Raw genomic sequence first — 288,358 nt, 5'->3', positions numbered from 1 at the left:
CCATAAGATCAAATTATGATATCATCAAGCTTTAAATTTCCTGAATATGGTGATTTATTCTTACACTTTCATGTTTTTGGTAAAATTATTGAATTAGCATTATAGTGAAGTTCAACCTCACTATTAATCAAAGAAATCCTATTTACAATTTTAAAATTCTCTTTTTCCCCTTTAACATTTTTAACTAACAATGTTCAGCTTCAGAGTACGGTAAGTCAAGCACTCTGTCTTAGGAGAATGCTGCTCTAAGAAGCCAAAATCAGTACAACTGTCCTGGAAACAAAAGTGTATGAAGGATCTTTTAATATTTCATACCCTCTCTTCTAGAAACTCCCCTTCCAGAAATATATACTAAGAAAAATAATCAGAAAATCAGGCAATTATTATGAAAAACATATGTTTACTTAGTAGTATCTAAACTAGTGAAAAACTGAAAATAGCCTAAATATTTTTTAAAATAAGATTAGTTGAATAATTGAGACCTATCAAAGCAATGCTATATTATACAACAATTAAAAGTGGCATTTTTCAGGAACTTATATCCTAAAGAGAATCCCCATAATAAAATGTGAAAGTAAAATGATAGAAATAGCAGCTATGGTTCATAGCTCACTTTTTTGTGTGGAGATATGTATATAAGAAGTTCTGAACCTCTGCTTCTGGGAGGACAGAGTAGATGTACTTTTTTCATTCCTCTTGCTCAGTACAACTAAAAGCTCTGAATGTTTTATGTAAAACAAACATAAGAATAATCGGAAAGGTGGAAGAAAGACAACAGAATGTCTAGGGATCTCAAGACCCAAGGAGTCATATGGTCATTAGTACCCTGGATTTTTGGTTTGCCTCATATATCTCAGATTTGCAGCTAAGGAAGCCAGGTGCCCATTAAACACCAACAAGTGCAGATTTTTTGCTGTCTTTCCAAAAAGACTAGGAAAGGAAGAGCCAAGCAAGATAGAAAACTTTTAGACAGTAACTACTCTATTCCATCCAAACACCACAGAAAAACACTGTTGTCCCCACCCTACCCATTCCAACAAAGGCTAAGTAGGAAACCTAGACTTCCACCCTCACAAGACACCCCAATACCGCTGCCAGAGTTGTGTCCAAGAAGGTCAAGTAAAGAGCCTTGAATTTCATCCCTATAAGCCTGCCCTCCAGCAGTGTCAGGAGAGACTCCATGGACGCCCACTGGTGTGGTGTCAGAGGAGGCCTACAGATGAGGCAGGATCTTCACCACTGCCCTGAAGAATGAAAGTGACAGAGGAAAGAATCAATAAAATAGAAAATAGAACAATAGAAATGACCAAATCTGAACAACCATAAATAAATATATTTTTTAAGAAATGAACATAGACTCAAGGACATGTGGGACTATAAAAACAGCTCAAACATTTATATCATCAGAATTGTAAAAAGAGAGGAGAAAGAAGATGGGGCTGAAAAAGGACTTAAGGTGTTAATGGCTGAAAATTTCCCAAAGTTAGCAAAAGACATAAATCTAGTGATCCAAGAAGCTGATAAAATCCTAAAGAGGAAAATCCAAAGAAATCCACACCAGGACACATCATAGTCAAATTTCTGAAAAAAAAACAAACTTTTGAAAGAAGTAAGAGAGAAAATGCACATTATGTATAGAAGCTAACAATTTGAACGACAGTGTATTTCTCATCAGAAACCTTGGAGACCAGAGGAAATGACATAACATTTTACAAATGCTGAAAGAAAGAACTGTCAACCCAAAATCCTATACCCAGCAAAAATAACCTGTAGGAAGGAAGAGAAAATCAGGTCATTCCCAGGTGAAAGAAAACTAAGAGAATGTGTCACCAATAGACCTACCCTAAATGAATAGGTAAGGGAAGTTCTTGAAACAAAGAAGAAATGATAAAATTCAGAATGTTGGAACATCAGTAGAAAAGAAAAACACAAGAACCAAAAATATGGATAAATACTATACACTCCTTCTGCTCTTCCATTTTCTAAATTAGGTTTGAGGGTTGAAGCAAAAATCCTAACAGTATATGATGTGGTTCTAAATGTATATGGAGGAAATCACTAAGATAATTATAAATGGTGGAGGGTAAAAGAACATAACAGTGGGTAGGGTTTCTATACTTCACTTGAGCTAGTAAAAAGACAACCCCAGTAAACTGTGGTAACTTAAGTGTGTATAATGTAATAACTAAAGCAACCACCAAAAAGGTTATATAAAAGAGATAAAACCAAAACACTATACATAAATCAAAATGAAATCTAAACAACGTTCAAAAACCCACAGGCAGATGGGAAAAGGAAAACAGAGGGGAAAAAGGAAGAAAAAATAAACAGAAAATAAAATAGAAGATTTAAGCCCTACCGTATAAGTAATTACATTTAATGGGGCTGGTCTAAACACAACAATTAAAAGGCAAAGATTGACAAAGTGGATAAAAAAGTCATGACCTAACTCAATGTTGTCAACAAGAAACTCACTTTAAATATAGCAATATAAGCATGTTGAAAGTAAAAGAATGGAAGAAAGTATACCATGAAAACATTCATCAAAAAAAAAGCAGTAGTGGTTATATGCATATCAGATAAAGAAAACTTTGGAGCAAAGAAAATCAATAGAGACAAAGAGAGGCATTATATAAAGATAAAGAGAGGCATTATATATAAAAACAATCCATCAAGAAGATATAGCTGTCCTTAAATAGATATACCAAACAATAAAGCTGTAAAATGTGTGATTTTACACACATTTTTACACACAAAAACTTATCGGACTGAAAGAAGAAATAGCCAAATCCGCAATTACAGATGGTGACCTCAACACTCTTCTCTCAACAAATTACTAGGACAAGAAGAGAGAAAATCAGCAAGGACTTGGAACTCAAAAACACATCAATCAACATGATCTAAATCAACATTTATAAAATATTCCACTCAACAACAGTATACACATTCTTTTCACATTACCACAGAACATATACCAAGATAGACCATATTCTAGGCCATAAAATAAAACTCAATAAATTTTTAAAAATTGAAGTCAGACAGAGTATGATCAAACTAGAAATCAACAACAGAAAAATAACAGGAAAATTTCCAAACCCTTGGGAAGTTTACACACTCTTCACTAGAATAATCCATGAGTCAAAGAGGAAGTTTCAAGTGAAATAAAAATATATATATTAAACTGAACAAAAGTGAAAATACAACATATCACAATGTGTGAGACACCAGTAAGTCTGTACTGAGAGTGAGGTTTATGGTACTAACTGCAGATATTGGAAACAAGGGAAAATTTCAGATTGATAATCTAAGCTCCCACATTAACAATCTAGAAAAAGAAAAGCAAAATAAACCCAAAGAAAGGGATGCCTGGGTGGCTCAGTCAGTTAAGTGTCTGAGTCTTGGTTTTGGCTCAGGTCATGATCTCAGTTTGTGAGTTCAAGCCCCACATTGGGTTCTGTGCTGACAGTGCAGAGCTTGCTTGGGATTCTCTCTCTGCCTCCCTCTCTCTGTGCCCTTCCCCTGCTTGCTCTCTCTAAGTAAATAAACAAGAAAGAAAGAAAGAAAGAAAGAAAGAAAGAAAGAAAGAAAGAAAGAAAGCCTAAGGAAGGAAATAATCCTCTCATCTTCATGAGAGGAAATCAGTAAAACTGAAAACAGAAAAACAATAAAGAAAAATCAGTAAAAGACAGAACTAGTTCTCTGAAAAGATCAATAAAATTGACAAACCTCTGTTGGCAAGGATGTGGAGAAAAAGGAGTCCTCTTGCACTGTTGATGGGAACACAAACTGGTACAACCACTGTGGAAAACAGTACGCACGTTCTTCGGAAGGTTAAAAATAGAACTACCCTTCGACCCACAAATTGCACTACTTGGTATTTACCCAAAGAATACAAAAACACTAACTTGAAAAGATATATGCACCCCTATGTTTATAGCAGCATTATTTACAATAGCCAAATTATGGAAGCAGTACAAATGTCCATGGATAGATGAATGGATAAAGATGTGGTATATATTTACAATGGAATATTATTCAGCCATGAAATCTTGCTATTTGCAACAACATGGGTGGAACTAGAGAGTATACAGAGTATAATGCTAAGCAAAATAAGTCAGTCAGAGAAAGACAAATACCAGATGATTTCACTCCTATGTGGAATTAAGAAACAAAATAGATGAGCAAAAGGAAAGAGGGAGAGAGAAACCAAGAAACAGTCTCTTAACTATAGAGAACAAACTGATGGTTACCAAGGGGAGGGGAGAGAGGTTGGGTGAACTAGGTGAAGGAGATTAAGGAGCACCTTGATGAGCACCAGGTGATGTATGGAATTGCTACATCGTACACCTGAAACTAATATAACACTGTGTTAACTGTAGTGGAACTGAAATTAAAAACTTAATTTAAAAAAAGGCAACACAAGAGACTCTTTAATACAGAACACAAACTGAGGGTTGATGGGGGTGAGGAAAATGGGTGATGGGCATGAAGGAGGGCATTTGTTGGGATGAGCACTGGGTATCATATGTAGGTGATGAATCATGGGTTCTACTCCTAAAGCCAAGACTACACTATGTGTTAACTAACTCGAGAATAAATGTTTTTAAAAAGAAAAAAAAGGAGGTTAAAAAAAAAAATTAGAAAGGCAACATTCTAAAAACAACCAGACAGCTCTTTGGCCTTAGAGGCTTCTTGGGATGGAGGCTGTAGTCATCAAACTTTGAGGCACAGTAGAACCCAGGGTGCTGGTTCTTTAGCCCCACCCTCAGTGATACGGATTAAGTAAACCAGGACTTGAGTCCAGGATTCTGATTTTGAACAACTTAAGATGAACCTGATGGAGGGAGGCCAGAGGGGGTTTAGAGGGAATGTTTACATTTTGTTTGAAAAGAAAATGAAAAGAAGGTATTGCATAGGGGCGCCTGGGTGGCTCAGTCGGTTGAGCGTCAGACTTCGGCTCAGGTCATGATTCTGCAGTCTGTGAGTTTGAGCCCCGCGGAGGCTCTGTGCTGACAACTCAGAGCCTGGAGCCTGCTTCAGATTCTGTGTCTCCCTCTCTCCCTGCCCCTCCCCCGCTCATGCTCTGTTTCTCTCTCTGTCAAAAATAAATGAACAGTAAAAAAAAAGTTTTTTTTAAAGAAAAGAAGGAATTGCACTAATGCTTCAATTAACCCATTACTGGGATTATTAAAATGAGTAGACTGACACTATATCCATACTTTGGGTGAGCTGTACAGGTTTGTGTTTTTTGAAGATACGGTTCTGTTTGTCTAAGTTGTCAATGTTTGTTATGTGTGTAGGGTCATGCATTGTATTCCCTTACTATCCTTTTGTTGGCTGTAGAGTCTGTCGCGATATACCCATCGTATTCTTGACATTGGTAATTTGTGTCTTCTCTTTTTTGTCAATTTTGCTAGAGGTTTGTCCATTTTTTTAAGTTTTTTTAATGTTTTTTAATGTTTATTTATTTTTGAGAGAGGGAGACACAAAGTGCAAGTGGGGGAGGGGCAGAGAGAGGGGAGACACAGAATTCCAAGCAGGCTCCAGGCTCTGAGCTGTCAGCACAGAGCCCGACATGGGGCTGAAAGTCCTGTGCCATGAGAACATGACCTGAGCCAAAATGGGACGCTTAACTGACTGAGCCACCCAGGTGCCCCAATTTTTTAAAGTTTTTATTTTAATTCCAGTTCATTAACATACAACGTAATATTAGTTTCAGGCATACAATATAGTGATTCAACAATTCCATACATCACCTGGTGCTCATCATGACAAGTACACTCCTTAACATAAAAACCATATGATCATTTCAATAGATGCAGGAAAAGCATTTGACACACTACCACATCCATTCATGATGCAAACTCTCAACAAAGTAGGTTTAGAGGGAACATGCCTCAACATAATAAACACCTTACATGAAAAAACCCACAGTGAACATCATACTCAATGGGGAAAAACTGAGAGCTTTTCCCCGAAGATCAGGAATAAGGGAAGGATGTCCACTCTCATAACTTTTATACTACATAGTACTCAAACTCCTAGCCATGGCAAAGAGACAACAAAAAGAAATCAAAGGCATCAAAATTGGTAATGAAGAAGTAAAACTTTCCCTATTTGCAGATGACATGATACTTTATACAGAAAACCTGAAAACTCCCCCCAAAAACTACTAGAACTGATAAACAAATTCATTAAGTTCACAGAATACAAAATCAAAGCGCGGAAATTGGTTGCATTTCTACACACTAATGATGAAGCAGCAGAAAGAGAAATTAAGAAAACTATCCCATTTTATAATTGCACCAAAAATAATAAAATACCTAGGAATAAACTTAACCAAAGAGGTGGAACACTTGTACTCTGAAAGCTATAGAACATTGATGAAAGAAATCGAAGATGACACAGAATGTTGCCTTTTATTCTTCACTTTTGTCCTATCTTTTGTCACCATCACATGAGTGAAAGGTAATTGCCGCAGCTGAAGGGCTTTTAGCTTTCTCAATAAGGCAAGGATAATAGAATACTATGACAGACAAGTTTTTTTACAAAACTAAATATGGAAAAGCTAGCCACAGTGGGGAAATGGGAAATGCAATTTCCCTTTCCCACATTTTCTTTTCCATTACTTTACCCACATATGCATCCACATATTGGTTTGTTTACTTTGGCTTAGGCTCCAGATTAAATTGATTAAATGTAGCAAGTTTAAGTATTACATCCCTGAATCAGGCACACTATTCTACCATGGCCGCACACAGCTATATTCCTGCCTGTGTTGTGGTAAATCAGTGTGCGTCCCCAAAGGGTGGTTATGAGATGATGGAAAGATTCCCACAGACACCAAGGATATTAGGTTTCTTTAATGGCAGAGGACATGCAAACTTCGAAGATGGTCATATAAAGCAGGCAATAACACAAACAGAAGCAAAACTTCCCAGGCCTCCACCACATCTCACAGGGAGACGCCCTGCTGTGGACCAACCACCCTCTTGGGGATAAGAATTTGCTAAGGATGAGACTCCTTTTCCATTCTCATGGAGATCTGATGCCTATCTGTTCTGGAAACCACCCAGCCTATGCCTGCCTGCACAACACTCCCAAATCCTTCCTAGGTATTTTACAGCAATGTTGGGAAAAGCAAAGGTCCTTTTTCCAGACATATGCTCCTCCCGGACTGAGGCTTCTGGACAGTCTGAGGTGCATTCCTATAACTATCATTTCCAAAACATACCAGAGCCTTGAGTACTGTGGTTTCCGGAAGTGTCACAGGGGAAACCAACAAAAGAGGAATGATGCCATTTGGGAAAACCAGTTTGGTTGCCAAATACTTGGCAATGTGCTAAGAGGCAAGAGGCAGGCACAGTAGTACTGACAGTTCAGGAGCTTTTGCAAAATACGACCAAGACCAATTTACTCTTCCTGCTTTTTTTTTTCTCCCTAGTGAAATTCAAATAGGATCCCTGCCTTCTACAGTCATATTAGCTGCCCTTGTCTCCTGTTTCACTGAGAAATTTTAGGCCAACAGACATAAACTGTCTCAGCTTTCTTTTCCCTATGTGTCTATTTTCTACATTAGCTTCCCTTAAGAAGTAATAAGATATAGTGGCCAAGCATGAATTCTGAAACCAAACTACCTGACTATCCACCAGTTGTGTGATTTGGGGCAGTTACTCAACTGTGCCTCCATTTTCTAATCTGAAAAAAGGGAGCAATAATAACTCATATCTCCGAAAGTTCTTGTGAGGAAGAAAGGCTACCATTTACCAAATATTTTGAAAGCATTCAGAACAGAGGCTGGCACAGAGTAAGTATATATCAGTGTTTGCTATCATTATTCCAATCTCAGAGAATGAAGAATCCTTCTTCTTTGGAGGTAAGCCACTGCCCCTGTACCCCTGATGCCATTCTCCTCATCTCCAACAAGAGCTGTCCCCGTGTCTTCTTCCCCTGTGTGCAAATCTCTAGCTCCCTCTCCTTAGCCTTTAAAGCTGTTTGTGTGCAGAGGAGTTACGGAAGGGTCCACAGAGAAGCTAAACTGAAGCTGGCCTTGAAGACCAAGTAAGAATTTGCTTCATGAAAAGGAGGGTACCAAGAGATTAGTGGGGGGTGGGAGGGCAGCTAGGGTGGGGTCTCAAGCAAAGGAAACAGCTCTAGCTAAGAGCCTTGACATGCATGGGGTGCTTAAGGAGTTGTTCAGGGTGCTCTTGGTGTCGAACAAGTGGATGAGTTCCTCAAGGTGTCGCTAAGGCAGAGTCACAACCTCAAAAGCCTACAGAACCAGGAAGGGGAAATGAATGAGTCAAGTAAGCTGGTTAGGAAAATCAGGAATGGAGGAGGTCTTGGCCTCAGCTTTCACCTCAGCTCTCACTTGGTCTCACCTCTCACAGAGGCTGTGACAGGGGCCTAAGTACAAGGAGTATTTCAGGAGGTGTTCCCAAGGACTGAGTGTGAGGAATCACAAAGAGTGGAACAAGGCGAGAAAGCCAATATTGCTGAGGAAAACAGAGACTCTCGTCCACCGGGGACTCTGGAGGAACTATATAGAATTACTATGTAGAACACACTTCGGGATTACTCACCTGAGCCATAAAAGTGGGATGCACTTATCAACTGGCTCTTGATCCTTACTCAAAAGCTGCCCATAGGGCACTTCCTGATCCTTACTCAAAAGCTGCCCACAGGGCATTAACCCTTTCACACCTGTATCACAGAGATGAGTGACTTCTGCCTGGCTCTCAGCCCGCAGAAGAGATGTTGTGTGTCTTATTTAACCCATGTGTTATACGAGCTGTGCATTTATTCCCCCAGGAAACAGCTTAAAATCATACTCTAGAGAATTAAAACAAATAACCAAAGTTGGAGTTCATTGCTGGGTCAGAATTATATTTTAAAGGATACATCCTGTTTTAGATGGACAAAACTGTAAAGCCAAAGTCTTTCCTGGGGGGGAGAGATGTGCCTCTACGCTTGCTTCCCAACTCCCTTTCCTCCGGTGCCAGAGGCTCACCCCATCAGCAGCCTGGGGGATTTTCATGGTGAGGCGGTTCTTCCTCTGTTCCCTTCTTCCGCCTCTGCAGGAGCATTGATGAATTTTGTTCCGAAGGAATTCTCTGATTGCTGACAGGATAACATCCCGCCAACGGGTCTGTGTTTCCAGCAGGGGCCTTAGAAACATTACATTCATCGTGTTCTGCAGATGAGTGCTGCCAGAATGGCTGTTGCCTAATGCCACTGTGCATTTCATCAACATACCCTCCTGCCAAGTCTCTCTTAGTGGACGGAAGAAAGGGAATGAGCAGCTTCATATTTCTTTGCATGTGATCACCGTTTTATCACTTGCTAGCTGGCAAGCAAAACAGGATTTCATCTCTGGGCTCAAGGACTTTACAAAGTCACTACCAGTTAGGAAAACTATGGCCCGTGCTGGATTTCAGGAGAGACCTGTATTTTCCCTCCTAACTGCCCTATTGCAGGCGGTTGCTGCTTTGGAACTCATGGACTAATGGGCCAAAGAACAAAAGGCAAGCATGTGAGGAAGGGGCATATATCCAAATAAAATCTTGCCATCACACAATTTTGCCTAAAAACTTTCACTGGTTCCTCAGTGCCAAAAATTTCAATTCTATTATAGAATTAAATCAAAGCCTTCTTAAAGCAGAGGCCACAAACCAGCAGCCTAGCACTGAATTTGTATTGCAGATATGTTTTGTTTGGCCCCAACGTGTTTTAGAAAAATTAGAATTTCCAAGAGACCAAGGTCAAGGGACTTAACATAAAAATTTAGATTTCTGTCCATATTGGCTGGCATTTCTGTATGAGGTTAAATAAATATTCAAGTAGAGGGCATAGAAATTCTTCTCCATAAATTATAAGACAACATATTTAGAAATACATAGAAAAAGGTTTGGAAGGATAAGCATTGCGCTAATAATACCAGTTACCTCTAGGAAGGAAAAAGTAGGATTGGGGAAATGAGGAGTTGAAGGAGTATTTCCCCTTTTCAAAAGTATTGAATAGTAGATAGTGAAAATGTGTGTAGGTCTACTTATGTGATTGAACATGAATTTAAGTAATGGAAATAAAGAATTTCCTATCTCTGAGAAGGTTCTTTCAGGTCACGTAAATACACTTTGAAGTAGCCAATCCAGTTGCGATTAAAGTGCTCTGTCCTGCAACTTATTCACAAAAATGCAGAGGGACTGGATAGATGAATAATTAGCCCCAAGACTCCCCAGAAATTTTCCCAGTTTTGACCACAACGATGTACTGTTGGACAGAAAAGCTCGCATCACTCAATGGACAAAGTCCTGAGTTCTCTTCCTTGAGGAATCTGTTGCCGTGTGCACACCCTGACCACGGTCGGTGGAGGGCTGCTTCCTTCTGGAAGCACCCCAGGCTGGATATTGAGCAAGGAGTGCTGCAGGGTCTGTCTGGGCACAAAGCAGGGGGGTTCACCGCCCTGTGGTGCATTCTTCCTCCTTACTCACATGTTCTGGCTTTTTGATAAACTGCACTATCCCAGTCAAAATCTCAAGGTTTTCTTAAGTGGAAAGTAAATTTTCCAACAATATTAAGAGAAATAATATTAATGGAGTGCTTTTTAGGAGATTATCTGATATACAGTTAGTGCCTTACAAATATTTGTTAAGTAAATTAAACTCTGTGGACGAAAAGCTAATTGCACTTAAAATAGGACAAAGCATTTGCTCAAGTGTTTTGATATTTGCTGGATTAGAAATTCCATTATTAGGCACACCTGGGTGGCTCAGTGGCTTAATGGTCTGACTTCGGCTCAGGTCAGGATCTCCAGTTCGTGGGTTTGAGCCCCATGGTAGGCTCTGTGCTGACAGCTCAGAGCCTGGAACCTGCTACAGATTCTGTGTCTCCCTCTCTTTCTGCCCTCCCCTGCTTGCACCCTGTCTCTCTCTGTCGGCTCTTTCAAAAATAAATAAACATTAAGAAAATGCACAGTACGAGATCCTGACCTGAGCTAAAGTGAGACATTTAGCCCACTCAGCCACCCAGGTGCCCCTGGGATGGTGCATTTCTAATGAGCTCTTAGGTGATGTAGCAAGGATGTGGTTCCTGAGTCTTTCACACATAGGCCTGTAAAGATATGTAAAAAGCATTCACTGTAGGGGTGCCTGAGTGGCTCAGTCAGTTAAGCATCCTACTCTTGATTTCGGTTCAGGCAGGTCATGATCTTGCGGTTCATGGTTCGTGGGTTCGAGCCCTGCATTGGACTCCTTGCTGACAGCGCAGGGCCTGCTTGGGATTCTCTGTCTCCCTCACACTCTGCCCCTCCTCTGCTTGTGTTCTCTCTCTCTCTCTCAAAATAAATAAGCTTAGAAAAAAAAAAAAAAAGCATTCAATGCAGTATTGTTTGTAATAAAGTAATACTGAAAGCCACCTAAAGGTCCATCAACAGGATGAATTAATTACAGTATATATGGACAATGGAACACTATAGAGCACTTAAAATGGATAAACTATGGCTACATGTTATCATCATAGATAAATCTCAGAATGTTGAGAAAAAACGGAAAATACAAAGGTATTTGCACATTATGATGCCATTTACATTAATTTTGAAAGCATAAACAACAACACTGTATTCTTTATGGATAGATACGGTATTAACATAATATACATGAAAATAATAAATACCAGATTCAAGATTGTGGTTTATCTGGGAGGGACAAAGATCAGAACTGGGGAGAGGTGCACAGTAGGCTTCAACTGAAGCTATGTTTTATTCTCCTAAAAATAACAGAATATAGCAAAATGTTAGGACTTGATGGTGCTGGGGAGCTTGATGATGAGTGCCTGTATGTCTATTTCATTGTCTTCTCTACTTTGCATCTGTGAAATAATTTCTAATTTTTAAAAGTTTTTAATTAATGTATACCTTGGTTCAGAGCAACATTATTCACCATAGCCTAAAGGTGAAGCAGCCCAAAAAGCCATCAACAGGTGAATAAACAAAATGTGGCAAGTACATATACTGGAATATCACTCAGCCTAAAAAGGAAGAAAATGTTAACAAACACCACCATATGAACCTTGAAAATATGCTAAATAAAATAAACCAGTCACAAAAGGACAAAGAGTGTATGATTCAACTTGTATGAGCTACCTAGAGTAGTCAAAGTCATAGAGAAAGAGAGTAAAATGGTGGTTGCCATGGGGCTGGAGAGAGGGAGAAATGGGTGTTATTGTTTAACGGGTTATGGAGCTTTGGTGTGAGAAGATGAAAAAAGTTCTGGAAACAGTTGGTGGTGACAATGTAAGACAGTGTGAATGTACTCAATGTCACTGAAAGGCAGACTTGAAAATGGTTAAAAATGATAAATTTTATATTATGTACATTTTACCACAACTTTTTTTTAAAGTTTTTAATTTAAAAAATCGAGGGTCAAAGAAGAACCAGTAAAAGACATTTTGGAAATCATATGAGGGAATACCATGTAGTCAAAAAGAGTAAGATCCACATGTGCTGATAAAGAATGATTGCCAAGGCACACTGGTCACCAGAAAAATGAAAATATGTATGGAAGGCCACCATTCACATTGCATAGGAGATCTCTGGAAAATACCTAAGAAACTGGTAACTGCCGTTGCCTCGTGAGAGGAAAACATGGCAGCATGAGTTCATGGGTGAATACTGGCCTTATCTATTCAAAAACCTCAACCGATTTTTAAAGAAGATCAATTCTCTAAGTTCTCCATGCTACTAAGAGGACTGAAAATAAATAACTGGAAATCACACTTAATACCCCAATTCTGAGTAACTGAAGAGTCAAGTGACATGCCCGGGGGGACACAGGTGACAGAATTGGCACCGATTATCCTAGAATGCACTTTTTCTAAATGTTTGAAGTATTTAACGAGACTTTAAAAATGTCTACTTCTGTACTGCCAGCTTATTGAAGCAGAAAACATCATATTTTCCCCAAAATAAATTATGCTTGGGAAAAGTTTTTGTATTTTGCATTTTGTAGTTTAGTTTTTATATTGTCAGCATCATTTCCACATATATTGTAACATTTGCCCCATATATAATTTTTTATAATTTTAACAATCTCCTTTGATAAGACATTTTTCTAGTCCTTTCCTTCCAATTTGAGGCTCTCATTGATCATTATTTCTATTTAGCTTCCGTATTTGTTGTTTACCTATCCAAATATGCATGGATAATGGATTCTTTTAAAGCAAAATAGACATTTTTTAAAATCACAAAAATCATACATACACACATATGTGCATTCTGATTCCCAATCCACCATTTTTCCCATTCTGCATAATTTAGCACCTAAAGTTATAAAAAGAATACAGCCCTTGTTATTTCCTAACATGATGTATGCCCTTACATTATTTATGGATTGACAACTCTTCTCCTCCACTAGATGGTTTTTAGCCAAAGATCCTGCTCCCAGAGTAGTGTACCAACCACATTCAAACTGCTAAGATTTAGAGAGTCCACAGGGTGGCACTAGATACCTTTGGTCAAAGTCCATAACCCAGTAAGCTATTTCTAAAAAAACAGGGATAGAGAAGAGCCTCTGGCATTAGCAAAGATTAAAAATTAAAGCTACTATGAAAGACATCTTGTTCCTGTCTGGAGGGATGGCTGCCAGCCAAAGTATATTTGAAGCTCTAATTACATACTTAAAGACAACCAAAGTACCAAGCAGACGTTATAGACTCCTATGATGAAGCATATTTCTTCCAGTGGCAAATATCCATCTGTTCCTTTGAACGTACTTCATTATACATACATACAACATACTTCCGTACGCTTCCTCCTAATACGCTTTTCTCTCTCTATCCATGTATCTCCACATCTTTCTCTCTTACACACACATACCCACATGTATCTACACACCATGGTATGTACTTTTAAGTGATTTTTTTTGGCAAAGATTCATAGTCGCATCCCTATTAAATATTTACAGTTCAAAATTGTTGCCTGTCTTCATCTTTTTGTAGGTTTCTACTTTTCAACAGTTTGTGAATATCCCACAAGTAGGAATAAAAGTTGGTGGATTAAGTTTCAACTCAGATGATAAAAATCTTAAAATTCATCACAAAAATACCTATTTCTGATCTCTTTACAATCTTGTATTAATTTATAACAGACTGTGAAATTTCATTACTAGTCTTTTACATACAGGCAATTGTAAAGGATAACACCCAGCAATTGATCTTGAATAGATTTTCAGCAAATAAGCTTCAGAAATGCCTGAAGAAAGAAAAGCTGAAAAGCTCTAGTGGTTAAAGACTCTCTTTTTTGATGCCCATTATCATAGCCTTCTTTTAAGTTAAAAATCTCTTAGAAATGATTTAATAAAATGTGCTGCCTTGAGTATTTTTACAACACACAGACAGATTCAATGTGATCTATTCACTTCATTCAGAAACATTTTTTTGTGCAGACACAAGAATTTTTCCCACGACAGTAAGTGTATGTGTCTTGCATCCTGATTAAACAAACCATAACAGCACCTTCCAGCCCTATAATCTACTTTTTAAAATGAGTATTTAAATTCAAAAGCACATTGCATATAGTAACCCAGAGTACTTAAATGACCATAGCTCAATATTTGCATATATAAGCTAATTATAAGAGTATTTTATATGTGAAACACTCAAAAGATTAATGGGTAGATCCCTTTTTACATTGTTTATTTTCAGAAGCAGTGATTATGGTCCTGCTAAGCCCAAAGTTCCTTAGAATTTGAAGGAAAGATAAATTTTAAAATACATCAATAAAATTAAGAACTTGCTCCAGGCTCAGGCTAACTCCAGTGATGTACAGAAGAAGTTGTGTGAGCAGCTAGGTCAATTCTACCGCAAGCCCAAGAGCTGACATACTCTGTATCAGTTCAAGAAGTCTGGCAGATCATATGCAGACTGATGAATGGGAAACCTAGTCATTGACCATCAGCATTGAAAATAACGCCTCAGTGCTGACAATGTACCTTTTCCCTGTGATCTCCAACTCATAACCAAACAATTTGCAGACAAGACTCAGAAACTGTTTTATTAAATTGAACACAAAATGCCTGTTATAATAATGTCAAGCTTTTATCATAAATCAGTACAGAAGTGAGGATACACAGCCAAAATGAGCCATCAACATAAGCAGTGTAAATTTTAAATAACTTTTGGATTTCTATATTCGATATGCTAAAAAAAAAAAAAAAAAAAAAAAAAAACCAAAAGAGCAATTTCAATTTCACAATTCACAGTTGTGTAAAACCACAGTTGATTGGTTTTAATCCCATACTTTTGCCATTTTATGGCCCCAGAATGCAAAGATTTCCAAATCAGTGACTGGCACTTAGCCCCAACAGCATACACAGATGTTAAACCCCTGAATGACATTTAGAAAAAATTTTAGGAAACAACCCCAATTTCATACGGTTCTGGCTGGCGCTTTTTAGCCATATCCTTTACTAGATATTGTTCTAGTGAAACAGCAAAAGCCAATTTTAAAAGTTTGCCATGCCATTAAATGAAGTGTTCTAAAGTCTCCCTTGGTTTTTTATGATTTTATTCTCTAATTTAAAACAATAACTACACTAAAATGCAACCTTAACAGTGAAAGCAAAATCAGTTTTGCTTCTGGATCTAGAGCATACATCCAAGACAGGCAACGTATTGCCCTAGCAGATGCATGGAATGCTTGAGAGCAGAATCGGACATGCTCTAGTAAGGCATTTCAAAGCAGACACACCATACCCAAACTAAATTATTATGGTCAGCCGAGGATACCACAAGGTGAACGCCAATGTACACAGAATTAACAAGAAATTCTTACAAAATGACACACTGATTTACAAAACCACAGAAAGGTGCTCAAGTACCAAAAGAAGGCAAAACAACGACCAGCCGCTCTAAAAGAGTTTTGTTCCAGTAAATGCCAGATTTGCAGAGTAGAAATAAACTTCATGTGTGCTTTGCCCTAGGATATCACTCATCCTGACACATGGGGTTACTTTTCCTTAAAAAAATATATCATGTCGACAATATACACTGAATCAGTGATATAGAACATTTATTTTCACTAGTGAGGGGGTCACTTAAGCACTTACATAGAAAAAGGAGTGAGTCATGAAGGTTATTCAAATGCAAAAAGAAATCTCATAAAACCTGCACTATTAGTCAGTATTCAACAGTGAAGTGAGATTTTTAGTAATTACATTGGCTTAATGAGGAACATGACCATGAAAAAAATCTTTAAGTTCAAAGAACCGTAAAATGCCTAAAAACAAAAGTCTAACTACTAAAAGTACATACTTTCATGTTAAGGTCCCCAAAGGAATGTTCAGTTATTTTGGAAGTCATGATTTGTATCATACAAGCACAAGAATATGAATCAGGAATAGTCAAGTTTCAATTCTGACTTATTTGTTCAATCTTCATGACCTGGAGCAAGTCACTTAAATTCTTCAGATTTTATCCACAAAAAAATTTGGCATAAAAATAAAGGCATATGTCAAAAAACTTTTTTTCTAGACAGTACTAGAGTAAAGCTAAAGATGCTTACTAAGGCTTACAATTTCAACAACTCATTGTACAGTACAATCGTTTTTGATCCTGCTAATTATGGCTAGAGGAAGCATGGACAATTACAATTCTCAGGGAATTCAAAGTCCTTAAATAAGTTAATGGTTTCAACTTTCTAAACTACAAAATCTGTTCTTCTCAAGTTGTTTAAAACCACTAATCATGTATAGGTTTGACTTTCCTCCTCTCTACATTCTGGTGGAGCAGGTAAAAGTAATGACAGAGATGTAGTATCGTGGAGAAAAGCAGCAATAGATTAAAATGAGGTATACACTGATTTAATAAACCCCAATTGGTAATTTACAGTTTTTTTAAGAAGCTGCATAGTTCAGCAAAAATACATCATCGAAGAAGGGTAAAGAAAAAAGTTCTTATCATCGAATTTTAAAATGTGTGACAACTAAGCATTTAAAATGACCAACCCCCAAAAATGTCAGGTTGGAAAGGAACTGTCTTCCTTTATGCTACGCACATATAAAACAGAAACCTAGAAAGCTAAAGTTCACGAGAGAAAAAAAAAAATGCATGTTATTTGGTTCAGGTTATCAACTTAATACACTGCTTTTTAAAAGATATTAATTTAAACAAATAATAAACTCTAGTTAATGACACCTATGCTGAAGTGTGTAAGGGAAATGTACTGTCTGAAATTTACACTGAAATATGGATTTTAAAAAACTCCATGGATGGATGGATACAGGGATGGATGGACATGTGGTAATACAAACCTAGTAAAATGATGATGGTAGAATTTACTGGTGCATATATGGTAAAATTTTTTCAACTGCAATGTACATTTAAAATTTTTCATAATAAAATGTTGAGGAAAATGTTAATATTTCTACAATAAAATTAATTTAGCAGTGTGTTTTAAAGACTCAAAGTACCCAGGCAATTTAGAATTTTAAATTAATTGAAGTAGGGAATTTTTGTTTTAAAAGTCCTCACCCCTGATTTGTGAAGATCCTTTCTTTAACATAGAGATGAATTAACATAAGTATTGTGGCAAGGGTAAGATCGTCTCTTCACACATCTCATTTGCAAGTAAATAATTCTCTCCTGGATAGACATGTTGGGAAAAGACCACTGGAAAAAAGTTCTTCCAAACATCAATGTCAAGCACTTTTCAACCCACCACACTACTATTCACTAAATATAAACGTAACACAGATTAAGGTGAAAAATAATCTGACTATTGCCAGCCTGGGATAACTGGATTTATTTTCAGGGGTATGGTTCCTGATCAATAATGTTAACAATTTTACTCAATATCAAATTGAAATTGCACTAAGCAAAAAAAAAAAAAAAAAAGACATAGAACACAATTCACACAGACCTTTGCTATTCCAAGCTTCTGTTTTATGAATTGTGATTAATGGCAATAATTCTATCATCTCTTCTCTCTGTAAAATGCTAAAACTTGCTAAAGGCACTCATATTCTGGGCTTAACGGAGACAGGGTCACATGGGACCACAAACCAGTATTGTTTTTTTGGTAGCTACCCAGAAAGGGAGTTTACAAATGATCTTCCCATTCATAATGGGAAGAAAAGGTCAAAGAGCTATCAGTAGGAACGTCATATGAGAAGCTATTTACACAGCTATTTGTCCATTCAGCTAGACCGATAGTAATAACTTACGATGGTAGAGGTCCACAACCCAAAAAAAAAAAAAAAACCAAAAAAACAAAAGCAACAACAAAACACTATTATGTATGAAACTCCTGAACAATGATTTGGCTGTTAAAAAAAAAAAGTTGGCAAAGTGGAATATTTTTCAAGCATTTCTTCAAAAGCCTGCATTAAACTTTTGCCTATATTGACAAAATATTTCTATTTCTAAGGAAGCTTTATTGTTCTTAGTATATGCCTCACCAAGTTCTTCAAAGAGCACTTCCAGCCTACATCCTGATATTAAGGAAACAAAACAGGTTCCAAATATACCATCCCTAGACCTCTCTGTAGAGGATACTCCACCTAACGGTTACATGTCTCCCCTGACACAAGTAAGGCTCTTTTTTACACAGGTCACTGGACAGTCCTCAAGCTGTCATTGCTCATGGTCCCAGCCAATTCAGGAGTGAAGAAATCCTAAATCCCACCACTAATCTTTAGAATCTATCTACAGAGAAAGATTTAACCAAATATATATACATATGTTTATATATAAACATGAAATATATATTTCTCCATTTATCTTCATTGAAAGTGTAGATAGGTAGCTATAAGCAAGCATTATCAGTTCTATAGAACAGCTTTATAAAACAAGGTGGAAGATTTCATGCTTCCCTTTAGCATGTTTAAGTCAGAGGAACATAAGGATGATCTCAGACAGCCATGATTCTTCATTCAATCTCAGGGTTCCAAAAATCCTAAATGGTTTTCTGAGTTTACCAACTAATTACAAGGGGAAATAATGAGGGAGTTGGAGAAGTTACTTTTTCTAAATGAATGGTATAAAATATTATTCATCTTGCAGAATCCAGTGCAATAAGAGACAAGCAGACAAATGTAATTAAAAAACATGCACATATTTACAAGTTGCAGTACATAATATACAAAGACAAGACCAACAAAGTATTTTTCTGTTCAATGTGAGTCAAAAGGATTACATGGCACACTCAATTTTGTAGCTTAACTTTTTGAAAAAAACACTTCAAAGGCATATGCAATCCAACCTTTTAATTGGAACATGGAATTTTTCCTTTACAACTTCTTGCCCTCAATATCTTAAGAGTTTCTAATTGTTATCTTCTAACATTGACTTTGAATGACAACTTACACAAAGATATTCACAGAGAAAAGAGACTTTGATGCTATGAGTTCTTGCAGATGATTACTGAAATCTATTTGTTTGACTCAAGGTTTTCCACTGTTTAGGCCTCTGTCCATCGTTGTATACAGAATATAAAAAGATACTAACATGACTCCTGGGGAGCACAGGGTGCAAATTCTAAAGCACATTACAGAGCGGGAGTGGACTTCACAACATGAAACCAATGGAGATCACTTATCACTGCAGCAGGAACAACAGCCTTCTTCGACAGGGGAAAAAACACTGTCTACAGGGAATGTATGAATATGAGAAATTGTACCATGCAGAGATGTGTTTATTTAGGTATTTCCTTTCTGACAACCTCTGTCACCCTTTGTTTCACCTATAGAATATAGGAGAATATTGCAAGGTAACAAGCCCAAAACAACCCACTGTCCCAGAGATTTGTGGGTTTTTTTGTTTTTTGTTTTTTGGATGTGTATGTAACCTCCATAAATGATCATGGAAGTTATCAACTTCCTACAGTTTGGAAATTAAGGAGCAAACTGAGTTATTGTAGGCAATATGGTATCTAAAGTGTCATATAAAACAAACACATAGCTCTTTTTTAGTGCAAAGAAATAGAGCAAGTAAGAAATAACACTATAAATCTAACTTTTCTTTAAAGAAAATGCGTTTATGCATTCATAACATCCATTAAGGGCACTGGGAGACTGGAAACCTGAATGTGCAAGGCCAGGAAAAACATCAAGGCCTTTAAGTCCACTGCTTTTTGTACATATGTAATGAGATTGTTAAGTGGGGAGAGTGGGCGAAATCCTTCCTTTAATTTTATTTGTAAAGGAAAAATGGAAAATAGATAAATGCCACTTTTACAAACTGTAAATTCTTATTCACAATCCTTTACTGTTATCTGAAATAAGGATCCAATGAAATTTTCTCTATGGTATCACATAAACATATGTGTGTATATGTATATAAATATATACACATATATATGTGTGTGTGTGTACATATACATACACACACACACACACAGAGACATAAAGAGAAAGAGGGGAAAATGAGATTTTTAAATAATTATAGAACCAAGTGGCCAGCACTGTTATATTAAAATCTACCAAAAAATTATACTTAGCAGCAAAATGAGTAACCTACTGACCAATGAAATAAGCTCTAAATTGCCCTAAACAAATCAATTATATAAAAGGATTATACTATGAGTCACAAGTCTAGATAGAATCTCAATAACGTTATTTCATTCTTCTATTTTGGGGAGAAAAAAAATTACTAAACAATTCTACTATTTTTCAAAAAACCACTTCAACCAAAGGGCAACTTGATACTGAACTAGAGGTTAATCCCAAAACTGAATTTTAAATACATATCTAGATTGCTCAAAAACTGTTCATAAGTATTAAAGGAAAAGAATGACAATGATAATTTCCTTCTCCTCATCTCTTTGCTTATAGAATTCCCAAGGGAAAAAGGAGTTTCATTTTTAATTAGTAATGTAAGCAATCAAATGTGAATTGACCATAGTGCAAAGATACTACTCAATATAAACTTCCTGGTGAATGTGGCCTTTCAAAGAACTATGGATGAGCACCAGTCTTATCCATGTAACTATAGTAAGTAGATAAAATACAAGTAATGAAAGTTCATAGGGTACTCCATTAGTTAATCTAGCCATACACTAGAGCTTCTTATTTTGAAAACAAGAAAATAATAATACTGTTGTAATTAGCAGATACCAAAGTACTCCATAATGTATTTCTATTATCTTTTAGAAAGCTAAATTATAAAGAAACCAAAGTTCACGTATTTTACTATTGGAAATGATGCTACTAAAATTTGATTAACTTTTTTTAAAGTCCTCTCTATTTATGAAACAGTAAGGTAGTAGTATTTTCTCAGGACGGCCAACAAACTGGCAAGACAGGAAAGAATGTACAATGTAAGGATCAGTTTATCAAAAAAGTCTGCCAAAACAAATGTCAAGAGAACTGAATTTAGGATCAAGACCATCATACAAGTACATATTATCAGTGAATAACTCTAAAACCATCCAAAAAATATCTTTGTAAAAAATAGCATATCTATCTTACACTCACTGGATATTGGAATGGGGGGCTTGGAAAGCCCATAATATGGCTGGGGCATGAGAATGAGCTTATTTTACGAGCTAATTCAACCAGGACGGGGAGGGGCAGGGGAGGGGAAAGGAAGAAGGTGGCATTTAAATGAATGAAATCCATGACTGGAAATGAAATTTCACCATTTGGAAGTCTACAAGCACATTGGAAGTGTATGAATCCATGAAAATCTGCATTTCAAAAATGGGAAGACATGATAATGGGAAAACGTGTCCTGGGAAAGACCCTAATGCAGTTTACAATAATAGTATATCCTACTGACAAGGCATTGCGTTGAGGTGGTTCCAAAGAAGCCTTGGGAAACCAAAATCTCTGCTTACCTGTTGTCACCGTTATCTGAAGTAAGAACTCAAGAATATTCTTAACAGTACATAAAACTAAAATTGCAAAAGAAGGTGAAATTTTCAAATAGTTAAAGCTCTAAGTGATCAGGCTACTAGTTGACCAGAACTCGGTCAAGATAAAAAGTTATTTCTCATGGGGTAGGTAGGTCACATGCTCTAAGTAGCTCAACACAACTGACCTGAAAACGCATCGTGACCTAAGAAGCACATTCTTTACCTTCCCCAGTTTTGACATCTCACGGTACCACTGCAGGTTACATATATTAACATTAAGCAGAGGAATGTACTTATATCAAAAGGACCACAAAAGCAGGGCATGTCGACAGAAGGCAAAACACCAGGCAGGCAAAGCTGCTCTCTCTGAATGTAACAAGCACTATACATATCCCAGGTTCTCCATCTCGTTCCTGTACCGCTGCTCAGACACCTTGCTTTTATGTTGCTTGCTCTCTAAATGCTGCCGGAACTCCATCTCTTCGCCGGCCCCGACATTACACATGGAGCAGTAAAACCGGCCACTTGGAGTCACACACATGGCCAGATCACGGGGGATTCTCTGCCGAGAGCGGGGATTGAAGTAAGGACCTGCTAAAGCAAGAGATGAAAGTAGTGTAGTCACTTCAAAATATTTACTCAATAAACGATGGCAGTCTGGCTGATTATCACTGTAATTTGTCACTCTAAGTTCAAATTATAAAATTCACTGAACTCCCAGCTTTAAAAGAATGCAAAATTCCCAGATTTTCTTAAATTACATTTTTATACAGGTGCAATCTAAAAAGCTAAAATGATTCCTCCGACTATCATCAGAAAGGTTACCATAGGGCCAAACCCAAGCTCAAAATGGCAATGTCTCTAAAAAGTAAATAAAATTTTAAAAACTGTTTAACTTCCAAACATTGCATGGAAACTTTTGTGATTATGCTAACTCTTTAATCCAAAACTTCGACTTCTAAGAATTATCCCAAAAAAATACTGAGAATTTTTGCACGGAGATTTGTCAACAAGGACATTATTTATGACCAGTGTTCATATAAGTTTTTATCAGAGGATGTGGGGAAAGGAGAGATCAAACACATGATTTGAACAATTACGGTAATGGATGCAATGGAAATCCATGCAGTCACCATAAGTAACAAAAACTCTTTTGATTACATGCAAACGTAATTATAATAAGCTACTAAGTGAAACAAGAATATCACAAAATATAATCGCATTTCTATTTTAAAGAAGTATACAGAGAGATGGGAACGACATATACAAAAATGTTGGTGGGATTACTAATAATTTTATTTTCTTCTTTTTACATAACTGACTTCTTTTTTTTTTTAACTATGTTAAATTGAATTTACTAGCCTGTGCATTCAAAAAAAAGGTAATCTAGGGGCTCCTGGGTGGCTCAGTCAGCTGAGCATCTGACTCTTGGTATCAACTCAGGTCATGACCCCAGGGTCGTGGGATTGAGCCCTGCATCAGGCTCTCCACTGAGCATGAAGCCTGCTTGGGATTCTCTCTCTCTGCCCCTCAACTCAGCTTACACCCATACTCTCTCCCTCTCTCTCTCAAAAAGAAAAAAGTTAATCTATAATTATGTAAATAAATTCTTTAGAATTCAAAATATGCAATGTGACGTATTTATAGGTAAACCAAATTATAACTAATGTATTTTAAGTTGGGGAGGTTGTTTTTTTGTTTGTTTTTTGTTTGTTTGTTTTTTGAGAGAGAGAGACAGAGTGCAAATGGGGGGAGGGGCAGAGAGAGAGGGAGACACAGAATCTGAAGCAGGTTTCAGGCTCCGGAGCTGTCAGCACAGAGCCCACGGTGGGGCTCAAACTCACAAACCGTGAGATCATGACCTGAGCCAAAGTTGGATGCTTAACCAACTGTGCCACCCACGCGCTCCTTGGGAGGGTTGTTTGTTTTTATTGAAGTATACCTGACACATCATGTTACCTTAGTTTCAAGTGTACAACATAGCGATTCGACGATTCTATACATTATGCGATGCTCACCACCAGTGTAGCTGCCATCTGTTACCATACAACACTATTATAATACCATTGACTATATTTCCTATGTTATACCTATTATCCTCTGACTTATTCATTCCATAACTGGAAGGCTGTATCTCCCACTCCCCTTCACCATTTTGCCCAAGCCGCCCTCCCCTCCCCTACTAACTATTTGTTCTCTATATTTACTTAGCATAATACCCTCTAGGTCCATCCATGTTTTTTCAAAGAGCAAGATCTCATCCTTTTTTATGATTAATATTCCATAGTGTGTGTGTGTGTGTGTGTGTGTGTGTGTGTGTGTGCGCGCGCGCACATGCATGTACACACCACATCTTTATCCATTCATATACTAATGGATACTTGGGTTGCCTCCATATTTTGGCTATTGCAAATAATGCTGCAATAAACAGGGGTACATATATCTTTTCAAAATAGTGTTTTTGGGGGTGCCTGGGTGGCTCAGTTGGTTAAGTATCCAACTTCAGCTCAGGTGATGATCTCACAGCTGGTGAGTTCAAGCCCCACATCATGCTCTGTGCTAACAGCTCAGAGCCAGGAGCCTGCCTGCAATTCTGTCTCCCTCTCTCTCTGCCCTTCCCCCATTCGCGCTCTGTCTCTCTCTCTCCTTCTCTCTCTCAAAAATAAATAAACATTTTTAAAAAATAGTGTTTTTGTTTTCTTTGGGTCAATACTCAGTTATGTAACTGACTTAAGTTGGACAACTGCTTATTAATTTTCTGCTTTTCTTTTCTACTGTAAGAAATACTTAAGACTTTCCTCAAGATATTATTTTCACTGAATCCTACAGTTTGATCTATTTTTATTACTGTTTGGTTTTAAGAATTTTTAATTTCCAGTACGATTACTTCTTTGATCCATGAGTCATTTAGAAGTATTTTAAAATTTCCAAATGGAAATTTCATAACATTTTTTTAAATGTATTTTTTGATATTGATTTCTCATTTAATTGTATTCTGGCCAGAGAATGTAGTCTAAACTGCCATCTGTCCTAAAGTTTATTTCATCTAATTTTTAATTTTTTAAATGTTTACTTATGAGAGAGAGAGAGAGAAAAAAACACAGAGTGCAAGCAAGCAGGGGCAGAGACAGAAGAAGATACAAAATCCGAAGCAGGCTCCAGGCTCCGAGCTGTCAGCATAGAGCCTGACGCAGGGCTGAAACTCACAAGCTGTAAGATCATGACCTGAGCCGAAGTCGGATGCTTAACTGATGGAGCCACCGAGGCACCCTACTTTATCTAAAATCAATACAGCTATCTCAGCTTCCTTTCAGCTGAATTTTTTATCTAATCTTATAACACTTGTCTTTAAACTGGGACTTCAGTAAATTTACACTTACTATAATTACTGACATATATCTGAACTTCTATTAATCCTATTACATTGTGCTTTCTATATGTCCCTTTTTTCTATGCTTCTCTTGCCTTTCCAACTAACTTTTTTTTGTTTTTTTGTTTGATTTACTGTTCACGTGAATTACCTCTGCTGATATGTGTGTGCACTGGAGGCTGTGATGGGGAGAGAATGAAGGACTATTCAGTTCAACTCTCCCCTACTGGAGATAATCAGAAAATGCAGACAACATTCCTCTAAAGTGGCAGTTCTAACCTGAAGGTGTATATGAGAATCACTGAAGAAGCATTTTCATACCACACATATGTCTGGGTCCCACTCCCAATTTATTGACTGAAAATCTCTAAGTCATGGTTCAGGCATGTGTATTTTGTAAAAATTCCCCCAATAAATCTGATTCACCACCCTACTTAAAAGCCACTGCTATAATCTTTTTTTATTTTCCCCCCAAAATGAAGATTTAACATTGTACAACTTTAAACCAAACAGCCCATTTTTATAATGCATTTTACATTTCTCAGCAGGCAAACACCAGGAGCAGTATAAAGGACTATGATCAGAGACCTTAAAATAAAAATAAATAATATACCTCAGCATAAATAAATGAATGAATGAATGAATGAATAAATAAATAAATAAATAAATGCTTGGAAATAAATGCCAACTTGAAAAGCCACTAGACAAATTGAACAAAACCATTAGCTAGCCCCAAATTCCCAGGACTACTTATTCCCATTAAAGGAAATAAAAATAAAGAAGACCATCTGTAGAATGTAGCCAAGGTATGTGGAAATCCACAGGATACCTGAATTATTCTGTACCGTATACATATTCCTCCTATTAGGCATCATCTTATACTCATTCCCTTCTTTCCGGGTCCGCCGCTGACCCGCCTCTGAGGATTCCCTGGAGAAAAGAAATTTTAAAAGAGTGAGACTTCTAAACAAGGATCCCTTTCAACTCTTTTTCTCTAGACAGTCAGTCTTACACAACACTTTGGCCTCAGAGAAAGTGGCAATACCTACGAGAATGAGTTACTCTGAGCTTCCGCCAGCCGCAGCCTCTTGGCATGATTCTTCCCTTGATAGTGAGCCTGAGCCACAGCCGGAGAACTAAAGGAGGCATCACAGAGCTTACAGTAATCGTTCTCTGTGGCCAGGATCACTCTGCCTCCTGGCTTAAAGGAGCCCATCTGACATCAAAGACACAAGAGACAAAGTTAAAAAAAAAAAAATGTGAAGTTTATTCCCTTCTTTCCTTCAAAGTTCCCTCTAAGTGTTGAAAGATAACCAAAGGTTACGGTATGACCACAGCATTCGGCTTTATAAGGAAAGGACATAATTCATTCCAGAAAAAAAAGCAACAACAACAGAGAGAAAAAAAAATGTTGAGAGACAATGTGGTTTTGTATTACAATCACCTATGTACCGAACTGGTTAATGGCTTGTTGCTGTCTCCATGGAGAAATTTTTTAAAAGAAGCATAAAAGATTCAGGGCAGTACAGGTAAGGCCTAATATCACATTATCAGAAAGGTAAAATCCATCCAGAATCCATCAGCAAGCCTTTAATGAATGCCTACTGCTTTTAGGGATTGCTACCTAATGCAGAAGGGATATACAGACATATATTTACAAATGAGCCCCTCTCCCAAAGAGTCTAAAAATTAGCTACAGATGTAGCTGGGGAAAAATAACCAACAGATTCAGACAACTGTATTCAGCTGAGAAACGAGTTATGAGAAACCTAACACAGTGCCTGGAAGATAGTATCTACTCAATAAATACTGTTAACAAAAAAAGACAAACTAGATTTTGGCTAGAGGAGAATAAAATACATAATAAGGAGCCTGGAAAGCATATCGTATTAGGACCAACTGAGGGAAACAGTATTGTTTCATCCGGTCAGAAAGATTTTCTGGGGACAGGATAGCTGTCTCCAAAAATCACAAAGGGCTAGGCTGTGAAAGAAGGTGATGGCTATTTGCTCAGGAGGCAGACACCAGCTGAAAACAGTCCCCAGCCAGGAGTGACCATCTTGTTCCAGAGCAGCCTTGAGGAATAAGGGCCCTGTAAACTGCTCAGCCTGAAAATCTGTCTGGGTATTTTCCTGTCCTTTGACTCTGTTTTTACCTTCTCTCATTTACCCCACAAACTCGTGAGGATGGAAAGATACCTGGAATGGCTGTCCACACTTTAAATACTGGAAAACTGATGTTCAGACAAGTAAAATTATGCTGTCATGGTTAGTAGAGGTCCAAGGTCAAAAGAAATTCTTGTTCCGCCAATTCACAAAACATGTAATGCCATGGACAAGTTACTTAGCTTACCTGAGCTTCCAATAAATGCCCAGCTGAGACAAATGTTGCTGGCCCACGGATTACACGCCCACTAATAAGGCCAATACCTCTACGTTCTTGGAAGCACTAAATGCAATCAGGGTCCAGGACTAGAATGAGGCAAGACAAGCATTTGCCAGGGGCATGAAATTTAAGGGTGTATCAAAAAACTCAGCCATCAAGATAAATAATATTTTAACGGAACATTCTTACAAATCAAACCTGATGCCAAAAGAAATCAATGTAAACAAAGTATCAAAATTTTAAATACAGACAGGATCAGGAATAGCGCCATGCCAAGCCATATGGCAGCCAAGGCAGAAGGAAAATCAGTAATACCTACCCCGTCTTTAAGTTGTTGACATTTTGTTTACTACTGATTTTTTCAAATTAATTTTGGATTTTTACAATACGACATTAAAATATTTATCTTGATAACTTAATGTTTTGGCTCCCTCTTAATTTTTGTGCCTAAGTCAAGTACATCCCTGACATCATCTTAGTCCCAGCGCTGAATGAAGTGACGCATGGAAAGTGCTTAGCAGAGTGCCTGGCATAGTAAGAGCTCAATTAGAGTTATTATTATCTATGACCATGTATTGTTCTACAGACAAAGACAGATGAAGGAATACAATCCATATTTCAGAGACTGTTACCGAGTACAGGATTTCTTGCCTCAAACACCTGCTTTACCTACCAAAGAGTGAAAGAACTTGGCTCACCAGTATGTGTCATTACACCAAAGTCCAGATAAAGTTTATACAGGCTCTTGCCATAGAGGTAAGAAAGCGGTAATCTGAGAAAACTGACCTTGCTGGAAGGCAAATAGGAAGTCAGGGGGATTAACTGTAATAAAGATGTAAGTGTTTAAGAACCTCTCTTTTCATTCAGAGCTTAGCCTAGACATTCAGAGTTATTTAACCCAGAATTTTGAGAAATGCTTAGAGAAAAGTACATGTACCAATATTTGTTTCATCATTTCATGCATCGCAACCAAAGCCAACGAGAAATCTCGAGGGCCATGGATGTTGGCAAGCTTTACATCCAGCACTACAGTTCAAGGAGTTAAAAGTACCAAGGAGAACCTTTTGGGAGTATTTGCCCAACTGTACCTTGATGGGCTCATGGATGACAAATTTCATCCATGACCACTTGTGCACAGGACAGCTTCCACCCTGACACACCCATCTCACCTGTGGAGGGACTGGAACCGCTGGGGTGGCCACAGGTTCCACCACGCTGCTCATTCTGGCAGCAGGAGGACAACTGTTTGCTGCATAGTAATTTCGGAGTTTCTTACCGTGATTTTTACCCTAGAAGTAAAATGAAATGAGTAATCACCATGAAGAAAATCTGTCAAATTGAGTTAATGTACTCACTAAAAACATAGAAATAAGCGGAGAAAAACCCAAGCGATGTTACCTACATTTTATTTTTTCAGATATATGCAACAGTGGGGTAAAGAGACTACTAGATCTTAAAGTAAAAGAGTCTACTCTTTGGTTCCAATAGAATGATTTATCTGGGAAAGATGAGGGAACAAAGCCAAAAAAATATGAATTTCCTATTATTTCTGGAAAAGTATCGCATTTCCCAGTGATCTATGTCCTCCCCCAACTTGTTGCCATTCATATGCCACTGCCTAAATATGAGTTTTATTACACTCTGATCTAATCTACTTTATAAGTCAGTAATGAAATGGATAATCCAGTTATTTTTACAAAAATAGCACTTGCAGAGTATCTTTTTACTTGCAAAGGGCTCTCCTGTGCATCAGCTCATTTGCTGCTCACAAAATTTCCTGTAAGAGGAATTTGTTAGTATTTCCCACACATGATAGCTGAGGAACTCAGTCTGGAGACGGTGGAGGACTTGTCCCTGGCACCTTCAGCTGGGGTGAGAAGTGGAGCCAGAGCTTGGGACAGGCCCTCTGAATTGAGAGCAAGGCCCTTTTGACTATATCAGGATGGCTTCAGGAGGCACTGTGTACCTCTACTAAAATGCATTTGCCTCTCTCGGTGTGTTTTAAGTTGTTATTCACACGATTATATTCCCTGAACTGATAGAAACTTCAAGCCTGTAGGCAAACATTCATTCACCATCTACTACAGGCTAAGCCCTAGAAATGAAAAGACCTAGCACACACTCAAGAGGAGGAGACAGATATATAAGCAGGTAATTAAAGTAAGGCGATAAATTCTACCTTCTGACCACTGGAATGCCCTAAAGGTGCTTTTGCCAAAGTCACGTGACCTCGTAGTCAAACTCACATCTGTGGCTTCACCACATTCTAACTCTAAGCAGCATGACACCATTGCTACTCCCTTCTATTGTCTTCTGTGACTCCCACTTACCTCCTGACTTCTCATACTCTAAACTCTGCAACATCCAAAGCTCCACCGTTGGCCCTCTTCTCCATCTACATTATTTTACCCTCATAGCTTTAAAATAATCAACAAGTTAGTAGCTCCCAAATTATCTATCTCCATCCTGATTTTGGACTGAAGGATTGTGTCCCACCAAAATTTGTATGTGGACATCTAATCTGGAGGTGGAGCCTTTGGGAGGTGATTAATCACTGTCCTTATAAAAAGAAGGCCAAGAGCTCCCTCACCCTCCTCATTCTGCCATGTGAGGATCCAGGGAGACGTTGGCTGTCTGTAACGTGGAAGAGGACCTTGCCAGAATCCAACCATGCTAATACCCTGATCTCAGACTTTCGGCCTCCAGAACTATGAGAAATGAAACTCATTCTAGCTCCAGGGCTTTTGTACTTGCTGTTCCTTTTGCCTGGAATGTTCTTCTTTCAGTTCTCTGCATGGCTAGCTCCTTCTTATCTTTCAGGTCTTAACTCAAATGGCATCTCACTGAATGCCATCCTCCCCTACTCTGCACACACATACTCTCTAACACGTTACCACACTGTCTGGTCTATCCTAGTTCCACTTAGCATGATCTGAAATGACATCGTTTGGTTTGTTTTTTATCTCTTTTGTACTTTCTGGAATGTAGACTCCTTAAAAATAAGGACTTGTCTTGTTTACTCTTCTATCTCCAATGTCTAGAACAGCTTCTAGGCACCTGTCTGGTTCAGCCAGTAGAGTGTGCAGCTCGGGTTCGTGAGTTTGAGCCTCACGTCAGATGTAGAGATTACTTGAAAATAAAATAGTAAGTAAATAAATAGATCTAGAACAGTTTGTAGCATATAGCAGGCAATCAGTAAAGATTTGTTGGCTAAATGAACCAAGTATTATAATGGAGATAACAAATACACTGCCAAGAGAATGCAGAAAAGGAATTTGTTAACTCTGGCTGAATGTGTCAGAGAAGGCTTCCCTGAAAAGGGGACAATCAAGTCATCTTTTAAAATGAGCAAAAGTTTACCAGGCAGGTAAGGAGTGAGGGGAAAGAAAATCGTGAACAGAAGAAATACTGTAAGCAAATACTGTAAGCAAAAGCCCATCCTGCCCTATTGAGGAATCACAAGAGAGACAGTCTTCTGGAGAAGAGAAGGACTTGAGATACATAGTGGGCTTAATGGCGAAACAGATCTTGGACTTCAGAGGCAGCAGGGAGCCCCTGAAGGACTCTAAGCAAAGTAGTTACATGACTGGATTGCATTTGATAAAAATCAACCTGGAATTAGCACGGGGGATAAGTCAGAGTAGATCAAAGCTGCAGCTGGATAGATGAAACAGAGCTAAGGACAAAGCCCTGGGACAATATAATGTAACAGTGTAGTAAGAAGGAGGATCAAGAAAATGAGATTGAAAATGTCTGGTCCATCAAATAAAATGAAAACCAGACAAGTATGGTATTATGGAAGCTAGAATAAAGTGTTTCAAAAGAAGAGTCTAATTAGATACATTATGACCAAACAGAAACATACGTATAAGGAGATATCTATAAGTGTTCCTAGGGGGCACCTGGGTGGCTCAGTCAGTTGGGCGTCCAACTTCAGCTCAGGTCATGATCTCACCATTTGTGAGTTTGAGCCCCACTTCAGGCTCTGTGCTGATAGCTCAGAGCCTGGAGCCTGCTTCAGATTCTGTGTCTCCCTCTCTCTCTGCACCTCCCCTGCTCACACTCTGTCTCTCTCTCTCAAAAATAAACATTAAAAAAATTTTTCTTAAAGCGTGTTCCTAGAAGGACTGTTAGTAACACTGAAAAGTAAAAATAACTGAAGTGTCCATCTACAGGATAATGCATAAATCATAGTCTGTTCCTACAATGAAACACTATACAGTAGTGAAAAATAAACATTCCAGGGCCATGCATGGCAACGTGAATGATTCTAACAAAACACTGAATGAAAAGATCAAGTTGCAAAAGGAGATATATAACAATAATTTTTTAATATGGGAGTTAAAAATATGAAGAGCCACTACAGTTTACATAAGGAAACAGTATGTAGCAAAAGTACAAAAAAGTAATGGAACAATAAATATCAATTCAGTACCGTAGCTACACTTAGGACACAGGAGAGGATACAATTTGGGAAGGGATGCATGGAGGCTTCAACTGAATGGATAATTGTCACTCAGCTTGATGGCAAATATGTAGGTTCATTATGTTATTTTTGTGCTTTTTTATGTCTGAAGTATCTCATAAAAATTTAAAACAATACTAACAACGACAAGAAAAAAAAGAGTTGTTCACCAGGTCAAATGCTATTGTGGGGTTGAGTAACGTCAGGACAGAGAAGTAATGCTTGGATTTAAAATCAGAGGTTGAGTAACTTTGCTAGAACCATTTCAATAGAGGGGTTAAGAGGTGACATGGAGGGGCTTGGCGAGACAACGGGAGATGTGAAAACAGAAATAACTAGTATAGGCAAATGTTTAGAAGGGTTCTATGACAGGGCAGGGAGCAGACATATAGGGTGGAGAGTGAGAAAGGGAAGTGGGTCAAGGGAAGGCTGGTTTTAAATTTGGGTTTTACTTAGGCTCATTTGCATGACAACAGAAGGAAGTCAGTAAAACCTGAAGAACAGATGGTACAGGAGCCAAAGCATGTCCGTGAAAAGGCAGAAGAAGATGAGACACATGGTACTACAGGAAGAGCCAACATTAGACACTATTCACAAGTTTCAAGCTGACGTTACGTCCATCACAAAATGACAATCATGGCAACTAATGTTTTTTAGCATTCATGTGATAAGCGGTGCTCTAAATACTTCATATATATTATCTCATGTAATCTTCATGAAATCTCCATCAAGTAGGTATAATTACCATCCCCATTCTACACATGAGGAAACGGAACTCAGGAGAGTTAAAAACTTGCCCAAGAGTTTCCAGATAGCTAGGCAGCAGGTACCTGGGCTTGTGTGTCCCCATCTACCCTCTACAAACAATACAGAACAGTAAGGAAAACAAATAAAACTACACAAAAGCCATGCCCTCCACATAACGAGAAGGCACAGAATGCCCAGACTTCAACATAACTATAAGTAAAAATGGAGAAAACATCAAATCCCAGGGAGCACTCACTCACACTTCTGCCACATGCATTCACAGTAAGCAAGAGAGTCTTTCTGCAGGAAAGAGAGAAGAGGAAGCTAGCAGCAGACCTAAAATTGCTTTCAAACCACCACCAGGAAAAATAAACCCACCCTAAGTTTGTAAACACTAAAACATGATCTGGTGGAGCAGAGCACTCACTACTGAACGGGGCTTAAATGTACACATGATCTGAGGCAGCAAAGTGGCTTCTGGAGGAGAAAAAGACAAAAAGGAAGGGAGAGGCACCTTTTGGCACATGGGAGGCAAAGGGCGGGAAACAACAAAACAGGAAAAGCTAGCATCCTACAAAACAACAACAACAAAAATTACAGGACATACAAATCACAAAAAAAAAAAAAAAAAAAAAAAAAAAAACAACAACAACAACAAAACCTGAAGAACTGAACTTTGCTACGGTCACAGAAGAGACTGTCACTGAATTAAGACTCTCATAAAGCACCCCAAATCCTCATAATGAACAGATGAAAACACTAGTCAGTTCTTTATTTTATTTTATTTTTGAAAACTAATCAATTCTATACAAAGTTATTACCAAAAAAATTAACACATCTCAGCCAATGAACTCCACCCCCCAAAAAAACATATGAAACAGAAGAAAACCATTAAGACAATACTCCAATTTGAACTAATATAGTCATTTATTTGGAAATCTGAAACATCACGTTATCACCTTCAATCAGAATCCAAGAGGTACAAGGAAAAATGGACAAAAGAGTAAGAAATGAAAAGAAGGGTAATTAAACTTAGGAAAGAAAAAAGAGAATTTTATCAAAAATGAGAAGTAAATGCGTGCCAAAGGAAAACAGACACAAATGAAAATGTACTAAGAGACACTGAAGAAAGACAGAAAAGCAGTCAAGAAAATAAAACAATATAAAGACAAAAATCTTAAAGGCTCAGAGAGGAAGCAATGGAAATGGAGGACAAGAAGGAATACTTTATGCAAAACTGGAGCCCCTGAAAGACAAAAAAAACTAAACAGCCAAATAGAATATTTGAAACCATATTCAAATAGAACTAATATTTGAAATTACAACCCAAGAAAATTGTCCAAAAGTAAATCAAGACCTGAATCTACATATTGAAAAGGCACGCCAGGTTTCTGGGAAAATCAACTTAGAACAATCAGATCTGAAGTATATTTTTCAAAAGGTATGAGATTTCAAAGAAAAAGAAAAGAAAAAGCCTCAAGCTTTCCAGGCAAAAAGAGCAAATAACTTACAAATGCATAAGAATTAGAATGGCATCCACAATATGTAAAACAAGGCAGTAGCTGAGAAGCATTTTTTTTTTAATGACACTTAATGAAAGTGTCAACCAAGGATTTTATGTATAGCCCACTGTCCCTGTGTCAAGGGTCAGGACTACAGAAAAACATTTTCAACATACACAACCTTAGGAACTCAGTACGTGTAAGTCCTGCTTGAGGAATCTTTTGGAGCTTCGTCCAACCAAAAAATGACTGGGAAAACTTCAGCAAAAGGGCTGATGGTAAGTATTTTCATAGATATAATTCTAGATCAAAAACTAAATAAAAGGTGGAGATCAGGATGAAAGATTGATGTTCAAATATTACACGACACAATGGAAATCATGCAACAAAAAACAGAAAAAGGAAGAGGAAAGTAGAACAAGCCCATTGATTCTGCAAATAGGTAATTTAGCTGGAACACCACTGAAAACTGACAAACCAGAGGGGGGCCTGTGTGGCTCAGTTGGTTAAGTGTCTGACTTTGGCTCAGGTCATGATCTCGCGGTTTGTGGGTTTGAGCCCCGTGTCGGGCTCTGTGCTGACAGCTCAGAGCCTGGAGCCTGCTTCAGGTTCTGTATCTCCCTCTCTCTCTCTGCCCCTCTCCCTTTCTCTCTCTCAAAAATAAATAAACGTTAAAATAAAAACCCTTAACTGACAAACCAGACAATACATTAAATAACTGAACGGGATAGTAAGATCACTTAAAGTGTATAAATAATAGGGATATGAGAATGGACTACAAGGTATAGTAGGATGTGATATACATTCCTAAGTATACGTTTTTGTATAGTTCTTACTTTTAGAACTGTATTAACATTTCACAAACTTAGAAAAAGAATCAAAGTCAACAAGAATTGGGGAGGACTCAAAATACAAACAGAAACAAACAAACCTTTTGTATAAAAAAATGAGTAACACAACAATACTGAATGGGGGGGGGGAACTATTCACATGGTCTTAAAGTATCACCCCCACGATATTTATTAAACACAAAAAGAAAAATAGTAACTTTACAAAACAAGAACCTTATACCAGGCAGCATCTCTGTAACCTAAGTAACTTTTTAAAGCAATATTTTTACTATATATCATGCTAAAGACAAAAAGAACAATACACAAATATTATCCTCTGGTTAGTAGGTTTTTCATGGGGATGTAGCTTATCAATCTGCAAACTATGTATACTGAGAGAGAGAGAGAGAGAGAGAGAGAGAGAGAGAGAGAGAGTGTGTTGTGGTTAATGAGTGCCTAAGTTTTTCACTATCCTAGAAAGAAATTAAACATTAAGAAAAGATGAAAGGCTGGAATGAACACTGTCCTATTGTACTGAAATTGGAAGTTTCAATCTGAACTCAGTTTTCAACATACATGCACATAAGTATATATAAATGTGTGTACACATAAATATATATAACTAGCTCTGCCACTGAGATGATCTAGAAACACTAACATCCCAGTAGCAAAGAGTATGCCTTGCACTCAGATTTTGGTTTCTAAACACCATTTTCCAATAAAAGTATACCTGGCTCCTTGAAGAAGTGGCTAGCATAGGGAAAATACAAGAAAATCCTAGAATCTTTTGTATTCAGGAATTAAGGAAGCATGACAAAAATTACAGGGATGTGTTAAAAGGACACAGGCACCAGCTTGAAGATTCTCACACTTTTCAAATCTGGGACAACATAAACATCGGAATAAATACTGATAGTAATACATTATATCCGTAGAATAAAATAAGAATCCATAATCTATGGTGATTGAATGAAAGCAGAAAGTTCTTCCTTAAGGTAAAATTCCAACTAATAAAGGTAGAAAGAATCATTAAAACAGAAAAATCACCATTTGGCAAACACCACAGTAATAATCACTGCAGGGAAGAATCATCAATGGATGTTAAAATTACTCAGTGAAAATACCATAAGAAATAAAATACAGAGTCTCAAAGTACCTCCCCACATGATACTTATTAAACACAAGAAGAAAAATAGTAACTTTATAAAGAAGAACCCTGGCAGGCACCACCTTAACCAGTGACCGAAGTCAACAGCACCAATGATGCAAAATTTTCATGTCATCTCCTTCCCAGTATGATGCACGGGGAATGATGCAACATCACTTCTGTGGTATTTGTGTCAAACACACACACACACACACACACACACACACACAGAATCTGAGCTTAATAATGAGAAAACATCAATCAAACCCAAATTGGGATATTCTACAAAACTACTCTTCAAAAATTGCAAGATTGTAAAAAACAAAGAAAAAACTCAACCTGTCTAGATTAAAGGAGACATAACAACCCCATGCAAAATTTCATCCTGGATTGGATCCTGGAACCAGGAAAAGGACCCCATTAGACAACTGGTGAAATGTAGTCTGTAGATAATATTATTGTTATCAGTGTTAATTTTCTGATTTTGATCATTGTACTATAATTATAAAAACATTCACATTTGGGGAATCCGGATGAGGTACATGCAGAAATTTTTGGTAGTGTTTCTGGAACCAGCTTGTAAGTTAAAGGTTATTCAAACTGAAAAGTTAATCAAATAGGATAAAACTTGCCCAAAGCCACAAGTAAGTGGCAGAGCTGGGATCAATCCTGAGCCACCACGCCTCACTGCACCCTAGGAAAAGTCAACAGTGTTAAGGACCATCTCAGGTACCAGAAACTGTTCTAAATGTCTTACACATACTATTACTAGTGACATCATCATCTTCTTCATCATGAGGCAGAGAGGAGTTAGGATATATTTCCAATGTCATACATCTAGTAACTAGTGAGACTACAATTTGAAGACTAGTCTGACCCCAAAGTCCATGATTTCATGTTCTTAACTAATAGCCTACAGAACAGATACTAGCAAAGGAAACGGTAAGAAAACAAGAAACCCTTAAAAATTAAAGACATAAATGCCAAAGTAAAAAAATTCAATATAGAGTTAGAATTCAATACCTCTTAGAAATAAAGGAATGATGAAAGAGAGAAGAGATAAGCAATATAGAGAATTGATCCAGCTAGTCTAGGCAAGGGCTACCAGAATTACCAGGAAAAGAGAGAAAGTATAGAGAAGAATTTTATCAAGGAAACAGCATCAAAGAAAATCCCCCAGAGCTCAAGAGAAACAGGAATATGCAAATTGAAAGGAACTACTAGCACTGACCAAGGCCAATGGGAAAAGAGGCACAACTAAACACATCCATCACTGTGAAATTTCAGATATTGGGGATCAAAAGGAGAGCCTAAAAGCTTCCAAGGAGAAAAGTTCCAAAATTAAAGTAGGTCACCCACAGAAGAGTAAGAATCAGAGTAAGATTTCTCTTCAGCGATTCTAGATTACAAAACACACACACACACACACACACACACACACACACACACACACACATGCAGACACAATGAGGTATATAGCCTTTAACATTCTTAGGAAAAAAAATTTCAAAATGAAAATAAACTGTCACATAAGAAAACATAATACACACATTTTTAGACATACAAGGGCTCAGAAAAATTTATTTCTTATTACTCCCTCACTTTATTTTAAAGAGAGAGATGTATTGTAACGTACATTTATATTTATTCTTTCTTCCTTCAAGTAATGTGAAGAGGTACTTCAATAAAACAAGATTGGAAAATAGAAAGAAAGGAAGAAAACATGTATATTTAGAAAAGCGTTGTCCAAGCCAGAGAGCGAAGAAGAGAAATCCAAAATTGACATCGATGCAGCAAACCCAGAGGGCATGGGAGGATGGAGGGATCTGGGATAAAGGGGGGATTCCACACAGTGGAAAGTGCGACGCACTGGAGGGGAAAATGGGGATATGATAAAGATATATTATGTAAGAAAAAGAAGGCACAAGAAGAAAAGCAATGAAAAACTCTAGGATATACAATAAGCTGCACAATGAAGTCAGGATCCAAATGTGAAACAACTAGTCCAAACTAGAACAGGAAATCAGTGGGTCTAATAAGGATAAATAAAACGGATTGTAAGCAATAAAAACAAAGATTAAGAAGCTAGCAATTGTTATAAATTCATAAGATTCTTCTCCCTATGTTTTTAAAGTATCAGAAACTCGAGGAAAAACAAAAGGTTATTTCGCAGTTAAAATCCACATATAAAACGAACTAAAAAGGGCATGATTTTGAGCAACTGGTGGCATTCAAGAAAGGGTCATCCATTTGAACTTCGCTTTTGAGTAGCATGGGATCGTGACATTGGAAACAGAGAAGAAAACAGTTCTACTGTGGACAATAGTTCCCTACTCATAGTAATGCAAAAGCTGAATGTCAACTTTCAACAATTGGAATCAACCTTATAAATAGAGCAACAGAAATTTTAATTTGATTATCAAATAAACAAAAATGTGATCAACCTTAACAGTGTCAAAGTAAAACTATTGCCAACACAAGATGAGAGTTGGAAGGCAGAATGGAGAAGAAAAGGAAGGGATAGAAGAGGAAGAGAGAACAGGTGATTACCACTTTTCATTATATGCCCTTTGTTCTATATGCATTATTTTGAGTTAAAATTTCTTTAAATGTTTTGAGGAAGCTGTTCCTAGTGGCAAATGCTACAAAAGGTCGAGAAAGAACTAAATTTGACCTGTAAGACCACAGGTGACCTTGGAAAGGACCATTTCAGTAGAATATTGGAACGGAAATCAGAATGCAGTGAATGAATAGAAAATTAAGACCAGGAGAGGACAATTATACCTGTCAGAACTCTTAGGAGAGAAGAGAAAAGTTGCCAAAGAAAGGGATTAAAAGCACAGGAAAGGTTGCTGTTGCTATTTTTATTTATATAGAAAAACCTGAGCAGGTTTTTAATTTGATCGAAGTAAAGAAGTGATGACAGGTGATGAAATCCACAGTTAGGGCAAGGAATCAGCCTCGTACAGAAGAAGGGATATGTACTCTTCTGAAATAAGAAGGAATGAGGTCAAGGGGACTAGGATGGAGAGGCAGAAAGCTGGTGAGACACAGCCACCGGCAGGATCATGGAGACCTCCTGTCTTCTAGTAAGTGCATTTTGACTAAACTCAGTCCACTGCAAGTTCGTTTGGAAAACAACCAGATGGGAGAATTTTGAAAAACATAAAAATTAGCTGCGATTAGAGTTGCTGATCATGAAACCGGGTAGCCAATGTTAAAATATAAATACCAAAATCAGTACTCCAAACTTTGGGATAACATCAATTGCATTCTCTGCATTATCAATTAACATCACTACAATCAGCATCACAACTGTAGAACTACTTTTTTTAACCTGCATTCTGTCTCCCTTTCAAATTAATCTAATTAATACAGTACATTGTTATTTGGCTGCTAAATATTACAAATAGAAATAGATCTATGTTTATGACAAACTTTGGAAATGCACCTTGAGTGAGCAGTTATTTTTCAAATCGACACACAAATTAGCAAATAAATTGGCTGACTTTATTTTCAATCGTGGATGCACTGGCAAAATTTATCCATTTTTGGTTGCTTGTTTTATTTCTGCTAACGACCTTCTATCCAAAGTAGTTCTTCCTCTGGGCATGTCTGCTGCTAAAACAGTGTTGTGTTACTCCATGCCAGGCTTGCCCTAAGTGACCTGAAGCCTGCAGACAGATTTTAATAAAATGAAGATATGTTTTTCCTCCAAAGGTTTTATTTTAAATTAAGATATAACTGAAGCCATAATTGTGAGACTGTAAAAATAGGTAATCTCATTAAAAGTAAAACAACTCAGGGTATTTTGAAGCAGATGGACTGGGTTAAAAAGACCTGGGAATAAAACTAAATCTGTGGTGACCACAGATACCCAGGGGTCATTGCGAAGGCAGCCCCAACACAGGAACATCAGGATGTCAGGGAAAGAAGGTGGTGAGTTTAAAGGGAAATAATGAGCAGCTTCCATTGTGTGTCCTGGATTTCTGGAACATGATACAGTTAGACTCTAGCATAACACTGCCCACACCACACTGAAGGTTGTTTATAATACCCTGGGCAATTTGAAACTTTGCGATTTCAACAATGGCACCAACTGACTAAAACGTTTTGAGTAATGTAATCACCGTGATTTATCATTTCACACAAACCTGTTTCTAGCTTATAAACAGGCTACCACTGACCCCTTTTATCTCACGCATAAGAGAAATAGTGAATTTGTGGTCTTGGTATCACTCGGTATTAAAAATTATAAAGCAGGTTTTCAGAAGTAAAACTTTCCATCACCTCATCAACCACTTCGTTTTATTAGCCTACTTACAATCATTACTGTTCTGCCTATTCCTGGTTCTTGGTAAGCCTTACTCACTGGTCTTACCCTGGTCTTCAGTAGCCCTTTTCTTTTTAATTTTTTTTAATGTTTATGTTTGAGAGAGAGAGCGAGCGAGCAGGGCAGGGGCAGAGGGAGAAGGGGTCAGAGGATCTGAAGCAGACTCTGTGCTGACAGCTGAGATGGCGATGCAGGGCTCAAACTCAGCAACTGAACTGAACCGTGAGATCATGACCTGAACCGAAGTCGGAAGTTCAACCGACTGAGCCACTCAGGCGCCCCTTCAGTAGCCGTTTTTAATCATTGTCTATTGGTGTACTGTCTATTAGCCTTTGATGAATCTTACAGGCTGACATTTCTGTTTCCCTTCTGTAGTGGTTTCACCCACCTCTAAGTTATGTCCATGCTCTGACTGTTTATTATTCTGACCTGCTCTTTGATCCACACTCACTCATCTCAACCACATCTATCTTGTTGACATTCAGATTTTACTTCTAAAATTAACTTTCTTCCAGGTGCCTGGGTGGCTCAGTCCATTCAGCATCTGGCTCTTGATTTCAGCTCAGGTCACACTCTCACAGTTCATGAGATTGAGCCCTGCATCAGGCTCTACGCTGACAGCACAGAGCCTGTTTGGGATTCTCTCTCTCTCCCTCTCTCTCTCTCAAAATAAATAAATAAACTTTAAATAAATAAATAAATAAAATTAACTTTCCTTCTATACTATGCTAATAAAATTGTTCCATACTTTCACACGCTCATACATTAACTGCTTTCCCTTGTTTCTCTGTAAAGGGAAAACAAAAACAAAAAACCTCCCTCTTTAACAATAACACTGACTTCTTTCAAATCTTTGCTTCTAAGCTCTTAGAAACAAACTTAGAAAAAACCCAAACTTTTAATTTTCCATTAGGTTCTACTTTCTTTATACCCACTTGCTTCTCTTTACTCTATTTTTACCCTAGTTCTTGGCTGCTTAAATTATCCACTATGACAGGCTATCCTTCTCCAACTTTTCCCCTTAAAAATTCTGATTATAGAGACATTTATCTAAATTTCACTTCCCTGTTCTCATGTTTTCTAATTTACATATTTACCATATCATGAACAGAGCTGAAATTAAGTACAATTACTAATCTTATCAACTAAAAAGTTCAGAGCACACACGTGCACGCGCACACACACACACACACACACAAATGTAGAATCAAAGAAAAAACAACAACAAATAAATGCAGATTGTTTCTTATCTAGGTTAAGCCTTATAATCCAATGACCCTCTTCAAATTGAATTCTCTCTATTCATAACCAGAAGCATCCATTACTGTCTATAGAGCCATAAAGTGATATTAGGAGGGGAAAAAAGGCAGGAGATACAGATATAATCCATACACACAGATTAAAATTACACATTGCCCAAGAGTTTTACCTCATAAAAGTAAACAACTCTTCTTTAAAGGGCACACACAGGTAGGTTTTCTCTCAAGTTAATGACTTAAAAATCAAACCTTGAGAACTTAAGCTTGATTTTTCAAAGTGAGTCTTAGCCTATAAAACTGGCCATTCTGCAGGAATAAATGAAGAGGAAAACTAGCACTGAGTCTTGGGTTTGACAAGCATCATCCTGACTCCCCTCAAACAGTAAAAGAGGCAAAGGAAGACCCTGTATCAAACACTGTGGTGGAGAGTGGTACACAGAGAGAATGAGAGTGGGGCTGGGGAAGGGGAGAAAATGTAAAAATAAAACCAGAAGATGACTCCATGCACCAATGAGGACATGTGCCAAGATCTGAGATATAATTAACTCAATCCTCTGCACCTGAGGGCCAAACAAACCCAAACAAAGGGAACTCCAGGGAAGCCACACATTGTCTCTTCCCCCAAATCCCCAGGAAAACAATATACCATCACAATATTTCTGATGTACAATCACAAAGTGACACAGTCATCAGTCTTTAGGATTAAAACAAAACAAAAAAGATTTACACTTACAGTGAATAAAACCCGTAAGTTAGAGATGGTTATAGTGGCACGATGGAAGAAATACTTGTATAAGTCATCTTTCTACCTTACGTCTTATTATCGCAGCTACTCGTGCAAAGAATAAACAGCCAAATCAATGCTGACCCAGAAGACATCCTTTCATTCAGTGGTGTTTGGCCCCAGTTGCTTCTCAGGTCGCCTTTTTCCAAAAAAGGAAATTACATAATTGTATACGGATAGCAATCTACAATAAAAAGAAATACCGTACCCTCTCTTTCGAGCCAAAAGTTAGCTTTCTATTTGTTCTTAGGTAATAACACCCTTTAAAATTTTCCTTTCTGCTAGCCATTCTACATGGAGGTGAAAGCTTTAAACCTTAGAAATGATTATCAGTTCACACTAACGGGCTAAAAGAAACCACAGTATGCTTCCTATGAAGGGTAAGGCTCAATATTCCAACGTCATTTTATTCTAACGACAGAAAAATACATGTTTTCCTTAGGAGTGACAGGTTATATAAGAAGAGTCAGAGGTCAAAGAGACAAAGTGTAAGATTCATAGAGATTACCTTGCACTGAGATAAACTGTATTAGCTACAAGATAATATTTATAAGACTAATTCTTATAAACCATTTGAACTGAGTTTGGTACATTATGTTTCAAATACCTATTCACCTGAGGATTGCGCCCTGGTCCACGAGCACAGATGATGCACATTTGCCTACAACAAGTAGTAAGCTATCAAATGCCACACAGTTACGTTGAGAGTCCATTCTGTGAAACGTGATGCTCTCTTTTAATGTAGGAACCTTATGCTTTTTAATCAGACAAATATCTAGTTCTTCACTAAGCCATCTTGATTATTCCAGGCACAATTGGTCATATCTGGAGACATGACTCTGAAATGAGCAAAGCCCTAAAACATTCTCTCACTAAATTCCTGGTTTTCTTTTCTTTCCTTACCTGATAATGAGCCTGGGCTTGCTGCGCTGAGTTCAAGGTGACATTGCAGAGTTTGCAGTACAGGGGCTTACATAGCTCCTCCAGGGCAGAGTCTTGCTCTCCTCCCTTAGGTAACTCCTCTTCCCCTGCCAGAGGCAAGGAAGCCTCCTGCCCAAAAGGCTTCTGTGGCGGAAGCTGCAAGGTTCCTGTAGACCTGGCGGCCACTGACATAGGAGGAGAGGATGAGGGCCGCTTAGGCAGAGGAAGCCCGGCGTGTTGCAAGAGGATCATTGGGTAGGAAAGCCTTGGGCATAATCCAATGGGCGATGAGAAGTCAGGTCTTCAAATCTGAATCAAGAGGGGAAAAAAAAATGCTCACTTAAAAATGTGACCTCAGCAATATGACATGTAAATGACCACACCACCTGACCCCTTCCTCTACTTCTCCAAGCCACCTTTGGGATTTCTTTTTGCCTCCTCTAGCAGACCTCCCCTGTCTGTTAATCCACACTGACACTATGCTCTTCCACTGAGAACAGCTTTATAGATTTCGCTTTATTTTGCTTGGCACAGCTCCAACTGCGGTCCCTCTGGCCCATGAACATTAATAGCATTGCATCCATGGCTAATTAAATCTAAAAGTCACATGGCTGAAATGGACATCAAAGGTCACCTAGTCCAGACCCCTTCCCTCAGGCACACTTACACTTAAATACTCTTGATGATAATTACGCATAGACAAAAACACTACAGGCTAAGAACCTTAGCAAATGTCTCCTTTCCATCCAAACTAGTCTTTCCATCCAGATGATGTCAAAAAGAGCAAAATAAAGACTGTCATGTCTTGGAACCCTGAAAACACTCTGAGAGCTAGCTAAAATATCAAGGAAGTTTAGGAATAACTCAGTTACAGTGTAACAAAAATAAATAAAAGAGTTCCTTCCCATCAACCAGTAATAGTTAAATAGGTAAGCCAATGATTCCTCCCAGCAGAGGCTGTAGACAGCGTGTGGGCCACATGCAACTTCAGATGTCCTCTGTTTGGAATATACAGTGTTTTGTTTTGCTTTCACTTTTTAAATTGAATTAGTCATCAACATTTAAAAATCAAGAAATTCCTGGCTTCTCCTGACAAAAGGATGATCTGGCAACACTTGGCACCTGGTCCTATATGGACAATTAGCTAGTCAGTGCTGAGAGGCTGAGAGGCCAGTAGCCAGGCTTGCCTTCTTGGGGCCACCTTCTTCCCCACTTGGCCTGCTGTCTGTATCTGTGCTACTTGCCTGCTCCCTGTAGGCCCTTAAGCATAGGACCCCACTTTGTATGGCCTTACATTCATGAGTTGCCTAAAAAATCAGAATATTTTCTCTTCTTCTAGCCATAAATTACCTGCATAAAATAATGTATCAACTAAATGTCCTATGAGGTAATGGATCACACTACCATTAGCCCAATTTAATTCTAGTTCCTCATCGGTCTTTCAGCAATTTCCTTTCTCCTTTTTATTAAGTAACTGATAATCTCAATTCTGGAAAAGATCCAATACGTTCCAATACCTCCTCAATTTTATACATGGTTTCTCCAGCCTCCCACCCAGCTGGCATCTTCTAACCCTGAGTATCTCAAAATGAACCACAGTACACGCTCTGAGTTCCCATGATTCTAATTAACCCAAATTAAAATCCTTACTCCAAAACACACAATTCCTTCCACTCTCTCAACACTACTAAAACCTCTTTTCTTGGTCAATAAAATATGGCTATTTTAAACTGCTGAAATTTTCCAGCTGCAATAGAAATGTGTACATTTTCTGACGATAATAGATTTACTAAAATTAACCAAAATTTTAAAAAGTTAAACATCTCTTTTAGCACAATTATAAGTATACCTGTGGAAACTGCAATCAAGTAGTAACTTTTATACTAAATTCAGGGTCTGGGGGCAGCAGAGGATATCAGGGCAATGGCAAAATAACGGAGTTAAGAGCAAAATACAAAAATTATTAGTCATGATATTCAACAATACTTCTCATTCATCATAATATTTAAAAGAATATTATTTTATTCTTAAGCAGAAGTATACTGTCCATATCTCTAAGAACATAAAGAAAAGCAATACAGATTTAGAACCTTTAAAAAGTCAGATTCTCTATAATCATATTATTCTTCTCGATTAAATGAAACAAGACAGGCATGGATATTTGAAAAAGGGAAACTAAGGAGACAAAGCCACTTTTTCAAAAAGTTAGCTATCTAATTATAATAATTCGTAATATTAAAAGACTACACATGCCACCTGTACAGAGACATACTGCTACCAAACTGCCACAAACAAGCTGCCAGTTCAGAAAATGGAGGAGAGTGTTGAAACATCTGGATAAAGGAAATCGACAATACAAACAAAATCAAACACTACTGATTGCCTAGACATGTCTGGACTTGTTTTATGAAAGCTCACTCCCACTTGAGGAAATTCCAGCACGCATCCCCCCAGTGTTGCCTACAGGTTTCCATCAAAATAAAGTCCAGTCTCAAAGCACAAAGGTCCAAGAGGGCCCTTCCAGAGGTGATAAAATCCTGTGCATTACGGAAAAAATTCTTGCCAAGTACGAACTACCCATTATCACATTTTATCTTTATAATTTTTAAAGAATGGCCAGATATTCCAAAATTATTTCTTGTGATATTTAACAAGCAAAATGATAACGTCAACTCCCAAAAAGGATATGTGCATGACAACTACATCAAGTATTACCATGCTGGGGGGGGGGGGGGGGGACCTAACATAAAAATTAAATCTGAAAGAAATAAAACCTAGTGTTTAGTGAAAGTCTTTAGTGATAGAATATAGAGAAACCCAAAGCGTATGCGACTCGGATCCGTTCAACTACTGCATTAGAGTAAAAGAAACTAACTTGATGGCTAATGTAAATAATATATTCCTCAGACCTTAAAAACCATTCAATCTGATGCTTTAAGTGGCATAAACGAAGGACTTATGGTGGTTAACGTCCTGGTTTGGAAGGGGTTGAGGGAACAATAAAGAAAGTCAAGCTTTCATGGTGTACCCTGTTTGAAGAAAAGGAATGATCATGGCATAGTTTTCATGATCAGACTGGGGCCTACTTTTCACATACTGTATTAAAGACAATCACTTTCTCAGTTGGAGAAACCTACAGAGGAAAGAATACAGTGTAAAGGAACAGGTTATTGGTACCACAGCAAACTAGGGAAGTCTACAGTAATTGGGAATTCAGGAAATGAGGGGGAAATGGTGAGCATTACTCAGAGGTCATCAGAACGCAGCGAGAAGTAATGAAAGAGAGAAAAATAGAAAAATAATCAGCTGAGGCAAGGTCTATCATATAAGGAAGATTCAGAAGAATGCAGGGATCTGGGGGAGAAGAGGCCTTGGTGAATTGGCGAATGTTTTCCAGTCTCAGCTAAGACGGTTCCGAACCCAAGGGAACCATTTACACGTTTGAATCTAAGCTACATACACTTCAGTATCGCCCACGTATACCTTACATTCCTAATATGTGCCTGCATAAACACGAGCGCGCACACACTCACGCACCTCGATCCCATAAGGATGCCATCACGAAAGATGGAATCCCCGGTCTCCCACCGGGCGGGGGCAAGCGTGAGGGCCAAGGCAGCAGCACGCCTAGACCATCCAAAAGGTGCACGTGAAATGCTCAAAAACAAACACAAATATCAGCAGCGCAAGCCTGTCACGTGGAGGGCAGGTGGAAAGCCCGCACCCGAAAGAACCGCTAGCCGCCGTCGCTCCGGGGCTCGTCCTAAATGCCCCGCGGCTCGCGATCGCCGGCACTTACCGGAACCCTCGGGACGCGCGGGGAGTCTGGGCGCCGTGTCCACGCCGGGCGCCCGCCACCGTCTGCCCCGCGCACCCGGCTCGGCCCGGCTCAACTCCGCCTCTCTCGACGCAACTTTTCCGGCTGGCCCCCGCCAAGCCCCCTCCGCAGCTGAAGGCTGACTGTCAAAAGTCAGTCCAGCCGTACCCACTGGGAAACAGCTGCAGGAAGTGACTGCGGAACCGGGAGGCGGCGGAGGAGGAGACTGAAGGCGCCGGCCCGGCGTCTCCACTGCGCATGTGCCAGGCGGGGCAGCCCGGCCGCGGCGGCGGCCGCGGCGGCTGCACGCGTGTCTCCAGCATCCCTGACAGGCCGGGTGCGCGCGGGACAATTGCGGGCACTGCGATAGCAGGGCCCCTGGGGCGGGAATGGGAAACAAGCACAGGGCGGAAGGAGGGTGCACCACCCAGCGGACAGGTCCTAAGTGCTGTTCATCACAAACACGCTGGAAAGTTGATCCAGAGCAAAAGCTTGGGCAGAGCTTTTGCCAACTTTCATCTCCTGTCGTTGAGATCCAAACCTTTTCACTCCAGCCGTGCCTTCAGTCCGATGGTTGCCTCCTAAGCTCCTGCCAAATTGCCCAGGATCCTTTAAAGTGCTGTGACAGAACCTTTAAACTACACCTCTCCCCAGGATGGAAGAAGAGCGTGGCTGACGGTTCAGAGGTCTCCAATCAGACAAGAGCGCGTGTGCGCGCCAGGGCACACAGACACACACACACACCCTCTCTCCTATGCTACAGTGGGCAAGAGAAAGAGAAGGCTTTCTCCTGACCCCTGGATCCCTATCTGCAGAGTAGGAAAGACCAGGAAGAGGTTATCTAATGCTAGAATGTCACATCTTCACGTGGGCAACTTCAACACCTGTAGAGTTGACTTAGATGAGCTGAGGAATTTCCAGCTCCAAACTTCTATTAATTTGTAAACTATTCCATAAGAAGATGGGGGGGGGGGCGAGGGTGGCAAAATATACATAAATTTATTATTTTCACCATTTAAGTGTACACTTCAGTGCCATTAGGTATATTCACACATTCATGTGCTTATTTTTTAATCATTAATTAAAATGTCAAGGAGATCTAAGTATAGCAAGATGTGCCCTCATAGCAAGCAACTACTGCAGGCAATTAAGGCTGCTTCTTTGACTGAAACATACCATCCAGTACCACTAACAACAAACCAGATTGACTGTTTTCCAGAAATGACTTCATAAATACAGTGACTGTTTAGCAATCATACACACACAGCTAGTATACCCAAGCCATTTGGGGAGAGTAATCTATCAGGGTTAAATAGATAACAGAATTTTTCTGAATTGATTCTCCAACTGTTTATGTATACATACTTTATGTGTCAAAATTTTACATGGACACATTGTTTTTAAAATAATAAATGCTGCTGAAATCCACTTTCCAGTCCTTTTTCTGCATGCTCTTTAGCCATGTCACAGTCTACACTCTTTAGCTAGGACTGCAACTGGACCTCTGCTAACCTTTCTGACCTGACCCTCGCACCAGTCTCCTAAATAATGAACAAAATAAAGTCACTCACATTTACTTGTTTACTCATGGATGGGCCCCATCCATGGCACTCACCCTCCTCTGTAATTTAGCTCTATCTGCATCTTGAGTGCAAAGTGCTTTTTCTCGCCTATCCCTGCATTTCTAAATCCCACCTATCCTTAAAGGCCTCTTCTTCAATGAGCTCCATAGCACTTTCTCTGCACACCTCGCTGACACGCTTAATATTTATTGCCTCGTGTTACAGTTGCTTAAAGAAATGACTAATCTGCCCTATAAATCCCTTAAGCATAGAAAGGATAGCTATCTTGGAGTTTTCAAGTGGTATATTTCATTCTTTTGTGCAGTTTTGTATGTCAGGACAAAAATATGAAATATTAACTGAGGCGTGTCATCCCCCAGCTCTGTACACATACACCTACATTTCCATGTCCTCTACCTCTGGTCTCAGACTCTTCCCAAACAGCCAGAGCACTTCCTTCCCTGCCTCAGGAAGAAAGAAGAAGCAACTCTCAGATGTTTGTTTAATAGATTTCAAGCTCATGGTGTGACAATAGTCTCATAAGTCAAAGGTTTGGTTTTGCAGTAGCTATACTTCATGAGTTTCAGCTTCTAAAGAGCTGAAAGAAAGACAGACATTAGACCATAATGTATTAGTTTTGCTGTAAAAGCAAATAACGCCCAAATCCCGATGGCGAATTGCCACAAGGTTTCTTGTTTGTATTAATAACATGCTGTGGATCAGCTCCCTGGGTCTTCTTGTTCCAGGTCCCAGGCTGAAGAAGCAGCCCCTATTTGGGACTTGGCAATTCTCACAGCATATGGGAAGAGCCAGAGGGCTGGTGGAAACACATGAGACCTCTTAAAGCTGCTTCTCCAATGTATCATGACATGTCCACTCAAATCCTATTGGCCAAAACCTTTCATAGATCCAAACCCCAAGTCACTGGAGAAGTTGACAGCTTCCAGAGGCAAATCACATGTCAATAGGCATGAAATACAATCTTACAGGGCAGTGATGGGTGGTGGTTTAATTATAAACAGTAATGCAGTCTGCCGCAAAGAGGAACCAATTTTCTCATCCTAGAGGTATTAGTGTGTATCTCCCAAGAAGGGACTTGTGCCTCGTCTTCACAGTCAAGATTAGCCTAAAAGAAACTATGGAGTTAAAAATAACAGAACCCCGAGATATGTTCCTAAGATCTGAAGACAGAAAATATCTGAGTTCTATTACTAGCACAGCGATCAGGAAAACAACCAAGGTCCTGGGGGTTTTCTTTAATAAGCCAACAGACAGCAGCATGTTGGCATGAAGCATTTGTGTATGAAGAGCCAGAGGAAAGCCCTCAAACCTGTTCTTTAGTATCTATGGCAATAAAGACCCTTCAAAGAGGCTGGGAGGACTACAAAGGGTTGAACGGCCTAGAGGTCAAAATTAAGGACACAGCTAAGTGCATAGATCAGTGATCCAAAAGCAATGGAAACGTGGACATCAGCTTCTGAGGTCAAAGGCAAGGATGTTCACATCTGAAATCAGATATCTCTTCTTACCCCCTCCCTATGCACTCCATCCCAAAGAGTTTAGTTGCTACCCTGAGAAGAACAAGGGGAATCAGATCATTCTAAAGTGATTACATTTTAGCCAGAAATTATGTGGGGACAGAAGAGATTTGTGAGTAACAGAAGTGCAGGTGGAATTGACCAAGTGAAGTTTTCTGGCCTTAGGAAGAGCGAGATCTCAACGTTGAGACAATTTTCTTTTAATTTTTTTTGCACTCTTGAGTTTTATTACTTGATTTAACATAACTAGTATGTTTGTATCACCATGCTCAATTGGATAAATGGATGAATGAATAAACTAATGAATGAGGTATTTCTGTTTCCTTCCTCTGTAATGGGGATTATAGTGCTTGACAATTATACTTCATAGGAATGTTGTCTCTTTGGTATAACTATTATGTGGGAAACTCTCAATTTATCAAGAGGAAACTTCCATATTAAAATAAGGATAATGATTTTTCATTCTGTTAGATCCCATATGATAAAATCTACACTTTTCATTAGTTTATTTACCAAGAAGACGGCTCTAACACACTTTTGGTGTCATGGTGTGAGCCTATGGGGAATCTAAGCCAGAAGTCTTCATGTTATACTCAAAATCAAAAAAAGGAGAAACACTCATTCCTCTCCATGGACTGATGCAATTTGTCAGTTCAGACCCCCTTTGGAATATAAATTTCCGTCATCTTTTGAGACCACATCCTTTACTCTCATGCCCAGGCCATAACACATTATGTCTTCCAGACCTACTTCCTTCTTTAAATTATCAGAGAAAGCCTCCAAAATTATTTGTCTCTGACACTAACCTCTGCTTTTCAACACAATCCATCCTTTATAATCAAAGCAGTACAACTTTTGTTGTACTCAAATCAAGCAACATAATCTCTCAGGAATTTTAATAACATTTTAACATTTTTTACTTAAAAATAAAGTGTGAAGAAATAGTGGGAAAATGGCAACATCACTGGCATGAGTTTTTAACCTCCCTAAATTCCCCCGATTAAAAAAGTAGACAAAGTAAGTAGCAAGCCCAAAAGTCTTTGGACAACTACTACCACAAAGTATCCCCACCACCTCAAAATATAAGTAACAACAGAGACAAACCACCAATAGCTACAGAGCTGTGTGGTATTAGCAAGAGAAAGCAGAGAAAAACAGCAGGGACATGAGACAGACTGAGAATACCAATCAAGCTGACAGGGATGCACCGGAAAGCTCAGTGGGCCAATTTGAGGACAGCAGCTGAAATGGAGAAGAGCCATGCATAGTCCAGAAGCAGGTGCATGCAATGGGTACGTGATGAGTTCAGAAGGGACTGGAGCACATCAGGGCCCATAAACTCTCAGAGCTAACTAACCCTAACTCCATTTCCCCAACTGAGGAGAAAGTGCTGGGAATAGAATCCAAACGCTGCAGGTGACAGAAATAGGAGAGAGGAGATCCAGACTTGAAGAGGGAAAAGAGCCAGGAGATCTCAGAAAGTAAGCCAGCAGCCTGGTGATACTACATGAGGAGAAGGGAAGAGTGAGCTCTGAAGTCGGACACTGAAAAGGTATCTTAAATCACCATCCTCCAGCTCCTGATCGAACCTGTAGATTCAACTGCCAGCTAGCAAGACATAACAGGGCAGAGAAACATGTTAAACTGCACTATGGGGATGCATTCAATAAAATCTAGACATAGAACAAATTACCTGATTTCTTCAAGCTTAAATTACGCAGCAAAACAGGGACAGGGAAAGAGACTTGGGGGGGTGTGGGGAGGGGGGTCAGTTAAAAGTCTTTAACCTGCAGATTAACATCTCCCTCTGGGAGGAAGACATCTCTATAGAACTAGGAGCATCAAAGGTCAAGAGAAGACTGATACTCCAGCTCAAGCGGTCAGGAAGAGAGAGAGTAAATTCTTCTTCCTCCATCTTTCTCTTCTATTCAGTCCTCAATACAGTGCGTAATGCCCACCCACATTGGGGAAGGCAATTCACTTTACTCAGTCTACTGATTCCAATGCTAATCTCTTCCAGAAACACCCTCAGAAACACCCTGAAATAATGTCTACCAGATACGTAGAGATCTCATGATCCAGTCAAGTTGACACATAAAATAAACAATCACAGGGGCGCCTGGGTGGCTCAATCAGTTGAGCGTCTGACTTCGGCTCAGGTCATGATCTTGTGGTTTGTGGGCCTGAGCTCCCGTGTCGGCTCTGTGCTGACAGCTCAGAGCCTGGAGCCTGCTTCAGATTCTGTGTCTCCCTCTCTCTCTGTCCCTCCCCTGCTCATATCTGTGTCTGTCTCCATCTCTCAAAAAATGAATAAGTGTTAAAAAAAATTCTTTCAAATAAATAAATAATCACATTATGTAAGATAATGAATGCTATTTTAAGCTGCTAAAATTGGTTAATGTGTTAGCAAAGATAACTAATATAAGCATCCCCATTAAAAAAATTTAAACTGTATATATATATTACTTCAATAAAAATAAAAATATATATCTCACTACTCTTTTTTGTTCTTGTTTTCTTGCCTATTCTTTGCTGTTTGTACTTCCTGGTTAATGTTATAATCACATTGTCAAATTGCCCAAGAAAAACCTCATTGGGATTTTAATCCAAATTGCATTAATTAATTAATTAATTATTAATTTGGGGAGAAGTTAAAATTTTATAGCATTATCTTCCTAACCATTCTGTAATGATTCAAGACTTGTATGTCCTTCGCTAAGATTTTGTGATTTTTTTTCATCATAGGTACAATATTCGACATATTATTATAATTATTCAAATAAGTAAAATATACATTTTGTTTTACTGAATGAAATCTACTTTCTTTTAAGTAATTATTGCTGACATATAGAAAAATTACCAAAGCCTTGTATTATGCTCAAGGATTTAAGTAACTTTATTATCTTCTTATATTATCACTAGAATCATATACTCTGCCTTGTGAACAAATCTATCAACATACAAGAGACAAAAATGAGTACTTTTAATATAATGGCAATCATATTTCTTTTCTCTATCCTGTGAGATTTCAGATTATCCAGTTTTGGTCTTAAGATCTACAGGCAGCAGAAATAATTGGCTATTTTCCTAAAAACTCCATATTTCTTCCCTGGCCGTATACCTTGCTCCCTTCACAATCATAACTTCTCTGCCAATTCTAAAAAATACTAGAGTTAATTCTTATTCAAAAAATATGTGTTTCTTATTCAGACCAGTTAGTTTCCCTCTGTTTCTCTGTCATTGATACTACTAATGTGAGCTCAATTTTGTGTATCCATTATGAAAAAGAAAGCCAAACCATACTTTTTCTTGACCCTTCACCCTTGCAGTCACTACTCTGTTTGGGAGAAACCATTATGCATCCACATATTCTTTTCTGTACCATTTTGTGTATGTGCTTATCAGTGACATCCAATAATGGCAAGAATCATACAATTATTTAATGTTGGAAAGGAAGGACACTAATGTGAAATAAGATTCTACCATATCAGACACTGTACTGGTGGCTTTATGATCCTTACAATAACTCCATTGAGGTAGGTATTAATTTATCCATTTTGTAGATGAGAGAAATGATTCTGAAATTTTGGATTATAGTTTAAAGTTGTTTCGCTTAGGTCTCTTGGCCCCCAAAGTCTTGGTTTCCATTCAGAGCTTCTCAAACTCATATGTACATAAGTCACCTGAAGATCTTGCTAAAATGCAGATAATGTCTCAGTATGTCTGAGGTAAGGACTGAGATTCGGCATTTCTAACAAGCTCACTGGTGATGCCAACACAGTCTCTCACTGTAGTCTAGTAGTCTCAATACTAGTAGTCTCAATACCACACTTTGATTAGCAAAACTGAAAGCACAGAATTTAAGATGATCTGACTCATTGGAAGGAGCACAGGCTTTGGAATTTGATCATCTGAATTCAAATTCTAATGCAGTTACTCACTAGCCTTCTAACCTAACATAGATTCTTTCTGAACCTCAGTTCCCTCATATGAAATGTGGAGAAAATCAGACCAGCTTCACAGGATAGTTAGGATAAAAAAAATAATAATAACGTATGTCTAATATCTGACACATAGCAGAGGCCTCTCCTTAATTTGCCTCTTCTTGGGAACTTAGAATATTGCTATAAAAATTATAGCTGTTTAATACATGTACTTCTTGGTGGCAATGACAGAAAACAACTAAAACTGAGAAGGAATGGAAGGATCTCAGATTTCGTAGTAGTACAACTATGGGAAAGGCAGCTGGGCTCCTAGAAACAAGGACTCAGATGCTGCCAGGAATCTCTCTCTAGGATCTGTTTCTCCCCTAAGGCTAATGGGATTCAGGCTGTTTCACTGCAGTTTTGTTTCTCACAGGTAGAAGGCCTGGATGCTAATAGCTCCAAAACATTACAGCTTAAGACTTCCACCATGAGAGAAGACTGAATCTCAGGCCTTTTTGTTTTTGTTCCAAATTTTAAAACCCTTGAAAACAGCATTAAGGAGGGCACTAGTTGGGATGACTAAATTCTACTCCTGAATCCTTATTACGCTATATGTTAATGAACTTGGATTTAAATAAAACTTGTAAATAAATAAACAAACAAACAAACTCTTGAAACAGAGTTTACTTGGACTGGAGTGGGTCAAATGTCCACCCTGAATCCAACATCTCTGGCCAGAAAGAGGGGATATTGCTGGAAGTACTAGCTACTTCAACTGTCAATTGGTGATGACTACAGTGAAAGACATTAGCGCCAAAGGAAAGAACTGGAAGAAACCTAGGTAATTGTCTCAGTTGTGACACCCTTTTTCTAAGTGACTGTGGGTAAATCACTTAATAGCTTTGAGTATCATCTTCCTTATATGCGTAATAAATGCTTTGGATTAGATGTCTGAACGCATATCCAAATATAAAATTTTATAAGCCTATACATATATGTGATAAAAATGTAGAATTCCTTTCAGTTTAACTGTTAGCTTTTTTTTTTTTAAGAGAAAGAGCAAGAGCAGAGGAGAGGGGCAGGAAGACAGAGGGAGGGAGAGAGAGAGAGAGAGAGAGAAAGAGAGAGAATCCTAAGCAGGCTCCACACTCAGAGTGGAGGTCAAAGTGGAGTTAAATCCCATGACCCCAGGATCATGACCTTGAAGCCAAAATCAAGAGTCAGAGGTTCAACGAACTGAGCCACCCAGGTGCCCCTAACCGTTAGTTTTTTTTTTTTTTAATCTATCAAATAGCACCATCTTCCATTAGTATGTTTCAAGCTATTAAAGAATGGTAGGCACACCTGACGAGGTCCCAATGAACCGTTCCAGTGCTAGTGTTCTTTAACATCAGTCAGTGTGCCTCACAAGTTGCATTTGAAAGGAAAGGGCACTCAAAGTTGATGGAACTATTTATGGTTTGCTATAACCTGTCCCTGGTCTTCACTATCAAATTAGTTCTTATTTTCAAGGAGGACATCACCCTCCCTTTGCTTAACAAGCAGGGGTCTGGAAAACAATCACCACAGGTAATGAAAACATATCCATAGTATGAATAGAAAAGACCCTGCTATAGATGAACATGGAAGGGAAGGAAAAATAAGATAAAAAGAGAGAGGGAGGCAAATCCATAAGAGACTCTTAAATACAGAGAACAAACTTGGGTTGCTGGAGGAGTGTTGGATGGGGGGCTGGGCTAAAAGGGTGATGGGCAAGAAGGAGGGCACTTGTTGTGATGGGCACTGGGTGCTACATGCAAGTGATGAATCACTAAATTCTACTTCTGAAATCATTACTCCCCTAAATGTTAACTGACTTGGATTTAAATAAAATTTAAAAATAAAAAAAAAAGACCCTGTTGACTAGCTTCCAAGAAGGTTGCTATTACTTTAGAGGATTATATCACCTCATTCATGTATTTATTTAGCAAATATCAATCAAAGTCAGCTATGTTTCAGACACTGTTCTAGGTGTTGGGGACACAGCAGAGAAGAAGGCAAACAAGATCACTCAGTTCTTGGTGTTTATATGCTAATTAAGAAGATAAATAATAAATGCCTAGTAAACTCATGGATAAAATAATACCAAAGAGCCATAGTGCTATGAAGAAAACGTAGCTTTAAAAAAAGCAACTAGAGAACACATAACAGAAGAAACCTGAGAGAGGAGTCAATGGAGAAGATGTTTCAAAGCAGGTGACAGTTGAACAGAGGCCTAGATAAGCAATAGTCTGCCACTGGAAGATTTAAAGGAAAAGCATATGTCCAAAGGCAAGAACATTGAGGCAGGAATAAGCACGATGTAGTGGAGAAATCGAAAAAGTTCAATACGAATTAAAAGGAAAATAATAGAGGGGCACCTGACTGGCTCAGTCAGTTAAGCGTTTGACTCTTGGTTTCAACTCAGGTCATGATCTCTTGGTTTCCTGAGTTCGAACCCCATGTCACCTCTGCACTGGCAGTGTGGAGCCTGCTTGGGATTCTCCCTCTCCCTCTGTCTCTGCCCCTCCCTCATGTGCTGTCTTCATCTCTCTCAAAATAAAAAAACTTTAAAAATAATTAAATAAAAAAATAAAAGGAGAGTGACAGAAAATGATGTTGGAAAAAGAGGCAAGGCCAGATATTGGAAGCCACAGAAAGAATTTGAGTTTTATTCTAAGTACAATGCGAAGGTTCAGTTTGAACAGAGAGTAACATGACCTGATTCTTATTTTATAATCACTTTATTAACTGTGTGAAAAATGATCTGGGAGTGCCTGGCTACCTCAGTTGGTAGAGCAAGTGACTCTTGATCTCAGGGTCGTGAGTTCAAGCCTCACGTTGGGTGTAGATTACTTGAAAAATAAAAAATTTAAGGGGCACCTGGGTGGCTCAGTCAGTTGAGCATCTGACTTTGGCTCAGGTCATGATCTCATGGTTTGTGGGTTTGAGCTCCGTGTTGGGCTTTGCACTGATAGTGCAGAACCTGCTTCGGATTCTCTGTCTCCCTCTCTCTCTGCTCATCCCCCCCCCTTCCAAAAATACATATAACATTAAAAAATAAATTTTTTTAATATTTATTTATTTTTGAGAGACAGAGTGTGAGCAGGGGAGGGGCAGAGAGAGAGGGAGACGCAGAATCCGAAGCAAGCTCCAGGCTCTGAGCTGTCAGCACAGAGCCAGACACGAGGCTCAAACTCATGAGCGGTAAGATCATGACCTGAGCCAAAGTCGGATGCTTACCCTACTGAGCCACCCAGGCACCCCTTTAATTTTTTTTTAATTCCAGAAATATGATATTAGTTTAACATTAGAAAACCAATTATGTAATTAAGCCAGCTAGCATATTAAAAGACAAAATCCATGATAATTTCAATAGGTGCAAGAAAAGCATTTGATTAAAAATGCAAGCGCTATTTATGATTTTAAAAGTTAGCGCTTCCACTTTCCAGTCCGGGACGTAAGAAGCTTAGAAGTCACCACTTCATACTAACAAGTCAAAAACTGAATAAACTGAAAAATCAACAACTCTCCTCAGAGAGTTGAAGATAAATGAGGTCAAGGGTAAATCACTGTCCCTAAAGTGGAGAGACCAACAAGGGAATATAGAGAATCACAATTTAGTGGACCAAAAACCCGTAATCAGAAACCTCCTTGGGAACGAGTGGCTGGAGTAGGCAAAGTGACACTGTAATTGACAATTACTGGAAGTTCAGTATAGACCATTCTGAGAGTTAAAATCTCCAGGAAGACCTCATCACAGGGTGGGGCAGAGAGGCACACTTTTGTAAGTTTTAGCTCCTAGAGTTCCACCAGTTTCTCAAAGTGAATGTCAGAGAAAAGTCCCCATGCACTTCCGGCAGTGGGAAGGAAAAAAGAAATCTTTTGGAATGTGCAAGAGCATCATGTTCTTCTTGACAAGATCTGCCCTCAGGAGAAACTATTTAAGTAGAGACTAACCTGCTAGGGTCTTAAGAAAGCCTAACTGGCCTGGGAGAAGAGAATTACCCAACTGCAGCCCACTCTAGCCAATTTGTCCCCCCTAAAGAATAGAAGGAAGTGGGGGTGACTAAGAAGTATGTGTGAAGTTCACAGCCCAGAGGCACAGGCTCAAAGACTAAGACCTACTCATAGGACTGTAAAACTCCCCCTCCCCACCCACACCTACCACCACATTACTAAAGGCCTATTTATAGAAGTTCCTTCTGCCCAGTATATCACGTCCAGATATCAAAGGAAAAAATTACAAGGCATACTAAAAAGCAAAAAAAACACAATTTGAAGAGAAAGAGCAGGCATCAGAACCAGACTCAGATATGGCAGGATGTTGGAATTGTCAGACTGGGAATTTAAAACAACTATGATGAGTATGCTAAGGGCTCTAATGGATGAAGTAGATAACGTGCAAGAATGCAATAACACACAGGCAATATAAGCAGAGAGATGGAAATTCTAAGAAAGAACCAAAAAGAAATGCTAAAGATCAAAAACTCCATAACAGAAAAGAAGAATTCCTTTTTGTGTTTATTAGTAAACTGGACATACCAAAGAAAAGAACGTCTAAGCTTGAGGATATCTCAACTGAAACCTCCAAAACTAAAATGCAAAGAGAAAAGAGACTGAGGGGAAAAAAAAAACCAGAACAGAATGTCCAAGAACTGTGGAACAACTACACAAGATACAGATCTAATAAGTCTCATCCAATCCAATGAGAAACTTGAAGGCAGAGATTGCCCAACAGAAGTAGGCAGGGAAAAAAAAACCAGACCTCAATATCTCCATGTACCTAGTCATAGGCTGAAGAGTGCAGCTTTGTCTCAAATGCTGCAAGAGATTCTGAAGGTGCTACAGTGGAGGCTGTCGGCTAACTGCACACCTCACAGGTGAATGGCAGCTTCTTTCTTAAAGGGAGATCTAAGTGGCACACCTCAAGGCTGCCACAGTCCATCCCTTGCACCAAATAGATCCATTGTTTCACACTCATTTAGGCAGCAGCCTCTCCTCTCCTGCTAAGGGAGAAAATTAGTAGAAGGAGGTTAGTGGGAAAAACTATAGCCCCATTCTTAGAAATGATCGTTAGACTGTGATGGGCACTCACCCTCTAACCTCCTCCATTCCCTCTCACCCTCAGCTGTCATCCCTGCAGGTCTCCATGGCTTACCATTGTGTGATCTACCACCTTCATTACTGAGGGGTCTGAGCCCCAGGCAACCATTCGCTTTCAGGCTATGGTTGTTGTACTTCTCCAGTCACAGATCCAACTTGGCAAGAGAGAAGCAAGAAGTACCCAAATGGATCACTTGAGTTCCACATTGTTCTTCCCACATTGTTCCCCATGATATAACAGTATCCTACTGATCAGAGATAATTACCCCTGCGAAGATGAATACTTCTCTTCCACCTGCGGATTCCTAGGTAGAAAATGTCTAAATTGCATAGGAAATATCCATATCTTGCAGTTCAGTGAGATTATAGCTGTGTCTTCTGGAGAGTGCGCCCCTTTAGGGATCAGGACCTCTATCCCACAGTTGCAGGGATAGGAAGTGCTATTTCCTCCAATGGATCATTATGAATATTGATAAGTGAGGCTTAGTCCTATCTCAATCCCTTGGTCCTCAGTTCCTGGGCCCATGTATACTTCTTATTGGGAACACAGTGTCCAATGGAGGGCCTCTAAATCATATGTACATTCAGCATCAGGCAAGACGATGCTTCAATCTTACAGAATATTGCATTTGAACATTAAGTGTCTATTCTCATGAGGACCTTCTAGAATGAAAGAAGCCCCATATAGTCAACTTGCCACCAATTGGTTGATTGGCCCATCAAGGAATAGAATGATATCAGGAGCTCAGCATGGATTGTTCTCTGTTGCTTGGCAGTTTGGATATTCGAAGGCAATAATATCTAGCAGCTTTGGTAAGCAGAGCTATCAGGCCCATAAGAGAGATTCCATCTCTCTGCCACCATGACAATTTCATTTGTGTCATCATTCAGTTTCAAATGGCTGATGAGAAAAGTTGGCCAGCACACCCAACTATATTCAGGGCTTCTTCTAAAGTGAATGCTTTCTTGTGGGTGTGGTTCAGAAATTTTCACACTTCATAACTATTCTCATTACATCCATCCACATCTCTCTACTCCTAACTTTCTTTTCTCTGATCTTCCAGTGTTTTTTTTTTCTTTCCAGACCAGTGTGCCAGCCCATTCACCATTGCTCATGAGCCTGTGCATATTCTTTCCCTGGATAGAACAGTATTTTCAAGGGGTGCCTGGGTGGCTCAGTTGGTTAAGCCTCTGACTCTTGATTTTGGCTCAGGTCATGATCTCACAGTCATGAGATCAAGCCCTGTGTCCAGCTCCACACTGGGTGCGGAGCCTGCTTAAAATTCTCTCTTCCTCTCCCTTTGCCCACCCCTGCTCGTGCTGCCTCTCATAAATAAATAAATAAATAAATAAATAAATAAATAAATAAATAAATAAATCAGTCAGTCCTGTCAGGCATTGTCTCCTTCTTCACACTGAGGGTTGTAAGATGAAGCCATATGTCTTTACTTTGGTGGAAGTTTCTTGGGATGCCCCTGACAACTAGATCCCTAAAATTTGTATTAATGTGAATCATGATAGGGATCTCAGAGTGTATATGTGTTATGAATACCTTCAGCATGCTAGCAACTTCTTATTTATCCTGGTCAATCAGCATAATGTCATTGATGCAACAGCTGAATGTGAAGTTATGTGGGATGCTAGACGATTTGGATTTCTATTGACTACCTTATGACAGGGAATAGAAGAATTAGTACAGCCCTGAGCCCTGAAGTTGTTTTGTTATACATTTCATATGAGCATATATGATCCTCTTTCCTCACTGAGATGAAAAAGAATTTATTCGCCAAATAAACAGATACACATGATGTACATGCGGTCATATTCATCTGTTCTAGCAAAAATACTACAGCCAGCATGACTTATGAAGTCAGACTACTGCTTGAGGTAGTCTGTAGTTATTTTCCAGGATAAATCTGTTTTCTGCAGAGGCCAAACTGGTGGATTAAATGGAGACCTACAGGATCATCATATGTGCATCCTTTAGATACTTAAGTGAGGTACTAATCTCTTCTGTCTTTCCTGGGATGCAACATTGTTTTCAATTTACTATTCTGGCTGGACATAAGGGTGGGAAATTTAAAAGGTTTCCACTTGCTTTTCCCAGTATGAGAGTTCTTACCTCACAAACCAAGGACACAGTATGTTACTATGACATACTTGACATAACCAAGAATATCGTTCCCAATTCAAAAAAATAAAAATGAACACAAGGTAGGTCTGCAGTTTAATGGACCCATAGGAAGCCAGGCTTTGGCCAGGATTCCATTTATTACCCAGCCCTCCTGTGCCCTTACTATAATAGCAGGTGTTATGGATTGAATGGGGCCCCACAAAATTCATATGTTGAAGCCATAACTTCTAGTATGACTATAGTTGGAGATGGGTCCTGGAGGAAAAAATTAAGATTAAACTAGGTCATAAGGGTCTTACTACCTATGGTGTGCAGTGGTCTTCAAAATGTTTGGATAGTCCCTTTTCCTCAATGAACAGTCACCTCAGTAAATGGCCATAGATCCCTTTAGGCAAGGACTCAGACTATGATCACAGGATATACTTCCTGTGGTACTTCAGGGTCCTTCCTGTTAGGATCTGACCACTTTTCAGTCAGTGGATCCTGGACCTGAAAATTGACTCATGTCTGGACAAGAGAGTCTCTTTCTTTTTTTTCACTGAGATAAAATCCAAGTAGCATAAAATTCATTGTTTAAACCATTTGCGTGTACAATTAAGTGATTTTTAACATATTCACAATGTTGTACAACTACCACCACTATCTAATTCCAAAATATTTTCAAACCTCTAAAAAGAAACCCTGTACTCATTGAGTAATAGGGACTATTCTCCACCACCCCCCACTCCACCAGCCTGGACAACCCCTAATCTACTTTCTACCTCTATTAATTTGCCTATAGTAGACATTTCATATAAATAGAGTTATATGTCACCTTTGATCATTACTTTTTAGTGGAAGATAACTCAGCCTCCTGTTCATCCATTGCCACTCTCTTTTGATCACATGTATTAAACAACACCCTCATTGTCAACTCATCTATTTTGTCCCTAGGGATACCATGCTGTATTAACCATCTCTACAATTCTTTGTAGCTCAAGCCTGTTACTATGAATTGAATGTTTGTGTCCCCTCCCACCAAAGCCATATGTTGAAAGCCTTAAAACCCAAAGTGATGGTATCTGGTGGAGACTTTGGGAGGTAATTGGGTTTAGATGAATCCCCATGATGGGATTAATGTCCTTTTAAGAAGAAAGGGGGACCAGAGCTTCTTCCTCTCCCTTCCACGTGAGGATACAACAAAAAGGCTGTATGCAAACCAGAAAAAGGGCCCTCACCAGAAACCACAACCCATTCTGGCACCCTGATTGCTGATTTCTAGCCTCCAGAACTGTGAGAAATAAATTTCTGTTGTTTAAGCCAACCACTATATGGTGTTTGTTACAGCAGCCCAAACTGAGCAAGACAGCTGTCATTCCAGCCTCTCTGGACATTATAATAATTTGAATTCCCTGGTTTGCAGCAGATGATCATTACCCCCAGGGCTCTACAGCTTTGAGGCCCTATTGTTCCCATTGCCACCATGAGCCAAGCTATGTGGCAACCACTCTTATCATTTGTCACAGCCTGCAAAGGAGAGTCACCACTGACCTTATTAGTGATGCTCCTCTCACCTGTACATTTATGATGGCCTTGTTAAATAGGGTGACCCTCTGGGTCTTGGACTGTAATTCCCAGTTGGTTTTTCTAGCAGCATACAATATAAACATTTTGGCATGCCTAATCTCTAAGCCCTTTAATCCCTTCCTCCACCATTAGCTGTAGAATTCAGGCATTTCAATTTCATTCAGCATGGGCCCTTGCCTTCTTCAAGCTTCTTGGAGTCACCCTAGCAATATCTTCCTTATCTAGTTTTAAATTTTAGCCTTTTTTTTTTTTTTTTTTTTTTTGAGTAGGCTTCGAGCCCAACGGGAAGCCCAGTGCAGAGCTTGAAGTCATGACCCTGAGATCAAGACAGGAGCTGAGATCAAGAATCAGACGCTTAACTGACTGAGCCACCCAGGTGACCCGTAAATTTTAGCCATTTTGATCAAGAAATTTTCCTGGGTCCTGAGAGTACATGTTGACTAATTCCTGCAGTTCCTTTGTGGTATGATCTCTTTCTTCCCACATCATGTCTAGTATGTCATTGGACTGGCTATACTGTGATTTAATCTTGGTTACTGGCCTGAAAGCCAGGAGAGTAAACAAGGGCAGATCTTGAGGGAAACTTTTGCCTTGCAGAGGAGAGGCTATGGGGAATAAGAGATTGGAGTGCTAACTTTTTTTTTAAGATTTTATTTTTAAGTAATCTCTACACCCAATGTGGGGCTCAACTCACAACCCTGAGATCAAGAGTCCTGTGCTCTACCAGTTGAGCCAGCCAGGTGCCCTGTGTACTAGCTTTTAATAGAGAGGGCCAAATGTGCTAGCTCTGAGGGTTGAGAGGAGTCTGGGGATTCAAAGTCGTTGAGGTTATCCACACAAATCGTCAGGGACCCAAGCTTCCCAACAACAGCCCCAACCTTAGCACAGCAGTCCTACCTTAGCTGAGTGGTCAATTCATCTTTGTAGCTTGGTGATTCAAACTTTTAAGTCCCAAGTATGGTTTTTATAATCTCTGCTCTGTTAATTTAGGAAACAATGGACTGTAGGAGTTACCAAGGAGGTCCTATGACCTTCACACTTAGTTTTCAATTCTTTGTTAAATGCCCTCAACATTCCATTATCCCTCTGTTGTTGGGGCATCAGCGCAACTTAATAACAGCCAACCAGTTTCATATCTTTGTATGCATTGTCCACCCACTACCTGGCAACTTTCCAAAAACCTGAATAATTGCACCATCGAAGATGCTCTCCTCCACCAGAACATTTTCCTAAATCACCACTGGTGGAAGTTTTAGCAATTTGGCTGCCATCTTGTACATAAACTATCTTTGCCTTGTATACCACCTGGAATGGGGCTGCTATTGCCAGCCAATTGATGAATGATCCAATCCGCAGGCTTCACAGCTGGTGCCTTACTACATTACTTCAGGTGCCTGAGTAGACAGACACCAAGGCAATATTAGGAAGGCAAGAGGTTTAGTAGAGGTTGATGTCTGCAAAATTTAAAGGGAATGAAGCAGGACTAGGCAGGAAAACCTTCAAAAAAAACACTGCAGATCTTGGGGAACCTGGGTGGCTCAGTTGGTTAAGCGTCCAACTTCAGCTCAGGTCATGACTCACAGATTGTGAGTTCAAACCCCACACTGGGCTCTGTACTGACAGCTCGGAGCCTGGAGCCTGCTTCAGATTCTGTCTCCATCTCTCTCTACCCCTCTGCCACTCATGCTATCTCTCTTTCTCTCTCTCAAAAATAAAAATTAAAGAACAATGCAGATCTGACAGTCTTAATCGCCTGATTGCAGACTACGAGGATAAAAACTAGTAGAACCTCTAGATCCTGGTAGAACTCTTGCATCCTACTTCAAAACATGTATGTTTGTGTATAGAAACAATGTTTTAAATTACTTGCTGGGGGTGGGGGAAGAAGTGAGTAAAGGCGTGTCTTGTGGTAAATGGACAAAATGCTATAGCAGTGAATGCATTGATTTTATAAAATTGGATTGAAGCAAACTCCTACCAAACACATTTTTAATTTCTTGTCAATTTTCTCTTCTCTCCTGAGGTGACAATATTTTGGAGACCCCAGAATCCCACAAATATATGAATAGAGACTGAAAAGATGTTTGTTTGTTTCTACTCCATCACAAGATAAGAAGGGAAATCATTAAGGGGAGACACTCAAAATGTAGTCACAAATATAATAAGGTGCAAGCAGAAATTCAGGCTAATGTCATTCAGGCATTCTACGGGAACACATCACTAGTGACATAGGAAAGACTGATAGGCTCCTTAATCCAGGGTCAGTATCCTTTACAATCTTGGGATTACTTGTCAAAAGACGGTTTTAATGAAGAAAGTGAGATTTATCCTTAAATCTATAATTTTTATCACGTGTAAATTTAAAAGTCTCCAATGGTTCATGATCCTCAAGATCAACTTCCTTCACATACCCTCAAAAATCGTTTTTCATTGAAGCAATGCTATTGTTTTTTATTTTGGAAAGTTCACAGCCTGTTATTTTTACCATTCTGTTAAACATGCTAAGTAAAGAGGCAAATTTTTTTCAGATGAAATGTTCTTAGCAAATGATGCAGGATTAGTTAATAAATTCAGGAGATAAGCACTCCTGCAGCTTTATATGTGATGCCCATTTATTCATTTTTTTCAGTTGCTACTCTGTTCACTTAAAATTCACATATCTTGTCGAAAATATTTTTGTTTGCCCTTGGCAAATAAAGATGACTCCACAAATATTCTCATTGTCAACAATAGTAAAGAAAAACAAATGAAAAGCTAGATCAATAATTTGTCTTCAACATATCGTTATATTTGTTTGAGTACATGTTTTGAGCATGTCAGAATGTGGTTTTTTTTTAATTTTTTTTTAACGTTTATTTATTTTTGAGACAGAGAGAGATAGAGCATGAACGGGGGAGGGTCAGAGAGAGAGGGAGACACAGAATCTGAAACAGGCTCCAGGCTCTGAGCTGTCAGCACAGAGCCCGACGCGGGGCTCGAACCCACGAACTGTGAGATCGTGACCTGAGCTGAAGTTGGACGCTTAGCCGACTGAGCCACCCAGGTGCCCCCAGAATGTGTTTTTTGATGGGATAGTTCCATTATTTCAGCTCGAATACCAATTTGGGGGGCCAAACATTTTCACCAAATCTATAATGCCAAATCTTCACCAAATTTTCTCCTACTCAATAGCTTCATTGCCCACAATAATTCTGAAATTTATTTTAAATTTTGTTTTTGTTTACCTTCTTTAATTATTTTCTTTCTTCAGTTTTTAAAAGTCACTGAAAAATGGGTGGTGGTATGTACTCAGAATTTACCCCTATAAGTCATACTAAGGTTCAAGCTATTTTGTATCTCTGTAATAGTAAGACTCATGCTTAGAGATGCATCTATGGCAGAGACATATACTACTCACCAAATAAACTTGGGCTCCTCCACATTTCCTGATACACTTGCAGGTAGATAAGCCTGTGTGACTAGCTTTGGGCTGTTGTACTGTTCAGTCCCTAAGAGTAATTTTCTATCACACAAAACCTAGCATCTGAGTGTATTCTACCTTTTTTGATTAACTGCTGCTTCTTACTGTTGCTGACTCACAACCTATCACTGGAGTAAGGCTAACTCTTTTTTTTCCTGCCAACAAGGGAGTCTTTAACGAAAATGCCACTTGCTCACAAGCTTTGATCATTTCCATTATTTTCTCTATTTGAGTATGAACAGTTCACATATTCATAGGTTTTAAGCTTAATCATCAAATTTTTCATTTGCCGCCAGCAATGTGTGGCCCTAATTGAAAATACAATTTTAAATATTACATTTTTAAGAAGATGAAGAGAGGCATTGCAGTCATTTTAAAGCAGAATTTCAGGGGTGCCTGGGTGGCTCGGTTGGTTGGGCATCCGACTTCAGCTCAGGTCATGATCTTGCAGTCTGTGAGTTCAAGCCCCATGTTGGGCTCTGCACTGACAGCTCAGAGCCTGGAGCCTGCTTCAGTTTCTGTCTCTATCTCTCTCTGCCCCTCCCCTGCTCTCACTGCCTCTCTCTCTCTCTCTCTCTCTCTCTCAAAAATAAAATAAAAACATTAAAAAAAATTGGTTTTGATAAATAAATAAATAAAGCAGAATTTCAGGTATATTTTTATTACAAGGGAACTAACTCACTGCCACAGCAAGTAATATTAAGGGTTACATTTGGTTATGGGAAATTGTGTTAGGAAGTTGGGCTGATTTGTAAGAAAATTATTTTCTATAATTAAAATCATAAATAAATAAATAAATAAATAAATACACAAATGTATGTAGGGGTTTGAAAAGAGGCCATCTTGTTCTTCAAAATACTTAATGTGTGGACTTCCACAGGCTGACTGAGAAATCACATGGTCCAGTTCTAAGCACTACAAAGCGGAAGGGGCAGAGGTAGATAACAGGGAGGAAGTGGACTCACAGCCATAATGCACCCAGCTGGGAGGAGGGAAGGGCAAAATAAACCAGATTTCTTCAGTGATACAAAGTTCAAATTTCCCAGTAATTCCTGGTATATAAAAATATTAAAATGTGCAAAAATCGAACACATGTAAAACAAAATTGGTAAAATACACAACACAAACACACACAAACCATAACAAGGTAACTGCTGATTGTTCTTGTAGATTTATGTGACAAAATGTTTAATAAAAAATATTCACAGTTTTTTCTCTATAATATTTATATAAATTTAATGCTTCAGAAAGATGGGACATGTTAATTCTTTGGTTTTATGTATCCCCAGAACACTGATATGTATACTTTTAAGAATAAAATTACCCCAATTTGAGAAGCATCACTTTAGTTTTCCTAAAAATTATCTTTGTATTACACTCTTGAATGCTTTGGGTCTTGACTGATTGTATAGATTTCTCATATCACTGCTTTCACTTAGTGTTACTTTGTTTTTATGCCATTAGTTTACACTAAAGAGTGACTTAGTTCAGGTTGCTATAACAGAATACCAGAGACTGGGTGACTTAAAAACCAGAAATGTATTTCTCACAGTTCTCGAGGCTGAGAAATCCAAGATCCAGGTGTCAGCAGATTCCGTGTGTGGTGAGAGCCCTTTTCCCAGTTGGCAGATGGCCATCTTCTTTCTGTATCCTCCCTTGGCTCGGCTCAGAGGCGGGGAGTTCTCCGGACTCTTCTTATGAGGGCACAGTTCCCATCATGAGGAACCCACTCCTATGATCTCATCTAAACTTAATTACCTCTTCAAGGACCCATTTCCTAATATCATCACATTGGGGGTTAGAATTTCAACACATGAATTTTGGGAGGACACAATCATTCAGTTCCCAGTAAGAAGTAACGTAAAAAACATTGATATGTAACTCATACTAGAGCTCTTTTAGATTGTTGAGATCATCTTTTATAATTTCATATAATGTCCCCTTTATGTAGTTCCATGAAATAAATTTCTTCTATATCTCAGTCTGGGGGTGGTCAGGAACAAACTTTTCCCACAAAACTTCTTTGTTTCTTTTTTTTTTTTTTAATGTTTATTTATTTTTGAGACAGAGAGAGACAGAGCATGAACAGGGGAGGGGCAGAGAGAGAGGGAGACACAGAATCTGAAACAGGCTTCAGGCTCTGAGCTGTCAGCACAGAGCCTGACGCGGGGCTTGAACTCACGGACCGTGAGATCATGACCTGAGCTGAAGTCGGATGCTCAACCGACCAAGCCACCCAGGCGCCCCAAAACTTCTTTGTTTCTTAAATTAATAACACTGAATCCCTAATTTGATCATTGTGGCACCATCCACCAAGGTATCTCCAATGATCCCCATCTCCTGATACTCACATTCTTGGGTAGTTTCATCCCACAATGTAATAGGGTTGGTCTATGTCACCAACAGAATACCATAAAAATAATAGTATGTCATTTCCAAGACTAAATCATTAAAAGCAATATGCTCTTGCCTTCTCTCTTAAATCACTCACTCTGGAAAATCCATCTGCCATGTTTTAAGGGCACCCAGGCAGTCCTGTGGAGACAGATGGGTACCACCAGTGCAGGGCCCAATGCGGGGCTCAAACTCATGAACTGTGAGATCATGACCTGAGCCGAAACCAAGAATCGGACGATTAACCAACCAAGCCACCCAGGTGCCTCTATGGTGTGGGTTTTTGTTTTTTTAATATTCTTAATCATACCATTTTCTCATTTCCCCTAGCATTATGTGTTTTTGTTTGGTTTTGTCTTATTAAATGTTCCCTGTGCATGAAACCACTGACTGCAGGAACCTCTCAGCTCCTAAGGAAGTATTGAAGGACGGTGAGGAAGATGGCAAAGCAGTGCACAAATCTCAAGGCAGGGGAATGTCTGAGGGACAAGAACATACATACTTTCAATACACTCTGTTTTCATAACACTAACTACAGAAGCAAAAGCTTAACCAACTTGCATCGCAGAGCTTCCCTTCCCCAACCTGGTTGAGTTCCATTATTCCAGAGAAGTAGACTGGTTCCTATCTTTGGCCCTTGGAGACAATACAAGAGATTACCCAATCTTTTTGCTCACTTAACATTATCTATAGTCTGAAGAGTATCATCAGATAATATATGCACTCTTTCAAATGCATAGAATTGGTATGCATAATGAATCAAATTCCATTAAAAGTGGTCTAAATTCATAGCAGGTTTTTACATATTGTGTCATCTAATTACTAGATACAAAAATGTCATTGCTATGAGATGAGCATCTCATTATTTTTTTTATGTTTTTAAAAGGGGACCTTTGAAATAATAGGGAACTAAGTAAATGTTTTTGGATAGATAATAGGATCCAAAAAGAAAAAAAAAAATGGAAAAGAAAGAGTGAAGTGCTTGAATCTTCTTTCCCATAATACAACTCCTGGGAAAAGTTCTTAACCGTGATAGACTCTCAATCTGACACATAACTCTTTATTTTCTTTATAAGGTCAAGTGGTTCCGTGCTGCTATCTCCAAATGAAGCAAAATTGCCTCACTTTTAAAGGTGAAATTCTTTCTATTCTCAGATAATCTGAAGAATGTGTTCATTAAGTCTAATATCCTATTTATGAGCCGATAATAAGACCAATTTTCATAAACCACTCCAGAAAATCAGTAATTATTTCATAAAAAAGAGCTCCAGTTTCCACAAGTAATGCAAGTAGATGGTTACAGCCTACAGCTTATCAGTGAGGAGTCAGGATATTCAGCATCCCCTGTGGTGTTCTGAATGTTTCAACTTGACTCCAGGACTGTCCTGTGCCTTCCAGTTCATTTTATCTTACCGGAGCACGAGGCTCTCTGTGATAAACTGCATAGTGTAGACTCACATCTTTCCTGACACTGGAGATTGTATCCTTTACTAACAGAAACACATGTTCAGACTTAATATAACCAGCTTTTTGAATCGTGGGAGGATGTCTGAAGCTCTTCTGCTGCCTCTTAGCAGATGGACCTAAGAGGAGAATGGCAACCAATTAACCTTCCTTATTTCTCCAACAGCTCTTCCACTGCTCAACCCTCCCTCTTCAGGAATTGTTTTCTAGCCAAGGTTTGCATTCCTTTCAAATCTGGAGAATATATCAAGTTCAATAAATGGTAAGAAAAATCACTGCATCTTGGAAATGGAAAGGACCCAAAAAATTTTTTTCTAAATTAATTGCTTGAACTTCTAAAAAAAAGGAAAGTGGGGCCCAGGGTGGCCTATCTGTCTTAACTAGTGTCGTACCACCACTCGTAACAGGAGCCAGGATTAGAATTCAAGGTCTCCTGGTACCAACTTAGTTTTTCCCATGTAGGAATTCATCATGTTAATGGTATAACTCAAGAGAGAAGTGGGGAAAAGAAGGAAGATGAAATATTCTAATAAAGCATTCCCATTCTAATTTGGTACCTCTCAGAGGAAACTGTGAGGGGCCCTAAGCCTGGAAGGGCAGGAAGTCCTCCTTCCGGAGTCTCTTCCATCACAGCAAGTGCTGGCTTCAAAAACAACTTAATTTTACACTTGCCTTAAAAGTCTAGTAATGATGTCATGGCAGACCTACCCAGCCAACATTTCCTTCAGGGCCACAGGTTTTCTAGAACTGAAATAAAAAACAAAACAGTATTTTCCTTTGCACAGAATACAAAAGAAAGGAGAGGGGATGGAGGGAGAAATAGAAAATGACGTAACCATACCTATATGACCACTAAAGCCAGCGAATAAATTAAATAGTATTTTCTGAACTTAATTTACTTAGGATATTTTGAATTATCAAAAAATGATATGACTTACCTCATCTTAAAACATTAAAAATTGTCATCAGGAAAATATTAACAAACTTGGGGCAGATAGAGTACAGAACCAAGGAGACAGAAACACAGGACAGAGGGTATTCCAAATTGCAACTAAATTCCATTACATTACTTTAGAGTGTTCTTAATTTTTAAAACTACGTTAATTATCTTTTTTTGTACCCACCATCCCTTGAATTTTATATCAGATTCTTTCACTGATTTAGCTTTAATACATAGACTCTAATCTGAAAAATCATCATTATACACTATTAAAGACCACCATCTGGGAATACAAGGTGGTGCAGCCACTCTGGAAAACAGTATTGAGGTTCCTCAAAAAAACTAAAAATAGAACTACCCTATGACCCAGCAATTGCACTACTAGGCACTTATCCAAGGGAAACAGGTGTGCTGTTTCAAAGGGACACATGCACCCGCATGTTTATAGCAGCACTATCAACAATAGCCAAAGTATGGAAAGAGCCCAAATGTCCATCAATGGATGAATGCCTAAAGAAGATGTGGTAGACAATGGAGTATTACTCGGCAATCAAAAAGAATGAAATCTTGCCATTTGCAACAACGTGGATGGAACTGGAGGGTATTATGCTAAGTGAAATTAGTCAGAGAAAGACAAAAGTCATATGACTTGACTCATATGAGGACTTTAAGAGATAAAACAGATGAACGTAAGGGAAGGGAAACCAAAATAATATAAAAACAGGAAAGAGGACAAAACAGAAGAGACTCATAAATATGGAGAATAAACTGAGGGTTACAGGAGGGGTTGTGGGGGGGGGGGGGTGGGCTAAATGGGTAAGGGGCACTAACAATCTACTCCTGAAATCATTGTTGCACTATATGCTAACTAATTTGGATGTAAATTTAAAAAAATAAAAAATAAAACAAGTTATAAATAAATAAATAAGAAAAAAGGAGCGCCATCATTTATGATACTTTCACACTTTTTTTTTCAAATTTTAATTATGGCTTAAATTTTAAAATGAATTATGAAGGGAAGTACTCCTCAAAAACCAACAGAGCAACAGGTTAATTAAGAACAACATTACAAAGAATATATGCAAAAGGACAACAGGTACGTGAAAAGATGTTTAACATACTAGTCATTAGAGAAATGCAAATTAAAACCACAATAAGATATCACCTGACACCTGTTAGAAGGGTCATCATCAAAAAGACAAGAGATAACAAACGCTGACGTGGATGTGGAGAAAAGGGAACCCTTGTGCACTGTTGGTGGGATTATAAATTGGTGCAGCAACTATGGAAAACAGTATGGAGGATACTCAAAAAATTAAAACTAAAACTACCTTATGATCCAGCAGTTACACTTCAGAGAATACATCCTAAGGAAACAAAAACACTAACTCAAAAAGACATCTGCATCCTCAGGTTCATAGCAGCATTATTTATAATCCAAGACCTGGAAACAACCTAAGTGTCCATTAACAGATGAATGAAGAAATGGTACACACACACACACTGGAATAATACTCAGCCATAAAAAATAATGAGGAAATCCTACTACCGGGGACAACATAGATGGAATTTGAAGGCATCATTCAAAGTGAAATAAATCAGACAGAGAAAGACAGCTGATAATCTCACTTATGCATGCAATCTAAAAAATATTCACAGAAAAAAGATCAGACTTGTGGTTCCTCAAGGCAGGCTGAGGGAGAGGTGAATGAAGGAAGGTGGTCAAGAGGTACAAAATGTAAATTACATTTAAGTACTATGGATGTAATGTACTACATGATGACTATAGCTGACACTGATGCAGGATATATAGAAAAGTTGTTAAGAAAGTAAATCCTAAGAGCTCTTACCAAAAGGAGATTTTTTTTTCTTTTTTCCTTCTTTGTTTTCTTTTTATTGCATCTATATGGGAAAATTGATGTTAGCTGAACCAACTATAATCATTTCACAATATATATAAATCAAACCATTTTGCTATATGCCTTAAACTTATACAATAATGCATATCAGTTATTTTTCAATGAAACTGGGAAAAATTACATCAATTTTATTACACTAGGTGGCAGCAAATAATTAGGAGGGCCAAATAAAGGCAAACATTTGAGTATCATAAATATTGAGGCACTGGATTGAATAGAGAAATGATATTTGAGACAGAAAAATAAAACTTCTATATGACTCCTGAACATTCTTATTTTTTAAATGTTTATTTATTTATTTTGAGAGTGAGAGATAGGGCATGAGCCGGTGGGGGGGGGGGGGGGGCAGAGAGAATGGGAGAGAGGATCCCAAGCAGGTTCCACATTCAGCATGGAACCCCACCCAGGACTCAATCACACGACTATGAGATCATGACCTGAGCAAAAATCAAGAGTTGGAGGCTTAACCAACTGAGCCACCCAGGAACCCCCTGAACTCTTTGATATTTACCATTTATGTATTCCTTCATTCAACAAACATTACCAAATTATTTAACAAACCCTTTAACTTTTACAAAGTGCAATGTGAGTACTTCATGCTGATTTTATAATCCTTAAACAGCACATGAGGACTTAATTTGTTGCTCTTGTATAGGCAAGAACTATGTTTTCTCTTTGAATACTCTGTGCTACTATATAACTGATACATAGTAGGTTCAGATTTCACATTCAGTTACTTGTTAGCTTCCAATCACAGTATGAGAGTTGTACCTCTGTAGCTTTGCATATCATGTTCTGTATCTGGAATTAGTCCAATGCCCCCCATACACACTGCACTATTATCTCTTTCAGATCAGCTTTAACAACCATCATAAGTAAAGCAGAGCTCCTTCTTCCCTGTTCCCACAGAATTCTGAGAATGCCTATAATCGTGGAGAGTTCTGTGTTATATTTGACTGTCTCTTCCACTAGACTCTGAGTAGTGTTTTTATATAGCCACTATCCAGGACAGTTTCTTTCACAAAGAGGTCTTCTGTAAAACTTTGTTGAGAGATTTAGGTGTGTTACAGGAAATCAACCTTCTGTGTCAGAGGTCTGATAATAACTTACAAATGTAGATACCAATATTTTATAATGTGATGTGGTAACATATGGATAAGACTTGTGAAAGTGGCCAATAAGCCAGAAGTGCCTCCAAGACAGTCTCAAGGTTCATGATAATACATTGTTATATAATATTAATACTAAAGAGAAATATGAGGTCAAGGAGGATAAGCAGAAAAGGACAAGAAGAATGAGAATAAGGAGAAGAAAGAGAGAGGAGGGGAAACAGAAGAAGAGGAAAATAGGCACAGAACACTTCACCAGGCACTATTCTAAGGATCTTATTTCATTAAATCTTTATCCCCCTAGGGTAGATACTATTAATATTCCCATTTTATAAAAGAGGCTCTTAAAATGTGGGAAACTTACTCAAAGTCATAGACAATAGGTGATGGGATCTCCAATGATTCCATAGACCTTTAGCTTTGTCTGGAAACCACTGTCATACTAAGTCAACACTCAATCTAATATGCAAACAATATGTGGGTTATCTTACCATAACCATATAGCTTCTTGGCTTATCCATCATATGGCTTTAGTAAAACAGTGCAAAATCACCATGAGTACTTCTAACTTATGCTACAATAAAAATCTTTGCCAGAGATAGCGTGGATTATGGAATTTCAGTGTGGTGATAGTTAACAAAATCATGAGTGAAACAAACAAAAACTTCTAGAATATATTCATAGATCTTTTTCTCTTATAGGATATTCAATTTTTTCTTCCAACTTTACTTTTCTTGAATCCTATAACAGACATTTGCCATTTGTCTCCTCTCCTCGCACTTGACTCCCAGAATCTGTATCCCCTTCCATTTTTTTTTTTTTTTTGGCTTTTTGTCAACTATCCTGACTCCAAAAAAAGAAACTCAAAGGAAGTAGATACAATGCAGTTTTCTATACACCAATAATGAATCAGCAGAAAGAGAAATCAAGGAATTAACCCCATTAACAACTGCATGAACAACCATAAGATATCTAGGAATAAACCTAGCCAAAGAGGTAAAAAATCTGTGCTCTGAAAAGTATAAAACACTGATGAAAGAAATTGAAGATGATGTAAACAAATGAAAAGACATTACATACTCATGGGTTGGAAGAACAAATATTGTTAACATATCTATATTACCCAAAGCAAACTACACATTTAATGCAATCCCTATCAAAATACCACCAGAAGGGGTGCCTGAGTGGCTCAGTCCATTAGTATCCAACCTCAGCTCAGGTCATAATTTCACGGTTCATGGGTTTGAGCCCCGCATCGGGCTCCGTGCTGATCTGTGCTAACAGCTCAGAGCCTGGAGCCTGCCTTGGATTCTGTGACTCCCTCTCTCTCCGCCCCTCCCCTGTTCATGCTCTGTTTCTCTCTCTCAAAAATAAACATTTTTTTAAAATATCACCAGCATTTTTCACAGAGCTAGAACAAATTATCCTAAAATTTACATGGAACCACACACAAAAGACCCTGAATAGCCAAAGCAATCCTGAAAAAGAGAAGCAAACTGGAGGCATCACAATTCTAGACTTCAAGTTATATTACAAAGGTGTAGTGATCAGGGCGCCTGGCTGGCTCAGTCGGTTAAGCTTCCGACTTCGACTCAGGTCATAATCTCGCGGTTCGTGAGTTTGAGCCCTGTGTTGGGCTCTGTGCTGACAGCTCAGAGCCTGGAGCCTGCTTCAGATTCTGTGTCTCCTTCTCCCTCTGCCCCTCCCCTGCTTACGCTCTGTCTCTCTCTGTCTCTCAATAATAAATATTTAAAAAAAAATTTTAAACAACAACAACAAAACAGGTGTGATCAAGACAGTATGGTACTGACACAAAAATAGACACATAGATCAATAGAACAGAACAGGAAAACCAGAAATTAATCCACAACTATATGGGCAATTAATCTTTGTCAAAGCAGGAAAGAATATCCAGTGGAAAAGAGTCTCTTCAACAAATGGTGTTGGGAAAACTGGACAGCAACATGCAAAAGAATGAAAATGGACCACTTTCTTACATCATACAAAAATCAATTCAAAATGGATTAAGGACTTAAATGTGAGACAGGAAACCATTAAAATCCTAGAGGAGAACACAGGCAGTAACCTCTTTGACAGTGGCAGTAGCAACATCTTACTGGATATGTCTCCTGAAGCAAAGGAAACAAAAGGGAAAATAAACTATTGGGACTTCATCAAAATAAAAAGTTTCTGCACAGCAAAGGGAACAATTAGAAAACTAAAGGATGCCTGTGTGGCTCGGTTAAGCGTCCAACTCTTGATTTTGGCTCAAGTCATGATCTCACAGTTTGTGAGTTCAAGTCCTGCTTCAGGCTCTGTGCTGACAGCATGGAGCCTGCTTGGGATTCTCTCTTCTCTCTCTCTGCCCCTTCCCTGGTCGTGCTCTCTCTAAATAAATAAATAACAAAATACACTTAAAAAAAAACTGAAGGCAACCTTTGTAACAGGAGAGGATATTTGCAAATGACATATCTGATGAAAGGTTGGTAACCAAAATATTTGAAGAACTCATAAAACTCAATACCCCAAAGATGGATAATCCAGTTAAGAAATGGGCAGAAGACATAAATAGACATTTTTCCAAAGAAGGCATCCAGATGGCCAACAGATACATGAAAAGATGCTCAGCATCACTCATCATCAGGGACATACAAATCAAAACCACAATGAGCTGCCACCTCACACCTGTCAGAATTGCTAAAATTAACAACATAGGAAACAACAGGTGTTGGTAAGGATGCGGAGAAAGGGGAACCCACTTACACTGCTGGTGGTAATGCAAACTGGTACAGCCACTCTGGAAAGCAGTATGGAGTTTCCTCAAACATCTAAAAATAGAACTACCCTGTGATCCAGCAATTGCACTCTTAGATATTTACCCGAAGAATACAAAAATACTAAATCAAAGAGATACATGTATCCTGATGTTTATAGCAACATTATGGAGAGAGCCCAAATGTCCATTAGTTGATGAATGGATAAAGAAGAGGTGGTAGATATAGATATAGATATAGATATAGATATAGATATAGATATAGATATAGATATATGCCAGATATATGCCAGATATATGCCAGATATATATATATACATATATATATATATATACACATACATATATATACATATATATGTGTGTATGCACAGACACACAAGGAATATTATTCAGCCATAAAAAAATGAAATCTTGCCATTTGCAACAATGTTGATGGAACTGGAGAGTATTATGCAAGCAAAATAAGTCATAAAAAGACAAATACTATGATTTCACTGATATGTGGAATTTAAGAAACAAAACAAATGAGCAAAGGGAAAAAAGAGAGAGAGAGAGACAAAACAAGAAACAGACTCTTCATTATAGAGAACAAACTGATGGTTACCAGAGACGAGGTGATGGGAGGTGGGGGGGGGGAGATGGGTGAAATAGATAATGAGGACTAAGGAGAGCACATGTCATGATGAGCACTGAGTGATGTATGTAAGTGTTGAATCACTAAATTCTATACCTGAAACTAATATTATACTCTATGTTAGCCAACTGGAATTTAAAGAAAAACTTAGAGGGAAAAGAGACAATGCAGTGAGGAAAAGAAAATTTAAGATAAACAAAAATTATTAATGTGCTATGAAATTACAAATGATAAGCATTTATGAAACAAGAACAGGATTCTATAAAAAGGAACATGTAGAGGCAAGATATGTTACTTATCTATTGCTGCATGACAATTTACCCCAAAACTTAGCAACTTGCAACAAACATTTACTATCTCACACAGTTTCTGTAGGTCAAGAATCTGGGAGCAATTTAGCTGGATATCTGGCTCAGGCTCTCTCATGAGATTGCAGTCAAGCAGTCAGCTGGGACTGCAACTTTCTGAGAACTTGACAGGGACTAGAAAATCCTCTTTCAGATGGCTCACTACATAGCTGTTGGCAGGAAACCTCAGTTTCTCACTGCATGGAATTTTCCATAATACTATGTGTGTTCTTATAACATGGCAAGTGGATTCTCCTAGAGCAAGTATTGCAGAGAAACAACAATAAGAAAGCCACACTGTCTTTATGACCTGGTATCCAAAAGTCACACACTATCGCTTGCACTTTTTTTCTATTCATTAGAAGCAAGTCACTAGGTCCAGCCCATACTTACAGGTAGTGTTATTAGGCTCTATTTTCTGATGGGAGCATCAAAGAATTTGTGGACATACTGTAAATCACCACACAAGAAGAAAAATAGCTCCAGGAAATTAAAATATGATCAAAGTGTAACCATCAAAATAAAAATTCAATAGGAACATTAAAAGGTGAATTTGAGAAGAGTTAATAAAAAGTCAGAAATGGTTATCATAAGAAAAATGGTAAGAAAAATAGTGCTATAATCCAGAAGCTCAAATTCCCAACTTGTTGGAATTTCAGGAAGAGAAAACAAAGAAAACAAGAGGGGGAAAATAATTAAAGAAAAAATTTCCCTTGACTCAAAGGATACAAATCTCCGACTTTGTAAAAGAGATCCCTTACTGCCTAGTACAAAGTATAAAAAATGACCCAAATGAAAACTTGATAACACTAGAAATAAAGATGGGATCATAAAAGTTTCTAAAGTAAAATTGGTTTTTTTAATGACAAGTTTCCAAGAACCACCCATCTGGTATTCAAATTCAGTATGTTTGCAGTGGATACTAAAAATCTTTATATCTATTAAGTTCCCCAAGCACTTTTAAAGATGAGCCAAGCCTAGAAATAATTGGTTTAAAGAGCTCTGAGGAGAATGAGATAAACATCTTCATATTTAAGGATTTCCTTTCCCTAAAATTGTTGGACATGTTTTTCTAATATTATGCTACAAATTAATCCACTTTTTTTAATGAGTGGCAGAATTTTCCTAATTTGATAGAATCATGGTGGAGAGGGGAGAAAAAAAATTTAAAGCGCATCTTAAACTAAATTTTAGTTCCATGTAACATTCTTATACACAGGGAATGGTAACCTGTTCTTTAACAGCACTATAAAGGAAGAATAAAAGGAAATGACTTAAACTACAGCAAAATAGCCTTAGGGTAAGGAAGTTTCCTGACATTGAGATTTGTTAAACACTAACATAGGTTTCTAGGGATGTTATAAAAATTTCACCTTCGAGAGTTTTTAGAAAACATTTCCATCTGTCTGAGTTTAGAGAAAAAGCCTTAAGGAAAGAAGATGGTTAGAAAGACTGAATACATTCATTCATACAAGAAGTTCTTACTGAGCTACTGCTAAGTGCCTGGCACTGTGCTGGTGTTGGGTATTTCAAGACAGCATTTTTCAAATTAATTTGATTATATAATACTTCTCGAATGAAGGTATGTGAGTATGTCTCCATCAAGAGGAATTTCTAACATATAATAGTTATATTCATAAAAAGGAAACAGAAAAAAATTTCGCAGATGAATTGCTGCAAGAAAACAAAAAAAAAATATTTATTAACAAAATTTATCAAGGGGCGCCTGGGTGGCTCAGTCAGTTAAGCATTGACCTTGATCTCAGCTCAGGTTTTGATCTCACAGTCATGATTCAAACCCCCACGTTGGGCTCCACACTGGATGTGGAGCCTACCTACAAAAACAAAATTTATCAAGCTTAGTATAATAGCTTTCATCTCATATTTTTATTATAAAACATGATACACATTTACAAATTACATTTATACACATTTAAATAAAACAGTCAACTGTATTTTTTAGAACTTGCAGTTCATCAAGGTGATCAGATAAAAATAAATATACAAATCTTTTCTATAATCAGTTAAAAAAGAAGTGAGGGGGTTTGAGTAGAGGTCTATTCTCTAACGCAATAAAAAAGATGAGATATCTATCAATAAGAATACAGGAAATATACAAGCTCTATATGAAGAACCGGTGGTAATTTACTAAAATATATCAAAGAACACTGGAATAAACAAATAATTCCAGAACAGAAGACTCAGTGTTATAAAGATACCAGTTTCTCTGAAATTAATCTATAGATTTAATGCAGTTCTAAATAGATTCCTATGTGTATGATGGTAGGTGAGTTAGAATAACATGGACAACTGCTTACAAATTCTTATCAAGAAGAATAATGCATCGAAATGGAAACAGATAGCACATTGACCATGGAAGTTTAATTCCTCTTCCTCCAAATTCCCATCTAAAAATGACATTAAATGGATTCTTGAAAAATATAAATAAACTCCTTCGCTTGAAAGACTCACCTAAGTAGGTAGACTCAACCAGGATAATCTCTGTTTGATTAACTCAAAGTCAACTGATTAGCAACTTATTCATGGGAATAATATCCCATTATATGTACTAGTATCACTCATAATCAACAGAAAGGTATTATGCAAGTCATGTACATCGGGGAGAGGAAATCTTGAGGGCCATCTTAGAATTCTGCCTAACAAATCCAACCAAAACTTCATTTCAAGTTTGAGGTAATCTGGTTCTCAACTCTGTTATCACATTAGAATCTCCTGGGAAACTATTAAATCCTAACATCAGACTCCTCACTTAGTTGGTCTGAAGCAGGGCTTGAGAAGTTTTGCTTTTGTTTTTGTTTTTAATTTCCCTTATAATTCCAATATTCAACCAGGGTTGAAAACCACTGGAATAGAATAAAACACTTTTCAGATATCCAAGATCTCAAAGAGTTTACTTCCACTGACCCTTTCTCAAGAAGCTACTAATGAGGAAGTAGCAAGACAGATGAAAACACAGGATTCAGGAAACAAGGATAGTAAGATAGGAAATAGCAAAGGGAAGTTCTAGATGACAGATAGCAAGAGCTTAGAAAGTAACTAGTCCAGACTGGAGCATTGGGGTGAAGGGCTCCAGAAGGAGGTCTCTTAAGAAAATACAAGTGGAATTAATGGATTATCTGATACATCTGAGCAATGAGGACGAGAACTAGTATTAGGCATATGACATAATTGATAAATAATTGGAAAAAAAAGTAAGAATAGGTACATAGAAAAGGTATACGCAGGATAAATGATGCAATTATGTCCCTTAAGAAAATTAAAAGCTTATCAAGACAGAATAGTATGTACTAGTTTGCTGTGACATTAACAATATGAATATAGTCATAGAGTAAATATTGATTTTTAACTGAAAATTATCCTTATACCGATAGTATAGGATAAAGGGAAGACTACATATGTATCTATTTAAAGAAGCTAAGACAAGAAATTGCAAAATAGTTCTATAATACTAATTTCTGGAATAACAGAAGAGTTTAATGTGTTTGGCTTCAAAAATAAAATAGAACGGGGGCGCCTGGGTGGCTCAGTTGGTTAAGCGTCCGACTTCAGCTCAGATCATGATCTCGCGATCTGTGGGTTCGAGCCCCGCATCAGGCTCTGTGGTGACAGCTCAGAGCCTGGAGCCTGTTTCAGATTCTATGTCTCCATCTTCCTCTGACCCTCCCCTGTTCATGCTCTCTCTCTCTCTCTCTCTCTCTCTCTCTCTCTCTGTCTCAAAAATAAATAAATGTTAAAAAAAATTTTTTTAATAGAATAAAATAGAATGTGTGGAGAACTACTGTTTTTTTATATAATCTTTTCAGTATTATATTCTTTTCCATTATGTGCATGTGTTACTGTATTAAAATTTAAAAAGAAAAGAACATAAGGAAACTCACCAGCAATAGTGTTAAAAAGAAATAAATTGGTAATGGGATATCAGTTTTTACTCAATAGATTAGCAAAAGTTTAAAACTCAAACATTACCAATAGTCAGGAAAGATAAGGGGAAATTCACAACTGATAGAATAGTAAATTTGTGACCAACTGTGGAAAGCAATTTAGCAATAAAGTAAAACTGAAAACGTGCACATACTACTGCCTAGAAACTTACATTCATACATGAGACATAGAAGGCTAGCCAACACAGCATTACTTGTAATATGGAAAAATTGAAAATAACTTGTCTATCCACTGGCATATCACTAAAATTCATTTGTTCATTCAACAAATATTTACTAAATGGATGTTGTCTGTCAAGCACTGTTCTGAAAACTTGAAATATAACCGCTAATAATACACACAAAAATCCTAGCCTTTATGTAGCTTATATGTTCATGGGAGACATATGATAAAGAAATAAATAAAATTTTAGATGGCAATATGAGCTATGGAAAAAAACAAAGGTGGGGAGGGATAACAGGAGCCCTGGGAAACAGTGTGTGTATAATTTTTTTAAAGGATGGACAGGGAAATCCATACTGACATTTGGAATAAAGACTAGAAAAAAATAAGTGAGCAAGCCAAGTGAATATAGGAGTTGGGGGTGGGAGATGAGTGTACCAAGCCTTTAAAATAGATAAACTAGATCAACATATATCTGCCTGGATAGATGTTAAAAACATAATGTTGAGTAAAAAGGGCTATAAAAGTAAACATACCACATGACACTATTTTTAAAAATAATTTTAAAATAATAATACTATTTCTTGTTCCTAGATAAAGGTAGGTAAAAATATGAAAAATTACAGGTAAAACTAAGAAGGAAGAATACCAAATTGAAAATAATGGTTAGTTCTGGGGAAGAGGGAATTGGGATTGAACTTGGGTAAGGGGTCAAGTGCTTCAGCTTTGTTGCAATATTTTATTTCTTTGATGTAAAACAAATTTCACTCAAGCATAACAGACTGTTAAATAATTGTTAATTCTGGGTGGTAAGAAAATGAGTGTTTGTTATCTTATTTTTGTACTTTTCTGAATTTAAATTTTCTCCAAAAGATTAGCCAATACATTTTTAAGAGAATAGTGAGGTATTAGATATCAAAATGAATAATAAAGTTACCATAATTCAAATACTGCCAGGCTAACATAGACAGAGATTAATAAAACAGAGTAAAGTCCAGAAACAGATTCAGATGTATGCAGGAATTTATTATATTAAAAATATGGCATTTCAAATATATGAAGAGACCAGGAAAATGGCAAAGAAGCAAGATAAATCATTTACAAAAGATGCATCTCAGTAGATTCATCCAAGCTGTTGCATGTATCAGGAGTCTGTTCCTTTTTATTGCTGGTTAGTATTTCAGGGCTGATTTTTATTGCTGATTAGTATTTCAGTTTAACTATTCACTTATTGAAAAACATCTACGTTGGCTATAATTTTTTATTATTTTGTAAAATAACTTGTGTATATACATTGGGGGGAAAAAAGACTAGGAAGATGTATACCAAAGTAAAAATAACCATCCTCTATCTTTTAGGGAGCCTTGGTTTTTTTCCCTTTAAACATTTTTTAATGGGTTGAATTTATTTTTCTTCCAAGATTTTATTTAAATTCAAGTTATTTAACATATAGTGCAGTATTGGTTTCAGGAGTAGAATTTAGTGACTCATTACTTACATATAACACCCAGTGCTCATCAAGTGCCCTTTAATGCCCATACATATTTAGCCCATCCCCCACCCACCTCCCTTCCAGCAACCCTCAGTTTGTCCTCTATAGTTAAGATCTCTATGGTTCACCTCCCTCTCTGTTTTATCTTATTTTTTCATTTTGTTTTTCCTTCCCTTCCCCTATGTTCATCTGTTTTGTTTCTTAAATTCCACATATGGGTGAAATCATACGGTATTTGCCTTTCTCTGACTTATTTCGCTTAGCATAATACACTCTAGTTCCATCCACGTCATTGCAAATGACAAGATTTCATTTTTTTTGATAGCTGAGTAATATTCTATTGTATATATTGTATATGCTTCATTTTCCACTTATCAGTCGATGGGCATTTGGACTCTTTCCATAACTTGACTATTGTTGACAGTGCTGCTAATAACAGTGGGGTGCATGTGCCCCTTCCAACAGTATTTTTGTATCCTTTGAATAATTACCTAGTAGTGCAATTGCCGGGTCATAGGGCAGCTCTATGTTTATCTTTCTAAGGAACCTCAACACTGTTTTCCACAGTAGCTGCATCAGTTTGCATTCCCACCGACAGTGTAAGGGGGTTTCCCTTTCTCTGCATCCTCACCAACATCCATTGCTTCTGAGTTGTTAATTTTAGTCATTCTGACAGGTATGAGGTGGTATCTCATTGTGGTTTTGATTTGTATTTCCCTCATGAGTGATGTTGAACATTTTTCACGTGTCTGTTAGCCATTTGTGTATCTTCTTTGGAGAAGTGTCTGTTCATGTCTTCTACCCATTTCTTAACTGGATTATTTATTTTTGTGGTGTTGAGTTTGATAAGTTGTTTCTTTGTCGTTATGTATTATTTTTAAGGGAATAAAAATAATATTTTAATGAGGAAGCTCTTATACAATTACATTTGTAAAAAGCCAACATTTTAATAAGAATAGATGTTTCTGCCTTATCCTATAATACCCACTAACTACCAGGAATGATGTTTGTTGAAATGGATACTCTTACTCATTGCAAAATCAAGTCCATTTCTACAAATTGCTTTTATTCTTACATAATGCAAAAACTCTGTTTCACATGAGAATGTTTCACCAAAGGGAAGAAAATAAACAGCTGGTTTTTTCAATATTTAGGTATTTATGAGTCAGGGAACACTAAAAATGATTTGGCTAAATTAAAAGATTTGTTTCACCTGACCCATCAGTAACTCAAGGGGTGCCTGGGTGGCTCAGTTAGTTAAGCACCTGACTATCTCATCTCAGGTCTTGACATCAGGGTCATGAGTTCAAGCCCTGTGTTGGGCTCCATGCTGGGCATACAGCCCATGTAAAAATAAATAAATAAATAAATAAATAAATAAACCTCATGGTCCTACTCTTCTCCTACAACTGGTCTGACTAACTACAGGGTTAGCACAAATACACATATTCTTATTTCCTAGGTAGAAATATTTTAACAGAGTATTGTGAAAAACCTTAGACTATATAATAGCACTGCAAATATCTTTAGTAACTGCAGATTTAATTATAACCATAGCTATTGAGTATAAGAAAATTGTTCTCTGTTGTAGTCAAGGTGTGCAATTTGTTTTCTTAGCAATGTTGATTTTTTTTTAAAGGAAGTAAAATTGGCTATTCTTCCTTTAGGAACTGTTTCTCCCACTAAGCCTCATAAAAATGCCTGCAAGGTATGCTACTAACTATAGTCTCTGAGGTAAAGACAAACAAATTTGAAATGAATGGGAAAACACTGGTTCTTAGTAGAGATATAGAAACCATTAAAAAAGAGCCATTGAGAAAATTAAGAATTGATAAATACAACATCTGAAATTTTAAAATTTGCTAGGTGGGCTCAGTAGCAGAAATGGATGTAAAACAGACAAAAATTCAGTGAACTGGAAGACAGATCAGCAGAAATTTTCCAATATGAGAAATAAATAAGATCAAAAACAATTAACAGAGCCTTAAAGACAGGTAGGAAAATATCAAAATGTCTGACATTCTTGTCATTGGATTCCTAGAAGAGGAGAAAGAAATTGAGATAGGAAAATATTTGATGAAATAATTGCTGAAAACCTCCCAAATTTAGCAAAATATGTAAGTTTTCAAGTTCAAGAATTCAGCAAACCATGGGGTGTTGGGTGGCTCAGTCAGTTAAATGCCCGACTTCAGCTCAGGTCATGATCTCATGGTCTGTGAGTTTGGCCCCAAGTAGGGCTCTGTGTTGACAGCTCAGAGCCTGGAGCCTGTTTCAGATTCTGTGTCTCCCTCCCTCTCTCTGCCCCTCCCCGACTCATGCTCTGTCTCTCTTGCTCTCAAAAATAAATAAAACATTAAAACAAACTTTTTAAAAGAACTCAGCAAACCCAAGTAGAATAAACTCAAAGAAAAAAACCACCTAAACACGTTATAAACCAATGAAAGAAAAAATGTTAAATATGGAAATAATCTAGAGAAAAGTAACAAAGTACATATGGGGGAAAACTATTTGTATGACCACAGGTGGAGCCTGAAGAGAAGAGAACAACATCTCTAAAATATTAAAGGGAAAAAACCTGTTAACGCCAGAATTCTATAACCAGCTAACATATCCCACAGGAACAAAAACTAAATAAAACTTCCTCAAATGAAGAGAAACTAAGAGAATTTGTCACCAGCAGAACTGCTCTAAAGGAAATGCTAAAGGAAGTTCTTCAGGCTAAAGGGAAATTATACTAAAAGGAAACATGGATTTTCAGCAATGAAAGAAGAGAAATGGAAATGGATGGCTAAGTATAAAAGACTTTTTTTTCCATTTAAATTCTCTATGTATAACTATTGTATACAATAGTATGTATATTGTATACATACAAAAAATATGTATAACTATTGAAAGCAAAAATGATGGGATTCCCAAATACATATACCAGCTATGAAATAAAGGTCAATGAATGGGGGAAAGGACCTATATGACTGCAAAGTATCTTTCTAAAATTTACTTGAAGTGATAGAATATTAACACTCAGTAGACTGCAAAAGTTTATGGTGATATACTGTAAGCCATAGAGCAAATACAAAACAAAGAGAGAGAGAATGTTCAAAAGGACAATATATAAATTAAAATGGAAAATTAAAAACATTCAAATAATCCAAAATAAGGCAGGAAAGTGAAAACAGAAAAAACATAAGGAACAAACAGAAAACAAATAATAAAATAATAAAATGGTAGGCCAAAATCCAACAAAATCAGACTCTTGATTTCGGCTCAAGTCATGATCTCACAGCTGTGAAACTGAGCCCCGAGGTGGGCTCCTTGCTGAGTGTGGAGCCTGTTTGGGATTCTCCCTCTCCCTGTCTCTCTGCCCCTCCCCTGCTCACACACACACACACACACACACACACACACACACACTCTCTCTCTCTCTCTCAAAAATAAATAAACATTTTTTAATTAAAAAATAAAACATTTTTCCTACAGCCACAGGACCTTGACCAATGAGTTTTGTCATATACATGTCTAACATATTCTATACACTGAATAATAGTACAAACACCTTTGAAAGCAAGATAAAACACATGATAGATCAATGGTCACCAAATAAACCAAATGCATCAACTGTGAAGTGGGCAAAAAATGCTACTCCTGCACAGTGAATAATCATGCATTCAAATACCAGGCATGGCATTTTCTGCTATGACACATTTCTTAAAGGGTTGTCATCACATAACAAAAATTATATAATGTAATTAGCATTTTCTTATTTAAAAATAAATTTTAGAAGGAAAAATATACCTAGCAAAGACTACCTATTAGTATCTCACAGAACTCTGTCTGGAAACACAGTTTTGGAAGTGCTGCCTTAAGGTTTACTTTGACTAGCGATTCAATGTTATTGCTCCCGCCTCCCTCCCTCTCCTCCCTCCCCCGCCCCGCTCTTAAATTCCCTGCTCTGGTGTAACATAATGTTCTGAAACTGTGGGGAAAAAAAAACAGATTCAAGAAAAATATTTAGAAACATAGACCCTTGGAATGTGAGATGGAAACCAGAGCTTAAGAAAAGAAAGAAAACAAGAAACGCACTCAAATGAAAACTAGGGCAACATAAAAGAATGGATCTCATTTACGATTATGAACGTGTGGTGTTCCAACAAAAATTGGTTATTGGTCAGGGTTTTTGGCTCTTGGATGACAAATGAAACTGCCTGTAACATCTCTAGGGCGGGTCATTTCCAAGTCCTCTACTTAAAAAATTGAAGGGAAAACGGATATTTGGGGACTTGTATCAAAGACTTCCAATCACTTTCCTTTGCCTTTTCGATACAATGAAAGACCACCAGGGGGGGAAATACGCAGAACGCTGGACCCTTACCAGTAGCGATCTCAAAAAGCAATAGATCTCTTTACTCTCAAAAAAAAGGGGGGGTGGAGGGGTGGGGAGAGTGGGTTTCTATGGCCCGCAGCACAAAGCTTCAATCTAATCTATAGCTGAGATGGCTTTTCTGAAGTCTCTGTGGACACTACGCGAAAAACACTCGTCTTCTCAAGCCAGAATTTATTCTTACAAGCTGATTCAAATCTGAAAAAAAGAGCATTGCAAAAGTTCTCCCCGGAGTGAGTCAAAGGATTGCAGAGCGCAATAGCACTTTCTCTTCCAATTTGGGCTACAACTTAACTTTATGTTGGCAGAAGGACACTCAGTAACGCTTTGTAAAATGCCTTCTAATATCCATAACCGCTTCTGGTTAGTCACTGACAGCCGCGGTTAGCCGAGGCCCCTTCTCTCGCTCCCAAACACGAGGAAATCTCATTTCCTCCAAGAGCGTAAATGAACTCGATCCTAACACTATTTCTCTACCCAGGCCTGCCTGGTGCCCGCAGAAATGGACACACAACACATATGCCGTCCTAAGATGACACAACATCCCCACTGCTGCAAAGGACGGAACATAAACACCCGTGCGCCAGAGGCCCCCCCACCCCGGCACACAAAACACGCGAACTTCGGGCGGAAAAGCAAGGCGCAGGCGCACTGGCACACTGTTACCCGATTTGCCCACTGCCCCCTCCAGGTCTCCGCAATTTCACTTCCCTCCTTTGCACATCTACTTCCGGGGTATTGTAAGCTCAGCCCCTCCTCAGCTCTTACCCTCCTCTGCCCGAGGAGGGGGGGAGTCGAGGGGGTGGGGAAGAGTTCGTTGTTTGTTTACACGATGTGAGCGGAAAAGAGACCAATAAAGTTTATTCTGGAAACAAAAGGAAAAAAAACAGGGTGACAGAGAAAGGAGACGGGGGCGGGGGCGTGTGGCGGGGGCTAGAGAGGAGAGGGAGCTAGAAGGAGAAAGCGGCAGTTCCGGTGCCGCCGCTGCGGCCGCTGAGGTCTAGGGCTGCTGCTGCCGCGGCCGCTGGGGCTGGGGCCGCCGGCGAGGCAGGGCTCGGGCCCGGCCGGGCAGCTCCGGAGCGGCGGGGGAGAGGGGCCGGGAGGCGGGGGCCGAGCCGCCCGCTCTCCTCTCCCTCGGCGCCGCCGCCGCCGCCGCCGCCCGCGGGGCTGGGACCCGATGCGGTTAGAGCCGCGGAGCCTGGAGGAGCCCCGAGCGTGAGTACAGCGCGGAATGGCTGGGAGCGGGCGCGGCTGGGATGGGAACGGGGTGGGTGTGGGGGCCTCTCCCGCGCGCCCGTCGTATTGGGCGGGGGCTACCCACGGGTCGTCTCTCAGCGTCGGCCCGCGGCGGAGTTCGCCAGCGATCGCCGCTCCCTCTTCCCCGCCTGCCGCTGGCCTCACCCAGATGCAGAGGCGAGGGCTCGCGGCTTACTCTCCTTTCCACCCTGGCCGCCGCCTCGCTCCTCGTTTCCTTCCTTTCTCATTTTTGGGGATGGGCGGCTGGAATCTGAGGAAGCGCACCCAAGGGCCGCCGCCCCGGTCGCGGTAGCTCGGTCCCCCGCACCCTTGCACGCCCACCCGGCCCGCGGGTGGCCGGGCTGCCGCGAGCAGCGCGGCGTGAGGGATCTTGGCGGAGCCGCGAGCTGCTCCAGAGGGGCTGCTGTCATGCCCCAGGACTCCGGCCCCGCCAGCCGGGCGACCCTGTGTTTGCCTCACGCTGAGTTTAAATCGCCCGGCTGGGGCTGGGAAGGAAAACCTCTCCCCCCACCCCGCAGTTCTCCTCCCACCCTTCCTCCCGAGGTTGTTTTTTCCCCCCCTTTTAACCAAGACAATCAAACGTATTGGATCTTTCATTCATAGACCTGAGACACTGTCTCGTGATTTGTGTCTTTACTAAGTCTATTATGCGATGTCTGCTTCATAGCTCCTAAGTGGTTCAGAAAGGTAGGGTACGCCCAGGATTGGGCTATGTAAACACCAGACGTTCCGCCAGTGTTTTGACCGCGGCTTGAGGGGTTTATTTTAGGATGCTAAAGGAATAGTGGTGATGGTGGCTTGTTCCCAGAATTGGGGATCGAAAACTGTTTTCTTAGATGTCAATAACGGGGGAACTGTTTACATAGTTATATGAACGATAAGGGGAGCGCGACAAGAGAGGGCTTTGTAGAAAACAGCCTGCATATTCTTTAATGAATTAGAGTTGTGATTTCGTTTTTGAGAAGCTTCCTCATTCCAGCGACTTTGTGCACATGCGGGACATGGGTTTGTGAGATGATGTTTTGAATCCAGTTTGTGAGGCCTGGGAGAACCCCCAGAAAACTTGGGTAGATGAACTCCTGGTAACTCAAGTCGGGTGATTTCAATGGCCAACATTTGAACCACTGCGGGCAATATTGGTTGCATGTTTTCCTGCTTAGAAAATAGATTCTTCGGGTATTACAAATTTGCTTGTGTGCTGGATTGTGTGATGTTAAGACCTGGAAATACTTAAGTTAACCATGTTGCTAATTTAACTTGGATAGATCAGAACACTTTACGTCTTTATTAAGGAGCCCTCAGAGCAACTGCAAATGTAAGAATTTGTTAATATGTCTGTGTTTTCAAGTTTTAAGATTTTTTAACTGAAGTATTGAATTCTGGTTGATAGCGTAGATCTCTAGCTAAACATCACATGGTATGGAAAATTTTAATTATCAGATTAACTGTTCTGCAGTGTCATCAACCAAAATTATCTGAAGAGGGCCCAGCAGGGGGTGTGTGTGTGGGTGTGTGTGTGTGTGTGTGTGTTGGTGTTTGTTTCGTTTTTTAAGTTTTCTCATCCTGTGTTTTGGGATAAAATTAAAATTTCATCCATAACTTTTTTCACAAGTTTCTTGTGCAGTTTTCATCATTGTAAAATGGAGTGGTTTTCTATTAAAATCACAAAATAGGTGATTATGATGTGATAGCACATCATAATAGTAATAGCTCCATGGGGGAAATAGCAAGACCGTAAATTAATATTAAGTTAATATTCTATCAACTATGAGTATAAAGTTTCAAAGGCATTTCTGTCAGTTTTACTTGAAGAATTCAAAATAAACCACACATGTAAATGCAGAATTGCTTTAATATATATAAAGTTTTTAAATTTTAAGTAAATTAGATATAACATGAAAGAGATATCACTGCATACAATACTGTACTTGAACTGAAAGATTACTTCATGAAAGTGTATATTCTCATGGGCTGGATATGTATAAAAGGGAGGCTAAAAGAACAAGTGACTGCCTGGCTCTGTGTATGGAACAGTCCTTCTGGAGGCAGAGCTTCCTTCCTGTGAGGATAAGATCCTCTCCATCCCAAAGAAGTATTCCTTTAAAAAAAAAAAAAAAAAAAAAAAACACTAAATTTATAAATAAAATACTTGTATAATAAGGTAGATCATAATAATGTTTTTCCTAAGACAGTTTACTTTATGTGTAGCTTTCATGATTAGAGCCCTTTAGTGAACAAAGGAGTTTTAAACATTTGTTGTTACCATTAAAGGGCATTTGCTCTGTTGATCTGTTTATTTGAAAAGAGCTAACTTAATCCCATTTGATCTCTTTAGCAACTAGAATAACATTAAAAGGATCAGTTCCCTATTTTATTTTTTTAATATCTTGAATTCCAAGGTAGGCATTATTCTTTAAATGAATGAAATGTATTCCTTAAGCATCATACAAGATTTCATCCTTGGTGAAAATATTTATGATCTTTAAAATTGTGCAATTTTGGCAGCATAAATCTTGGAATATTCTAGTTTCTATTTTATTAGCCCATTTATTAAGCTTTTTCTTAAGTGTTGTCTTGAATTACAGCAGTCCTGTAGGCAGGCAGTATCACTATCTTTGAGAAGTGACATTTTAATCTAAGGTCATACAGGTGTCAGGTGACAGATTCATTGACAAAACCAATGTTTTCTGACTGCTTTCACTATATCAGACTATCTCTAACTTGCTTCTTCCTGCTTTCTGATAGACAAACTAAGGCCCAGAAAAGTTAATTTCTTAAGACCACCTTTTTCATGATTTCCAGTAATAAGCATATTTTTTAATTCCTTATATAGCTTTAAAAGTGGTTTTCAATCTTGGCTATACGTTAGAATCTTCTAGTTAGCTTTTTTAAACTACCAGTGCCAGGGCCTCATTCCCAGAGATTCTGATTTAATTGGTTTGAAATGGAGCCTAGACATCTGTGGTTTGTTTGTTTGTTTTAAAGTTCCCCAGGTAATTCTAATATACAAAATTGTAAAGCCCTTGTTTCCAAGGACCTGTATGATTTGGTCCTTGCTTGTCTTTCTAGGTTAATTTCTCCTCCCACAGCTTCGTTGACCTTTCCCTGCTTTCATGTGCAAATACTCTTCCTGAAATATTCGCGCACTCCATACCTCTGCCTTAACTAGCTGATTCCTACTCATCTTTCATACCTCCTCCTCCTAAAAGTCTAGTCTGGGTTAGGTATCCCTGCCTCCTGTTCCCATAGCATCTTGTATTCCTACTGTCATAGCATTGACTCACTGCATTATAATTGACTTTATTTGTATCCTCCACCAGGATATAAATTCTATGTGAAGGATAGGGAATTTTTCTATTTTATATACAGTTGTATTCTTATTGCCAAGCACAGTAGCCAGCAGATAATAGGCACTTATTAACTGAATAAATATATTGGCAACAGATTTTTTACAACATGTAATAATTTATGAACACCAATTAAGTTTTTACTTCTGCTAAATACATTTAATATCTTTGGTCACTAAAAGTGTCTATCCCTGAACTTGCCACACATATAATTTCGTTTAGAGACAGTTGAGACGTTATAAATTATACATGAATTATATCAAGTGTGACTCAACCCCAAACACATACAAACAAAAATAAGGATCATTATTATGCACAGAACTGCCCAGGAAATCAGGAGACTTGAATTCAAATCCATTTCACTACAAGCATTATGTCCTTGGGCAAGTCTCAGTCTTTTGGGGCTTCTGTTTCCTCATCTGTAACACAGAGAGATTGTACTGGGTGCTCTACATGGTACTCAGTGATCTGGCCTTAAAGTCTTATGAGTACCAAAAAACTAAAAATAATTGGTTTTGGAATCTGAAGCTCCTTGGTTTAATACCTGGCTCTTAGAGTTACTGTCAGGATTACTTTAGACAGATTTCCTAATCTGCATAATAGGAGTAATTACTATTCAGTAGAGTTGTTGTTGAATTAAATGAGATAATATACATCTAAAAGAGTTTTTGTCCTGTGTTAGGTACTTAATAAATTTTCATTTCCTTTCCCCTTAGGAGGTGTTAGATCTCATGAGTGGACTTAGATAACAGAAAGACATAGTTTATGTATTAAATCCTGTTTTCCACTTTGCTGAGTGCTAGCATTACAGATGTGACTAGGGACCAAAACAACTGTGGCTTTTAGTTTCATTTTCTCAGAACCCCATTAGACTGTCAAATACCCACGTGTTAGCTTGGGAAATAATTGTGCTTAGAAATTTCAATCATGACAGGATATCAAATGCTAAACTATCAATACATCTATAATTTGAAGGAGGAGAGAGTCTGGTGACCTTATACCACCTACAAAGATAAGTGAAATCAGACTTGACCGCTCCAAAAGAAGGGGACAAATTAAAACTAAGGGTGATCTATAAAAAGAAGACCCAGCAATTTTGGTGAAGTCTCTGTTCACCAAAGCTTAAAACTCAGGAATCATTATTTGGTAATTTCTAGGAGATATAGGAAATACACCTCTGGTCAGGGCCAATTCCAGAAGATAAGATTGTTCTTGATGTCACAGTAGCAATTTCAAATATCAACAGACTGAAATTGTTTATTTGGGAGCCATGTTTTTTATATAGTTATCTTAGGATTTATTTGGTAATAGAGAGCAACCTTACAGTGTACTAATATCTCTTTGCTAAAGTTTTTTGATACCGATCGTATTTTTATATAAATCGAATTGGCATGCCTGAGTTTTCCCTTAAGTTTATGTTTAAAGTGAATTTTATTACCATTTTGGAGAAAAATTCTATAATAAAAACTGAAAACTGTGGGGAGAAGAAACTGAAGTGTTAGGGCATAAAGAAATTTGAAGCAACACATAGTGAATGAAGTCTGAGCATTCAACTTGAAGGCTTGAGATTTCCATCATTCAAAAAAGGTTATTAGACCTTAGATATACCAGTAATGTTGTATAGCTATATATCTTATTCACATTTAACCCTTTTTCTATGAACTGATTGACTGATCCTGGTTAAGGAATTTTTAGGTGTTTCTTCTCCCTGTCCCCAAATACATAGTTTGGGGAGTTTAAAGTTAAAATGTTCCACTAAAGAATTTGTAATAAATGTGGTACCTTAGAGCTTTTTCAAGTTTAATATTTATTAAGGTGAAGCTGTTCTTAGGGTGGATTATAGAGCTCTGATCTAGAGGACTAATGGACTGAATTCCAGCCACAAACTGCTGCTTTATATATGTGTATGGGGGAGAGGAGGCAGATTATATCAAGTTTTTGCCTCTTTTTCTGCATTGAGATGATAGGAACTCTAATATGTTGCTTGCTAAGTAACTCATGTAATTAATGAGATAATTTAAATGATCCCTAAAATTACATAAAATTATTAAGGAAGAATGTATACATACTAATCATTATTTTAAGTTTACATCTAATACAATAACACCTTTCATATTTAGCCCAACAATTAAATACTCATTTTTTCTGTAGTATTCTAGTAGTTACCTTGATAATTTATCTAAATTGCTAGATTAAGTTTTAGTAACCTTTAGCATATAATTGCAGTTGTTACAAAGGAGTCTTTGTATCAAAGCCAGCATTGCCATTTGAAATAAAGGTGGGATTTAAAAATGTAGTAAGAATTTTTACAGACCATACCTATCTGGTACACATCATATTTTAAATATTTGTGTAAAAAAAGTCAAGTGTTTTGATTTGAAAAAAGCTGTACCAGGATAGAATCATCCTACTCTGATCTTAATTCTCTTGCCAAACTGAATACTAACTCAGGAGTTAGTAAGACTCAATGGAGAGGTGCATCGTACAAACTTCCCATAGAGAGGGGCACCCCGGTGGCTCAGCCAGTTAAGCGCCCAACTTCAGCTCAGGTCATGATCTCAGTTTGTGAGTTCAGGCCCCGAGTCAGGCCTTGTACTGATTGCTTAGAGCCTGGAGCCTGTTTCAGGTTCTGTGTCTCCCTCTCTACCCCTGGCCTGCTCACACTTTGTCTCTCTCTCTCTCAAAAATAAACAAACATTAAAAAAAAAAACCAGCACTATAGAAATTTGAAACAATATGATAAAGATATTTTTAAGCATAAATTTTTTGACAGGATGTTCATTCCTATTATCTTCGGCACTTAGCATAGTGCCTGGATATAACTAGCCACTAAGCATTGATATTTTCACAGTAGAATCATAATTGAGAATCAAAATAATTTTCTTTTATCAGTTTGTAACTACATACTTCAAACTATCTAAAACTAGGTAAATTGCTCTGTGCCAGTCTTAGTTGATCATTTATTGAGTATAGGTTTGAAGTATATCAGAAACACTTTTCTGTAAGTTGCTAAGTAGTTGCAGATTTCTATTGCTATTTAGAGATAATTTTAACAAAGATTGATAGGTTAAGGAGAGGCTGTGTGTTATGGTGAAAAGAACATTGGATCAAGAATCTAAAATCTAGACTCTGTATTGAACTGTTAACTGGCTGTTTGGTTTTAGAGCTTGACCTTTCAACAATTGTTTCTTTTACCCACAAGACATCTAATGTTCTTTGCTATTCCAAAATTCTGGGATATTGCTAGTATTTTAAAGTCTATTTCTGATTTCAGGGAAGAGTAAGTAAGCCACTCCCTCGAGGGAGGATAGTCCATGTCTGTTGTATTTTCAGAAGCTAAAATCTTTTTGTCTGCTTGCTTATAAATTTGCACATATTTGAAGGCTCTTGTGTGAAATTCTGTGGCATAGACAAGCTGCCATCAGAAAAAGAATGGACTGGAAAGATTTTTTTTCTTTCTGAAACCATCAGGGATTTTGTAGAATCAGACTTACTGTAGGAGTGGCCGTTTTGGTTACTGGCATTGAGAGCAGTTAAATGACTGATAGGCATTGAGAGTAGGTCATCTATTGCACACCAGGTGACAGAGTTATGAAGGCCAGCAAACCTGTCACAGCACCCTTAATACCACTGATCACCATCCCTACTTGTTAAAGACTTCTAGGAAGGTATGTTCCACAATTTCCTTTGATGACCTGTCCCACTAAATGTTCTTCAGAAAATGTGTTCTAATCTTAGGACTATAAATCAAGAGGCATAGTAAGCCTTTTTTCTAGATATATCCTTTTTGTGCAAATATAAGGAAAGATGACAAAAATAATTGTCCTTGATTGGAAAGCATTGGTATCTATGCCACTGATTTGTTTCTATAAACGTTCAAATTACTCACCTTCAGGGTTTGAATATTTTGTAGCCAACAAACTGTTCAAATTATGAGATGTTATTTGGAGTATGTACTCATTTTTCAACAAGCTAAGCACATTTCTGTACCTTATTTTTCTTTGAGAGATTGTACTTTTTCAAGTACTTTTTTGATGGACTTATTACAGGTCTAGACCTGAAAGTACTATTGTTGCATTTTGAAACAATTGACTGCCTTTAGCTTAAAAAGTGAGTGAAGTGTGTGTGTGTGTGTTTTCCTTAGGAGTCTGAGGAGGTTAACTTCTTGGCAAGTGCAAAAACCTTGAAGTTTTTCGCCAGCTAAGCTATTCTGTGAATAATATAGGTCTGTAGGGTACGTCATCAAATATAGAGCACTATATTTGATGGGAAAAATTGTGGGGGAAAAGATTGAAACTAGAACTACTAAAGTCCAATCTGAAATCAAACCACACATGACAGGAAAGAAAGGAAAAACTGTGTGATACTGTCATTTTTTTATTTATAAATATTAATAGTAACATCATTAAAAAAAATTTTTTTAATGTTTATTTTTGAGAGAGAGAGAGAGAGACAGAGCGTGAGCAGGGGAGGGGCAAAGAGAGAGGGAGACACAGAATCCGAAGCAGGCTCCAGGCTCTGAGCTCTCAGCACAGAACCTGACACAGGGTCCAAACCTGTGAACCGTGAGATCATGACCTGAGCCAAAGTTGGACGCTTAACCAACTGAGCCACCCAGGCACCCAATAGTAACATCACTTTAAAGTTATTTTCTATATGAAGATTTCCTTAAAATCTAATGGCTATTATTAGTTGCATTTGAGACCCCGAAAGGCAGCTTCTTAAAGTATTTATGAAAGATACTTGTATTCTTTTTTTTTTTTATGTTTGTTTATGTTTGAGAGAGAGAGAGAGGGAAACACAAAATGCGAGTGGGGGAGGGGCAGAGAGAGAAGGAGGCACCAAATCCAAAGCAGGCACCAGGCTCTGAGCTGTCAGCACAGAGCCCTACACAGGGCTCGAACTCATGGACCAGGAGATCAGGACCTGAGCCGAAGTCCGATGCTCAACTAACTGGCCCACCGAGGCACCCCTGTATTCTTTTTCTCTAACTATATAGCAGTTGTAAAAGTTGAACAAGACTTTTCCAAAGCAGCTTCTGTACTTGTCTTGATAATTATAATGGTAGCAACACTCAAAGCAGTCTGGAATATTAGTAATTTTATAGTGTGGAGATTGGTTGTTCATTTTCTGTTCACTAGAAACGACCAACTTTCAAGTTTCTTAATGATATTATGGGACTCCAGATTTCCTCAAATTCAGTTTCACTAATTCTGTACAATAAAAGGTAGTAATTTTTACAGCCATGTAATAATGTTCATGGACACTATTATTGTATAGTTAAATGTATCTACTAATGTACGATGACTAAAACAGTTAAATGTATCATGCTGTGGTCTTTTTGTTGAGTATAAATATTAAGCATGTAAATTAGTACATTTCTCCTGCAAATAATTTTTTTCCCCAATCAAAATGAAGGTAAGTAATTTGACAGTAGGAATATTTGAAGGCAGGACAGTCTTCGAATATTCACAAAATACAGTTACTGTACGTAGGCTTCTTTAGTTTTCTTTTCTTTCTCCAAAATATACGTCATAATGGTTAAGAGCATGTGCTCTGGAGCCAGACTATGGAGATTAGTAGTTTTTTTTAGCTTAAAGCAAGTTATTTACCCTGTCTGGGTTAAATATTCTCTGGGTTATTAACACATATTTCCGTGTTTGTAAAAGAGGGATGATAACAATACCTACATCATAACATTGTAGTGAGGATTAAATGACTAATACAGTTAAGTTTTTTGACAGTGCCTAGTTGGTAGTAAACACTCGACAAATATTTGTAAACTCCTTGAGAGCACAAACTGTGTCCTATTCATCAGTTTATTTGGGGGCGTTAACATTATGTAGTGAATTGAATTTTGTCCATTCTGAGGATTTACTAATGGATCCAGTCTCTAGAGAGTGAACAGTAAGGCTGCCTTCTAACAAGTTTCTTGATTACTAAGCAGTAATGTTCTTTTTGTTCTATTACAACTTAAAATTTTATTCTAACTCTAGGAATCTGAATTGTGTTTCACACCTACTCCTAAGAGAAGTTAGCACATGGAGATTTAGCTTGATGGGAATGAGGTATTGATGGACAGAAGATACTAAGAAATGGATGTACATATTTCACATCTAGTCTGATGTTCCCATGGATTGATTTTTCCCTGTCAATTCCTGGAATCTCAAAATCCCTGACAGATATCTTTAATAGCATTCAATAGCCATTGAAGTAGCACTTGTTTCATGCTACCCGTCATTTCCTTTCCTTGTCCTCCCTCATGCACTGAAGTCTGTAGTTGTGTCCTATTGTCATATAGTCCCTATGTTACAAGACTTTTATAGAATTCTCATGTCATGTTGGAAGCTGCTTATATTTCACTTACCCATGATACTTGTTATGAAGTCTTTATTAAATACAGTATTTACTCTTTTTAGATATCATTTTGTTTGTTACCTGGTTTGTACTCATTGGACATTGTATAAACCTTACAAGTCATGTGTGTGAAAATAAGGAAAACAACCATGTGTTTTGATTTTAACATGAGTTCAGTCTCTAATTCTTTGCCTTTAATTACTAAGTTACCTACCTGGCATCATTGATACAAGTTTTTGCGGCATCATTGTATTGACATTTTACATAAATGAGAATATTAGTTCATATTTAAGTTTTTGGTAAAGATACGTGTTTATGTTTTCTCACTTCTTAACTTTTAGCAATTTAGACTGCTCTTGATGGTCACACACCATAACTTATTCTTCTCAAGTTGATGATCCTATTGTCTCTATTTCTCATTCACCAGGTTGATAGTAAACAATAAAGTCCATGTACTTTTTAAAACTACATGAATTGTTATAATTAATTTATATGGAGATTGCTTTACAAAGGATCTATAATTTTGGCACAGTTATTCAAAGTTTTTCATTGTTACTTTTAAAGAATTACTAAGCATACTTTCAGACATTTTTTATATGTGTAAAACTATATATAGAATTTCGTCTCTTCTAGGGGGTGGTATGCATAATGAAAAAAAACAAACCAAAAACAAAACAAAACATGACCGTGGACTGCCCTAGTACTAACCAAGCGTTCATTGCCATACTGTGTCATTGTGATTAACCTAGGAATTAAAGTTAAGAATTAACTACTTATTTTGCTGAAGGAAACTCAGCCATGTTACACAGAATTTATTTTATGAAAACTCTGAGTAGGTTTCTGTTAACACTTTCACCTAGGGAAATGGGAAAAAGTAAAAGACAGGACATATATAAATAAGGTAACATATCTCCATGTTACTCTCACCTCCTTATGAAATATTTATTCCCTTTGTACAAACACCCACTTTTTGAATGATCTGTGTGGAGAGGTGGAACTTCCCCTAGAGTCTTAGAAGAGAAGAGTGTACCCTGAGCTGCCATGTGCCCATCTTTCTAGCTGTCCAGAAGATGAGGGCTGAAAAGAGATGCTCTCTCTCACATTGGGGGAGAATAAAGGGTTGATGCACTGAAATGGGACATTTGCTTATAATTCTAGATCAGAACCAGAATATCTAACCTGCCTTTCAACCACATGACACTGAACAAGCCACTTAGGTTTTGTGAGCCTGAAAAGTTGTCACTAGATGGCTAGTGACTGAAAGAGATGTTTCCAGGGTGCTGTATTCCAGAAATGAGCCTGTGCAAACTTTATGAATGTAGAACTCAAATAGCTATGAATAAAATAGAAATAAAAATAATTAAGTATGTTAAGTCTTTTATGATTATCAAATATCTAAGAATGCAAAGATGGGTAAATATGAAATTTTATAATATGTAGGTCAATAGATCTGATAAGGAAAGTAAACATATCGGTAAACATGGAAAAGAAAATAATAATTTCCTTTTGTCCCTTTAAAAGCCAGAAATAAAGAGAAGTTTCCTTAACAAACATATCAAACTAAAAGCTAAAGTAAAAATTGATAGTGAAATACTAGAGAAGCAATGAGTGTTTAAAACTCAGAAACCTGTTATCACTACATTATTATATAATATTCCTCTGGATGTTCTGACCAATATAATAAGAAATGAATTAGAATGAAAAGTAGTAAATACTGGAAAAAAAAAAAAAAGCTCTACAATCCCATTTTTGGGTGGTATGATTGCATTCCTGGGAAAACCAAGAGTCACCTGAGAAGTTATTAGAACTTATTAATAGGAAGGTAGAGTAACTAGATTTAAGAAAATACTTTAAACTCAGTAGTTCTCCTTTATAATAGCAGTAATTGTTTAGAAAATATGGTAGAAAAAGTCGCCTATAGCAAGGACAGAAAATATAAAATTATGTTAATAAGAAATGTGTGAGCCCCTGTGGAGAAACCTGAAAATTACTGGGATACGCGCAGGGTGGGGGGTTGGGGGTTGCAGGGAGAAAAACATCATGTGCCTGAATGGGAAGTCCCAACTATTAACAAATATCCGTTTTTCTCAAGTTAACTTAGAGGTTGAGGTTTAGCATAATTCTGATTTTTTTTAATGTGTTTGAGAAATTAACAAGATAATTCTTACTTTTGTCCAAGAAACTAGAGGTAAAAATGAGATAACTTAGGTCAAAAACCAAGAACAGTGCCAGAGAGCTAATAACCCTGTAGCCCTATCAGATATCAAAGCACGCTGTAAAACTATAATAAATAAAAGAGTAGGGTACTGGCATAGCACTGATAGTAAAGTTGGTGAAAGTGAATTGAGATCCCAGAAATATGTATTCTAAATATAATAAAAGAATCATCAGAAATCAGCAGAAAAAGGAAGACATTCAGTGCATGTTTTTGAGAGTGGTAAATAGTATTCAAAATAAATTTGAATCTTTATGTCATCTTGTATACCAAAATAAATTCAAGGTAAATTGAAGAGTTAGATGAAAAAGAGTAAATATCCTTATGCTAGTTTCATTTAAGAAAGATATTTTATGTGGGGGCACCTGGGTGATTCCGTTAGTTAAGCATCTGACTTCATCTGGGGTCATGATCTCCCAGTCATGAGCCCAGTGTCAAACTCTCTGCTGTCAGCACAAGAGCCTGCTTCAGATCCTCTGTCTCCTCTCCCTCCCTCTCCGCCCCTCTTCCTACTCTCCCCCTCACCTCAAAAATACATAAAACATTTTTTAAAAATTAAAAAAAAAATTTATGTGAATGGGGAAATACCTTCCAGACTTTAAAGAACTGGAAGGACTCATGAAGGGAAAATTTATTACATTGACTCAGAACATTGCCATTTATTTTGTCCTTTTCTCCCACCTCCCTCCCCCCAATACAAATGAATAAATTAAAGATGTGCAAACTGGGATTAGAAATTTGCAAATATGTAGCAGACAGAGGTTTATCTCTATTTGTTTATGTGGATCAGATCATTTTATTGGGGCTCCAGGGAAGGGTTGAACGGCTGGGAGACCAATAAGATCCAACATCCTTGGCCTGGCCAGGATCTCTCCAACTTCACAGTTGCAGAAAGCCAAATGTTTACCTTTAATTTTAAGGTGTTCCTACAAATGCTTTCAAAAGCACCAAGTTCAATGTACATGAATGAGCAAAGAACTTGAGAAAACAGGTTCATTTACTCAAGTGAAAATAAAAGCAAATGGGAAGATGTTTCTCCTTGACAGATGATCAAAGAAGTGAAACTTTTAAGTTGCAGTGATATATTTTTACTTTTTGAGTTACCAGGAAATTTTTCTAATGGTTTTGTTGCTGGTGAATATGCCATGAAATGTGCTTGTTCGTATATTTCTTTTGGCAGTCTAAATTGATTGAACACTTTTGGAAAAAAACAAGTCAGCAATTTTTGTGCCTTTAAAATTAACATACCTTTTGATCCCATAATTTCATTTTTGCAGCATTATATATAATAATGGAAATTTTTTAATTTTATTTTTTATTTTTAAAATTTATATCCAAATTAGTATATAGTGAAGCAATGATTTCAGGAGTAGATTCCTTAATACCCTTACCCATTTAGCCCATCCCCCCTCCCACAACTCCCCCCGTAACCCTCTGTTTGTTCTCCATGAGTCTCTTCTGTTTTGTCCCCCTCCCTGTTTTTATATTATTTTTGTTTCCCTTCCCTTATGTTCATCTGTTTTGTCTCTAAAGTCCTCATATGAGTGTAGTCCTATGATTTTTGTCTTTCTCTGATTGACTGATTTCATTTAGCATAATACCCTTTAGTTCCATCCATGTTGTTGCAAATGACAAGATTTCATTCTTTTTGATTGCTGAGTAATACTCCATTGTATATATATGCAACATCTTCTTTATCCATTCATCCATCAATGGACATTTAGACTCTTTCCATACTTTGGCTATTGTTGATAGTGCTGCTATAAACATGGGGGTGCATGTGTCCCTTCGAAACAGCACACCTGTATCCTGTGGATAAATGCCTAGTAGTGCAATTGCTGGGTCGTAGGGTAGTTCTGTTTTTAGTTTTTTGAGGAAGCTCCATACTGTTTTCCAGAGTGGCTGCACCAGTCTGCATTGCCACCAACAATGCAAAAGAGATCGTTTCTCTCCGCATCCTCACCAACATCTGTTGTTGCCTGAGTTGTTAATGTTAGCCATTCTGACAGGTGTAAGGTGGTATCTCATTGTGGTTTTGATTTGTATTTCCCTGATGATGAGTGATGTTGAGCATTTTTTCATGTGTCGGTTGGCCATCTGGATGTCGTCTTTGGAGAAGTGTCTATTGATGTCTTTTGCCCATTTCTTCACTGGATTATTTGTTTTTTGGGCGTTGAGTTTGAGAAGTTCTTTAAAGATTCTGGATACTAACGCTTTATCTGATATGTCGTATACAAGTATCTTCTCTCATTCTGTCGGTTGCCTTTTAGTTTTGCTGGTTGTTTGCTGTGCAGAAGCTTTTTATTTTGATGAGGTCCCAGTAGTTCATTTTTGCTTTTGTTTCCCTTGCCTCCAGAGACGTGTTGAGTAAGAAGTTGCTGCGGCCAAGATCAAAGAGGTTTTTGCCTGCTTTCTCCTCGAGGATTTTGATGGCTTCCTGTCTTACATTGAGGTCATTCATCCATTTTGAGTTTATTTTTGTGTCTGGTGTAAGAAAGTGATCCAGGTTCATTATTCTGCATGTCGCTGTCCAGTTTTCCCAGCACCACTTGCTGAAGAGACTGTCTTTATTCCATTGGATATTCTTTCCCTCTTTGTCAAAGATTAGTTGGCCATACGTTTGTGGGTCCATTTCTGGGTTCTCTGTTCTGTTCCATTGATCTGAGTGTCTGTTCTTGTGCCAGTACCATACTGTCTTGATGATTACAGCTTTGTGGTATAGCTTGAAGTCTGGGATTGTGATGCCTCCTGCTTTGGTTTTCTTTTTCAAGATTGCTTTGGCTATTCGGGGTCTTTTCTGGTTCCATACAAATTTTAGGATGATTTGTTCTAGCTCTGTGAAGAATGCTGGTGTTACTTTGATAGGGATTGCATGGAATATGTAGATTGCTTTGGGTAGTATCGACATTTTAACAACATTTGTTCTTCCTATCCAGGAGCATGGAATCTTTTTCCATTTTTTTGTGTCTTCTTCAATTTGTTTCATAAGCTTTCTGTGGTTTTCAGTGTATAGATTTTTCACCTCTTTGGTTAGATTTATTCCTAGGTATTTTATGGTTTTTTATATAATAATGGAAATTTTAAAACAGCTTAAGTATTCAGTAAGTAAAAATATATTCAGTTATATCTTCCATAGAAATAGGTGGTCATAGATCACTATTGTGTATGAGAAATTTACAATAATTTGAGGAAATGTTTTTGAAGTGAAAAAAACAAGATAAAAATCATTATACTATATGAGCACAACTATATAAACCAAAAAAATAAACTAAAAAATATTCATAGAAAAAAAAACTCGTGAGTACATAAAAAATGGTAATAATGGTTGTCTCAGATGCATTTTTCACTGTTTTGTTTCCTCATTCATCTGTACACCATTGCATTTTAAGTAGGTACAAGGCAGAGTCCCAGATCTTAACAGACATTTCAGTCGGTTTTTAAGTGAATGAATTTCTATAATAAGCATGAGTTACTTTTACATTGAAAGAAATATGAATATAATCCACATCTAAGTTAAGAAAAGGAGAAGTGTGGGAAGTGCTCTAGAAAGGAACCTGATTAGTATATTACACTCAGATTTCCAGTTTTCAAAATGTTTTCACAATTATATTTTATATGATCCTTTTCTGTTAATGACATCATTACTTGCTAAGCTAAGAATTTCTGTTAACCTTGACTTTATCAAACTCTCTGGCCCACCAAAATTCAATTAACCATCAAATCTTGGGTATTTCTTTCTTAGAAATGGCTTTTGATTTCATTGTCATTTTTTCTCATAGTCCCTGCCTTATTTTAGTTCTTTCCTGTATCACTAAAGTACCCCAACTAGTCTCTCCACTTTCACTTTCCACACTGCTGCCAGAATTATCAGACATGTAAATAACTAGCAGAATTTCATGAATGTGCTATAATAAATAGATTCTGTGGAAGAGAACAGGGGAGAGATTGACACTGCTTCCACACAGTTGCCAAAATATCACTCATCCTAAAATACAAAATTGATCTGCTTAAAGCTTAGTAGTTCCTAGTGGCCTACATTACTGCTTCTCAAGCTTTGGGTGTATAAGAATCACCAGGGGAACTTGTTACAATGTAAATTATCCCCCCTCCCAAAATGTAAATTACCCAGACTCCAGAAAATCTGATTCAGTGCATCTCTGGTCCTGGAACATGCATTTTTAACAAGACTTCCTATTCTTGGTCCTATACATGTGATCCCAGGACAGAATTTTGAGGAACAGTGACCTTGGAATAAAGTGCAATCTCATTAATTTACTATCAGTCTCACAATTCCGCACCAGCCCACTTTTCTGTATATAGTTTCTGTACTTTCCCACTGAACACCTTGCAGTCTAGCCATTGTGAGCTGCCTCTGCTCACCTAGGCCTTTCTGGACTCCTGTGCTCATCAAGCTCATCCTGTTTCTGCTGCTCAGAGCCCCTTTCGCTATGGCTGCTCCTACCCAATAACCTGTTGACCTGGCACACTACCTTGAGCTTCTATGTAAACTATGTAAAGTATTCCTGGACTCAGCTCTCCTAGACAGAGTCCGTCTCTCCCTCCTCTGTTTCCTATAGCCTCTTTATTACAGCACGCACACACTGTACTAAGTTTTGCTTACTTATTTACATATCTGTCTTCCTCAATAGATGATAAGCCTTTTGAAGTCAGGGATGTCATTTTATTTATCTTTTACTTCTAGCATAAGCCTGACCCATAATAATTGCTAAAATACATGTATGTCGTGTAATTAACAATCTAGTAAAGATGGGGGAGGAGTGATTAGTTCCACTTTTCAGTGAGAAAAATGAGGTCTTAAGTATTTGCTTAGTTACCCATCTTGGGAGTTTATAGACTTAAGATTTACACCCCCAAGATAACCTGGCTTCTCTTCTGGTTCTGGTCCTTACAGGAAAGGTAGACTGTCATAGTAAAATTACACACAAACACATCCCTTTTTAAAAAAATTTTTTTAATGTTTTTATTTATTTTTGAGACAGAGAGAGACGGAGCATGAGCAGGGGAGGGGGAGAGAGAAAGGGAGACACAGAATCCGAAGCAGGCTCCAGGCTCTGAGCTGTCAGCACAGAGCCCGACGCGGGGCTCGAACTCACAGACCGTGAGATCATGACCTGAGCCGAAGTCGGACACTCAACCGACTGAGCCAACCAGGCGCCCCAAACACATCCCTTTTTTAAGCATCCCCCTCTACTCACCTATCAGTGATCATGTTTGGGGCAGAAGATGTTGCAGTAGGGGCTCCTGGGTGATCATTCAGTTAAGCGTCTGACTTTGGCTCAGGTCATGATCTCCTGGTTCCTGAGTTTGAGCCGTGTGTTGGGCTCTGTGTTGACAGGTCAGAACCTGGGGTCTCCTTTGGGTTCCGAGTCTGCCTCACTCTGTACCCCTTCCCCACTCATGCTCTGTCTCTCTCTCCCTTTCTCTTTCTCTCTCCCTCTCAAAAATAAACAAAAAAGGATGTTTCAATAAACGTTTTTATACTCTTTATAAAATAAAACCTATCCCTCCAGATTAAGAACTGGTTACTGGATATTAAGCTCTTTGTCCCTGTTTCACATCCAACCCTGTATGCTCTACTTCATGATGCTTATTTGTATCCCTTGCAGAAACCATATTATAGTACCTGATGGGGTTTCCACAAATGCTGGTTTAATTAAATTCAGCTGACATTTATGTAGGTAACATTTTCTGCAACAACTAAGACAAAAAGTTATCTATTAAAAAAATTAAAAAAAAAAGTTATCTATATAAGTATTCAAGTAGGTTTCTGTCATATTTTTTTAAGTTTATTTATTTATTTTGAGAGAGAGAGAGGGAGGGAAGGAGGGAGGGGTTGGGGGCGGGGAGAGAGAGAGAGAGAGAAAGAGAGAATCCTAAGCAGGCTCTGCACTGTCAGCCCAGAGCCTGATGCAGGATTCGAACCCACAAACCACGAGATCATGACCTGAGCCGAAATTGAAAGATTAACTGAGCCACCCAGACACCTCTCCATCATATTTTTTAAAGCTCCATTTTCATAGTTTAAATGTGTTTAGCCTTGCTGTAGACTTCAGCCTTAAGGTGTTGATGGAAATCAACCACCAGCTGCAAGGTTCAGATCCAGTGTGCCATAGAATACACATAGCTATGGCTTCAACCAAATGTTAGCAATGAAATATTTAGTAGCAACTGTTCTTTTAAAAGAAACATTTTAGATAATTAGAGTCATCTTGTAATATCCTTATACCCAGCTGTCAGCTTTTTACTTTTTCTGCCAATATTTCTGGAACTGAAATCAAGAAAATGGAAATTAGGGTACCATACTTTGACATACACTAAACACTTGAAAAACTGTTATACCTTATAAAGATTTCCAAATAGAGTTCCTCAGTTTCTCAAGGATGTTTATAAAAGGCAAATACCTATAGTAACCCTCCCCAATATTAAGTTGAAATATATATGCATTGGTAAATAATAGGAGCATTAGAGAATTTGAAAAACTGCCTCTATAAATAGACACTGGTCTTGAAGATTATTAAAGTAAATTTGAGCATTTTAATTTCATTTTGAAATTTTGTTCTTTCTTAATTTTGTTACCATGTTTAATCAGCATCTCACTATCCTCCGATTCTCCGTTTCTTTAGCTTTTGCTATCTTTCTACTTTTAATATACTCAAATCTCCATTTTCTTTTTAAATTTACTTACTTATTTTGAGAGAGAGAAGAGCAGGGTAGGGACAGAAAGAGAAAGAGAGGAAATCCCAAGCAGGCTCCATGCTGTCAGCGCAGAGCCCAGTGTGGGGCTCGAACCCACAAACCGTGAGATCATGACCTGAGCCAAAATCAAGAGTTGGAAGTTTAACTGACTGAGCCACCCAGATGCCCCTGTCAAATGTCTATTTTGTATCATGTCAACTTTAAGTAATAGCCCTGATTCCCCACTATGTTAGACAATGATAATATTATTCTATTTTTCCTTTGAAGTCTTTTCCTACCCTTTCACCACATGTTATACAAATTTTACATTGTCAAGTAATGGTAACATTTACATTCTATTCTACAACCATACTTAACCCTGCTTATGTATTGTCTATAGGTAGATTTTAATAGTTGAAACTAATGTTAGTTATATTAAAATGATTATGTAAAAATGTTTCATTCCACAACTAAGAATCCTAGGATTAGATTTCTTTATGTGTTCAACGTCATGAGCCACACAAAGAATATTTTTAGCATTCCAGTCACATGGTTCCTCTTTTCATACACTGTATAAGTTTCTCAAAATTGTGCTGTTTTGCCTCATATTTTGAGCATAATTTTATTATATATTTTGAGTTTTTCCCCAAAGTTTCCAATTGCCTTTTTTTCTATTGTAAAAATAGTCATGTACATTCTTTATATACATGTCTTTAATACCACTAATAACTCCTCAATTTCCTCATCTGTTGCTTAGAGCCAGTTGTATTCTTTTTCCTAAATATTTTTTACTTGGGCCATACAGATTTCATCTTCTAGCTTGGGTTTATTTCTTCCTACAATTGATAAAACTTTATCCTAGGATTGCTTTTTCTTATTACTTATGTTGTTTGGCCACTGGGCCAGTTCCACCATTTCTAGTATAGGATATCTTCTTCTTTCTTGACTTCCATCTGTGGTTGGCTAGAATAATAAATCAGGTCCCTCAGAATTGATTCATGGAAGGAAAACCCATGGAAATACCTTTATTTTTTTTCTTTACACATGATAATTTGCTGAGCATAGAATTCCTGGTCAGTTGTTTTCCAACAGATTTTAATTACTGCAGAGTTTTTCACTTGTTATTTTTTTAATTCCAGTGCAGTTAACATCCAGTGTTTCACCTATATAATATTCACCACGGTTATTAATGAAAAGAATGTTTGTTGCCAGTCAGATAATTGTCCCTTTACATACTACCTATTACCTATTTTCCCCCTGTGGAAGCTTTTAGGCTCTTATCTTTGTCTTTTATCATATAGTATGCAGGATTTTTTTTTTCCATTTATTCTGCTCAGTTGTCTCTTTTAATCTAAACATGTAGGTCTCTCCAGCTCATATGTTTTTTATTTCTTTAATTTTCTTTCTCCATTTTTCTCTTATTTCTTCTGGAATAACAAGTATTTGGTTGTTGGACCTCTTTGATTCATCTTACATCTGTTTACCCCTTATTTTCAATACATTTCTTTTGCTCTGTGTTTTAGCAGTTTTTTTTTAATTTTGAAAATCCAGTAGGTGAGATAGATCATTTAATCTGCATTTTATTATGAATAAAGATGAGTAATTATCTGATATTTTTGGCAACTTGCATTTCTTTCTCTGTGAACTCTCAGTTCATATTCTTCTATCCATTTTTTATTGGGTGGTTCCTATATATACAGTAGGGATTTCTCCCATTGTTAATTATATGAGTAGCAAATAATTTTTACTAGTTCATCTTTTATCTTTGCCTATGGTATTTTTCGACTACATACAGGAATTTTTGTTTCTGTGTAATTGGATTTATCAATCTTTTTATGGCATCTTGATTTCACTTAGGAAAGACTTATATGTAGAAGGGTCATCTCATGTGTTCTTACTGTATTTTTATGTTTTTTTTTACATTGTGATTGTTATTCTAAGTAGAATTTATCTGAATGTAAGTTGGGAACCCTCTCTTTTTTTCAAGTGTCCAACCAGTTATTACAAATGGTCTTTTCTCTATTGATTTGAAATGACATCCTTATTTATAATACATTCTGTGTCTATTTTAAATTTTCTGTTCTATTGCTATGAACATCTTAACCATGTAATTATTGTGATTTTATTATATATTTTAATATTTGGTAGGACTAGCCCCTTTTCTCTCCTTTCTTTTTTCCCTCCTCTAATTTCTCCTGAGTTTTCTGCTTTTCTTTTTTTTTTTTAACATTAGAATCAGCATAATAAGTTCTGCACACACAAATCATACTAGTATTAATTGGGATCATGTTAAATGTATAGATTATTTAAGGGAGAACTGACATCATTATGAATTTGAGTCTTCCTATCTAAGAACATGATAACGTTTCTCCATTCCTTCAAGTCTTTTGTTTTACTCAGAAACATTTTAAAGTTTTCTTTATCTTAAAGCAGTAAAAATTAAACTTTTCCCCCCTCCAAGTGGCTATCAGTATCATCTAGTAAATAATCTATCCTATTACCTCACTTAGAAATTCTGGGTTTTTTTTTTTTTTTTCCCATACAAAATTGCAGCAACTACTTGTGTTCATTGCTGTACTAAGTTCTGTTCTCTGGATCTGCATCAGCCAATACTATATATACTATTTTTATAACTGAAGCTTTAATGCCTACTAGGCTAGTGTCCCCTCATTATCCTTCTTTTAAACACTCAGTATAATAAAAGCTATTATGAAACTTCTTAGACTGTTTTAAAGGCTCTCTTTCACACACACACACACACACACACACACACACACACACTCTCACACAGAAAACTACACCCTCACTTCAGGTGTTAATTATCTTATGTAAAGTATTAGCTATTGGATTGAATAGTTTGTGAAAACATACACCTGCATACTGCACAAATGGCATTTATTCTAGAAATACAATGGGTCATATTTTTTTTTAATTTTTTTTAATGTTTATTTATTTTTGAGACAGAGAGAGACAGAGCATGAACGAGGGAGGGTCAGAGAGAGAGGGAGTCACAGAATCTGAAGCAGGCTCCAGGCTCTGAGCTGTCAGCACAGAGCCCAATGCGGGGCTCGAACTCATGGACTGTGAGATCATGACCTGAGCCGAAGTCAGCCACTTAACCGACTGAGCCACCCAGGTGCCCTACAATGGGTCATATTAACACTAGGAAATCTGTAACGCGCATGTACACATACATTTTCTTAATCACTCACACATAAACACATAACCTTAGTAAAAGATGACTTGACATACTAAATAGTAAATGTCCCAAACCAGAAGCTTTAGTCAGGCTTAATAATGAAAGATTCACACTCCATTCATGTTATGAATAACATAAGGAACAATCAATAACTTCTCTTATTTGTGTTGGTGTGCAACACTGATACAGTTAGACAAGGGAAAGAAAATGAGTATAACAAAGGAGGAGACAAATTATTATTTGAAAATTTTGCTTTTCATTTTGTATATCCATTTCTGTATCCTAACTTCCCATTCATATCCTGCCCTCCAAGTGTAGCCAATGTTAATAGCATGTGATTAATTCTAGGGCAAGGGGAAATAGAAGAGGATAAAGGAATATAATCTGTATTTTTTCATTTTATTCGTGTAGAATTATAATCAGCATTTTCTTTTTAAAAGTATATTCTGAGTCTATCATTATATTCCCTTTTTAAATTTGTATTTAATTTTCATCATTAAAATAATTGCATCTTCCAGTAATCACAGAATGATGAGGTTGGGTGATTCTCCTCCATAGGAAACAGGCACAAGAATGCTGGAGTAACCATAATAATACCAGTGAAGATATATTTTAAAATAAAGAGTAATACTAGAGACAGAGAGATACATTTCATAAATGTAAGGGAATGAATACAACAGGAAAATATAAAAATTCTAAGTGTATATCAGTGTAACAGAGGCACAAAATACATGGAAGCAAAAAACCAACAAAACTGAAAGGAGAAATGGTTCAACATTTAGTATTGGAGATTTTAGTACACTTCTGTCAACAATGGGTAGGATAAGTAGGCAGAAAAACAGGATAAATAAGACTTGAGTAAGGCAAGTTGACCTAATTGACATCTACAATAAATTATACCCAATGCATTCAAAGTGGATTTGAAACATTCATCAGAATGAGCCATCTACTGACCCACACACATAAAATGTATTAGTAAATATAAGAAAATTGAAATTATGCATTGTGTTCTGCAACCACAAGGAATTAAATTTAAAAATCAACACAAAAAAATCAGTACAGAAAGAAATAAGGAAAATCCCCAAATATGTAGAAATTAAATAATGCATTTCTAAGTAACCCATGGGTGAAAGAAGAATTCACAGGGGAAATTAGGAAATATTTTTACCAAATGAAAATAGAAATACAACAACATATGAAAATAATCAGTATATAGCTAAAGCAGTGCTAACAAAGAAATTTGTAGCTTTAAAGACCTACTAGAAAAGAAAGGTCTAAAATCAGTGATCTAAGCTGCTGCTTTAAGAAGCCAGCAAAGAAAGAGTGAATTAAACCCAAAATAAGTAAAAGAAAGGAAATAATAAAGCTCATAGCACAAATCAAGGAAATAGAAAATAGAAGATCAATGAAAAGCTGGTTCTTTAAAAAGTTCAATAAAATTAACAAACCTTTAACTAGAATGATCAAGAAAAAAGGAGATGCAAATAAACAATATTATCTATTTTATAGATACTTAAAAATATAATAAAGGAACATTATGAACAACTTTACACTAACCAATTTGACGACTTAGATGAGGTGGAAAAATTCCTTGCAAAATTCAAATGACCAAAATGGACTCAAAAAGAAATAGAAAATGTAAATAGACTTACATAAAGAAATTCAATTAGTAATTTAAAACCTTCCAACAACAAAAAAAAATCCAGACCCTGAAGGCATAGCTGGTAATTCTGACAAACATGAAAGAATTAAAAATACCAGTCCTACAGAAATTTTCAAAAAATACAGGACTAAAAAATGTCACAACTCACTTTATGAGGCCAACATTACACACTTACCACAACCAAATGAAGACATTGTGAGAAAAGAAAAATAGTAGCCAATATTCCTCATGAACATAAGACACAAAACCCCTTAACAAAATATTAGCATGTTAAATCTAGCAGTATATAAAAAAAATAATACATCATAGCCATGTGGGATTTATCCTAGTAATGTAAGGCTGGTTTAGCTTCCAAAAAATCAATTCAGTGTAATATACCATGCTACCAAGATAAAGTTGAAAAAAATATATTTGCATCCCAGTAGATACAGATGACAAAATTCAGTACAGACTTACAATAAAACCTCTCAGCAGAGTAGGAATTGAAGGCACCCTCCTTAACCTGATAAAGGATGTTTATGAAAAAACCATTAACATACTTCATGGTGAATGATTTTATGCATTTCCACTTTAAGATCAAGACAAAGTCAAGGATGTTTGCTGTCACCACTTTTATTCAGTATTACACTGGAGGTCATGCATGGCTGGTGCATTAAGGCAAGAAAAAGAAATGAAAGGACATACAGAATAGAAAGAATGAAGTAAAATTATTCACAGGTGGCATGTATATAGAAAGTTCTAAGAAATCTGCAAAAAAGGATGAGTATGTGAATTTACAAGGCTGTAGAAGATTGTTAATAAACAAGAACTAATTGTATTTCTACATACTAGCAATGAATGATCCAACAATGAAATTAAAAAACAAAAAACCACGGTAATATTGTGTAATTACTTAGAAATGAATTCAACAAAAGATATGCAAAACCTTTACACTGAAAATTACAAAGTATTGCCGACAGAAATTAAAGAAGACCTAAATTAATTGAGAGATACACCATGTTTTTGAATTGGAAGAGTAAATATTGTTAGGGTGGCAGTTCTCATAAAACTGAGCTATAGAGTGAATGCAATCCCAATCAAAATCTTGTCAGTCTTTTTCATAGGAATTGGCAAAATGATTCTAAAATTTATATGGAAATGCAAAGGCATAAAGTAGCAGCCAAAAAAAAATTTAAGCACAGTCATCTAAGGACTTAAAATACCGGATTTTTAGAATTGCTATGAAGCTACAGTAGTCAGAATGGTTCAGTATTAGCATAAGGATAGACATATAGATGAATGGAGGAAATTTGGAATCTAGAAATTGAACCATACTTAATAGGATAATTGATTTTTTACAAAAGTACTAATATAATTCAAGGGGGAAAGAATAATCTTTTCAAAAAATGGTTCTAGAATAACTAGATGTCCATTTGGAGAAAACTTTTTTTTTTTTTTTTTTTGGAGAAAACTTTTTTAAGTTCATTTACTTTGAGAGGGAGAAAGAGTGGGAGAGAGGCAGAGAGAGAGAGGGAGACAGAATCTTGGGCAGGCTCTGCACTTTCTACAGAGCCCCACGTGGGGCTCAAACTCACAAACCCTTGAGATAGTGACCTGAGCATTTGGAGAAATTTTTAAAAAGATCCTTAACACAATCTTCACACTAAACCCCAAAAATTCATTCAAAATGGATCCTAGACCTAAACATAAATGGTAAAAATGAAAACATCCTACTAAGTAAAAGAAGCTAGACACAAAACATTGCATACTGAATGATTTCAGTTATGTGAAAGTCCAGAATAAGAAAAAACATACAAAGACAGAAACCAAATTATTAGTTACCTAGGACCTGGGGTAAGAATGAAGATTGAGGATTGACAACAAAGGGAGAAAACTTATAGGGGTAGGTAGCTGTTTTTAACTTGATTGTGGTGGTAATTTTCACAACTGTTACACATTTACCAAGACACATTGAACCAAATTTTAAATTACCTCAGATAAATAAAAATACAATCATGTTATTTTAAATTACTACTGAAAGGGGTGCCTGGGTGGCTCAGTCGGTTAAGCGTCTGACTTCAGCTCAGGTCACGATCTCGCGGTCCGTGAGTTCGAGCCCCGCGTCGGGCTCTGGGCTGATGGCTCAGAGCCTGGAGCCTGCTTCCGATTCTGTGTCTCCCTCTCTCTCTGACCCTCCCCCGTTCATGCTCTGTCTCTCTCTGTCTCAAAAATAAATAAACGTTAAAAAAAAATTTTTTTAATTACTACTGAAAGATTAATTAAAAAGTTTACCACTCCTCCTTCCTCCCATCCTGTCCCCTAAACTTGTCTTGCCTTAAGTAATTCTTCAGGAAAACCACTTTCAACTATTTCAGCTGCTCATATTTACCACTTATAATAATGGGGTATATTGCTATCTCTTGGTCCACCAATATTTGACATCCATTAATTTCTTCTTATAACATGATTTTACCTCTTTTAATGCCTTACTTTGCCTTATCTCATGTCCTAGTATATTATTTCTGGCTAAATATACACTTAGTGTTTTTATTATTATGACCACATAATATTATTCAGTAATGAAACAAATAGTGCATGTGGTTATATCTTTTATGGTACAATATTTTTGTGTTTATTGTTTAAATTAATTACCTCATTTAAAAATTTTGCTTAGTTAAACCATCATATCTGAGTTTCTTTCCACATGCTTCGAGCCTCTTTGTAATACCATTCACCCATGAGATAGTTTGGTTATTTTCCAAAGATACCTTCCTAGAGACCTCAGTTTCTCTGATTTAATCTTGACTGCTCCCTAGGTCTGTTTCACAGCTGTTTCGGTAAGACTTCTCTTTGCTCTCATCCTGGAAATTCCCTACACCTGCTTCCTGTGTTGCAGCCTTCATTTCCTGTACCCTATATCTTCATGGTTTATTCCCTCATTTACAGGAGCATATCCTTTAGTGGCTTCCTGAAAAGAGATAACTGAGAGGTAAATTTTTTGAGATTTTTGCATACCTGAATATGTCATTTTCTACTCCTACAATTATGTGATATTTTAGATGAGTGTAGAATCCTAGATTGAAAATCATTTTTACTCAGAATTTTTACAGTATTCTTTTCTTCTGGTTTCCAGTTGTGCTATTTAGTGGTCCAGTGCCATTTCTGGTTCCTGATCTTTTATTTATTTATTTTTCTCTTTGGAAGTGTTTATTATCTTCTCTTCATGCCTTGTATTCTGAAACTTTAAAGCATTGTATTTTTCATTTATTGTACTGTGCACTATGTAGGTCCTTGCTTCCTGCCGACTTAACATCCTTCAGCTCTTGGAAACTTTTTGCCTTTTTTGATATATTCTCACCTCTGTTTTCATTGGTCTTTCTGGAATTCCTACAAATCAGGTATTAAACTTCCTGGATTTCTTTTTCTAATTTTTTACCTTTCCCTTCTATTAATCATCTCTTTCTCTTTTTTCTGCCTTGTGGAAAATTGCCTTGACTGTAACTTCAAGTTTTCATTGAACTTTTTTTCAGCTCTTATTGTCTAATTATTCTTTTCTTGTTGATTGCTCATCTGGTAAATGATAATAGTATTTTCTCTTAGAATATCTTAGTTTTCTTGACATTTTTTTCTGTTCCATCATTGTTTCTCAGCACTCCTATGATGTTTTGGTCTCTGTCTTTAGTATTGGAGACTTGCCTGAAACGCATAAGAATTTTTGACTGTCATTCATATTTAAAAGAATTTAAATTTTTTTTTAACTTTTTTTTATTTATTTTTGAGACAGAGAGAGACAGAGCATGAACGGGGGAGGGTCAGAGAGAGAGGGAGACACAGAATCGGAAGCAGGCTCCAGGCTCTGAGCCATCAGCCCAGAGCCTGACGCGGGGCTCGAACTCACGGACCGCGAGATGGTGACCTGAGCTGAAGTCAGACACTTAACCGACTGAGCCACCCAGGCGCCCCCATATTTAAAAGAATTTAAAGGCTGGTGGGAAATAGAGTTTGAGAGCAGAGCTCTTGTCTGTTGGTGGACCATGCTCTAGGAAATCCCTAAATGTCATGATCTTTCTCTGGGTTAGTCAGTTTTGGATCTTTTTCTGGAGAAAATTTATCATCTCCTGTGTAGAGCTGCAAGTGCTCTTGAGCCATACTGAAGAAAGGGGCTTCGAGTCTTTCTTATAATCTTCTGGTTTTAGTCACAACTTTACCCTTATCTACTTCTGTGTATATTTAAGTCCAAAGTCCCTTGGGCTTAATTTTTCCAGAAACTCTACCTTCTGAGTTCTGAAGGATTGGGAAGTCATTGACTACACTAAGTGGACTTAACCTGGAATTCTAATAGTTCCAGGTATCTCCTAGCTCCAAACCTTTCTGAGGTTAAGAATTGGCTTGCTTCTTATCTATAGGCACTTAAATTTAATATTCCTCATCTCAATGAGCATTCTCTCTCTCTTTTTTTTTTTTTTTTTTTTTTTTTTTTTTTTAGCCTGTCTATATGTTATGGTTTAGGGTTACAGTTTTCTGGCTTTATCAAAGAAGGTGTTTGTTTACCTTATTCTCCTTATTTGGGAGTGATTGGAGGCACAGAGGTTTTTACCCTGATATTTTGAAATCAGAAGTCTGATTTTTTTTTTATTGTTTTTAATGTTTTATTTATTTTTGAGAGAGAGAGACAGAGCATGAGCAGGGGAGGGACAGAGAGAGGGAGACACAGAACTGGCAGCAGGCTCCAGGCTCCACAGTCACCACAGAGCCCAACGCGGGGCTCGAACTCATGAACTGTGAAATCATGACCTGAGCCAAAGTCGGAGGCTTAACCAACTGAGCCAACCCAGGCGCCCCTGTTTCTTCCCTTTTTATAAGCACACTGTTCTACAGCTCTTCCTCAACCTCCTTGTGTATTTTGGTGTTCTTTTCGTATTAGTACACATAGATCTACATCATTCATCTTAATAGCTGTGTAGGATTTCATAAATTACACTACTATAATTTACATAATTATTACCCTATTAATATGAGGTTGTTTCCAGTTTTTGCTTTCATGAACATTGCCTCTTTGAATATTCTTTAACCTGCTTTTTGGTAAATTTGTACAAATATATCCATATAATAACTTCTGCTGGGAGATTACCTAGCCTAAGAATATGTACATTTTAAATTTTGAATCATATTGGAGTGCCTGAGTAGACCAGTTGGTTACATGTCCAAGTCTTGATTTTGGCTCACATCATGATCTCACAGTTTGTGAATTCAAGCCCCACGTCAGGTTCTGTGCTGGCAGTGCAGAGCCTGCTTCAGATTCTCTCTCCCTCTCCCTCTGCACCTACCCTGCTTTCATTCTCTCTCTCTCTCTGTCTCTCAAAATAAATAAATATTTAATCATATTGTTAGAATTGTCTTCTAGAAAGTTTACATTTCCACCAACTTTCTAAGAGTGCTATTTTTACAGTCATGGGTTTCATCAAGCTTAATTTTTTTTTCAATCTGATAAGTAAAAAATGGGAATATATCATTGTTTTTATTTTCATTTTAAAATTATTGCCTTAAGCTTATCCCATTTAAATTTCCTTTTCTGCAAACTATTTGCAATGCTTTCTTATTCATCTTTTTCTTACTGACTTGTCCAAACTATTTGTAAATTACCAAAAATAAATTAGCCTTTTGTCCTATCTGTTGTAAATACATCTTTACCAGTTTGCCAGTGGTCTTTGAATTTGGTTTGTGGTACTTTTGCCAGACCAAAATCTTTTACTTTTATTTAGTCATATTTGTCCACTTTTTTCCCGTATGTCTTCTTGGTATTATACCATTAATATGTAAATAAACCATAGTTTTCCTTTATATGAACAATAACCAATTATATAATGGACGAGAAGAACTCATTTATAAAATTAACAATAAGATCACTTATCTAGAAATAAACTTAGTAAGCCATAGCAGAACTTACATGAAGCAATCTTTTAAAACTCTACTGAGAAGGCAAAGATTTCTTGGACAAGACACAAGAAGCACTAATAAAAGAAAATAAGATGAATAAGACTTTATCAAAATTAAAATTTTTTGCTCATCAAAAGACAGAATGGGAAAAAAAATATTCTCAGTTTTTACTGAGTGACAGAAGTGACAAAAGAACTTACACCAGAATATATAAAGAACCTCTGAAATCAACATTATAAAAAATCAACTACCAAATACAAAAATGCATACTCAAACAGACATTTCACAGAAGATAAACAAATGGCCAGTGAGCACAGGAAGAAATTTCAACATCATTAGTCATCAGTAAACAGTAAAACACTATGGTTTTAATTTGTAGAGGTACCACTACATACCCACTAGAATAGCTTAAATGGAAAAACTGATACCACTAACTAGTTATGAGGATAAAGAGCAACTGGAATTCTCACTTATTGCTGGCAGTAATGCAAAATGGTCAGTCACTTTGGAGAACTGGTAGGTAGGTAAACATAATGTTTACCTTATGTATTGAGAGGTCCCCAACACCATCCCCAGGTTTGTTTGCTAGCCAAGAGGACTCATAGGACTTGGTGTGTAATCATATGTATGATCAAAGAGTACAAACCACAGTCAACAAAAGGAAAAGGTACATGGGGAGAAATCCAGGGGAGATTATGTGCAGGCTTCCAAGGGTCCTTTTGTAGTGGAGTCACCCAAGGTAGAGTTAATTTCCCCAGCAAGAAGTTGAGACAACATGTATGAAATGTAGACAACCAGGAAAGCTTGTTAGGTTCAGCACACAAATGTTTTGAGGCTGATCCTTCTGCCCAACACATACCCAAATTCCAGAAGGCAAGCAGATACTCAATATAAACCATATTGTTTTCATTAACAGTTTAGGCACAGTGAGCCACTTTTATCAGTTAGGGAGTAAGAATTCACTAAACTCCTTGATCCAACTTCCTAAATACCCGCCAAGGGCCAACTTTGCAAGCAGGCCTTCTTAAGGACAAGTAGTCAGTCTGCATACCTTACAACCCAGTATTTTACTGCTGAGTATTTACCAAAAGAAGTGAAAGTATATGTCCACTAAAACAAAAAAACTAATGTAAGAATGTTCGTGGCCAAAACTGGAAACAGCTCATATATTCAACAATTGAAGAATGGATAAATGAGCTGAAATATATTTTGGTCTGCTACTTGGCAATTAAAAAGAATTAATTGGTCATATATCCACAGCATGCATAAATCTCAAATGCAGTATGTTAAGCAAAAGAAGCCAAACACAAAATAGTATATACACTGTATAATTCAGTTTATATGAAGTCAAGAACCTGCAAAAGTGACCTATGATTACAGAAATCAAAATGTGATAATCAAGGGGCAGAGAGAGAAATGAATTGCAAAAGAGCATGAAATAATGTTCCGGGTTAATAGATATGTTCTATATCTTGGTTTGTATGGTGGTTACATGGATATAAAAAGTTGTTGAAAGTCATCAAACTGAACACTTAAGCTCAGTTAAGAACACAGTGCAGTTCACTGTAAGTTAATTACAGTACAATTAAAAAGTTAATACTAAGGAACATTGAAAAACAGAAAACTGTAAGTACATACTTGGATAGGAAGTATGCCTCCCTAAACTAGTAGAAATCAGAGTTTCTCAATCAAAATACCAGTTTTGCTTTGATCTTTGTTTTGACTTTAACGAAATGAATCTGAAGTTAATTTGGAATTAGAAACCAGGTTTAATGGGACTGAATGGAAAGCATTTGGGCTGAATTGAAAGGATAGGTATGATTGAAATGGCAATGAATAGGCATAGAGGTAGGAGAAAGATCATGGACCCTTTTTCCAAAACCAAAAAAAAAAATCTGTAAAGGAAAATGATCTAGAAAGCTTAGAGCTTGAAGTGTGGGGGGAAAGAGAGTAAGGGGGGGAGCATAGTTGTAATGGTTGGTGAGGCTTTGAGTTTGAACTATATTCTGTAGATACTAGAAATTCACCATATTATTTTAATTGAGTAGTGATGTGATTAGGTAGATGTTTTAGGTAGCCAGTATTCCTCACACTGGCTAATTAATTGGGGAGGGAAGAAACTAAATACTGTGCTTTCACGGCTTTTTGCCTTAGTTCATACAGCACTTAGGCTGCTGCTCATTTTGTACCAGTCAGAAATCCTATCATTCATTAAGCACCTTTCCCTTAAGCGCATACATACGCTTTGTCCTGTAATTACTATATTCTGCTTTTCAGATTGTAAGGTATTAGAACTCTATTCTTTTCACCTTCATTTATATACACATATGAATGATCTTTTCCCTCTTCTTTTCCATCAGTCATCCCTTCACTTTAATTGCCAGTGTCTTATAGATAGCAATTACTTTATGAAGGCTTGTTGAATTAGAGACCTATCATTGTTCCATATGAGAACTCGTTAGGGTTTAGAAGTGATAGAGAAGATGCCCCCCCGCCAAAGTGATGCATTTGAGGGTGATTTAATGGGTGGAAGTGACATCATGCAAGAGAAGTTGAGAACTCCAAAGGGTCCAGCCTTGGAGATTGAGAGAGTGGTGGTGTCATGAATACACAGAGTAAGAGGTACCAACAAGAAAAACAATTAAAAGAGGCCAGGAAAATATCCTAGAAAGATTATTTTGACTTTTATTGGGGAAATTTGGGGGGAAATTTTAAATCATTTAAAACATCAATAGTTCCTTACCTTTGTAACTTTTACCTTTCAATTATGAAGATATTTTAAGACAAGATATAGAATACGAACCTGAGAACTTCCTAACATTTAACGTTATGGAAATAATCCACTTTTAGACTGTTCTCTACATTATTGCAGTGACTTTGTAATAGATTACTCAAATAGTGAAGGGGAGGTAGGGGTGTGTGTGTGTGTGTGTGTGTGTGTGTGTGTGTGTGTGTCTGTCTGTCTGTATTTTGTCCTGGGAAGATGACATTATGATTATGACAGGACAGAACAAAAGAGCAGTACTGAAAATAGTTAGATTAAAGGTTGTTTTTCTGTCACCACACACCAGATATGTAGAGTAGTAAAAGCAGATGGACAGTTCTGCTAGTTTCGGAGTGTTCGAATACAGAAAAGAAACATTCTGTTCCATTTATTCAGAAAAGGAATTTCTAGGCTAAATTACTGGTTTCAGTAATAAGTTTCATATTCTGACCAAAGAAACATTTTTTTTTTACCCTGGGGATAATGACTCATGCTCTTCTCAGAATTTTGCTTTTGTGCAAACTAAAGTGCAGTCATAAATACAGCACTGTTATTTGGATCTTAGTGCTAATGATACCATTGTGAGAGACTAGTGATGGGTAAGAACACTAGTATTGTAAAGCCAATTGAAACAAAGGGACCAAGCACAGGTTTTAATTAGCCGATTCCTAGGGACGTTAAAGTAGATTTTTTTTAAACTAATAAGCTAATTATTGTGGTTTTGTTAATTACACTTTAAAAATAGAGCCCATACTTTTATCTTAAAAGAAAAAAACCCATCATTTTGAGGTTGAGACAAAAGGTGAATTTCTGATTTCCAGTATTGACACTGGGAATACTTTATAGAATTTTTCTGTGCCTTTTTTTCTTATGCCCCACCAAATTGGTATGAGACTATCAAACTGTGATCCCTTAGACCATGAAGCCACTGTCAAATGATAGGAAGTATAAGCATTGACTAGATGAAATTAAAAGTTTAGACAGTCCAGTTTTAGTTTAACCTTAATCTTGCAATTTTAGAAATAGCAGTTTGAATGTGCTCTTTACCATAATAGATGCTCTCACTTTAAATTTTTACCTAAGCATTCTCCATCACGTATCCATCCCTGTAGTAAGCATTACTGAGCGCAAACTCAAAAGTCCCTTTTATCATCCCCCACAATCTCTCTCTTTGCACACTCATTCCCTTTGAGTATAACTCCGTAGTGAGGGTCCAGAATTTTAGCCCCTTTAAATTTTCTTCTTCAAACTTTCTTACATCTTTCTCTGTGCCTTTAATTTCAGCAAGATTACCTAATACATTATAATGTGTGAAGTAGTTGTTGGGTTAATAGACAGTTTAATGACTTAGGTTAAATAACTAGTTCCTGTCAGTTGATACATTTTCTAAGGAAGCAGTTTAACTTAATGAATTATTATAAGGTATTTTTTATTGTTTAAACTATATACCTTAAGTGGCCAACTGGTGACATTGAACATCAATGAATAAAATAGAAATACTGTATGTACTGATTGCTTATGTTGCTATTTTTACACATTTACACCCATTTCAATTTGTCATTCTCATTGCTCTCATTTTAAGGTATAGCAACTGTAGTTTCCCAGACATACAGTGTATTATACTATATTAAGTATAAGTTAACAGTAAATGTTTAAAATGCAAAGACCATCTAATATATCTCTTTCATCATTAAATGGATTCTGAAGTACTGTGCCCATATTAGAGTGGCTGAAAAAAAATGATTTTTAAAAATGTTTGCGCTTCCATGCCTCCACATTGTTGTTGCTATCACTCATAGAACTCTTCTGTTCACATGTCAGTAGGTGATGCTTGTGCTGAAAGTAAGCCCCTCCCTCTCTGATTGCACTTCTGGGAGGTCTGTGTTCCTTTGCTTCCAAACAGCTATTCTGCATTATTTAAAATTTTGCTTTAGTGAAATAGCCTTTTTATCAGAGATCAAATATTGAAGGATGATAAATCATGATTAAAGTTGGTCAATAATTCAGTGGAGTTTTTTGCCCTTACTATTAAATACTAAACTATTCTGTTATTGCCAGAAAATGGAGCGGATGGCAGATTTTGGGTTTACAATGTTGAGTTGGTCAAAAATGAAAATAATACTCCAAAGCAAAGAGACCTTCTGTGAAATAAATCTGGTGAATATATTGGGTCTGCTAGTACCCCCAGTCAAAGCTAGCTCTCCTTATTGGACTGGACTAGACTGAACATTTACTATTTTGTCACTTGGGGGTTCTTTTCTCTTTGTCTGTGGCCACAAACTACTCATTCTGAGGAAGACAGAACAACTGGATCTACTGAGAAATCTGTAGCTAACTCAGGTCTCACTTTATAATGGCAGTAGACTCATCTTTTCACCATTGTCAAGAAGACCATATGGTTAATTGGTGGAGTGCAGGCAGGTTTTAATGCATCTAGACACTACCAGGCTACCACCAGAAGGAATAGTACTTGACTAGAAGCCCCCGTAGTAGTTAAACTATGTCTTCATCCTGTGACATAAAGAAATAAGATAGCTGTTCATTCTTGGTGAATATAGAAAACAAAAGGGAACGCTGTGAAGCACGTGTTTTCCCGAAGTTCATCCACCCTCACCCATAGTTGCAGGAAGACTTGGAAGAAGATTGTTGAAGTATTCAAAGCCATGGAAAGGCTTGTGAAGGAATTAAACTATACCAGATAAGTAAGTAAGTAAGTAAATAAATAAATAAATAAGTAAATAAGTAAGTAAATAAATAAATAAGAAAAAGTCATTTGATAAACTTTAGGAAGGAAGTTTGTGGCTTACGGAAACATTTTGCCTTCAGTGTGTTACAGATCTTTAAAAGAATAAAGTCAAGTGAGCTGGAAGACATATTGCTAGGGTTACCTTTTGCTAGATGTTCTTAATTCAGATGTTTAATCTGGATATTCTTAAACTTTTTAGTGAATTTATCCAGCTAGGACCTGAATAATGTACTCTTTTGTCTCTTCTTTTTCTGTACATCACTAGCAGCTAGGAAATAACAGTTTTACAAATCAACCAAATCCAGGATGGTGTTAGCTTCTTTAGGGCAAGAATGAATGAAGTTATTTTTGGTGAAGTCCCAGGCTTTTGAAAGAGAGGGGAGAGTTAGTTTTCATACAAACTTTAATCAGAAAAGTTAGAGTCCTTTTATACTTCTTAATCCGTCAATCAAGAAAGAAACAATGTGTGGTTGGCAACATCTGTGTAATTCCAAGTAATATATTGATATTCTTCCTGAAGTAGATAGGACATGAGTCTCATTTGTAAAGGGGAATTACAAAGGACTGTGAGCCCCATATTTTGGGTATCATCAGTAATAAGTTTATAAACTTACTTATGAAAGGTTAATCTTTCAGGCCCTTTTCTCTTTATGTTCCATGGGAGCTAAAATATTTGATTAGCAGGAAATTAGAGTAACATTTCAAGAACCCCTCCATATTTTGCATTTCCTTCCTTCCTGGGCTGGTCTCCATTGATCTGATATTGGTTAAATTTTCATGAAGGCAATCAGGTGCATAATTAAGGTTCTATTTTCCCTGTATTGTTGAAGAATACTCTTGGCCCTTCAATGTAGAAACAGCTATAAAATTTAAATACCTTAGGGTTATTTCTCTGTTTTATATAAAGATACTAGTTTGTAACCATTTATAAGGAGAGTGGTTTTTTTCCTCATTAAAAACTTATCCTCCAATATGAGGCAGCTGACTTTGACATTTTGTAAATAAATTGTTCTTATGCTTAAAAAAAAAATTATCCTCCACATTATACCAAATTTCCTTTAAGTGAACCAGATAGTCAATTACTTAATGTAGAAGATGGGCTGTGTTGTTGGGTTTTAGCCCAAAAAGATCATTCCTGCCCATTTTCAATCAAACCAAATATGATTAAAAGGCATTTTTTTTTAACATGAAATCAGTGGTATGGTCTATGTAATTCGCCTTCACTTCTCTCTTTTCCTAACTGGTTGTTATTTTTTTTCGGTCCAAGAGCCAAAAGTATTTGTAACTATGACTTTGCATTTTTGTTTCTGTTGCTCATTCCTTTTTGTCTGTTTTTCTTTAAATAAGAAAACCAGTATAATCTCATGTATGAATGTAAAGAAGTAGATTTTACAAATTATGTATAGCATAATTCTAAAATAAGATTTTTTTGGCATGTAGTTCTATATGTTTTTTTTCTTATGTCTCTTGTTGACTTGTGTGATTGTTTTATCATTATTGAAATATGTCAGATACCCATTTGATGCTTATGCTCTGCTCAAAGTGTACAAACTGAGTTAAATAGATACAGGTCTCATCCTTTAGGCATTTTGCAGTTCATTAAGAATACAGAGACAAGGGGCGCCTGGGTGGCTCAGTCGGTTGAGCATCTGACTTCGGCTCAGGTCATGATCTCATGGTTCATGAGTTCGAGCCCCGCATCGGGCTCTGTGCTGACAGCTCAGAGCCTGAAGCCTGCTTCGGATTCTGTGTCTCCCTCTCTGCTCCTCCCCTGCTCACACGCTGTCTCTCTCTCAAAAATAAATAAAGATTAAAAAAAAATTTTTTTTTGAAAGAATACAGAGACAGATATAAAAATGAGGACAGAAACATGTCTACAGATATCAAGTACATAAGCAAAATACTCTGCATCAAAAATTTTTTCATAATTATGAAATCGGCTTGAAACCATAAAGTTCTGGCCCTTTTCTGGACCCATGGATCTTGATAGAATTGATCCAGTAGATAAGAAAGGGAAATTTTATTGAGTTTTCATACTCTAAGCACTGTGCTAAGGATTTTATATGTATTATTTCATTGAATTCTTATAAGTCACTGTGGGATAATAACTTTTTATTCACTTTGTGCAAATAAGAAAACTCCTGGGGAGGTTTTACGGACTGCAGAGTTCTCCAGAGGGTCAGTAGAGCTGAGGATGATGGAGCAGTGATCTGAACCAAAGCAGAAACATTGGTTAGGCCATTTCTACTGTACCCTTAGAACTAGACTGCTCTCATTTATGTTGTTTTCTTTGCTGTTAAACACTGAATAATACCATAGTTGAAAAAATGTAGAGGTTTCCAAAATGTTTTCAGGTCCATTGATTGTTTGCTCGGGGTATTAAGATGTTAAAGCTCAAGTCACTGGTTAGATTCTCTTTATGGAATCATTAGCTTTGTCCTTTTCTTTGGGCAAAAGAAGTCACCCTTAATTCTGTCCACCTGTCTTATCAGTACATGCCATCAGTCACAAGGTGTGCTGGCTAATAAGGAGGAACCAAAGAATTATAGCAAAAATATACTACTACCAGAAAAAACAAGGTGAGGGGCGCCTGGGTGGTGCAGTTGGTTAAGCATCTGACTTCAGCTCAGGTCATGATCTCAAGGTTTGTGTGTTCGAACCCCACATCAGGCTCTTTGCTGACAGCTCAGAGCCTGGAGCCTGTTTCGAATTCTTTGTCTCCCTCTCTCTGTGCCCCTCCCCCACTGGTGCTCGCTTGCTCTCTCTCTCTCAAAAATAAGTAACAATTAAAAAAAAAACAAAAATTTTTAAAAAATGAAAAGCAAGGTGAAATATTAATGTATTTTTATCATTTGAAGTACTAGTCATTGTTTCAGTTCTATATTTTGAAATCATAATTTACCATGTACTGCCATCTTGATCTAAAAAAGTAAATGGAGTTTCTAAAGTTGCCTAATATATACCATTGACCTCTGACTGCCTGCTGCTTGTTTTATGTGGAGATATAATAATCCGCCTTTACTCCCTCACAAAGAGAAAAGAAACGTTTCCTGGAAAACTATGTCATTGTGGAATCATTTGTCTTATTAAATTGTATGATATTGTGAAATATCTCTTGTATTTTCCACATGGTTTAACTACATTTACCTTTCCTCATAATCGTATCTATCCCTTTGTCATCTCTATCTGTGAATATTTAGTCTCCTTTTGAGCTTAAATTTTAAGAAATTTCATTCTACCACACACTAAAATTTGAACTTTTAAACTTTTAAAGTTCAAATTGGTAAAATTAGTGATTACATGTTTTGAGATTTGGTAAGGTTTCTTTACATATCTATATAAAATATGGAATTTAAATTCATTATGTAATAACCTAAGATCAAGTATTTGTTAATCTATACTTCACTTCATTAACGGCTCTTGTGCTTGTTTACCCCATTTGATTCTGCTATTCACCTTGGATTCTTTTAACCCACCTAAATAAAGTCCTTATTCACATTTACTGATAATCACAAATCTACATTGGCATAGGCATTACTGATTTAGACCTTCACTGTTTGTCGTTATTTTAAAAAAATCCATTAGCACAGACCCTTCCTAAGCCCATCTATGAACCTCGTATTTGGGAACCCTTGTTTTAAATAACCCATTAAATCTCTCAAGTGTATTTCACAGCACTGTGAATTTAATAGTGAAAATGAATTGTATGCCCTGCTAAAGGAATTTGAATTTTCTACATACCAGTCATGAGAACTCGATTTTCCACCCCCAAGTTGTTAAGGTCTGTGAATAACTAAAAGAATGAGTTAAATCTGTTTTCTCATGGTCAGCTTGTAAAGGTCAGTAAAGGACAGCATTTTGAAAGAAGTGGATAAAATACATCCTTCCAGCACTAGTGTATATTACAGCTGTCCCTTTGGATTCACTCCAACAACAGCTCAGTGACTCTTGGAGGAAGAGAAATTTTAGAGGCCCTAACCGGGGCTCATGAAGAATTATACCAAAAAACACTTGCTTCCCATGCATGTCCACTGCAGTGAAATTTGTTTAAAATCACGCTTCTTACCCTTCAAATCCAGTTAGTCTTTCGGTGTTTTTGATTTCCCTTTATCAGGTATCTTTGTCCATCTCTTCTGTTACTATTGGTACTTCTCTTTGTTTCAGTCCCTTGTTACATTTTCTCTGGGATAACTTCAACAATTTAATTTTCCTGCTTACTTCTTATCCTCTAGGGCTGTGGTGACCCAAAAAAGACCTTATCCTGGAAGAGTCCATAGTCTAGTAGCAAGTCAAACATGGATATGTTTAATAACTTTATTAAGAATAAACAGTCATAGATATATATGTAAGAGACGGGGTAACATTAAGAAAGAGAGTAACTGGGGCGCCTGGGTGGCTCAGTCGGTTGAGCGCCGACTTCGGCTCAGGTCACGATCTCGCGGTCCGTGAGTTCGAGCCCCGCATCGGGCCCCTGTGCTGACAGCTCAGAGCCCGGAGCCTGTTTCAATTCTGTGTCTCCCTCTCTCTGACCCTCCCGCATTCATGCTCTGTCTCTCTCTGTCTCAAAAATAAATAAACGTTAAAAAAAAATTTTTTTAAGAAAGAGAGTAACTAAATGGAAGTATTTAAAGTAACTTTTAAGGAGAGTAATCAGAGTATAGAATTAATAGTCTAGATTTTCATCATGTTCTTTCTGTAAAAGTACAGAAGTTTTTTATTTTGTTTTATATCAGACTAAAGTAAGGATTCATTTGGTAATTAAAAACAGGAAAGCATGTTTTCTAGTTAATGAGCAAATAAAAAGATGGAACTGAACTAGCAATAAAACTACATGTTAATGTTTCCCTGTTGATCTCTCTGAGAATGAGGGGTGAAAATATCATGTCAACATATATCTAAATACACTTACTGGTTTATAAATGTATCCATTAAATCAAATAGCATTGGCTAAATGTATCAGTTAAATGAGAAATAAGTATTTGTAAAACTTTTGGTCATTCAGTAAACACTTATGAAGCTTCTGTATTTGTGGAACATAGATCTCTAGGAAACACAAGCTGCTTATTTTAGCAAAATTATGGCTGTTTGAGGTGATTAAGCTGCCAGTGGAGTCAGTATAGATAACCCCCTAAATTTCCAAGTGTATACTTCAAAATAGCTTTATTATTTCTGGTGACTTTTAAAAAAAATTCTTTTAATGTTTATTTTTGAGAGAGAGAGAGACAGAGACAGAGAGACAGAGTGTGAGCAGGGGAGAGGGAGAGTGAGAGGGAGACACAGAATCTGAAACAGGCTCCAGTCTTTGAGCTGTCAGCACAGAGACCAATGCAGGGCTCAAACCCACAGACCATGAGATCGTGACCTGAGCCGAAGTTGGACGCTCAACAGACTGAGCCACCGTGGTGCCCTGTATTATTTTTAATGACTTTCTGATGCAGATGTACTATTGATTATTTTAAAAACAGTTAAATGTGTTTAAAACATACATTTTGAAATTGAGACCTGAATTAAAATACCTAAAATATACTTTATATTTTAAAGTAATCAAGTCAGAAAAGGTCTCTGCAGTCTTAGGGTGTGTTTACAGAGATTCATAATTCACAGGTACATACTAGATTTTGGTTGCTGCATTTTGAGATGAGTATTAGTTAGCAAAAGAATACTTTAAGTATTTAATATTTAAGTATTAAGTATTTAAGTATTTAATACATTAAGTGATGACAAAGAAGCTGATGATAAACTATCTTGCTTGAATTATGGCTAAAGGAATTGGAGGTAAAAAGACCCAGAAAAAATTCTAACATGACAAGCATGTGAAGAGGTAGAAAAGGCAGAAAGTATGGAATGAAGATTAGAAATAATAATGTTTAGGGATAACTTTAGAAATGCTCCACAAAAAATTCTGTATCAGGCAGTGAGCTCCCCAAACTGAAAATATCCAATTAATTGACTTCTGAGATACTTTCCTATTTCAGGATTTTGACCTCACTGGCTTAAAATTAATGCTTCCTCTCCACCTCAGCCCCAAAGGACTTTGAGTGAAAGTATACGATGATGGTAAAAAAAAAAAAAAAAAAAAAAGGCAGGGTTAGGGATGATTTATTAAGCAGCATGCATTTAGAAAACTCTCCAGTTGATATCGGGTTAATTCTGATAACTTATCAGAGATCAGCAAACTTTTTCTGTGAAGGGCCAGATATTAAATGTTTTAAGCCACATGGTCTCTATAGCATCTGCTCAATTCTGCTGCTATAGTGGGAAAGCATTATTTACAATATATAAACACAATTTATTGGATGTATTCCCATTTAAATTTATTTGCAAAAGCTGGTGGTGAGCTGGATTTAGCATGTGGGCCATAGTCTGACAATCTTTGCCTTAAATGATGAAACCTGAAAATACCCTTAGATTAATATAAGCGAGGAGAGGCTTTGAATGTAGGAATTTTAAAAAATTGTCAAAATGTCATTGTCTTCTTAGACTGAAAGAGTGCACATCCGATGTTTAAGTTGAATTGTCCAATGAATTAAGAAACCTTTCACCATAAAAGTCAAGTGACAATGGAGAATCTGACACTATTTTCTGCCGTTCATTTCTGCTGCTTATTTTGTGCTTAAAGTTGTCTTTACTCCACCTGAACAAACCCATCAATCTCACTTGGACTGGTAATGAACCTTCCAAGAACCAAAGACTTTCAGTGCCTCCTGCCCAAACACAGTAATTTTTAACAGTAATTTTAACACCGGGACAAGGAAGTATACAAAAATCTCTGATATCTGTTACATATTTTGTGCTCCCAAGTTTGTATTGCAAAGGTTCTCGTGTCCTCATTTGGTCTGTTGGTCTCTAATGTATAGACGGTTATAAAATGGTAGTCAAGTGTTGATGCTGACTAGAAATGAATAACTGAAGAAGAGGAAGCTACTATCACATGCAGGCAGGCCACAGCTGAGAAGTAACCATTGACTGCTAGAAAACAAGGAGATGGGGACATTTTTAAAAGCACCATCTCCAACCTGGGGTCATTGGGTTTAGGGCCAAAAATACACTCAGAGTATTCAATGATGTTGAAGAGCTTTGCTGTATTGTGTTTCAGAATAGCACAGTAATTGGTTTTATAATGAAGACTGTAACTCATCAAGAAAAGGGTAAATTGTGGGGGTGCCTGGGTGGCTCAGTTGGTTGAGTGTTTGACTCTGGATTTTGACTCTTGATCTCTTGGCGATCGTGAGATCGAGACCCCTGTCAGACTCTGTGCTGAATGTAGAGCCTGCTTAGGATTCTCTCTCTCCTTCTCTCTCTGCCCCTCCCCTGCTCATGCATGTGCCTGCTCGCTCTCGCTCTCTCTCTCTCTCAAAAATAAATTTTAAAAAATTAGGATATGTAAAACCAATTTATTTCCTAAGAATCCTGAATACTTGTTGATTTTTCAGTATATGCATATTTAGTACTGGCATTCTGAACTCAAAAGCCCAGTAGAGTATTAGTTTTATAGTGATTTGTTGCCCTCTATTGCTTTTCAAATAAGTTATTTTTCTTTGTAAATAGATTATGCACTTACATTTGGATAAACCTTTATCAGCAATTGGTTTTTTTTCTATAAAGGCCCTTTTATTTAAAATGTTATATATGTATATACACTGATTTCTTAACTTTAGGGATTTTTTTGTCCAAATTCGGGGAATTGAGAAGGTATGTTTTTGTACCTTGATTTAAGGCTTATTTGATTATATCTTGTATTTAAAAAAATTCTATGCATATATATGAGAGAGAGTGTGTGTGTGTGTGTATATATATGTGTGTATATATATGTGTGTGTGTGTGTATATATATATATATGTACATTTTTTTTTTAGAGAGAGATTGGGAGTATAGGCTGGGGGGAGGGGCAGAGGGAGATGGAGAGAGAGAATCTCAAGCAGGCTCTGTGCCCAGTGTGAAGTCCTACATGGGGCTCATCTCACCACCAGGAAAACATGAGCTAAGCCAAAACCAAGAGTCATACACTTAACCAACTGAGCCATCCAGGTGCCCCTGAAAAGAAATATTTTTTAAAAATCTGAAATTTAAAATCATGGAAAAAAGTGTCATAAAGTTCTTTATTCAAAATACTTTAGAAGACTCTGTTTTACTTATAATGTACTACATAAAATTTAAACTCCTTAACATGGGGTCTGCCCACCTTTCTGGCCCCTGCCTACCTCTCCCGTCTCCCTCCTGTCACATACCCTACCTATTCCCATGCATTTCAGTCTCAAATAATGAAAAACTTGTATTGCTGGTAACAGGCTGTGTCCTTTCAGTCTGTGACTTTGCACGTGTACTCTTGTGGCAATCTAAAATGCTTTCCTCATCCATCTCACCCATGTCCAAGCTACCTTCTCTGCAAAATCCCTACTAATCTATAATATTCTCCTTAAATTTTATCTTGCTGGTGCCTTCTCTAACTTCCTTAGGCAGTTGGGACAATTCCTGTGACTCTTCCAAAGTGCATGTTCTGTCTGATAACAACTTTTCCATTTTCAAAGTTGTTTTTAACTTCATTCCCCAATAAACCCTGAGTCCCTCAACAACCAAAGAGAACACATTTTACTTACTTTAGTTTTCATAGCATATTTAGTCTAGAGCCTAGCACAAGTAGATATTTCTCAAAAAAAAAAAAAAAAAAGGTGAAGGGGGAATAACAAGGGACAAGGGATTCCTTACTTAAGCTGTAGATGGCTGTACCATTTAAATAGGAATATTAGGAGTCTGGGGAACTAGAAACAGCTACGAAGGTGCCAGCCTCTGAGCCACTCAGTACTATTCCAGACTTGTGTGTGAGCCTTCCATTGCCAGTGCTACCTTCAAGATTCAGCTCTTGAAACTAGCACTGCTTTATAAGGCTCATTTACTTGCCTCCCTAAGAGAACTCAAACCCCTTTTTCCATCCCCATCTGGTACCATTCCTGGATAATTCATAATAGCTTGAAAAGATAGTGTGGGTGTACTTTACAGGTTTATTAGTAATATTTAACACTTATTGAGTGCTTACTGTATGCCAGTCTCTTTGCTTACATGTTTTTCATATATTGCCTCATTTAATACAACAATTTGATGAATTTTCTGCCATTATGCCAATTTAGCAATCTAAGAAGGGGTGGAAAGAATGAAGTTCAGTGAGATGAATTAAACTGCCCAAGGCAGCTACTTACTAAGGCAATGAGATTTTTTTTTAATGTTTACTTATTTATTTTGAGAGAGAGACTATGTGTGAGCACAAGCGGGGGAGGAGCAGAGAGAGGGAGAGAGAGATTCCCAAGCAGGCTCCATGCTGTCAGCGCAGAGCCCAACATGAGGCTCGACTCACAAACCATGAGATCATGACCTGAGCTGAGATCAAGAGTCAGATGCTGAACCAACTGAGCCACCCAGGCACCCCGCCCTCCCCACACGACAGGGAGAGTTTAAATCCTGTGTAACTTCAGACCCATTTTTCTTATTCACCACCAATGAGTATCACCTGGCTATAACTGAAGCCCAAACAGCAGAATGGTCATAGTGTGCACTTTGAAATCATCTAGACCTGGCTTCAAAATCCATAGCAAATAACTTCACATCTCTGGCCTTCAGTTTCCTGTAGGTCATTTTACATTATCATATGTAAAATGGTAATGCCTATGCTGAAAGGGTTATTGCCCACCTAAGTGTATGATATATGCGGACTAACAGTAATGTTAGCTCCATTCCCTTCTTTTACGCTTCTGTTTATGTGAGCTCTGAGGTAATGGTTTGTACAGAATAAGGCCTGACATAAGACAAATAAGAAAGTTAGCATCTTCTGTCTTCTAGTTAGTACTACCATAGTGCCAACCAGTGCCTGGCTTCCATGATCTCCAAGTGTTTTATGACTATGATCACATTTACTCTTTTAATGAGAAGAGTGTGTCTTGAATATTTAATGGTTGTTAACTGCCCATAAATATACCGTAGTAGGATAAAGATTAGAATCCATGATCTCTCTACTGTACTAGACTTCTCTCTTGGTAATTCTTAGGGAACATATGAGATTCTGAGATGTTATTTATTATATAAAATAGGTGCCCCTATGATTCCATACCATGGACCTGTTATTACTATTCAACAAAGCAAACTATAAACACAGCTGCTGTTTTAGTGTGGCTTGTGGTTTTGTTTTGTTTTTATTTGAACTTTTTTATGCAGGCAGATCATCATTTAAAAGTAGTCATTTGGCATTTCCCTTGCATTCTTCAAATTTTTTTGTATGTTTTAGAAAGCTTAGCTTAAGTCACTTCTATAATTATGCACATAGATTGATCCATCTGGTCTTTTTAGTAACCAATGAATTTTCATTTAAAAGTATAGGAAATAGAATAATTATATTTTAAATCCTATAACTTCAGTGGGACTCGTTTATAAACTTGAAGAAACATTTTCAACTATTAAAAATAGTTTTATATTCTTTACTGTCTTCCAGTTGATTTCTGTATTTCTAGAGATGCGAGAGGGCTTGAAATTTCTATTTCTATTTTTTAACTCCTTCATGTGTTAGAACTCTGAAGCGTACTGTAAGCACTTGTCTGCAACTGACCAGTGGAAATGTGTGCCCAAAGTAGGCCCTATTGCCCTCTAGCTCCTACTGGCTGTAAGGTGAAAGAAAGATGGATTGTAGGGGGCAAACCTAGATCTAGGGAGACAATTTAGGCTTTAGCAGTCTAGACAAGAAATAGTAGTGGCCTGACCCAGGGTACTAAGACTGGTAGTGGAGTATACAGATTCAGGGAATAGAATTAACAAAGTTGATGGATTAGATTTTGATGGGTATGACATACAGGAGTCAGAGAAAGAAAGTTTCTGGATTTAATTACTTGTGATTTTAATTATCCTATACCCAACAAACACATAATCTTCATACTCTTGACTTTGCCTTGTAAGGACAAGGGCCATGTCTATTTTATCCCATTATCATATTCCCAGGACCTAACATGGTCCTATAGAATAGCCCCAGTACATTTTTTTTTTTTTTTCAGCCCCAGTACTTTTTTAGTGACTAAACAAAGTGTCATTTATGGCTGTTGTCCACCATGCCTGAAGTTACCTGAGCTTTTGGTTCATTTCTCTAGCCTGACTTTCATTTCTTTTTTATTTCTTTAGTGTCTCTCACTTTACCTTTTTTACTGCCTTTAGAGTGTAGCTTACTGAATAAAAGAAAATATAAACATAAGTAGCAAGAATGAACTTGTGCTTTGTGGGTTTTGTAGTATCTTCTAAAGAATCCCCGAGATTGTTGACATCTTTAAAAATTAGGGCCTCTAATCATAATACTACTTAGTATTTTTAAAAATATTACAAGTACTCTAACACTGTACTAACAAAGAGAGTCAGTGGGTCTCATTTGTGTGTAGATCAATTCATTTCAATCAGAAGTATTAGTGGGTTATTTGATAAAGTAGATGAATCATTCAAATTCATCATATCTCAGGGAAAATGCATTGATGACACTTTATATTATAGTGAATATATACCTAAATTATACTTTCAAAGCAGAATGGTCTATGAAGTCACTTAGACAATAATCAGTACAAAGAGGGAAATTACAAAGATTAATTTAAGAAAAAGACTAAGCCATGTAATTTCCCATTACCACAGCGTGCAGATAGGGAGTGAAAAGGAAGATTTGACTTCTCTCGCCTTTACTCATCTTTAAAATGAGAGCAATGGACCCATGATCTAAAAGATCCTTTCCAGCTCAGATTCTCTTGCTCTAGAAAATAGAAGAGAATGATAAAGGTGATATGTGATGGGAATTTTAGTTTCAATTACAATTTACTGTTCATTCTTCCCATAGCTTCAGCTCTGTCTGATAAAACCTGACTTTTAAAAAATCTAGTAAAATAAAATGTTTTTAGTTAGTGATTTTATTAAATATAATTAAATTCAAGTAGTTTTTTTGGTTTGTTTTTTTTTTTTTGTTTGTTTTGTTTTTTTGTTTTTTTTCTAATTTCTGCTTTGGAATCAGTTCCTTCAGCCTAATTTGGAGCAACAGTCTCCATTAAAATATTTAAGATAAATGCTTGCCCTAACAATTCAAACTACAGAAAAAGTTTTTACATTTAGTAATGCCATAAACGTACTCTTCTATAGTTGTTTTTGTTTTAACATGTTTTTTTTCCCCCTTCGGTTTAGATTTCTGCTTTGGGACAGCCACGCATCTAATTCCTTAAAACAGTTTTATATGTAAAACTTGTAAAGAATCAGAACAATGCCTCCAAGACCATCATCAGGTGAACTGTGGGGCATCCACTTGATGCCCCCAAGAATCCTAGTAGAATGTTTACTACCAAATGGAATGATAGTGACGTTAGAATGCCTCCGTGAGGCTACATTAATAACTATAAAGCATGAATTATTTAAAGAAGCAAGAAAATATCCTCTCCATCAACTTCTTCAAGATGAATCTTCTTACATTTTCGTAAGTGTTACCCAAGAAGCAGAAAGGGAAGAATTTTTTGATGAAACAAGACGACTTTGTGACCTTCGGCTTTTTCAACCCTTTTTAAAAGTAATTGAGCCAGTAGGCAACCGTGAAGAAAAGATCCTCAATCGAGAAATTGGTATGACACAGTTTTTAACTAAATGGCATTGTCGTCCTATTCTAAAAGCAAATAACTGTGAAACTTAACTATTTTCTCATTACTAAAATATTTCTGTCTGAATCAGTTAATTACCTTTGTAACCTCAGGTAAATAGATTTTGAAATAAAAACCATTACAAATCTATAATAATCTTTTGATTATTTGGCTAAGGAACTATTTTTAACACCTTGGTGTTAAATTTTTCTTTAAGAAATATCATTTGTAGGGTTGGCTTAGATTTGTTATAGTCCAGTTTTGTTGTATTACTCTTCAAAAAAAAAATTACACGGATGTTTGCTACCTCTGATCCAAATCGCTGAATATATTATGTTCTGTATGTTAAAGATATTTGAGTCCTTGTCAACTCTTACTTTACTATATGTATTTATTAAAAATTTCTTTAAACCCAGAGAGACTTCTTTACTCTATTGTGATCTTCCAGATCTGTCAAATTCCCCATTTGTAAGAAACATGTTCATACTTTATGTTTAATAGAATGTTATATTCTTTATGTAATTTTTTAAGGTTTTGCTATTGGCATGCCAGTGTGTGAATTTGATATGGTTAAAGATCCAGAAGTACAGGACTTCCGAAGAAATATTCTGAATGTTTGTAAAGAAGCTGTGGATCTTCGGGATCTTAATTCACCTCATAGTAGAGCAATGTATGTCTATCCTCCAAATGTAGAATCTTCACCAGAACTGCCAAAGCACATATATAATAAACTAGATAAAGGTAAGAAAATTGTCAATCTACCGTAATTGGTTACTATAATAAAAATTTCTATCTGTGCCTATATATTTGTACAGTCTTTTTATTAGATGCTGGATGATAAGCTTCTTGAAGGCAGGGACTGCTTATGCTGACAAGATATAGCTGAGTGCCAAATACATATGTATGTAATGAATATTTATTGATTGAATGAATTGTGTGCATATGGTGCTGATCCCTTGGTGAATTCTGTATCTTAGAATAAAACTAAAGAACTTTGTGGAATTCATTATTACACAGTTACGATCAATTATCTTCTTACCAAAAAAATTATAAATAGAAATACTTTATGAAATTTTGGGAAAACTTTGCACATTCTTATCTTTTATCATATGTAGAAAGAAAAACAAATTTCTTAGTGGTAAATGCAATAATTAAATCTGATAGTGAATAATATATAAATTGACTTTTGATACTTAATGAATCAATTTCTAGAATTAAGTGAACATGGAAATTTATAAACTATATTATAGTTTGGGAAATGAAAATATCATTGTATCAGATAAATATCTGTATTTTCCAAGATAACAAAGTGAAGGCTTCAATTTGAAGTTACAGAATAAGTTAACTCTCACACACAATTAAATACAAAATTTTGATAGTAGAATACGTTAAGACATCTTATTACTATTCCACCCAAAATATTCAAAGTAGTTTAATGCAGTATAACATAAGATCTTCATTTGAAAATCTTCTCTACTCTAGTATACCTTTTAAAATGGAATTCTCTTGGGAGCACCTGGGTGGCTCAGTGAGTTAAGCGTCCGCCTTTGGCTCAGGTCATGATCTCATGGCTTGTGAGTTCGAGCCCCGCATCGGGCTCTGTGCTGACAGCTTGGAGCCTGGAGCTGCTTCTGATTCTGTGTCTCCCTCTCTCTCTACTCCTCCCCCCTGCTCATGCTTTGTCTCTCTCTCACAAATAAATAAACATTAAAAAAATTTTTTTAATGGAATTCTCTTTTCATTTTTTTCCAACATTCTTTATGAAAATTTTCCAACATGCAGTAAAGTTGAAAGAATTGTACTGTGAACACCCAGACCACTCTACCATCGTTTAAATCTTTCCATTTTCATCATCTTCCACCCTCCTCCCAGCTTAATTTATCTTAAAAGGAAAACATTTAAAGATTCATACTCTTTTCCTTCCTCCACCATCTTTTCTTTTATTCTGATTCAGCATTTTCTTCATGTCTCCATGATTCTTTCCCATAGTTGCCAGAAAGTCTTCTGTATTTTAAGTACTGTTGAACCTTTGATAGCATCATAAGTCACTTTTCACAGGGGTTGTAGTCATGAAGTATGTCATGAAGTTTAGAATGGAAATTAGCTTGGCCTCAGGTACTTGTTACCCACTAATCACAGTGTTGGGTGCTTGCCATAAAACATGAGATCTGAGCATGGTCTGGCAGCCCTATCATATTTGAAGATTTATGGTTTCTACCTGATATTTACCTGTACTTAATTAGTTTGATTATAAGTAATTTCCGATTTTGATTAGAATAATGGTAGTGCATATTTTTTGAAATCTGTCAAATGAAATTTATATGATGATTGCATCTAATAATGTTTTCCTGTTACAGGGCAAATAATAGTGGTGATTTGGGTAATAGTTTCTCCAAATAATGACAAGCAGAAGTATACTCTGAAAATCAACCATGACTGTGTGCCAGAACAAGTAATTGCTGAAGCAATCAGGAAAAAAACTCGAAGTATGTTGCTATCATCTGAACAACTAAAACTCTGTGTTTTAGAATACCAGGGCAAGTATATTTTAAAAGTATGTGGATGTGATGAATACTTCCTTGAAAAATATCCTCTAAGTCAGTATAAGGTGAGTAACAAGCTTCAAAAATATTAAATTTAAATTTAAAAGTTGGGGCAAATATCTGTACTTTTAGGACATACTTTTTGAAAATTCAGTGATTGTATTCATAAGTTTATTTTTAATACTGTAATTTATTTGAGAGATTGATGATGTGTTTAATTTGAGAGAATAGATGCTTTTTTTCCTTTAGGTTTTATGTATTTAATATTTGAGGCGTGACTGTAGATATATGGGTAAGCTGATTAAATTGTTTATTGCGATATAAACAGTGTTGGTGCACCACATGCTCAGTTGGAAGAGCATGTGACTCTTGATCTTGGAGTTGTGAGTTGGAGCCCCATGTTGGGTGTAGAGATTACTTAAATAAATAAAACTTAAAAAAAAAGATATAAACAGTGTTTTCATAATGAATATCCTTTGGTCATTGTTTTTAATTCCTTTTTTTGTTGTTTTTTGCTTACATGTTGCTTTTAAAATGAAATACCTTATAAGAAATTACTTCTCCCCTCCCCTCTTCATCTTTTACAGTACATAAGAAGCTGTATAATGCTTGGGAGGATGCCCAATTTGATGCTGATGGCCAAAGAAAGCCTTTACTCCCAACTGCCAATGGACTGTTTCACAATGCCATCTTATTCCAGACGTATCTCCACAGCTACACCATATATGAATGGAGAAACATCTACAAAGTCCCTTTGGGTTATAAATAGTGCACTCAGAATAAAAATCCTTTGTGCAACCTATGTGAATGTAAATATTCGAGACATCGACAAGGTGAAGTCAAGTGTTGATGCTTATTATCTTATATAAATTATTTTACATAAACTTTTTAACTGCATTGTATGTAATAATCTGTTGACCTGCACTGTGTTTCAGAGAGCTACAGTACTGCTCCTCTGCCTTAGCTGTTGCACAGTGTACAGTCCTTTTTCTGCAATTCTAATATCCATAATTCTAATATTCTAATAATTCTAATTTCCATAAATCTAAGTTCTTAAAACCAAGTGTTTACAGAATTCATTTGTCAGCAAAACCTGACCCAACCTGAAACAGGAATTTTTATAGTCTTTTTATATCCCATTTAGTATAAATATTAATGTGATTTGTTGCAGAAATATTAATGTCTTTATGGAGTGCTGTTCCAGCTGCTAAGAATATGAAGTAATATTTAGTATATGTACTAATTTATCTTCCTAAAATATGAAAAACTCTAAATTACATACCTTATTATATATGTGAAGGGAGAACAGAAAAGCTATATCTGAACAGAAACCTCTAATGGATCCTTCATTTATATCAGTTACATTATTTTACTATTGGTTCTGTAGTTGTGTGTGTGTGTGTGTGTGTGTGTGTGTGTGTGTGTGCACGCGCGCGTGTGTATTATGTTTGTATATATTTGTATACACATACTTTTTTTTTCTTTTTAAGATCTATGTTCGAACAGGTATCTATCATGGAGGAGAACCCTTATGTGATAATGTGAACACTCAAAGAGTACCTTGTTCTAATCCCAGGTAAGGAAGCCCTGTTAGTGTTTAGCAATGTAATCAATACAAGAAGCATTTTTTTTTTTTTTTTTGCATCATTAGTTTTATACAACTCATATAAATTACCAGACACTTACATATAGAACATAAGGTCTTTGGGTCAAATGAGTATCAGTCACAAGATCATTTTATGGAGTCTCTGTAAAATTTTATGTGAAAGACTTTTCTGATTCTCTCTTTCTGTTATATCAAGTAGAAAACAGAATATGGTTACATTTTGTACCATGATGATTCCGTACCTTAGATCTAAATGCTAAATAAACCTAGCATTTTATTCATCTCTCCATTTCTATTTACATTAAGAAGAAGTGAGAGTTGGCAGACAACTGCAGAGCCAGACTACTCTGAGGCACTCACATCACTCACAGGAATAGGTATTTATGACATTCAAATGAAGAGTCTTTGGGAACAAATCAGTTTCTTAGAAGGAGGGGAAGTTTTAAGGAACATTTTAAATGATTACTGCCTAGATATAATGAAGAAATAAAAGGTAATATAATCCAACAGTTTGCCATACTGCCATTTCTTTGGCTCTTTGTGGAATGATTTGGGAATTAAGAATCTACCCATGGGGGCAGGGCGCCTGGGTGGCTCAGTCGGTTGAGCGTCCGACTTCGGCTCAGGTCATGATCTCACAGTCTGTGGGTTCGAGCCCCGCGTCAGGCTCTGTGCTGACAGCTCAGAGCCTGGAGCCTGTTTCCAATCCTGTGTCTCCCTTTCTCTCTGCCTCTCCCCCAGTCTCACTTTGTCTCACTCTGTCTCTCAAAAATAAATAAATATTAAAAAAATAAAATAAAAAAAAAAAGAATCTACCCATGAATATAATAGAAGTATTTTAAGAGCACTCAGATTGTTATTAAGATTAAAGATGGATTTTTGTAGACTAGCAATAAAGACAACTAGTAAAACATCCAGAAGTAAATTTTATAATGAATTTAGACTGAATTCTAGAAGAGTCCAGAAAAAGTTCTGGTCTTGTACTTAATTAAGCTGCTGGATGTGGCCATCATTCTAGGGCTTAGGTGATGTACAAAGAGATGATAGCCTTCACCAGGAAGAAGTGAAATAGTTCCTTGCCCTACCTGAACAATTGTCAGTCAAAAAACACATCATTTAAGTTAGATTGCACTGTGAAACAAACAACTGCAGATTCTTTTAAAATTTTGTTATAACAGCAAAAGTTTATTTCCCTTCCACACTGCATGTCTGTCACAGGTTGGGTGGGGTGGTTGTGTGAGGAAGAGAAAAACAATGTTTGAGGAAATAATGGCCAAAAATTTTCTAAATTTTGTGAAACCTATAAACAATCTAAGGAGTTCAACAATCCCAAGCAAAGACCCCAAAATAATATTGGGTAGATCTATCCTAGTTGTTTCAAGTATCAAAAGTAAATACACTAGTTTTATAAAAGTAGAAGGTAAATTTGTTTAATAATACAAGATTAAAAGCTCAAAATTTTAGTAAATTATTTAGAAAGGACTTTCATTTGATTATCTTTTCTTGAAGAATTCCCTAGTTTAGAACAATAGACTAGTGTCTCTGATGACCATAGATGCAAAAAATCCTTAACAAATATTAGCAAACCAAATCCAACAATACATTTTTAAAAAGTCATTCACAGGGTCAGGGCACCTGGGTGACTCAGTCAAATTAGTGTCCAACTCTTGATTTCAGTTCAAGGTTATGGTCTCGAGGTTCATGGGTTCAGGTGGCACAGAGCCTTTTTTGGATTCTCTCTCTCTCCCTCTCTCTCTCTGTCTCTCTCTGTCTCTATCTCAAAATAAGTAAACTTAAAAACAAAATTCCCTACAATCAAGTGAGATTTATTCCTGGGATGCAAGGGGTTCAGTAGTTGCAGATCAATCAACGTGATACTTCACATCATTAAGAGAAAGGATAAAAACCGTATGATCATTTTAACAGATGCAGACAAACCATTTGAGAAGGTACAACATCCATTCATGATAAAAACTCTCAACAAAGTAGGTTTAGAGGGTACTTACCTCAGCATAATAAAGACCATCTATAGAAAACCTACAGTTAACATCATACTCAATGGTAAAAAATTGAGGTCTTTCCCCCTAAGATCAGGAACAAGACAAGGATGTTCACTCTCACCACTTTTAGTCAACATAGTACTGGAAGTCCTGGACACAGTAATCATTCAAAAAAAAAAAGGAATAAAAGGTATCCACATTGGCAAGGAAGAAGTAAAACTTCCACTATTTGCAAATGAAATGATACTATATGTAGAAAATCCTAAAGACTCTAGCCAACAGACCCGTAGAACTAATAAATTAATTCAGTAAGGTCACAGGACACAAAATCAGTGTACAGAAATCTGTTGGATTTCTGTACATCAATAATGAAGCAACAGCAGGAGAAAGTAAGAAAGCAGTCCCATTTACAGTTGTACCAAAAATAATAAAATACCTAGGAATAAACTTAACCAAAGAGGTGGAAGACCTTTCTCTGAAAACTATAAAACATTGTTAAAAGAAATTGGAGATGACACAAACAAGTGGAAAGATATTCCATGGTCAGGAATTAGAAGAACAAATATTGTTAAAATGTCCATACTACCCAAAGAATCTTCCTCAAAAAAATTAAAAAGAGAACTGCCTTATGACCTAGTAATCCCACTACTGGCATTTACCCAAAGAATATGAAAACACTAATTTTAAAAGATCTGTGCACCCCTGTGTTTATAGCAGCATTATTTACCATACACCAATTATGGAAGCAACTCAAGTGTCAATCAATAGATGAATGGCTAAAGAAGATGTGGTATATATATATACAATGGAGTAGTATTCAGCCATAAAAAAAAAAAAAAAAGAATGAAATCTTGCCATTTGCAGCAACGTGGATGGAGCTAGAAAGTATAGTGCTAAGTGAAGTAAGTCCGAGAAAGACAAATACAATATGATTTTACTCATATGGAATTTAAGAAACAAAACAAATGAACCAAGGAGTGGAAAGATGCAAACCAAGAAACAGACTCTTAACCATAGAGAACAGACAGGGTTACCAGAGGGGAGGTCGTGGGGAGATGGGAGAAATAGAGGATAGGGATTAAGAATACAGTCATCATGATGAGCACTGAGTACTGCATAAAATTGTTGAATCACTATATTGTATGCCTGAAATTGATATAACAGTGTGTGTTAACTATATTGGATTAAAATAAAAAATATTTTGGGGTGCCTGGGTGGCTCAGTCGGTTGAGTGTCCGACTTCAGCTCGGGTCATGATCTCACAGTTCGTGAGTTCAAGCCCTGTGTCTGGCTCTGTACTGACAGCTCAGAGCCTGAAGCCTGCTTCTGATTCTGTGTCTCCCTCTCTCTGCCCCTTCCCCACTCATGCTCCGTCTCTGTCTCTCAAAAATGAATAATGTTAAAAAAAAATTTATAAATAAATAAATAAATAAATAAATAAATAAATAAATAAAAGATACTTTAAAAAAATTCTCTGGTTAAAGGGTAAAATCTCTATGGTAGTAGTATGAGGATTTAAGTAGATTTTTTTTTAACTTTTCTGTATTTACAGAATTAAAGTCAAGGATAAAAGAATATGAAGCTATTGGAAAGGTAGAAAAGTAGATTTTTTAAAAATTCTTACTGAGATTAAGTGATTGTTCCAAATCCATGCTTCCCATATATGAGATAAACTAGATACATAATGCTTTCTTCATAGAGGTTACCAGTTCTCTCCCAAAATCAAAACCAGTTTGGACTATATATAGCAAACCATTGCGTAAAAATAAAGAACTTAATTGGTATTTGCACACACGTCTATATAGACTTTAGAGAAACAGAGAAACATACTTTAGTCAATTAGCATAGTATTGAACAACTACACTCATAGGATATAGCTCTCTTAGAAAGTGTGTGGAATATTCCTCATTAATTATGAGCAATTCTAAAGATTGAGAAGTAATAAAAACAGGTACATTTAAGTACCTGTGTCTTTAATTTTTCTTAAATTACTGTAGACTTATCAAAACCCACGGTATTTCTTCTGCCTATAATTATTGTTTCTTTTCCCTTTGGAATTCCTCATTACTAAATTCTCCCATTAAATGTAAGCTTTCTCTGCATCAAAAGACCGTATTTTTTTCATCTTTGCCCATAAATAGCACTTATTTTATTGATAAAGTTTATACCCTAGTTTGGCTAATTAAAAATAGAATTTTTGTGTCATTTTATTGTCTTGTTTTACTTATAATAAAAAATTGAGTTATGAAAAAGCCTATTGAAAAATTTTCTTGGTTAATATTTAGCACTTGAGCGTTTACCATGGACCAGTTACTATTCTGATCACTTTATTTGTGTTATCTGACTGAGCCAATCAGGCGCCCCTTCACTTGTGTTATCTCATTTGATTTTCACAACAACCTTATAGAGTAAATACTGTTATTAGTCTCATTCCACAGATGAGAAAACAGACAAAAGCAAGCGTTGCACATTTAATAAAATAGTAGAAACAAGATTCTACTCAACTTAGTCTGACTTCTGAGTTTATAACTGGTAGCTGTTGCTATAATGTTTCGTAGCTATTGCTATATTGTTTCAAAACAAAACAACATGTTATACTTGGCTCTTTACAAATATGTCCAACAAAATAGACATAATTTCACATGTAATATCCAGTAAATTGAAAGGAGTTTATCATAAATATTTGAGTAATTTTTTATCATCACTTTCTATAGCAACTTTTAATTCTTTCCTTATTATGAATGTTAAGTATTACCTCTCGTGAAGGAGTTATGTTCAACTTCAAATACTTCTGCTTACATGTCCTTCATTTTATTAACATGCTGTCTTATTTAATGGGTTCTTCCGAGTAACACTACACCATATATAAGAGTAAATATGATTGTAATCATAATAGGAAATCTCACGCTTCTTGTTTAGTTTCTGTGTGCCTTTTCTATAAGCTGGTTTGTTTTTAATTATTTTTTTTTTTTTACTAAAGTGTAGCACAAATGCATGCAAATATATAAATCTAATTGTATATTTCATTGACTTTTCACAAAGTTAATACCCATTTAACCACCATGCTGGTGAAGACATAGAACATTTACCAGAAATATGACATTGCCCCTTCCCATTAACCTTCTCACCTCCCTGGACAACCACTATCCTGACTTCTAACATTGTTTGTTCATTTGAACTGTTTTTGAATTGTATCTAAATGTATTCAAGGCATCAATTTTCTTCTGTGTCTAGCTTCTTTCACTCATGTTTGTAAGATTTCATCCATATTGTAAGTAACATGTTTATTTCCATTGCTGTATAGTATACCATTATGTGACTCTCCTGCAATTTATTCCACTTTTGGACATTTGGACGGTTTGTATTTGGGGGATATTTGCAAATACTCAAATACTCGTCACTCCACAGTATATGAGATTTCCTGATTTCCTGATTTCCTGTTACTACACATCCTTACCACATCCTTACCTTAGTGATATCTCCATGGTGTTTTATTTTGCATTTTCTGCATGGTAAATAATATTGACTACTTTTTTATGTTTATTGGCCGTTTGGATATGACCTTGTGAAGGATGCCTGTTCCAGTTGATCTCCAGCCTGCTTTTCATTTGATTTCTCTTTTTCTTGATGATTTGTAGGAGTCATTTATATACTCTGGATGAAGCCTTTTTATGGTAAATTATTTTTTCCTTTAACATTTTACATAGGTGGAATGAATGGCTAAATTACGATATATACATTCCTGATCTTCCTCGTGCTGCTCGACTTTGCCTTTCCATTTGTTCTGTTAAAGGCCGAAAGGGTGCTAAAGAGGTAAAGTATTTCAGAAAGAATAATTATATTTACTTCTAAAAGCTCCTAATTGGGGCACCTGGATGGCGCAGTCGGTTAAGCGTCCGACTTCAGCCAGGTCACGATCTCGCGGTCCGTGAGTTCGAGCCCCGCGTCAGGCTCTGGGCTGATGGCTCGGACCCTGGAGCCTGTTTCCGATTCTGTGTCTCCCTCTCTCTCTGCCCCTCCCCCGTTCATGCTCTGTCTCTCTCTGTCCCAAAAATAAATAAAAAACGTTGAAAAAAAAAAATTTAAAAGCTCCTAATTATAACTGCTGATTTGAATTTTTATCAAGAAATGGATTTTTTCGTCATTTAAAAATTGATCAAATATTTTAAAATTTTTAATAAATGAATGTGTCTAAGAGTAAGTACCTTTGGAGAGCTTCCCGAATTTATTTATGATGAGTGAGTATTTCCTGAGTTCACACTGATAGAATTTTTTAAACATGCAAAGTGACTGCACACAAATACCTGTTAAATGACAACATGTTAATGTCTTCCTGGCTTGCTTTGGTTCATGTTACTTACTCATAAGTAAGGAAAAATACGTGTAATTTCAGATGGGGAAACAGAGAGTGCTTATACTTTCAAAAAAATTAATATGGCTTATTATAGATATCATTGTAATGATTAGTTATTGAATTCTTCCTGGGAAAGAAAAGTGTTTTGAAATGCATTTTATAATTTAATCCACAGAGTAGTGAATACTTTTCTCTGTGTTTTTTAAGGAACACTGTCCATTGGCCTGGGGAAATATAAACTTGTTTGATTACACAGATACTCTAGTATCTGGAAAAATGGCTTTGAATCTTTGGCCAGTACCTCATGGATTAGAAGATTTGCTGAACCCTATTGGTGTTACTGGGTCAAATCCAAATAAAGTAAGCTTTTTATTATCATAAGTTAGAATTTTTCTTTCATTACAGTCAAGCATAATATATATGATAACTTTTATTCCATCTCTTAGGAAACCCCATGCTTAGAGTTGGAGTTTGACTGGTTCAGCAGTGTGGTAAAGTTCCCAGATATGTCAGTGATTGAAGAGCATGCCAACTGGTCTGTGTCTCGAGAAGCAGGATTTAGTTATTCCCATGCAGGACTGGTAAGGCAAATCACTGAGTTTTCTTAGCTCCTATGGGCTCTCAGACAGTATTGCGATATAATCCCATTCTCCATATGCTAATTCTTTTACTGCAGCTCTTCCTCTTCTTAGTTTATTGAGCCCTCCTGCTTTCACTTAATAAGTATTTATTGAATGTAAACTATATGTTTATGTTTATTGTATGAAAGGTACTGAGTAATAAAGTTGTGACCTAAAGAGACCTCCATTGTGTATGCAGTCTAATGGTAAAAATAGACATCAGAGTGGTAAAATCAGAAATAAAAGATTATAAATCATGGTTAAGTGCTATGAAGGAAAAGTCAATAGTGTGCCAAGAATGACTACAGAGGGTGGGGGGGAAAAGCTAATATATATTGGATTCAAGAAAGAACTTATTTCTCTGAGATAGTAACTTTGAAGTTGAAACAAAAGTATGAGTATGTTGTTAGTTGAGCTTGGAAGCAGAGGAAATAACTTTACCACATACTCCAGATTGCCTAGAGAGATTACATATAAAATGGAGTTTAAATATGGATCAAGTTGTCTCATCTTGGCCATTACTTTGGAACCACCATATACCTACCACTATGTGGTATACTATACCACTAACTCTACTATATCTCAAGGGCAAAGGTGTCAGTGCTGGGAGAAAAGGTTATTTTTGCTCTTTGTTGTCTCTTTCCCTAGTTCCAGATTTATCACTTTTTCTTTGGCCTGGTTTTACATTAAGATAGACCAATCAATGAATATGGGGTCAAGAGGTCCTGAAATATGCCTACCTGAATAACGGCAATACCCAGGGCCAGCTAGAATCCTGCACTGAGGAACTTTATTAGTTTACAGCTATGTTCTCAGTAAGGAGTTTACAAATCCCTTTTGTAAACTGATTAATAATAATCATAACTGGGGTGCTTGGGTGGCTCAGTCGGTTAAGCATCTGACTTCAGCTTAGGTCATAATCTCACAGTTCGTGGGTTCAAGCCCCGCATCAGGCTCTGTGCTGACAGCTCGGAACCTGGCCTGCTTTGGATTCTGTGTCCCCTTCTCTCTCTGCCCCTCGCTCACTCGCTCTCTGTCTCTCTCATAAATAAATAAACATTAAAAAAAGAATCATAATCATAACCTTGCTGCCTGTATACTTTCAGACACATATAGCAGGTGTTTTGGTAAGTACAAATTAAAATCATCACTGAATTCTATCAGATACTAAAAGTACAATTAACTTTCTTCACATTAAAAAGGAATTAATTTTCTTGGGGCACTTGGGTGGCTCAATCCATTAAGTGTCTAGCTCTTGATTTCAGCTCAGGTCATGAGCTCACAGTTAGTGGGATTGAGCCCTGTGTCAGGCTTCATGGTGAGAGTGCAGATCCTGCTTGGGATTCTCTCTTTTCCCTGTCTCTCTGCCCCTCCCCTGCTTGTGCTGTCTCTCTCAGAATACATAAACTGTTTTTTAGAAAAGGAATTCTTTTTCTTGAAAAATGTAGCTACTATTTTGTCAGTTTAATTTCTTGTTGATAATTGCTGACATTTGTCAAGTGTTTACTGTGTACCAAAAGTCATACCAATCACTTTTTCACATTTTATCTCATTTAACCTCAAAAGCAGTCTCTATGAGGGTAGGTACTATTATAATCCCTGTTTTACCAGTAAGGAAACAGGCTTAAGTTTAACTTCTCCCATGTCACTGTTTAATAAGTATTGAGCCTCTCACTCTTAACTCTTCTGCTATAACTGAACAGGAACTCCTTAATTTTGAAATTGGGATTGAAACATTGATGAGCATTCATTCCCATAAAATGTCCATAGTCCTGTCCGATTAGGTATACCTATAAACCATTTGAATTATCAGAGTCAAGTTCACTTTAAAACTCATTGATTTCCTATTTTATTCATACATTCATCACTGAATTCAGTTTACCATCAGAGTCTGTTGTGCCAGTTAGCTTTTGACATTTTGTTTGGTTTTTTTTTTTTGAGCAGTTCTAACTCTTTGTAAGGATTAATATTTTATTACTCTTTTCTTTCTGGGAAGAATTTTTTCTTTAAAGGAAAAAGAAAAATTTTTTATTTTTATTATAGAATAAAACTGGGTCAGTTTTTCAGTTACCATTGGGTCTGTTGAAAACTTTTATAAATCTAGGATACAAATGATACCCCAAAGGTCCTGGGAGGTAGAGGGGACAAATTCACCCCAGTTGAGAACCACTACTCCAGTCTCTAATGATGACAGTAAATTGATCATATAGGTTAAACATCAGGTAACAATATCTTAGATGAATTTTCTCAAACTCAAGAAATGGTGAGTGAACAACATATTTCCAAGAACAAAAAGGAAATGTGATATTCACACTCAGTCATTCAACAGGAATAACCTCATCACACAATATTTTTTTTACAAGAACCTGGACCATGCCTTATCCTTCTTCCAGTTTTAATGATGCTGTACACTAAAATTTACCTGATACACTTTTTAAGTGAAGAAACATCACAGACAAGTGTGTATACAAAGATGATTAAAGGAAAAAGGTGACGTAGAAATTTTTTAATTTCTTGGATTACTGTCCGAGTTTTCAAAAGTAATACATTTTGACAATTCAAGTACAAGAAGAAAAACCAGAAGTAATGATAAGCTAGAACTTATTGCTATCTATTTGAAATTAGGAATCAGTATATACTGATAAATTATGTATGTTCCAGGCTTTTGCATGACCGTTGATGAGCAAGGAGTTAGTGGCTTTCAAAATATGTTGCCCATTTTGGATTATGAATTTAGTTTTACTGTGTTTAAATTCTTTTTTTTTAATGTTTTATTTTTGTTTATTAATGGTTTTTAATGTTTTATTTTTGAGTGAGAGAGACAGTGAGAGAGACAGTGTGAGTGCAGGAGGGGCAGAGAGAGAGGGAGACATAGAATCCGAAGCAGGCTTCAGGCTCTGAGCTGTCAACATAGGTAGAGCCCGTTGCATGGCTTAAGCCCATGAGTCCACTTGTGAGATCATGACCAGAGCCGTAGTCGGACGCTCAACCAACTGAGCCACCCAGACTCCCCTACTGTGTTTAAATTCTTAATAAGATGTCTAATAAAATTGTTTTCACAATTGTTTTTCACAAAGCTTTTTCACAAAGCTTTTTCACAGTTGTTTATTCTGTAAGTTATTTTGAATTAAAAGTAAAAGCAGATAAAAATAAGCAAATAATATTGAGTCCATTGGACCAAGATGATAAATGATAATGACAAATGACAATGACAACTTTTCCTGGTGAATTGAGGGTTAAGTATTTATTATCTCTTACCTGGAGTATTATAATAGCCTAAATGGTCTTACTCAGTCCACAGAGCAGCCAGAATAACCTTTATGAAACAAATCAAATCAAATCATGAGATTCATCCTTTAAATAGCTTTCACTAAAAAAAAAAAAAAAAAAATCCAGACATTTCATCCTGATTTGCAAGTTTTACATGCTCTGAACAGACCTCCTGTCTCTCCTCCCCCTCATCTACTAGGCTTCAGGCTTACAGATCTTCCTGCCAAACTCCTCTCCTTGGGTCACTTTCACTGTTTCCTCCATCTGCAGTTGTCTTTTCCTTCATCTAAGTGTGGATGGTTCTTTCTTGTCATTTGGATCACAAACTAAATATTCCCTTCTCAGAGGCCATTTCCAAACACCCAGTGTGACATGCCCACTCAGTCATTCTCCGTTACATCACCCAGAGTATATCAACTCTTGAAGATTTTTCTTATTTGTTCATTGAATTTTTTCACTATAATGGACGCCCTGTTAGTGCAGGTTCTTTTATTATTTAAGACCCCAGCAGGAAGAACAAAACAAGGCGCAGAGTAGATGTTTTAATATTTGTTGATGGACATGTGCCAATGATATTTCTGTGAACTATTATATAAAAACAATATTTAAATGTTAGTATAATGTTAACAAATGTTAATAAAAACCAAGTAGCATGGATGCCTGCTTTCATTTTTAGCCATTGGGGATATGTGTAACCCATTCGAAGGAATGTATATATGTTTTCATAATAAATTAATATAAATTCAGAATTATTCATTATGCAGTTAATATATCTGTATTTAAAGGAAATAAACACATTACTTGGAATCTTGGAATTATACTAAAAGTTATAGTGTTTTCATTTTAGTTTCTGAACATTTAACGTTCAGTGTTTTAATAGGGGTTTTTCTTTTCCTTTTTCTCTTATTTTTACCTTTTAAATTTGAAAGCCTTGCAGTGATTATAAGGATATACTCAAGCAAAGATTAGGAATAAAATAAATTCTTAGGAAAGAATTTACATTTTTATTTTATTATTTTACTATTGTTTATTTCCATTCCAGAAACATGAGCAGATTAGTTAATAGAATACTAGGAAGGGGCCTCACCAGTAAGACAAATTATTTACTGCTACCCCCTAGTATCCCAGTCTGGGCTTATCCTTGACTAATTTAGCAGTTACTGTTCTGTGGTTGGTGGTAATGTTAACTTAGTAAGATACTGGATTTGTTCCACAAATACTGCCTTAAGTTGATTCTTTCCTGTCCCTGAAAATAAAGTCTTGTGATGAGAATAAACTGTTTCACAACAGTTAATAAGCAATGTAAAGTTATTGGCACTTTTCTTTTTTTGTAGATAACTCATGAATCCAGGGGAAAATATGGCAAAGAAAATCATATAAGATATTACTTTATTTTACAGAGTAACAGACTAGCTAGAGACAACGAATTAAGAGAAAATGATAAAGAACAGCTCCGAGCAATTTGTACCCGAGATCCTCTATCTGAAATCACTGAGCAAGAGAAAGATTTTCTGTGGAGCCACAGGTAAATGTTAAAATGGAGATTCCCTGTTTCTTCTATTAAGGAGAAAGAACTGATTTTGGCTTATCTTACAGATTCTGTCATACCTGTTAAAGTACATAAAGCATAATTTACATAACTTTTTTATTATAAACATTATTCTTTTTAAAGCTGTGGATGAGGATCAGTATTTCTAGCAAACCACGCTCCTTTGGTACTGACCTTGAATCTTAAACCCTTGAAGCCTTTTTTAAAATTCTAAATCCCTAATAGCACTTTTTTAGGATTTGGTTTTTGGAGCTTTTTTAATGAAATTCAAGATCCAAAAAAAAAACTAGTAGTTTTAGATCAATTTAGTTGTGATTTAGCTGGTCTAGATATTTCCATTTTAAGGCGTTCCTTCTATTTTTTTTTCTTATACCTCCTCAAAGTAATAGTGCAGTGCTTTATTTTCACTTATGAAGAAATTATCCCACTACTTGGAAAGTATACAGTGATTTATTTAAATAAAGCAGTTGCAGTGCATTTCTGCAGAAATTTTGTCCAGCAACTTAACAGTAGAACTGGTGACTCTTTGCATGGTTTCTGTTGCATAAGTAGGTAAATTAAAAGAGCTATATAAAGAGTGTTATGAGGGGCGCCTGGGTGGCTCAGTCGGTTGAGCGTCCGACTTCAGCTCAGGTCACGATCTCGCAGTCCGTGAGTTCGAGCCCCGCGTCAGGCTCTGGGCTGATGGCTCAGAGCCTGGAGCCTGCTTCCGATTCTGTGTCTCCCTCTCTCTCTGCCCCTCCCCCGTTCATGCTCTGTCTCTCTCTGTCTCAAAAATAAATAAATGTTAAAAAAAAAAGTGTTATGAAATAAAATCATAATTTTTTCTAAGTATTTGTCTGCCATTTGGATTTTTTTTTTTTGTCTTCCTTGCCATTATAACTATGTCTAAGGATACATGTACATATATATGCAACTATAGTGTTAAACACTGATTTCTTTTGATTTTAAGGAAGGCTAGTAATGGTGAGTTTTAAAAGTGTTTGGAACTTCTTAAAGATTACATAGTTGAAGATTTAGATATGTAGGCCTTTTGAATAACATGCAGAAATGTTTTTTGTTTTGTTTTGTCTTTTCCACACAGACACTATTGTGTAACTATCCCTGAAATTCTACCCAAACTGCTTCTGTCTGTTAAATGGAATTCTAGAGATGAAGTAGCTCAGGTAAATGCATGTTGGAGATTACGGAATAACTGTTGTATAAAATTGGTATGTTGTTCAAATCGTTTTCTCTCAGAAAGTCTGCATAAATGTAAGAGGTGAAATAGACTATGTTTTATATTAATAATGGTAATATGGTGGAGAAAAATACCATTCAAACTGCGTCTACTGATAAAATTAATTAGAATTGAACATTTTAAGCACTGAATTCATGAGAAGAGCTCTTATCTAAACCAATTTTAAAATAAGAAATTAAGACAGTGTCTTAACAGCATTCACTCACAACTATCCTATGCTTTTTAAATACGATTTATTGTCTTTCTTATAACAGATGTACTGCTTAGTAAAAGATTGGCCTCCAATCAAACCTGAACAGGCAATGGAGCTTCTGGATTGTAATTACCCAGATCCTATGGTTCGAGGTTTTGCTGTTCGATGCTTGGAAAAATACTTAACAGATGACAAGCTTTCTCAGTACTTAATTCAGCTAGTACAGGTAAAATAATGTAAAATAGAAAAATAGTGTTTTATTCTAAATCTGTGCAACTTTACCCAAACCGTGGATCTTTATCTACCCTGGTTTTATGCTTTTTTAAAAATCAGTTTTATTATCATTAGTGACTACTTGCTTTCTAAAAAATTCTCTGTAAATCTAACCATGCAAAAACTGACCGTGATTAACGCAAAGTTGTTTTTATGTTTGTGTTTAATCACATAGGTCCTAAAATATGAACAGTATTTGGATAACCTGCTTGTGAGATTTTTACTCAAGAAAGCATTGACTAATCAAAGGATTGGGCACTTTTTCTTTTGGCATTTAAAGTAAGTCACGCTATTTTCCCATTAAATTCTTAGGTATATATTACTTGCTTTCTTAATAGATCTATAAATATTCGTTACTTATATACTGTTGTTTTGTTTGTCTGGAAGACTATTCCATAATGAAAGTATATTTGTAAGCTTCCCCTCAGATTTTTTTCATTTAAAAAAAATTTTTTTTTTAATGTTTATTTATTTTTGAGACAGAGAGAGACAGAGCATGAACGGGAGGGGCAGAGAGAGAGGAAGGCACAGAATCCGAAGCAGGCTCCAGGCTCTGAGCTGTCAGCACAGAGCCCGACGCAGGGCTCGAATTCACGAACCGTGAGATCACGACCTGAGCTGAAGTCAGACATTCAACCAACTGAGCCACCCAGGCGCCCCTCCCCTCAAATTTTTAAATAAGCAATAAAATTCAAACTGAATTTTATACAGAAATTAGAGCTGAAATATTTTTAAAGACTTATGTTTTTCTTTGAGCAAAACAAAATTTGCTAGATTAATATTGTTTAATATTGCAGTTGGTTTCATTGTATGTGTGGATTAAAATACCCAAAATTAAACAAAAGCTCCTACCTCAGAATTCAGAATAATAATATAAAAATCCCAAGTTTCTTACTAGAAAACAAGCAAACAAGCTAATTAAGAGTAAAAAGTATTTTGTAGAATATGATCTAATACTCAGTGTCATCACAAGTCATACAGTTTTCTAAATTTAGAAAGATTTAAAATTAACTTGATATCTTTATAATTAACTTGATTTTTTTAATGTTAAAATGAATCAAAGGTGGAATCTTGAAGCTAGGTCTAAAATAACTTAAATTCAAAGACAGTATAGAAAAGGTGCATGTATGCCAGAAGAGTTAAATAGTATTCACTGAGCTCTTCACTCCCTCCCTATTCGTTTTATTACTTTTGTGCCTAATTTCCTTTTTTTCACGTTTATATTTTTTTTAAGTTTTTATTTAAATTCCAGTTAACATTCAGTGTGTATTAGTTTCAGGTATACAATCTGTACAATGTGGTGATTAAGCACTTCCGTACAATACCCAGTGCTCATCACAGCCAGTGCTCTCCTTAATCCCCATGCATCTAACCCATCCCCCCCCCCACCCCCACTCACCTCCTCTCTGGTAGCCATCAGTGCTATATAGTTAATAGATTTTTGTGCTGACATTAGTAAATGAAAAGTAGTTGAAATAGGCCTAAAATCTAGTTTATTAAATTTACAATTCCAGGAATGATCTTAAACTCTTGATTATTTTTGCTTACAAGTGATAGGTTTTGAATCACTTTATTGTTAGTATGATTATAACATTTATTGGATTTCAGAAATGGGTTTTCTTATTTTCTTAAAAGCGATTATATACGTATACTCATTTAAGACCACATAGGGGCACCTGGGTGGCTCAGTCGGTTAAGCATCTGATTTTGGCTCAGGCCATGATCTTGCAGTTTGTGGGTTCGAGCCCCACATCAGGCTCTGTGCTGACAGCTCAGAGCCTAGAGCCTGCTTCAGGTTCTGTGTCTCCCTCTGTCTCTGCCCCTCCCCCACTTGCGCATGCATGTGTGTGCGTGTGTGTGCGCGCGTGCACTCTCTCTCAAAAATATTAATTTTTTTAACAGTAAACATTAAAAAATTTTTAAAGGACCATGTATATATATAATGTGTGTGCACATCTGTGTACGTGCGTGTGTGTGTGTATGGGTTTCTTTCTTTTTTTTTTTTTTTTTTTTCTTTTTTAATCTTACACTGTTCTTTTAGATCTGAGATGCACAATAAAACAGTTAGTCAGAGGTTTGGCCTGCTTTTGGAGTCGTATTGTCGTGCATGTGGGATGTATTTGAAGCACCTAAATAGACAAGTTGAAGCTATGGAAAAGCTCATTAACTTAACTGACATTCTCAAACAAGAAAAGAAGGATGAAACACAAAAGGTATGTGACTCTTTAGATTGTTTTTGAGACCCTTCATTGCAGTGGGGCAAGGTAATTTGAGAGTCCGATGTAGATGCAGATTGTGAACATTAGAATCAAGCATATCAGGATTTGGATCCATGTTCCACCGCCTCTCAGCTGTGTAATGTTAGACACGTTATTTAGTGTTTGAGATCCATTTTCCTGATTTATAAATCTTACTGATACTTTCTTCGTAGTGTAGTTGTGAGCACTAAATTACATGACAAATGCTGAAGCACATATCACAGTCCCCAGAACACAAAAGGTACTCAATAAATGTACTCTGTTCTTTCCCTTCCTTCTCTTTTATATCACCGTAACTTGTAAAATGATTTTTTTCGTAATTTTCGTCATTTATTAGCTTTTAGTAATGACCTTGAAAATAAGTGTCAAGTGAAAATAATAGAAATTAATTTGTATGTTTCTAAGTTTAAAATGGACTCTTAGGTGGGGCACCTGGGTGGCTCAGTTGGTTGAGCATCCAGCTCCGGCTCAGGTCATGATCTCACAGTTTCTGGGTCAAGCCTGGCATCAGGCTCTGTGTTGACAGCTCAGAGCCTGGAGACTGCTTCAGATTCTGTTTCTCCCTCTCTGCCTTCCCCTCTTCTGCTTGCACTCTGTCTCTCTCTCTCTCTCTCTCTCAAAAAATAATTTTTTTTTTAATGGACTCAGGGGCGCCTGGATGGCTCAGTCAGTTGAGCTTCCAACTCTTGATTTCAGCTCAGCTCATGATGTCACTGTTGTGATCGCACATTGGGCTGTGCACTGAGTATGGAGCTTGCTTGGGATTCTCTCTCTCTCTCTCTCTCTCTCTCTCTCTCTCTCTCTCTCTCTGCCCCTCCCCTGTTCACATGCACTCTCTCTCTCTGTAAAATAGAAAATACAATAAATACAATAAAATGGACTCTTAGTCACCCAGTGAGCATTATCACACACTCGTCATCGGCAGTCTAGCTTAGTGTAACTGAGGAATATGAAATGTAAAGATTTCTCATGACCTTTCCTCCTCTCTATCCTTTATTCAATCTACCACATCCTATAGTAAAAGTGAGATCATTCCTCATCTCTAATGAAATGGAAAAAAAAAAAAAAAAATCCCCATATATTGATGAGTTCCCAAGCACAAGAATATAAATTAGCACTACTGAATGAATTTTTCCAATACCTTAATATTGCATGAAAAAAAATTAAAAGACAGTTACTGTATTAATCTAAATGTCATAGAGCCTGTGACTGAGTTGACTTTATTGAACTTGTGAAATGTAAGTTCAAATAAAGGTTATTAGAAAATAATTGTACTGTTTCTGATTCTGGGAATCATGAACAAGGGTAGACTAGTCTGCTTTGAAAGAATAAAACTTATTATATTTATATTGTAACTGATTGAAGAAAAAAGAAACTAGATATTAAATTTGTAAATATCAGGGTTTCTTTAAAGCTAGATTTTTCACAGCCTAATATCACAGATTGGCTCTGATACAGTGGATTAATTAGGAATGTGAAAGTCATTACATTAGTATTGGCTTAAATGGGATTGTGACAGGAAACTAAGAATGCTGTAGGTACAAAAGTGTTTCTTTGGTGTCATGTTTTAGCATAACCATGGTAAAGCATAGGAAGCAGTGTGCTAACATTACGGTTGATAATGGTAGAAAAAGAAATGCCTTTACATGAGCAAGAGTTGCCCTCGTCAGTGATAACTACATTTTCTAGCTACTCACTTATCCATAGTGAGAAAGAAAAAGAAAAAAAAAAAAAGCTTTGTTACTAAAATTACAGCACGAAAATTATTTATTGTTAATTCCTTAGCTTCTAACCTCTTTCGTCCCTCACTTACCTTTTATATTTTTGACAGATGAAGATTTTCTAAAACAAAATGGCAGTTATTACATGCTATATAGTTCAGCAGTCTGGGCTCTGGTTTCACTTGATTAGCAAGAGTGGCACCTGGGTGGCTTAGTTGGTTAAGTGTCCCAATTCTTCATTTTGGCTCCCGTCAGGATCCCAGGGTCATGGGATTGAGCTCCATGCCAGGCTCCCGTGCTGAGTGTAGAGCCTGCTTGAGATTCTCTTTCTCTCTCCCTTAGTCCCTCTCCCCCTACTCACACTCTCTCTCAAAATAAAATAAATCTTTTTTAAAAATTGAGTAAAAAGAGATGTTTCTGCATACATACTGAACCTGAGTATAGCGTGAGACTCAGTGTAACATGTTTTTATAAATACTTTTCGAACAGTTTCTTTTAGCTTCACTAGATGTTTTTTAACACTCAACAGAGAAATGAATATGGTGTTTTCTGCAAAGCTTAAAAGTAAAGTTACTAAGCTGACGTGATGTCTCCATAGTTTTTCCTCTGGAACAAAGATCAGCAAACTCTTTCTTGAAAGGCCAGATAGTAAATATTTTAGACTTTGTAGGCCATGCAGTCTCTGTTATAACTACTCAACTCTGCTATTCTAGTGTGAAAACAGCCAGTATCTAAATAAATTGGCATGGCTACATCCAATGCAGTTTGATTTACAAAAACCTCCATAGTTGACCAAGCCCTGCTATAGAGGCAAAACATGTCTGTGTCAGTGTGCAGAATTGTCACAGGGGAGTACATGGTGCTGCCCCTCCTGCCTCTGCCTGAGTTGTGTTGCTCTGTTCAATAGAAATCCTTCTGATCGAAATATAGGATATGGATTCACAGACTATACAGTACTGAGGTTCCAGCATATAAAAGCGATTAGCAGTTAGTGTTACCTTTTATGAAGTCTAACCATGATTGTGCTTATGTATTAGGTACAGATGAAGTTTTTAGTTGAGCAAATGCGGAGACCAGATTTCATGGATGCTCTACAGGGTTTTCTGTCTCCTCTAAATCCTGCTCATCAACTAGGAAATCTCAGGTAACGTACCTTATTGGAAGTTTTATTGATGTTTAAACAAGTACCCTGTCTGGAGAAAATGTAGAGAAAAGTTAAAGTATCCATTATAATTAGAATGTTCAATTATATATGCTTCTCTCTCCTGTTATCCTACCCTGCAAAATAAGAGTTGTTCAATTTCCTTAAGTTCAGAACTGCATTTAGTCAGAATGAGTTTTTATTACTTTAATAATACAGTTTAAAACTTTCTCTGGCCAGAATTTCTGGTTTCATACAATACAAAAATGAAATGTAGTATCTGGGAGCACCTGGGTGGCTCAGTCAGTTAAGCATCCAACTTCAGCTAATGAGCTCACGGCTTGTGAGTTCCAGCCCTGTATCAGGCTCTGTGCTGACAGCTCAGAGCCTGGAGCCTGCTTTGGATTCTGTGCCTCCCTCTCTCTCTGCCCCTCCCCCCCCCCGAAATAAACATTAAAAAATAATAATAAAAAAAAGAAATGTAATATCTGTAAAACTAGTGGTATGTCCCTATATTTGTTGAAAATTTCTGTTATCATATAAGAAATTTTTAACCTTAATATTTATTTTTTCTTTATACTCCCCTTAGAAATGAATTCATAAATGGAAGTGAGAAGGTTTTAAGTTTTTATAACACTTCAAAAACTATACTGTGTATTTTAAAATAAATTTGAGGGTGAAAGTATAAAAAATGTAAGGTACCTGGTAAAGTTTTTAACTATTTTAAAGGCTTGAAGAGTGTCGAATTATGTCCTCTGCAAAAAGGCCACTGTGGTTGAATTGGGAGAACCCAGACATCATGTCAGAGTTACTCTTTCAGAACAATGAGATCATCTTTAAAAATGGGGATGGTAAGGAAGAGTATTAATGAACTTATGATGCATGAATTTAGCTATCTTTTTATACACAGGATATTTATGAACTATGAAGACTATTGAAAGCCATTTAAGGAATATGCATGTGGTTAAAATACATAATATTAAACAGATGTCTTAACCTTTAGAACATGTATGTATGATTTTTAAAAAGAAAAGAAGTACTAAATTGAGAACCAAATGGCCTGAAATAACTTTCTAACTATTTGCTTAGCTGTGTGAGTATCCATTCATTCCATAAATATTTGATGTGCTAAGCCATCAAATTGTAAAAATAAAACAGAATCCCTGCCCTCTTAAAGTTTACAGTCTAGCAGGGAGAAGAGAGATACTAAACAAATAATTACAAAAATAGAATTACACATGCTACAAAAGAAAAGTGTAGTCTACTAAGAAATATTAAAGAAGGTTCTAATGTACTTGGAAAACAGGTTGCTGGGGGAGCAATGGAAGGATTTTTGATGGGTTGCCTTTGGGGAATGACATTTCAGCACTGAATTCTATTAGTCCCAATATGTTAATATAAACAAGTTCAAATCTAAGGATTCAGAAAAATAAGTACTTTAAATATTTTAGTCTAAAATTTTTCTGAAATACATAGTAGCTTATCCTACATTGTTATGCAGATGGGTTTATGCATCTGTTATGCATCTGTTATGCAGATACTTTAGACTGGGTTAAAGAATCAAAATATTGCTTCCTTATAGATCAATTTGAAAAGTAAATATAGCTGTATTTATTTTCTGTTTGAAAGCAGTGTGATAACATGACACCCAAATTTGCATTTATGGCATTAAGTGGTGGTACATATCATTTGAATTGCAGATTTACGGCAAGATATGTTAACACTGCAGATCATTCGCATTATGGAAAATATCTGGCAAAATCAAGGCCTTGATCTTCGGTAGGTAACAAGTAAGGCAACATGTATGTTAAAAGTTATCCTGAGAAAATTAGTAAATATCAGTTATAAAGCATAACGGGGCATTTATCTATAAGGAAATGTATGGAGTAGAGTAATTAATACTAGTCGATTACACTACTTTCATTTGTCTTCCTCTTCTTTGCCTTAGAATGGCTAAGAGATTCAGGTAGGTAAGAAGAGGTATCTCTAATAAGCTGGTAAGGGCTCTACAACTGTGTCTGGAGTGTTACTGTTTGGGACATGACATAGAAGATGCAAAAGCCCCCTATTTTCATTCAGAAGTTAAGAGGTTTAGAGACAATTTCTTTCATAATATAAATTTTCTAATTTTAAAACTTTATAAAGCCTCTAATCTTGAATCAGTTTGATAGCAAAATTTATGAAAAGAACTAAAAGAACTCAAAGCTTTTGCCCTTCGGAGCACCCGTGTGACACTGTCGGTTAAGCCTCCGACTCTTGGTTTTGACTCAGGTCATGATCTCACAATTTCATGAGTTCGAGCCCCGCGTCGGGCTCTGTGCTGACAGTGCGGATTCTGCTGGGGATTCTCCATCTCCCTCTCTCTCTGCCCTTCCCCAGCTCGCACTGTCTCTGTCTCTCTCGGGATAAATAAATAAGCTTTAAAAAAAAAAAAAAAAAGAAAGGAAAAGAAAAAAGCTTTTGCCATTCTGTTGATTTCTGCCCAACTTTCTACAATTATCAGTATTACCTTTTAAATTTTCTGTCATGCTTCATCTTGTCCTGGTCATTTCTTTTCTCGTAGTGTTTCCTTTTCTTTATTATCTCTTTGCAAATCTAGGGTCATTCCAGCAAAGGCCACTCTCTCCAAAAGAAAAATGTCTGTTTAAGTGAGCATAGGAGTCAACTCTAGCTGCAGCAGCAGAGTAGATTAGGGTCTGTTTGTATGCCTCTTAAAGATGGAGGGTAGCTGCTATATAAAGATGTATCAGCGACACATAGTAGAACTCTCTTATTGCAGAAGAAAAATGGACACATCAAGTAATTTGCTAAAGTACAAAATTGAGTCACCATCTTCAAATTTTTAATTCCTGACTTAATCCCTTCTGCTTTCCAAAAACAATTAATGTTATATTAATCAAGTTTCCTCTTTTGGTATAATTTTCTATATCTGAGAGACACATGCCATTACTACCCTGTCCCCAGGGAAGTACAAAACAAAAGAGAGAATGCAGAACTAGACAGAGTAAAGAAGTTAACTGTAACTGTGGTAATTACAATATTTAATTGTGAATTAGAGACTATGCTAAAAAAGCACCTAAAGTTACGCTAGATCATTGGAAGGTAAGTTGGATCTTCAAAAAGTTTTTAAGTTTTAAAATGTTTTCTAAATTTCTTTAACTTAAGTAATTTAAGTAAACATTTTTTAAGTTTAATTATAAATAAAATATAAATTTAAGCAAAATCATAGCATTTTTATTCTTAAAAAAACTTGGATTCTCTGCTTTATTTTTTTTATAACAAGCCTTACAGGACTATATGACTCTTTAAACTATGAGCATGTTCAACAGTAATAAAATTAAAATGTAAAGAAAGAATGAGCAGGAGTATAACCTTAAGAAATCCCTGTATTTATCAGGGCAGGTAGAAGGAAAGCTTCCAGGAAAGAAATGGTCAAAGGGATAGGTCAACCAGAATTTGTAATTCGCAGAATCCAAAAGAGAGGAGAGAGTCACAAACAGTTTATAGTATCAGGTGCTTCAGGGGATGTAAGACCATAAGGACTATGAAAAAGCTCTTGGATTTGATGATTCATGGTTAACTGTAAGAAGAACTGAGTCAGTAGAGTAGTAGGTGTAGAAGTTATGCTACATGGAATTCAGAAAATGAAAATAAGTGTGGATTATAATCTTTTAGGAACTTAAGTCAAAGAAAGATGGAAAGAATTGCCAGTAGCTTATGAGAACAACAGAGCAAGGAAAACCATACTTTTTAGTACTTACGTGCCAAATGGTATTTTTTTTCATTGTCTCTTTAATTCCTCCTCACATCTCCCTTGACTACATGTCCTTTTTAATACCATGTGATGAATGGGAGGAATCCATACAGCACTTCTGCTGTGTATCCAAGTATGATTTTATCAGGAAAAAGCATTTGTGGGTTATTAGAGTTGTAAGTTGAACTAGCTGCTTTTTTTTTTTCATGGAACACCACTTAAAGAATAACTAATAGATAAGTTTTGGTTATTGAGACATAGGTGTTTGGCAGACATTTTCTTTCAAATGAGTTGACATGAGCCTATCCCTTCAAGGTGAACAACTGACACTATTGTCAAAGATCAAATTTGAGCTCTCAAGCAAAAATCAGAATTTTGAAAAACTTGTATGTAAGCAGAACAGCTTCCTCCAAGTAAAGATTTTACTGAGGAGATCAGTGGTGTTATTAACAATTGTGATTTTTTTAGTTGGTATGATGAAACATATCAGCATTTGAAAGATCTTCATAACTCAGTGAACTGGTATCTTCCAAGTGACCAATGCAGCATGTGATAAAGTCACATATGGGTAAAAGTTCGATTCAGAGGCAAGATAGACAAATGGATTTTAATGTAACAGAGTGTAAAGAGTTTAAGATGGTTTCATATTCCAGACTGCAACTTGAGAAACTACTTCTTATCCAGTTTTAGAGTAGTACCAAAGAAAAATATCTACAGTTATCTGAAAAAGCTATTCGAATACTCCTCTTTTTTCTACCTACATAACAGTACAAGGCCAGATTTTCTTCATATGCTTCAATTAAAACATGGCATTAGATTGAGTACAGAAGGTGTACATGAGCATCCAACTCAGCACTGTGGAATGAGACATTAGATTTTTAAAATAGGGGATTGTGTCACTGTTCTTACTAAGAATTATTTTAATATAAGGTTCTTTGTTTCATTAAAAAAATATTATTTATATTACTACAGAATAGTTTATTTTTAGATTAGTTAATACTTTAATTTGTTATTTTCTCTGTTTTAATTTCTATTATCAGTAGATATAACCCACATAAATAAAAGCTCTTTAGGATCTGGGTAATTTTTAAGAGTACAAAGGAGTCCTGAGACCAAATATCTGAGAACTGCTGCCTTAAAGTATTACTTAGATGTCAGTTAAACAAATTGAAATTCACCCATATTTTTAAAGTCATAAATGTTTACGCAATTTTAATTGCCACAATAATTTTCTTAATGTTTTTCTCTTACATAATTAAATGCCTTCTCATTTGAAGGTTATAACAAATGATGGCAGATAATTTTGAGGATTTTTCTAGGAATGTTTGTCATACTTCAGTAAAAGAAAATTAAAATTAAAGGAGTGAAGATGATGCATGACAAATTTGCAAAAAGAATATTCCTGTAATTAGACTATTAAAATATTTGCTATTTTAAAATGCCATCATTTAATTGCAAATGTTTTTGATCCTTTTTCAGAATGTTACCTTATGGTTGTCTGTCAATCGGTGACTGTGTGGGACTTATTGAGGTGGTGAGAAATTCTCACACTATTATGCAGATTCAATGCAAAGGTGGCCTGAAAGGCGCACTGCAGTTCAACAGCCACACACTACACCAGTGGCTCAAAGACAAGAACAAAGGCGAAATGTGAGTTTATTATTCTTGTCTTCCTGTGTTCATCTAAGTTTTTGTTAGCTGAGGCTTTTAATGGTTGTGTACATTTCTCTGAGACCAGAGAAGACATTTGTACTTACTTGGGAAAAAACTATGCTCAGCATTTGAAATGTTTGAGATTTTGTGTTTGAATGATCAGAATTGAATTGCTTATAATTTTGGTGAAATCCTATATACCCAACTTTATACATCCAGTTTTAGGTATCTAAAATGTGTTTCTCTTATTGCTTATTCTTTAAAAAAAAAAAAAAAAAATGATCATTGAACGTTTCAAAATATACTTCAAGGTCACTGTTGAAATGATTAGAAAAAATGTTTTTTTCATGACATGTTCAGTATTTTTTCACTATAATAAAAATTCCACTTTAGTCAGAGGATATGTAGAAATGTACTTTCTGTCTCAAATCTTTGCACATAATTACTTCCTCTTCTTAATGTCAGTGATTGTTTTCCTTCTTCAGTAGAGACTTTGACCATCTTTTCCCAATTTGGACTGGCTTACTCTGTATTTCCACACTGCTGAAAAGGTGTTTATTTCTTCTTTGTAGATACGATGCAGCCATTGACCTGTTCACACGTTCATGTGCTGGATATTGTGTTGCTACCTTCATACTGGGAATCGGAGATCGTCACAATAGTAACATCATGGTTAAAGATGATGGACAAGTAATAGCTTTCTCTTTTTAAAATGTTTTGGCATTCTTAAATTTATTAATTCAGGATATTGTATTCTGCATTGGTCAAACTATAATATAATTATTTATTTTTGAAAGCTATTTCATATAGATTTTGGACACTTTTTGGATCATAAGAAGAAAAAATTTGGTTATAAACGGGAACGTGTGCCATTTGTTTTGACACAAGATTTCTTAATAGTGATTAGTAAAGGAGCCCAAGAATGCACAAAGACAAGAGAATTCGAAAGGTAAGTTCCAGAAATCAAAAATGCAAAGTACCGAATTCTTGCTGCTCAATCAAAAATAAGTGATATTTTTCAAGCAACTTAATGTTAACATTTTGGCATAACTGAATATTTTAATGTGTTTATTTATTTGTTGTGTAATGCTATGAAAACTGGAGGGAAAACAATTTATTAAGTTAATTAAGGCCTGAAATGATTTATTTAGTTAATTAAAGCCTAAGAAAGTGATTCTTAATCTTCTTAATATATTAAAAGTTTTTATTTACTGTTGTTTAAATGATTGGACTACACCTTCTCTATATTGACAAATAATGTGTAGTGCTTAAGACAACATTTTTTTAGCCCTACAATTTGAGGAAATCAGTCAACCGTAATTACCATGTGTATTCATAATTTTTCCTACCACCTTCTGGTATATCATCAGTCTATCTCAAACCTTAAAGTACTTTTAAATTCTAAAATCTCATTTTGTCTGTAACTCTATCCTGGCCGTAGCCCAAACCCTAAAGGCTTTAGTATGGACCAGTTCAAACATTTAATAAATCCTTGGTAAACTGCTAATGTGCCAGGCATCATTCTAGGTGCTGGTGATAAAGCAGTAAACAAAATCCTTATGGACTCACAGAGGTTACATTCTAGTGTGGGGTAAAGAGAACAAAAAGTGTTGGTAAGGGGAGTGGGAAGAGAAATGCTATTTTTCATAGGTTTGCCCAAGAAGGCCTCTCTAATGACGTGACATTTGAGCAGAGACCTGAACATATTAACCCCATTTGTTCCATACTGATGAAACTGTTCTTATTACTTATAGGTTTCAGGAGATGTGTTACAAGGCTTATCTAGCTATTCGGCAGCATGCCAATCTCTTCATAAATCTCTTCTCAATGATGCTTGGCTCTGGAATGCCAGAACTGCAATCTTTTGATGATATTGCATACATTCGAAAGACCCTAGCTTTAGATAAAACTGAACAAGAGGCTTTGGAATATTTCATGAAACAAATGAATGATGCACATCATGGTGGCTGGACAACAAAAATGGATTGGATCTTCCACACAATTAAGCAGCATGCTTTGAACTGAAATGATAACTGAGAAACCAAAAGCTCATTATCTGGATTCTATACTGCACTGTTAATAACTGTCAACAGGCAAAGACTGATTGCATAGGAATTGCACAATCCATGAACAGCATTAGAATTTACACAAGAACAGAAATAAAATACTATATAATTTAAATAATGTAAACGCAAACAGGGTTTGAGAGCACTAAACTAGTTCATTTCAAAATTAAGCTTTAGAATAATGCGCAATTTCATGTTATGCCTTAAGTCCAAAAAGGTAAACTTTGAAGATTGTTTGTATCTTTTTTTAAAAAAGAAAACAAAACAAAAAAACCCCAAAATATATAGAAATGGTGGAGAAGGAAAAAGAATGATGTTCTTTTTTTGTCTTGCAAATGTTCTATGTTTTGAAATTGTGGACACAACAAAGTCTATTATTGCATTAGGTCCAAGGAAACTGAAGTTTGATGTTAAATTGCATTAAGATTAGAAAATAATGAAGATTTCTTATTTTTCCATTGCTGTTCAATTTATAGTTTGAAGTGGGTTTTTTTGACTCCTTGTTTAATGAAGAAAACTGCTTGGGGTGGAAGGGACTCTTGAGATTTCACCGGAGACTTTTCCTTTTTAATAAATCAAACCTTTTGACGATATGGGGTCTTATCTGCAAAGTTTTGGAAGCAGTCACAAATGAGACCTGTTATAAGGTGGTGTTTTTGGTTTTGTTTTTTTTTTTCTGGACAGTATTTACAAGAATCTGATTCTTATTTCCCAGGGAAATTCTGGGCTCCCACAGAGTACAATAATCATCATAGAGAAAGAATGAGCAGGAAAAGCTCTTGCTCCAGAATTGTACAGTATTCGCCTTAGGTTGATTTTTTTTTCTCCTTTTGCAATTGAATTGAATACATTTTTCATGCATGTTTCCAGAAAATAGAAGTGAGTATTAATGTTATTAAAAAGATTATTTTTTTTATTAAAGGCTATTTATATTATAGAAACTATCATTAATATATATTCTTTATTTACATGATCTGTCCCATAGTCATGCATTGTTTTGCACCCCAAATTTTTTATTGTCCGTAGCAGCATGGTCAGCTTTTCTCTCGGTCCGTGGGTGAGGCTCAGGCACTATCCCATTTATACCAATGACTAGTGCATAACTACATAAGGAAAACAGATTACAGTTCATCCTCTTTCCTTTTATTTCTGTTTTCATATGAATCCCCCATTTTCCACCTTCTTTTATAGTTGATAATGCCTCAATCATGAAACTAGTTACCAAAATTGACACAATATAGCATATCTTCCTGATTGCTTCAGCCCCTCTACCCAGGTATGCTCATGAATAATACTTTATAATATGGGGGAATAGAAACCATGAACTTTCTACCTTCTTAGGCTGTTTATGCAATATCTTGATAATAAAAGTAGGACCTTAAACCATTTTAAGATCATGTCCCATTTCCAAGCGGTTAGGGCTCACTCTTCAACTTTATTAAATTGCATTTGAGTACAGGATGCATTCTTAAACACTTTGGAAAACATTAACCCAAGATGTAGGGGCTAATGCTAGTCATCACTCTAGAATCTGTTATTTTAGTCAGTATTTGAAATGAATGATTAATGCCCTAGGAAATAGCTTTAGCAAACGTCCAGGTGCCACACCAGAAAAAGTGCAATAATTTACTGACAGTTTTCTAGATTAGGCATATTATTGGAATACAACTTTATAAAAAGTGTACATTATATACTCTAGTAAAACAGCATCACTTAAACGATATTCACTTATGAAATCAGTTACCTATAATAGAAGTCTTGAATAGCGAACAAGGGACTCTAATACAAATACTCTTAATATTTGGCTGTCTTAGAACCCTTAAAGGGCCTAATTATTGGAGATTTAGGTACTTCACTAAAGCATGTACATAATATTGCCAACAAGAAAAATAAATTTGAAAATTAGGGGAACTTACTTCTGTAAACTGTCTTGGAATAGTTAAGAATTTAAACTCCCATTTTAAGCAGGAAGCCAAATAGATTCTTTTGCAGATAGAGGTTTCATAACTTATTAAAATTTGTTTAACATTTTGTGCCTTTTAGATATATTCAGTTAACACATGCTAACATCCCAGTCTTTTCTATGTCAGGGATTAATTACAGGAAAACTCAGTGAAATGGTACAAATCTGAAACTCTGATGGTAGAAACTGGAGATTTAACTGAGAACCATGTTTTACCCGAGTGCCAAAAAAGTTTTGAGCTTCCTTGCACAAAATGTATAGAATTTGTGCATTTCTCACATGAGCCCAGATAGTTCCCTTCCCCTGGGACCTCTCCACCATTAAAACACAAGCCACACAGCTTATTTCATCATTTACATTTATTTTCAATAGTTATTACAACCAAGTTAATTCTGTTTGAAGAAGCGTAGACAAATTTTACTAAGAATTAAGATTCTATAGGTTAAGTGATTTCGCTAAAAGCAAAGTAAGTTTTAAACAAATCCAAGCGGAGTTTAAGCAAACAACATTAAAAATAAGAAAAAAAAGGCCAGGTAGTGCTCAGAAGGCAAAGAACCAAAAATTGAATTGAATGCTACATGGGGTGACTAAGATGTCAAGTCAATGGTAAGCCGTTTCCAGGTAGTGCAGTGTCTGGTCACCCCCCCCCCCCCCCCCCCCCCCCGCCAATGGATTGGTCAGTTCCTGTGGCCGACCATTCTTGTCACTGAATGTGGTATAACCCACTGTTGACTCGACAGTCTCATTTGGTCACTTGAGAAATAACTTCCTTCAATGACTTTCGGAGGAAAAAAAAAAAAACCAAGCAGGTTTAAAGAACCTAAAGAAAATAAAACCTAATTTTAAACACATTCTAGTAAGATATAATCTGAAAATCATGTTTTAACTTTTTATCATATTCTCAGCTATACAGAATCATTTATTTTGAAGATTTTTAGACTGCTGTTAATTTGAAATCTGTTAATCATATTGTAGAATTTGGTTTTTAAAAAAGATGTTTCTAATTGGATTTTTTTAAAGAAGAATGGAATTTGGTCACTATTTTCTGATAGAACCTAAGCTTTTTGTGGTTCTTAGTGTCCTCTGTAAAACTCAGTGTCAAAGTAATCAACTTTGAGGTTTTCCCTTCTAATCTGCTTTATATTATAAGCCCTTTAGGAAATGGGAACCTGGTGAATATACAATGAATTGTAAAATATTTTAATGTGTAATTTTTTCAACTGTGAAACTATGACTATTGGTTTTTGATGAAAACAGCTGCTGATAAAGTATTTTGTGTAAAGTGTAGTTCTTATTAATCAGGAAAATAATCAATGACTTGATTAGAATGTATATACCCTCTTGGATTTTATTTTAAATGGATTGGTGATTTTCACATAGGTAAAACACAGTCCATCTGTATTCTTTTTCCATCAAAAATTGAGCGATCTAGCATCATAAAAAAAATTATGAGCAGCCTATCTATTTTAAAAGAACCATGGAAATTTCACAACACATAAACTTGGATTTGTTTGTTAACGATTTTATAAATCCATTTAATTCCTATTCTGACCCAATAGCCCATGCTTGCCAACTCTTTGAAAAAAAAAAAAAAAAAAATTGATTTCCAGCATTATTTTAAAGTCAGCAGGTTAACCTTTTCTGAATGTTTTGACTTTTGTTTCTATGTCTACACAAACTGCAGACCTGGGCTGGACCCACATACTTGGAATCCACCTTAAAAATCGATTTTGATGTCCAAGACATCACTAAAATATTGAGTTTAAAGACCCTATGCGGCGTTAATGGATTGTGGTGCTTCTCCTATCTAAAAACAACTTTCATACTTCAGATGTTTTTGAGAAGAGGGGAATATGGAAGGAGGGGGCAGAAGAAGAGGGGGAGTCTGTTTGAATGAATTACATTCTTCGTGCCCATCCTGCTCAGATGGGGCCCTTCTAAGGGAAGCCTTAGACGGGGCCTTCGAAAGACAAGGCAGAAAGCTGTGAGTATACTGTGCATACCAGGAGGGAAATAACTCTTCCTCAAGGATGGCATTGTGAGGGCTGAAGTATAAAACTCAGCATGGACAGGATCCTCAGATAACAATTATTGGTGACAGAGAAATACAGCTGGGCTGTTTTTTAAAATATAAACACAAACCATTTTTATTTTTTAATTGTTACATTAAAATTATAAATGTATCTTACGCGCCATGGCCTGGAAAGCCTTTTTTCTTTTCTTTACAAAGTTATTTTCATTTTCTGAAAAGATTATGGGGTTTAGCTCGAGATAACTATGGTCCTGATAAAATTGGATTGGTAACTCTACCTCAGAAGGTTAATAAGAAAAAAAAGTAAATGAGTCACAATTCAATACCAGGCTCTGATGTTACAGAAATTTCCAGAGCACTGTAGTTTAGATTTATAAAAAGTCAGAGTTGGCATGCCTTTTTTAATGGCATTGGAGACATTAAGAAAAAAATTTGGTTAGAATTTAATCATTGCTCCAGCCATGGAAAAGGCTACAGCGCCAGGTTTGTGGTACTAGGTTCTTGAATTCGGCATTCAAAATTAGCTGTCTTCCTTTTCTTTATTATTAGTGAAATTGGTGTGTGTATATCTGCACACATTTCTATTTGCCTACACACTGCTCGCTAGTCCTAGTCAAGAAGTATCATTCATAAAAGGTGTAAGCATCAGGTTCTAAAGCTCAGAAGTGTTTAGAATTCATTAGGAGTTTCCCGAGTTGGGATGTTAGTTTTTAAATAAACTTATTTCATCCAAGTATTCCACTTGATTAAGGTTTTACACTTTCTTTTTATCAGTGAAGCGTCGTTCCTTTTCCTTAGTTTTAGACATGTTAATATTACAGCCGTGCTAGTTCGCATAAAGTGACAGTTATGAGCCATAAGGAAATTTTCTCACTTTTTACACAATGACATATGAGTTTTAGTAGGGGGTTGGGGGCGGTTGGTGGGCGGGGGGAGGGGATCAGTCCATTGTACGTTTAGTGTAGTTTAGGTAACTGATTTTCACTACCAACAGTAGACTCCATTCTTCATGTTGGTAAGTATGGAAAGGTTTTCTTAATGCATTTTGTAAGCCAGTTAAGTCTTAAATCTTATCTGAAACCTTATTTAATCTGTCACTACAATAATTTTGTGGTTATGCTAAGAGCCATGTATATTTTTAGGTGATTCTTATTTTTGTTACTCCTTCTAGGTTAAGCAAGGAGGAAGAAAAATTTCATTGTTTTATATTTTCTCAAAATATCTTTAATAAGACTAAACTTATTCAAGTATGAATTTACAAATGTAGTCATGATCTATCAATTTCATTAAAAAAAAAAAAAAGCCCCTATCACATTTAATATATGTTCTGAAGAGTGGTTGGAGAGCTTGGACTTCATGTGGTTTCTAGAAACGCTTTTGGCTACGGAACCTAAGTCAAATACAATTGATAGTTTTGATGTGATTCAGTCCTCAGACTTCCTTGGGTTAAATACAATCTAAAAGAATATATCCTTTTGGAACGTAACGTTCTTGAGGAATGTGGCATTACCAAAAGAAGACTACAAGCACATCAAATGTTGACTTTGGAAGCTTCAAAAACAGCCCCTACCACCCTCTTTTGGCCCCTTTTAATTGTAGCAAATCTATTTCTATTTTGTCATTCAATGAATTGAAGTCCTGTGGTATACTGCATTCATTAGGAGAAAAATGTTTTTACATATTCTTTTACTGATGGCCCAAAAAGGTTTGACACAGCAAGATGCATGTGTTATTGTACTGAGAATATAGAATAATACAGTGTCACTAAATTTAAGACCTCTTCCCAGTCTTGCTGTTCCTAGCAAGATGTTTGGCCTGTGACTGCACTTACTGTTTGTGCTCATCAGAAACTGTCAATGTCTGCTTTTCTTTTAACTTTGCAGTCTGTAACATCACGCTGTTTATTAAAAAAAAAAAAAAAAAAAAAAAAAAAATGACTGGTGTCTAAGCAGTCCTTAGTGTACTACATATTTTAAACAGAAAACTGATAATTATACTTTGCCATTTTTTTGGAATACTTACAAGCAAACTGGTGTTGCTAATAATCAAAATTTAGCTGAACTTGAGTTCTGATCAGTAACAACTAAGAATAGTTGATTGAAAACCTGAAACTATTATGCCTTAAAAGCAATTTTTCTGCCCCAGTAAAGTAATGAATATTAGAGAAATATCTGTTTGAATATTCATTTCCTTTAAGCAAAAAGAATTGTATGTTTGTGTTTCAAGCAGAAACATACACATATACGTATGAATGTGTTTGTACGTGCAGACAGACTTTTTTTCAAGTCAGTTGAAGACCAGAACCTAGAAGTGAGGTTGGGCTAGAAGCAAACTGATTTTACTTTCAGTTATCGTAAACCTTGCAAAAGGGGAGTCTGTACTTGGACCAGTACATACATGTGAGTGTTGATACTCTGTACTTCTAAGCAATTAACAGCAAATGATTGCTCACATTTTGTTTCTTTGCCAAATGGTTTGCGTGACTTTGAATTAACATTATTCTAAATGGACTTTGTTCTTCAAGCATAATGTTCCTCTTTCCTGATATGAGGTTACGAGATGAACCAAGTAGCCGCACTGTATGAGTGGAAAACTGGTAATTGCAACACTAGGTTTCACACTTTCACACACTTTTTAGGCTTTAAACGAGTGGTTTTGAATTTGTTAGGAGAAAAATCCCAAGAACTGCACGTTGTTAGATGGGTGTCAAAACTTACTAAGAAATGGAATAGAGATCTGCCCTTTAGAAATCTACAGAATCTCAATTTGTAGAATGATTTAAAATATGTGTGCCTACATCTCTTTTATTTCAGGAAAGTCTTTGGTATACAAAATAATTTACCGCAACCTTTTAAGCAGCACGTTCTGAATCTTAAATGCATATTATATTTCGCCAAGACAAGGGGAAGGAATGCTCTCCTACAGCTCCCTACGCTAGCCCTATAACCGGCTGTCCAGTGAAAGGTACCAAGGCTGACTGAATTTATTTTATTTTTTAATGAGAATTGTATATATTTAAGGTGTACAATATGATTTGATATTCATGTACAGCAAATGATTATAGTCAAGCTAATCAATGTATCGTCTCCTCACATTGTGTGTATGTGTGTCTATGTGATGAGAATACCTGAAATCTTTCTTAGCAAATTTCCAGTATTCAATATAGTATTCTTGCCATAATCGTGCTGTACGTGAGATCTCTAGACCTCATCTTAAAACAGAGTTTGTACATTTTAATTAACATCTCCCCATTTCCCCTACCTGACCACACCCCCAGTAATCACTATCTTACTCTCTGCTTCTGTGTATTTGACATTCTTAGATTCCACATAGAAGTGAAATGCAGTTTTTTCCTTTCTGTGTCTGGCTTATTTTACTGGCATAATGCCCTCTGGGTTTATCTGTGCCGTTGCAAATGGCAGGATCTCCTTTTTTAAGACTGAATGATATTCCATTGTGTATATGTATACACACCTCACATATGTGTGTACAGTGTGTGTGTGTAAGATCACAATTTATTCATCTGTGAATGGACTCTGGTTGTTTCCATATCTTGCCCATTGTCAATAATGCTCCAATGAACAGGGGAATACAGATGTCTCTTGGAGATACTGATTCCATTTCCTTTGGATACATACCCAAAAGAGGGATAAGGCTGACTGAATATTGAAACTTAGCAAAAAAAATCTATCTAACATTTTTTGAGCCCTTTTACTAGGTGCAAGAAACTAAGGTGTTTTATATACTCTACCTTGTCTCTTCCTTAACCCCATGAAGGAAGAGATTATCCCCATTTTATAAATGAGAAGAGAGAGGCTTGAACCTTCATTTCAGTTCAGCTGAACTTCCAGGGGATACGTATCTGAAAAGCTGTAGTTATGACCTATGAATTCAAATAAATCCTCTGAAACACATGTGTTTTCTACTATTCCACACTAGGAGGAGGAGAAAGTACCAAAATTGTTCATTACTTGTCAAGTCAATATTGCTCTATTTAATCATTCAGTCTCTTCAGTAATTTGTGATTTGAAATTAACTGCTAAAAGGCATAATATTTACTTGGAATCAAAATTTCTGTTTTAATTACATCTGCATATAAAAGTTGCTTCAAAGTCTCATTCTTTCTGTGGACCGTGATGTAAAACTTTTTTAGTAAAATTGAAGAGATACTTTGAGGCACATTGGTTTTCAGAACAAATACATGTTTTCAATTCCCAATTCAGCTTACTCTGGAAAGCACTTGTTGGGAGAGCCTTGTGACATTCATTAGTTAATAACCAGGGTTGAGTCATTAAAGTACAGATGTTTGCTGACTGTCCACGTGGGACTTTTCTACAATTGCAGATTATCTGAGATGAATGTTAAATTCCATCCAATACAGCTTCTCCCTACTTCACGTTTCTGGCCATCTCTCCCACCCCCACCAGAATGTGCACAAAGAAGGAAATGAGCTTATGGAAAGCATAATTAACTAGGAGAATGTTGCTGAAAGAAAAATTACATGGTATATGGCAAGGTTAAGTACAGAGAACTCTAAACTCAGTGCCATTTGCTAGGAGCAGCTTTCCTTTATCATGAATGGTGAAGCAAAATGGTCGGCCCACATTTTTTTGAAATTACCAGATTATTATCTTCCTAACAGTGAATGACCTGTTCTTCACTAAGCACTTTTTTGGGAAATGTTTTGATGTAAACTGTGTTGCATAGATCTAGGCTGGCTGTTCAGTACTCAATAGGTTAGATACCCTCCATCATTTACTTCCACGCAGACAAGTTCAGCTAGAGCTGAAATTAGATAAAGCACAGCTACTGTGAGCTCATTTCGCCATGTGGAGACAAAAAGCACTTCCTTGGCTCATGTGGAAAGAAATGTGGGGTAGAAAAAAGATGGTGAGTTTGTATGTATTCATAGAATAAATGGAATACATAGTGAGGCTTTTTTAAAATGTTTCCCAAAAGAAATGTACTTAGTTTGAATTGCCTCGACGTGGTTAGTTTGCGAGCAGGCGTCATTAGGTCCACAGGTGCAAAAATTGCAGGTATCTGAAGGCCAGGACTTTAATCTGGCCACTGTCTTCAGATCTTTCTGCTCCTTTCTTTGTCCCTCCCCACACTCCACAGTTTGAATCGATGCTGTTCCATATAAGGTACTTTGCCACCTACCTCATCTCTGAGTGCAGCGCTGTATTTTTCACACAGCAGGGACAGGTACTGTGTTAATCTCACCATGCCAACAATCAGGGCACCCCCTAGCAGAGTCAGTGAAGGCCAAAATAAACAGTGGAAGATAACCATCTGGTCGTACTTTTTTATGAGAATGACATCTTCAGATTGGCTGTCTGGACTGTAGAAGCATGAAAAGGCAGTCCCATTTTTGTGATCAAAGAATTCCTTTATGTCCAGCACACTGTTCAGCAAATCATTTCTATCTCGGTGGCACTTGGGTGTGTAAAAGCACTAGGAATATGGAAGAAGAAGAAAGATGAGGGCACTGTCCCCAAAACCAAGCATTTAAACAACAGTTTTCATTCTGAAAGAGCTTCAGACTGAAGCTATTCGTGGAGAGTTGCAATCTCAGAGGCTAATGGAAGCTGTTGTAAAGCTCATGGGGAAGTGTGGGCAGGAGGGCACAGAGTGATATGGCCATTTCCAGGCACTATGCAGAAATGTGGAAAGGGATTCTTAGAATACAAATATTTCAGAAGAGGCAGTGACCAGCTTCATAAGGACCACGCAGGCCCCCTTGGTCTTTGTCCATTCAACAAATATCTGCTGAGCTCACTATGTGTTCTCAACACCTATTAATGCCTCTATCATCTTTGTCTTGATTTCCTACAGTAAAATCTTTCCCTAAAGGATAGCATGTTGAAGCTTTTGCCCTAGGCCCACGGAGAGGGGTCCTACATGGGCTTTGGTTCCTGGGTGGCAGAACCAGTGAAGAAGGGATATGACAGCTGGTGATTTTTTTTCAAAAATGCCTGAGGTTTTTTAGTATATCCAGTAGGCACTCGAGGCACCATGCTTAGGGTCTACAAAAATGTTTGAGACCTTAAAAACTATTGCATCCAAAATAGAAAACCGAGATCATCAGATTGATCAGTGCCTAAGTAAGTAAAGACAACAAAGCATAGTATGTCAACTAATCTGATGCAACCTAACTTTCATAGTTAGGTGAGAATGTACACTATACATCATATGAACCAATCAAGAAATGTATTAAAATCAAAATTATAATAATTTTTACATTTATTTTGATAAGAAAAATTGCTTACTTGATGTAAGATGGGTTGAATACATTTTAACATTTTTGATACAATGGGGAGTTGGGCTTCCACAAGTAAAACTGCCTACAAATGACTATGTCCACTGGCTCAGCCTGTAAATTCCAGACACCAGTGTGTGAAATTGGCATGATTCCTTTCCATTCTATAACCCCCATTTTTCCTCCAAGAATGCCTTTAGCTTCATTTATCCTGATCTGACCACTGTAGGGGTGTTCACTGGAAGGAAACGGGTTTACTGCCAGAGATGGTCCTGGGTACTGCACTCTGCAGGGGACAGTCTGGCATGGAAGGGCAGCTGTAATTAGAACTCTTTAATTACATGAACTTGACATTACCTTGGAATTTATCTGGACAGCCTCTTCATTATAATGTAGGAGAGCTTTCTGACCTGAATGGGTGACGTTCACAAACACCTGAAGACATGGGTACTCGCCCCGGCCTCGGCAGCCTACACCACAGGGGAAAGCGCAGTCCATCCAGTCGTCCGTGATATGAGTGTGGATGGTAGTACAGTTCGACTCTTCTCTCTGAATGCTTCAATTGCAAAAGATAAATGATCTTCACCCTCTAGAAAATTTACTTTTATAGTTGTAATGTGATAACCCAAGACGTGTCTATTTCCAGGGAATGTGGAACCATTACAGAAGGTACATAATGATTAGGGAACATTGAGATAGGAGAGAAACAACAGCATATTGCTAAGTTTCATCTCAGTTATGACCCCCTTGGCATATTTCTTACTACACCAACCCTTACAGCAATGGTTTTCAAACTTCAGAATCACCTGAGCGAGTTTGTTAAGAGTGAAGTATTTGTGGATTCTAAGGCTTCACACCCAGAGATTTGGATTTAGTTGATCTGAGTTGAAATCCAGGAATCTGTATATTCAGCAGTATTTAAGATGCAGGTATTTGGCGAACCGTGCTTTGACAAATATTACTGTAACCACATACTCAGAAATCTTATCCTCTTCCATTCCTTATCATCTCAAGATGCACCCATTGGCCCGTCCTGATGAAAATGTGCCTTTGGAAGGTTCCAACCACAGTCAATGTGACCCTTAGTCAATATAGAATTTAGTAACAAGGTACAATTCCATTTACTCATTCTACTTCCAAAGAGGCAAATACAAATCATAGAAGGAATGTCTCAGAAAACTTACTGTGTTTTCACTGTCAGTAGGTTCCTTGAGGTGAGGGGCTATATCCTATTCATCTTCATGTTCCTTAAAGCAAGAAGCACCATGCCTCCCATATAGCAGAGGCTCAATACATGTTGTACTGAATGAAAGTTTGATTTGGAAAACATTCCTTGTGTATTTGCACACATACTACATGCACAGAATGTTCTAGGTGCCATGAGAAGTGGTAGACAAAATTCCTGCCCACGAAAATTTTGTGGTGGTGTTGAAAAGACAAATATGTATGAAATTGTTAGAGAACAAGTCCTAGATAAAGTAAAGGAGGGTAAGAAGAAATGCTTGACAATGTATAGGTCCATTCCTCGGGGCCCTCACACTCACACCCAGGTGGGTCCCTGACCTTATTTCCTGGTGACTTCAACACAAGAAGTCAGATTAGCAAATTCTAAAGTCTAGAATGTTTGAAAAGCCTCATTTAGCTGGATTCATACTGCTCTCCTGTTAAGATCTTTGGCCATAAGTAAACATTTTTCTGTATTAATATAATAAACTTGAGACACAGTGCAGTTTAAAATAATCGCAAGGCCCAGGGCATTAAAAAATCATTGGATTTTTTAAATAAATATATTTTATATATATTTTATAAATTTTATAAATAAAATGTTGGGCAAGTGAAAATACAAATATGAAAAATAAGGTTCTTTCACAGGTTTAACACCAGCTGCTTTTCCACAAAATTAAATTCTGGACTTATTTAGACTAGGCATCTTAAAATAATTCTTTAGAGTTGCCTATTTGTCTGTGTCAGAACTTAGGCTCTCTGAATCCTAATCAAATGCTGAACTGAGTGTGGTTGGAACCTTCCTTGAAGATTTCAGAAAGCTCCATTATGGAGAGCAGTATATTTCTTCCTGTGCACAAGGGTCAGGCCAGTTCTCTCAGGGAGAGCCAGGGACATATTTAAAGTCTACTTATTTATTTTTTGAAAGAGAGAGAAAGGGAAGGGCAGAGAGAGAGAGGGAGAAAGAGAGACTCCCAAGCAGGCTCTGCACTGTCAGTACACAGCTCAATGTGGGGCTCAATCTCATGAACCGCACCATCATGACCTGAGTTGAAATCAAGAGTCAGATGCTTAACCAATGGAGACACCCAGGCACCCGGAACCAGGCATGTATTTAGAGCTGGAAACATGAGCATGTTCTTTCAACAGCACTGTGTGTCTATTTGTCTACAAATAGACAAAATCCATCATTTGATTGAGAGATGATGGTCGAAGGGCGTGGGAGCAGGCCATCTTCCATGGAGCAAAACCACTCTCTGAGGTGGCACAAAATCACAAGGCAAGAGACAGATGAGAACTCACCACTCTTAAGCACTCAATTACTTTAAGCAAACAATTTCCAGAAATGCTTAGCAAAGTAAAATTTAAATACGAGCAACAGTTTGGTGTCAGGTTGCAGAAGGTATCCTCAAAACATCTCCCAAATTATCACATTTTAGAAAATAATCTGACCTGGACCTGCACACAAGCACTTATGCACATGCACACACATGCATGAGCACGCACTCACACACACACACACACACACACACACACACACAATTTATTCAGCTTACGTAGGTATGTGTAATGCAGCTAGATTGATGATTGGATGGGTGGATGGATGGATGGATGGATGGATAGAAGGAAGGATGGATGATCAGGTAGGTAGGAAGGTAGGTAGGTAGGTAGACAGAGATAGGCGATAGATAGATATCTCTCTACATATAATGGAGTAATAGAAAAAGGAAGGTAGAAAGCTAGAAGTCAAGAGTAAGGTAAAGCATGTAAACTGAAAACCATAAGATCCCCTACAGTTATGAGAACTGGGCCACAAATTTCGCTCTGAGCTTCCTAGCAGCCAAAGCAATGAAGGAAGTATAACACATATAAGTTTCCTGGTGTCTACTAAATAAAAGTAAGCTGGATGATGAGAAGCAGAACATGGTGATAATACCAGAGGGAAAATTCTCCTGAATGCTTCTAATAGTGGCACTGTGTTCTGTAGTGATGGTGACCTCCACATTATTGCCCTAATAGTAACTTAGGAATGGCAGGAGATGAATCTGATAAATGACAAAAGCAGGACACCTACTTCCTATTCTGTGATCCTTTTTCTTAACTCCTAGGCCTCCCTCTCCCTATTCTCCCTGGGCCTTCTATCACTCTTTGGCTAACAAAAAGGAAAGTGCCCCTTGCTGTCCCCCTACCCAATACTGCCCTCCCTCAAAGTACCCCATGTTGTAAAAGGTATCCTCCAAAATTAAACAGCTCCTCCCCTGCCCTAATGAAACCTCCCATCCCCCACCCCCATTGCTACAAACTTCATTTAAGTATTAGGAGACCAGGAGTCTTATATCAAAATGACCGGCAAGTTCTTTACTGGCTAGGTGACCTTGGGCAAGTTACTTGGACTGAGCCTCAGCTTTCTCATTTATAAAATGAAAATTAAGGGGCGCCTGGGTTGCTCAGTTAGTTAAACATCAGACTCTTGGTCTCAGCTCAGGTCATAATCTCACAGTTCCTGAGATCAAGCCCCACGTCAGGCTCTGTGCTGACAGTATAGAGCCTGCTTGGGGTTCTCTGTCTCCCCACTTCTCTGCCCCTTCCCTGCTGGTGGTCTCTCTCTCCCTCTCAAAAATAAACATTAAAAAATAAAAATAAAAAAATAAAATGAAAATTAAAATGATAAAATCATGCTACCATGATAGGTTTGCTATAGATTTAAATAGGATAAAATATAGTATATTTTGGCATATAGTATATATTTAATAAATGGTAACTGTTATTTGCTGTATTTAATAATGAATAAAACAAAAGGGAAGAAACACTTACTGAGCAACTACTATGTGCTAGGTAGATATTGTCAAACTCAAAAAACTCAGAGTTAAATAACTTTTATTGTGTTCACATAGAAGACTTAAATTAACCCTTCCCTATGATATCTGCTTGTTAAAGGAAGAATTTATTCCTTCCATGCATATCTAATTTATGGATCAGCTGTTGGAAGTACTTTTCAAATTGACAAAGGGGAGTGGTAAAGGAGTATCTTCCACTTTGTTACCACACCTTTCTCTACACCCAACTGCCTCCCAGCACTGATAACGAAACAGGTGATTCTATCATCCCTTACACAGTGGTCAGGAGGGCTGAAGAGGCCAAAGCCAGCTTCCTCTTCTCTACCACTGTGCTTGGATCGGATCCGAATTGAAAATTCTGGGTCTCCTTTCTGTGTTTCTTACCTGAGCATGAAAGGCTTTAGGATGGTAATTCCAAGCAAGAAGAACATGAGGACTGAGAAGCCCATCATTGCAAAGCCCAGCAGCAAGGCTCGGTCCTCTCCAGCACTGGATGGCAGCTTCTTGTGCACATCTGGTAAGTCTCCATCATCGTGGTCTATATTTCTATTTCTGCCTGAGGCAGAAAAGGCTGTCCTTTGGAGGAAGTAGGAAGGAGATATTTCAATAAGCCCATAGAGAAATGGAAACATATACCAACCCATGGTGGGTGGAGGGATGATCCCATTTGCTGTCCACCTCAGGTTTGTGAGCAGGTTCAGTGCAACACCATGAAATCCCATGTTCAGAGCTTGGCTAAAAGTCCATCTAAACAAGCTAAAATTATGTGTTATAAAATGTAATATAATATAATATTTCTTACATATAACAAACAATCATAAGGAAGTCTTTAGAGATCTGTTTAATCAATGACTAGGAAAGAATTGCCTGTCTGTAGTTTTCATTTGTATTATGTGAATAAGTATTAGGAGCTTACTTCTCTGTCAGGTATACTGCACATTACCCATGAAAATGATTTTTACACTATTTTATGAGTTCCATATGTAAAGAATGACTTAAAAGGTTTGGAATTAACAGCATCCAGAAATAGTAGGATTTGACTTGTTCTTTTATATTCAGCTGTTGGAAAAGCAGCATATCTACTATGGGGCTTGGTGACCCATGGTCAGTCCACTCAGAATAATGAAGCTTCACTGCTGTTTTCTTTCCCCTCACCCCTCATGTCCTCTCTGTTCACTCACAGCTCTGTGTGAATGGTCCTGCATTTCTTCTCTCCTTCCCTCTGTTCTGTACCAGCAAAGGATGCGATCAATTATTTCACAGTGGGGGGTCCAGTGAACAGTAAAGTCCAAAACAAAAGTTGCTAACTGGTGACCCATGGACAGCATCCAGCCCACAAATGTGTTTTGTTTGGCCTTGTGTGTGTGTGTGTGTGTGTGTGTGTGTGTGTGTTCAATGTGGAATTAGTTGCTAACAATTTAAAAATCATGAAATTTCTCATAAACTGATTACTAGCTTTTGAAAATATCATAAGATCCCATACTCCTGCCTATGAGCAGCTGGCCAAGCCAAACAGAGGCTGTCCCCATGGACAGGGATGTATTCTCCAATTTGCCAGAGTCCCACCACTTCCTATGGTCAATGTCATTGGTTTGCTACTCCTTGCTCATTAGGCATATGAGTCCCAGAGGTATTTCCACTTTAAGAGTCTTATCGAAATCTTAAGCCAAATGAATGCAGCTATAATAGTAGAAATTCAGGCACCATCAAGCTGCTTAAAAAGCTTACTAAAAGTTAAAGCTGCGTAAAAACCCTGTCAAGGGAATTGCTACTTGCTTTCTTACAAAAGTATATTTTATACTTTATCCCACATCCTTCTCCTTTCTCTCCCTAGCTCCTCTTCTCTCTGGCAACATCTTCAGAATTCAAAGAGAGTGAGGGGAATGTCAGGCTATCCAGGATGTTCCAGGAGCCTACACCAGGAAGCACTGGCTTCAGAGGACAGCAACACTCCCTGGTTAATACTACTCTGAGTTCAAGACCTGGTTTGGAGATTTTTAGTCTCCTCTGATATTTCACTCACTTTCAATCATGCCACCCTCAGAAAATGGGAAGAGGAAAAAACTTTTTAATGAAATTTGAGCCAGCACATTTTATAATTTGTCAACAAGTATGATAGATTAAGAGTTTCAGCCATAAACTAAGATTTGGATATTTTGTGGGTTTCCAATACCCAATATCCCATCTTTTCCCTCATGTTCTGAAACTAGATTTTAGTTGCTTCATATTAAGGCATCCCAGAGGTTTATTGTAAGATACCCATGGAATCTATACATGAAGAGGCTTATTATAAGGCCTCTGCATTTCTCATATATTGATTTAACAGACCCAATTATAATTGTTGATATAGAAAACTGGCATAATTTCAGTGTGCATGGGAAGCATCTACACAGGGGACACCTTTGATCACCTGACCCTGGTGGCCAAGAGGCTGCTGTTCCTGAGTGCCACTGGAACGTAATGATTAGAAAGACAAGTTCTTGGTAGGCCACCACCCCCAAGGTACTGCACAGATAGCAGACTAAAATACACAATCTTCCTGTGAAAAGGGACTATCTCCTTAGCCTGGAGCTTCAGCCTAAAGTACAGGCTTCAGGTTCCCTACACATCTAGAGGCTAAGGAGGCACTCCCAGGGAACACAAGCAGGGATACACAATCCCTGCACACCCTCTTGGTCTTGCTGTAGCTTGACAAGACCTCGCAGAAAGGAGCTTATACACTTGTCTGGAGCCCCAGTTTTTGCAACTCTCATCCGGGAGACACTTCTAGATCACTTTGTCTGAAGGCCAACTAGGTTTCCAATCGCAGCCCCTCAGGACTGTATATATTTGCATACTTTTACAGCTGCTGCCTGAGGGTCTGGCTTCCAATCAGCCTTAAACTAGGTGCTAAATGAAATTCCTTCCCTTGGAACACTGACAGGTTTTAACACACCCTCAACAGCTGGGACATACAAAGAATAAATCAGGCAGTTTAGACAACCACAAAGTTTTGAGAAACAACCAAGAGCTAGGGAAAGGGTGAACAAGAACATTCATCACTTACACAAGGCCACTCCTTCAAGACTGAGAGAAGTAGCTGTTTTGCCTAAACAAACACAGAGTCAAGCAAAATGAGAAAACAAAGAAATATGTTCCAAATGAAAAAACAACACTAAACCTCATGAAAAGACCTTAATGATACAGAGATAAGTAATCTACCTGATAAAGAATTCAAAGTAATGGTCATAAAGATGCTCACCAAACTCAGAAGAATGAATGAATAAGGTGAGAACTTGAACTAAGAGAGAGAAATTATAAGAAAATACTAAACAGAAGTCACAGAGCTGAAAAACACAATAACTGAACTGAAAAATACACTTGAGGGGTTCAAGAGCAAACTGGATGAAACAGAACACATCAGCAAGCTGGAAGACAAAGCAATAAAACTCATCCCAACAGAGCAACAAAAGAAAAAAAGAATTTTAAAAAATGAAGACCACTTAAGAGACCAACATCAAGTAAAATAACATACACATTATAGGAGGTCCCAAAAGAAGAGAGAGAAAATGGGACAGAAAAATTACTTGAAGAAATAATGTCTGAAAAACTCCCTAACCTAAGGAAGGAAACAGACATCCAGCTCCAGGAAGCCCAGAGAGCTCCAAATAAGACAAACAGAGATCCACATCACGACACATTATAATTAAAATGACAAACATTCAAATAAAGAACTTAAAGAAGCAAGAGAAAAACAAATTGTTATGTACAGGGGAAACCCCATAAAGCTCTCAATAGATTTCTCAGCAGAAACTTTGCAGACCAGAAGGAAGTGGCCTGACATAGTCAAAATGTTGAAAGAAAAAAAAAATTCCAACCAAGCAATACCCGACAATAGTATCATTCAGAATTGAAGGAGAGATTAAAAAGTATGCCACATAAGCAAAAGCTAAAGAAGTACATCTCTCCTAAACTGGCATTACAAGAAATGTTGAAGAGATTTCATTTTGCTGAAAAGAAATGGCACTAACTAATAACAAGAAAACATACAAAAAAAAAAAAAAAAAACCCTCACTGGAACAGGTAAATATAAAGCAAAGGTAGTGGATTGATCATTTATAAAGTGGTAAAATGAACTAAAACCATAATAATTAGTTAAGAGATACGTAAAATGAAAACATGTAAAATGTGATATCAAAAATATAAAGTAGGGACGGGGTGCCTGGGTGGCTCAGTCAGTTAAGCATCTGACTTCAGCTCAGGTCATGATCTCGTGGTCCGTGAGTTCGAGCCCCACATTGGGCTCTGTGCTGACAGCTCAGAGCCTGGAGCCTGTTTCAGATTCTGTGTCTCCCTCTTTCTCTCTCCTCCCCCCGCTCATGCTCTCTCTCTTCTCAAAAATAAACATGAAAAAAAATTAAAAAATATAATAAACTAGGAAAAGAGGAGTAAAAATGTAGTTTTAGAATGTGTTCAAATTTAAGTTGCTATCAACTTAAAATAGACTGTTATAAGATGACATGTGTGCACCTCATGGTAACCACAAAGCAATACCTGAAAGTAAATACATACATACAAAAATGAGAAAGGAATGTAAACACAACACTAAAGAAATTCATCAAAATATAAGGAAAGAGAAAAAGAGAAGAAAGAAACAGAGAGGAACTATAAAAACAGCCAGAAACAATTAACAAAATGGCAATAAGTACACACTTATCAATAATTAATTTAATTGTATACATACTAAATTCTCCAATCAATGTGGAGTGTCTGCATGGATTAAGAAAAAAGAAAAACAAGTCACATCTATATACTGCATACAAGAGACTCACGTCAGAAGACACACACAGACTGAAAGTGAAGGGTGGGAAAAAGACATTTCATGCAAATGGAAATAAAAAGAAAGCTGCTGTATGTATACTCATATCAGACACAGTATACTTTAAACAAAGAATGTAATGAAAGACAAAAAGGAGCACTACGTAATGATAAAGGAGTCAATCCAGTCAGAAGATATAACATTTATAAATATATATGCATCCAACATAGCACTAAAATAAAGCCAATATTAATAGACGTAAAAGGAAGAAATTGACAGCAATAAAATAATAGAAGACTTTAACACCCTACTTACATCAATGGCTAAATCATCCAGACAGAAAATCAATAGGGAAACATTGGCCTTAACACATTAGACCAGATGGACTTAATAGATATATTTAGAACATTCCATCCAAAAGCAGCAGAATTTATATTCTTCTTAAATGCACATGGAACATCCTCCACGATAAATCCCATGGTAGGCCAAAAACAAGTCTCAATAAATTCAAGAAGACTGAAATAATATTAAGCATCTTTTCTGACCACAGTGGTATGAAACTAGAATTCAATACAAGAAGAAAACTGAAATAACTACAAATACATGGAGATAAAACAACATGTTGTTGAATAACTATGGGATCATAGAATAAATCAAAGGAAAAAATTTAAAGATACCTAGAAACAAATGAAAACAGAAATATGACACACTAAAATCAACAGGATACAGCCAAAGCAGTTCTAAGATGGGAGTTCATAGCAGTATAACCTATCTCAAGAAACAAGAAACTATTTAACTTCATACCTAAAGGAATTAGAAAAAGAAAACAAATGAAGCCCAGAGTTGTAGAAAAGAAAAGAAAAATTATAGGCCAATATCCCTGATGAACATAGAAGTAAAAATTCTCAACGAAACATTGGCAAACTGAATTCAACAAAACATTAAATGAATTATACACCATGATCGAGTGGGATTTATTCCAGGGATTTAAGGACAGTTTTACATATACAAATCAATCAATATGATACACCACATTAAAATAATGAAAGATAAGGGGCACCTGGGTGGCTCAGTTGGTTAAGCATCCAACTTCAGCTCAGGTCATGATCTCACAGTTCATGGGTTCAAGACCCATGGAGCCTGCTTTGGATCTTTGTCTTCCTCTCTCTCTGCCCCTCCCCGACTCATGCTATGTCTCTCTGTCTCTCAAAAATAAACTTTTTAAAAAAATTTTTAATAAAGATAAAACCATATGATCATCCCAACAGATGCAGAAAAGGCATTTGACAAAATTCTACATCAATTTATTGATAAAATCTCTTGATGAAATGGGTATGGAGGGAAAGTACCTCAACATAATTAAGGCTATATATGACAAGCCTACAGTTAACATCATACTCAGTGGTGAAAGCTGAAAGCTTTTTCTCTAAAATCAGGAGCAAGACAAGTATGCCCACTTTTATTCAATATAATATTGGAACTCTTAGCTACAGTTATTAGGCAAGAAAAAGAAATAAGAGGCAAACTGGAGAGGAAGAAGAAAAACCATCAGTATTTGCAGATGACATGGTACTATATATAGAAAACCCTAAAGACCACCAAAAAACTATTAGAACTATTAAATGTATTTAAGAAAGTTTCAGTATGCAAAATTAATATACAAAATCTGTAGTGTTTCTATACACTAAAACAAACTATCAGAGAAATCAAGAAAACAATCCCATATGATCACAACAAAAAGAATAAAACACCTACGAATAAATTTAACCAAGGAGGTAAAAAAATCTGTACACTGAAAACTATAAGACATTGACTAAACAACTTGAAGAAATAATAAATGCAGATATCTTGTGCTCATAGATTAGAAGAATGAATAGTGTTAAAATGCCCATAAAAACCCAAACCAATGAGATTCAGTACAACCCCTATCAAAATTCCAATGGCATATTTCACAGATATAGGACAAATAATTCTCAAATTTGTATGGAACCACAAAAGACCCAGAATAACTAAAACAATCTTGAGAAAAAAGAACAAAACTAGAGGTATCACACTGCCTGGTTTCAAATTATATTGCAAACCTAAAGCAATCAAAACAATGTGGTATTGGCATAAAAACAGGATTATATAGTCAATTAATTTACAACAAAGGAGACAAGAATATACAGTGGGAAAGGGCAGTCTCCTCAATCAATGGACAGCTACATGTGAAAGAATGGAACTGGACCACTATCTTACATCATATACAAAAATTAACTCAAAATGGATGAAAACAGGGGTGCTTGGGTGACTCAGTCAGTTAAGCATCCCACTTCGGCTCAGGTCATGAGTTTGAGCCCCACATCGGGCTGTGTTCTGACAGCTAGGAGCCTGGAGTCTGCTTCAGATTCTGTCTCTCTCTCTCAAAAATAAATAAAATTTAAAAAAAATTTGTTTTAATGGATTAGAAACTTGAATGCAAGACCTGAAACCATAAAACTCATGGAAGACAACATAAGCAGAAAGCTCCTTGACAGTGGTCTTAACAATGTTTTTCTGGATCTAACTCCAAAGAAAAGGAAAACAAAAGCAAAACTAACACACAGGACTATATCAAACCAAAAGCTTTCTGCATGAGAAGGCAATCTACCAAATGAGAGAAAATATTTGCCCATCATATATCCAATAAGGGGTTAATATCCAAAATATATAAAGAACTCATACAACTCAATAACAACTTTAAAAATCCAATTTAAAAAAATGGGCAGAGGGCACCTGGGTGGCTCAGTCAGTTAAGCACCCAACTCTTGATTTCAGCTCAAGGCATGATCTCGTAATCATGAGATGGAGCCCCATGTCAGGCACAGTGTAGAGCATGGAGCCTGTTTGGGATTCTCTCTCTCCTTCCCCCTCCCTCACTTGTTATATATCTCTCTCTCTCTTACAAAATAAATAAATAAACTTTAAAAAAAAACATAATTAAAAAAAATTTTTTTAATGGGCAGAATATTTGAATATTTTCCAAAGAAGACATACAGATGGCCAACAGACACATGAAAATGTGTTCAAAATCACGAATCATCAGAGAAATGCAATTCAAAACCATAAGGAGATATCACCTCACAACTGTCAGAATGGCTAGAATCAGAAAGATAGAAGTAACAAGTATCGGTGAGGATGTGAACTGTTGGTAGGAATGTAAATTGGTGCAGCTACTAGGGAAAACAGTGTGGAAGTTTCTCAAAAAACTAAAAAGAGAACTACCATATGATCCAGCAATTCTACTACTGGATATCTATCTAAAGAATATGAAACACTAATATGAAAAGATAGGTGTACCCCTGTGTTCATAACAGCGTTACTTATAATACTAAGATATGGAAACAACCTAAGTGTCCATCATTGGATGCATGCATAAAGAAGATATAGAAGATATATATTGGAATTCTACCCAGCCGTAAAAAAAGAATGAAATCTGGCCATTTGTGACAACATGGATCAACCTCAAGGATATTGATGCTAATTGAAATAAGACAGAGAAAGACAAATACTGTATGATTTCAGTTTTATGTGAAATCTAAAATACAAAACAAATAAAGCAAAACCCAGACTCAAAGACACAGAGAACAAGTTGATGGTTGCCAGAGGGAAGTTTGGTGTGGTGGCGAAATAGGGGAAGATAATCAAGAAGTACAGACTTCCACGGGCACCTGGATGGCTCAGTCATTTGAGCGTCCAACTCTTAATTTCAGCTCAGGTCATGATCCCAGGGTCATGTCAGTCTCCATGATGAGCGTGGAGCCCACTTGGGATTCTCTCTGTCCCCGCACCCCCCTCTCTTAATTAATTACTTAATGAATTAGTACAAGAAGTATAGACTTCCAGTTATAAAATGAAAAAGTCATGGGAAGGAGCCAAGATGGCGGAACACCATGGAAGTTTTTTGTGTGTCTCGCGTACATGAAATATAGACAGACCAACACTAAACCGTCTAACATGCCTAGAAAACTGGAGGATTAACACAACAATCTGCACAACCTGAACCACAGAATTCAGCAGGTACGTGGCACAGAGAGGTAAACTTGGGGAGAGAGAAGCCGGTGGCAGGCAGGGAGTCGCCTTTGCAGGCAGAGAGAGGACGGAGACTGGGTCAGGGGAGAATATGGGAAAAGCACCCCTCCCCAAAGGCAGCTGGAGAGAAAGTGGAAAATCGGAAATAGCCGCAGGGACTAAACTAAAAAGGGAGAAAGGAGAAAGGAGAGGGTTTAAATTCCATTAGGACTGTAAACAAGGGGAGCGCAAAGGCTACAACTCCGCAGCTCGATACCTGGAAGTGCTCTGGTGGGAAGGACGAATCCCCAGGAACAGAGTGGGGTCTGGGAGGTTCTCAGGCCACACGGGGAAAAGCGGTTCCACTGCTGGAAGGACATTTGGTAGAGACTGTTGAAGCCACCTGGTCCCAGCAGACTCCAGAAGGCGGCCACATTCGCTGGTGCTGGAACAAGGTCATTAAGGGTGAAGCCTGGTGCCAGATGTGTGTTGAGATTTTCCACAGTCCCTGAAAAGCTGCTGCTACACTATCTCACAAACTTTTTCTGGGGCGGGCTGGCACCTGGCTGCAGTCTCGGGGCACCGGCAGCAGCAGGGTCCAGCAGGCGTTCCTGGGTACAGCTGGCATTCGGCCATTGCTCGGCGAGACCCTCCCACAGAGGGGCAGAATGGGTCAAAGCCTCAGTCCTTTGGAAGTAAGGGGCCAGGGAAAACAGCCTCATCTGAGATAAAACTCGGGAGAGAGGTACTGCCTGGGGCTTGGTCACGGACAGTGAAGAAGCGAAGAGCGGACGAAAGCTGAAGACAGGATGGGTGTGCGATTGCTGATCCGAGAGAAAAATTCCCATACTAGAGACTGGATATCTGGATGATGCCATTTCACCGCTCCCGTGCATGCGCATACATATCTACGAGCCCTGCAACAATCCACCCCACTAGGCTAGCAGCGCCATCTAGTGGAGAACGGAGCTGTTTCACTGAGCCCCGCCCAACTGGGCCAACCTCGCTCTTCAAGAATACAAGTCTCACCACCGGCTTAGTTTATGGACTATAAAGCGCTACATAGACTGACTTCTAGGGGAAAACGAAGTAATTTCAGTCCTATTTCAATCTGTTAGCAGGTCCACCTATTCAATTTTCTTTCTTTTTTTTTCTTTTTTCTTTTTTTTCTCTTTTACACATTCTTTTCCTTGAATACAGAAAGAAAAAATTCATTTTATTTTCAATTTTTATTAAAAATATTTTTCTTTAATTTTTTACTATATTTTTTACTTTTGTGTAAATTTTTTCCAATTCTTAGTTCCATCATTCTATCTTAATCTACTTCAGTGTATTCACCTTTTCAAATTTTCAAACAATTTCCTTGTTTTCTTTTTTCTTTATCATTTCTTTTTTTTGAATGCAGAAAGTGAAAAAACTTCATTTTTTTTCAATTTCTTTGAATTGAAATCTTTCAATTTCAATTTCAATTTCTATTAAAAATATTTTTCTTTAAATTTTTTACTATGTTTTTTGCGCTTATGTAAATTTTTTCAAACTCCATTTTACTTCCATCATTTTATTTTAGTCTACTACAGTGTATTCACTTTTTCAAATTTTCAAACGATTTCTTTTTTCTCTTTTTTCTCTTTTTTGTTTCTTTTCTTTTTGAATATAAAAAGAGAAAAAATTCATTTTTATTTTTAATTTTTATTAAAAATATTTTTCTTTAATTTTTTCCTATTATATTTTTTACTTTTGTGTAAATTTTTTCAAATTCTATTTTACTCCCATCATTTCATTTTAGTCTACTTCAGTGTATTCATTTTTTCAAATTCTCAAATGATTTTCTTCCCCATCCCCTTTTTTTCTCTAATCTGTCAAACCACTTTCAACACCCAAACCAAAACACACCTAATCTAGCATCATTTATTCAAATTTTTTTCTGAATGTGTGTGTTTTTAATTTTTTAATTTTAATATTTTTTTAATTTTAATTTTTTTAATTTTAATTTTTCTACCTCATTAATTCCTTTTCTCCCTTCAAAATGACAAAACGAAAAGGCCTTTGACAAAATCCAGCACCCTTTCTTAATAAAAACCCTTGAGAAAGTCGGGATAGAAGGAACATACTTAAAGATCATAAAAGCCATTTATGAAAAGCCCACAGCTAACATCATCCTCAATGGGGAAAAACTGAGAGCTTTTTCCCTGAGATCAGGAACACGACAGGGATGCCCACTCTCACCGCTGTTGTTTAACATAGTGCTGGAAGTTCTAGCATCAGCAATCAGACAACAAAAGGAAATCAAAGGCATCCAAATTGGCAAAGATGAAGTCAAGCTTTCGCTTTTTGCAGATGACATGATATTATACATGGAAAATCCGATAGACTCCACCAGAAGTCTGCTAGAACTGATACATGAATTCAGCAAAGTTGCAGGATACAAAATCAATGTACAGAAATCAGTTGCATTCTTATACACTAACAGTGAAGCAACAGAAAGACAAAGAAACTGATCCTATTCACAATTGCACCAAGAAGCATAAAATACCTAGGAATAAATCTAACCAAAGATGTAAAAGATCTGTATGCTGAAAACTATAGAAAGCTTATGAAGGTAATTGAAGAAGATTTAAAGAAATGGAAAGACATTCCCTGCTCATGGGTTGGAAGAATAAATATTGTCAAAATGTCAATACTACCCAAAGCTATCTACACATTCAATGCAATCCCAATCAAAATTGCACCAGCATTCTTCTCGAAACTAGAACAAGCAATCCTAAAATTCATATGGAACCACAAAAGGCCCCGAATAGCCAAAGTAATTTTGAAGAAGAAGACCAAAGCAGGAGGCATCACAATCCCAGACTTTAGCCTCTACTACAAAGCTGTCATCATCAAGACAGCATGGTATTGGCACAAAAACAGACACATAGACCAACGGAATAGAATAGAAACCCCAGAACTAGGCCCACAAACGTATGGCCAACTCATCTTTGACAAAGCAGGAAAGAACATCCAATGGAAAAAAGACAGTCTCTTTAACAAATGGTGCTGGGAGAACTGGACAGCAACATGCAGAAGGTTGAAACTAGACCACTTTCTCACACCATTCACAAAAATAAACTCAAAATGGATAAAGGACCTGAATGTGAGACAGGAAACCATCAAAACCTTAGAGGAGAAAGCAGGAAAAGACCTCTCTGACCTCAGCCGTAGCAATCTCTTACTCGACACATCCCCAAAGGCAAGGGAATTAAAAGCAAAAGTGAATTACTGGGACCTTATGAAGATAAAAAGCTTCTGCACAGCAAAGGAAACAACCAACAAAACTAAAAGGCAACCAACGGAATGGGAAAAGATATTTGCAAATGACATATCGGACAAAGGGCTAGTATCCAAAATCTATAAAGAGCTCACCAAACTCCACACCCGAAAAACAAATAACCCAGTGAAGAAATGGGCAGAAAACATGAGTAGACACTTCTCTAAAGAAGACATCCGGATGGCCAACAGACACATGAAAAGATGTTCAACGTCGCTCCTTATCAGGGAAATACAAATCAAAACCACACTCAGATATCACCTCACGCCAGTCAGAGTGGCCAAAATGAACAAATCAGGAGACTATAGATGCTGGAGAGGATGTGGAGAAACGGGAACCCTCTTGCACTGTTGGTGGGAATGCAAATTGGTGCAGCCACTCTGGAAAGCAGTGTGGAGGTTCCTCAGAAAATTAAAAATAGACCTACCCTGTGACCCAGCAATAGCACTGCTAGGAATTTATCCAAGGGATACAGGAGTACTGATGCATAGGGGCACTTGTACCCCAATGTTTATAGCAGCACTCTCAACAATAGCCAAATTATGGAAAGAGCCTAAATGTCCATCAACTGATGAATGGATAAAGAAATTGTGGTTTATATACACAATGGAATACTACGTGGCAATGAGAAAGAATGAAATATGGCCTTTTGTAGGCCTTTGACAAAATCCAGCACCCTTTCTTAATAAAAACCCTTGAGAAAGTCGGGATAGAAGGAACATACTTAAAGATCATAAAGGCCATTTATGAAAAGCCCACAGCTAACATCATCCTCAACGGGGAAAAACTGAGAGCTTTTTCCCTGAGATCAGGAACACGACAGGGATGCCCACTGTCACCGCTGCTGTTTAATATAGTGCTGGAAGTTCTAGCATCAGCAATCAGACAACAAAAGGAAATCAAAGGCATCAAAATTGGCAAAGATGAAGTCAAGCTTTCGCTTTTTGCAGATGACATGATATTATACATGGAAAATCCGATAGACTCCACCAAAAGTCTGCTAGAACTGATACATGAATTCAGCAAAGTTGCAGGATACAAAATCAATGTGCAGAAATCAGTTGCATTCTTATACACTAACAATGAAGCAACAGAAAGACAAATGAAGAAACTGATCCCATTCACAATTGCACCAAGAAGCATAAAATACCTAGGAATAAATCTAACCAAAGATGTAAAAGATCTGTATGCTGAAAATTATAGAAAGCTTATGCAGGTAATTGAAGAAGATATAAAGAAATGGAAAGACATTCCCTGCTCATGGATTGGAAGAATAAATATTGTCAAAATGTCAATACTACCCAAAGCTATCTACACATTCAATGCAATCCCAATCAAAATTGCACCAGCATTCTTCTCGAAACTAGAACAAGCAATCCTAAAATTCATATGGAACCACAAAAGGCCCCGAATAGCCAAAGTAATTTTGAAGAAGAAGACCAAAGCAGGAGGCATCACAATCCCAGACTTTAGCCTCTACTACAAAGCTGTCATCATCAAGACAGCATGGTATTGGCACAAAAACAGACACATAGACCAATGGAATAGAATAGAAACCCCAGAACTAGACCCACAAACGTATGGCCAACTCATCTTTGACAAAGCAGGAAAGAACATCCAATGGAAAAAAGACAGTCTCTTTAACAAATGGTGCTGGGAGAACTGGACAGCAACATGCAGAAGGTTGAAACTAGACCACTTTCTCACACCATTCACAAAAATAAACTCAAAATGGATAAAGGACCTGAATGTGAGACAGGAAACCATCAAAACCTTAGAGGAGAAAGCAGGAAAAGACCTCTCTGACCTCAGCCGTAGCAATCTCTTACTCGGCACATCCCCAAAGGCAAGGGAATTAAAAGCAAAAGTGAATTACTGGGACCTTATGAAGATAAAAAGCTTCTGCACAGCAAAGGAAACAACCAACAAAACTAAAAGGCAACCAACGGAATGGGAAAAGATATTTGCAAATGACACATCGGACAAGGGGCTAGTATCCAAAATCTATAAAGAGCTCATCAAACTCCACACCCGAAAAACAAATAACCCAGTGAAGAATTGGGCAGAAAACATGAATAGACACTTCTCTAAAGAAGACATCCGGATGGCCAACAGGCACATGAAAAGATGTTCAACGTCGCTCCTTATCAGGGAAATACAAATCAAAACCACACTCAGATACCACCTCACGCCAGTCAGAGTGGCCAAAATGAAGAAATCAGAAGACTATAGATGCTGGAGAGGATGTGGAGAAACAGGAACCCTCTTGCACTGTTGGTGGGAATGCAAATTGGTGCAGCCGCTCTGGAAAGCAGTGTGGAGGTTCCTCAGAAAATTAAAAATAGACCTACCCTATGACCCAGCAATAGCACTGCTAGGAATTTATCCAAGGGATACAGGAGTACTGATGCATAGGGGCACCTGTACCCCAATGTTTATAGCGGCACTCTCAACAATAGCCAAATTATGGAAAGAGCCTAAATGTCCATCAACTGATGAATGGATAAAGAAATTGTGGTTTATATACACAATGGAATACTACGTGGCAATGAGAAAAAATGAAATATGGCCTTTTGTAGCAACATGGATGGAACTGGAGAGTGTGATGCTAAGTGAAATAAGCCATACAGAGAAAGACAGATACCATATGGTTTCACTCTTATGTGGATCCTGAGAAACATAACAGAAACCCATGGGGGAGGGGAAGGAAAAAAAAAAAAAAAAAAAAAAAGAGGGTAGAGTGGGAGAGAGCCAAAGCATAAGAGACTGTTAAAAACTGAGAACAAACTGAGGGTTGATGGGGGGTGGGAGGGAGGGCAGGGTGGGAGGGAGGGCAGGGTGGGTGATGGGTATTGAGGAGGGCACCTTTTGGGATGAGCACTGGGTGTTGTATGGAAACCAATTTGACAGTAAATTTCATATATTAAAAAATAAAAAAAATAAAAAAAAAAATAAAAAAATAAAAAAAATAAAAAAAAAAAAAAAAAAAAAAAAAAAGAAATATGGCCTTTTGTAGCAACGTGGATGGAACTGGAGACTGTGATGCTAAGTGAAATAAGCCATACAGAGAAAGACAGATACCATATGGTTTCACTCTTATGTGGATCCTGAGAAACTTAACAGAAACCCATGGGGGAGGGGAAGGAAAAAAAAAAAAAAAAGAGGTTAGAGTGGGAGAGAGCCAAAGCATAAGAGACTGTTAAAAACTGAGAACAAATTGAGGGTTGATGGGGGGTGGGAGGGAGGGGAGGGTGCGTGATGGGTATTGAGGAGGGCACCTTTTGGGATGAGCACTGGGTGTTGTATGGAAACCAATTTGACAATAAATTTCATATATTAAAAAAAAAAAAAAGACAAAATGAAGGAATTCACCCCAAAACAAAGAGCATGAAGAAACGACAGCCAGGGATTTCACCAACACAGATACAAGCAAGATGTCTGAACCAGAATTTAGAATCACGATAATAAGAATACTAGCTGGAGTCAAAAATAGATTTGAATCCCTTTCTGCAGAGATAAAAGAAGTAAAAAATAGTCAAAATGAAATTAAAAATGCTATAACTGAGCTGCAATCACAGATGGATGCAGCAGCGACAAGGATGGATGAGGCAGAACAGAGAATCAGTGATATACAGGACAAACTTATAGATAATAATGAAGCAGAAAAAAAGAGGGAGATTATGGCAAAAGAGCACGATTTAAGAATTAGAGAAATCAGTGACTCATTAAAAAGGAACATCAGAATCATAGGGGTCCCAGAAAAAGAAGAGAGAGAAATAGGGGTAGAAGGGTTATGTGAGCAAATCATAGCAGAAAACTTTCCTAACCTGGGGAAAGACACAGACATCAAAATCCAGGAAGCGCAGAGGACCCCCATTAGATTAAACAGAAACTGACCATCAACAAGGCATATCATAGTCAAATTCACAAAATACTCAGGCAAGCAGAGAATCATGAAAGCAGCAAAGGAAAAAAAAGTCCCTAATCTACAAGGGAAGACAGATCAGGTTTGCAGCAGACCTATCCACAGAAACTTGGCAGGCCAGAAAGGAGTGGCAGGATATATTCAATGTGCTGAATCAGAAAAATATGCAGACCTTTTGGGATGAGCACTGGATGTTGTATGGAAACCAATTTGACAATAAATTTCACATATTAAAGAAAAAAAAAAGAAAAATATGCAGCCAAGAATTCTTTATCCAGCAAGGCTGTCATTCAAAATAGAAGGAGAGATAAAAAGTTTCCCATACAAACAAAAATTAAAGGAGTTTGTGACCACTAAACCAGCCCTGCAAGAAATTTTAAGGGGGACTCTCTCTGAGGGGAGAAAAGATGGAAAAAATATATATATAGAGAGAGAGAGAGACAGAGAGAGAGAGAGAAATAAATAAATAAATACCAAAAGCAACAAAGATTAGAAAGGACCAGAGAACACCACCAAAAACTCCAACTCTACAAGCATCATAATGGTAATAAATTCATATCTTTCAGTACTCACTCTAAACGTCAATGGACTCAATGCTCCAATCAAAAGACATAGGGTAACAGAATGGATAAGAAAACAAGATCCATCTATATGCTGTTTACAAGAGACCCACTTTACACCTAAAGACACCTTCAGATTGAAAGTAAGGGGATGGAGAACCATCTATCATGCTAATGGTCAACAAAAGAAAGCTGGAGTAGCCTTACTTATATCAGAAAATCTACACTTTAGTGATGCTAAGTGAAATAAGCCATACAGAGAAAGACAGATATCATATGTTTTCACTCTTATGTGGATCCTGAGAAACTTAACAGAAACCCATGAGGGAGGGGAAGGAAAAAAAAAAAAAAAAGAGGTTAGAGTGGGAGAGAGCCAAAGCATAAGAGACTGTTAAAAACTGAGAACAAACTGAGGGTTGATGGGGGGTGGGAGGGAGGGGAGGGTGGGTGATGGGTATTGAGGAGGGCACCTTTTAGGATGAGCACTGGGTGTTGTATGGAAACCAATTTGACAATAAACTTCATATATTGAAAAAAAGAAAAAAAGAAGAAAAAAAGAAAATCTACACTTCAAAGACTGTATCAAGAGATGCAGAAGGGCATTATATCATAATCAAGGGGTCTATCCACCAAAAAGACCTAAAAATTGTAAACATTTATGTGCCAAATGTGGCAGCACCCAAATACATAAATCAAACACAAACATAAAGAAACTCATCGATAGTAATACCGTAATAGTAGGAGACTTCAACACCCCACTCACAGGAATGGACAGATCATCTAATCAAAAAATTAACAAGGAAACAATGGCTTTTAGTGACACACTGGACCAGATGGACTTAACAGATATATTCATAACATTTCATCCTAAAGCAGCAAAATATACATTCTTCTCCAGTGCACATGGAATGTTCTCCAGAATAGACCATATACTAGGACACAAATCAGCCCTAAGTAAGTACAAAAAGATCGAGATCATACCGTTCATATTTTCAGACCACAACACTATGAAACTAAAAATCAACCGCAAGAAAAAATTTGGAAATGTAACAAAAACTTAGAGACTGAAGAACATCCTACTAAAGAATGAATGGGCTAACCAAGCAGTTAAAGAGGAAATTAAGAGGTATATGGAAGTCAATGAAAATGATACACAACCCAAAACCTCTGGGACACAGCAAAGGTGGTCATAAGAGGAAAGTATATAGCAATCCAGGCCTTCCTAAAGAAGGAAGAAAGATCTCAGATACACAACCTAACCTTATGCCTTAAGGAGCTGGAAAAAGAACAGCAAATAAAACCCAAAACCAGCAGAAGACAGGAAATAATAAAGATTAGAGCAGAAATTAATGCTATCGAAACCAAAAAAACAGTAGAACAGATCAATGAAACTAGAAGTTGGTTCTTTGAAAGAATTAACAAAAGTGATAAACCACTAGCCAGTTTGATCAAAAAGAAAAAGGAAAGGACCCAAATAAATAAAATCAAGAATGAAAGAGGAGAGATCACAACCAACACAGCAGAAATAAAAACAATAATGAGAGAATATTATGAGCAATTATATGCCAATAAAATGGGCAATCTGGAAGAAATGGACAAATTCCTAGAAACATATACACTACCAAAACTGAAACAGAAAGAAATAGAAAATTTGAACAGGCCCATAACCAGTAAGGAAATCGAATTAGTAATCAAAAATCTGCCAAAAAACAAGAGTCCAGGGCCAGATGGCTTTACAGGGGAATTCTACCAAACATTTAAGGAAGAGTTAACACCTAGTCTCTTGAATGTGTTCCAAAAAATAGAAATGGAAGGAAAACTTCCAAACTCTTTCTAAGAAGCCAGCATTACCTTGATTCCAAAACCAGACAGAGACCCCACTAAAAAGGATAACTACAGACCAATTTCCCTGATGAACATGGATGCAGAAATCCTCAACAAGATATTAGCCAACTGGCTCCAACAATACATTAAAAAAATTATTCACCACGACCAAGTGGGATTTATACCTGGGTTGCAGGGCTGGTTCAATATCCGCAAAACAATTAATGTGATTCATCACATCAATAAAAGAAAGGACAAGAACCATATGATCCTCTCAATAGATTCAGAGAAAGCATTTGACAAAATACAGCATCCTTTCTTGATAAAAACCCTCAAGAAAGTAGGGATAGAATGAGTGTACCTCAAGATCAAAAAGCCATATATGAACGACCCAACGCTAATATCATCCTCAATGGGAAAAAGCTGAGAGCTTTCCTCCTAAGGTCAGGAACAAGACAGGGATGTCCACTCTCACCACTGTTATTCAACATAGTATTGGAAATCTTAGCCTCTGCAATCAGACAACACAAATAGATAAAAGGTATTCAAATCGGCCAGGAGGAGGTCAAACTTTCACTCTTCGCAGATGACATGGAAAACCCAAAAGATTCCACCAAAAAACTGCTAGAATTGATTTATGAGTTCAGCAAAGTTGCAGGATATAAAATCAATGCACAGAAATCGGTTGCATTCCTATACACCAACAATGAAGCAACAGAAAGAGAAATCAAGAAATCCATCCCATTTACAGTTGCACCAAAAACCATAAAATACCTAGGAATAAATCTAACCAAAGAGGTGAAAAATCTATACACTGAAAACTATAGAAAGCTTATGAAACAAATTGAAGAAGACACAAAAAAAATGGAAAAAGATTCCATGCTCCTGGACAGAAAGAACAAATGTTGTTAAAATGTCGATACTACCCAAAGCAATCTACATATTCCATGCAATCCCTATCAAAGTAACACCAGCATTCTTCACAGAACTAGAACAAATCATCCTAAAATTTGTATGGAACCAGAAAAGACCCCGAATAGCCAAAGCAATCTTGAAAAAGAAAACCAAAGCAGGAGGCGTCACAATCCCAGACTTCAAGCTATACTACAAAGCTGTAACCATCAAGACAGTATGGTACTAGCACAAGAACAGACACTCAGATCAATGGAACAGAATAGAGAACCCAGAAATGGACCCACAAGTGTATGGCCAACTAATCTTTGACAAAGCAGGAAAGAATATCCAATGGAATAAAGACAATCTCTTCAGCAAGTGGTGCTAGGAAAACTTGACAGCGACATGCAGAAAAATGAACCTGGACCACTTTCTTACACCACATACAAAAATAAACTCAAAATGGATGAAAGACCTAAATGTAAGACAGGAAGCCATCAAAATCCTCAAGGAGAAAGCAGGAAAAAACCTCTTTCTGATATTTCTAATGTTTGCTTGCTTTCTTTCTTTCTTTCTTTTTTTCTTTCTTTCTTTCTTTCTTCCAAGTGTTTATTTATATTTGAAAGAGAGAGACAGAGAGACAGAATGTGAGCAGGGGAGGGGCAGAGAGAGATGGAGACAGAATCTAAAGCAGGCTCTAGGCTCCAAGTTGTCAGCATAGAACTGGACATAGGGCTTGAATACATGAGCCGTGAGATTACGACCTGGGCTGAAATCAGATGCTCAACCCACTGAACCACCCAAGTGCCCTCCTTTCTTTGTTTCTTTAAACATATTACAGATACATTTACAAAAATGTTTTTAGCTTATTTTTTGAGAGAGAGAAAGAGAGAGCAGGGAAGGGACAGAGAGAGAGGGAGAGAGAGAGAATCCGAAGCAGGCTCTGCACTGTCAGCACAAAACCCCATGCAGGGCTTGAACCATATGGTTCTAATAAGTCAGAACCGTGAGATCATGACCTGAGTCGAATCAAGAGTTGGATGCTTAACCAAGTGAGCCATGCAGGAGCCCCCAGATACATTTTTTAGAAGTTTATTTTCATTTATTTTGAGAAACAGAAAGCAAGTGGGTGAGGGGCAGAGAGCAAGAGGGAGAGAGAATCCTAAGCAGGCTCTCTGCTGGCATGGGGCTCGAACTCACAACCTGTGAGATCATGACCTGAGCCATAATCAAGAGCTGGACGCTTAACCCACTGAGCCACCAGGTGCCCCGAGATACATTTTAATTTATTTATTAATTTTTTATTTTTTTAACGTCTTAATGTTTATTTATTTTTGACAGAGAAAGAGAGAGAGACAGAGAGCAAGTGGGGGGGGGGGGGAGGGCAGAGAGACAGACACACACAGAATCTGAAGCAGGCTCCAGGCTCTGAGCTGTCAGCACAGAACCCAATGTGCGTCTTGAACCCATGAGCTGTGAGACCATGACCTGAGCTGAAGTCAGACACTCAACCGGCTGAGTCACCCAGGAGCCCCAAAATACATTTTTATATACTGCCCAAATACCTGAAGTTTTTTGTGGATGCAATTCTGTTTCTCACTCAAAGGCCTTACTGTGTTTTATGACTTTTGAATGAGAACATGTACTCCTTGAAACTTCATAGGACTCCCCTGAGGCCTAGATTAGAGGTTAGCTCTTACAGAAAAGTTACGTATTTGCTTCTGCCAGTTGCCAAAGAGTACGACCTACTTGAGATAACATTAAACACAATTCTTAGGTTAAGGGTTTTGGATTGTTTAGGTAGTGTGAATTCAGGCAGAAACTGTCTTGAAGATTATGTTGAGATTAGAAAATCTCAGGGAAGATTGTAATTTTCCTGCTCTGCTCAGTGTCAAGGTTTGAGAAAGGCATTTTCCTTGCAATGTCCTGTGGAGCTGTGAGAGTGATTATTTCTAGTTCATTTTTATACTGAGTATGAGGTCCTTGGTGGTCTCAGTTGTAGTTGAGTGGTATATTAACTCCCATGCCTTGGATAGGCCCTGGGCAGTGTTTCTCATCCCTGTGTCCTTCCCCCATACTGTGAGACTGAAGCTCAAGGCCATCAGTTTCTGCAGTGCAAATGTCTTCAAGGTGAAAATTTACTTCAGTACATTTTCCCCCCCTCTAGGTTCCTACTTTCCCATAGTTTTTGTCCTTTGAGTATTTCCAACTTTTGGTAAGCTTTGACCAAAACTTTTTAGTTGTCTGCAGTTAGAGTGAGTATCTCGTTCACAGTGATGGTGAAACCAAAGCCTATCGATTCATAATAATAAAAATATATCTGAATATTCATTTTTAGTAGCTATATTATCCTTCCTCCCAAACATGAAAAAGCTGCTTCATAACACATCTATGAGGTTGTCACCTTTCCATAAAGCATTGGAATGAAATCGACAGAAATATTACAAAGAGAAAGTATAGTCTCGTATACTATCAGGTCTATTTTATTTCTAAATTAGATCAGAATCAGGTTATGCAGTTTTTTTAATTGAAGTATAATTGACATACAATATTATATTAGTTTTGACTCAGGTCATGATCTCATGTTTCATCAGTTTGAGCCCTGTGTCAGGCTCTGTGCTGATAGCATGGGCCTGCTTGGGATTTTCTCTCTCCCTCTCTCTCTGCCCCTCCCCCACTCATGTGCACATGCACTCCCTCTCTCTCCCTCTGTCTCTCTCAAAATAAACAAATAAACATTTTTTTTTAATCATGAGGATACACAAATGAACTACTGGGACCTCATCAAAATAAAACGTTTCTGCACAGCGAAGGAAACAATCAGCAAAACTAAAAGGCAACCAATGGAATGGGAGAAGATATTTGCAAACCACATATCAGACAAAGGGTTAGTATCCAAAATCTATAAAGAACTTATCAAATTCAGCACCCAAAAAACAAATAATCCAGTGAAGAAATGGGCAAAAGACATCAATAGACACTTCTCCAAAGAAGACATCCAGATGGCCAACTGACACATGAAAAAATGCTCCACATCACTCATCATCAGGGAAATACAAACCAAAACCACAATGAGATACCACCTTACACCTGTCAGAATGGCTAACATTAATAACTCAGGCAACAACAGATGTTGGCGAGGATGCAGAGAAAGAGGATCTCTTTTGCATTGCTGGTGGGAATGCAGACTGGTGCAGCCACTCTGGAAAACAGTATGGAGGTTCCTCAAAAAACTAAATATAGAACTACCCTATGACCCAGCAATTGCACTACTAGGCATTTATCCATGGGATATAGGTATGCTGTTTCGAAGGGACACATGCACCCCCATGTTTATAGCAGCACTATCAACAATAGTCAAAGTATGGAAAGAGCCCAAATGTCCATCGATGGATGAATGGCTAAAGAAGATGTGGTATATATATATACAATGGAATATTACTCAGCAATCAAAAAGAATGAAATCTTACCATCTGCAACTACCTGGATGGAATTGGAGGGTATTATGCTAAGTGAAATTAGTCAGTCAGAGAAAGACAAAAGTCATATGACTTCACTCATATGAGGACTTTAAGAGACAAAACAGATGAACAGAAGGGAAGGGAAACAAAAATAATATAAAAACAGGGAGGGGGACAAAACAGAAGAGACTCATAAATATGGAGAACAAACTGAGGGTTACAGGAGAGGTTGTGGGAGGGGGGATGGGCTAAATGGGTGAGGGTCACTAAGGAATCTACTCCTGAAATCATTGTTGCACTATATGCTAACTAATTTAGATGTAAATTTTTAAAAATAAAATTAATATTTTAAAAAAAGGCCAAAAAAAAAAAAAAAAAAGAAATATCAGAAAGAGCAAGACTCTACAATATGACCAGGCTAATATTTAAAAGAATCAAATATAATTCCTAGAAATGAAAAATAAAATAATTTAAATAAAAACTCAATGGACAAATTTAACAGTAGATTAGATACATCTAAAAATATAATTAGTAAACATAGAAATAGATCTGCAAAATAGCCAGAGTATAATACGGAATAATTTTTTGTAATGGAAAATACTGAAGAGAGATGAAGAAACATGGAAAATAAAAAGGGAATGTTTAACATGTGATCTATTCAGAATTTCAGAAATAAGGGAAATAAGTCACAAGCAATATTTTAAAAAGATAATAAACTTCAGAATTGATGAAAACCCAGTCTGTAGATTACAGAAACCCAGTGGGATAAAATAAAAAGAAACCCACATTAGGCACATCACAGAGATATTGCACAGACACCACAACAGAAAATCTTAAAAACAGCCAGAGAAAAAGACAGATTAACCCCAAAGGAATGACAGGCTGAGATCTTACTTCTCCATAACAGGAATGGCAACCAGAAGGCAGGAATATTTGCCAATAGGCTGAGAGAGACCATGGGAAATGCGCATATGTAGAAAGGTTGAAATTTGTCAGGCAAAGTCTAATGACAAGCAAGCTGATATGAACCTTAAGGTTAAAGAGCTTTTTAGAAATAAAGAAGGTAATAATGTTGATTAAAGATTCACCTAGAAGAGCTAACAATACTAATTTATATGTACCTAATAGCATTCCCTCACTGACAGAACTATAGGAAGAAACAGACAAAACTCAGGAACAAATGATGAGATATTTTTGCATCCTCCCTCAGTAATTGATAACCAGACAAATCAGTAAGGAAATAGATTTCAGCAAAGTAATTAACATTGTAACATTACTTTGTAACATTACTTTGTAATGTTTGGGATGTCCTTTGTAAGTAATTATATTATCTAAGCAATTATGTTTTCTAAATGGTAATATAGAATGCTATCCCCTACAAAATATATATTCTTCTCAAAGATATAAGGACATTTATGAGACCTAACCATAAATGGAGCCATAAAGAAAGCCCCAACAAATGTCAAAGGATTCGTGCAAGTAATGTACTTTTCATATGCTCATGTTATGAAGCTCAGAAAGTGTGGAAAAGTCTAGAGAAGAGAATAAAACTCACCCACAGTTCTACCAGTTAGAGATCACTTCTGTTCATTTACTAGGTTATTTCCCTCCTCTATATTGTTTTAAATAGAATGAGATCATTTTGGATATAGGTTATATTTTTTTAATCTCTTTTCACTTACCATAATAAACACTTTATGTCATGAACATTTCTTTGTAACCCTTCTATTGGCTACATAATATTCCATCAATTGGATATGCCATAAATTCCTTACCTATTTCCTTATTGTTAATTATTGGGTTTTTTTTTTTCCAGGTTTCTGAGACCATAAATATCCCTGTAATTAACTTTGTGGTATTTACAAGCACCTTTCATCCAAGGACTTCAAAGCATTTCAGAATGATCTCATTTTGCTCTCTAGCCAGTGAGATGACTAGCATTTTTATTCCTTTTTGCCAGCAAAGTATTTCCACTTCTAGCCAATGTGTTACCTGGAGATGTTGTATTCATAGTCTACGCAGCCCCCACCCCCTTCTGTTGCTTCCCTGCAGACAGAACTGACTTTCCCACCAGCTCTTTCCCACACATTGCTACAGGCACCTTCTGGCTTAGCCTCAGGCAAACTCCGTTTCAAAGAGCTTGAACATACTTCTCTGGCTGTGATCCCTGCAGAAGCCAGCAGCCTCTTCCTCCAACACTGTAACTGGTGTGAGAAGCGTCCTTGGGAAGATGCTGCTGTTCATCAAAGCTTGACAATCCATCTGACACCCATTTCACATGTGTGTGCAACTTCTAAGCATTGAGATGTTAAATTAACATTTCCCTGTAATTTGTTGGTGTTACAGAGACGATTTGGGTGATTATTCTTATCCTCATATTTTTTAAATTACAAAATTATTTAACAACTTCTTTTGAAACAGCAAATGAGGTTGAGTAAAGTCAGCATGGTTCACAGAGTTCAGCAAGAGGAAAGAGCAATAATCCAATCGTGCATCTCAGAAACGAAAATGGGAGACTGTATTGCTTTGGGGAGAAAACAACTATTCTTATATCTAGTTAATTATGTTATGAAGAGGGCACTAAAACTTGCTCCCTTGCATGTTCATCATCTGACCTTCTGCCATAGAGTAATTCACTTTAATTGTCTTTTCACAAAAGCATTAGTGCATTTCTAGGAGAGAAGTGCTTCTGCCCCCACGTCTTTCCCCTTCTGGTCTGCTCCTTTCTTCTCCGATCCCACCTCCCCCCAAACCCCTCTATCTCACTTTCCCTCATTCTCACTCAACTTCCCATGAGTATAGTTACAGGATTAATGTGATGGCAGCTGTGGTCTTTACTGTTTCCATTTTCTCAGCTCCCAACTCCATTGGAGCCACTAACAAACCAGCCTTTTTTCCAGATAGAGTGTGTGAACTTGGCTGTGAGGTGTGCCCCTTCCAAGAGCAAACTGGCAAGCTTTTAATATTCCATTCCTCACACACCCTCCGGCATGGTTCTTCTCTCAATTTCGGTGCCCAGTTCCAACCACCCCACTGGCCCAAACCCAGGAGCAGACAGAAGGACCACAGCTTCATTTAAGGCTCTCAGCCCCTCAGCTTTGCATTTCTCTGGGGGAGAAAAGGAAGTCCTGAAGATAGCCCCTTTCACTTCCTCCCTTAAGGAGAAGTGGGTGGCTCAGTCAGTTAAGTGCCTGACTCTTTCTTTATTTTGGCTCCAGTCATGATCTCATGGTTCATAGGATCAAGTCCTATGACTTGAGTTGGGCTAAATGCTGACACTGCAGAGCCTGCATGGGATTCTCTCTCTCCCTCTCCCTCTCTGAGCCTCCCCTGCTCACATATGCACACGCTCGTTCGCTCTCAAAATAAATAAATAAACATTTTTTAAAAGGTGGGTGGTTAAAAACAGTGGCTGAAATATAGAGAAAGTATAATGGAATAGTGCCAAGAGCAGTATTAGAAAGTATGCCAAGGCTTGTAGAGACTGTTACTATCCCCACTTTATGGACAAGGAGATGAGGCAGACAGAGATTGCATGGCTTGCCCACAGTCATATAGCTAGTTAAGTGGTGGAACTGAGATTTGAATTCAGTTCAGTTCAGTTGTGACTCCAAGACCCAAGCATGCTTCACCAGGAGGACCAAATGCTGGTGACAATTTCTTCATCCCTTCATTCAACCAAGAGATATTTATTCAGCACCAGACATGTACTGGGCCATGTCCTAGTGCTAGGGAGCCACAGGAGAGTTTAAAAAAAGGTCCCTGGCCTTCAAAATTTTGCAATGCAAATGGAGGAGGAAGCCAATAAGAAAGGATGCAGCCCCCTGAAGTCAGTGCTGCTGTGGGGAGAAGGCCCCAAGGTCCCTCAGGAGCCATGGCAAGTGGGCACCCTTAGAGGAGGACGACCAAATCTAACCTCATACTCCTTATGGCCGCTCTTGGAGCCACTATGCAGCAAGAGAGATTCTGGTGGTGGCTTACCTCCCCTGGCGCCTCCGGCCACCCTGGAGTGTAATCTGAACGGGGATGCTGAACGGCTGCATGAGACCAGGGGCCTGGCCAAAATGGACTCCTTTCACCTGAGTCATAGCCTCTGAGGGCACAAGAAGGGCGAAGCTTAGGCATCAACGGAAGTAGGGTCCCAGAGGGAGCGGCCAGTCCCAGCGCAGGCAGCCATCAGGAGCAGCGGTGCACAGCGCCCGCTTTCCAGGAGACGTGGGAAGTCGAGGCAGGCTGGGGCAGGGGCAGGTGAGGGGGTGGGGGGAAGGTCTGCATTTTCTCAAAAAGCAGAGTATCAATCCTAGACGCTCAAGAAGACCGTTAATAACCTTCTGCATCCAGACCTTCTCCCCATGGTCACCCAGCGCCTGCCTCCGCCTAGTCACCTGTGTTCCGCTTTGTCACCTATGTTCCGCTTTGTCACCTGGGTTCCGCTCCAGCAGCCAGCTGCATTGCCATAGAGACCTAACCGCTTGTGGAAAGTTGAGGCCCCAGGGACCCTATGTAATTGGTGAGAGACATACTCAGTTCAAGGTTTATAAAAAGAGGAAATGTTTTGCCCTGACTACGTTTCCTTTTTCACAAATTGTCTGTTAGAGTGCAAGCGTAGAGAGTGGATTTTTCCGGTTAATTGCATGTTCCAATTAAGAGAATTCATTTTTATACCATATGTGATTTCCCAAATTTTCAAGGGCCATAAAATAACTCACCATTAAAACTGTATCAAGGGGCGCCTGGATGGCTTAGCGGGGTAAGCATCTGGCTGGATCTCAACTCAGGTCTTCATCTCTCAGGGTCCTCAGTTCAAGCCCCCTCCCCGCACCCTTGGGGGCCACGCTGAGTGTGGGACCTAGTTACAAAAAATAAAAATAAAATTTATCAAGGTTTGAAAAAATTGTATCGAATATCTTGTTATCTTTCTTTGATAACCCAGAACACATTTGGAGATGTTTCAATACTTTCAAATCATGAACATCAATTAGCTTACTAAAAGGTGGGTAATAAAATGTCAGATAGACCACTTTTGCCATATGTTTTTAATAAGGGTAATATCATCTTACCATTTTCCAAAACATTACCATGGGCAAGAATGTAAGCATAATCTCTTCTGTAAATATCCGTGTATATATAGCCAGATTAACTGTTACTTGCAGCTATTTAATATTGTTTAAAATATATATTGATATACTTCTGAGAGTATGATATTGTATTGATAGTATTGATATACTTCTTAGAGTTATAGCCTAAGTCTTTTATAAACTATATGTTTCTAATGAACTGATATAATTTGGAATAAAATCTAATAGCAACTAAAACTTTTTCCCTTCTGCCCCCTCCTTGCAACTTAACCTTATAAATATATAACCTTTCTTTTTCAGATGTAGATGTGCTAATAAATTCCCCTGAAATTTGGTATGTAACTCTCTTTGAAGAGGTAAATAATTTGCTACTATTTTTACATATTTGATTCAATCTCAAAAATATACTAATGTTTGAGCCTGTGAGATCCCTACATGGCTCCCGGGACTTGAATCCACCTTTCCTGGGGCCTTCTGGTCATCCCCTTTTTCTGATTCTTACTCCATTACGTGAAAACCCTCATGCATGATCTTTAAAAATTCATCTTAAGAGGGTATAGAGAGAGAAAGTGAGTTATTTCCAATTACTTTTAGTCTCCATTTAAGAGTTCTGAGAGACCCAGACATTTGTTTGAGGTCCTAGACAAGTCAGGGCCTGAATATGTCTGAGGCATAGCTGTCACAATTGACCATCTGAGATTGATCTCAGACCTAGTGCTTTGTTTTCTCTGCCCTTTTAAATAGGGTCAATGACAGGTGAAAAGGAGTAACATAATCTGTTGCCCTTTGATTTACCTCCTACTGCCGCTTCACTTGGTGACTCACCTCTGCCCACCACTACCAGCCCATCTCCCTCTGGCCCCTACAGCAAGTCCCCTGCACATACACACTTCATTCAAGACTCACAGTCCCAAAAATCTAGAATGGTCAGTATGAATTGCAATGCCAGTGTGTCTATTCAAGGACATGGCAAATAAGGCAGAAGGAGTATGGTGTAAGAGACACCAGGTACATGTGCCTTCACTATATATCAGGGCGTCTGGTCCCTTCTCTTGGTCCCCTAGACCATCCCTGAGCTCCTGGTTTATGCCTTCCTCTCAGAGTTGCCCGAGATCACTTCCTGCTCCACCAAATACCAGCTATGAGTCAACTGTCAAACCCACCATGTGGGTCCCCTTCCTCTCTGGGCCAGAAGCTTTGGGTACTGGGTTCAAATCCCAGCTCTGTAACTCCAAATAACCCTTTAAACTTTCACTGCCTTGGTTTTCCTCAGTAAAAAGGGAGTAAATAAAACACAGTGTGAATTGTATGAGTATGGTGAGGCTTAATTAGTGCCCATAAACTGTTGAGATGTGTAGATGAAAGGGGATGTTATTGTAAAATGCTGGCATCATGGACTCCTCGCTCCAGAGCCCATAGTCATTTTCCTTTGCATTTAACAAATGCTTTACTCAAGGGGAAAAAAAGAACTACTTTTCCCTTTTATCATGCTGGAGAACCTACTTCCTCATTCTTTTTCACATTCTCTCAATTACACATTACCTATCACAGCTAAGAATTCTGTAGCTAAAATTCTCCATGTTCGTGAACACTATGGCTCTCTTTTCAAATTTAGACATGCACAAGTCATTTACAGCAACCTAAAAAGTATACAACAGCCTACATTCTTGTGTGTCTGTGTGTTTGTAGGTAGGAGAATAAATAAATCCCCAACTGAAACATCATCCCATTATGAGTAGTTTCTGCTGATGCAAGCAACAATTTAAAGTATCAAAAGTAAAGTCATATCTGATCTTACATTCTCTTCACAGGAAAAAAACAACAAAAACAACAAGAGTGTATGATCTATGCCACGCACTTAAGGAGTCGTAACGGGATCTTCTATTGCCTTTATCTTAATGACTGCCTCCAGCCATCTTCCCTAATCAAATAGACGCTGATCCTATGACCTAAGCTCATGTCAAAGAAACCAACATCACCCCTCTGCAGATGTTCTTCCTGCTCTAATGAGAAATAATACTAATAACTAACTCTTATTGAGCACTTGCTATGAGCCTGGCACAGTTCTAAGGCTTTACATGTATTAATTCATTCCTTGGGCTTTTGCAAGAGTAGAGAGCCACACTGAGTTATGCAATTTCACAGGAGCCAGAGAACTGAGCGTCTCCTGGCATAAAGACAACTCATTGGATAATTGAAGCAGAAAGTAATAGAAGCAATAGCTGAAATTGTTACATAGTTCAACAGTCCTGGATTTATGGTCCTATTTCAAATCCACTGCAGCCAAGTCTTCAGGTGGCACTGGGTTTGGGCATGCTTTACAATATTGCAGATCAAGGTATTGATCGCTACATGAGTGGCACTTGATTTTAAGTGTGACCTGCTATGAAATACAGGTTCCTAGGTCCCATCTCTAGAGGTTCTGATAAAATAGCTTGGTTATAAGACCAAGGAACCTGCATTTTAAAAGCTCCTCATGTGATTCTAATACAAGTGGTCCTATGTTCATTCTTTGGAAACCCCCAGGTCACATTACGGGTTAAATAGGTCTTGGAAGCCTGACCTTGGAAAACTGAACTCTGTCTCTAGTCCCAGATCACACGACCTCCCTGGATCTGAGCTCAGTACAGTGAGGGGTTTAGAGCAGATGATTTAATGTACTTTCCACTTTTAAGATCCACTGAAATATATGAAACCATAAATTTGTTTGCAAGAAAATGTTATCTCCTCTCCTGGATTCACAATAAGGTAAGAACTCCTCACCTCAGCTGCTGAGTGGCAGTGCTCACCTAGAAAGGAAAGAACCCAACCTCCCACCCCACCCCACATCTCCTGGAAGTAGTGATCACAGGCTTCTGAGCAACCCCACACTAGGGATTGTGCTCAGTGCTTTGGGAACATTATTCCCTCAGTCACATAACCCAAAGAGGTAGATACTTCACTAATTTGGAAAAATGAGGCCACAGAGGCCTAGAGATGCTGAATAACTTGCCCCAAATCATAAAACCACAGTAATCAAGGGCAGGTCCAGGCCTCTAAAACAGATCAGATTCAAAGCTCGTGCTTTTATTGACAATAATATCCTGCCTCCTCTCTCAGTAGCTAGGGATATGTATGTGTCTTGTTGTTTTTTTGTTTTGTTTTGTTTTTGTTTTTTGAGAGAGAGAGAGAGAGAGAGAGAAAGAGAGCAGGGGAGGGACAGAGGAAGAGGGAGAGAGAGAACCCTAAGCAGGCTCCATACCTAGCATGGAACTACTACACAGGGCTTGATCTCATGACTCTGAGATCACAACCTGAGCCGAAATCAAGAATTGGACACTTTCTCGACTGAGACACCCAGGCACCCCAGGATATGTGTCTTATTATTCAGGTTCTCACAGGAATGTTGGTGGCCAGGTTTTCACAGAGACCAGATGGTCATACGTTTTGATGGGTATTGAGTGTGTCCTAATTACTTTTAGATAAATTCTTGTTCCTGACTTGACCAATTTCTTGGCAAGTGATGTCTCTTCATTAATTTTAATACATCTTTACAAACTATCGAATAACTCTATTCACTAGAACTCAATCAGAATTATCAATTAACTAGAAGTTGTCTGGGTTGTTTTGTTTTGTTGTTTTTTGCTATTTCTCTTTCTGAGGAAAAAAAGACAAATGATAGGAAAATGGATGAGTATCAGAAACTTAATTATTTTTTAATAAAATTCCAGGAGAGTTCCTGGGTTAGTAATGACTCAGGTTAACTCTTCTGTTCCAGGTAAGACACATTTGTGGCCAGTGGGTTCCTGATCTCATGGCAGACACCTTTATGTCAGCTCCTCCTGAACTCAAAATGTTAGCTCTGTGAGGGCCCAAATCTGTGTCTGTTTTATTCATTACTGTATCTCCAGCTCCTAGGACCATGCCTAGCACGTGTGCTCCGTCAGTCATTCTGGAGCGATTGAATGAGATGGACACTACCTCGAAAATTATTCTCTATATGATATTAAGGGCAACTACTTCTAACCAATTAGGGTAGGTGGGCTTGAAATATGAAAACATTTGGCTATCCCTGTCTAGGTCTTCCATTTATATCTACAGGCTCTCCACAGTGTGAATTAAAGTTCTAAATGTGGGCTGTGGGGATCCTCAAGGTTTGTAATCATTTTATTCAACAAGCATTTAGTGAGCTTCTCCCAGTACATTCATATTCTGCTGCTATGGTTCTCAAAGGGGATGGTGCCACCCCCTGGTGGGCATTTTGGAAATCTGTGGAGTGTTTCTTGGTTGTCCTTTTGATTGGAGGAGACAGCCAGATGGGGCAGATGTCCTGCAAGTTACAAGAAAGTCCCACACAACAAAGAACTGCCCTGAGTGCCATGGAAATTTCCATGTGTCAGTGGGCATTCATGTAGATGAAAAGTGTGTTTATAATGATCTGAGCTAAAACCTAACTTCATTTTACATATAAACACAAAATATCTGTGTTTGTTTTGCACCTTTTTCAATATCCACTGAATTTTCCAAAAATGCATCTATGGTGTAAATTCAGAGACATGTGTACCCACTTTGTCCAGAAATTCATCAAAAGTTCTTCACATTTGAGGAAATCACACCACCATCAGCAAAGCTGTTTGAATTGGCATTTAAGTTACTAATATAATAAAATACCCAATTGACCTACATTGCCAGCTGCCACATGCACAGTGATTATCCATATAGGTGTCACTATCTGTGTATTTCATTGTACTACTGATGTAGCCATGCTCAAGTATTTACATGGAGAATTACATATTTAATGGTAACTTAATTTTAATTTTCCCATATAATAAAGTTTGCACATTATGTTATTTTTTAAATGTATATGGGTAGGTTATATCATCAATGAATCTCATTTCAGAATAGTAAAGTATTTGCTATGAAGGAGGCATTGGGTCTGAAGGGATTGAACACTACTACTACTGTTATCCTTGTTGTTAAGAAAGTGGACAATTATTTTGCAGGAATTTTTTTTAAGCTTGACTCAACATATTCTTTTCCACGCTTTTCCATACAGAGTGCCATCATCTTTCTTGGGCCACAGGGAACATGTCTATTCAAGTGGATTTGTATCCCATCTCAATCGGCTCATTTAGGGAAATAAGTCCGTTTCAATGTGCTATACAAAGAGAAGCCCACACAATTCCTACCTGAAATTGGAATTTCAGGCTGAAAACATCCAGCCTTCTCTGAGTTTCTAAGTTCACATACCATGCATAAGAAGAGCAAAGCTATGCGTTGCTTCCCCACCCCCTCTTCATCCTTATCACCTCACACTGTCCTCAGTATGTTGACCTCCCTGGTCTTCTAGGACCTGCCACACAGTAGGCTCAAAATAAAAGGCTTGAATGAATAAATGGCCTCTTGAAGATATTTGTGACAGAATATTGAAAAAGAAGAAGCAGGAAAAACAATAACATACCTAGGAATAAACTTAACTAAAGAGGTGAAAGATCTGTACTTTGAAAACTATAGAACACTTACGAGAGAAATTGAAGAGGATGCAAAGAAATGAAAAAAAAACATTCCATGCTCATGGATTGGAAGACCAAATATTGTTAAAATTTCTGTACTACCCAGGGGCACCTAGGTGCTCCATTGGTTGAGCATTTGACTTCGGCTCAGGTCATGATCTCATGGTTTGTGACTTCAAACCCCCCATCGGGCTCTGTACTGACAGCTCAGAGCCTGGAGCCTGCTTCAGGTTCTGTGTCTCCATCTCTCTCTGCCCCTCCTCTCCTCACACTCTGTCTCTCTCTCTCACTCTCTCAAAAATAAGTAAACATTTTTTAAAATGTCTATACTACCCAAAACAATCTACACATTTAATAAAATCCCTATCAAAATACCACTAGCATTCTTCTCAGAGGTAGATCAACAATCCTAAAATTTGTATGGAACCAAAAAAGACCCTGAATAGCCAAAGCAGTCCTGAAAAAGAAAAACAAAACTGGAGGCATCACGATTCCAGATTTCAAGCTATGTTACAAAGCTGTAGTCATCAAGACAGTATGGTACTGGCACAAAAACAGACACATAGATCAATGAAAAAGAATAGAAAACCCAGAAATGGGTGCACAACCATATGGTCAACTCATCTTCAGTAAAGCAGGAAAGAATATCCAATGGAAAAAGACAGTCTCTTCAATAAATGGTGTTGGGAAAACTGGATGGCAACATGCAGAAGAATGAAATTGGACCACTTTCTTACACAATACACAAAAATAAATTCAAAAGGATGGCAGACTTAAATGTGAGACAGGAAACCATCCAAATCCTAGAGGGGAACACAGGCAGCAACCTCTTTGACTTCAGCCAGAGCAACTTCTTAGTAAATACTTCGCCGAAGGCAAGGAAAACAAAAGCAAACACGAACTGTTGGGACTTTATCAAGATAAAAATCTTCTGCAAAGTGAAGAAAACAATCAACAAAACTAAAAGACAATCTTTGGAATAGGAGAAGATATTTGCAAATGACATATCTGCAAATGGGTTAGTATCCAAAATCTATAACGAATTTATCAAACTCAGGTCACCTGAGTGGCTCAATCAGTTAAGTGTCCAACTTCGATTCAGGCCACAATCTCGCAGCTGGTGGGTTCAAGCCCCGCATCAGGCCCTGTGCTGACAGCTCAGAGCCTGGAGCCTGCTTTGGATTCTGTCTCCTTCCCTCTCTTTCCCTCCCCCACTCTCTCTCTCTCTCTCCCTCTCTCAAAAATAAATAAACATTAAAAAAATTTTTTTAACTTATCAAACTCAACACCCAGAAAACAAACAACCCAGTTAAGAAATGGGCAGAAGACATGAATAGACAATTTTCCAAAGAAGACATCAAGATGGCTAACAGACACTTGAAAAGATGCTCAATATCATTCATCATCAGGGAAATACAAATCAAACCCATGATGAGATACCACCTCACACCTGTCATAATGAAAGGGCAGACCTATGCCAGACGATTCCATCTTGTTCTGTGTCCTCCACCTTGACCACGCCTCCTCCCCTTGAGTAACCTCCTGCTCACCCGTTCAAACTTCGCGATCAAAACATGCCCGGCAACCTGCGAAACAGGACTCCGACCCTTCCCCAGCCAATCGGCTGAGGCCACAGCCATTACCTCACCAACTGCCCCTAGACCCCAATGAAACCTTTGTGCTTTTGAAACTCGCTCTCTCTCCCCGGCATCTCACCGCTGCGTCGGTGCAGGTAGGGGATTGAGCTCGAGCTAGCTCAAATAAAGGCCCTTTGCTTTTTCATCGGACTCAGCTCCCTGGTGGTCTTTGGGGATCACGAATTCTGGGCATAACAATAACAACTAAAATTAACAACACAAGAAACAACAGGTGTTGGCAGGATGTGGAGAAAGGGGAACCCTCTTGCACTGCTGGTGGGAATGAAAACTGGTGCAGCCACTCTGGAAAACAGTATAGAGGTTCCTCAAACAGTTAAAAATAGAACTATCCTACAATCCAGCAATTACACTATTAGGTATTTATCCAAAGAGTGGAAAAATACAGATTCGAAGGGGTACGTGCATCCCAATGTTTATAGCAGCATTATCAACAATGGCCAAATTACAGACAGAGCCCAAACATCCATCGACTCATGAATGGATAAAAAAACTGTGGTATATACATACAATGGAATATTACTCAGCCATCAAAAAGAATGAAATCTTGCCATTTGCAACAACATGGATGGAGCTAGAGTGTATTATGCTAAGTGAAATAAGTCAATAAGAGAAAGACAAATACCATAAGAGTTCACTCATATGTGGAATTTAAGAAACAAAACAGATGAACATATGGGAAGGGGTGGGGGAGAGAAGAAAGGGAAATAAACCACAAGAGATTCTTCATGATAGAGAACAAACTGAGGGTTGATGGAGGGAGGAGGGTAGGGGATGAGCTAGATGGGTGATGGGTACTAAGAAGGACACTTGTGATGAGCACTGGCTGTTGTATGTAAGTGATGAATCACTGAATTCTGCTCCTGAAACCAATATTGCACTCTATGTTAACTAACTAGAATTTAAATTTTAAAAAAATAAAGAAAGAAAAGAAAAAGAAAAAGCAGGGAGGTGACACAGCAGGGAGGTTGCCTATATTTTTATCAGATATGCAGACTGGCACCAATTTATTTTAACCAAAACACGTGGCTTTTGTGTGTCCAATATTGTGAGTATTTGAAACATTTGATGAAATTCCCAATTTGCCTCTTCCTTTGCAGAGAAGAAGAGTAAGATTTTTTAACTCATCTCCTTCAGCTTCCCTCCTCCCTCTTGAAATGTCTGTTGCCACCTCACCTCTTTACCCGCCCACCCTCTTCTTCCTTTTCCTCCCAGAGGAAAAGAGTTCTCCTCCTTTTCTGTCCTCTGAAGGATCTTGATCTGTCTCCACTTTTATAACTTCCATCTTCCACTCTCCCTACAAAGATGTCCAGGTCTACCCTTTCCTCTCTTCTTCTCTCTTAAACCAGACAGTAAGGGTGTGTGTGTGTGTGTGTGTGTGTGTGTGTGTGTATGTGTAAAACCTTCATTCATTATTTCCTTTGATTTTCCCAACGACTCTTTAAGGCAGCTAATATTATTCCTATGTTACAGTGAGGAATGGGGAGCGGGGAGGACTAAGAAACGCCCCCAAGTCCCATGGCTCATCAGCTAGTGAGTAGAAACATCAGTGTTCCAACAGTCCACACTGTTGCTGTCCACCAGAAAACTTTAGTCTTTGGCCTCTGCTCTCCCTTTTTCTGTCTCTTTTATCCCTCATGGTCTGACCTCCTTTCCCCATTCCTAGGGAGTTGCTTTCTTTAAGCATTTAAGATTAATGATCAAATCTATCTAGCACATCTTACTTGTAATAGGAAATTTTAATCACTTGTTTCACATTATTTTGTTTTTATTTTTTAATGTTTATTTATTTATTTACTTATTTATTTAGAGAGAGTGTGTGTGTAAGCAGGGGAGAGGGGCAGAGAGAGAGAGAGAGAGAGAATCTCAAGCAGGCTCTGTGCTGACAGCACAGATGCGGGGCTCAATCTCATGAACTGTGAGATCATGGCTTACGCTGAAATCAAGAGTCAGACTCTCAACTGACTGAGCCACCCAGGCACCCCACATTTTTTTTAATTCACTAATTAATTCCACCAGTGATTCTTTATCCTGGCTACATCTAGATCACCCAGAAGAGTTTTTTTACTTTACACATTTATTCTATAGTAGGTAATATACAACCGTGGCTCACCACTCTACAGTGAGGAGTCTTCCTCCTGTCCCTGTAGTCCAGCCACCCAGGACCCCTCTCCAGAGGCAACCAACATTACTAGTTTCCTGTGTACCCAGAGGTTTTATAAACTACAGACTGCTCTAGGAAACTCAGATTTAATAGGTCAGTATTTCAAAAAGTGAAGGTAATTGTATTTTATTGACAAGGTTGAGGATCCCTAAACTTTTTCTAAAATCTCTGACCACTTCTAAGCCACCAAGATCACAAAGTAAATGTTTTCTACCATTTGGAAAATTAAACCTAACCATATCTCTCCCCATTTGAGAACCCCTCAATGGTTCCCTATGCCAAAATTGCCATACAATTGAATGGGTGTTCTGTGAAAAAACTATACCATGGTCAGATCCACTTGGGAAATGCCTTAATACTGTGTCCAGCATTAGGAAATGCAAAAAGCGTATTCACGTATTGTCCCAGTTAGCTTTGTTTAGACATAATAATGCTTACGAAGCCCTTAGCCCAATGTCTGCTTCATGGCAGGGCTAAAACAATGTCAGTTCTTGCTCTTATTAACCACTCTATCCTACATCCTATAACACAGTCTCCTTTCTGGGACTTTTCTCATTTGTATAGACTTAACAAATCATTTGTAGCTATTTGTTTAATTCCTACTTTCCTCATTGGCCTGGCAAGCTCCATGAGCATGGGACAGTATATATTGTTCTCCCCTGTATTCCCCTGCCTATCACAGGATAACACACAGTGCTCAGGAAAATCAGGTACCAACTGGACAGTATTAATACTGCCATTTAAGTCAGCGTTCCCCCAAATTTGGCTAATCATAAACCCTTTTACAGTGCAAAAGCAGTTATCACACAAAACAAGTATTCTTTAAAATCTATTTTGGAGGGGCTCGGTCAGTTGACCATCTGACTTCTGACCATCTGACCATCCGACTTCAGCTCAGGTCATGATCTTACAGTTCATGAGTTCAAGCCCCCGTGGGCTGCCTGCTGTAAGTGAAAAAGCCTGTCCCCTCCCCCCCACCCCGCCTCCCATGCTCTTCCCCCACTTGCACTCTCTCAAAAATAAATTAACATTTAAAAAATAAATAAAATAAAATATATTTTGGAAAACAGTCTGAAGGTTAAATTCAAGAGCCTTACATGGGCCAGAGCCTGCTCTGCTTTGGTCTCATGCCACTCCCTGTCCATGCTTTCCTGTCTTTTGTTCTTGCCGTCCCCTCCCTGCCCCCATCCTTTGTCTGACCAGTTTGTGTTCATCCCCCAAGACTTCACCTTAACATGGCCCTCCCAAATCAGACTAAAATCATCTACCCTTTTGTCTCGTGTTGTCCTTTTAACTGTCAGCTCCCCAAAGACAAGGACTTGATGTTACTCATCCTTGTCCTCAGGCCCAAGCACAAGGCCTGCCGTGTAATCCACAACTTGCAAGTGGTTAGTGAATAAACAACTGATTTTCTTTCACAGTTAAACTTTCATCTCCAGGATGGCGTTACATAAAATTACCAACTGAATTATGGCTTTGGATCTCAAATCTGTGATAACACATTGGACCAAAGGATGCAGTGAATCAAACGTGAATAGAATGAGCCTGAGCTCACCCTTAGGTTGTATGTCATTAAATCTGCATGTGGGTGCAATGAGGTAGGGATCCTCCCCAGCACAGACACTATTATGATTGATGAGGCTGGTCTCACAAAAGCTAGTGACTGTAACTCAGGTTAGATGAAAATAGAGTCATTCAAAAGCTTAGAACGTCAGAACCATGACTCTGGAGTTATCCCAAGTGGGTCAGGACACAACTCCGGATTTCTATCCCAGGCTTGTGAATAGGAGCGTGTGAATAGGATATGAATAAGAGGTTGGCTCAGATAAACGTAACTTGACACGATAATAATGACGTGAGCTCTTTTGCAATGGAATGGCCCACGTTTCAAAGACTTTTTTCTCTAGTGACATGATTCTTGGATAAATGGCTGTTAAATCAGTTAATTTAATTATTGCGTCACTAATCTGGACTTATCTCTTGCATACCAGATTCACACACCCAGTTTCCTCATGCATTCTCCAACTTGTATATTCCCACACAAATAATTGTAGGATTGAATTGCAACTCTGTGTTAGACACCAGGGATCCAAAGACAAACCCTGCAGATTTCCAGCTGGCAAAAAGCTCACAGTCCAACTGGGAAGAAAGGCTAGCAAACAAGTACACAATGCTATGTGATGGTGTATAATTAAATATTGGGAAGAGCTTCTACCAGAGCAAGGAAGAGGAATGACTAGTACCACTCTCGAGGTGAGGGCAAGGAAAGGTGTTTGAGAGGAAAATTCTGAACTGAATCTAGGAGTCTGCTTGACAGACCAGGTGGGCAGTTTTGGCACAGGGAGTTGGACGGCTCCAAGTGGACAGCCCTCCAGTTCAGCCAGCACAAGGTCCATCTCATCTCCTTCCCTGGCGTAGACCAGACATGATGTGGTCTCAGCGATCAAGAGTCATTCAATACCATTCTAGAAATAGGTTATTGAGCACCTACTGTGTAGCAGGCACTGTTCTAAGCCTTCCAATATAACAGTGAGCACAAGAGGGGAGGTGCCTACCTTGTGGGAGCTTTCATCCTAGCAAGGAAACAGATAAGAAACAAAGACCCAAATGGAAGAATTCCAAATACATTAATGTGATGAGGAAAGAGAAATGGGATGATGATGTGGAAAGAGATCAGGAAGAGGGCAGGCTACATTGGATGGGAACATGGCATTTAAGCTGGGACCTGAATGGCAAGGAAAAGCCAAGCAGGCCAGGAAGCAGAGCACTGCAGGCAGGGACACAGCCAGTGCAAAGGCTCAGAGGTTGGGAGAAAGTTTGGTCAGCAACAGGAACAAGAACAAACCTGATGGTTATGGAAGGGACACCCAACTGGGGGAAGCAGGATCTAAGAGCCTTGGAAGAGGCAAGCCTATTGACCCTTGGCCATGCAAATAGTCAAGCAGAGTGACACTCTGGGGCATCCCAGCTGTGGCCAATATTCAGAAGTCAAGATTATAGCACATCACTGAGGGATATTTGTCCATGTGAGGTATGGCCCTAATCAACATGCCAGAAAATCAGACAGAAGTAGGGCCCAGCCATTAGACCCATTCTCAAGGCAGCACTAGAATACTAAAACTAAGGAGGAGAAACTGAGGCAGCTTACTATGTTCTGAAACTGGCTGCTCAAGCACCAGGACTCACTCCCAGGGTCATCAAGCTCCTAGAGTCCAAGTTGGCAGCAAAGAAACCTGAGTCCCGGAGGCACTCTGAGAGAAGATGTAAAGGCTAGGCTGCTAGACCACCATAAAAGCTAGATCCAGCTATACCTTTGAATCCCAGGGCTATAGGAAGGAGCCCCACCAGATAGGGACAGGCATAGGAGTAAGGGGGATGGTTATTGCCTAGGGCTCATCAGTAGTGGCTCAAGAACTGACTTGAGAAGAGGGATGAACCTGAGAGGCTGGGGATCATCTCCACCTGTGAGCAATATCTTAATTAATGGCAGCAGCATCCACCCCATCAGTCATCCAAGCTGGAAGGCTGAGTCATCTCTTCTTCATCACCACCTCCACCTCCACCCACCATCAGTGAGTCATTCCAGTCTGCTGCTAACTCCTCTGAACTATCTCTTGAATCTATGCCCTGCTCTCATTCATACTGGACCTGCTTTTGTTGAGTGTTCTTTTTCTCTCACAGGGCAGAGTGGAAAAGGCAGGAACTATAGAATCTGACAGCCTGGGTTTGAGTGCTAGCTCCTCTGGTTACAGTTGTGTGTGGGGTTAGTTGTTTAACCTCTCCATACCTTCATTTCCTCACCTGTGGAATGAGAACAGATACAAACTTCATGTCGTTGTTATAGGGATTGGTGGACGAACTTTGTAAAATCAAAAAAGCTCTATTAGTATAGGTATTTATAATCCGGATAAGCTTATGTTTCCTTAGATCTCAATATAATGTTGCGTAGAAGGGAAAACAAATCCAACCTCAAAATTGTAAACGATAAATGCGAGCTTCTGGGGCACCCGGCTGGCTCAGTCAGTAGAGCATGCAACTCTTGATCTCACAGTTGCAAGTTCAAGCCCCGTGTTGGGCATAGAGCTTACTTTTAAAAAATGCAAGCTTCCATTGAAGTCTCTTAATATTTGTGGCCTTAGCTAGCCAACTTCTATTCTCCCTTCTGTCGGTGCCCCAATTTTCTTTCGGTACTGCTCCTCCTTCACGCTCAATTCTTGTCTTATTTCTCTGTCTCCAGAAGTGACACAGGAGACTCAGTCCTGGCCAATCAGAACATCACACTCTTTAGTCAAGTGTGTGATTTGGGGTAGGCATGTGACTTAATTATAGCCAATTAGACATAAAGGAACTTCTTCGGGGTTAGTACCTGCCATTTCCACCACAGGGATGAGTAGTTGGCCCAGACTGTCCAGTTCACATGTACCATCCCTCCAGTCACAGGGACTCATTCAAAGATGAATACAAGGCCCCACCTGAGCAAATGAGAATTTTCTTTGAGAATGTCAGGGCAATGGAAGAGAAACCTTCTATATTCACTCAGGGTTGCTAAGCTAGAGAATATGGGCCTTGGGCTATTGTCACCCCTCTAAGGTGTCTGTAAAACAGACAAGGAAAAGCAAAAAGATACAGGAAAGTTGCCTGGATGATAATGTTTGAATCCCCGATCCAGCTGTGCCTGAAGCTATCCACTCCTGGCTATATTTCCCTGGTAAATGAGTCAATAAATTTATTTTTTGCTGAAGCTAGATAGAGTTGAGTTTATGTCAATTTCTAAGCCATTTAGAAGTAACTATCCCTATTTTCTTCTTTCCTTTACAGAAACCTGACCCATTCAGAAACTTTTGAAGATAATGAAGAGAGCATGTGAAATTACCCACTTTATTTTTTTTTTTAAGTGGGCTCCACACCCAGCATGGAGCCCAACGCAGGGCTTGTACTCACGACCCTGAGACCAAGACCTGAGCTGAGATCAAAGTCAGGGGCTTAAGCCACCCACACTGAGCCACCCAGATGCCCCCCCAAGCTTACCCACCTTAAATGCCTAATGATTTACAAAGGAGCAAATCAGCTAGAAAAACAAATTTGTTCTCTGTGCCAATTATTAATCATAAATTGAATCCCAGAACTACCTACCAATATTGGCAGAGTTAAATTATCAGATGCCCATTATTTTGGCAACAGGGAAACAGGCCTCCATTTAAAGACATATTATACCAGTATTATTTCCAGAGCACACAACTAGGTGCCTGGCTTTGCAGCCACAGAGGCAAAAACAATCAGCAACTTCATAGATTACCCCATCTGATTCACCCAAGCTGAGAAATCTAGGTCACATTTCTCTGCCTAATTAACAACAAAGGTGGGGGGTGGGGGTGCTGCAAAGGAAACCCTGCAAGTCATAACCCTGACTGGATCCCGAGCACCAAATGCAAAGATCTACTTACCCTCTTCAAAGCTGTGTTTTATAGCATGGCCTGTCGATCCTTACTAAGCCTTTGTTAATAAACCAAATGAATTTCCATTCACTCCTCAGGAAGAGAACTATAAAAGCTTAATTTCACAAACCAGATAGGTGCCCAGCCATGCTTCCATTTTGGGTGAGGTAATTCAGATGTGTGGGGTGAGAGGTCAGGTGTAAGACAGCAACATAAGCTGCCTGAGAAAATTTGAGCGCAAACTACATTCTCGTGTCCTAACACTTGGTACTGTGTCTCTTCCTATTTCCTTCCTGAAGTGTTTTCTCTCCTCAAGAAGCTGATTTGTTGAGCCTCTTGCCTTGACGTGGATTCTGTGATTACAGACAACATTTTTTTAACTTTTATTTATTTTTGAGAGAGAGAGAGAGAGAGAGCGTGAGAAAGGGAGACACAGATCGGAAGCAGGCTCCAGGCTCTGAGCTGTCAGCACAGAGCCCAATGCGGGGCTCGAATTCACAAGCTGTGAGATCATGTGAGATCACAAGCCGAAGTCAGATGCTCAACTGACTGAGCCACCAGGTGCCCCTACAGGAAACATTGTGAAAATACAGTAATGGAAGTTCTGCCTTTGCATCTTCACCTGCGTGATCTCTTCTCTACAGGCATCCCGGGACATCTAGGCAGAGATAAGGAGGGATAGAGTTTTTACCACAGAAATGTCAAGCAGAAAGACTCAGTACTCAGTCTCTGACATCCAATTATATGATTTGGGATCAACAGGAGCACCATAGATTTTGGAAGCCAGGCCTTGCAGGACAAAAGGATTTGCTAAATGCCTTTATGTTCCTTTTCAACAAAGAGGAAGCAGATCTGGTGAATTCAGAAGTTTAATTTCTTCAAAACCATAGGAGGAGGTGGCTTCTTTTCCCATAGAACACAAGGCTGGTGGTGTAAGGTGAAAAATCCCTGAAGGCCGTCTCAAGCCTGCGCCAAGGGGGGCACTGGGTAACTTCTTACCCACCTGAACTGGAGACACTCAGGGGTGAGGGCACAACTGGAGGGCTTTCCCATCCTGCTGCCATTAGCGTTCAGGGCTAACTTTCTCTTCATTGAAATATGAATTCAGGAAATCAGAAGAATCCAAAACAGATCATCCACCCACAATCTCACTCCTCAGCTCCAAACTCCAAATTTGGAAAACGGACGGAATTCATTCCCACTTTGTTTACATCCTGTGTGTCTGTTTTGGGCTGATTTTGCTGCAGCTGTGACCCAAACTCCGTGCTATTATATTCTGAAACTATAAACTTGGTTCCTTTTCCAGGGCCACATCTGTGACATTGAAAATGAGGCCAGAAGTTCGCTGAGTTGTTTCTCAGCATCCAAAGTGGGTCAAGCAGAGACACAACTATCTCCCCAGGTCCACTCACTCCAGCAGGCAAGACCCCAGTGGCATTAAGCAGCCTGAATACTCCCCAGCTCCCTCCATGTGGGAGCTCACCTCTCTAAGAGTTTTGCTGGATGCACAAAAACATCAATAACATCAATCCTTTGGGGTAGGGAGCAGGGGGGGGCTCATCATAACAGGATTAGGAAAATGGCCAAATCAATTTAAAATAAATGATAGGGCCAGTGTCATTCATTCAAAAACTATTTGTTGAGTAAGTATGTGCCATGTACCAGATGTCAGGATAAAAGATGTACAAGGCAGGGCACCTGAGTGGCTCAGTCAGATAAGCATCTGACTTTTGGTTTTGGCTCAGGTCATGATCTCATTATTTCATGGAGTCGAGCCCCACATCGGGCTCTGCACTGGCAGCACAGAGCCTGCTCGGGGTTCTCTGTCTCCTCTCTCTCTGACCCTCCCCCACTCATGCTGTCTCTGTCTCTCTCAAAATAAATAAAAATTTTAAAAACTTAAAAGTTAAAAAAAAGATGCACAAGGTGAATCTACTACACCCACTCCAACCCATCCCCAGCTGAGCTGCTGCAGGACTGCTAAGGCTGTGCACTGCACACCTCAGGAAGGCACCATTCACACCAGCTACCATGTGAAAGGTGCCCCTGGCAGTTTACAACCCTACCAGAGGCATTCCTATTCCTGCGGAGGACAAAGCCATAAAAAAAATAATTGTGGGTGACAAGTATAGAAATAAAGGTATGTGCAAAGGGTCATGGGAACCTGGTCAAGTAATGAAATGTCTCTATCCATCCTGTTTGACACCCACAGCAGCCCAGGGTTTGGATGCCTCTGCACATTCCTGCATGGTTCATTCCTGTGCATCCAGGAAAGCAATTCATACCGGATCAAAGGAAGATTTCTTAGCTTCCAGATCCACTCCCAACGCACAGCTCCTGGGCAGTAGTCAGGTGTGGGGCTGACTTTTGATGCTCCATAGCCTACGGAGCAGATGACTCAAGAATCCTAAACGCTGATGACTCCTTTAGCCTTTTCTTCCCAGGATTCTGCTACTGATTGGCTGGTGTTAAAGCATAAAACCAGGTCTCCCTGGGTGGCTCAGTCGGTTAAGTGTCTGACTTTGGCTCAGGTCATGATCTCATGGTTTGTGGGTTCGAGCCCCACGTGGGGATCTGTGCTGGCAGCTCAGAGCCTGGAGCCTGCTTTGGATTCTGTATCTCCCTCTCTCTCTGTTCCTCCCCCACTCACTCTCTGTCTTTCTCTCAAAAATAAATAAACATTAAAAAAATAAAGAAAGAAAGAATAAAAACAACAGGTGGTTAAAAAAAATTTTTTTGAGAGAGAGAGGGTGCGAGTGAGCGAGGGGCAAAGAGAGAGGGAGGAAGAGAGAGAGCATCCCACAAGGGGCAGAGAGAGAGAGAGAGAGAGAAGCAGGGCTCACCCGAACCGAGGCTCATGTTTTTGTTTTTGTTTTTTGTTTTTTTTTTTTACGTGAAGCAGGGCTCGAGCTCACCCAATGCAGGACTCTAACTCATGAACTGTGAGATCGTGACCTGAGCCGAAGTCAGAGGCTTAACAACTGAGCCACCAGGCGCCCAAACATTTTTAAATTTAATCCCTTGGGTGGTTTTCCCCATTTTCTAGAGGGGAAACCTTAGTGCCAAGTTCATCAGATCCTTTGAGCATCTCTACTGCTGAGGGGTGGCAGGGAGCAGCTGAGGACATCAAATGACGTCAGTCGCCTTAGTTGCCTCAAGGGACACATAGAAGAATCCCACTTCAACCACCCACAGGGACAACATAACTGAAACAATCACCCTCTGAGACAAGATAATGTTTAGAGTTACAAGTCACAAGTTAGGATATTGTCTTTCCTGATTTATATTATAATTCTTTGCTTTACGCATCAAAGTGAACCAATTACACAGATACCAAAGAAATAAAGTAACCCTAACAGAAATCAGGCAAGAGATGAAAAACGGCTTCAAAAAAAAAAATAGTTTTATGTGTCTGTTAAGTAATAATTGAATAATAATCTTAAGTAAGTAAATATCACAAGATCAATAAATAATAACAACCATTTCTCGAGCCCTCACCGTGAGTGGAAGCCCTTGCCATCACAGGAGGAAATTTAGACCCAGAGAGGGCATGTCACTTTCCAAGAATACACAGTAGTGAGTATCATGACTAACATCCAAATCTAGGTTTTTCTCACCCCAGGGCTTATTTTTCTCATCACTATGAATAATCAATAATGATAAAATAAAATTAAAACTTGTGATGAATAAATAGATTCAATAAAACTAGAGTATGCCATAAATCTATTATCCTTAACATTTCAGATTGCCCCATTTCCTAAAGAAAGTGTTGTGTTGGACTCCTTGCCTTTTTTATTTTTCAACATTCTGCCTGGGGAACTCGGTTGGTGATTAGACTCATGGGGAGGCCTTGAGGGGCCTATACAAAGTAGGATGACGCCGGCACCTGCTGCAGGGTTTTCTCTCATCTGCTTCCTCGGGAACCTCCATGCTCCACAGTGATACCCAGGAAAGGAAGGCGCGTGTCTTCTTTCCCAAACAGTCTCAATTATGTCTTCCAACATTCCTACATCCCGAGGACAGGACGCTTCAAAAGTCTGGACTACAACTAACTCCAAAGACCGTCAGGGCAAAAGGAAGAGGGTAAAGGGAGAGAGATATGACCATATGCGGCTAGAAAGTGAGCACCTGGATCACATCAAGGATCCAACCTGAGAATAGAGGACTCTTGTTAACCAAGCCACCCATTTTCCGTGACCACCTAACCTCTTCTCACCTTGGCTCTTCATAAGGGCTGGAGCTTGTGCTAAAACCCTCATGTCCTGACTTCCTCTTTTGGTCCTCATGGGTATTAAAAATTACAATCAGAGAGATGAGACGATTGGAGAATATTTATTTCTACATGGTCACATGCACTTTGGTACCTTACATATACTATTTCATATAACCCTTACAACAAGTCTATGAGGTAAATGTATTTATTCCCCAAATGAGGAAACTGAGGCCCATCGAGGTTAAGTAGCTGCCCCAAATCACACAGCTAGCACGGGGAGCTTACAACTCACAATCTCTTGTTAAATTCTTTGAAATTCATGCTCCAAGCCACTCAGAGCTGAACTTTTACAATAGCTACCTAGAACAATAGGCTGCATATCTGGGAGATGTGATTGAAATCATCTAACCCATCACTATCCAATTAGATATAATGTGAGCCATGTATGTAGTTCAGATTTTTCTAGAAGCCACATTTTATCTAATGTTTATTTATTTTGAGAGAGAAAGCACATGTGAGAGAGTAGGGCAGGGACAGAGAGAAGAGAGTCCCAAGCAGGCTCTGCACTCCTGAAGCCAGGCTCAATCCCATGACCCTGGGATCATGACCTGAGCAAAAATCAAGAGTCAGATGCTTAACTGACTGAGCTGCACAGGCAACCCAAATTGTAGCCACATTTTAAAAAGTAAAAAAGAGGCAGGTGAAATTAATCTTAATAACATATTTTATTTAACCCCATAGATCCAAAATATTATCATTTCAGTATGTAACCAATACAAACAGAAATACTATTAATGAGATATTTTACCATCTTTTGCATACTTTGAAATGCAGTGTGTATTTTACATTTGTAACACATCTCAGTAAGGATGCCAAATTTTGAGCAGTTAAAATAAAATGTAATCCTACCAATGTTATAAGGTTGTATTTAAGGGGCGCCTGGGTGGCTCAGTCAGTTAAGCATCCGACTTCGGCTCAGGTCCTGATCGCACGGTTTATGAGTTCGAGCCCCGCATCAGGCTCTGTGCTGATGGCTCAGAGCCTGGAGCCTGCTTCGGATTCTGTGTCTCCTTCTCTCTCTGCCCCTCCCCCAACTTGTGTTCTGTCTCCCTCTGTCTCCCAAAAATAAATAAATGTAAAAAGAAATTGTTTTAAAGTTGTATTTAAAAGAAAAAATTATTACACTGCTTCCATTTTTAATTTAAATTCAAATTCAATAAAATTAAATTAGAAAATTCAGTTGTTCTCAATCCCATCAACCACATTTCAAGTGTTCAATAGCCACACATGGCTGGTGGCTACTCTATTGGACAGTGTAGATCTAGCCCAAACCCTCTAGACTTACCTACAAAGAAACCAAAGCCCAAAGAGTTTGTGTCTCGCTCAGCATTGTTGCCAGTTGGTAGCTGAGCCAGAACTAACCCAAGCTTCCTAACACTGACCTTTCTACCACACCACCGGTAGTTAGGCACTATTGAACTTATGGACTACTATGGTTGATTTGCTGGCATTTTGGGGATCATCCCTCAAACTAACCACATTCCTATCCCAGCCCTCTCCCTCCTTGGTTAAGTTCATCAAGGTGATTCCTGCTTCCTCACCATGATTCACTCACTCTGCAAACCTCAGGCACTGGGTGCCCCAAAGTTGAGTCCCATGTAGCCCCATTGAGAAAGAAAGCTAAAAGTATGAATAACGACTTTTTTTTAATATATGACTAAATGACTTCAAAGTTAGTCCTTTTAACACTATTTTCAGGGACAACTTAACATTACACGTCAAGAATTTTTAAGCAGACTTCCACCTTCAACAGGAAGAATATAATGAACTTCTCCTGGTAACATTACTTTATGGGTAGGAGAATGTGATGCTAAGAAATTGGGCAATCTACCTAAGATTATATAAGAATTCAGGAGCACGCTTCAGGTTGGGACATTTTCTATTTCTGCCCTGGATCTAGCTCTCTTCTAAGTCATAACATTTCTCTCAAATTATTTGTATTTTTCAAACAAGCAATGAGGTCTGAATTTAAAGCAGAAAAGATTGATGTGGAATAGCCCAATAATTGAGACTTTTATTGTCCAAACAAAAATCAAGGTAAAACTAGTATATTTAATTCAAGATGCCATTCATGTTAGTAACAAGGTGATGTATAAATAATACCAAGAGCAACAGACACAGCACTGTCTACAGAGACTAATTTTTCACATTGATTTGAGAAGCGTCCTTAGCAATAAGATACTCATCAGGAGCAATGTGGAGGTCTAGTTAGTCCTGAAATTGATTCACATCTTATCACATGTCTTAGATCTCATTTTTATAGACAAAGGTAGACCGGTATTGTTCTTAGCTGATTGTAGCATGGAATCCTAAGCCTTGAAATATGTATGGAATGACCCAGAAAGAATCATCATTCCCTAGGAAACAGATATGCTGAGTGAGAGCTGGAGTTGGCCTGCTGAATAAGGAACTCGTACAATGAACCTCAGAGAAAATAAGGGAATGAATAATAGGGGGAAATGAGGTTCCTCACAACAAATCCTGAGAAAAAATAAGACCAAAAAATAAATACAAAAAAAATGCAATTTTTCTTATTTCCAGATTTTGGTTTTGAGATCAAGTTGTTCCTCTGCTGATGTGTGACAAATAAAAATCTGCCTGTTAGAAGCATCCACATAGTGTCTTCATTTGACTCCCCTGCCACAGGTTAGGTTTTCAAGTATCCAAAGACTACGATCTTGTCTCCTCCCCAAGACCTCTCCTTCTCCAGGTTAATCATCCTTGGTTCCTCAACTCTTCTTTATAGGATCGATTCATGCATTCAACTGACATGATTGAGTCCTATTATATGCCTCGTGATGTTCACTAAGAACACAAAGATGATTATGATGCTGCCCCACCCACACCCTTCCTGCCTCAGGGCTTATTTCCAACAGACAAAAAATGCTGCAAAGAATGTGTTGATTTGCAATGAATTAAATTATAATTCCAGGTAAACTGTGTTGAAACAATGTTCACACTTTGCACACTTTTTTGAAAACCTTTCATGTACAGAGCTATATTAGGCATTTCTAAGACACAGGATCCTTAGAAATAGAAGAGAGGAAAGCAGTTTTTGCCCTCAAGAACTAAAACTTTTCTTTAAGATATGACTGTATGTAGTTTTATGACTGTAAAACTATTCTCGTGCTCATTAGTTATTTATACACACTCTCCTCGAAAGGGCAGAAATTTTCCATCTCTTTGCCTAGAAAGTCATGAACATGGTCAAATCAAAGCAGTGACTGTGTGTGCCTGCATATGTTCACATAATAATAAGCATCATCTTTGTTTCTTTCTGTTCTAGGCTATTAGCTTTCAATACCCCCTAGTTCCAGAAAGTCATTTATTCATTCATTTATTCAATGAATATTTGAGTGCCTGCCATGCACCAGACCCTGCTCTAGGCTCTGGAAAAACAGTGGTGAATACAAGAGACCCAAACTCCTGCCCTTGTGGAGTTTAATCAAAAGCTGTAATTTCATTTTTCTTTGAGAAATAAAGATTTACAAAATTTCAACCATCTCAAGCATTATTAAAAAACAAACAAACAAAATACTCTTAATAAGAAAAACTTTTTTCTGGATAGAAAAAAAAATGTTCAAATGCAGAAACTACCAGCCATTATGTTGCAAAGTCAACCTGTCAACTCTGTTTAGAACAACATTTAAAGACGTACAGAAATGCTCCAGCAGCTTATTTATTAGTAACAGCAAGTAACTCTATCCTACTTTTCCTCTCTATCCTCCACTTTATTTAAGGAGAGGGAAGACACATTCCTCCAGGAAATTGTTTCAGAGAATCCCCTTCTCATTTGACTCATTTCCAAGTAAACATTAGTTTCCAGATGAACTAATTAGTCTGATGGGAATTTAAATGTCTTCAAAACACTGATTAAAGGGGACTCACCAGTTTGGGAATTGATCAGACCATGCTGTGCTTTTGGCTTCTAGGTAATAATTAACTGGAGGCCTTCCCCAAGCAATGAACATCCTTAGATGTCCTCCATTAAATGATTTCCTAATTGCAACATGTAGGAAAGTTTTCCTGTGCCCTCCCTTGATGGCACTTACTCAAATCTTACCAAGAGTCACTTGCTCAGGCTCAAGGACAGAAAATTCATGAACCACCTGGAGGTAACATCAGAAAAGTAGAACTGACTGGTTACAACCTCTTCCCTAAAAACTTAAACTGCTTTTGGCAGATTTCAAAAAGGTTGGCAATGACCACAAGACTCCATTCTCTGTCAACATCCACCTATATTACTCATGAAAGGAAGGACAGGCCAAATCTACTGAGAAAAAGGTATGCAGTCCAACAAATAAAATGAGTAAGACTTAAACAGATGCTTCACAAAACAGGAAATCCAAACTGCCAATGAAAAGGCACTAAATTTCATTAGTCATCCTGGAAATGCAAATGCCAACCACAACAATATATACTCTACTGGCAGTGGAATTGCTACAAAAAGAAGGAAAGGAAAAAGGAAAAGGAAAGATCAAATGTTGTTAAAGATGCAGAGCCACTGGAACTCTATTCATACATCGTTGGTGAGGTTGTAAGTTGGTACTGTCACCTTGGAAAACAACTTGGTAGTATCCAGTTAAGTTGAAGATCTGCATACCCAGTGATGTAGCAAGTATGTTCCTGGGTATATATCCTAGAGAAAGTATGTACATGTAAACCAGAATACATATATGAAAATGTACATAGGAAGCAACTTATTTTCAGTAGAATGGATAAAAGTATATATTCTGTATACTCATGCAAGAATATCACTCAGCAACAAAATTGATAAATTTCAACTACATGTAACAATAATGGTGACTTACAGCATGATGTTGAGCAAAAAGCCAAAAGCAAGATGCAAAAGAGTATATACAGTATGATTTATATACAGTTTTAAAACAGGCAAAAACTGCACAATATTGTTTAAGGATATTGCACACATAAGCAGTATAACTATAAAGAGAAGCAAGAAAATGATTAACATAAAAGAAAGATAACAATTACCTTTGGGGAGAGAATAGGGGTTGAGATCAGAAATTAATACATGGAGGAGCGCCTGGGTGGCTCAGTCGGTTAAGCGTCCCACTTCAGCTCAGGTCATGATCTCCCGGTTCACAAGGTCAAGCCCCATGTCGGGCTCTGTGCTGCCCCACCCCCCCAAAAAATTTTTTTAAAAATAATTTAAAAAACATGAAATTAATACCTGGATTGGGACGAAGTGCTCACAATGTTCAATTTCTTAACGTGAGTGCCAGTTACATGGGTGTCTATAAATACTTGTTAAGCTGCACAGATACATTGCTGCATGTTTCTGAACAAATGTGCGATATTTTACAATAGAAGTGTTTTAAAAGCTGAGAAGGGGTGGCAGGCTAAATAAACCATCAATCAACTGCCTCACCTTTCACCTGGATGGTTTATTAATTTTGATGCTTCTTACTTGGAATACCATTTTTCACCTGTGGGAAGTGAAGAAATAACTTTTTTTCCTTTTCTTTTAACATTTATTTATTTTTGAGATAAAGAGACAGAGCGTGAGCGGGAGAGAGGCAGAGAGAGATGGAGACACAGAATCTGAAGCAGGCTCCAGACTCTGAGCTGTCAGCATAGAGCCTGACGCAGGGCTCAAACTCACCAGCGGTGAGGTCATGACCTGAGCTGAAGTCAGAAGCTTAACTGACTGAGCCACCCAGGTGCCCCAAGAAATAAGAACTTTAGAGATGATGTTTATATAATAGATTCTCTATACATAATAGAAAAGCAGAAGAAAAGAGAGTTTAGCAGAATAAAAAAATAAAAAAAAAAAAAAGAATTCTATGACTGTGAAGCCTAAACATTCTAGTGCTAATTTCACTACAAAGTCTGTGATATAAATCCCTGAGTTCTCTAAATCTCCATCACCCTGCAGTAAGGGAAAATAGTGGGGAAAAAACACTTGCAAGTGAAGCATTCAGAGCATATAAAAACTTCATTCAGAAAAAACAAACTTCAATCAAATCTTCTATGAAAACAAACAAGCAATGAAGCATGTGACTCTTGATCTCAGGGTCTGAGTTCAAGCCCCACACTGGGTGTAGAGTTTACTTTAAAAAAAAAACAAAGCAGCGTGACTTCAAGCAAGTGACTTCAGAAAAAAGAAAAACATGCAGGAAAAAAAATGCAAGACACAATCGCACCACTGAAAGTTTCATTACTTATTTATATCAGGGACTCCAATAAAGACCACTCCACTCACTCACTCACTTGCTCAGTCACTCATTCATTCAACAAACTTTGAGTCTCAACTCTGTTAGGCATTGCGGGTATAAAAACTGGTTGCTGTCCTGAAAGGGCTTATAATTGAGTAAAAAAGAACATGTATATGCACTTCTCTTGTTAGTTCCCAATTGCTGAAACTTATCCAAGTTCCAAACACTATATGCTAAATCATTAATCATTATTATCTTGTTTAATCCTCATAAACAATCCTTTCAGGAGGTCGGCAATTGTAGAAACAGACTCAGATAGATTAAGCAATTTACCCAAGGGAAAACACCCAGTAGGCTAGAACCTAGACTTGTCTGACCCCATAGCCCACGCCTTTTTACTCATGGTATAGTGCTTTTTCGTTTAGAAAACACAAAGAGATGATCAGCTAAATGCTGTACATACAAACCAGATATTTGCTTCCTTAGTACTGGAATTTCTTACCACACCAACTATTACTCAAGCAATTTTCAATGAGAAAAAAACTATAATGCTTTGGAGTGTAAGGCAAACTTCACTTTAGATTACCTTAACCAGAAACTTCTATAATTTTCCAAAATCTTAATTTAGGGACATTTAGAATGGAAAGGTAAATTCAACCAAAACAATTCTTGAATTCTCAAGTTTCTGTAAAAATCTGGGACCTTAAAATTGCACACCTGACACTCTTCAAGTTTTCTTTCTGATTCCGGAGTAGGGTTTTGTGTTCCTGCTTCCCCTCTTAAATTTCTAATTTCACAACTAACACATGTGATTAAAGACAAATCATTAGGTTCCTCTTGTACTTTATTATCGCCACCTGGAAAGTACCCTCTGCATCCTGAGTAAAGGAAGAGAGGGACACTCTAGGCAAAGCTATCGAGGGGTAGTCCTCCTGTTCCCCTCTTGTGTCTGGGAGCTGCCCACAGCCTCCTGCAACCAGGCACATGGGCTGTCACACAAGGTCACCAGCAGATGGTGTGGGAGGACCCCCAGCTGAGGAACTACTCAATGTGCCTGCCATCCCACTCCCTCCAGAGAAAGGGGAGCTTTTGTAAGCGGACATCTGGAATCTTGACTCACTCCCAGCTTTCTCTCACTCCAGGTATGTTCTGGTTGGAGCAACCTGACCTTGATGGTCAGCGTCTCGATGCACTCTAGCATATGAACATATGAACATTTTCATAAACAACTTAAGCAAAATGAAAAATACAAGTGTATTTTGAACTCTCCCACTCCTCCCCCAAAAGTAGTTTTGACTACATTTCTCACATGTTTTGCAATAATTAAGAAGAGAGGATGAAAGAGACACCCTGGGGAATAAGAAGGTGGAGGAGGAGAGGCAAGGTTTTCCTCCATCTTCTATCAAAACTAACATCAAATGTGTTTCTATCAAAACACATAGCAGACTGAGCAAACATAGCATGGGGATAGAGATGGGCAGAGATGGAGGAGAAGGCACCTCACTTGGACTTTTAAGGATATGGCACGACACACAGAGGGGGAAAGGAGGCACATTACAAGAAGAAAGCAGAGCACAAGACCTGTTGGAGAAATTTGGAGAAGTCCAGTTTGGCTGTCACCTAGCACAGACGGAGGATAAAAGGAGATAAAGCTAAAGTTTGAACAGAGCAGAAGCCCTAACCCTAGATAACAGTGAAAATCAGGCTAAGGCGTTCAAAAAACTCAGAAGGTAATTTCTTTTTTTTTTTTCCCATATATGAAGTTTATTGTCAAACTGGTTTCCATACAACACCCAGTGCTCATCCCAAAAGGTGCCCTCCTCAATACCCATCACGCACCCTCCCCTCCCTCCCACCCCCCATCAACCCTCAGTTTGTTCTCAGTTTTTAAGAGTCTCTTACGCTTTGGCTCTCTCCCACTCTAACCTCTTTTTTTTTTTTTTCCTTCCCCTCCCCCATGGGTTTCTGTTAAGTTTCTCAGGATCCACATAAGAGTGAAAACATATGGTATCTGTCTTTCTCTGTATGGCTTATTTCACTTAGCATCACACTCTCCAGTTCCGTCCACGTTGCTACAAAGGGCCATATTTCGTTCTTTCTCATTGCCATGTAGTACTCCATTGTGTATATAAACCACAATTTCTTTATCCATTCATCAGTTGATGGACATTTAGGCTCTTTCCATAATTTGGCTATTGTTGAGAGTGCTGCTATAAACATTGGGGTACGAGTGCCCCTATGCATCAGCACTCCTGTATCCCTTGGGTAAATTTCTAGCAATGCTATTGCTGGGTCATAGGGTAGGTCTATTTTTAATTTTCTGAGGAACCTCCACACTGCTTTCCAGAGTGGCTGCACCAATTTGCATTCCCACCAACAGTGCAAGAGGGTTCCCGTTTCTCCACATCCTCTCCAGCATCTATAGTCTCCTGATTTGTTCATTTTGGCCACTCTGACTGGCGTGAGGTGATATCTGAGTGTGGTTTTGATTTGTATTTCCCTGATGAGGAGCGACGTTGAACATCTTTTCATGTGCCTGTTGGCCATCCGGATGTCTTCTCTAGAGAAGTGTCTATTCATGTTTTCTGCCCATTTCTTCACTGGGTTATTTGTTTTTCGGGTGTGGAGTTTGGTGAGCTCTTTGTAGATTTTGGATACTAGCCCTTTGTCCGATATGTCATTTGCAAATATCTTTTCCCATTCCGTTGGTTGCCTTTTAGTTTTGTTGGTTGTTTCCTTTGCTGTGCAGAAGCTTTTTATCTTCATAAGGTCCCAGTGGTTTATTTTTGCTTTTAATTCCCTTGCCTTTGGGGATGTGTCAAGTAAGAAATTGCTGTGGCTGAGGTCAGAGAGGTCTTTTCCTATTTTCTCTTCTAGGGTTTTGATGGTTTCCTGTCTCACATTCAGGTCCTTTATCCATTTTGAGTTTATTTTTGTGAATGGTGTGAGAAAGTGGTCTAGTTTCAATCTTCTGCATGTTGCTGTCCAGTTCTCCCAGCACCATTTGTTAAAGAGACTGTGTTTTTTCCATTGGATGTTCTTTCCTGCTTTGTCAAAGATGAGTTGGCCATACGTTTGTGGGTCTAGTTCTGGGGTTTCTATTCTATTCCATTGGTCTATGTGTCTGTTTTTGTGCCAATACCATGCTGTCTTGGTGATTACAGCTTTGTAGTAGAGGCTAAAGTCTGGGATTGTGATGCCTCCTGCTTTGGTCTTCTTCTTCAAAATTACTTTGGCTATTCGGGGCCTTTTGTGGTTCCATATGAATTTTAGGATTGCTTGTTCTTGTTTCGAGAAGAATGCTGGTGCAATTTTGATTGGGATTGCATTGAATGTGTAGATAGCTTTGGGTAGTATTGACATTTTGACAATATTTATTCTTCCAATCCATGAGCACGGAATGTTTTTCCATTTCTTTATATCTTCTTCAATTTAGAAGGTAATTTCTTTAAGTGTATAGTCCAGTGGCTTTTTGTATCTTCATAGAGTTGGGTATCTATTGTTACAGTCAATTTGAGAACATTTCATTACCTAAAAGGAAACCCCCTACCCCTAACCATCACTCCCCACTACCTCTTGTCCCTCCAACCCTAGATAACCACTAATATACTGTCTGTCTCTATAGATGTGCCTATTTGGGTCAGTTCATATCAATGGAGTCATGTGATAATATGGTCATTTGGAACTGACTTCTTTCACTTGGTATATTTTCAAAGTTCATCCATGTTGCAGCATGTTATCAGTACTTCATTTCTTTTTATTGATGAATAACATTCCATTGTGTGGATATATCAGATTTTATTTATCCATTCATCAGTTGATGGACATTTGGATTGTTTCCACCTTTTGGCTATTATAAATAATGCTGCTCTGAAGATTTGCATACAAGTTTTTGTGTGGATACATGTCTTCAATTCTCTTGGGTATAAGTACCCAGGAGTGGAATTGCTGGGTCATATGGTTCCATGATGAACTTTTTGAGGACCTGCTAGACTATTTTCCAAAGCTATTGCACTATTGTATATTCCCACCAATGAACGAGGGTTCCAATTTTCCCATCTTATCACCAACACTTGTCATTATCTAACTTTTTTATTATAGCCATCCTACTGGGTGCAAAGTGTTATTTCATTGTGATTTTGATTTGCATTTGCCTGATGACTAATGATGTTGAGCATCTTTTCATCTGCTTATTGGCCATCACCTATCTTTCGGGAAATGCCTCTTCCTTTGCCTATTTTAAATTGGGTTATTTATCTTTGTATTAGGTTGTAATAGCTCTTTATATGTCTAGATACAAATCTCTTATCAGATATATATTTGGAAATTTTTTCCCAGTGTGTGGGAAATGGGGGTGTCCTTTGAGGTACAGGAGTTTTTAATTTTAATAATGCCCAACTTATCTATTTTTTCTTTTATTCCTTGTGCTTTTGGTGTCATATCTAAGAAATCATTGTCTAATCCAAGGTCACAAAGTTCATTCTTAGGTTTTCATCTAAGAATTTTATACTTTCAGCTCCTCCAGTTAAATCTTTGATCTGTTTTGAGTTAATTTTTGTGCATAGTGAGGAGAGGCAGAAGATCATTTTTTACCTTTAATCTTTTAAACACATCAATTTAGGTTTTAGAAAGATTTACCTGTCAGGAATATGTAGTATATATTAGTTTGCTAACAGACTAAAGTTGGGGAGGCTACTGTACAAGTCCAAACATACAGTTATAGAAGCAGCAGCTAAGGAAATCAAACTCCTTGAGGTAGGGGCATAGGCATCATTTTTTTAAAAAACTCACAGGTGATTCTAATGTGCATTAAGTCCTTAGAGGAAGAGGTGGAAAAATACATTGTCGAATAATAAATGAAAGGCAAATGCAAAACGGTCCTTCTGAGGGGCCATGTCTAAGGATTAGACCTGAGGTTGCTCTAGTGTGGACTGACCACTCCCAGGAAAAAAAAGAGGTACAGCAGGACCTCTTCTTACAGAAGGGCTGGAAATGGGGGTGCCTGGGTGGCTCAGTCAGTTAAATGTCCAACTCTTGATCTTGGCTCAGGTCATGATCTCATGGCTCATGAATTAGAGCCCTGCATTGGACTCTGCACTGACAGTACAGAGCCTGCTTGGAATTCTCTCTCTCCCTCTCTCTCTCTGCCCTTACCCTGCTTGTGCGAAAGAAAGAAAGAAAGAAAGAAAGAAAGAAAGAAAGAAAGAAAGAAAGAAAAGAGGGAAGGAAGGAAAGGCTGGAAATGCCCAGTGAGTGAACATATGTTGCTAAAATTTTAGAAAAATTACCTCAGAATTTAATAAATTTGAGTCCTTGTTTTAAATTACCTATAAAGCACATTTTTCTCTTTTGTAATAGGTAAAAATACTGTTTTGGACACCATTCTTATTTCATGAACTTACAATAGATCATTATCTCCACACGTTCCCATCAGTCTCATCTCTACCCCAAAATGATTCTTGAGGACCTGGTCATGGAAATTCACCTGATGAGACAACTAAGTTTAATTTGGAGGTTCAATTGCAAAGGAAAGAAGTGTCTTTGGGGAAATGCTTTCTCCACTCAGAAGCAGGAGACTAATTATAAGAAAAACACCTTAGCAGATTGAACTGAGGCATTAACATGTTGGGTTAATTAGCATTTCCACCCTGAGGAAGCTCAAAGACAGTTCAGCTGATCTTTGTGAACTAGGTTAAGCAAACACTGCATAGACTTTAATCCTAGGAAGTCTAATTGTAAGGTTGCTCAGAACACACTACAAACTAATTGAGTGACCCTCAATCCTGGCCACTCATTAGAACTTCTGAGTTGTATTTCTTTCTTTTTAAAGCTCATTCCCCAGAGTTCCTTGTTGAGACATATTTGTAGTAGGTTCGGAGTAGCTCCATTTTTAGAAAGCTCCACAGGTGATTCCTATGCCAACCAGGATTTAGAATCAGAGAACCTATCTGGAATGAAGAAATCTGGTTCTCACCCAGGTCTGCCATAATTAACTACTTTAAGCTTGAGCCATTCCCTGAAATCTGAACCTAGGTTCCTCATTAAGAAACGAAAGGTAGGGGGGCCTGGGTGGCTCAGTCGGTTAAGAGTCCGACTTCAGCTCAGGTCACGATCTTGCGGTCCGTGAGTTTGAGCCCCGCGTCGGGCTCTGGGCTGATGGTTCAGAGCCTGGAGCCTGCTTCCGATTGTGTGTCTCCCTCTCTCTCTGCCTCTCCCCTGTTCATGCTCTGTCTCTCTCTGTCTCAAAAATAAATAAATGTCAAAAAAAATTAAAGAAAAGAAAGATAATAATGACCATAACAACCTCCCAATGACTCATGTAAGAAAAAACTGACATTCCAGTTTTCACAAAAGTGTTCCAAAATGTATTATACAAACACTGAGTCATTGTCATTATCAAATCCAATGGCCACCTTACTTTACTCAACAGTTCACCAGTATTAGACTCATTTGGCCTCTCCTTTCTTGAAACACTGTCTTCTAGGGGCTTCTGTGACATGACAGTCCTCTCGTTCTCTCTTACCTCAGGGACCACTCCTTTTCCATGCTGTTTTTGGCTTCCCTGCTCTGTTGGAGCTCTAAATGTTGGGCCATCCAGGACTCAATCATTTCCCTTCATGTTCTCTCTATGTACTCTCTCTTGGTGATCCCAACCAATTTTGTGAGATAAGCATCTCTACAATCATGACTCCCAAAATTTATGTCTTCAGCCCCAACCCTTCAATCTTCTTTCTCTCCCTCTCTCTCTTTCTGTGTGTGTGTGTGTGTGTGTGTGTTCACAAGGAATTAGCTTCTTTGATTATGAGGGCCGTCTAAGCAAATCCAAAATCTGCAAGACATGCAGTCAGGAAGGGAAGATCTGGCAGGCTCAAACTGTGAACTTCACAGGCAAAGGCTGAAGCCATCATTTTCTCTCTTCCTTTCTCTCTCTCTCTCTCTCTCAGGCCATCTGACAATTATCCAATAATCAAATAATTCAGTGAACATTCTATGCTGACACTTGGTATCCCTGGCATGTGGTATTGTGAAGCACTAGGACAGTCTTCTCAAAACTTCTACTTGAAGAGATTTTGGAGTCTCTCTCCCTCACTTCCTTCTGGTCCACACACTTTAGTAAGGTAGCTTGGCCAATGAATGTGGCTATCCCGAGATATAGATCATTTCCTTTTTCTTTGTTCACATTTCACTGAGTCGTATGGATATAGAGAATCAAAATTCGGATATAGACCAAAGTATCCTACTACAGTTAATTTGCCTTTCTGAATCATTTGCATGGTAATTAAGTTCACTTGGCTCCTAATTGTGTAAGATACAGTTTTGAAAACAAATCCTTTTTTCTTTATAATTTATAAATTGTGGGATTTTTTTTTCCTGTAAGGTTCTTTGAAGTTCTATCCTAAAATATTTTCTTGAGTTAAAAGGAGAAAAGAATACCCCTTTCTTGAAAGTTTTCTCTCTTGAACTACAATTAATTTATAATATAGGATGCTTAACAGATATCTCTAAGGAATGATTTTTTTCTTTTAAGAAATAATTGACATATATTAGGCTCAGGTGTACAACATAATGATTTCACATCTGTATATATTGCAAAATGATTACCCTAATAATTAGTTTAGTTAACATCCATTGCCACAGAGTCACAATTTTTTTCTTGTGATAAGAAATTTTAAGATCTACTTTCTTAGCAATTTCAAATATACAATACGGTATTACATTACATATAATCTATAATATATTATAGATTATAGATTATATATATATAGATATAGATTATATATAATCCATAATCTATACTACATTATATTCATATAATAATCATACTATATTACATTATACTACATATATTATTATATACATACTATACATTATAATCATATATAGTTGCTATGCTGTACATTACATTCCCAGGACTTACTTATTTTATAAAAGGACAGTCCGTTAAGTGTCAGACTTTGGCTCAGCACATGATCTCACAGTCCGTGAATTCCAGCCAGGAGTTGGGCTCGGTACTGACAGCTCAGAGGCTGGAGCCTGTTTCAGATTCTCTGTCTCCCTCTTACTCTCTGCCCCTCCCCCACTCGTGCCCTGTCTCTCTCTCTCTCTCTCTCTCAAAAATAAATCAACATTGAAAAAAAAAATTTTAAGGATGTTTTTACCTTTTTACCACAATTACCCATTTCACCCACCTCTCAGCCTCCTCATATGTAAAGGGAGAGTAAAATATATACCGCACAGGGTTAAGAGGTTTAAATACGTACAATGCCTAGCATCTCGCAGTTTCATAATAATGATACTGTCGCTAACAAATGATTCTGCAGAATTTACAGATTTCTAAAATTTAAGGTTTTAAGGCTTTTGATTTTAGGTTCTAAATTAAGTTTTAGAAATCTTTGATGCACATGAGAATTCTCAAGGAAACTTTTAAAAAACTGATGTCAGGCTTTACCCTTGAGATCCTGATCTACTTAGTCTGGAGGCTGGGCTTTTTAAACACACACACACATGCACACTTTTTGTATGTGATTGTTCATGGTAGATTCCTTTGTAATAGCCCCAAAATGGAAACAAGCAAAATGTCCTGAAAGAAACAATGGAATACCATTCCTCAAGAAAAAAAGAAAAATCTATTGATACAAGCAACAAGTTAATGGATCTCAAGGATTACACTATGTGGGGGAAAAAAGCCAATCTGAAAAGGTTATAGGTGCATGATTCCATTGATATGACATTCTTGAAATGACAAAATTATAAAGATGGAGAACAGATTAACGGCTGTCAGTGGTTAGAGATGGAGTAGAAGAGGGAAGGGGGATGGGGACCATAAAGGGGTAACGCAAGGATCTGAGTGGTGATCGAGTAGTTTTGAATCTTGATTATGGTGTTGGTTCTATGAATCTACACATGTTAAAATTGCATAGAACTACATAGACATTAACATACAAACGAGTGCACATAAAACTGATAAAATCTGAATAAGATCTGTGGCTTGTACCAATATCAGTTTCCTGCTTTTGACATTGTGCTATAGTTACCTAAGATGGTACCGTTGTGGAAAACAGGGGTTCTCTGTACTGTTTTTGCAATCCTCTGTGGATCTATAATTATTTCAAGATAAAAAGGAAAAGGAAAAAACTATCGCTTCACGCAACAGTTTGTATAGGTCTCAAGGGCATTTATGCAGAGTGAGGAAAGCCAATCTCAAGAGGCCACATATTGTAGACTCCATTTATATAACATTTCTCAACGTGACAAAAAATAGAGATGGAACACAGATTACTTGTCAGAGGTTAAATGGTAAGTGGAGAAAAAGGAGTACATGTGATTGTAAAGGGAAAATATAAGCCAGAATTTTGTGGTTATGGAATAGTTCTATATTTGTACCGACATGGATTTCCTGGTTTTGATACTGCACTATAGTTACACAAAATGTAACCATTAGGGGAAACTGAGTGAAGGGTACCCAGATCCTCTCTCTATTGTCTTTGCAGCTTCCTGTGAATCTACAACTATTTTGAAATAAAAAGTTAAAAAAAAAAAGACCCCCCAGGTGATCTATATGAACACAAATTTTTGAGAAACACTGATTCTGTTAACTCAGTCACAAATACTAAATAAGCAGGAATACAATTATGATTTGCTCAGACCATTAGTTAACAACCTAGTTACCTGGAGCGCTAAAATATATATATATACACGCGCCAAGGTAACTAAGTTAGATTCTGGCACAATGAATCTCAGATTCTGGGGTTTGAATTCTGCATTTCTAACAAGATTTTAGCGATAAATAGTGAAGAACAATTTCTGCCAAGAAAGGAGCACCACTAGGGGCGCCTGGGTGTCTCAGTCTGTTAAGCCTCTGACTTTGGCTCAGGTCATGATCTCGTGGCTCGTAAGTTCAAGCCCCAAGTCAGGCTCTGTGCTGACATCTTGGAGCCTGGAGCCTGCTTCGGATTCTGTGTCTCCCTCTCTCTGCCCCTCCCCTGCTCATGCTCTCTCTCTCTGTCAAAAATAAATAAACATTAAAAAAAAAAAAAAAAGAATTCTACATTGGATTTCATTTTCCCTTGCAATTTTGAAGGCATTGCCTTATGGTAGTCCAGCTTTCCTCTCCTTTGCATATGATCACTTCCCCTCCCATCCCTAGAGTTTTAGAACCTTCTTTTTAACCCTAACATTTTAAAATCTCATGATTTTTTGTCTTTGTGTGGGATTTTTGTTGTTGTTGTTCATTCAATTTGCTGGGCCCTCAGTGGGCTCTTTCAATCTGGAGACTCCTGTGCTTCTGTTCTGAGAAATTTTCTTGTATTTTTTTCCTTGATTATTTCCTCTTCTCTTTTCTATGTTCTGTCTTTTGGGAACTCTTTTATTTGAAAATTGGTTCTGATACTTTCCTTATACTTTCTCTCCTAATTCAGACCTTTTTTTCCTACTGTGAAGGAGAAGTCTATCTTCCAAGACTTCTATTAATTTAATTTTTAGATTAGCTAATGTATTTTTATTATAAAAAAAAACACCCTCTTTCTTGACCACTGAATATTCATGTTTAAAGTACCGTTTTCTTATCTCATGGATTCAATATCTTCTCCTCGGATTGCTTCTTCTCCTCTAGATGTTTTAAATGTTTTATTTTCTCATTCATATTAAATACTTTTCTCAAGTCTCTCATGGTCCTCAGGTGCTGTCCATGTTTAAGAGTAAGGCACCAAAAAAGCTAGTTAGAAACTAAATGTGGGCTTCACTATAGGGTGATCAGGCTAGGACCCAGCTATTTCTTTTGGGGCCCACTTTCCCTGCTGCCGTATCTGTAAGCTTTTTCTTTGGAACAACTGGCATCCCGAGAGAAGAATCTTCCCATTTCTAATCCCAAAAATTAGTCTTCTGACAACTGAGCTGGGGCGGGAGGCCACAGTCTATTAATTGTGTAAACTTTCCCTCACTTCCAGTAGAATCTCCCTCCCCTTTGCTATTTCTCATATTCCCAAAACTAGTCTCTCTAATTCAACCTCTTTACAGAGTAAACTCTCCACCTTCTATTGAGGTAGTGACTTGGAGCCTAGGTATGTAGAGAAAAAAAGTTCTAGAGGCTTTCTTAATTTGTTCTGGCTGCTACAACAAAAATACATAGACTTAGTGTTTAAATTTTTTTTAATATTTATTTATTTTTGAGAGAGACAGAGACAGAGCATGAGTAGGGGAGGGGCAGAGAGCGAGACACACAGAATCTGAAGCAGGCTCCAGGCTCTGAGCTGTCAGCACAGAGCCCAATGTGGGGCTCAAACTCACGAGCTGTGAGATCACAACCTGAGCCAAAGTCAAATGCTTAACCGACTGAGCCACCCAGGCACCCCTATAGACTGAGTGCTTAAACAACAAATATTTATTTCTCACAGTTCTGGAAGCTGGGAAGTCTAAGATCAAGAAATGAGAGGGGCACCTGGGTGGCTGAGTCAGTTAAGCACCTGACTCTTGGTTTGGGCTCAGGACATATCTCATGGTTTTGTGAGTTCAAGCCCCGCATCAGGTTTGGAGCTGACAGTGCAGAGCCTGCTTGGGATTCTCAGTCTCACTCTCTCCTCTGCCCCTCCTCCACTCTCATTGTCTCTGTCTCTCTCAAAATAAATAAATAAACTTAAAAAAAAAAATTTTAAAAGACATGGGCAGATTTGGTGTCTGGTGAGAGCCTGCTTCCTGGTTCAGAGACAGCTATCTTCTCACTGTGTCCTCAAATGGTGGAATTAACAAAGGAACTCTCTAGGGTCTCTATAAGGGCACTAAACATGAAGGTTCCATCCTCATGACCTAATCACCTCCCAAAGGTGCCACCTACTAATAACGTCATATTATTGGTTAGGATTTCAACATATGAATTTGGCGGGGGGGGGGGGGGGGGGGGCAAGGCGGGGACAGTAGTAGACAGAAATATTCAGTCCATAACAAGTCCTAACTCCTTTCTTAAGTAGACTTTAATTTTCATGTAGACTTTCTCAAATGTTCAGTCTCATTCCTATGCCTGCTGTATCTAATTCAGGTCTTTCCAGGATACTGCTGTGAAAATTGGCTTGCTTCTTGGAGTTACCCCCTTATAGGCAGTTGGATTTGAGAAAATGAAAATCAGCCCTGGTGGTAATCATACTGTGATATTCCTAAAAGAACATAAACAATGTTTCCAGTGGACGGGACAAGGTCACATAGACAGTATTTCTATACAGAGCTACACCACAGCTGCCAAAATGACTAACAATCTTTTCTTGGGACTGGTGCTTTGCTATCAGTGACATGCCCAGTCTGGTTTTGTTCCTTCAGTTTCCTGAACAAAGATTTCTGAGATATCCAATTGCTGAAATTCCCCTATTTCTCAACTACATCCCATCCAGCGATGGCACATTTCTTTCCTAATCCCCCTTTAGAATCATGCAGCACAGACCAATCCTGTAAGAATTCCTTCCCAATTCTTCCTTACTGAGATGCTTCCAAGATTCCTCTAGCGTGTGTTCTCTCTTGCTGCAGAAAACTAAATAAACATAACTTTGTTTAACTCCAGGTGTGTTTCTGGTGTGCTCCACCTGGTGAATGTTGACAGAACGCAGAGCTCTCTGTGGTCTGCTAAATTAACTAACCCTTGTGCATCTACCTTCCAGATTCTAAAATATTGTTGACCTCTCTCTGAGGTTGTATTCTCTCTCTCCAGCTTGTTGTGGACCAATACTCTATGGCTGAAGATGCTTTGTATTGGATTTCTATCACTTGCAATGAGTTCTTGCCGGTGTTAAAGGAAGAAAGTATACTGAGACAGGAGTCAATGAATGAACAAATCTGACACAGCATCTGCCATGCTAGGCATGTAAGCTATGGCACTGAATCCTGACCACATATGTATATCTTCAGACCTAGTCCTTCTACAAAGTATTAGACCTGCCTACCAAACTCCAATTGTATGTCAAATTCAACCGGACCAAAACTTAATTCATCCTCTTTTGCCACCAGGTTTGCTTCCCTCCCCCTTGCTTAAGCCAGTTAATCTACCATTCAATTAGTCACACAAGGCAGACACTGGGAATTCTGTCTGTGCTGTTTCTTCTTCCTCACCTCCAAACATCCTATTGTCACCAAGTTGTGACAATTTTACCTCCTAAATATTTCTTGAATTTGTGTTGATTCCTCCATCCCTAATGCTACTACCCTGTTTCAGAGTCTTTATCATTGGTCACCTAGAATATTGCCATAGCTTCTAACTCTTCTCTCTACCTCCAGGGAAGCAACCCCTATTCCATACTGTTCTTGGTAAAATGCAAATCTGAAGTTTATGCTACTGTTTATCAATAGGTTCCTACTGGCTACAGGATAAACTCTAAGCTTCTTGGTTAGATAAACAAAACCCTCCCATACTTGGTCACTGTTCCATTTCTCCAGTGTAAGAACGCATCCACCTTCAAATGTAACCCTTTCTTCCAGAAATGCCAAAACATGTTGTTTCTCATTTCCTTTGTATGTGCATTCTCTCTGGCCAATAAATTCACCCCTCTTTACCACATGGCTAATTCCGGCCAATTTTCCAAGAAGCCCTTTCACCGTGGACTCACCAGCCCAGAGAATATTTGTCTAACCCAAAAGACTATCAGGTTTTCATGGGTGGGGGCTTTCTTTTATTCAACTTTGCCTTCCCCAGTAAGTAGCAAAACACAGGCACATAATATGCATTCTACAAATTATTGCTATCAATTTAAAAAATACAATATAATTGTATATTTTATGTAAGCCTCATGGTAACCACAAAGAAAAAACTTATCTTAGATACACAAAACATTGTGACAAAGAAGTCAAAGCATATTGCCACCAAAACTCATCAAATCACAAAGGAAGACAGAAGAGAGGAAGCAATGAACAAAGGGTCTACAAAACAGCCAGAAAACAATTGACAATATGGAAATAATAAGTCCTTAACTATCAATAATTACTTTAACATAAACGGATTAAATTCTCTAATCAAAAAACATAGAATGGATGAGTGAATTAAGAAAAATAGATCCAATGATATGTTGCCTACAAGAGATTCACTATAGTTTTAAGGTCACATGTAGGCTACAGTGAAGGGATGGAAAAAAGATATTTATTCCAAGCAAATATTGACCGAAAAAAAGAAGAGCTAGACTTTACTAAAAGAGACTTTATGTTAAAAAATGGAAAGGAGGTGCCTGGGCATGGGTGGCTCAGTTGGTTGAGCATCCAACTCTTGATATCAGTTTAGATCATGATCTCATGGTCATGAGATTGAGCCACTCAACAGGCTCCATGCTGGGTGTGGGACCTGCTTAAGATTCTCTCTCCCTCTCCCCCTGCCCTGCTCATGCACACATGTGCACTCTGTCTCTCCTCTCTCTCTCAAAAATAATAATAATAACAATAATAATAATAATAATAATAATAAAATTTTAAAATGGTCAAAAAAGACAAAGATGGTCACTATATAATGATAAAGTGGTCAATTCATAAAGAAGATATAACATTTGTAAATATTCTTGTACCCATCAGTGCACCTAAATATATATAGCAAATATTAACTGAACAAAAATGAGAAATAAACAGCAATGCAGTAATAGTTGGGACTTTAACACCCCACTCTAAACAATGGATAGATCAGACAGAGAATCAAAAAGGAGACTGCAGATTTGAACAGCACTATAGACCAAATGGACCTAGCAGACATATACAGAACATTCATTCCAAAGCAGCAGAATACACATTTTTCCAAAGTGCAAGTGGAACATCTTCTAGGATAGACCATATATTAGGTCACAAAACAAGTCTCAACAAATTTAAGAAGATAAAATTACATGAAGTATCTTTTCTGACCACAATGGTATGAAACTAGAAATCATAACAGGAGGAAAGCTGGAAAATTCACAAATATGTTGATATTAAACAACACATTCCTGAACAACCAGTAGATCAAAGAAGAAATCAAAAGAGATTAAAAAATATCTTGAGACAAAAATAGAAACACAACATACCAAAACTTATGGGATGCAACAAAAGCAAATCTAAGATAAAAGTTTATAGTTATAAATACCTACATTAAGGAAAAGGAAAATCTTGGAGCACCTGTCTGGCTCAGTCAGTAGAGCATCCAACTCTTTTTTTTTTTTTTAATGTTTAATTTATTTTTGAAAAAGAGAGACAGAGCATGAGTGGGGAAGGGGCAGAGAGGGAAGGAGACACATAACCCAAAGCAGGCTCCAGGCTCTGAGCTGTCAGCACAGAGCCTGACACAGGGCTCAAACTCGTGAACCACAAGATCATGACCTCAGCTGAAGTCAGACGCTTAACCAGCTGAGCCACGCAGGCACCCCTCCCAAATCCTGATCCCAAGACTGTGATTTCAAACCCCACCTTGGACATGAAGACTACTTTAAAAAAAGAAAAGAAAAAGATCTCAAACAACCTAACACTGTGCCTCAAGACACTATAAAAAGAACAAACTAAGCCAAAATTAGCATAAGGAAAGAAATACTAAACATTAGAGCAGAAATAAATGAGATAGAGAATAATAAAATAATAGAAAAGATTAACGAGAGTTAAGAGTTGGTTCTTTGAAAAGATAAAATTGACATTTAGTCAGACTATACACTGACAATGAAAAATCCGAAAAAACAAGGAAAACAATCCCATCCACAATAGCATCAAAAATAATAAAACACTTAGTAATAAACTTAACCAAGAAGATGAAAAAATCTGATCACTGAAAACTATAAGACATTGATGAAAAAAATTAAAGAAGATACAAATCAGTGGAACGATAACTCGTGCTCATGGACCAGAAAAATATTGTTAAAGTGTCTATACTGCCTAAACCATCTATTACATCTATAGACTCAATGCAATCCCTAAGAAAATTCTAATGGCAATTTTTTTTACAGAAATCAAAAAAAAAATCCTAAATTTGTATGGAGGAAGGCCTTGAATATCCACAGAAATCTTCAGAGAGAAGAACAAAGCTGGAGGCATTATGCTTCCTGATTTCAAGCTATATCATAAAGCTATAGTAATCAAACTGTTACTGACATATAAAGAACTTATCAAACTCAACACCCAGAAAACAAATAATCCAACTTAAAAATGGGCAGGAGACATGAACAGACATTTCTCCACAGAAGACATCTAGATTGCCAAAAGACACCTGAAAAGATGTTCATCATCATTTATCATCAGGGAAATGCAAATCAAAACTACAATGCGATATCACTTCACACTTGTCAGAATGGCTAAAATCAACAACCCAGGAAGCAACGGTTTTGGCGAGGCTATGGAGAAAAAAGGAACACTTGTGCCCTGTTGATGGGAATGTAACCTGGTACAGCCACTCTGGAAAACAGTATGGCGGTTCCTCAAAAAGTTAAAAATAGAACTACCTCATGATCTAGAAATCTCCCTACTGGGTATTTATCCAAAGAATACAAGAACAGTAATTCAAATGATACATATACCTATATATTTATGGCAGCATTATTCACAATAGCCAAAATATGGAAGCAACCCACGTGTCCATCAATTGATGAATGGATAAAGAAGATGTGGTATACACAATGGAATATTATTCAGCCATAAAAAATAATGAAATCTTGCCATTTTCAATGACGTGGCTGGAGCTAGAGAGTATAATGCTAAGCCAAATAAGTCAGTCAGAGAAAGAAAAATACCATATGATTTCATTCATATGTGGAATTTAAGAAACAAAACAAGCCAAGGAGGGAAAAAAAGGGAGAAAGAAAAAAACAAATCAAGAAACAGGCTCTTAATTATAGAGAATAAACTGATAGTTACCAGAGAGGAGAGGGTGAGAAGATAGGTTAAATAGGTGTTGGGGATTAAGGAGTGCACTTGTCATGATGAGCATAGGATGATATGTGGAAGTGTTGAATCACTATATTGTACACCTGAAACTAACATAAAACTATATGTTAACTAATTGGAATTAAAAATAAAAACAAAAAAAATATGGCAGTTCAAGAAAATGTAAACAAAAACCAGATACTGAGATAAAAACAGACACAAAGACCAATAGAACACAACTGAGAACCCAGAAATAAGCCAATGCATTTATAATCAACTAATATTTGACAAGGTAGCTAAGAATACTCACTAGGGAAAAAATAGTCTCTTTGATACATGGTGCTGGGAAAACTGGCTATTCACATTCAAAAGAATGAAACTAAACCTCTTTTTTACATCACTCACAAAAGTTAACTTTAAATGGATTAAAACTTTAATGTAAGCCCTGAAAGCATAAAACTAGAAGAAAACATAGGTAGCAAAGTCTTTCACATTGATCTTGACAATTTTTTTATATGACACTAAAACTAAGCAATGAAAGCAAAAATAAACAAGTGGGAATACATCAAACTAAAAAACTTCTGCACAGTAAAAGAAAATACTAACAACATGGAAAGGAAACCTATATAATGGGAGAAAATCTTTACAAACCCTTCTATCTAATAAGGGGTTAATATTACAAAATATATATGGAACTCATCTCAATAGAAAAAAAAATCTGATTTGAAAATGGACAAAAGACCTGAACAGACATTTTTCCAAAAGAAAGATATACAGTGGCCAAAAAGTATATGAAAATGTGCTCAACATCACTAATTATCAGTGAAATGTAAGTCAAAACCACAAAGAGCTATAACTTTGCACCTGTTAGAATAGCTATTATCAAAAAAAAAAAGATAACAAGTGCTACATGTATTTACAAAAATGGGAACACTTGTACACTGCTCATGGGAATATAAATTGGTGCAGCCACTATAAAAACACTATGGAGGGGGCGCCTGGGTGGCTCAGTCGGGTAAACGTCCGACTTCAGCTCAGGTCACGATCTCACCGTCTGTGGGTTCGAGCCCCACGTCGGGCTCTGGGCTGATGGCTCAGAGCCTGGAGCCTGCTTCCGATTCTGTGTCTCCCTCTCTCTCTGCCCCTCCCCCGTTCATGCTCTGTCTCTCTCTGTCTCAAAAATAAACGTTAAAAAAAATTTAAAAACACTGTGGAGGTTCCTCAAAAAGTTAAAAATAGAGCTATCATATCATCCAACAATTCCACTTCTTTGTATATATCTGAAGGAAATGAAATCACTGTCTTGAAGAGATATTTACACTACTATGTTCACTGCAGCATTATTTACAAAAGCCAAGACATGGAAACAACTTAAGTGTCCATCAATGGATGATGGATAAAGAATCTGTGGCATATATACACAATGGAATATTATTCAGCCATAAAAAAGAAGGAACTTCTGCTATTGTGACAACATGGATGACCTTTGAATGTGTTATGCAAAGTAAGTTAAGTCAGACAGAGAAAGATAAATACTATATGATCTCACTTGTATGTGGAATCTAAAAAACAAACAAACAAACAAACAAAAAACAAAAAACAGACTTCTAGAAATGGAGAATAAATTGGTGCTTTCCAGGGACCAGTGGGGAGGTGATGAGGGAAGTAGGTGAAGGCGGTCAAAGAGTACAAATTTTCACTGATAAAATAAATAAGTTCTGGTGATGTAATGTACAGCATGGTGACTACAGTTAACAATACTGTATTGTATACTTGAAAGTTGCTAAGAGAATAGATCTTAAAAATGCTTGCTACATGCAAAAAAAAAAATGGTAACTATGTGAGGTGATAGATGTGTTAGCTAACCATCTCGTGGCAGCCATTTTGTGACATATACATATAGCAAATCATCATGTTGTACACATTAACCTTACAGAATATTATATATCAATTATCTCTCAACAAAGCTGGAAAAAATAATTTAAAAATGGATCAAAGACTTTGGCAGAAAATAAAAACAATTTTGAATTTGCACTCTCCATAAAAATTTCGAACAAAATGTCACTAAATAATGTTAGCAAAAGCTTACCAAAATAATCAAATAAATATTTTTTTGGTCATTTTACTTTCTCTTTCAGTTTCAGCCTATGCGTATGCCTTTGAATTTGAAGTAAGTTTCTTATAAGCAGCATACTGTTGGATCAAATTTTATTTTATTTTATTTTAGTATAGTTGACACACAATGTTACATTAGTTTCACATGCACAACATAATGATTCAACATCTCTATGCATTATGCTATGCTCACCACAAGTATAGCTACCTTCTGTCACCATACAACACTATTGAAATACAACTGACTATACTTCCTGTGCTGTGCCTTTTATCCCCTTGACTTACTTATTCCATAACTGGAAGCTTATATCTCCATCTCCCTTTCACCCATTTTCCTCACACTAGATCAAAAAAAATTTTAATCCATACTGCCAATCTTTTAATGATATATTTAAACCACTCACATTTAAAGTAATTATTGATATGTAAGGGCTTAAGCATCATTTTATTATTTGTTTTCTGTTTGTTTCCTCTGTATCTCATTCGTCTTTTCCTACCTTCCTATGGATTAATTAGACACATAGGATTCCATCTTGATTGATTTGAAGGGTTCTTTTAGTATATTACATTGTATGGATTTCTTAGTATTTGTTCTTTTATTAGAATATACATATGCAAGTTACCATAGCTTACTGGTATGAATGTTTTACCACTTCATGGGAAATGCAGAAACCTTATTTCATTTAGGTCCCTTTGCCCTCTCCACTTTTTAAAAAGAGTCATCTTATGTATTTCCTTTACACACAGTGTGCACCACATTAGATAACGTTATGATTTTTGCTTCAATAATCAAATATGATTTAAGAAACTCAGGAAGAGGCTAACACACACACGCACGCATGCACACACACACACATCTTGTGCATGTGTGACTTCATATTTGTGCTGGTATGTTTTAAGTGTAAATTTCAAGAAGTGGGATGTATCAATCGAATGGCAAATTTATCTGTAATTTTGCTAGTATTGTCCAGATCTTCCCCCAGGTGTTGTATCATTTTGCATTCATGAAATCACCTGTTTCCCCATAAACCTCTCTGAAAGAGTTCATTTTCAATTTTTTGGATTTATGTCAATCTGACAGTGAGAAATGATAGCTCAGGATAGCTTTAATCTGTGTTTATATTATTATGGATTAACTTGAGCATTTTTTTCATATATTTAAGGGCCATCTCTATTTCTTTCTCTGTGAACTGTTTTGTCTCCATTTTTTAAAAGGTTTCCTTGCTTCCTCCTCACAACCAACTGTGCTTACTTCTTATTGGCCAGACCTATTTTAATACTACTTCTATCTTCAAGGAAGTCTGGAAAATACATTTTGGCCTCACATCAAGTCAGGATTTAGTTCATAAGGAAGAAGGCAAGATAGGGAACTGAAAATCTCAGTCTCAATTTATCTTGATTTGCATTTAACCTTTAATTTTCAGAGGTCCTTATAGATGTAAAAATGAAGTAACCAGAGAAGGAAGAAGGGTTAATAGTGATAAGCTAGGAAAATGTGACAGAATGACTTATGCTGCACTCAATAATGTTTAGTTTCTCCTTGAAAAATGAGATTTCCCTCTCTGCTTAATATCATGAAGCCAAATAAATTAATAGAAACAGAGTAATTCCCTCTCCACATCCCCACCCCATAAGACTGGTTATTGTGTTTTGAAATTCTTCCTGCTTTTTGTAAACTGGCAAAGACTAAGAGCTGGAAATATTCCTTAAAGTACAAATCTTTGGAGTTCTGTTTGTAACAAATTTTGAATATATGAAAGTAAAAAATTCATCTTTCATAAATCAATGATATGAAAAATGTGGGAAGGGGATTTCTCTGACTTAATTGAGACTATATAAACATGACAACTAGTTTTCATTATGGGCTTTATTGGATCTTGTTTTTGAACAAACCAACTGAAAAATGATATTTAGGAGAACAGAAATTTGTGTCTTTGATGATACTGAGGAATTAATGTTCTTTTTATTAGGTGTGAAAATGCCCACATTCTATAGAAAATTACATAGGACTGAAATGACCTATGATCTTCTTAAAATGCTTGAGACAAGTGAGAAAAGGATAAAAGGAAGTAAGGGAGGGTGGGAGAGCAAAAGGAAAAAGAAAAGATAAAGCAAGTAAAGTATGGCTTGATAATTACTGAAAATGGTATGCTGAGTATATGAGGGTTCATTGATTATTCTCTGTAATGTACGTTTGAAAAAGTTTATAAAAGCTATGAAAAATACCCAAAGAGCATGCAGATTAAAAATGGAAAAAATAGGGGCGCCTAGATAACTCACTTAGTTAAGCATCCGACTTTGGCTTAGGTCATGATCTCATGGTTTGTGAGATGGAGCCCCACATTGGGCTCTGCACTGAGAGCATGGAGCCTGCTTGGGATTCTCTCCCTCTCTCTCTCTCTCTCTCTGCCCTTCCCCACTTGTGTTCCCCCTTTCTTTCAAAATAAATAAGTAAACATTTAAAATTTTTTATTTAAAAAAATAGAAAAAATAGGGGGTCCTGGGTGGCTCAGTTAAACAACCTACTCTTGATTTCAGCTCAGGTCATGATCTCACAGTTTGTGATTTCAAGCCCTCATAGGGCTCCACGCTGACAACGCAGAGCCTGCTTGGAATTATCTGTCTCCCACTCTCTCTGCACCTCCCCTGCTAGTTCTATCTCTCTCAAAATAAATAAATAAACATTTTTTTAGAAATGGAGAAAATAGGGGCACCTGGGTGGCTCAGTCGGTTGAGCGTCCAACTTCAACTCAGGTCATGATCTCACAGCTCATGAGTTCGAGCCCCGCGTTGGGCTCTGTGCTGACAGCTCGGAGCCTGCAGCCTGCTTCAGATTCTGTGCCTCCCTGTCTCTCTGCCCCAACCCACTCACATTCTGTCTGTCTCTCTCAAAAATAAACATCAAAAAAAATCTTTAAAAGAAATGGAAAAAATAAATTTAAGTGAGATTCTCATCCAAATAAACTACCCTTTGAATATATCAAACCTCATCATTTTTATGAACAAATCAATGACGTAATCTCTTTAAAAATTCTTTTTTTTTAATGTTTCAAGTTTTTATTTAAATTCTAGTTATTTAGCATATAGTGTAATATTAGTTTCAGGAGTAGAATTTAGTTATTCATCACTTACATATAACACCCAGTGCTCAGCACAAGTGCCCTCCTTAATACCCATCATTCACTTCCACCCACCTTCCCTCCAGCAACACTCAGTTTGTTCTCTATAGATGAGTCTCTTTTTTTCCCTTTCCCCTATTTTCATCTATTTTGTTTCTTAAATTCCACGTATAAGTGAAATCATATGGTATTTGTCTTTTCTCTGACTTTTTTTCTCTGAAAAAAAAAAGTGAAAGTGCAGAAACTTTTTATCTTGATGAAGTCCCAACAGTTAATGTTTGCTTTCATTGCCCTTGCCTGGAGAGACATGTCTAGTAAGTTGCTATGGCTGATGCCAAAGCAGTTGCTGCCTGTGTTCTCCTCTAGGATTTTGATGATTTTCTGTCTCACATTTAGGTGTTTCACCATTTTGAATCTATTTTTGCGTATGGTGTAAGAAAGTGATCCAGTTTCATTCTTCTGTATGTTGCTGTCCAGTTGTTCCCAACACCATTTGTTAAAGAGACTGACCTTTTTCCATTGGATAATCTTTCCTGCTTTGCCAAAGATTAGTTGACTAGAGAGTTGTGGGTCCATTTCTGAATTTTCTATTATGTCCCACTGACCTATGTATTTGTTTTTGTGCCCGTACCGTACTGTCTTGATCACTTCAGCTTTGTAATATAGCTTGAGGTCCGGAATTGTGATGCCTCCAGCTTTGTTTTGCTTTTTCAAGATTGCTTTTCTATTCGGGGTCTTTTGTGGTTACATATAAATTTTAGGATTGTTTACTCCAGCTCTGTGAAAAATGCTGGTGATATTTTGATAAGGATTTTATTAAATGTGTAGATTGCTTTGGGTAATATAGACACTTTAACAATGTTTGTTCTTCCAATCCATGAGCATGGAATGTTTTTCCGTTTATTTGTGTCCTCTTCAATCTCTTTCATAAATTTTCTATAGTTTTCAGAGTATATAGATCTTTTACCTCTTTGGTTAGGTTTATTGCTAGATGTCTTATATAGGTTTTGGAATTGTAATCGTAATTACAATTGTAAAAGGGATCAATTCCTTGATGTCTCTGTCTGCTGTTTCATTATTGGTATATAGAAATGCAACAGATTTCTGTACAATGACTTTGCTAAAATCGTATATCGGTTCTGGATGGGTTTTTTTTTTTTTTTAATGTTTATTTATTTTTGAGAGAGAGGGGCAGAGAGAGAGAGATGGAGGGATACACAGAATACGAAGCAAGATCCAGGCTGTGATCGGTCAACACAGAGCCTGACTCGGGGCTCAAACCAACGAACCATGAGATTATGGCCTGAGCCGAAGTCAGATGCTTATCCAACTGAGCCACGCAGGTGCCCCAGTTCTGGCTGGTTTTTGGTGGAGTCTTTTGGGTTCTCTAGATAGAGTATCATGTCATCTGCAAATAGTCAAGTTTGACTTCTTCCATGCTTTATATTTCCATGCTTTATATATCCATGCCTTATATTTCTTTTTGTTGTCTCATTGCTGGGGCTAGGAATTTCAAGACTATGTTAAATAACAGTGGTGAGAGTGGACATCCCTGCCTTGTTTTCGACCATAGAGGATAAACTCTCAGTTTTTCCCCATTGAGGATGGTATTAGCTGTGGGTTTTTGTATATGGCCTTTATGATGTTGAGGTATGTTCCCTCTATCCCTACTTTGTTGAGGGTTTTTATCAAGAATAAAAAGAGCTATACTCCAGCTCCCACTGATGGCAGTGAGCCAGCGAAGGCTCCCATTGGCAATGGAGACATCCCCAGCCAGTTTATACCAGTGATGGGCAAAGTGTGCACCCGGCGCTTGGTGTCCCAACCAGACCAGGAGAACATCACCAGTTACCTCCAGCTCACTGAAAAGTGCCTGACTCATGAGGCATTCACGGAGATGCAGAAGAAACAGCTGCTGTCTTAGAAACAGCAAGTGCTGAAGTTCCTCAGCATGGTCCCACACAAAGCAGCATTAGAGATGCAGAACTACCAGCAGCAGAAAGGCTGGGCATTCGGCTCCAACTCACTTCCTGTACCTGGGTCTGTGTGGATGGGGATGGCGGGGGGGGGACCCAGCAGTGGTTCCCCATGCCTCCCCAGGCCTTCCCGCCTGGCAGGATGGGCCGTCTGAGCCCTTCAGGCATTGGGGGCGTCTTTCCCCGACATGCCCACACTAGCCCCAGCCTTGGGAGTCAGAGCCCACAGAACCTGTGGTTTGCCAACTCCAGAGGCAGCAACAACATGTCTAGCCAGAGCCGCAGCTCTGTGCAGAGCACCCATTCTCTCCCTGTCCATTTCTCACCCCAGGCCATTCTCATGGTCCCTGGGCCTGATCACTCTGAAGTCTTTTTGTCTGAGCATGATAGAACACACCTTGGGTGGTGAGCATTTCCTCTTTCCCTGACCCAGCTCCCACCTACCCAGGATCATTTCCACTTCTGAACTGAGCAACTCAGAGGATCCTGAGGGGTCCCCAGGGGAGCCCAGGCTCCAGGGAGGACATGACTGGGATGACAGGCTACCTTATCTTGGGCCTCCCACCAGTTCCTGATCTTCCTCCCTTCCTCTCTTTCCTACCACAGATGGGACAGACAAAACCTCCACCATCTGATGGGACCCACAGCCCAGCGCACGCACAGCTTCCCTGGGTGGTGGTGGCGGGGGGGAGGGCTAACCCCCAAAGGGCTTCTCCATGACAGTGAGAAGGTGAGCTGGCTCAGCTATACATGCTAGTAATTCTCTACCCTCTCATCCTTTTAACTTTTGTTTAACATTGGCACATGCCTTGCTCACTCCCAGGCTCAATGAGGGATCTCTGTGGAGGCTCAGGTAAGTAGGGAGCAACCAGGATAAAGGGGGCAGGGACCAGCCAGCCCAACTGCCCCTCCTTCCCTCCTTCATCCCCAACCTGGCCCCGCCCCACCCCTGCTCCTCCCAAGGGAGCAGCTTCCTCCTATCTTGTGGGGCCTGCTCAGAACCACCTGACATTTGCAAAGAGAGAAGTGGGGTAGATAACCTGCTCTCCTGGATATTATTTGAGAGGAGCTGAGGAGAAGGTGGTGGATGAGGGGAGGAGCCTCTTTCTCTCTCCTCACCACTTTCTTCTCCTTCCCCATTCCCATCATTCCCGGAGGACAGGAGCCACCCTTTCATCCTTTCCCCACCCTCTACTCTGTCATGACCTCACTTAAGTGGAACACTATATCATAACCCAGAGATTTGTCCCAGCCATGGAGTCATACAGATGGGTTCTACTCGGTTTTTTGGTTTTTTTTTTTAATTTCTATATCATTTTTTTCTGCTGTAATATTTATAATTTCCCTTCTTCTGCTGGCTTTAGGCTTCATTTGCTGTTCTTTTTCTATTTCCTTTAAGTGTAAGGTTAGGTTGTATATTTGAGATTTTTCTTGCTTCTTCAGGTAGACCTGTATTGCTATATACTTCCCTCTTATGACTGCTTTTGCTGCATCTCAAAGGTTTTAGACTTGTCATGATTTCATATTTATTTGCTTCTATGTATTTTTTTTTATTTCTTCTTTAGTTTCCTGGTTAACGCATTCATTCTTTAGTAGGATGTTCTCCAACCTCCATGTATTTGTGGTCTTTCCAAACTGTGTGTGTGTGTGTGTGGTTTTGACTTCAAAATTTCATTGTGGTTGGAAAATATGCATGGTATGATCTCAATCTTTCTGTATTTGTTGAGGTCTGGCTTGTGACCCAGTATGTGATCCATTCTGCAGAATATCCCATGTGCACATGAAAAGAATGTGTATTTTGCTGCGTTAGGATGAAATGCTCTGAATATCTGTTAAGTCCATCTGGTCCAGTGTGTCATTCAAAGTCATTGTTTCCTTGTTGGTTTTCTGCTTAGATTATCTGTCCATTGATATAGGTGGGGTATTATAGTCCCCTACTATTACTGTATTATTATCAATTAATTTATTTGTTTGTTATTAATCATTTTACATATTTAGCTATTCCAAGTTGGAGGCATAAATATTTACAATCGTTAGGTCTTCTTGTTGGATAAATACATTTATTATGATAAAGTGGTCTTCTTCATCTCTTGTTACAGTCTTTGGTTTAAAATCTAGTTTATCTTGGGGCACCTGGGTGGCTCAGTCAGTTAAGCGTCTGACTTCGGCTCAGGTCATGATCTCACGGTCCGTGGGTTCGAGCCCTGCGTCGGGCTCTGCTGACAGCTCAGAGCCTGGAGCCTGTTTCAGATTCTGTGTCTCCCTCTTTCTCTGACCCTCCCCTGTTCATGCTCTCTCTCTCTGTCTCAAAAATAAATAAACGTTAAAAAACAAATTTTAAATCTAGTTTATCTGATATAAGTATGGCTACTCCAGCTTTCTTTTGACATCCATTAGCATGATAAATTGTTCTCCATCCCCCCACTTTCAATCTGCAGGTGTCTTTAGGTTGAAAATGAGTCTCTTGCAGGCAGCATATAGATACATCTTTCTTGCTTTTTTATCCATTCTGATACCCTATGTCTTTCAATTGGGGCATTTAGTCCATTTACATTCAGACTGATTCTTGCTAGATATAAATTTAGTGCCATCGTATTACCAGTAAAGTCAATGTTTCTGGAGATTTTCTCAGTTCCTTTCTAGTCTTTGTTGCTTTGGGTCTTTCTTTCCCACTTAAAGAGTCCCCTATAATATTTCTTGCAGGGCTGATTTAGTGGTCATGAACTCCTTCAGTTTTTGTCTGGAAAACTCTTTATCTCTCCTATTATGAATGATAGCCATGCTGGATAAAGTATTCTTGGCTGCATATTTTTCCCATTTGGCACATTGAATATATCATGCCACTTCCTTCTGGCCTGCCATGTTTCCAAGTAGAGATGTGCTTCTTCCCTTATAAGTTAGGGACTTCTTTTGCCTTGCTGCTTTTAGGATTTTTTTTATCTCTGTATTTTGCAATTTTGATTACAATATGTCTTGGTGTTGGCCTGGTTTTGTTGATTTTGATGGCAGTTCTCTCTGCCTCCTGGATTTGGAAGTCTGTTTCCTTCCCCAGATTAGGGAAGTTTTCAGCTATAATTTCCTCAAATAAACTCCATTTTCTCTCTCTTCTTCTTCTGGGACTTCAATGATACCAATGTTATTACATTTCATGGAGTCACTAAGCTAAACTTGCTTCGATGTTACCCTCTCTTAAGGATCCATATCAATTTTTCTATTTCAGAATGAATTTCACATTTCAAAACACATTTTGGAGGAAAGCTTAAAATGAGAAGGAATGGTACTAAGTAAATTTTTACTATTAAACATAGTTTGAACACACAAAATGAGCTAAACATTTTACCAATATTTACCTGTGGTACAGATTTCAGGCATCCTTTCCTTTTTTCCTTCATTCACACAATAAATATTAAGTGATTACTCTGTGTCAACATTGTGCTAGGCTTCAGGATCTACATTCAACAAGGCAGACTCATTTCTTACCTTCACAAAGCATACAGTCCACTTGGGAAGATGCCACAGAGCTCCTATCTACCCCCTCCCAGAAGTGGTATTTTATGGTGATTAGCATTCATAATGAATAATTATGCCTTCAATTTTTTGACTCCCATTGCCAACAAGGAAAGCAATGCTATTCATTTTGGGCTAGTCAAAGTTTGAAACAGGTAAGTCATCTGGATATTCCCAATCGTCAAAAGCAGCCCCCATGGTTATCATTTGGTATATCACCACTTGGTGTGAAATGTGAGAAGTGCTACATGAAAATACTACAAGAAAATTATAGTTCTAATAGATCTACATGGATTTTCAGTGTGACCTGGTAAGACTGCCATAAAAGTAATCAAAAACATAGTTTTGTTTTTTCCCCTCCACAGTGGCTACTATTGTTATCTTACAAATGGTAGGCTTTCATAAATGCTTGTTAATTGAATAAATAATTGAACTTAAAGTCCAAAGACACTCTAATGGAATACAGATTTTAATAGACTCTGTTCTTTGGCCTCAGACCACAATGAAGGGAATGTATAAATTCAGCCCGTATATCAGTCAATGATTATTGATGAATTAGTGATTCTTCAATAACAATCCCAAAGCTTATCAATTTCATACAACAAAATTTCTTGTTCATGTCATGTCTGTTATGAGTGCTGATAGCTCTTCAGTCAGAGGAAGGGGAGGCTAGGGAAGCAAGTGCTAGAAATGAAATGCTTCCACCTAGAAGTAACACATAACACTTGTACAGACATCTCAATGGCCAATGCACATCATGTGGTTCTACCTAACTTTAAACAGGGCAGGGAGTATAATCTCCTGTATGCCTGAAAGCAGAGAGCACCAGACATTGGATATTGTGCAACAATAGTAACACCTTCCGCAAATCTATACAATCAATGAGTTTTCTTCCTAGGGACAACAAATATACCTATTTACTGGGGAAATGCTTCCTCTTTGTCATCTATTAATCTCAATCTCCCTTAATATGGTTCAGTCTTCAGATCTTTGCAGGTATATATGTCTGAGTTTAAATCTATCAAATGGATACAACTCTTGACCTTCATTCCCAGATGCTGTAAAGTCAGTACTCTAGAAAATAAAAAGTGCTGTACAGTATACAAGTTATTAATATTATAATAAGGAAGTCTAGTCAGATTTTATCATTCATTAATTTGTTCATTCCATTAAAGAAAAAATAAAGACTAATAGCAGTTGAAGATTCAGCACTGAGTGGAAAAGTTTGATAGCCAAGCAGAGAACTTGATCCAGAATACAGTCTAGGTAGACTCTCAGTGATAAGGTTCAGGGAAGGGAAGATGGAGTGTCTTTTAAAGCTAAAAGACTGTCTCTGTTCCATTTTAAGGAAGCAGAGTGTGAGTGGGCTGACTACGTACATCTGGTTGCTGGTTTTGAAAGCATTGGGCTGGGGCGCCTTGATGGCTCAGTCAGTTGAGTGTCCAACTTCAGCTCAGGTCATGATCTCATGGTTGGTGAGTTCAGGCCCTGGGTCGGGCTCTGTGCTGGCAGCTCAGAGCCTGGAACCTACTTTGGATTCTGTGTTTCCCTCTCTCTCTGCCCCTCTCACACTAGCATTCTCTCTGTCTCTCAAAAATAAGTAAACTTACACAAAAAAAAGCACTGGGCTGGCTGTTTAGAGGACCTCTGTCTCAGTGGTTCAAAATTATGGAGTCCAGTTGTCTCTATTGGGGATGTAAGGTCCCTGACGCTAGGCTATGGCATGCAGCTGCCTCATGTCTGAGTCATAAGTATGTCACTCAGTCAGGTCTGCACTAGCATCAGCAAGCTAGGTGGCCAGGACAATAAGTTGAATACCTAGATTCTCTACCTGCCCCATCCTTTTAGACCAAGTAAGGCAACCTGTCATATGGTCCCATAACATTTTTCACTTACTTTATATAAGTTTAGTCATCACATTCTAGTGCCATCTAATTGCCTATCTTCTCTACTGTACTATAAGGAACAGCAAGGCAAGCATATGTCTATCCGGATCACACTATATCCCTAGGACCTAGTATAGTGCTGGACCCAAGGTATATGTGCAGTGAATATTTTACCTAAAAAATGAATGAGTTGGGCACTTGGGTGGCTTAGTCGGTTAAGCATTTGACTTCTGCTCAGGTCATGATCTCACAGTTCATGGGTTCATGCCCCACATTGGGCTCTGCATTGATGGTACAGAGCCTGCTTCAGATTCTCTGTCTCCCTCTCTCTCTGCCTCTCCCTACTCTCTCAAAAATAAATAAATATTTTTTTAACTTTTTTTAACATTTATTTATTTTTGGGAGACAGAGCATGAGCAGGGGAGAGGCAGAGAGAAAAGGAGACACAATCCAAAGCAGGCCCCAGGCTTTGAGGTGTCAGCATTCAGCCCGACGCGGGGCTCGAACCCACAAACTGAGATCATGACCTGAGCCAACGTCAGATGCTTAACCGACTGAGCCACCCAGGCACCCCATAAATAAATATTTTTTAAAAAAGAAAACATTTACTTTATTTTTTTAATTTAGATCCAAGCTAGTTAACATACAAAAATAAAACACTTTTTTTAATTAAAAATGAATAAGGGTCTATGCAAGACACTGCTAAGCAGGGAGATGGAGCAGACTGGAATATAATAAAACCAGAATTCAAAGTCTGTGGAGAAACAATATGATAAACAGGGGTGAAGCCAATGTTTGTGAGAAAGGAAGTTTATGCAAATTGGGGGAACCAAATTAAGAAAAAGAATATAAAATTATAAATACAAAATGTGATTTAATTTAAATACAAAATTACACAAGAATATAAAATTACAAATACCTCATTTTGGAAGAGATTCATGCAACTGAGGGGACTTGAGGCTTAAGCATTGTTTCCTTCACAGTAAATGCATCTCTGGTGTAAGTGGACCAATGTACCAAATACTGTTGAGTCTCTGAAGAGTGATAAGATATCTCTGCTAGGGAAAGTCAAAGATTTCACAAAATACATAAATTGTGAGCTTGATCTTACAGACACAAACAAGGTAAAGAAATTGCTGAACCACATCCTGAACCACACAGGCAAGAAAAGCTAGAGCCTGTCTGTGGAAGAGTGAAAAGCCTATTTGCTAGGATGGGGTTGGGCGGGGAAAGCCTTAGGATAGTGGCTCTCAAAGCATGATCCTAAGGTCAACAACATCAGCAGCACTCAGCTCCAGCCCAGATTTATCCAATGAGAAACTGGGGCTAGTGCACAGAAATTTATAGTATGACAAGACCTGCTAGTGATTCTGATGCAATTAAAGTTTGAAAACCAATGCCTTAAGAAGTTAATTGAGCATCAGATGAAGCTACTCTTACAAATTTAATTTCAGGCTGCTATCCAAGATGGAGAGAAATGCGAAAAAAGTATTATGACAGAAAGAGGGTGAGAGAGTTCTCTTCATCTCACACCCCAAAATAAATTACAAACTAAAAAGCTAAAGTAAAAAATGCAACTAGATATTGGATAGAAGAAAAGTTTATTTCAGCATAAGGCCAATAATAGAATCTGTAAAGGAAAAGATTAATAGACACGATTTCACAACAGTTTAAAACATTTGCACCATTAACAAAATTGAAAAGCAAACAACAAACTAGAAAGAAATATATGCAATATATATCTCAGATAAAAGTAAAAATTTCCATTTTCTTTAAAAAGATAAATAGCCTATAGAAAAATGGACAAAGAATACCAACTGCAAATTCTCAAGAGAAATACAAATGGCCAATAAACACGAGAAAATATTCAAGTTCACAAAAATATATATATAAATTAAAACGGAATACTGTATTTTATTTAGCAAATTAGCAAGCATTTTTTAAGATAGAAACAACCTAACCATCCACTATTTAACTGTATGGTTGCTTATAGTAGAATTCCACGGTGCCATTAACATTAATAGCATAAAAAATATTCATGCCATATTTGAGTGGGGGGAAAAGCTGTTATAGAATAACATAAACAATAATATCCAAATTTTTAAAACAAATTCTAGATGGATATAGAGTTTTAAAAAATGTACAGCTCTTGAGCAAAATGTTACCATTGGTTAGCTCTGGGTTGTAGGATTATGATACCTTTTCCTTTTGTTACTCATACCTTTCTATTGTCTCTATTATGGAATAAAGATGTATGCCTTTTCTAATCAGGAAAAAATTAAGCTGTGCTACAAATGTGATTTTAAAAAGTTGGAAGAAAGGATGATTCAATAGCCCTTTAGTCAAAATTATAAATCGCAAACTCTACAACTTGGTACTTTTTTGAGATCTGAGGGTTTCATCCCTGCCGCCACCACCCTCCCTTTAAGAGGAAGGAGCGGAAAAGGGAGAGGCAAAAAATGAAACTGGAAAACATACTCCAGCTAATCAAAGAACATCAAGTAGCCTCTGCCTTGTGATTATGCTAAAGGACATGTAAACATTGTGATGCTCTTATTTACTTCTCTGGTTAAGGGAAAATCATGTGGGTTTGTTTGCTTAAGTAATGCGCTGAAGTGGGGGGGTGGGGGTGGGGTTTCTCTTACTGCAAAATGTTTTGAAATAAAACTTCAGCCTAAAATGTAATGATTTCGTTTGGCACAAGGCTAAGCGAGAGCAAAACAGTAACTTAAAATGGTCCCATACCACCCCCTTGTGGCTTCCACTGTGTCACATCCGGAAACAGCCCAGCCAGAGGAGAGAAAGAGGCATACTGTTCTTCATAAATTCAACAAACGTGTCCATTCCCTATTCGGTGGCAGGTACTAACTATACTAGGATTAAAAGATACCACTAAATCTCTTCTTACTTTATTCAGGCCACGGCTGCATTCGTAAACATTCACTTATTTGGGCTGAGTATACACTTAAAAGTTGAGGTCATAAAAATTGAGCCTCACAAACTGTCTCTTTAAAATCAGGCTTTATCTTCTGGGATACAGCTGGAGGGATCGGAGTAAGGTCTGTGATTATTACTCTCCAGCGTTTGGTTGGGTAGCATGTGGTAATCAGAAAAAGCACAATGGCCATGGATGAAAAGACACAGATTGCGGCCCTAACTATCCGAGTGACCTTGAGCATGTGATAATCCACATGGGCCTCATTCATCTACTTAACAATTATTGTCACCCGGGTGCTGAGGTTACAAAAATGAATAAAATCTAGTGTCTAGTCCTTTGCTTTTCTAATTTGTAAATTGGGACTGACAACTTCAATTTACTATTAAAAATTAAACATATGACCACACTTGTACAGAGATCATTTATGAAACCGTGTTCACAAATTTACTTATGCTTGTTCAATTTAATCCTCTCTACATCTGCTCCTAGAAGCTCACAATCAGAAAAAGAATTAAATAATCAAATCCAATCCCCCATTATTTCACATTCATTCCACCGGGATTTCTTGAATCAAGGCTTCCCACTGAAGCCTAGTAACGACTCATCGATCTTCAAGATTTTCACCTTCTTGCCCTGGTAAACAGCATCACAGCCCTGCGTAGTTCTTTGAAGGGGCCTCGGTAAAACCGTGACTCTGCCATCTCCCTTTACATACGCAGCAAGCATCTGCCACTCTGGGGGTTGACATGCATTTTGCCACGCCTAACCCGTCCCAGACCACTCTAGCACGCCCCCTGGAGGAGCCGGGTGGGAAAGGGGCCGCTGGCACGCAGCGCTTCTCCCACTTCTCTAGGGGCAGGAGAAAGGGCTGAAAGCCCGCCCGGGGCGGGGGGGGAGTCCCCTTGGTGGCCTCGTCGGGAGCAATTCTAGGGAGTGGAATCACCCGCTCCGCATGGGAGGGGCGGTACCCCGTCCGGAAGAAGCCTGCGGCGGCGCAGAGGTGCCAGCAGGGGGCGCGGGCCGATGGGCCACCCCCGGGGCTAAAGGCCGGTGGTCCCTCCCAAGTCTGGAGTGCGGCGTGGCCTCGCAGCCCGATCCCCCCCCCCCCCCGCCCTCCCCCCTCTCACTCTCACCTAGTCACCTCCCCGCCTAGTCGGCGGGCCCCTGAGGTGCGCGGCGCAGGCGCGGAGCGAGGCGGTGAGTGCGGCAGCCAAGCCTGGGCCTAGGGCCTGGCGGGCTGGGCGTGAGGCGCGCGGGAGGGAGAGGGGCTGCCCCGCAGGAGCGCCCGGGAGCGCGAGGGCCACAGTGGCGCGGCCCCTCCTCCCGCGCTCGGGCGCCTTGGCCGCCGCCGCCTCGGAGCTGCGCCTGGGCTGGCCGGACAGGCCCTGGGGTCCCGGTGAGTGTGAGGGAAGAGCGGGCCGGCGGTGTGCGGGCGCAGCCTCCCACGCGAGAGGACATGGAAGACCGGACGGCGTCTTTTAAACTGAAACCCTGCCTCCGTTTTATGGCGGGATGCCGGCCCCTCCCCCATCCCGAAGGCAGTTCCCCCTCCCGGGGAGGACGCCTAGGCCCCCTGCGGCTCTTTCCTTATGGCGCCTTTGGGGCCGGGGTTTGGGAGTCCCCGCTGGTCACCCGGCCCCTGTGGGCCTGGCGCGTGGCACGGGCGTGGAGGCGGCTGGGTCCCGGAGGCTCCTGCGCGGCCCCTCCGACAGTCGTGTCCTACGGCGGCTGGGCTCCCGCCCCCGGTCGTGCGGGGCGGCTTCGAGACCCTCTGGCGGCGCATCCCTTGTTCGCCCCGAGCCACAGCCGCAGAAAGCAGGCGTTGGTTCTGGCGCTCCAGTCTCCGGGCGGTGGCCTCGGCCCCTCGTTAGGGTGCTTATACACCCCTTTGGTTTTCTTTTTCAGCATAACCTGGGACGCAAGTAATTTGAAGCAGTTTATCTCTTTACAAAGATAAAAATTTGTATTTCAGGGAAGACACTCAAGTTGGGCACACAATTGGTTCTAGTTCAAAGACTCTCCCGAAACATTTTTATGTTTCAATTCTTTTAACATCTGGAGCGTATATACTTATTTTGAAATGAGGCTAGAAAAGAACTTGCTGTTAAAATGCTGTTGTAAAAATAGAGCTTTTGATTGTAAATACTTGCCTTATTTCTGTATCTGCTAGAGAATATTTACACTGAGTGAAAGGCCTTAAAATGTTGATCTTTTTGATACAAGTACTAACTGCCTGTTAATGTGGTGTTTTGTACATTCTTATTGAAAAAAAATGACAGGTGGAAAGAGGCTGATATGTATTTTGTAAGTTGCTTTTAAAAAAAATTGTTTCATGTGTCAAACATGAAACATATACATTTTTACAAAAATGTAAAATGTTAAGGTATATATACCTCAACATAGGGAAATGCCTAGATGTCTATACCCCAAAATGCTAATGGTTTTTCTGGGTGAATAGATTCTAGGTGATTTAATTAACTTGGTTTCTAAACCTTTTCTTAATTTTCCTGCAGTGACATGTATTACATGTGCAGTTTAAGTGGGGAAGAGGGAGTGAATGATAAGTTGCATGTGATTCAGAATCTTACCCATGAGAGGAAGACTAGTGAGCAAATGTTTATGTGACATCTGTGAGTAAAAAGCCAAACTTCTTCATCAGGGTAGTTATGTATACAAAAAGTCCATAAGAATATTTGCTGAAATGAAGGATGGATAGCATTTTTGGTCTTGAGTAGGCATCTTAGCATCCTGCCAAAGCGGGGGGTCTGATAAATGTTTGGATATTGTTCAGCCCTGAGTAGGAGTCAGACCTTTCCTGATCAAGCTGATCCTATTCCTCTCACCTGAATCCATGCCAGCTTGCAACATCAATTTTAATGCCATGCTTGGTTTCCTTTCCTTACTTTTTCATTCTTCTGGTTGGAAAGAATTTGAAGTGTATTCTGAAATTGCAAGAAGATACTGTAATGTTTGGCTGACAGTTTTAGAGCATTTAAAACATGAAGTGTGATGCTCTGGGCTTTTTAAATTTTAGAAGCATACAGAAGAGGTATTAGGAATAAGTCTTGAAATTTTAGTTTATTACATAATGGGAAATTTTTGATTTTTTAAGGCACTTGACTGGGAAGGGTTCAAGGAATGCTGTTTGTGGTAGGTGAGGCATGATAGATAGATAGATAGATAGATAGATAGATAGATAGATAGATATAATAGATATTTCTATAAATCTCACTGTTGTCTGTTTCTTTGGGTGATTTCCTTCCCTTCCTCCCGTTGGTGGCTAAGTAAGAACTGGAACCAAGATGTAACTTACTGGTGATAGTGATTAGCAATGAAAATTACTTACACAGTTAGTTCAGAACTCAGAAGGCATGCTTTTTCATCTCTGGTTCTGCAACTTAGATGACTTGACTTTCCCTGAATCTGTTTCCTCATCAGTAAAATAAGATAGAGAAATGTTCAGTAAACTAAAAAGCACTGTCTTAATACTGTGTTATCACATCACCTGTAGTGCTAATTAATACACCCAGAACCTAGTGAAGCAGCAGACAGTATGTACACTTATCATTAGAAATGAGATGGTCTCACTAATGGTACCAAGTTCTACCTGCTATATATATTGCTTTGATGGTAAGAAAAGCAGCATGTAAAGCTGGCGGAGAAAACTTCAATATCTTTTTCTGACATTCCTTACTTGCCCATTTCTACAGTGAAGGAACACTAACCTGAAATGGAAGAGGTAGTTCTGATTCTGACACTAATCTGTTACTTGAATTGGGGTGATCTCTTTATTTCCCTATTTGTTTTCAAAGCATGTGCTTTAAAATTTGATCTTTATTCAAATTCCAACTCTACCAGTTATTAAAATTGTCTTTATTTAATCTTACTATGCTTCAGTTTCCTCATCAATAACAAGGGGTAAATAATTTTGAGAGACTGTTGTACATTTATCATGTTATAGGATTAAATAAGATAAAGTAGGTGCACAACCTGTTACGTGATTGGTGCTCAGTAAGTGGTCATTGTTCTTATATTGTTGGATAATCTATAAGGACTTAAACAGTTTGAAGTCTGATTTGGTTTGCTTTCATTCTATTTGCTTTCATTATGGCTGAATAAAGTAGGCTGATTTATATTCCTGTTTTGGTGTTAAAATATAGCTATAGCTTTAGAAGGTAAGTTTATTTCAGAGAAATATGACACATATATATTTATCAATTTTTAGTGTTTATACAGTATATCCAAAAGCTTATTTATACTTGAATTATTTCCATATAATTTTCCAGTTAATTAAAGACCTGGTGCCATTGTATTCTTGAGTCTCAGAAGTGAACTACATTTTTGCTTATATGACTTCTGTTGTGTATTTTGCTACAGGCTATTTTTTTACCATCTGTGAAAACTTCCCTGTAATTCATTTCTCCTCACCACAGTATTAAGAATTATACCAAGTAAGTGGAATGTGGCAAAACCAATTAGTCAATTTTATAACAGTCTGTGGAAATTCAATCACTTAATGATGATTTGATTAATTGTTTGAGTAAATGATTAATCATTAAATGATTGCTACCTGTTTTGTTCTCAGTAGAGTGTTGAATGTGACCTTACAAGTAAGAAAAGGATTTTTTCTTGAAAATTGTATTCTGAGCTTCTATGTGATGAGTATATTTTTTGAAAGTCAGGAGATAAAGATTTGTGACAATATTTTTTGAAGGCATTATATCCACCTTTAGATTGAAAAGTGTATCAAAATATTCTCAGTTGTAAGAAATGGACTTGTTTTATTCTTAACATGGTACCATAAGAGCAATTTTTTTTAAATAAAAGCTAAGAGTACGGCTTATTGTAATTGTCCAGTATTCACAATTACATGAACATTTGAAATGGATTTCTCAACCTCACCAAGAGAAAAAAAAAAAAAAAATGCAGATATTGGTGTCCTACTTTTAAACTTGATCAGAAAAATAAATCCAAAATACAAATGGAGGCATTATTTAACATTTCTCTTAGGAAATAGATTTTCAAGTGGCACACACATTTCTTATTGCCAATAAATTCTTTGGTTAGGTGGAATTTTTATAAAATATTAACAGTCTTTATTTTTGATACTTTTGTTAAATTTTTCCATTTTCAGATTGAAAAGATATGAATGAATATCCTAAAAAAAGAAAAAGGAAGACATTACACCCTTCTCGTTACTCAGGTCAGTAGACTTTTAAAGTTGGGCCATGGATTAATTCCCATACAATTGTATTCTTACCCATTTTCTCATAAATGGATCAGATAACAGTTAAATATCTGGGTCCATTTTCAGGTAAGAGAAAACTTTAAATTCTCTGAACATACATTGTTCATTGTCTACCATGTGCTAGGCACACATCGGAACTTTACAAACATTATTTAATACAATTTAATGGTTGATAGATACTTAAAATTAGATACCCAAGGTTGCATACTTATACAGCATAATTGAGATTTGTCTGTGTGATTCCCAGACTTGTTCTTAAGGCACAACATTAACCTTGGTGGGAGATATTTTGCATGATTGCGGAAAAAAATGTTTTATTCTGTACATTATTTTCAGAAATGTGAACTTCCATTTTGATTGTGTTATTTTAGATCTTTTGGTTGAGGTTGGCTCTGCTGTCTTGGTAGCAAGAGAGGTCTTAAGAAGAGAAGTCTTTGTGACCACATGTATTTGAGACAGTCTCTAGCATACCTGTTAACCCACCCAAGCTACACATTCTTCATATCTGAGGAAATTAAATCTAGTTCAGTGCTTGCCAGCTCATCCCAGACAAGACTTGAAATGGCTCTTCAGAAGCCCTAACTGATCCTCAGACCATTTCCCCTATGCCTTGGGTTTTGCCTTCACTATATGGCAGATCTTGGTAGTTAATTCAATGTTTTTTGCAGTTAATACATTATCACATATTTATAATTTGTGGAATTCTCACTATAAGGCAAGTCTATTTTTGTGTGCTTCAAGGTGTTATATTGTAAATTGTGTAATTTGTGGTTCTTTCAAAGCTCAGTTCAGTATCAGGTCTGAAATGTAGAAGCTTTCAGAATTAAGGGAAATGTTAATACTTTATTACAAATATGAAAATTTCAAATATGAAAATATGTTGGATAATGGGATGGCTGACATTAAGTCTATGTATGTTTACCTGGAATTTGTAAAATTTTGCTCTTATGTTCAGATTCCTCTGGAATAAGCAGAATTGCAGATGGATTCAATGGAATTTTTTCTGATCATTGTTACAGTGTTTGTTCTATGAGACAACCAGACTTAAAATATTTTGACAACAAAGGTATATCTAATATTTTCCGAAATATTCTTTAAGTTGCTTTTATGTATTTGTATTTCTTTGAAAATGTGGGTGAAAATGATGATTTCTAAGTGGGCAAGTGTTTAAATTTGTTTAAATGTAAGGAAACAATTTTTTGTAAGAAAACAAGTATGTGAATTTTTTATTTTTAATGTTATTTCAGACCTATAAATAAAAAGCACATTCTCCTAAGTCCATTTTAGGTGGCTAGGAGTTGATGGCAAAGTGAGACCAATCCAGAGTTGGGAGGATTTATGAAGAAAGGTTAGGAATAGTATTACGTACAGTTCTTCCACTTAGCTGTAGTCTAGAGGGCTAATGGAAGGAAGAAACAGGGTGAATGATTTAGTGTTTTTCAATGTTGCATCTTCTATTGAGGCTTTTCTAGAGCGTTGGGTAAATGATAACAACTTGCATTTGTTCTTTTCTTTGCAACCATCAAAACTGCCAATTTCCTTGAACTCCTCTCATAGACACAGAAACATAAATTTTTAAAAAACATGAGGCGTTGGAGACATCTGTGTGAACTCCTGTTTGGCTTAATAGAGACATAGATGGTTACATACAGAGATATTTATAGATATGTCTCTGTATATCTGGCAGTGTACACACATTTTTGGTCTGTTAGCCGAGAGGGCCTAAAAGAAATGACACCCCAGTAGGAGTGAGCACACCAGTGCCCAGATTTTGGTTTCTAAAACCATTCTCCGGTAAAAAGAACTGGTACTTAGAGAAATGGCTGATTCTAGTTCTGAAGCAGGAAATATATGAGACTGGAGCATTTTGTAGTGCCAGAAAATAAGGAGGTACTCAAAACACATACATACACACACAATACAGGTATGTCAAAGGAACACAGGGGCTGACTGAAAGAGCTCCCAGCAGCCAAAGCTGAAACAATTAGAGAGGAAAAAAAAAAAAAGAATTATAACCCAAAGTATAAAATAAATACACGAGTTCATACTGATATGACTAAGTAAATAAGAAATTTTTTTTTTTAAGTTTATTTATTTATTTTAAAAGAGAAAGAGAGCATGCATGGGGAGGGGGAGAGAATCCCAAGCAGGCTCTGCACTGTCAGCACAGAGCCTGATGTAGGGCTCAAACTCAGGAACCATGAGTTCATGACCTGAGCTGAAATCAAGAGTCGGATGCTCAACCGACCAAGCCACCCAGGCACCCTCATGTAAGAAAGGAATCTATACAGAAGAATTCCAAGTTATTTATATGAACACTCCTCCCTCAAGGAGGTGGAGCATGACTTCCCACTCCTTAAGTAAGGACTGCAAGCAGGGACTTCCTTCCAAAGTAGAAGAGTGACTTTACAGCAGAGAAACCTGCTAAATACTACTTCAACCAGGTAATCAGTCTATAGTAATAAATCATGTTAATAGTGTGTACCCTTTATATGATGTGGTAAAAATGGTAGTTTGCCTCTCTGGTCTACCTCCAGTAACCCATAATCCCAGTCTAATCATGAAAAAAACAACATTTCATTAATGGGACATCCTACAAAATACCTGACTTGTACTCCTCAAAACTGTCATGATCATCAAAAACAAGGAAAGTCTGAGAAACTGCCACAGCTAACAGAGGCCTAGAGAGAGATGACAACTGAATGTAATGTGGAATCTTAGGATCTTGGAACAGAAAAAGGACATTAGGTAAAAACTAAGGAAATCTGGATAAGTATGGACTTTAGTTAATACCATCTTATCAGTATTGGTTATTAATTGGAACAAATGTACCATCTTTTTGTAAGAGAATAGAGAAACTGGATTCAGGTTATATGGGAATTCTGTGTACAATCTTCTCAAATTTTTTTCTGAGAACTTATAAAAATTTAAAGTCTATTAAAAACAACACTGACATGATGTTGAAGCCCAGCGTTTTCTATTGACCTGTATTTCAGTTTCCCCATGCTAACTTTAAAACATTGGGGCTGGGCTAAGGGAATAAAGGTTTATTCAAAGTCAGAAATTTAAACTTAAAATTCCTGAGTAACTTTAAAAAGTAGATTGTAGTACAAATGGGGCACATGGAAGCAAAAGCAGTTGCTTGATTGGACAGATTTTTTGGGTATCTGTGGTATATGGATAACATCTCTTTTCCTGGCTAAATCTAAGTCCTTTAGTTCCTATCAGAATTCAAAATTATATTGAAAACGCTTAGTGCTTTAGTAATAATTAATATTTAATACTTTGGTATAAATAATAAGTATTTTTCCAAATCTCTTTCTACAGATGATGATTCTGATACAGAGACATCAAATGACTTGCCAAAATTTACAGATGGGATCAAGGCCAGAAATAGAAATCAGAACTACCTGGTTCCCAGTCCTGTACTTAGAATTCTAGACCACACTGCCTTTTCTACAGGTTAGGGAAACTAGTTAATAGCATTTATTTATTTTATATACATTAATAAAATGTGTAAAATAAATTTTGTACCAATTATTTATTTAATAGGTCTTATTTAATGATAATAATAGACTTATTACATTTTTTCAGAAAAATCTGCTGATATTGAAATTTGTGATGAAGAGTGTGACTCACCTGAATCAGTCAACCAACAAACACAAGAAGAGAGTCCTATAGAAGTTCACACCGCTGAAGATGTTCCAATTGCTGCAGAAGTGCATGCAATTTCTGAAGATTATGATATAGAAACAGAAAACAATTCCTCTGAGAGTCTCCAAGACCAAACTGATGAGGAGCCGCCATCTAAACTTTGCAAAATTCTTGACAAGAGCCAAGCTTTGAATGTGACTGCCCAGCAGAAGTGGCCTTTACTGAGAGCTAATAGCAGTGGCCTCTATAAATGTGAACTTTGTGAGTTCAACAGCAAATATTTTTCTGACTTAAAGCAGCATATGATCCTGAAGCATAAGCGTACTGATTCAAATGTATGTCGAGTATGCAAGGAAAGTTTCTCTACCAACGTGCTTCTGATCGAGCACGCCAAACTGCATGAAGAGGATCCCTACATTTGTAAATACTGTGATTATAAAACAGTGATTTTTGAGAACCTCAGCCAGCACATTGCAGACACCCATTTTAGTGACCACCTTTATTGGTGTGAGCAGTGTGATGTACAGTTCTCCTCAAGCAGTGAACTCTACCTACATTTCCAGGAGCACAGCTGTGATGAACAGTACTTGTGTCAGTTTTGTGAACATGAAACAAATGATCCAGAAGACTTGCATAGCCACGTGGTAAATGAACATGCATGTAAATTAATTGAGTTAAGTGATAAGTATAACAATGGAGAACATGGACAGTATAGCCTCTTAAGCAAAATTACCTTTGACAAATGTAAAAACTTCTTTGTATGTCAAGTATGTGGTTTTCGGAGTAGACTTCATACAAATGTTAACAGGCATGTTGCTATCGAACATACTAAAATTTTTCCTCATGTTTGTGATGACTGTGGGAAAGGCTTTTCAAGTATGCTAGAATATTGCAAACATTTAAATTCACATTTATCTGAAGGGATTTATTTATGTCAATACTGTGAATATTCAACAGGACAAATTGAAGATCTTAAAATTCATCTAGATTTTAAGCATGCAGCTGACTTACCTCATAAATGTAGTGACTGCTTGATGAGGTTTGGAAATGAGAGGGAATTAATAAGTCACCTTCCAGTCCATGAGACAACTTGATTATTTTCTTTAACTGCCATAATATTAATGTAAAATAATAAATTTGACTTTTGGAGATGTTAAAATAGATGATTTTAAGCAACTTATGAGAATCGTCTTTAACAAGTAAGATTTTTTTTAATTGTCCCATTTTCTTAGCATTGCTACATTTTTCATTACATTTATAATGGTATCCTAAATGTGGTATTTTCAATGCAGGTAGTTCATAGTTTTAACCACTATTGGTGTCTTGTTTCTTACATACGCTCTGATTTCATGAATTGATGAGAAAGAGATATACTAAAGAAACTAGACCACAGTTTTTCTTCTGTAACCATGAGTGCTATTAACTTTTTTAAACTCAAGACAAGCTCAGTTTTTTATATATAAAGTCATTAAAATGCAATGTAACATACAAGTCCACTGATACTCCCATTAATAAGAACCCAGACTCTCCCTCTTGCATGCCCCATCAGGAATTATCCTCAAGGCTGTCAGTAGACTCTCCATCTGTGTAATTCTTTTAATAACACTAGGAGGCAAAAGTTACAATAGGAAGCTAAGATCCAGTTTTGTTGGCAGTCTTTATTTTATTCTGTTTCAACCCCTATCCATGAGTTAAATAATTTAAGATAGGAGTGAGGAGGAACTGGTAAGGGCATTGACAATAAAAAGTAACATTTTGTAACTCACAACCTGTTCACAATTTATTTTAAGTTATGCAACAGCAAAGTCAGCCCAAACTTCCAATGTCAAATCATTTATTGACTGAGAAAACCCACTATAGTGGGTATGTTAACACTGTAGTGTTAACATAGAACTACGAAGATCTGAGAGATAAGGTGTTCCTGGCCTTTCTTCTTGGCTTGTAGATGGCGGTCTTTATTCACGTGCTGTTCTCTTTGTGTACAAGTCTGTCCCCCAAATTTCCCCTTTTATAAGGTCACCAGTCATAACTGGATTAGTGCTAATGCTAATGATCTTATTTTAACCTAGTAAAGACCTTATCCCCAAATAAGCTCATATTTTGAGGTACTGGGGCTCAGGACTTCAACATATGAATTGGAGGATGGGAGGAAGAGACATAACAACTACAATTCAATAGCAGCTTCTTAAATAGCAGTATCACAAAAATAGAATTTTGTCTATCATTGGACTCCAATAAACACTGCTGCTAACAATATTCTTGTTCAGGAATACTGATATAGTTGAAGAGACCAATTTACAACATATGGTTCTCCCACTACAAGAACCATGGAAATGTACCCTATTTTGAGAATGGTGGCAGCAACAAGTTTTTCAAAAACCATTTTTATCTCTACACTTGTCATATATTGTATAGTTATATTCCTAGAAACTCATCTGATTGGAACATTCCAGGTAGGGTTACCTGATAGAAATGTTTCTTAGAAGACTTAAAATCATAGTGGTTTAAACAGGCAGGGAATCTTAGAAACCATTTGGTGTAAACCCTCCAGTTTTCTATTGTAGAAATAGGCCAAGGTCACAACATCAGTTGTAGCAGACAGGAGTGGAATCCAAGTTATTTGGCTTCTAGTCTAGTGTTGTTTCCATTACACCATGTTACATTAAGATCTAAGGTTTGTCCTTGGCGTGTTTTCCATGACTACTTAACTTAGCCACTCGGCTACCTTCTTGGTAATTCTGTTTTTATGCTTTTTTGATATACATCCAGCTTCAGGAATTTTATTTTCAGGCAACAAACTTTAAATAAGTAATGCCTTGGTGGATTGTTTTTGTTTTTTTTTTCCTCAGTTCTGTATTTTACTGCTTTACATTTGATCACATTAGTAATCAAAGTGATTGTAAGGAAACCTCAGGAAATATTAATCCAAGTTTTAGAACCATATATAATTTTGTACTTTTTGATGAATCTGCAGCTTAAGGCCACATCTCACTGACAGTTTGTCCAATAAAAACTTTTTACTTTGACTCAGCTTTCAGATAAGTTCATGACACCACAAATTGCTTGGATAGCTGGTCTATATTTCTAGCTTAAAAAACTTCTTTGTAAAAACAACCCTACTTAAAAAGAAATTTTTCTCATTACTCTGGGTTTTTTCTCCTCAGAAACAATTCCACTGACCTCTTTTGTGACTTGAACCACATTTCAAGTCTAAGAATACATAACTGATAGTGATGTTTATTAGCACTACAATAGAATTCTTGGCATCAAGAATTCTTGGCAGTAGTGTTGGGCCATTTTTTTTCTTGGTTTTTTTTTTTTTGTCTTCACGTTACTATTAGTTATTACTTATGTAATTCCAAATTTCCCCTGTACTCCAAAATTTGGAAGTGATTGTGCACTACTCAAAAGCTTATCTTCCTGCCTGCAAATTTGCCAGTTTTACCATTTAAAATCACCTGTCTTCGGTTTCCTGAATACGTGTCATCACGTATTAACCAGTTTCTCCATTTCACAGGGCCTATAGCCTGTTAGGTGATTGCTGAATTGTTGGCAGGTGTAATATATACAAGTTTTTATTTTTTGGTTGTTTATTTTTTTTCCAATAGACTAACACTGTCCCTAATTTTTAAATCTGATTTGCAAAGCACTGTATTACTTAATTCCTGGCACTTTACCATTAACCTTACTTTGCTTGTTTTTGTCAGTATAACTACCTTTTGCAAGAAGTTTAATATATTTCCCAAACTACTATGATTAGTTTTTTAGTAGAATTTTTATGTCTAAAAGCACTACAAGCTATAATTTGAAAAAGCTAATAAAAATCAAATGGCCATGGGGTGCCTGAGTGGATCAGTCAGTTAAGCGTCCAACTCTTGATTTCGGCTCAGGTCATGAGTTTGTGAGTTCAAGCCTCATGTTGGGCTGAGCATGGAGCCTGCTTGGGATTGTCTCCCCTTCCCCGCTCCCTCTCTCTGTTTCTCCCCCACTCATGTTCACTCTCTCTCTCTCTCAAAAAAAAAAAAAAAAAAGCCTTAAAAATAAATAAAAAATCAAATGGCCACATTCGGAAAGTAGATTGGCTTACCAAATATCAATACTCATTAAGAATTTAAGTGAAAACAAGTAGTTAAGGCCAAATGTTAATCCCAGTGGAGAAGCAAATTTGGTTGGTCAGGTTTACCCTACAATTAGCACAGTCTCATTCCTATAAATTAAAATGAAATTTGGGGATATATATTTCTTTACCTGTAACTTTCAGTTCTGATGACCAAAGATAGAGTATTTACAAGAATTTTTAGACATGGTACTTAGGTTATGGATTTACATATACTCCTTATATTGGTTTAACTTTCCATAAATTAATCTTTTAAGACAACATTCAACTCTAAGAAGAATGTGTACATTTGTATTGTATAATATAAATTCACAAAGCTTAAAGTTGTCAGGTGCCTGGATGGCTCAGTCATTAAGCATCTGACTTCAACTCAAGTCATGATGTCCGGGTTCATGAGTTTGAGACACACATGGGGTAAGCATGAGCCCCGTTTCAGGTAAGTCCCACCTCTCTCTCTCTCTCTCTCTCTCTCTCCCTTTTTCCCTCTGCCCCTTGTGGGATTCTCTCTCTCTCTCTCTCTCTCTGCTCCCCTTGGCCCCTTGCTCACTTGTGCTCTCTCAAAAAAAAAAACAAAAACCAAAAAACACTAAAAGTTATGATATGTAATTCACATTTATATGAAGTGATATGTTCAATTTGTAAATTTAAAAACTAAAAATTTTAAGAGTAACAGTTGTTTGAAGCCTACTTCCATACAAGTGATGGAAAAATAATTTTCCTGGATAAAGACTTTGCATTTTAAAGCATCAGTTACCATACTTCCTTAAGTTCATTCTCCTTAATAATCTTAGTGTTAAACAGGTAACTACTCAAACCCAAAATAAATCACATTTGTGAAGAGTAATTTTTTCATTCTAAAAAGAAGCAAATTTCTCACTTTGCTACATAGGAATATTATATTATCTACTAGTATTATTCCCACAGTTAAAGAAGGATGATTATTTAGACAGTTTTTGTTTTTTAAGTAGGCTCCATGCTCCAACACGGGGCTTGAACTCAAGAGATCAAGATCTAAGCTGAGATCAAGAGTGAGATGATTAACCGACTGAGCCACCCAGGCACCACTATTTACACAGTTTTTTAAAAGAATTTTTGTTACCAAAACCTTTAAAATTGTTACTTATTTTTGGTTTTAAAAAAGCAAATGAATATAACTTGGATAGGCTTTCTCTTGCTGAAAATATTGAGCTGAATGACTTATGCCCTGAAATGTTTAATAAAAAGTAGGTTTTGAATGAAAACTCAAAAGTTTTCTAGTTTTTAATCTTACCCAGATAGTGTCCACTACCAAAAAACATTATAGTTGAAACAATTGACACTTTTGTTGCCCTTCTTTTTCAGAGTAACCTGAGACCAAGAATTGGAATCATACCCATCAAATGTAATTTCTGGTGGGTAATTTTTTCTTCTTTAATTCTCTATTTAAAGGCCATTCACCATTCTGTTCTGAATTTTGATTGGCTGAAGTTTGAGAACATTAAATTCTCTTCTGTCTACCCTGTTCGTTTTATTAGGGTTGCCTCTTCTTTTTATGGCCTTATTCCTGTTTCTGAAACATATTCCTCAGACAAAATCTATGGTTAATTACCCTCATCTTTGCAACTCTTACACACCTCCATTTGAGTCTCCAGAAGGTCTAAAAGAGTAAAGTTTTCCCAATGAACAAGGTGAGAGTAAATTTGTTTTCTTTAATTCTTCTATTCTCCTAACTTAAAATAAGTTACTTCCTTCATACCATATACCACATCACTTTTTTCTATACCCTCTAAATATTTTATATGTTCCAATCTAACAGCTGTTTGGCTGTACTGAATTTATAAATTTCAGCATATCTATCTTGGATTTTATGAAGCAGAATATCATGGCACAGATCTTAGTAAATACTTCTTTATGGTTACAAGATTATAGTTAAGTTCCTTATGGCACTGATCAGTTTTCTTTACTGAATAATTAAAATGCTCAGGTAGAGGAACTAACCTAGAATGACAGAATGTTAGTCTATCTGGGAGGGACCTCAGAGGTCATCTAATCCAAACTCAAAGTGCACAACATATAAACATAATTGTATGTGGTATAAGTTTTATTTTCATGGTTGTAAATTATATGTTAACTATAACATCAAATCTGATTATTAATATTTTTACTTAGGACAAAACTGATTTTTTAAGAAAAAAACAAATTGATTTGAAGAAAAATATGAAGTAAATAATAATGATACATGGGCATGGAAAAAGGAGTGTAGGTGATACATGAAAGACTAAAATTTGAGAACACAAAATCCTGATCTAAGCTTCTTGTTTATAGCTTAGAAAAATGGTTCTCTAATACCATTAGTCAAATGTTTTTTAAGCTAGAATAAACAAAACTTCTAATTCCCCACTACACTTCAAAAAATTTTCTTTAGAAAAATAAAATGTGCCCTATTTGGGGGGCACTTGGGTGGCTCAGTTGGTTAAGCCTCCAACTTCAGCTCAGGTCATGATCTCATAGTTCATGAGTTCAAGCCCCATGTCAGGCTCTGTGCTGACAGCTCAGAGCCTGGAGCCTGCTTCAGATTCTGTATCTCCCTCTTTCTGACCCTCCCTAACTCATTCTCTCTCTCTCTCTCTCTCTCTCTCTCTCTCTCTCTCTCTCTCTCTCTCTTTCTGTCTCCTCTGTCCCAAAAAAGTAATAAATATTAAAAAAAATTTTTTTTAATGTGCCCATTTTTTTCACAAAATGTTATACCAGACACCTAAAGAGAGAAGATGACATATTAGAGAGTACTGGACCAAAGCATATGACTTTGATATTTGATCCCTGTTTGCTAACTATAATTGTGTGACTGTAACCATGGACAGTGGATGTAATGTTACTAAATTTTTCTCAAACAGTTCATGGACTCTGCAGCTCCTTAAAAACGTCTATTTCACTACTCTTCAGTTTGACAAATAGCTATAGGATATTTACTATCAAGCCATGTGTTCAGGAATATAAGAATAAATAAACTACGGTTCTTGTCCTCAAAGAGATTTACCACATAAGGTAGAAAATGCTTCTCTGTCACCTTTCTGAAGTCAATTCAGTTAAATATCAAACTGAGTGACTTTTGCACTTCTAAGTATTTTTTTAATGCACGAGACTGTCATAACATTCTTTTATGTGTTGAAGTTTTTTGGGTTTGTTTTGGTTTTCTTTGGGGGTGTGTGGGTGGGTTGAGTTATATACATACACATAGTATACCTGTGATTGAAATACTTCCAAAATATTATCCAGAGTAGCTAAAGTTTATATTCCCATCAGCAGACCATATTTCCCTACATCCTCACCAAAAATTAGTATCATACCACTTTTTAATTTTCTGCAGATCGTAGGGGCATAAAGTAGTACATTATTATTATTTGAGTTTGCATTATCTGATTGCTAACAAGATTGGAAATGTCCGTATGCTTATGAGACATTTTGGTTTCTTATTTTGTGGACTGCCTCTCCTGGTCGATTTTCAAAAGTTCTTTATAAATTGTAAATATCAGTCCTTTGTTTTCTATATACACTGCAAAAAAAATTCCCAGATTATTATGTTACTAATGTCTTTTGTTGAACAGAAATCTTTAATGTAGATAGATCCATTACATTTTCCCTTTACAAGTTATGCTTTCTGCATTTTGTTTACAGAATCTTCTCTAACCCCAGTGTCATAAAATTATTTTCCTACATTTTCCCCTAATAATTTTCTGGATATACCCTTCATGTCTACATCTGAGTTTCTTTGTGTGTTGGTATGATTCAAGTTGTTTGTTTTTTCATTCAAATGTGACAATTTCCCTAATACTATTTGTTAAATAATGCATCTTCCCCCAGTGATCATGATATCAATTTTATCATATATCAACTCCTCATGGGCATGACTGGTATATGAATCTTTGTACTTATTATATTCCTCTGTTCTAGCAACAGTATCACAGGCTTTAACAGATACAGGATGCTTACAATATTAGGGCTTTGCAATATGTCTTAACATCAGGTAGTGTGAACTTATTTCCTCTACTCTTTTTTTTTTTTTTAATAATCTCTAAACTCAACATGGGGCTTGAACTCACAACCCTGACATCAAGAGTTGCGTGCTCTTCTGACTGAGCCAGCCAAGTGCCCCTCTATTCTTTTTGAGAACTTTTTAGTTATTGGTGGACTTTTTTCTTCTTCCATGTAAATTTAGGATTAGTTCTAATTCCATCTAAAGTCTTGTTGTAATTACATGAAAATTATAAATCATTTTAGAGGGAATTAACATCTTTACAATGTTAAAATCTTTCCTTTTGTAAAAGTTGTGTATTTCTCCTCTTATGTCTCTTTTTAACATTCTTTTGAATTTTTTCATAAAGGTCATTTGTAGTTTTTGTAAAGTCAATGCCTGGATTCTTTACAGTTTGGGTTGTTTTGACATGTTTATTTTCTAACTGGTTATTACAGGTATATAGGAAGGCTTCTGGCTTTTTAAACACTGATTTTGTATACAAATACCTTGTTCAGGTTTTAGTCTTCTTAGTTCTAATAGCTATCTTTGCTTAATTTGTAATGTAAATAATCATATAATCTGCTATAAATGACATAAACTTAAGGAATTAAATGTCCCTAATAGCTCTTTTTTTCTTATCACAGAATTTGGTAGTAACTTCCACTATTATTACTAATGAGCACCATTATTAATGAGGAGAAGTAGCAATAGCAGGCATTCTTTTTGTTTGTTTGTTTCTAGTCTTAGATGTAAGACTCCTAAAGTTTCCCCAGTAAGTATATTTAAAGGATATCTACTATAGGTTTTGGTAGGTAGTTTTATCAGGTTCCTTAGTTTTCTAAGAACTTTTATTATAAGTAGGTGTTAAACTTAAGCAATGACTTTTTCTGTACCTATTAAGATAAATATGTGAGGTTTCTCCCTTACTCTGCTAATATAAATTACATTTGTTGATTTTCAGATGTTGAATTATCTATGTATTCCTAGGAAAATCCTATTTAGACAAAAACTTTGTTTTATTTTGTTTATTTTGAGAGACACTGAGAGCGTGAGTGGGGGAGGGGCAGAGAGAGAGGGAGAGAGAATCCCAAGCAGGCTTCACACTGTCAGCATAGAGCCCAATGCGGGCCTTGATCCCACAAACTGAGAGACCACGACCTGAGCGGAAATCAAGAGTCAGAAGCTGAACCGACTGAGCCATCTAGGCATCCTAAAAGCTTTTAATCTAATGTTGGATTCAGTTAGCTAACATTTCATAGAGAATGTTTGCCTCTGTGTTCTTAAGTGTAATTTTTCCAGGAAGGCTGGAGGACAACGGGAGGGAGAGTTGCTGAGTCCCAGACGACAGAGCTCAGCTTGGTGGGGAACAAAGGCGCTCGCCAGCGCCATCTCCCTCGCCCATTCCCCAGCCAAAATCCCAAAGGGAACCAGTTCCTGTCAGGGAACTTGCTTAAGTGTAATTTTCCTTACTTATATCGCCTATCCAGTGTGGTATCAAGGTTATCCTTTTTTTCTTTTTAAGTTTATTTATTTATTTTGAGAGAGAGAGAGAAAGAGAGAACACACAGGCAAGCCAGGGAGGGGCAGAGAGAGAGAGAGGGAGGGAGAGAATCCCAAGCAGGCTCCTTGCTGACAGTGCAGAGCCCTACCCAGGGCTCAATTCCACAAAGCACAACATCATGACCTGAGCAGAAATCAAGAACCGGACACTTAACCAGCTGAGCCACCCAGCTGCACCTCAAGGTTATTCTACTCTTCTAAGTGAGTTGGCTGTTTCTTCTCTTCTGTTCTCAGGAAAAAAAAAAAAAAAGTTTGAGATAAGATTAATCTCTTTTTAAAAGATTTGGTAAAAAGTCACCTCTGAAATGATCTAGGCCTGGCTTTTAAACACACACACACACACACACTGGAAATTGCCATTTCAGTTTTTTGAATGCTTATTAACTTAATCAATTTTTTTTTCCCCCTGGGACAATTTTGGTATTTGATGGCTTCCCAGAAATTTTACACTTCATTTAAGTTTTCAAATTTATTGGTATTTATAGTATATATCTGGAGTTATTTCCCCCTTGCTTTATGTCTTCTCTTGTTTTTGACATTCTCGAAAGTGTGCTCACAAGTAGGGGAAGGGCAGACCGAAGGAGGGAGGGAGAGAGAGAGAGAGAGAGAGAGAATCTGAGAATCTTAAGCAGGCTCCATGCTCAGTGCAGAGTCCAATTGCAAGCTTGATCCCACAACCCTGGGATCATGACCTGAGCCAAAACCATGAGTCAAACATTCAACTGACTGAGCCACCCAGGCACCCATTTTTTACATTCTTGAACAGATTGGCAGTGGTATGTCAAATTTGTAAGGTTTTTGAACAATTACATTTTAGTTTTTGTTAATCTGTATCTGTTTTAGCCTTTATATATTTTTTCTTCTTTTTAAAAAACTGTTTATTTATTTACTTTTAGAGAGAGAGAGAAAACGAGCAGAGGAGGGGCAGAGAGAGAATCCCGAGCAGGTTCCATGTTCACCGTGGAGCCCAAATGGGGCTCGATCTTAAGACCCCAAGATCACAACCTGAGTGGATATCAAGAGTTGGACACTTAACAGACTGAGCCACTAGGCACCCCAGTTTTTGTCTTCTTTATGTTTACTCTGTTGGTCTTTGCTTACAAAGTCTGCTCCATTAAAAGAAAAGCAATGAATTAAATTATGTATTACTTATTACATTAAAATATTTATTATAATATAATTTATAACAATGTGATTTTTACTTTAAAATACAATAATTAGGGGCACCTGGGTGGCCCAGTTGGTTAAGCATCCGACTTCGGCTCAGGTCATGATCTCACAGTTCGTGGGTTCGAGCCCCATATCCCACTCTGTGCTGACAGCTCAGAGCCTACAGCCTTCTTCATATTCTGTGTCTCTCTCTGTGCCCTTCTCTCTCTCTCTCTCAAAAATGAATAAACACTAAAAAAATTTTTAAATATATATATAATACAATAATTACATTAAGCATGTAATTATTGTTTACAGAACTAATCATGATTTTTACTATGATGATTTTAAAAATTCAAACAATATAAATAAAGCGAAAGTTCCCTTTGAGATTCCCTATGCTCAAAAATGATTTTAGTAGTTAAGGATTTCACATAGCTATTAAGTGGCATAGTCTAGACTTGAACTACGGTCTTCAGATTTCAAGTTGCACACTTTACCATTAAAAGATTTCTCCTTAAATAGGTATTTGTTGAATGAACATATGAATAGATCTTAAAAGTGGTAAAGGCTTTCACCCTCCACATGCTGGTTGATGCTTGAAATTCATCCTTAAAATTTCATCCCTCTTTGGTTAATGCCTTAACACCATTGTAAATTATAGTACTTACGAGCCAGTATTGGTAATAGACATGTATATGTGTTATTAAGAATTTAAAAATATAAACTATGTGGGGTGCCTGGGTGGCTCAGTGGGTTAGCCTCTGACTCTTGATTTTAGGTCAGGTCATGACTCACAGTAGGTTTGTAAGTTTGAGCCCATGTCAAGCTCTGTGCTGTCAGCATTAGGACTCTCTCCCTCCCTCTCTCTCTCTCTCTCAAAATAAATAATTAAACATATAAAAATTTTAAAAATAAACTATGTATTATATTTTCTCATTATAGAAATACATGCTCAATATAGAAAATGTGAAAACCGAGAAGTACAAAGGAAAAAAAATCACATGTAATATCGTCATCCAGAAATAAAATATATGTATTACACATAATTTATGAAAATATTTTTATATACTGGTGAATAAGTCTGTGTAAGTATTTTTCTAAAACAATCTTTAATGACTACATCATATTCCATCCTGTCCACATACCATAATTTATCTAAGCCCTCTCCTCTGGGGGAACACTTAAATTGTTCACAATTTTTCATGGTTTTAAATAATATTTTACTCTATATTTCTTTGTACTTTTAAATATATTTATAATATTTGGTTATACATTTCAAGGTTGTTTTGGTTTGTTTTGTTTTTTTATTTAAATAATCTCTACACCAGGGCGCCTGCGTGGTTCAGTCGGTTGAGCATCTGACTTCCACTCAGGTCATGATCTCGCGGTTTGTGAGTTCAAGCTCCGCATCAGGCTCTGTGCTGCCAGCTTGGAGCCTGGAGCCTGCTTAGGATTCTGTGTCTCCCTGTGTCTCAGCCCCTCCCCTGTTTGCACTCTGTCTCTCAAAAATGAATAAAAACGTTAAAAATTTAAAAAAAAAAAAAAAGGGGG

At 37.6% G+C, this 288,358-nt stretch overlaps 4 protein-coding genes and 1 pseudogene across 10 annotated transcripts; 3 read left to right on the top strand and 2 right to left on the bottom strand.

Moving 5' to 3' along the window:
- Nucleotides 1–20,363: 20,363 nt before the first annotated feature.
- Nucleotides 20,364–47,556, bottom strand: ZMAT3 (zinc finger matrin-type 3). Its single transcript, XM_042956116.1, has 6 exons — nt 47,387–47,556; nt 43,570–43,896; nt 28,769–28,888; nt 26,264–26,430; nt 26,044–26,144; nt 20,364–22,438 (listed from the first exon to the last, which is right to left on the bottom strand). The coding sequence occupies exons 2-6, from the start codon at nt 43,837–43,839 to the stop codon at nt 22,227–22,229; spliced, it is 870 nt and encodes a 289-aa protein (XP_042812050.1). The 5' UTR covers nt 43,840–43,896; nt 47,387–47,556; the 3' UTR covers nt 20,364–22,226.
- Nucleotides 47,557–89,044: 41,488 nt separating this feature from the next.
- Nucleotides 89,045–175,393, top strand: PIK3CA (phosphatidylinositol-4,5-bisphosphate 3-kinase catalytic subunit alpha). Of its 4 annotated transcripts, XM_042903404.1 has the most exons (22): nt 89,045–89,507; nt 124,265–124,408; nt 136,639–137,066; nt 137,613–137,822; nt 139,439–139,689; nt 140,212–140,457; nt 141,115–141,200; nt 146,938–147,043; nt 147,792–147,944; nt 148,031–148,165; nt 152,875–152,999; nt 154,108–154,189; nt 154,518–154,682; nt 154,905–155,008; nt 156,771–156,942; nt 159,746–159,852; nt 160,579–160,700; nt 161,550–161,628; nt 165,083–165,253; nt 165,829–165,946; nt 166,054–166,205; nt 167,011–169,943. In XM_042903404.1, exons 3-22 carry the CDS (start codon nt 136,715–136,717, stop codon nt 167,279–167,281), a joined length of 3,207 nt encoding a protein of 1,068 aa, XP_042759338.1. In that variant the 5' UTR covers nt 89,045–89,507; nt 124,265–124,408; nt 136,639–136,714; the 3' UTR covers nt 167,282–169,943. The 4 variants fall into 4 exon arrangements, with proteins under 4 accessions (XP_042759338.1, XP_042759336.1, XP_042759340.1 ...); XM_042903402.1 differs by lacking the exon at nt 124,265–124,408; XM_042903406.1 differs by lacking the exons at nt 89,045–89,507; nt 167,011–169,943 and adding an exon at nt 174,131–175,393 and having other exon boundaries at nt 123,671–124,408.
- Nucleotides 169,936–208,681, bottom strand: KCNMB3 (potassium calcium-activated channel subfamily M regulatory beta subunit 3). 3 transcript variants are annotated; one of them, XM_042903409.1, is made up of 4 exons: nt 182,025–185,831; nt 177,937–178,135; nt 176,481–176,774; nt 169,936–170,105 (listed from the first exon to the last, which is right to left on the bottom strand). In XM_042903409.1, exons 1-4 carry the CDS (start codon nt 182,360–182,362, stop codon nt 170,097–170,099), a joined length of 840 nt encoding a protein of 279 aa, XP_042759343.1. In that variant the 5' UTR covers nt 182,363–185,831; the 3' UTR covers nt 169,936–170,096. The 3 variants fall into 3 exon arrangements, with proteins under 3 accessions (XP_042759343.1, XP_042759341.1, XP_042759342.1); XM_042903408.1 differs by lacking the exon at nt 169,936–170,105 and adding an exon at nt 208,420–208,681 and having other exon boundaries at nt 175,434–176,774; nt 182,025–182,216; XM_042903407.1 differs by lacking the exon at nt 169,936–170,105 and having other exon boundaries at nt 175,433–176,774.
- Nucleotides 208,682–221,533: 12,852 nt separating this feature from the next.
- LOC122229299 lies at nt 221,534–259,179 on the top strand (annotated as a pseudogene).
- Nucleotides 259,180–268,196: 9,017 nt separating this feature from the next.
- Nucleotides 268,197–279,863, top strand: ZNF639 (zinc finger protein 639). Of its 2 annotated transcripts, none has more exons than XM_042955985.1 (6): nt 268,197–268,279; nt 271,460–271,533; nt 272,217–272,285; nt 273,286–273,396; nt 275,658–275,792; nt 275,925–279,863. In XM_042955985.1, exons 3-6 carry the CDS (start codon nt 272,228–272,230, stop codon nt 277,076–277,078), a joined length of 1,458 nt encoding a protein of 485 aa, XP_042811919.1. In that variant the 5' UTR covers nt 268,197–268,279; nt 271,460–271,533; nt 272,217–272,227; the 3' UTR covers nt 277,079–279,863. The 2 variants fall into 2 exon arrangements, with proteins under 2 accessions (XP_042811919.1, XP_042811918.1); XM_042955984.1 differs by having other exon boundaries at nt 268,220–268,478.
- Nucleotides 279,864–288,358: the final 8,495 nt, after the last annotated feature.

Source organism: Panthera leo, chromosome C2 (assembly GCF_018350215.1).
Source record: "Panthera leo isolate Ple1 chromosome C2, P.leo_Ple1_pat1.1, whole genome shotgun sequence".
NCBI lineage: Eukaryota > Metazoa > Chordata > Mammalia > Carnivora > Felidae > Panthera > Panthera leo.
This window is presented reverse-complemented; position numbering and strand designations above follow the sequence as displayed.

What these genes read in the sequence shown, in the direction of transcription:
- ZNF639 (XM_042955985.1), top strand. Translation starts at nt 272,228, where the DNA reads ATGAATGAATATCCTAAAAAAAGAAAAAGGAAGACATTACACCCTTCT. An exon ending in ACACCCTTCTCGTTACTCAG is followed by an intron (nt 272,286 to 273,285) that starts GTCAGTAGACTT and finishes TCTTATGTTCAG; the next exon opens with ATTCCTCTGGAATAAGCAGA. An exon ending in CCACACTGCCTTTTCTACAG is followed by an intron (nt 275,793 to 275,924) that starts GTTAGGGAAACT and finishes ACATTTTTTCAG; the next exon opens with AAAAATCTGCTGATATTGAA.
- ZMAT3 (XM_042956116.1), bottom strand. Translation starts at nt 43,839, where the DNA reads ATGATCCTCTTGCAACACGCCGGGCTTCCTCTGCCTAAGCGGCCCTCA. An exon ending in CGGTTCCAGTCCCTCCACAG is followed by an intron (nt 26,431 to 28,768) that starts GTGAGATGGGTG and finishes CTTTGATGTCAG; the next exon opens with ATGGGCTCCTTTAAGCCAGG. An exon ending in TACGGTACAGAATAATTCAG is followed by an intron (nt 22,439 to 26,043) that starts GTATCCTGTGGA and finishes CTCTTGCTTTAG; the next exon opens with CAGGTCCTTACTTCAATCCC.
- PIK3CA (XM_042903402.1), top strand. Translation starts at nt 136,715, where the DNA reads ATGCCTCCAAGACCATCATCAGGTGAACTGTGGGGCATCCACTTGATG. An exon ending in CTGGGTCAAATCCAAATAAA is followed by an intron (nt 147,945 to 148,030) that starts GTAAGCTTTTTA and finishes TCCATCTCTTAG; the next exon opens with GAAACCCCATGCTTAGAGTT. An exon ending in CTAGAGATGAAGTAGCTCAG is followed by an intron (nt 154,190 to 154,517) that starts GTAAATGCATGT and finishes TTCTTATAACAG; the next exon opens with ATGTACTGCTTAGTAAAAGA.
- KCNMB3 (XM_042903407.1), bottom strand. Translation starts at nt 182,362, where the DNA reads ATGGGATTTCATGGTGTTGCACTGAACCTGCTCACAAACCTGAGGTGG. An exon ending in CTAAAGCCTTTCATGCTCAG is followed by an intron (nt 178,136 to 182,024) that starts GTAAGAAACACA and finishes TTGCAATTGAAG; the next exon opens with CATTCAGAGAGAAGAGTCGA. An exon ending in CTGTCCAGATAAATTCCAAG is followed by an intron (nt 176,775 to 177,936) that starts GTAATGTCAAGT and finishes CCATATTCCTAG; the next exon opens with TGCTTTTACACACCCAAGTG.